General features: G+C 45.9%; 13 protein-coding genes and 1 long non-coding RNA gene across 23 annotated transcripts; 6 read left to right on the forward strand and 8 right to left on the reverse strand.

The window, feature by feature from the left end:
• Positions 1 to 23,548: 23,548 nt before the first annotated feature.
• Positions 23,549 to 54,153, reverse strand: ACYP2 (acylphosphatase 2). The gene is made up of 4 exons (XM_079297722.1): positions 53,963 to 54,153; positions 53,496 to 53,512; positions 52,003 to 52,112; positions 23,549 to 24,236 (listed from the first exon to the last, which is right to left on the reverse strand). Exons 1-4 carry the CDS (start codon positions 54,030 to 54,032, stop codon positions 24,122 to 24,124), a joined length of 312 nt encoding a protein of 103 aa, XP_079153848.1. The 5' UTR covers positions 54,033 to 54,153; the 3' UTR covers positions 23,549 to 24,121.
• Positions 54,154 to 65,514: 11,361 nt separating this feature from the next.
• On the forward strand, positions 65,515 to 108,521 carry PSME4 (proteasome activator subunit 4). 2 transcript variants are annotated; one of them, XM_079323886.1, is made up of 48 exons: positions 65,515 to 65,971; positions 71,370 to 71,510; positions 71,971 to 72,087; positions 73,557 to 73,616; positions 76,369 to 76,413; positions 77,058 to 77,207; positions 77,894 to 77,957; positions 80,105 to 80,179; positions 80,298 to 80,420; positions 80,800 to 80,892; positions 81,784 to 82,049; positions 83,444 to 83,630; positions 84,273 to 84,362; positions 85,317 to 85,381; positions 85,482 to 85,632; positions 86,745 to 86,843; positions 87,197 to 87,266; positions 87,500 to 87,567; positions 87,960 to 88,175; positions 89,317 to 89,474; positions 90,075 to 90,170; positions 90,683 to 90,738; positions 91,221 to 91,277; positions 91,457 to 91,512; positions 91,595 to 91,693; positions 91,780 to 91,842; positions 91,997 to 92,092; positions 92,444 to 92,575; positions 93,112 to 93,321; positions 93,453 to 93,589; positions 93,815 to 93,868; positions 94,379 to 94,508; positions 95,353 to 95,434; positions 95,766 to 95,919; positions 96,499 to 96,568; positions 97,009 to 97,134; positions 97,468 to 97,620; positions 98,011 to 98,115; positions 98,584 to 98,675; positions 99,042 to 99,173; positions 99,770 to 99,978; positions 100,094 to 100,179; positions 100,841 to 100,969; positions 101,506 to 101,661; positions 104,495 to 104,657; positions 105,438 to 105,571; positions 106,330 to 106,464; positions 107,020 to 108,521. In XM_079323886.1, exons 1-47 carry the CDS (start codon positions 65,799 to 65,801, stop codon positions 106,462 to 106,464), a joined length of 5,523 nt encoding a protein of 1,840 aa, XP_079180012.1. In that variant the 5' UTR covers positions 65,515 to 65,798; the 3' UTR covers positions 107,020 to 108,521. The 2 variants fall into 2 exon arrangements, with proteins under 2 accessions (XP_079180012.1, XP_079180013.1); XM_079323887.1 differs by lacking the exon at positions 73,557 to 73,616.
• Positions 108,522 to 112,497: 3,976 nt separating this feature from the next.
• Positions 112,498 to 113,993, forward strand: GPR75 (G protein-coupled receptor 75; the record flags this gene model as incomplete). The annotated part of the gene is made up of 1 exon (XM_079298955.1): positions 112,498 to 113,993. The coding sequence occupies exon 1, from the start codon at positions 112,515 to 112,517 to the stop codon at positions 113,991 to 113,993; it is 1,479 nt and encodes a 492-aa protein (XP_079155081.1). The 5' UTR covers positions 112,498 to 112,514.
• Positions 113,994 to 116,868: 2,875 nt separating this feature from the next.
• Positions 116,869 to 121,038, reverse strand: LOC306810875 (toll-like receptor 2). The gene is made up of 2 exons (XM_079323907.1): positions 120,681 to 121,038; positions 116,869 to 120,090 (listed from the first exon to the last, which is right to left on the reverse strand). Exon 2 carries the CDS (start codon positions 120,087 to 120,089, stop codon positions 117,468 to 117,470), a length of 2,622 nt encoding a protein of 873 aa, XP_079180033.1. The 5' UTR covers position 120,090; positions 120,681 to 121,038; the 3' UTR covers positions 116,869 to 117,467.
• A 2,732-nt stretch (positions 121,039 to 123,770) lies between these two features.
• On the reverse strand, positions 123,771 to 132,542 carry ERLEC1 (endoplasmic reticulum lectin 1). Its single transcript, XM_079323922.1, is given in 15 exon segments — positions 123,771 to 124,022; positions 124,142 to 124,217; positions 124,359 to 124,436; positions 124,767 to 124,815; positions 124,818 to 124,890; positions 125,521 to 125,580; positions 125,848 to 126,009; positions 126,246 to 126,375; positions 128,116 to 128,339; positions 129,940 to 129,980; positions 130,911 to 130,974; positions 131,072 to 131,149; positions 131,520 to 131,600; positions 131,689 to 131,793; positions 132,206 to 132,542. Coding segments are annotated over 15 exon segments (1,599 nt in total). The 5' UTR covers positions 132,512 to 132,542; the 3' UTR covers positions 123,771 to 123,950.
• A 2,395-nt stretch (positions 132,543 to 134,937) lies between these two features.
• CHAC2 (ChaC glutathione specific gamma-glutamylcyclotransferase 2) lies at positions 134,938 to 138,547 on the reverse strand. 2 transcript variants are annotated; one of them, XM_079323934.1, is made up of 3 exons: positions 138,288 to 138,540; positions 136,324 to 136,359; positions 134,938 to 135,593 (listed from the first exon to the last, which is right to left on the reverse strand). In XM_079323934.1, exons 1-3 carry the CDS (start codon positions 138,420 to 138,422, stop codon positions 135,210 to 135,212), a joined length of 555 nt encoding a protein of 184 aa, XP_079180060.1. In that variant the 5' UTR covers positions 138,423 to 138,540; the 3' UTR covers positions 134,938 to 135,209. The 2 variants fall into 2 exon arrangements, with proteins under 2 accessions (XP_079180060.1, XP_079180061.1); XM_079323935.1 differs by lacking the exon at positions 136,324 to 136,359 and having other exon boundaries at positions 138,288 to 138,547.
• Positions 138,548 to 139,130: 583 nt separating this feature from the next.
• Positions 139,131 to 146,220, forward strand: ASB3 (ankyrin repeat and SOCS box containing 3). Its single transcript, XM_079324024.1, has 9 exons — positions 139,131 to 139,335; positions 139,914 to 140,075; positions 140,861 to 140,973; positions 141,328 to 141,463; positions 141,614 to 141,791; positions 143,048 to 143,245; positions 143,937 to 144,188; positions 144,934 to 145,067; positions 145,581 to 146,220. The coding sequence occupies exons 1-9, from the start codon at positions 139,140 to 139,142 to the stop codon at positions 145,805 to 145,807; spliced, it is 1,596 nt and encodes a 531-aa protein (XP_079180150.1). The 5' UTR covers positions 139,131 to 139,139; the 3' UTR covers positions 145,808 to 146,220.
• Positions 146,082 to 148,648, reverse strand: MALL (mal, T cell differentiation protein like). Its single transcript, XM_079324038.1, has 4 exons — positions 148,259 to 148,648; positions 147,111 to 147,278; positions 146,828 to 146,956; positions 146,082 to 146,564 (listed from the first exon to the last, which is right to left on the reverse strand). The coding sequence occupies exons 1-4, from the start codon at positions 148,358 to 148,360 to the stop codon at positions 146,502 to 146,504; spliced, it is 462 nt and encodes a 153-aa protein (XP_079180164.1). The 5' UTR covers positions 148,361 to 148,648; the 3' UTR covers positions 146,082 to 146,501.
• Positions 148,649 to 149,892: 1,244 nt separating this feature from the next.
• NPHP1 (nephrocystin 1) lies at positions 149,893 to 160,556 on the reverse strand. Of its 5 annotated transcripts, none has more exons than XM_079323997.1 (21): positions 160,438 to 160,556; positions 160,300 to 160,364; positions 159,889 to 159,949; positions 159,369 to 159,505; positions 158,864 to 159,053; positions 158,594 to 158,695; positions 158,068 to 158,159; positions 157,908 to 157,947; positions 157,540 to 157,624; positions 156,941 to 157,035; positions 156,573 to 156,701; positions 155,913 to 155,987; positions 155,573 to 155,683; positions 154,844 to 154,920; positions 154,576 to 154,659; positions 153,638 to 153,714; positions 153,274 to 153,373; positions 153,063 to 153,175; positions 151,747 to 151,820; positions 151,595 to 151,639; positions 149,893 to 150,307 (listed from the first exon to the last, which is right to left on the reverse strand). In XM_079323997.1, the coding sequence occupies exons 1-21, from the start codon at positions 160,504 to 160,506 to the stop codon at positions 150,029 to 150,031; spliced, it is 2,100 nt and encodes a 699-aa protein (XP_079180123.1). In that variant the 5' UTR covers positions 160,507 to 160,556; the 3' UTR covers positions 149,893 to 150,028. The 5 variants fall into 5 exon arrangements, with proteins under 5 accessions (XP_079180123.1, XP_079180124.1, XP_079180122.1 ...); XM_079323998.1 differs by having other exon boundaries at positions 153,274 to 153,370; positions 154,844 to 154,923; XM_079323996.1 differs by having other exon boundaries at positions 154,844 to 154,923.
• A 1,462-nt stretch (positions 160,557 to 162,018) lies between these two features.
• Positions 162,019 to 172,983, forward strand: LOC306810900 (two pore channel protein 2-like). 2 transcript variants are annotated; one of them, XR_013776565.1, is made up of 20 exons: positions 162,019 to 162,139; positions 162,234 to 162,316; positions 162,869 to 162,983; positions 164,028 to 164,156; positions 164,355 to 164,471; positions 165,145 to 165,263; positions 165,373 to 165,474; positions 166,087 to 166,213; positions 167,043 to 167,244; positions 167,761 to 167,899; positions 169,004 to 169,189; positions 169,430 to 169,494; positions 169,793 to 169,880; positions 170,068 to 170,137; positions 170,677 to 170,896; positions 171,093 to 171,183; positions 171,410 to 171,523; positions 171,834 to 171,952; positions 172,115 to 172,298; positions 172,531 to 172,659. XR_013776565.1 is itself a non-coding variant. In XM_079323958.1 (19 exons), exons 1-19 carry the CDS (start codon positions 162,119 to 162,121, stop codon positions 172,674 to 172,676), a joined length of 2,253 nt encoding a protein of 750 aa, XP_079180084.1. In that variant the 5' UTR covers positions 162,020 to 162,118; the 3' UTR covers positions 172,677 to 172,983. The 2 variants fall into 2 exon arrangements, 1 of the variants encoding a protein (XP_079180084.1); XM_079323958.1 differs by lacking the exon at positions 172,115 to 172,298 and having other exon boundaries at positions 162,020 to 162,139; positions 172,531 to 172,983.
• An 891-nt stretch (positions 172,984 to 173,874) lies between these two features.
• On the forward strand, positions 173,875 to 184,819 carry BUB1 (BUB1 mitotic checkpoint serine/threonine kinase). Its single transcript, XM_079330195.1, has 25 exons — positions 173,875 to 173,917; positions 174,045 to 174,104; positions 174,186 to 174,330; positions 174,595 to 174,791; positions 175,290 to 175,330; positions 175,595 to 175,689; positions 175,982 to 176,028; positions 176,131 to 176,321; positions 176,487 to 176,635; positions 177,007 to 177,335; positions 177,905 to 177,957; positions 178,361 to 178,501; positions 179,231 to 179,326; positions 179,638 to 179,728; positions 180,050 to 180,125; positions 180,599 to 180,779; positions 181,111 to 181,189; positions 181,562 to 181,734; positions 182,073 to 182,213; positions 182,769 to 182,884; positions 183,438 to 183,599; positions 183,689 to 183,846; positions 183,923 to 184,100; positions 184,244 to 184,350; positions 184,519 to 184,819. The coding sequence occupies exons 1-25, from the start codon at positions 173,901 to 173,903 to the stop codon at positions 184,712 to 184,714; spliced, it is 3,219 nt and encodes a 1,072-aa protein (XP_079186321.1). The 5' UTR covers positions 173,875 to 173,900; the 3' UTR covers positions 184,715 to 184,819.
• A 3,368-nt stretch (positions 184,820 to 188,187) lies between these two features.
• On the forward strand, positions 188,188 to 194,656 carry BCL2L11 (BCL2 like 11). Of its 3 annotated transcripts, none has more exons than XM_079297877.1 (3): positions 188,188 to 188,275; positions 188,399 to 188,762; positions 192,730 to 193,061. In XM_079297877.1, exons 2-3 carry the CDS (start codon positions 188,408 to 188,410, stop codon positions 193,020 to 193,022), a joined length of 648 nt encoding a protein of 215 aa, XP_079154003.1. In that variant the 5' UTR covers positions 188,188 to 188,275; positions 188,399 to 188,407; the 3' UTR covers positions 193,023 to 193,061. The 3 variants fall into 3 exon arrangements, with proteins under 3 accessions (XP_079154003.1, XP_079154004.1, XP_079154002.1); XM_079297878.1 differs by adding an exon at positions 194,559 to 194,656 and having other exon boundaries at positions 188,217 to 188,762; positions 192,730 to 192,842; XM_079297876.1 differs by having other exon boundaries at positions 188,217 to 188,762.
• LOC306798072 lies at positions 193,107 to 204,347 on the reverse strand. The gene is made up of 3 exons (XR_013773278.1): positions 204,223 to 204,347; positions 198,721 to 198,820; positions 193,107 to 193,637 (listed from the first exon to the last, which is right to left on the reverse strand). It is a non-coding gene; the product is annotated as an uncharacterized lncRNA (long non-coding RNA).
• A 5,210-nt stretch (positions 204,348 to 209,557) lies between these two features.
• ANAPC1 (anaphase promoting complex subunit 1) lies at positions 209,558 to 232,553 on the reverse strand. The gene is made up of 47 exons (XM_079299065.1): positions 232,219 to 232,553; positions 231,419 to 231,580; positions 231,254 to 231,305; positions 231,008 to 231,117; positions 230,762 to 230,844; positions 230,117 to 230,190; positions 229,760 to 229,905; positions 228,947 to 229,167; positions 228,225 to 228,434; positions 227,849 to 227,944; positions 227,501 to 227,591; positions 227,346 to 227,411; positions 227,056 to 227,193; positions 226,596 to 226,736; positions 226,331 to 226,391; positions 225,867 to 226,054; positions 225,389 to 225,463; positions 224,981 to 225,246; positions 224,674 to 224,765; positions 224,264 to 224,412; positions 223,396 to 223,474; positions 223,282 to 223,318; positions 223,121 to 223,191; positions 222,821 to 222,999; positions 220,804 to 221,030; positions 219,309 to 219,427; positions 218,743 to 219,014; positions 217,781 to 218,015; positions 217,011 to 217,102; positions 216,735 to 216,869; positions 216,552 to 216,634; positions 216,369 to 216,447; positions 216,023 to 216,097; positions 215,499 to 215,575; positions 215,218 to 215,308; positions 215,071 to 215,124; positions 214,603 to 214,796; positions 214,287 to 214,373; positions 213,833 to 213,950; positions 213,500 to 213,577; positions 213,132 to 213,199; positions 212,273 to 212,411; positions 211,654 to 211,740; positions 211,139 to 211,234; positions 210,786 to 210,984; positions 210,227 to 210,361; positions 209,558 to 209,846 (listed from the first exon to the last, which is right to left on the reverse strand). The coding sequence occupies exons 1-47, from the start codon at positions 232,429 to 232,431 to the stop codon at positions 209,731 to 209,733; spliced, it is 5,856 nt and encodes a 1,951-aa protein (XP_079155191.1). The 5' UTR covers positions 232,432 to 232,553; the 3' UTR covers positions 209,558 to 209,730.
• Positions 232,554 to 235,902: the final 3,349 nt, after the last annotated feature.

A 235,902-nucleotide genomic window follows, 5' to 3' on the forward strand; every position in this document is an offset into this window, starting at 1 on the left:
ATAACAAGGCTAATCACTCGCTGTCTTCATTCCACAGCAGAAATGCAGCAGCCTTGAATAATGAACCACCTTCAGCTTGTCTAGACTGGGGTTTTCTGCACACTGGAATCTTCTCCCAGGTTTCTCTTCACACAATTCTTCCTGCTTGGGGTGTGCAAACAGATTGGTAACTCACATCACAGAGTGACAGACACACTGAGCAGCACAGATCCCAAGGGAATTGCTGGTGACTGAGCTCTGGACAACTCATACATCTATGCAACTGATCTCTATCCACCATCCCAAATCACCTCTCCGACGAGAGGAAAAGAAATAAATCTATGTTCCCTGAAGCTCCCCTCATATTTCTATTCAGAAAACACGGAGCCCCCATTGACAAGAGCTGCCTGGGAAGGATGAGAGTGTTACAGAGCAAACAATGCAGCCAGGAGCTGCCAGAAGCCTCAGCCATGAGATTTTAGGATCAGCTGAAGAAGCAGCAAACTGAGGGCAGGGCCAGATCCTTCCCTGTGAAGGTGGTGAGGCTGCCCAGAAAAGCAGGATCCCTGGGAGTGTGCAAGGCCAGGTTGGATGGGGTTTGGAGCAAACTGGGGTAGGGGAAGGTGCTCATGGCAAGGGGTTGGTCCCTTCCAACCCAAACCATTCTGGGATTCTGCTGTTTCCCATCACCTCACCAGGACAGGGCTTCCTGGCTGGTGCAGGGATGTTGGAAGCCTGAAGCCTGGGAGCTTTGAAAAAGACAATGCAAGCAGTGCTTTCATCCTCCTGCTGCTGCCTCACAGGATTTTTTAGCTGGCAGATGAATGAGCCAGACACGCTGGGCAGCACAGCTCCTGAGGAAATTCCTTGTGCCCGAGCACATAGCAATGCATCCAAATGTCACAAAAAGTCAGTGAACACTCTGAAAGCTCAACTGTACATACTGGGAACTTCTGAGTTTAGTATCCACTTCCAAAAGTCCCAAAATGTTGGCACATTTCAAAGATTTCACCACATGATTGTTAGTCTTGGGCTCACAAAATCTCTGATTAAAAAAAGAGAGATGTCAAATAAGACCCATCTTTTCCATATTGTACTTATTTCCTAAAACCCTTCAGGATACAGAAATGTATTTTGTAACAAGTTCATATTACATTATACTGATTTCTCACTACTTACAGTAACTAATGAGTTGATTTTACTCATGTTCAATGAAAATAAAAAGATCTGACAGACAGAAGTCCTCAAACAGCTCCAAGCACAGGGAATCCTGGAGTGGTGCCTCAGAGCTGGCTGGTGAAGATGCTCCATGCATTCATGAGACTCAAAAAGCACCAGATGTGATGGCAACACCCTCTCCATCATGTGAACTTGGTCTCCCATAGATTTTAACTTGGGCATTTTGTCTGAAACTGGACTTTGCAAAACTTCACAGTAAGTTAACACAGTTTGGGGATTTGTGTGTGTTACATAAATATCTGATTAAATATAATGCTGAGCTGCTGCCACTTCATGTTAAAAAAATCTACCCAGAGAAAGTGTGCAAATGAAAAATTATCACAGCATGTTGCATAGAGGGGTGTTTTTGAGTTAAAAAACAAAAATACAGGAGAAAACCTATTGGCAAGACCAGTGAATAGTACAGGGAATATACTGGAAATATATCAATAAAACCTGTCCTTCAGCCTCTTGAACAACTGTTTTCTCTTAGTCTGGGGGGAACCCTGAGTAAATGTACTGTTTTCTTACTTAATGTACTCCAATATGAGAGGAAAAAAAAAAATTAGACATATCTTAGACAAAAACATTCTCTTCTCCCCCAAAGGGGCTTGCTCCAAGGGTTTGTCTTCATTAGCTGTGGAGAGCAGTGACATATTATTTTTGCATTCCTGTGGACTGCAGCAAATTGTCCCTCTTGGCTGTCATTGTTTCCTACGGAAGCAACAATGGCTCCCATTTATCACGAGCTGACACCACCCGGCATCGGGAATTACTGTTCACACCGCAGCACCTGGAGGGATGCGGTAAATAAAAGCCCCAGAACACCTAGCAACCAGCAAAAACAGGAGAGGAAAAGTACAACCGGTTCAGAAAATGAAGCACCTTTTCATGAATCACAGTGGCTTCCACTTCTGAGCAGCAGCTCTGAAAATGTTGAGGAACTTCAAAACCGTCTCACGGGCGCAGGGAAGGAATCAAGGGGCTGATGGCACCAGGGAGGCAGTGAAGTTTCACCATCAGAGAAGGTTCTGATAAACACAGAGGTTTGTGGAGACATCAAAGCGTGGTGCAGCTGCTGGCACGTCAAAGGAGGATTGTGCTGCCTCCAACAACTCCCTGTGTCAGCTCGGGGTTGGCGTCACTGCCACACTGGAATAAGCACGGAGAGCGACTCCAGGCTCGTTTTTTTGGTCACTTGCTGCTGGTGGGGTCAGTGTGTCCATGTTTTCCTGTGCAGGAGGCAAAACCCCACTCCTGTGCTGATGGAAGGTGTTTCAGTGCAGGACTCCTCCCCAGCAGGGCAGCCAACATCCACCTCAGCTGCCTGAGACATGCCTGAACTTCTGTGTCCCCCCGCAGGAATTCTGGGGTATGCCTTGGCTATTTCTCTGACGTCTGGTTTTGATAAGTGATTTCAGAGCCTAGTGTCTCCTAGGAATTCTGCAGGAAGAAAGTGGGTGAGGTCATGCAGCTTTTCACTGAGTTTCCTTTCTCTGTTTTTGGCCGTTCTGGCGAACACGACCCTGCAGCGCTCGGGAATGTTTCCGTGCCCTTCGGAGCTATCGACCTCTCACTGGTTTTATCTGTGCACACACAAAAGTTCCATGTTGCTGGAAGGGGAAACAAGGTTGACATTAAGCAGGGGAACATAAGCAGCTCAGAGATGCAGCTGTGAGCTGAGTTCATTTATGAGCTCAAGTGCTGGCAGAGCCCGCGCTTGTTTCTCGGCCGCTCCTCTGGCCCCTGGCCGGGCTCTGAGCAGTGGAAGGCTGTGGAATAATGGCTGGAATAATGGCTGGAATAATGGCTGGTTTGTCATCCCCTCTGATCCGTGGCAGGAATACTCACAACCAAGCAACAAGTAAAAGAAAGCACATCTTATTTTCCCCGCTCCTCGTGCGGCTCTCCTGGGTGAGACTCTTCATATCAGATTTCATTTCTTGCTCCCGGGTTGCCATGGAGACGATGCTGAACCGCTGCTTTTGTAGGCCAGGAGATTTATGACTGCATCCCAACCAGCCTGCTCATCAGAGCCACGCAGGGCTCTCCTCAGTATTATGGGTTTTTTACATAAACGAAGGGGAAACAAGAAGGCCCCGCATTTCTCAAAATATTTTTCACGGTCCAATCCTGTATTTTGGATTCCTTGAAGCTTATCAGAGTCTGTTTATATATATTACAGCCTATTTATGCTAAGTTACTGGTTTTTAAGGAATGCATATTCACATGCACAAGCCCCTGAGAGCCAAGGCCTGGCAAGAGTTAAGTGCCTATGTCAAAACAGACCTTTCTGCATCAGCCCTGTTCTTATCTTACTCATTCCAGCTTTTTCACAGGCAGAGACAGTGGGATTCAGTGAAGGCACAGCATAAACGCCCTCTTCAGAAATCCACATCATGTGATTTATGATTAGGTTATTGTTTATCAAGCCCACAGGAAGCCTGGGTGCTACAGCACACACAAACACAAAGAGGAGCACGTCCCAGGAGCACAAAAGAGCTCGTTAATATTAATTGCCAGCCAATCTAAAGCATCTGACAACAAATGTTCCTCCTGCCCAGAGACGGTCGGAAGCTCTGGGATAAACGTTCTCCTCCACCTTCCCGGATGCCATTACTCACAGCGGATGCACATTGTCCCACCTTCCCTTGGATGGGTTCAGCACCAGGCTCCTGGCCTTGCACCAAAGCCTGAAGGAGACCTGGGCTTGGAACAGCTCCAGGAGAGCTTGGGATGCTCTGACAAACAGATTGTTATGATACTGTCAGGGAGCGCTTGTGGGACGTGGCCAGGGGAGCCCACGGGGCACAAACATGAGTGGCAGCTGCTTCTCTGGAGCTTCCCACAAGGGAAAGGGGGTGCCAGGAGTGGGACACGTGTCACAGCAGCACAAGGGTTTGCTGAAGGACAGAGCTCTGAGGTGGTTTTGGCTGGGCTCTGGATGAAAACCGTGTTTCAGAGGGATCGTTTTTGCAGTGCAGAGCAGAAAAGGCCAGTCAGATAATCCCTTCTTCTCGTTTTCCTGTACATTTTTTACCTCTTCACGTTTCCCATCCCCCTGGCAGGGCAGTTCAGAACAAGGGTTCAGCACCAGTTGCCACTACACCTTCACCAGCAGCCTTCCAGGCAATTTTCCATCCATTAGCACAGCAGTATTACCCTCTAAACGAGCACAAATCATTTTCCCTGTTAATATTTAATGAAACACAGACTGACCCATTACACTGAACCATGACACATTAAGGCACAAGGGGAAGAAAACAACGCCAAGCACAACTTAAATTATCTGTATCAAATCCTCCAAAACTGCCAGAAATTCCGAATTTCAGCTTGAGGCATGGCATCAGCCCAGGTCCAGTGGTGGACAAGTGCTCCCAGCTGTCTGGTTAACGTGTTTCAAGTGGGTCAGGCTGTCTCACTGATCACCAGGGAAATGTAGGCCACTGCACTTCCATTTGCACAGCAGCAACTCAGCACAGTTGTCAGAGTCACTAGGACACAAAACCCTTAAATAAACCCTGAATGTGGAAGCAGAGCTGAAACAGAGTAAATCTGTGGTTGGCATCTCTGTGATACAACCAGCAGCCCTTGAACAGATGTTGATTTATTGCTAGAAGCTTGCTGGACCAAGGCTTGCATCCACTAAAGGATCCAGTCCTTTTGAAAAATATATGATATCACATTAATATGTTAAGAGGCATCTATTATTAACTAAGTAATTAGATAATTATTAACCTCAAAAGAGCACATTTTCTCCAAAAAAAAAAAAAAAAAAAAATTTCCAAACTGTCCTAAATCAAGCTTTCTGCTGCTGCAGCCAGACTGCTCCCTGTAACCAAACCTGCTCATTTAAGGACATTTATTTTGGGAACATGCACCACCCCACAGAAATAGTGGTGCATGGGCCCCAAATAGCAGCAAAGGGCAGGTCAGGTAGAGGAGCCTGAGAGGGGCACCTGGAGCCCTTTGTTAGAGCAGCAGGCAGGGAAATGGGCTGTGCTGTGGGAGCACCGGGAACCCCCCAAGGTCACCGCGGCACGGAAGGAGCTGCAGAGCAGGGAGGGAAATGATCCCCCGCTCTTCCCAAACTGGCCGGCTCAATGAGGGGGTAATTAACACGGAGCAGCTCGTTAGATGAGCGTCCATCTAGTATTGATGCACAGAGCCAAGGCTGTTAATACGCCGAAGTAGATAATTAGTGCTAACGTGGCTCTGAAGATAGGGCAGACCTAGATTCCAGAGGGTGGGATGCTGCAGTTTTGGGTCAAGCATCGCAGAGCAATCCTAGGCTTGCCACCGGCTTGCAGCAGTGGCAGGAGGGGAATGGCAATCCCTGCAGCTCAGGAATGCAAACACAGCTCTGGAGTTCCTACAGAAGTGCACACACATGGATTTGTAGCTGTGCAGGAAGCCCTGCAAGCTTGAGGCATCCCTGGAGCTACAACTTTCCATGTTTAAAGTGAGCACTTCTCTTTTACACAGAGAATTGTTTGGTTTGGTAGAGCTATAAATTTCCCGATTCCTGATGTTTAATAACTAAATCTACTCGTGCAATCATAGAAGACATTAAAAGTGAAAACCAAAATGAGATGGAAATTCTAAGTCCCAATTTTCATGCTGGAACCCAGGGATATACATTTTTATATATTCACACCAACCATGGCAGTAGTTGCATGAACAATACTGTTAGCAATTCCAGACTCTGACATTTTTCAGGCACCAAGAGCATTATTTAGAGATGAGGCAGAATCCACATTGCTCAAAACCACATGTGAGTAATGCCATTCTTGACATCCTGAGTGTGCATGTAGCTCCATAAAAGCACTGAGCATTTTTCCTCAATATCTACACACCTGCTCAGAAGACCAAAACTCTTTTCTCAATAAATTACTTAAAAAGTTGAATACATTATATATCCTCATATATTTCACTTTTGCACACTTTCTAAATCTTTTTAAAGACATTAATTTATTCCTCTGAGTGGAATTTTAGGCATCAAAAATCTCTTCAGATCATGCAATATATATTATATAAAAATTTCAGTATAGGGTATTAATAAATTAATATTTCCAATAAATAAAAAAAAAAAAAAAAACCACAAAACCCAAGCACATGACTGTGATTTGAGTGGTTGTGCCCACTGTCTCTCACAGTTGCAAAGACTTTTGGCTGCAGAATTAAAAGCCTGATGTTTGCTCACCATTTAGGGAGGGGAAAAAAACACAGTATTTAGAATTTCAGTCTGACTTTTTCCAAAAGAACTGGCCTGGATATGGCACAGAATGAAGTCTCTGATGACCTGGCTGTGTTTTTCAAATGGGGTCATTCACACACACTGCAGGTTTTGTTGGCAGTACAGACTGCAGGAAGGATGTAGTGACCCCTCACTGGCTGCATCACCTTCAGGCAGCTTTGCTCCAGTGATGGTGATTCAGGGAATTGTGGATAGCTCAGGAACTCACAGAATATTTTAAATTGGTGGCCTCTCACTATTTTAAAAATACCCTCATCCAGCAGCCTTTAACTTGTCCTCTCCCTGCTTGATGCAGGGCCTAGGCAAGCAGGTATCTTACTCAAGTTGGAAAATTATATCAACTTAATTGTGCAGCAACATGCAAACAGTTTGACACTTCACAAAATACAACCAAACCACCCCAAAATCCCAATATGGTTGGTTTGGTAGGGGCAGGCATCTCTAAAAGCTGTTTCAAGAGCCTGAATTCCAGCTGAGCAACAAAAACTAGATTTAGTTAATAAAACTAGAAGTAGCTGCTAAAATACCTGTAAGGAATTGGATTAATAAGAGGGGGAATCCTTCTGAGCCTCAGCAGGCAGCAGCCCATGCAGCCAAGTTAGCAACATAACCCAGCCCCAGCTATTGTTTTATTGGATTCCTTTGGGGGGGAGAGGGGGCTGTGGAGCAGGAAGGAATTTCTATGCATATATGCATACAGAAAAGGCCTGTTTTTTCATCTATGTAAAGTCAAAACACACTGGAACCATAAATTACATCCTGGAGAAGTGTTCAGAGTTTGTATCCTTTTAAGGAATACAGCCTAAAGTCAGCACCCCTCTTCCAAGGTATAATCTTCCATCACTGAGAGATGCTGCTGCTGCCTGATCACAGCCAGACAACTGGCTCGGCACCAGGAGCCCCAACGTGCCAACATATGGAAACAATTGTTTCCCTCCAGATTGGAAATGACATACCCTGGGTGTGTGCACAACATCCCCCATCAATCACCCCGAGTGCTGCAGCATTTGGGCTTTAGCCTGTTATCCAGGGGAGATCCCCAGAGCCCGGTGTGAAGGGCAGCAAAGGTATTTGCACAGAGCAGAAAGCAAAGGAGCTGCTGCCCCAGCCTGAGCCTCTCTGCACGAGGGTTTCACACACCAGCACAAATCTCGCTCCAGCTTTGTATAAAAGCAGCTAAACCTTGAAGTTAGACCTCTTCTTGCCTTTTATTTTCTCCTTTCCCTTGAAATAGAGCCACACTTGCCATTTAAAGATACCCGTGAGACAAAAAGTTCACAAAAAACCAAAACTTTGGAACAAAATCTGAGCTACTCTAAATAAGAGCAGTCTACAGAAACCAAAAACCACGCCCAGGACTTCAGAAAACCCCCACATCTTGGCAGCCACAGTAAGAGAAGTGAGGGGAGAGGTTTAAAGGTGAATACCTGTCCATAGTTTGACACCAGTGCCAACCTCTCTGTCTCAATGAAGCTGCCATGGGCCTGCAACACAAGGGAAAAAACAAGAGGATTTTTGTTGAAGGATCTGGAGATCAGCAAGGTAAATTCCTGTTGGGAGTGTAAGGAAATCTTTGTTCAAGATTTCTGGCCTCATCCAGCAAAGGGTGGTGAAGGGAAACAGGCAACTTCCTAAAGAACTGCTGGGGCAGGTGAAAGGCCAGGTCAGGACCTGCTGTCACCAGGGCCAGGGGCCCACAGCAATGTTGGAATTCTATGGGTGGTGTGATTATTTCATGCTAACAGAACCTCTGGAATTGGCTCTTCTGTGGATGATAGGAAAAGCAAGGTTTTCACATGGAGGACAAGAGGCAGAAGCACACCTGGCTGTGCTGCACAGGAGATAATCCATCACCTGGGCTTTTTTTGGCAGGCTGTTGTGATGGTTAAGGTCCTGTCTGGGCCACCAAGGCAAACAGACTGAACCCCCATTCTGTTCTGCACCAACTCCAGGTTTTCTACAAGCTTCCCCAAAGCAGATTTTCCAAAATCACATGAAGGTACAGACAGGCACTGTGGAGGATTTACACACACCTCTGCAGGCTGGATGCTTACCAGCACCTGTTGGTGTCCTTTGGGTCCCGTCTGAAGGAACATCACAGATGTCATTATTCAGATGCAGCCAAATTCTGCCTTTAGGCACAGAACATTTCCATGCTGAAAGAGCAGTGAGCTCATATCCAAGGGTGGGACTGAGCCCCCAGTAGAGTAGGAAAAAGGATTTGCTGTGTGACAAAAATAGGCCAAGTGCCTCAGATGGCAGGGCACAGCTTTGGGGGGCTATTAAAAGAGTTCCTGTTTCCATGGATCAGCTGATTCCTTGTCTCAGGTAAGTTGGTGGCCTGATCCTCACTGGCAATGTAAATGGATCTCAGCATCCCATTTACATCCCATGCCCTAAGTGGGCAGCAGGGAACTAACCATTATTATCTCCTCACTCCTAATGTTCCCCTCACTCTCATTTGTTGATGAGCAATTCCAGGCTGGATTCTGCAGATCACAGAGCTTTTTATCCTCACTTACTTGCAGGAGCTGCTTAAGTTTTAGGGAAAAAAAAATGCAGCCATTTACAACATAGGTTGCCAAATCAGGCACTTTCTTGCTCAAAGTGGGGTGTGATGATCTGCCTGGGTTTGGATGTTTCCAAACACAAAATAAAATTAGGTCAGACCTGATATACATTCCTAAAGTCAAGGGCTGTGCTGCAGACCAGGATTTAGGTAATAGCTGTGATCTGCTGCTAACGAGCAGTTAATTTGTGCTTCTTTCTTGTGTTTATCACTTGTAAACAGAACGACCATATTAACAACTAACACTCGAGGAACCCCTTCAGTTGTGGGTTTTGTGTGACTCATCCCAGTTCATGTTCACTAAACAGCTGAGGAGAAAGCAGCTTGGTTTTGCTGCAAGGAAAGCAGAGTGCCCACAGCCTCTAACTCATTTCAGACTGAAAAAACAGAAGTGGGCAATTATATTTCCCAGCAGATACTGCTCTGCTGCAGGAGAAATAGTTGCTGGTCTGCCCCTGGCTGGCAGACAGGCAGTTGTTGGGTGTGTACCACACAAAGAATACTTTCATTTTTTGGCACGGTGCAGCATTGCTGAAATACCAAAGGCCATGGCTAATTAAGTGGAGTGATGGAACAGAACGATTTGATGATAAGATTGAGCTGGTATGAACGTTCCCATAGAAGAGTTACTGTGTCTGTCTGGAGGACCAGACACTCAGCTCAGGGGGGCATTGCTCAACTGGAGCTCAGGGGTAAAGGGCACAGGGGTGCCCTGTGCTTGCTCCCAGTCCTGGCACTCCAGCAGCAATTTATGGAACACTGGACCAGTCTTCTGCTGTCACAGTGGCTGCAAATCACCAGGATCACTCCCAGCCCCTTTCCCCCACAGTGGCTGCTGGGGGATGGAGTCACAAGGGAGCTCCTAGGGATCCTGACTAGGGATGGGACTGCTTCCATCACATGTTCCACAGGAGCCAGCCATTAACTCCCTAAATGCTGGTGCTTCCAGCTGATCATGCTGATTTTTCAATAATAAAAGATGATTATCTTCACTCTCTAAACAGGAAATCAGGCTTGTGTGTAAGCCACTCATTAGACTGATGATTGCTCCACAGCTTGGCTGGCATCACTGGACCAGGTTCCCCCAGTATTCCCCATCTGTACCTGCATAGAAACCTTCCCCAAGTCTCCCATTTGGGGCTCCAGACTGGACTAAACTGGCAGTGCTGCAGTCTCCAGGGATACAAAGTTCCAGGAGGCCAAAAATGACTGATCAAAGCACAGGACAATAACCACAGCCATATTAGGAGCAGTAAATTGGTACTGCCAAGGGGAAGGGCTGGCCCTTCAGAGAATTCTCCTTCCTTGAACATGGACAGATGATCAGCATTCTCTTACAGGCCACTTCCATCTGCCTTGACACAAGGCCAACACCAAACAGCCAGGAGAGCAGAGCCAAGATCTTTTCTAGAAGAGCCCAAAAGATTTCCCACAAGGAAAAAAGAGATTTGTCACAAGAGAACATAGATTTTGTGCTCAGCTCATGTTTAGGTCATCAAGTCAGGCAACAGCACCCACAGAAGAGTCACAGGCTTCAGGATCCCTCAGGTAAAGGTAAATACAATTGCCAGCTCCAAATTCCACTATTACCTCTGCAATGACTTTTGCTGCAGAAAGAACCAAAAAAAAAAAAAAATGAAAACAATTCCCTGATTATATCTCTCACTCTTCTCAGTGTTCAGCAAAATCTGTCATAGTTCTAAATGTGGCCTTTTATTTTCTACTACATAAACTTGACTACACAGACTAAATCTTAAACCATGGTTTCATAACTCCCATTTGGCTGTGAATTCACTGCACAATTAAAAACCTTGCAGGAGTTGTAACAGCAGCCACCTGACCTGAGCACCAGGTGACACTGGGTAGAACACACATCTATGAGTTAGGATTGTCTCTGACTGTCACTCCTTTCTGCTAACACTTGGCAGGGAGCCCCTGATGAGCCAAGAGCACTAATTTACAGAGATTTGTGCCTGTCTGTATCATGGCATTCTTGTCCATACTCCTCTCCTTCACTAGCAGGGAAAAAGAGCCAACTGCTATTCTTTCCCCTCCCACCCTGGAGGAAAGAAACCCAGCACATGATAGTTCCTGCTGCAACATAAATGATTTTTTTCTGATGCTGCTTCCTCCCTTTGCTGCCAGAGACCTGAAGAGCTCCCAAGATCTGCCCAGTCAGCATCACCTTGGCTTCTGTATCTTGCAGAATCAATCTGCTTCATCAATTACTCAAGAGAAAGAGCCCTGAGCAAGCAGCCCTTCCACTCTTTAAACCAGGGTAGACAAGAAACTGTCCCTCTGTTCAAGGAAACATCTCCCCTTCTTCCTCCTCTCTCTTAATTACCATAATAGTCAAAGGCTTTCCCCTCCACATCTCAGATTGCTCAGAAGTCACCAAGCAGAAACTTGAAAATCTGTTTCTATCAGCCCACAGAGCAGCTCAGACCATTACAGGAGAATTAGACTGACTTCAAATGCATCAGGCTCTGCTGGTTGGGAAAACATATTGGGCTGTTAATCTGCTGTGTTCCCAAGGGCTTTTTGGCATTAAACAAGTGATCCAAAGGACAGGGGCATTTTAGTTGAAGACAATGAAGTTCAGCCATAACACTCTGGTCTCCAAGGCTGCTGCTGCCATGCTGCTCTCCTGGAACAGCCTTTGGTGACAGCAGCAGGCTCAGCTGATCCTCTTGGCATAGTCAGCAAGGGTGTTGGCTCCCCAGCCAGTTGCCTCAGAATAAATACACATGGAGTGAAGAAATGCAGGATTGCAGCTGCTCTCCAGCAGCTTCTTGCAGGAACAAGCTGTGATGAAAGTCACAGCAGCAGCAGCAGCTGAGGGTGAGTGATCAGACACTGCTCCCAGGCCCCCCAAGGGACACCATGCTTTCAGGTGAGGCTTCCCTGCTCACCTAAACCTGATTTTATGGAGCACTGAGCTCCCCAAATGCCCTGCTTGCAGGGAATTAAAGGCCAGTCAGTCATTATGCTGATAAAACCCCAGCAAGAGGGAGAGAGCCTGTCTGAGCAGTTGGTTAAAAATTGGTCTAGACTTGCTGTCATTAATTTGCTTCAGAGACAGCTGGGAAAAAGGACACGAGACTGAATTTTACCTGCCCTAAGACAGCCCTTGTGGCTCTGTGCTACCCATGCCAGGGGACACTGCAAACACTTGGCCTCCCATAGACCAACTCTCCCCAAACCAGTCACTCTACCTTCAAATAGCTGAAGGGAGCTCTTCCAACCTCACAGCCTCCAGATGTGGAGCTTTTAAACAGGAGTATTTCCTCATGTGGTGACTCCCAGAGGTTTGGTTTACCCATGCCAGGGGAAGGGTTGTTACTGACACAGGGTTATAGAGCAGGTGAACTCTGTTTTTATAGCTGTTTACTCAGGATGGGGGAGAGAGCCAGGAGGCAACACCTCGAGTGCCAGCAGCAGAGTAATTGTTAACATGTATCTATATGGAGACAAAAATCATCTCTGCACACAGATGCTCCCCATAAAGTACAGGTTGAAAAATGTACCTTTTCCCATTTCTGAATAGAGGTAAAAATGAACAACACAGCTGCTAAACCTGGCAGAGAGCAACTGCTTGACAGTGTCTGCAGTGCACTTGAGTCAGGTGACATCCAGTACTGGGGAAAAGTTCCAGGGTTTTCACCTGCTGCTGACTGAACTCAGCTGGCAAAGCCAACTCAGGCTGGTGCCTGGACCAGTTCTTTGGGGCTTTACAATTCAGTTGAGTTTAATGACACACATGGGACCTTAAAACCCATCCAGTGTCACCCCCTGCCATGGGCAGGGACATTTTCCACTAGCCCAGGTTGCTCCAAGCCCATCCAACCTGGCCTTGGACACTTCCAGGGATGGGGCAGCCACAGCTTCCCTGGGCACCCAGTGCCTCTCCACCCTCCCAGGGAACAATTTTCCCTAATATCCAATCCAGCCTTGCTCTGTCAGCTGAAGCCATTCCCTCTCACAATACTGACAGAGGAAGTGCAAACTGTTCATCCCTGGTTTGTTTTGGTGTCCTTTGCTCCCCAATAGTATAACTGCTCATTTAGCAGCCTTACACTGGAGCTAATTAATCCTGCACAATGTGATTGGGATTGTCATGCCACTGGTGAACATGAGCAGCACTTATTTGGGAGAGATATAAAGTCTCTGCTGGCAATTCTTGTGCCAATATTAAACATTCCACCACTAGTCAGGCTAAAAGACAAAAGAAGACAAGGAAGGAAGTTTTACACACGTTTCAATACATGAACTCTACTTATTGATAATATTTAAGTATGTTTATACAGCTGTTTACTGGTTCAGAAGTCAGCATGCCCTAGATGATATTACTGAATGCTCTAAAACCAGAACAAGGTACAATCTGGCTTTAAGTTTCTGCAAATGCCAAAAATTAAATTTTGTTCTTATTCACATTACTTTCCTTCTGCTTACTCGTTTGAGATTCGTATGAGGGCAATGAAGGTCAGGTTGTACAGAAAGCTGCAGTGAAAATGACTTCTTAGTCCTCCTAAACTAAGATTATGACTCACATCTACCACTGCATCCTGAAGGCACAAAACATATTCCTGTACCAGGCAGCCTATTTCAAGAGTTTAGTGTTTAATTCCTGATTTAGTTCTGCGATTTCTTTCCAGCTCTCCCAAGTGCTACCGACCAGCTGATTTCAATGGTTTGACTGCTCTTATCAGCTGCTTTGGACATGATTAGCTGAGGACTCCACGCCTCATCAAACACTGTTTTCCTGACGTGCTTGCCGGGACTAATCTCCAGCGATGTTTCCCAGAATCGCCAATCCCCTCCCTGTGAGCATTCGCAGATGTTCCACAGTCTCCTCCTCCTCCTCTTGTGCTGCCCCACAATGACTCCTCTGGTCACACCACTGACACCTCAGTGATGTGCAGTTACCACGGGCTCCCCCCTCCCCTCTGCTCTGTCACTTGGATCCGAGTCTCCTTTGCAACAGAAACCAATTAGAAGCAATTAAGCGCTTAAGTTACAAAAGGTAATGGTTCTCAGTTACAAAACATTCAAGTCGTTTCAAGACAACGGTGAACTGAACCTTTATCACAGTGATAAACCAGAACTCATACCGTGATCTACAGTTAATGTTTAAAAAAGAAATGCTCACCCATCAGGGCCAAAGGCTGTTTTCTGATAATTTTCTCCCAATTGCCTCCAATTAAAGGAGGAATCACATCTCTGAAAATTTCCAGTCTGGTTTTATTCTACATTCCAATTCCATTTACAAACAAATGCCTTCCATTAAGAGATTTCCTCAGACTTTGCAAAGATGTTTTTCCTGTCTAGGAAATCAGGTACATTAACAAAATCAGGAGTTCAGGTTAACTGTTATTCCCCTTCCAATTTGTTCCAGGGTTCTAAATGAAGCCATAATGAAATCTTGTCACTGGGTCAAATCTCATTAAATGAGACACTTCTAAGAACATTAGACACTGCCCAGCATTTTTTAAGGTAGGGACTGCAAAAAATGAATCACCTTTTCCACTGGAATTGAGACTTTTTTATATCAGAAATTTTACACTTCCATTTGAGGCACTCCCTTTTTTATTTTCCTGTGCCTGTTTTGTCACTGCTGAGGGGGAGCCCTTGGATCCCAAATGCTAATTTCTGTGCATTTCTCAGGCTGCTAAACCTTATGCATTCCATCTTTTACATATCTTTCTTTTGGCTGGCACTTAATTGTGAATTGCTCTGCACTTCCCCTAAGATTCTGGATGTGCACAGAACAAACACTTCCATAATGCTTTCCCTCAATGATTTCCAGGATCCCTCCTTGGCCCCACACAGAAAGCCCATAAAAGCATCTCAGAGGATCCAGGGGTCACCTTTGGACACCACTTGCCAGATTTGGGGATTTAACTGGCCTGAGTTTCCCCTACAAAGCTAAATCCCCTCCAAAGTACCAATATTAGAAGTAGGCATGACTTCAGAAAGCCAAAACAGCAAAATCTAGATTGCATTAAAGTCAATAACATCCATCTATTATGTGGCCTGATATTTCCACCTAAACTTAAAATACCACTGCAAAAAGAGGGATTCCTATATTTTTCCCAGCCAAGGTTCCCAAAAGTAGTTTATTAGCATGAAATAATTAATGTTATTAACATTTAAACTTCTGCCAGAAGAGGCAAGACCTGGGGTACTTAGAAAAACACATAAAAGGTCTTATGAAAACCTATTTTTGTGGAAGAAATGAGAGAGGAAGGAGCTTAGCTTTTAATCCTGTAATGAGGGACTCACTAATGAAAAAAATTCCTTTAGAAGGCTTTCCCAGGAAATACCTTGCTTCATAAGATTAATTTGTATAACATCCCCATCTTTTGGATTTGGAAAGCTCTTTGAAATTCTGTTTGTCCAGCATGTGAGTGGCTAAATTGAAAAAAAATAACGAGGAAACAGAGAAAAAGTACCAGAGGCAGTTTGACAGAGGAGGTCCCTTCAAGAAAGGTGCAAAGGTTTGAGACATTCCTGCTTGTTCCCAGGCCTGGAACACCTGGAATTGCACAGAGCTGGAGCTTGGTTCCCCCTTCAGCAGTCTGGGATGGAGCCTAGGATAATCCAGCTTGGGTTGTTTGAGCTCCCCATTCCCAGATTCCAGCTGCAGCTGCAATATTATCCAAAAGGAAGGCAGGGAAGCTCTACCTTCCTGCACCCTGCTCAGTGTCTCCATCACCAGACTTACCTCAAGCAGCCTGTAGGTGTCACAGCCTAGGAAAAACAAGAATATTGTTTGTGTAATTCCAGTTTACACCAAAAACTCTTTGCTACTGGTTCAGCTCCAAGCAGAAATGAGCTGCAAAGGAAGAACACAAGCTCCAGAGTGATGTTTGTGCAGCCAGACCCAGCTTTCATTTCACTGTGGCAGGAACCACAACACCCACCACATCCAGTTGAAATTATCCTTTTAGAGCCTCCTTCTCTTGGGACTGGACAGCTTTAGCCTCTGCTTCTTTCAGAAACTTAACTTAGTCCTAAGAAATAAGTTACCTGAAGAGGAAGAAGGTTTGGGGTTTACATTTACAGCCAGCACCTGAAGGAAATGACCATTAACGTGTCACTGGAGACACTTAAATCCACTTGTGATCAGGTTAAGTTCTCTCAAGGACAGATGTGTTCCCCCCATGCAGAATCCCAAGTGAAATATGCCTGCAAATATAAGTGGTTTGCTAAGTTTGGTACCTCACAGAAGGATTTAGACACCCTGGGTTCCTGAGGAGAGCAACAAGGTGCCAAACTGGGCTTCCACTTGTTTGCCATAAGCCAATTGCCTCTGAAAGGATTGTGGGATGCAGTCACAGAGGGATTTAGTGGGGGCTCCAGGAGCTAGAGGTGGTGAGGGAGGGATAAACTAAGTTTCAGGATTCTAATAACACTGTCTACTGTACAGCAGGATGAAGAAGAAATAAGATTGGTTCATGTAATTTTGTTTTCTTGGATTAAATTTACTTGACTCAGGGCTAAATTGATGGCTCAGTGACTGAACTTCCCTCAGCCTGCACACGCATGGCTTCACGTTTTTAATATTAACATTTTCTTCATAATGAAAGAAGAGCAGATGGAAGAAAATTCACCAGATACCTATTAAAAAACAAAACAAAAGCAAAAAAACAAACCAAATTAATGGAAAATCTTAAAGATTTGAGGGAATCAGAGGGTGTATTACCGTACCTATAGAGGGGAGGGTTTTTGAAGAACACTGGAAGCCCCAGCTCTACCCCTGGCTGGCCATTTTTCCCCTTGTGTGTTTATTTTATTCCACTAGACAGGCACTTTCTCTTTTCTGCATGCCTGGCTAATGCAATCCCCAGTGGGGTTACGCTGTCAGGAAGGATCACCCCCAAAGATCCAATGGAGTGTGGCTGGTGAGGCTGGACTTCTGAGGGAGGCACAAAGAGCCATTAGTGATCACTATCAGCTGAAATGGAAGAGGTGCAGGAGAGCAGAGGGAGTATGAGGCTGTTCACTGGATCACTGGTGAAAGCCTGAAATAAAATGGGAAGGCAAAATCCCAAAGGGCCAGAGCAGAGTGACACAGGTTTCTGGGAGTTCAGAGGCAAAAAAAACTCCAGCTGACCTCAGACTCAAGGGGGCTAAAACAGGCTGGAGAGAAGGGAGTTGGCATTGGCCAGTGGGATCTGACAACTCTAATCTGAAGCAAAAGGCTGGAAAATAAAATGGAAGCAGCTCAGTGTGGAAAAGCCTGTGCATGGTCCCTGCACTCCACACTGCAGCTTTCAGAGGACAGCAAGAGCTCTTTAAAGTGCTTCAATTTTCAGGCTGCTCCACTTGAAATTTTAGGTTGTCAATATCCTACATCCAAATCTGCAGCTCTTGGGTAAAGGAAAATGGTAACCAGGAAACAGGAGGCTGAGATTCCATCTTGGACTAAGAATAAACATCTCTGTCACAGACAGATGGATTGCAGCTCAGCTGTGCAAAACATGAGAAAAGATGTTTGAGGAAAAATAAATCAGTGGGGAAGTGTAAAACAGGGAATTGCTAGGATTTATCTCACCAAAAAGAATATTTTCTGTAACAATTGTGATAATACAGAAGCAGAACCAAACAGTCCTCACCTACTGGCAGCAGGTATTACAGGCACTAACCCAGCCAAGAAACACAGGACCAAAGAGGTAAAGATCCCCATTTCCCCCCTGATTTTCTGGGTAGCAGATTTATTTTCTTTCCTGAATCCTTGTTTCAAGTCCATTAGTTTAGTGGTTGCTTTGGGTCACTGTAAAGGTACTTGAGGTTGTCCTCTCAAGTATTGTTCTCATGGCTGCAAGCCTTTGATTTGTGGTTATTTGGTTTGCTGCCTCAAATAGATATTTAAAATTCAAAGGGTATTTTCCCTTGCTTCTCTTATTAGATGCATCAGTTGTTTGATACTAAATAATGTAGAGCTGCCATCTCATCTTTTATTTCAGGGAATACAAGCATCTAAGGTGAAACCTGCCTCCTACTCCTCTCCAGAAGTTAATTCCTTCTGGCTTGCAGCAGCACAGAGGAAAATTCGTTTTTTTCTCTTTTGCTTTGTAGTGAGGGCAGCAAAGCTACCACGTTGTTGCTAAGGTTCTTCAGAATTGATAATTCTGTTGCATTTTTAGTTGGATGGCTGCAAGCTCTCTTCTTTACACCACTTGAAAAACCCAAGGGGCTTTCCTATAAAGCAATTTGATGTGTCCCAGCCTTTCCCCCAGGACCCAGCACCAGGAATTCTGTAGTGATTTGCTTCAAGGCATAGAGCACATCAAACCATGTTAATTATCACAGCCTCATCACAGCCACTCCAGCTTTTAGTGGCTCCATTCCCCCACAGACAGGTTTTAAAAAATGCAAATAAGTCCTGGCTGTGGCTTTAAAAAAAAAAAAAAAGGAAATAAAAAGGACATTAAACAAAATAAATCTCTCAGCTTTCCCGAGTGCTTTCACTCCTTACACTTCCTGAATGCTATCTGAAAATTCAAAAAAAAAGCAACCAGCAACTGTTATCTCAGTACCTCCAGAACAATTCACTTATTTCATTCAGAATTGGGGGAGTTCTAAACATACCTTGACTAAACCAAAAATTTCAGAAGTTGCAGCTATTTCAGTCCCTTCCTCTTCCTTTCTTCCCAAAATATGACAGAATTCCCACTGAAGGGCAGCTCAGGAGTGCCACATTTCCTACCACCCAAAGAGCAAATTTTATGGCTGGGTAAGAACAAAGCTGTTATTTCACACATGACAATTTCTCCAAATAATTGTGTGCAGAGCTGGGAGGCTGCTGTCAGGAACCTCAGGGGTATTAACCCCAGAAAAATTATTTATTCCACAGGACAAATCCCAGTCACATAAACAGAAGCTGGAAGCACCCACACACTGTCAGCTTTAAACAGGGATGGTGGAAGCATCACCACCAACTTCTCACATGTATGGACTGACATCCCCCTGTATCCATCAGATAAATACACCACTTTAAACAGCAAAACATGAGAATTCAGTGGGTTTTACATTTTGCTTCACATAAATATTGCTACAAACATTGGTGTGGTACCTTAGAAATAAGACAAAGCACAATCTTGTCAATCACTCTGTGCCTACAGTTCAGTTTAAAACAATGGAAATAGTTTCTTCCTTCTCACAGGCACATTGCTGCCTGCTAGATTATACTGGCTGCATAATGAATTTAAGGAATCAGCATTATGGTATTCAGGCTATGGCTTAACTGTGATAAATAGTGCTTAAATCCTATTCATCTTGGTATATCACTCATTCTTTGGAGCACACATTACTATTTAGTCATCGTTTTGTTTCAAAAGTGTCAGCAAACTTAGATAACTGCACAGGGTTTTTTTTTTTTTTTTTCTCCCCGAGTTATATTGTGGGTCATTAATGAGTTTTAACTTGGTCTGCAAATTTTTTGTCTGCCTGTTTCCTGAGAGCAGGCAGTTATTTCAGAGAAAAGATGCTACTGTTAGAGCCCCTTATACAATTCAGGGTTGTTTTCTTACCTGGTACTGAGATTTCTCTCCCAAATAAGCTGAACTATTCACTGAAGTGCAACAGTTGGAGAGTTCAGGAGTGGATGTTGAAGAAAAGTTTGAGGCTGGTTGGTTTTAAACAGGGGCAAAATACAAAACATCACCAACAGCTGAACAAGACTCAGTCTCAAATCCCTGCTGTGACCTGCCCAGAGCACCCAGGTGCTGCCTTCTAAACTGAGCATTCCCTTATCAGCTGATAAAACACTGGCCTTTCTTCTCATGTTCCAAACATCTGGAGTTTTGCTTCTGAATGCTTTTTCAGCCCCTCTTCCCCAGCCACCCCTCTTCTCCATGCTGCTCACACAGAACTCGTTTCCAGTGGTGCCACCAACTGCAGCTCCCAATAAACAACTGCAGTAAACTCCTCCACAGATTTTAAAACTCCTGTCCCTGCTCCTTTACTGTTCTATTTGCCATCTCTGCAGCTGCATTAGAAATTTATTTTTATTATTACATAAGGCTTTGAAGAGTTGTACATGTCCACTCTCTGCTCCCACCCTTTGCAGAACAACTCTAACTACAAATTGGGAATTACTGGCTTGCTTGGGACAGTGAGCATCTGGCAGGGTTTCAAGTGCTGAACCCCATGCAATAAAGTTCTGGTTTTTCTAACCTTCCTGAAGCCACAGTGATTCCTCTGTAATTAGGAAGAAACAAAACCAGCACCAAGAAAGTGGCTTGGTTTTTATCTTATCACCCCCTGCTCAAACACTGTCCCATTAATAATGAATTTCCTTGGTTGCATGACCAATTACTGTTCCCACTGAAGTCCATGGCAGCATTCCAGTGGAACATAAGTCAGTGCCTGCAGCACAGAACTTGTGTCTCTCCATTGTTTGCTTTGTTACCTCCCTGCCAAATCCAAGGGAATGCCAGGTCACCTTCCAGCTCGTGGAGAAACCCTGGGATGCTGAGTGTTCCTCTAATTCTGTCAGACCCAGAAAAGAATTGCTCCTAAAAAACCCACAAGGTCATTGCCCTTGTTTCTGAACACACACCATGGTCACGATGGACAAAATTTGCTTCTTGGTGAGGATCAACTGTCCATGAAACAAAAACATGGCTTAGAGCTTGTTGCCTACTTTTAGAACACCACAAAGGAAGAAATGTTGTAAGAGTTCCCCATTTCCAAACTGCAGGAACCACAGGTGTAAATTCACTAACACCAAGGAGTTATTACAGCTATGGGAGAGTCCACAGTGCCTTTCCTCAAGGCAGAGATGCTTGTTGGATTTTGAGCCAAAAACTTCTCCTACTCCCCCATTAATGCTGTTCAGAGTGTAATTCTTCACTGCTGGGGTAAACACAACTTCATCTCATAACTGATTTACAGTGTTATTCATCAGAAGCTACTTTTAAATATTTATGTTTGCACTTATGTATATTAAGTTTTACAGTAACATCATCTAATTGTGGAAGACAACAGGTCTCCTCCTAATTACTCAAACCATTCTGGAATTTTGATTGGTAAAACCTCCCATCCCACTCCCTGCAACCCCTTTAACCAAAAGTGAGGTTCCTCCTTTGATCTTCCATGTCAGGATTTTTTATTCAATTATGCTGGTATTAATATCAAATGAATTGGGGTGAGTTTAGTTATTTTAAGTCCCTGCAGTGTTTTTTGAGGCAAAAACAACCTCTCTTTAATGCTAATACTTCTACCCACTACACAACAGACTGTGAGGAGCCTTGAAGAAAGGAGGATACTACAGAAATGCCAATATAGGGATTGCTTTGTATAAACAGGCTCTGAAAAATAAATGAAAGCACAGAGCAGTGTTTGGCCTCATCCCTCATTGCAGCATTCCCTTCACATCAGAGTGCTTGCAGCAGCACAGAGCCATGCATTAATCAGGAAGCTCGAGTGACTAATCCAGTTCACTCTGTCTAGTAAGAGGATTCCAGCAGCAAACATGCCCAGTTTTCTAAGAAGAAAACAAGCCAAGCAAGGCAGCTCCAGAGGACATCAAGAAAATAAGAAGTGACAGATTGGTGTCACCTAAGAGAAAGTATGGCAGGAGATGCCACCATGCTTTTCTCCACACAGAAATCAGGAATGAGCAGGTCCAACAGAACAACCCTGTTCTGCAAGGTTTTGTCATTCCTGATGAGGCACAAAGCTCTCCTTCTGCTCATGGCTTTGGCAAGGTTTTATATTTTTATTCTTTAATCAAATACAAACCAACCCATACATTTCTGAAGAGCCTGTCATCTAGGAGTTAAAATCTGATTTTAATTAACATGTCTAGCCTTTAGGCTTAATGAAGTGAATTTCCATAAATTCTAGTAGAACATAAGTCAGGCACAACATTTTCCCCTCAAGAAAGTCAGCACTGTCCAAAATTCACAAATAACTTGTGGAAGTCTGTTCCCACTATTTATTTCCAAGTCTCAACCCTTTATCTTTAGAGACTATTAGGAGAACAGAATAGAAACTATAGATAGAAATAACTTCTATTTAAATAGAAACTATTTAGTGGAAAGTATTTTCACTTACAGTAAGAATGAAGCTGGCCTACACATCATACATTCTTGCTGCACTACATTTTTAAAAAATAAAATTCAGGGGTATCTACAGTCATAACTGAGTGATACTAGCATGGAGTAGAAAAGGAAATACATCTCAACTCAGTTTTGATGTCTAGTTATTCAACTGTTCTTGCTTTTCTTTTTTTTCTATCTTACCATTGGGATTCTTTGGCTCCTCAAAACCAGTGATGTTGTCATTAAATCTAGAGACACTGCTCTGCTGTTCTGCACACACTGCACTTCCACAAATGGGATGGCTTTGGACTCAGGATACTTTAACAGAATCTGAGAATTAAATAAAATGAGAAGATTAATGCCCACACTGCCAGTCAAGGCTCCATTAATTTCAGGAGCACAGCAACACAAGACTTGCAGCACAGAAAAATGCTCTCTCTCCACTTTTCCTGCCTAAAAAAGTGAGTGCTTTATACAGCTGCTTCCCTCTCCTCAGGCCTTGCCTTTCTAGGGGAGTAAATCACCCAGCTCCACCCCTGGAACACATTAAAACAACTTTTGGCTGCTCTTCCTCTGCACCCAATGACCTCTTTGTTTTTTGCCTTCCTCTCTCCTTGTTCCTCAAAATATGAGCAAAGCACTTGGCTGGAAAACCTTTGATTAAGGGGTATTTTCTGCCAGGTAGCTCCAAGGAAAATGTGAACTCCTCTGTTAGGCAGGATACAGTTTTCCATGAGCATGGAACAGTTATTGAGCTCCTGCTACTCTTGAACTTTGCCTTTTACCAGCAGCTGAACAAGAGCTATTGACCACAACTTCATCAATGGGGAGTTGTGTACAGTCACAGAACAATTCATAAGCAGCTCCTGCAAACTCTAGAAAGGAGATTTTACTGCTTAATGCAAAGGTCCAAATTAAAATCAATCTATGGTGAGCAGAAATACCTTTTCTAGGCACAACTTGCACTGATGGAGAAGTGCAGTGCCTCAGTCAGGAAAAGTCCTCCCTGAAATTCAAACCATGAGCTGTAGAGTTGGTGCAGCTGCCCAAACTGACACCACCTACCCAGGAAGGGGCACAGGGCAGGGAGTGGGAACAGCAGCTTTAGGATCCTCCTGGAATGTTCTAATCCTGCCCCACAGGCACTGCAGGAGTGAGGATCTGGGTCTGATCCAGGCCTGACAGACTCCAGGGTGCCTGTGGAGACAGTGCTGGATATGGGAACTGGATCCACAAGGGATCAGACTTATCCAGCATTTATTGCAAGCCTATGGCTCAGGTCTTCCATGGACTTCAGAAGATGGATGTGGGTGCAGGTTCCACCACACAGCCTTAACTCAGGAGCACATTCACATCTATAAGGAAAATCACTTAAATCTTCAATTGCAGTAGGAACATTAAAACATCCTTTATAGTCAGCATGGACATAAGCTACAGGTAGACAAGGAAAAAAACAAGGAGAGAGCCCACACATTTCATCACCTTGGAACAAGATTTATCTGAATTATGGAGAATTTAAAACCTGAGCTGGTTACATAATCCTAGTTTGAAACAATGTATTTATTTTAAATTACCACTATAACTTTATTAATTGCCACAAAGAGCCTGGTCTATAATAGACTTGTTACACAGAACTCCCAAGTGTTCCAGTTCTGTGGTTATGCATTTTGTGAGATAACAAACAGTAGAACATAAATTTATTATTATTTTTCATCTAAAATATGACTCACAGTGTAAAGATTAGGTACCATCTGGTTGTATGTAACAAGTCTCATTGTGCACAAATAACCACCAGCACTAAGCTTTTATCTGTCTTTCAAAGCTGCAGCAAATTAGATATTGGCATTTTAAACACTAAATGTTGACATTCATGGTGTAAGATGTCTAACACAGCAACCAGGAATTCTTACTTGGTGAGAACAGGGAGCATTTATGTTTATCCCTAGTACAGGAAAGCATCCCAATGCTCTTGTGACATTTGATGGAGGCACAGAAAATATCATGCAGCAGAAATGTCAGTTTTGTGCTTAGTGAGGTGCCCTCCTGTTAGTATCTAGTGTTGAAATCTGAGAAGTCAAGCTTGGAAATCTCCTTTTCGTTGGAAAAGTTTGTTTTATCGATGCGGGAACTCGGGCTTCCAACTTTGCTCAGCCAGGATTTCCTGCAGGAAAAATAAAAGAGGGTTGGCAGATAAGGAACTGCACATGTGGGGGTTATTCTCTGTCATGCCTTCACTTTCACTTTTTTAAGTCATAAAAAAGCATCTTTCAATAAGGAAATTACTCAAATCTCTTTTTTCTGTTTTCTCTCCCTCTCCCCTTTAAAAGCAAACCAAACTCTTTAAAGGTATCAGTGTTTCCAGGGGATTTACACAATATTACATAAAAACACAGCTGACAAAGGGCTGAAGCAGATTTACTGCAATGATCCCTTCTAAACACTATTAATAGCATTCCAACAGGTATAATTACCTTTGCAGATTCAATACTCTGCTTTTAGCAAGGACCTACAGACCACTGATAACTGAAAAGTGTCAGGAAAACAGAATCCCAACAGCCAGTTTGCTCCTTATTGGCAACTAAAAGGATGGGAACTGCAAAGGAATGAGTTCAAAACCAGCAAAAAGACATCAATTATGTCAGAGCAATACTGATTTACTGCAATAAATATTGAATGTTATACTGGAGAACTCAATACCCAAATACTGGAAATGCAGCAGGTGAGTGCTTACAGGTTTATTTACAAAAAATACTTTGTCCATAATTTTGGTTGTACTAAACTCCCAAAAGTAGATAAGTATTTTATTGTACCAGATAGGATAAATATTTCCACACAAATATTTTTTAGAAGTTAATGTAGCTACTTAACTGATTACAATTAAAAAGAAATAAAAACTCACCTAAATTCTTATTTGAAAACAATAGGAGCTGTCTTATTAAGTTATGCTAATTAATCCTTTGCAGAATAACATTGAGCATTGTGAACTGCAATAGTCTAGCAGTGAGACCTAATTTTGATATATTTATAATGAGAATCATGCATAGAAATTACTTACCTTGAGCCAGTAAACCAGCATATCACATCTGAGATACAGAAACACCTTACTAGAGACCTTACATGCAAGTTTATTTTTTTTAAAAGCAGCTCTTGACACAAGAAAACACTGCAAAACATCTCAAGGGGCTTCACTGGTTACCAGAGACAAATAATTTCCCCCTGAATCATGTTAGTCCTTCACAGATTGGTCTCACCACTGGCACAGACAGTTCTGAACTTGCATTCAATGTGACTTTACAATAAAACAGAGCCTCTGTCTGGAAAAAACTTCCTACAAAACAGGAACCAGACCCAGGGATCTCATGCTCCAAGTGTGGCTTATTTTATTTTAGCACAGAGAAATTAAAATGTCTGTCAGATATTTCTACTTCACACCTCCTGCTCCTTGCTGCATGTTGTGGACACAGTCTCCCTTCCTGTCTTAGATTACTTTCCAGTAAGGAATATAACACAGGAATAAGAGTCCAGGAGTAAAACAGGAGAACACAACTCCCCAGTTCTGCTGGAAGCCTCAAGGCAGAGGGGATATTTAAACAGAAGGAAACAAGCCTAAGGACAGACCAGTCCCTTTTACCTCATATTCAAAAAAAACCCAAAACCCACCAAACAAAAAAAAAACCCAAACTGAAAATGGTTCTTGTTTATTAACCAGGAAAGTCTCTGCTAGAGAAGAAAGTGAAGAAAGAAAATGCATTTGAAATACTGAATTAATCTCCTAAAAATAGCAGAAATTGCTTTTTAAAGTAATGTGATAGTTTGTTCACTATTTCCTTTTCTCTTCCCATGTTGAAGGTGAGCTTCTCCTTAAACCTGAAGGAAAACTCTCCTTGTCCAGCCTTCAGAACAAAAAATTCATCCCTGGGTGCTTCCACCTCCCAAGTTCTGCTGGGTGAAGAAATAACTACGAACTCTGACCAGAGCAAACAATCCATTCTCAGCTCCACATACTCTCTTGAAGCACAAATTATGAAAATCCCATTAGAACAACCCAGCTCCATGGAAACTCCTTACAGGATGTGTAATTCCATATTTAATGCAGGAGGGAGGGGAGGAATTGCATGACTTTGGGGCTCAGCTCTGCATCAAGGGGACTTCCCTCAGCCATCACCCTCTCTCTGCTCAAGTGACAGTACAGTCACCAGCATTATGAGGAAGAACATTTTTTACAAGCTAAGAAAGCAGAAAACCAGTATTTCCTAGAAGTTAAACGTCATCTCCAATCTCATCACTACCCAGGGGTAGTTTTAAAAATGGTTTTAACTTATGAGTATCCAGACCAACAGCGAAAAGGTTCTGCACCCTCCCCTTGCTTCACTCAGCCTTCTCAATTCCCATTCACCTCACATCACTTCATGTGTGCAGAGATGAGCTACAATTACTTGCATTTGGAGTCTCAGTTTGTCATTTATAGCATCCATGTTAAAATTCACTGCTCCTTCCCACTTCTCAGGAGTGCAAAAACTCCCTCCCCCTCACTCATCTGAGGCAAACCAGGACACTGCTGAGAGGACACCACACCTGACTCTTGTTTTAAAGCATTTATTCCCAAAGTGACTGCTCCAGTGAATCCAGAACAAGAGCTAACCTCTAAATAGCCACTTCTGACCACGTTTAACTCCAAGGAATGGTTTGGGTCGGGATGGACCTCAAAACCCATCCAGCTCCACCCCTGCCATGGCAGGGACACCTTCCACTAGCCCAGGTTGCTCCAAGCCCATCCAACCTGCCCTTGGACACTTCCAGGAATGGGGAAGGCATGTCTCTCTGGGCACCCTGTGCCAGAGCCTCCCCACCCTCACTGGGAACAATTCCACCCCAGTGTCCCAGCCAACACTGTCCTCTGTCAGTTTGAAGCCACTGCCTCTTGTCCTGTCACTCCATTCCCTTGCAAACAGTTCCTCCCAAGCCAAGCACTGCATGTCCATGAAATCACTCTTGGCCATGCTCTGATCCCACTGAACTGTGGATAACCATGGATTTCTGAGTTACACAAGCTCCTCTGTCCAGGGGAGAAGCCAGTGCTGATACAGCTTCCCCATCCCCATGTTCACAGGGGATACTCCCAGAGCTTGAAACAACTGGAACTGTCACTCCTCCCCTTCTCTCCTTTCATTAACTAAAGCAAACCTTACTAAGAGCCACTACCTTGACACCCAGGCAACAGAGCCCTTTCCACTCCACATGTTCTTGGAAACAACATCCCAAGAGCTGGGTTTGCACCATCCCACTTCATACCCTTGTAGAAATATCCTAGCTGTGCACAGCATTCCAAGCAGGAAAACACTCCTACCTGTTAACTTGGACAGGATGGAGCCTGGCCAGTATCTGGAGAGCTCCCTGGAAAAGTTCTTTAAGGAGTTACATCTCTGTAATAATGCAGGATGATCATAGAATCCAAGTTGGAAAAGACCTCCCAGATAGATTCCAACCTTTGACCAAACACCAACTCATCAACTAAACCACAGCACTAAATGCCATCATTAATAATAATAATAATTAATAACACTGGCACAGCCCTAAAACCCACTGTGTTTGAAATACTGCAAAAACAAAGTAACTTCCTGATTTCCTGAATAATATTTATTTTTTAACTCCAATCTCTGCTACAAAACAGATCTCTCTAAAATAAGCAGCTTGCTTGGCATTACTCTGACATATTTCTTTACTAACACGAAAACTACTCCCACAATAGTTCATTTTTTGTATGTAAAAGAAACTTTACTCCTGATATTGGAGAAATTTACAGTCTGTGGTGCTAGGAAAGAACCTGGAAATGCCCTCCAGTATTAATACATGAGGAACTAAGCACAGGTTAGGGATATGTTCCTTTCTCCACCTCAATCACAGTGTCACTTAAGTGGAACAGGAGAAACCTGTGCTTTTATTTAGAGGAAGAGAAAATAATGGCACTGGCTTGCTTACACTTTATTTCCCTTTGTTTAGGATAAAATACTGCAGGGAATGTTACTTTTTGAAAATCCCATTTACATCTGTGACAGCATATAGACCAGGATTGCAAATATTTATAAAACCCCTCCAAAAATATTGCTGCCTTCTACAACAGCACTGTCCAATTTCCATAAATTTTGATACTGCCACATTTGCAGAAGAAATGTGGAATTCTCTCTCATTGGTGTCTGGCTTTTGGGAAGAACTTCAGGCATGGTTTTCAAGTTTTGCTCTGTAATCTTTAGTGCTAGGAACATTTACTCAAAAGCCTTTGTTTTTATGAATCCCAAATCCCTCTGCATAAAGACACCTCCCACCTTTCCCTCCTCATCTTACTGCAGAGCCATTCCTATTGTCCCTACACCTCTGCTCCTCCTCCCAGGAAAATAGACAATGGTAAAGAAAGTTTATAGGGTTTCATGTTGTGAAAAAGTAGCAGGAAGAATAAAAACCGTGTTGGGAATAGTGGGATTTGAGAACAAGGCAAAGTGCAAGGCAGGGGAATTTTAACCCCATTGTCAGGATGGCCCCACCACAGCCAAGCCAAGTGAGGGGTTACCCTGGAGGATTAAAGGAAGGAACAGCAGCAGGATTGAAGGATCCAGACCAAGCAGTGGGTGGCTGGCAAGGCAGGGACCTGCTGAGGTGTGGGCATGGTGGCCCAGAATAGAGCTGGAGGCTGGAGGGGTGGGGGAGCTTGGCTGCTCCCTGCAGCCCCACTGCAGGAATGCTCAGCCCATCAGGGATTTAACACAAGCTCTGCAAGTGTTTTAGGAAGGAGAGAAAGGTAGTTAATGAAAACTGGTGTTTGACTCTGTTTTTAAACACAGCTGTCAGATGAATGTTGTTAATTTGTTTGTATTTCTTCCTTCCCTGCTGCACTCAGGGGCAGCATTTCCCTTGGGAATCCACAATGAGCTTTTTCTCGAGATATATGGGAAAGGATGTCAACAGCAAGAGCAGATTAGCAGGATCTGAGATTCTACAGATATTGTGGGACATGGCCCTGAGTAAGCTTTTGGTGGTGAATTTCTATTTATAAACTTGAGAAAAGTGACTTATGTGTTAATCATCACATTCTGTATGGTATTGGCAAAGCTCTTTTAATGCAGAAGTGATCATGGCCAGTTTGTATCAGGAGAGAATTTAGCTCTTATGTACCTCAGATTTACTTTGACACTGGTATCTGATATATGTTAAATGTCCTCACCTATTACTTTAAAGGGGAGGAATTATCCCACAGTGATAGAAACCAAGCCTGGAGTTGTTCTGGTTTTGTCATATGCAATGCCAAGATCTGCTGTGCATTTTCCTGTTAATCATCTTGGTAACCTTCAAGGAGGATTTAATCATTTCAACATGAGATCATAAGTATATTTTTATTAAAACTTATCAGCATACCTCTTTGTTTAGGCCATGTTAGGCAAGTCACTTTTGGCTTCTTTCAGAGATCTTATCAGAATAATCTCAGCAACACTGCAGTCATTTGTTCCAAAGTAAAGAAGTGAGTGAAAAGTAAACCCAAATTCAGCCATTCCAGTAACTCAAACAAAGCTTTTCTGTCCACACTGACCTACAGAAAAAGCAGGAGACAAAGGGAATTTCCAGTGAAGCTTGTGTCCTGTCTCCCAGAGCAATAAACATCCCAGGCAGCCAGCAGCAGCCCAAAGGCCCATTGTGTTTTCTCCCTGGAGTCTGTCTGCCCCTACAGGGACACTTGGCTCCCAGGCTGACTGGGAATTTTGGCTAACCTCAGCCACTGCACCGAATACCACTCAAGATTCTCTGCCCTTCCACATCTATTAAACACAAGGCCACAGGAAGTTTAATGAGGAGGAACTGTTGCTGTTGGGGCACCAACACAAGAAAAGCTCTAATGCTCAGCACCCATCACCCACGTAAGACTGAACAAGGACTACAGGTCTTGAACAACTTTACCCATCAAAATGTTAATTAAACCCTGGCCATTTCAGGGCCATAATGAATCATCACACTTGACCAGCTCAGCTTGACTTCAAACCCATGTCCTTACACAGCCTGGCAGAAATCCAAGAGCCAGGAGTCCACACAGTCAGGAATTTGAGAGAACACAATTCCCTGTTCTGCAGTCCCAGGGCTCAGCTGGACCCAAAAGCCACCAGGAACAACACCCACAGCTCCACAGTTGCTGCATCCCCTCTCCACTTACACCGAAGAATAACTTATTATTATGCAAGAACTAAAAATAATGCCAGGCCAAACCAGAGTGAATTCCTTCAAGCACCACTGGGATTCTATTTTCCTCAAAAGTCTCCCTTGCTTTACAAATCTCTTTGCACAGTTAAAGGGCTGAAAAAAAATAAAGCTAGAAGGCTCACTGAGAAGTTGTCATTTCCAATTATAAAGGTCTTAAAGGAAAGCATCAACACTTTTAAAGCATCCTCTTGTAGAGCTCTGAGCAAGTCCAAGGGCCAATATTTAACATTTCCAGTGTTGCAGTGACTGCACATAAATTTATCTTTTCCTAGAATGCCTCTGTTGGAATATTTCACAAGCTAACAAGGTTAGCCTAGAACTAAGAACTTTGAGTTTCTTTTCATCTTTAGTTTGCAAAAGAGTTTTGATTTTTTTTTTTCAACATGCAGCCAGCTCAGTTCTATTTTTTCCTCAATTTTACACTATGTGATCTAATTTGTTAATTCAAATCGCACACTTTCCAAGGAAGCAGCTACACCCCCCCCTTTAACCTCTCATTTCCAACTGCTTTTTATAAAGCAACTGTGATATAACATAGTAGACATTCCAGAATATAAGAGCAACAAGAAAATGTTCTAAATATGTAATATTAGAGAGCACAAGTATTCAGGAAAACACCAAGTGGCTTCTACTAGCTAATAGTCTGCTTAAACCTTGTAAGCAGAGAAAATGAGCTTTATCAAGACTTATTTTCATAATGGTCTATTTTCTGGCATTACAGATATAGCTGCAACAAGCAGAAGGCAAAACATGAACATAAGGGATGCTGTTGCTGATTTGACAGGAGCTCCTGGTGGTTTCCAGCACACCAGAGCACGGAGGTGCATCCAGCAGGGTGTTTACAAGGCAGGGAACACTGCACCTGTCATCCACATGCTGCACACTCAGTATTCCCTGGAAAGCAGGGCAGGCACTAGGGTATGGATTATTTATTGTTTCCATCATATACCTCCCCCCAAGACCCTCTGTATGCTCTGCCTGGAGGTAAAGCTGCAGACACAACAGCCTGAGGCAGGAGGGGCTCCAGGGTGGGATGAGCCAGGCTGTCCCTCAGGAACCTTATGGAGGCAAAAGGAAGAATATAATTGTCACTCCTGAACACATTGATTCTTCATCTCATTTTTCTTATGACTTCACCTGCATTCAAGATACCATTTCTGGCAGATCTGATATCAATTTCATTTTTCTCTGGCTTCCCAAGTTCCATGAAGTTATCCTTCCACTCTCTGCAGGCAGAGTATTAAACACCTCACCCTAATGAAGCCATTCAAGCCCTGATCCCAAACCACAACAGGAGGCATGCTGGATAGATCAGTTGAGATATCCAAAATCAAATTTAACTCAGCCAAGGCTACTGGATTTCCTCAAAGTCCAGATTGCAACATCTCTAATTGCATTTCATATTTTCTATTAATATTAAAAAAATAGATAGAACAGACTTTTTCATTACAGCATGCCAGGGGCAAAGCCCATCCTGGGGTCCATGAACTGTCACTAAGGATATCCTCACTGAGGAAAAATAAACACACTTTAAGCTCCTAGCTATTTAAGGGAGCCATCAGAGCATGAAGAAGTATCCTGGTTCAATGTTTCTTTGTGCAAAAAAAATTGTTCAACAAGGCTTTTAATGAGTACTGAAATGAGATCTGATATGTGTTCTTGCTGTTCAGTGTTGTACTGTATCATGTTTTTATTAAGCCTCATTTTCAGAGTATTTACTTAAAAACATTCTCCTGTTTATCTGCAAGTGAAAAAAAAAAAAATAAAAACAAGAAATAGATTTCTTTTACTCATTTTTCCTATAAAATGAACCCAGACTGGAAATCCCAAAAATCTCACCTTCTCAAGGCAGCTCTGGAACTTCCTACTTAAATTTACCATTTACAGAAAACAAACCAGATTGATTTTCTTATCATTGAGGGTAACTGGCTTCATCTTTCCACCTAAGCATCCCATGGCTTTGGACATTTTCCTGCTCATTCCAAATCTGCCTGTTAATAGTACATAATTTTGGTAGTGAGAGCTTCAGACTCTAAAAAAAAAAAAAAAACAAACCCAGAATAAAAGCAGAATTCTACTAAAGGCAGTGTCTTATTTCTACTGAAGTCAACAGCATCTTCTATCTAGTAAAGTCAACACTAATTAGAGACAGATACACCTGATGTCTGCTTTTATAAAATTCAAACGAACTACAAAAGAAACATCAAAATCAAAAGAAACCATCTTTGGAAGACTATTTCATACTATTTAAGTATTCCCAAGTAAGTCTTGTTAATAACTCTTTATAACTACCTTGTCCTGCAGACATTTTAATTTTGTTGTTTATGCCTCATAATTCCTTAACATACAGCAGAGTTTGATACTCTGTGAGATGTAAGAAGAGAATTATTAGGAACATATTTGTGTTGCCAAACTCCATCTTCCAGGTTTTTTTTTCCATTTTTCCTTCAAGCTCCAGAGGCTGTCAAGAAGTATGAAGCTTCTCATTCATTTTCTGTAATTTATGCCATTTTCTTTTTCCCCTTCCCCCTTTTTTTGAAGTTTGCCTGGACAGACCTGTTCCTCATGGCTTGCCCACAGAGTCTGCCTGCTGTAAGAGCTACATGGGCTGGGATGTGAATTGAGAACTACAAAAAAATTGTGGAAAACCACAAATCTAACTAGTGGCTCATTTGACTGAAATGTATGTACAAGGATTTCAGAAAAACCCTCAACTGATTTCACAGTCATCTTGGAGCTCTTTGGAGCTTCCAGTGACAAAGATTTCCAGAGGCAGGGAGCTGAAACCCTCACAGAGGCATTCCTAGAATAAAACCTCACAAAAGGCAAGTTCAGGCTCTTTGATTTTGCTCATGGTTTATTTGAGCATTTCTAAGCCCACAGAAAATAAAAGTTTTTGGCAACACCAAGACCTTCGAAGCAAAACAACAAAAGTAATGATTTAAAGGAATTATGCAAACTTCCAAACATTAGCAGCATATGATTGGGGGAGCTGCTGTGAAATAATAATTTCACAGAATTCAAGTCAGAACAGTTCATGTCATCATGCTTTTTATAAAAACAAGCTGCCTGGCTGTCCAGAAAAAATAGTCCAAACACTATATAAATCATATCAGTTAAAGATGAACTTCACAGCAGCTGTACTGAAATTCAGGACAGAGCATGTGTGGGATGAAGAGAGTGGCTAGACCATAGATCTGCCTCCAGATAAAGGAACTAAAAGCCTCCAGGAATTCCCACTCTGAGATAAGGGCTGAGTTTTAGGAATATTTATGATGATATAACAGATGTAACTGAGATCAGGAAGGAGCTCAAGAGCACATCATCTCTGTGAGTCACATTCCAGGCTCTCAGACTAGGTACCAGTAAAAGGAGGAATCACTGGAAGCCTTTCCAAAGACACAAACACAATTTCATCCTTTCTAATCTCAACAAGCAGGAATAATTGCCATTTCATTCAGCACAGCACTAAGACACAAGTGCAAAGTCAGTCCCATTCCTTACATCATGCTGAATCCTTCTCCTGTGTTTGGAGAAGTGAGTGGTTGCTTATTCTGGTGGAATTTTCATTAGCAAACACATCTGAAACAGCAGAACTGCTGCTACTGTGCAAAGAGATCCTACTGAGGGCAAACCTCTATTTATATCTAGAGTAAAAAATACAAGCTAATATTGACTGTGACAACTCCACACAGAATGTATTCTTTACCATATATAGGTTTCCAATTCCAAAGAAATTCATTTTTAAAATAAGCCACCCCTCAAACCCTTGGATACCAATCAACAGAGCACATTTCCTCTTGGACAGATACTCTATCTAGGCAAACTAAACTCTTCCAGGAAAGTGGAAATCCTGGCACTGGGAAGTCAACAGATGTCAGAACCCAGTCAGCAAGAACTTCTAGGAATTCATTAGCCATTGAACACCTGTAATGCTGATTTCCAAGCATTAAACACTTATAATGCCATAACCAACCTAATACAGAGCTGCTGCATCAGCTTTCTTGGCAATCAAGGGCACTTGGCCACAGAACTTGACAAATAAGTAAATAATTCAAATCACATCAACAACTTTCCCACCTTTATATGAAATTCTGTGTGGACTGTGGAGCCCAAATAAAGCCAGAACTTTGCATGACAAGTTCAGAATTCCCACATGGAACTTGGCTCTCCAGCTCCTTTGCTACAGGACAAATAGCACAAAGGTTATTAGCAAAGAGCCTGTCAAGTAAAGAAATGCACCTCTACCACAGAACAACTTCCCCTCGTAATATAAAGCAGCAGACAGGATTTTTATTTAGTTAAAACATGAATTTTTGCTTTAAACTTAATACAGGACATCACAGGCTTGCCCACACTTGTTTACTGAAACAGTGGAAATAGTTCAGGATTCAAACATTGACAGATCTAATATTGTGACAAGCCCTTCTGTTCCTCCATTCTCCTTTGACCTCATGATAGAAACAACCCCCTCTCCTTTATATAACATTACTTATTTATCCACTTATTGATCCAGTACATAGTATTTTTTCTATGACATGTCCTTAATTTTCAAGCCTTTCAAATAGATAAAACTTCCTATTTCAGCTTTAAATCATTATTTTCACCCCATTTTTAAAGACTTACCTTTCCCAATACTGGAAGACAAAGCCCCAAAATTCATAAACACCAATGGGTTCATTTCTTAAGAGTCCTTCATCTTCAAGATGTATGTTAAGAACCAGTTCAGTGGCCATCTAGGAAGCCTAGCCACTACTATAATTTTCAGGATATTAGTAATATTGTATATAATTATTAGTTACACTGGATATTAATTTATAAATATTTTTAAGCCAAGAGTCTGATCCCCTACAAATAAACCCAAACAACTGCTAATGTAGCTAACTCAAAGATTAAGTCTACCAGCTTGAGAAATCTGAGCTGAGCTTCTCAGACAAAGAAATCCAGCAAGAACTTCAAGGGGAGACACTTCCAGCTAAAAAGCAACATGATTACAGTTGAGATCCAGAAAATTTCATTAAATATTAATATCTCCTGCTTTGCCTTGCTCCTGCAGCAGCAGCAAAATGATAAAAGCTCAGACAGCAAAAGGATAAATACAGACAGCAAAACCTGCCCAGCTAATCAGGCTGTAGGTGCTGGTTAAATAAACTTTGACTCCTTCCCCTGCATTTAGGGCTAGAGAATGAACTCTCTGAATTGCTGGAGCAGATTCTCTCCAAATCCCACAACACTCACAGATGCAAAATGCTGGATGGCTCCCAAGAACTGGTAAAGGGATGTCAGTTCCCTACCTTTGACAAAACAAACCACTGATCTTATAAGGAAAAAACATTTTTCACAGATATACAACTGATACACAGCTGAGGTGAGCAGCAAACACTAACTGACCAAACCCTGAAGCAACAGGGCAGGAAATAAAATCTCTTTATTCCACCTAAACACATCCACAACCCTTACAAGACTAATTAGAAAACAAACAGGGAGGACCCTAAGGAGAACAAATAACCAGAACAGAAAACTATGCATAAACAATTCAGGCCTTTATCTGCATGTATAATTTTAACACAATTACATTTACCACAAGCACATGGGACAAAAATGGCTGTGTGGCTGCAGCTTTAACATGAACCATAAGCAGCTCAAAGCTGCCACATTTAAACAGAGCAGCCACACTGATGGAAACCTGGCTGAACACCAGATTTAAGCAGAGACACTAAAAGGGGTGGAGGGAGCACTTAATTCAGAACAAGGAGTAGCTTTCCCATTCAGTCTTACGTGGATAAATCTTTTTGTTTCTCCCATTCATCTCTTGACCACTCTCACAAATCAAGGTTACCTTGCCACATCTGCAGTGCACTGCACACCTTAAGTGACAGCCTATGAAAGTGGTTTGGAGCACAGTTAAATGTGGCAAAGAGTTAGGAACAAGACCTAAATCTGCACAGATCAAGGCAGAGCAACAGCTCTCCACAACACCTGAGCTCCACATCCTCTGCTTTTATGCTCCAAAGAGCCACAAGGTGAAATCAACACTGCAGAATCAAAATCCCAGGATGGGTCAGGTGAAAAGGGACCACAGTGGCTCATCCCAGAGCACACAACACAGGATTATACCCAGCTGGTTCTGAACATCTCCAGACAGGGCAAACTGTTCCAAGTTCCTCCTCCTATCCAGGTGGAATCAGTTCCTGCCTGCTCATCTTGTGCCATGGCTGGGCTTGGGACACCAAGTGACAGGTGACAAGGACCAAGCTTTCCTTTCCATCCCCATCCTCACACATGGAAGAGAATCAAAGAACTGAGGACACTTTCCACTCCTGTGCTTCTATAAAAATCACTTTGTAGGCTGCTCCAAAGCAACAGAGCTCAAAGCTGGGGATTTTTATGTAAAATGTGATATAAAGAGGACCTAAATCTGTTTCATGATGTTACTATGCAACATTCAAACTGCACCCTTTCCTGATATGTTTTTAAAATAAATCCTGTTTCAAAGCAAATTCCAGGTCCCAAGCAATCACTTATTACTTACAGTTCTTCAGGGCACTGCAGAGAATCCCAGGAGAGATTGTGTTTGCTAAGGAATGCAAAACACTTCCCTTATGGCAAAATTCTTTCAAGACAAAGAAATTGTTGCTGGCTAGAGAATACAAATCATCCCAGCTCATCAAAAGAATTTTTTGTAAAGCAAATTATTCTTCATTAATTATTACTTTAGATACATTCACTTGTAGCAGCTGTTTCACACAACTTTGTCTCATGACCTGATATTCAGCCCTATGAAATAACACAAAATAAATGAAGCATAACTGTGAAGGTCACCTTTCTCCCATACACCTTTCAGGAACCTTCAGTCAGAAACCCAGGACTTCTGTAAACCCTTAAAAAAAATCTCAAGTTAGAAATTTTTCATTTTCCAGTAGTTCAAGAATTTTGAGCTACCACGTGGGAGTGGGCACAAAAAAGCCTTTTAATATATCAGGATCAAAAACCCTCCCAATAATTAAAAAGTTAAAATTGAATTAAAGGAATTCAAGCCTGTCCCATTCTTCATCAATAATCAACTTCATAATGAAGCACAAACTCTTCAAGTCCCTGCATATTTAAAATTCTTATCTTTTTTTAACAAGCCATGATGCTCTGTCTGGCTTCTCTGTTCTACTGCCATGTTGAATATATTTTTATTCTTCTAAAACTGATTGCTAAATAATATAGTTCTCCAAATTACTATAAGTTTCAGCCAGATCAGTTGTTCAATGATGTTTAGAATTTTTAATCTATTAAAGAAAATACTGGAAAACTATATTAAGGCAGTGATATGTGCTCCAAAAATTAAAAAAATAAAGTATAGGATTAAAGAATAATAAGACATCATCTTGGTTCATCTTCCACAAATATAAATCAAAATATGCTGCAAACACTGCTTGATTAGAAAATAAAAAAATCTTTTATACTCTGGGGCCTCTCCAAAGAGATCACAGAACTGGAGTTGTAACACAAGGGAAGAGTTAATTTAATGAGTTATCTTAAAAAGCAGTTAATAATTATTAGCTGCTGTGTGACAAACTTCCACAACTCACTGAATTCTGAATTCCTAGCAGGAATTGGTTCCATTTATTCCTAAACAATCCATTGGAACACTGGCTCTGCAATGGCAAGGAGGGAAATGTTTTTGTAAACTGAAAGATCCCATTTCACTCAAACTCTGTTTGGAAAGAGGGAAAGATTAAGAAATAAGCACTGGAACAAGTTTCTCTACACTGGCTGAAATTTCATTTTCCATTAAAGCTGTCAACCAGCTTTACTGAAACAAGTGATTTTAATTACACTTGACAAGCTCAAAACTGCTGTCTTATTTGCAAAAAACCCTGTTCCAACATCAGGCATCAAAAGAAAAATCAATATTTCAACTCTTCTCTTTTCTCCTGGCATTGATTCCTCTGCAAAGCAGATGGAAAGCAGCATTTCAGTAGGGGAGTTGCTGAGAGAAATATCTAGAAGGCACAAAACAGTAACTTCCACATATGCAAGTAGATTGACATCTAGTGTAAAAACACTGAACTACAAAGCCATATCAACAAGGATTAATTTGAAATACATATTTTTAAATTACAAGAGAACCAAATCCTCCAAATACAAGCACCTTAAATTATTTTTCAAAAAAAAAAAAATAGCTACACAAAGCCAAAAACACTGTAGCAGTGCCTGAGGAAATGCAGCTTCCAGCAGAGAAGTGAGCTGTCAGCAGTGAATCAGAACAGCAAATGAGAAAAATCAGAAATAAAGTGTGTCAGGGAGAATAAGGAAGAGGAACACAGGCCAGCTGGCCAGAGAAAAGCTTTCTCTACCTCTGGATAAGGTGAAGAATTAAAGGCAAAATGCTTGCATGGTTTTATTTTAGAATTTATGATTAGATAAACCCATTTCTGTGTTGCAGGCCCAGAGACTGATGAGAGATGTAAATAGTCTCTAATCAACTGTGTTCTTCAGCACAATGAATAAGGAAATAAAGTTTATATGTTGTAGAAAAGATAAATAAAAGGCTTGTCAAAGTCATTCCACTGAAGACTGACCCCTTGTATCAGCATCACGATCCTAGAATTTAGTGCACTAAATATCTTTGGGCAAAGGTGTTTTCATTGCTTTCAATATATTTCAAAGAAATCTCAAGAGTTCATCACCTTTTTACTCTGTCCAGTATTGGTGGCAGGGATTTTGGACCTCACCACATTTCCTGGCTGTTTCAGCCCTGTTTCTGTAATAATTTCACAAAAGCAACAGCTAAAGAATAGTATCTTGAAAGCTGAGAGAAGATCATCCAAACAATTCCTGACTCATTCACAACTCATTTTCCATAACAGTATTAGGACATGTCTCTGTCTCAAACCCAATGCTTCACTGTGCCCTGATACCCTATTGCCCTGAGAGATGCTAAAGGCCAAAATTATTATTATTTTTTGAAGTAACTACAATTCCTCAGCTTGCCATTGACCCAATGTGTTAATCATTACTCAAGTGACAGTTTGTGCTGCTGTGGATACAACCCAAGGGTTGCTTTGACTCAGGAAAACTCAGGACTCCAGGGAACCTCTGCACAATGAGTCAGAAGTGAGCCATAACTTTGGGATAAGCTCTGGAAACAACAAATACAGCTGGAAAAATGAATCAAGGGCTGCTCCCAGGGCCACTTTTGCAAGGGCAGAGGAGTGAGCTCCACTCTGAACCAAACTTTCCTGACAGTAACCACACTGTACACGCCAAGTCGGCTGGAAAATGGTTCCTTGGCAGCACTTGAACCCTACAGAGCTCTGGAGGGAAAGCTAAGGAGAATTCACTCAATCCCCAAGGCCCTGCCAATCTCCAATGCATCCAGTTTTGCTCCTCAAGATAAGGAGTTTCAAAAATTACAAACAGGGGAAAAAATCCAAATACTGTCCATTTTTTGTTTTGGGCTTGAAACCAACACAAAATTAACTGGAGCAATGCCCAATACAGCTCTGTGACCACCCCCAAGCAACTCCAGCAGAAATACACTGAAAACAAGGGCAAGTTAGAGGGGACAGAATGCCTGGTCTGTTTTCCTTGAGTGGCTGAATTACATTTTACACCCCTACCTGCTAAGATACAAAACCTCCACAGAACAAAGACAGACTGCAGGAGATGATCCATCAGGATCTGCTTTTCCTCATTTGTCATCATATCACACTGGGTCTGATTAAAAAACCAGTGAGACTTAAATATATCATGGCCTTACCTGAACATAATTATCATATTTTTACCATTTTTTTTAGTTAGGAGAACTAGAAACCAGAGCAGCAAATTGTGCAATGAACCTGAGAAAGAAATACCTGGAAATTATTCATAATACTCTTACTATCTCCTTTTCACTAAGGATTAGTAATAATCCCTCACGTGCAGATTTATTAATAAACTGCCAAAAAAAAAAATCACAAGATCAGTGGAAATCTGAGATCATTAAAACAAAATGCAGATGTTTGTCTGCCTTTGTGTTTTGGCATTATCTCAATAATGCAATATGGAAGGCTACAAACCTTTATTTAAAACAGAATTTCAATTCCTATAGAGTAGTTCTGTACTGAGGCCTTGGGCCTTGAGCAAAAAACATCAAGTACTGTCACAAATGTTTAATTAACAAAGCAGTCAATCAAGATGCTATCACTGAGTCATTAGTGATTTAAAGATTATCAATGTGCCTGAAAATAGATTTAAAAACCATGTTCTCCACAATAAGCTAAAACTAACCTCCCCTTCTAGACTCTTTTTCAGCAGCTAGAACACACCAGAAGTTATTTGCTGGAACAATAGCCCTCTTGGCATATTTTCTTAAGCTATAAGCCCTTCTCCCAGAGGAGTTTAATTACTAACCTTTCTTAAAAAAGGATCTTGTCATCAAGACCCATATGCTTTCAAAACCCCCTTCCTGAAGCTTTATTTATTTTGTATTCATCACTAGACAGCTTAAATGTCATCAAGGCAGAATTTCTTTGTCATCCAGTCACTCTGCCACATTACAGTGGTATGAAATAACCAAAACTTAAGTTAAGTTGCCACCAGAGGACCTTGCTTCCTGTCAAGCTGGAACAGAGCCAGGACACAAAAGTGCTCCTGGATTTCAGCGTCTGCTGGTGTCAAAAGTTGCTCCTCCCTCTCTCACAGAGGGACAGAATCAACACAAATAGAAGCACCTGGTCATCCTGCCCATCTTATTTTCAGCTTGCTGAGCTGGCCACAGAACCAGAAGTAATATTTTCTTTTATCCAGCATTTAGAGTACTTCACCTCATTCCTTCCTCTTCAGCAAATCCCAGGACTGCTGTATAAAAGCCATGCAGAGGATACTCTGCCCTTGCCTTTTGTTCTCTTGTGTTGAGATGTGACCTTGAGATGAATTCCAAAAGCCACTGGCACGTTCCCTGCTGATCCATTGAGAGCAGTGTTACCAAGCACAGAGCTCCAAACAAGTAGCACCAACACTCCTGGGAATGGAGTGCATTCCACCCTCGGGCAGCCCATGGCACCTGTGCCCCTTTCTACACCAAGTTCCACTGCAGGATTTGCCCAATCCTGTGACCAGCACAACGTGCCCATTCTGCATTTTCAGAGTGTGGATCAGAACTTATTCCTACCTAAAGACAGCTGTCCAAAATGAACACTTGCTGCATAGCAGGTATAACTTCATTGGCATCACCACATTATTGACAGGACCACAAACTCTGTCCTTTCCCCCTTTGTCCTCTGAGGTCCTCTCTAACAACAGCCACAACAAGCAGCTGCCTGCCAGGAAAACCACCCTGCAAACAAACACTTGGCTGCCCTGGACACTGCCCCACATAACCCAAGAGGCTGCACAGTCTCTGCCTCCAGCACACTCTGGTACATCCATTCCTGCTCTTCACTGGGAACACTGGGCTAGGCAGCACAGATCACCTGGCCCAGAACAAAGAATATTCTATTTCTGTCCAGGCCCCCTGTCTCAAAGCACACACTGTGATTTAAACAGGCCAGAGGAGTGAGGGAAGTGCTTCCCATAACAAGCCAGGGAGACACTCAGAAGCACAATCCCACTGAAGGCACCTGGGCTCTGCACTCAGCCATCCATCTCAAGGTGAAGGTCATCCTTCTGGAAAGCCACATCAGCTGGAAAAACACTTAGAGAATTTCAGGAAGTTCTATTTTCAACCTCCATGGTAACAGAGATCACTTTTAGGTCTTCCTATAGGACTCACATTCCCAATGACTTGATCCCCCTGGGAGAAGACAAATTTCCATGCAGGACTCCAGCTAAAGCCATTAAATTCATTTTTTTAATCTCCATTTGGGAGGATAATTAAGAAGAGGAGAGCTAATAACACAGAGTTGTTTCCTCGGGGCAAAGGCATTGGGCAGGTCTCCAGCAGGAGGGATTTTTAGCACAGGTCCCAGTACCATCCCAGAGCTCCTGCATCCCTTCCCACATCAATCCCACGTGGCCAGAGGACATTTTAAATTCCAGGCACCTCTGCCACCAGCACACTGCTTCATGCCTGAGCCCTGTGTGCTCCAGACTTGGCAATTCCCAGGTCTCCAGCAGGCATGGCTTCCACATCTGACAACTACAAAATTCAAGATTTTTAATTCTATTAGACACCAAGCAAAATATTTAGCATTTCTCAGAACATGTGACTCAGTAAATGCCAAGGTTGCCAGCCTTCCACATGCTCCTATTATTCCCAACCAGAAACATCCCATTTGATATTAGCTAAAACACTAAACCAGACACCAAGCTGAATAGATTTTTGTTAACCTGCATAACTGTAACTAAACTCAGGCAAAACAGCAGCTCTCAAAGATGAGAATATACACAGTTCTAATAAAATACTGCAGGTCTGAGGTTTTTAATGTTCATCTCTGGGTCTACCAGCCCTCAGAAGTTTGCTGTGTGTAGTCAGAGAGCACAGCAGAGAAATCCTGTTGCTGTTCTGGTCCTACACCAACACCCTCTAAAAGGATAATGAAGACAGCATCACATTTCAGAAGAGATTTCCTGGATGCCTGCTGAGCTGACCTTGTTTACAAGTACTCACTGAAACGATTAATTGCTCGTATGTTCCACTCCACACTGCATTTTCTGCCCGTACTATCCATATGGACATGAGCCAGAACAAAAATGCCTATGTAATTATCCAATTAATTATTATTAATGCTAGCATTTAACAAAAAAAAAAAAAGCCAGCTGGCATACAACAATTGCTTCACTTCTGATGTGTGAGAACTACAAAGGGCATGTTTGTATTTTATAGTTACTAACAAGGAAAGTTGAACAGTTGTGTTTTGTTTTAAACTACAGGACCAGAAGAGCAAAAAGGAGAGTAGTGAAGGGAACAGGGCAGAACTTGAATCCAGAGTCAGCAGCAGAATTTCTGTGCAATTGAGCCAATCAGCTCCTCTCAGCACTAATTTACTAATGGAAACCTATAGCACATGCTCATTCTCTGGCTCCATTTCTTAATTTTCCTATCTGTTTCTTGGTAGTAGGAACTGCATGTTGATAAAGCAGAAGGAGGTCCTGACTCAAGCCTATCAGGTTTTTCTCTTTGTACTCTTGAACATCTTGAGATTAGAAAGATGGATTTCTTCTGGACCTGGCAGAAAGCAACAGCTCTATCAGGGCCAGAGGAATTAGCTGATACAATACTGCAGCTGTAGGGCTTGAAGCAGTCCAAAAACAGTTACTGGAAACTAAACAAGAGCATGATACACCCTGAAATTCTGGGCAGTGCTTCACTGACATTAGTCAACCAATGCACAGAGCCCCAGCAATTTACAGGAAGGAACTCTGTTCCAAGGATTAGCATAGGACTGGATATCAACACTCCCACACTGCCTCTCAGCTCCATCACAAATCTGCCAGAAGAGACAACACTGATTCTGCTCTGTGCCCCAGCTCCTCTATGTGCAGTAGGGGAATAATCCATGTGTAACTACTCACCAAAATTATCTTCAGTTTTAATTCACATTTGCACTAAAAATTTAAATTTAAAAAAATAAGTGTTTACCAAATTTTGTCTAAGCCCTCATTCCAAATTTGGGTAGTCCCTTCATGGCTCTCAATTTCAGCTCCACTGCAATGCCAAAAAGCAAATAGGAACTCTGGTTTTTGAAGCTGCACTGCATTGCTGCTGGTTTGGGATTTAGGACATCACAGACTGCAGTAAGAGCATCAACCCCCCAGGCTGGGTAACAGCAGGTCCTGGCAGCTGAACTGGACACAAAACCACTCAAGTGCTGTGTGAACTGGATAAGACAAATCTGGAAAACACAGAAATCCATCAAATCTTGATCACATCCCAGCCAAGGCTTTTTAAAGCACAGGTAGACATGAGGAGTGATGCTTGTGATGAACAGCAAAGGTGCTTTCCCATCCCTGAGGTGGAGTGACACTGCTCAAGCAGTTTTCCAGCAAAGCAGGGAGCAGCACAGGCAACAGAAATCTGCAGGTTACAGGTGTGATTCCCTGGAAAACTGATTTACTGGAGGTTGAACAATCACCTCCAAAAGGAACTGAATTTGCAGTTTGCTGGGAGTCTTCAACAAAGGAGCCCTGCAGTCCTCTGGTTGCCAAGGAAAAAAACCTCAGTTTCCAGGCTCCAGCTCCAGGATCCACAGCCTGGAAAAGCAGGGCAGGCCAGGGAGATCAGAGACTGGCAGCAGGCAGCTGCTTTTCTCCATCCCTCCTAGAACATTCAGTCAAACATCTCCCTAAACTCTTGAAAACATCCCCTGCAAATCACCAGCCATCTAAAATTAAAGATTATTTTAACTCTACCCAGACCAACAGGGGGGTAGAATTGTCCTGCCTGAAAAGCTCCTAGCACTGGCATTAAAATTTATTTCAATGAAGGGTTTTTATTATACAGTAAGCAGGGACAAGTTCAGGCTCAGCATTTACAGAGTCTGATGGCTTCAGGTGAGTTCCTCTATGATACACCAAACCTGAAGTATAATGAACAAAACACCATTAAACAATTGCTGGGAGATTTGCAGATCTGCATGGATTGGGATTTTGCTCCAAATGGGTTTGTTTTCTAGCACATATTGAAATTCTACAGCTCTAGAGAATCAAAAAGGGAAGGAAAACTCCATCAGAATATCCATTGGGAGTTCAAGGAAAATGCCCAAACCAAGTATCAGCTGCCCAGTTTTAAAATGGGCATTAATTAAATTTAACATCTGATTTTTTTTCCTCTCTGTTAAATACTCTGCCCTCCTCCCCAAAGAAGTTCTGAACACTTTCCAGACTGGTTCCTTTAAGAGCAGGAAGAGCCCAGAGCATCACAAGAGCAGAGCACAAATGTGAGCACCAGTGGAAAGCATTGAAGGTACACAAGCAGAGCATTCATTATAGATGAGCCCAGCCAGCTGTTTCACCCCAGCTAGGGAAAAAAACATCTCCAAGAAAACCAGCTTTGAAAAGAGAGCTTCTAATCCAGTCACAGAGTGACTACAAGAAATCAGCTGGAGAGCAAAAGGCTGACAGACCAAACCCAGGGGCCTCTCCAAGCAATTCTCTCTAGAGAGACTTCAGGATCCCCCTTCAGAGGGGCACCATAAAGACAAAGACATCAAAAGTAATATTAACTCTGCAGGATAGCTGGAGACATCCAGCACAGTTCAAGGGAAACATCAGGGCACCATCCTAAACATTGTATTTCAATGGAGAAGCAGACCAGGGAGTAGAGAGAGAGGGAGGAGCTGGGGAAAAATAACAAGATAAAATTGAGTTAGATAATGAAGTTATCCAGAGACTTTCTTCCTACTGCTGCAATGCTCCAATAGAGGCTGAGGGAAGAGCAGAATCAGAAGTAATTTTGATTTTTCTGCTGTTGGCAAATAGTGTATCTCAAGCACACGAGTGTGAAGCATAATCACTTTTGATAATAAACATGGTAAATAAACTGAACACAGCTTGCCAATGAACCAGAACAGAATATAAATAAGGAATAAAACAAAACAGCAACATGAACAGCTTCAGAGCTCTTTCCCCATAAAAGCTGGAAGTAGCTTCCTTTCCCTTTCTGGCTAACATGGCACAAGGAATAGAAATTTTGCTTCCAGTCCTAGATTCACCTAAGGAAGTGCCAAAATCCCAGAGAAGATGTTTTACACCACCACAACATGAGTAAGATCAGCAACAAGACCCATGACTTGTGCATAATTACACCAGCAAATTCAGAACTGAATCCACCTGCTCAGCACAGGGCTCCTGGTTAAGACTGCCAAACGTTTTCCATCTGGGACACACCTTGGCATTCCTGTGGGAGAGCTGCTGCTGTACTGCACCAGAGATTGAATACACCTGGAAAACATTCCCTCCTGATTTCCCACCAGGAGCACCCTCACCTGAATGTCTGCCCAGTTCTGACACCCCTTTTGGGGACAGCAGCACCATAGAAATCTGCTCATCCTCAGATTATGGAGCTTTAATATTAATGTTGCTTTCTCCTGTGAATTACAAATCCACAGACCCAGAATATCACCCTTCAGATAGAAAAATTGTCATAACAGGTTTGTTCCCTGCTCAGTAATTTTGAGCCATCAGCATACCAAAAAGACTAAAAACTGCAGTTCTGGAGTTGCTCTTTAAGAGCCACAAGAGTTGGTTTGTCCACACACTGGTAAGTTATCAATAAAAATATGTACCTAGTGTAGGTTTCATGAAAACCTGTTCTGGATGTGGTGTTTCAAACAAGATCTATTTTTAAGTGTGTGCACAGCTACCCATCCTGATAAACTAAATAAAAGATATTGAAAAATCCAAGTTTAAGCTGAATTTCACTCATTAGTGTCTCTCTAAGTGTTGTGGTGGAGCACTAAGGACATGTTAAACACTTTATTCAGCACAAAAACCCCCAAAAGAATGGCACTGAACTGCACCACATCCTAATGCATCAGCAATAACAGAACACCTTCACTTAGGAAAAAAGCATTACATATGGCTAAATAAAAAATATCAGCATTAAAGAATGTGTAAGTGCTCAAATGAACAAAAAGCTCCGGGTAGAAGTGATGCATGACATCAGAAATTTATTTTGAAATCAGCCTCCCATAAAGCTCTACCAGCCCTCCATAGAGCAGCTATTATGGCTTAGTTAAGACTAATTTTGAGCCAGAAGAAGCCTGACTTCCCAGTGTGGAAGAAAGGCACATAACTGCTAATTACACAATAAAATGCTTAAATAGTGTTCACACAACAGCTCAACTTGTCTGCATTTACATCCCATCCAATACAATCCTTCCTGTGCAGCAGGGGATGTTGGAATTGAGTGCTCCCACAGTTACCCATCAGCAAGGCCAATAAAAGTCTGGAATTCCATAGGAAACCCAGCCTTTGTTCCTAACACTGCTAAAGGACTTGGGAATACCAATGCAGCATCCACCAGAGACAGGAAAAAAAATGAACTATCTTGCCCAACAGCACATTCTGAGCTTTCCAAGACAATGCAAACACTACCACTGCTTACTCCAGAGCCAAAATCCTAGAAATTCACATGCAGAAATATCTGGGAAATGCTCTATAAACAAAAACACTTCAGTGATAAGTAGAAATGGAAGCAGATACTTGATAAAGAACTCCAATTCCACAGAGCTACTGTAAAAAAAAAAAATCTACAAGGTCATGCAAGGCAGCTATTTTTGTAGTCCAGCAGAAGAAACAGGGCTGTGGAAAAGACTTTTTTTTGCACTATTCTATATCCAGAAAGACCCAAGCATGGCTAAAAGCTTTTGTGGTTTAAGGCACTGCAGGGAACAGGCACAGCAGAGGAGCTGTGCCAGGAGGCCACTGCTATTTCTGGCTGTCCCTGGTGGGCTGGGTGACCTTCAGGGCACAGGGACAACTTCCCTCAGCCCCTGGGGAGAACAGCCTTTTCCTGGGCTCCAGAGGGACACAGGGATTCCCTTGGGACACTGCACAGGAAAGGCCTCTGGGTTTGTGCTGGGAGCACTCCTTCAGCTGAACAGCTCACTCCATTCTCAGTAACCAAAAAACTGCAGTTCTGACTTACCTGAGCCATTCCTTGGCTTTTAGACAGAGTGCACTTGCTGCAACAAATGAATTAGTCCATTCATCTAATTTTATATGGCTAAAACACCCAAAGAACAAGGTTTACACCTGTTTCTCTCAAGCCATCATTAGTAACAGACCAGTAAAATCCAATAACTATAATAATTCATACAGAGAAGAAATTAATACCTCAAACATTCAATATGAAAAGAGAATCACATTTACCATTTATTACCCACATAAGTTATGGCCTAATTTAGTTTCCCAGTATACATCAGCCTCACCTTTAAACAAAATACATAATCAAACATTAAAAACCTAATTTTATTATATTTGGAGCCACACTGAATTATAAAAATCCCATCATTTTCCTGTCACTTGCTATTGATTCACTGAAACACCATAAATCACCTTCAGCAGTGATTAATGTAAGAATTGTTCATTATCATCATAAATGAGAACAAATCTAACACTTTCCACCAGCATGCATTTTAACAATGTTAAAAAAAAAACCCTGAAGAATGTGATTTTCATTTCCCTTTTCTCCAAAATCTGTCACTGTCAGCTTCCCAAGAACAGCATATCCCAGGAATATCTCAGCTCTCCTACTGGGACACATCTCTGCCTCACTGACAAGCATGTGCAAATCAATGTTAAGGGTTCTTCTCCTAAACAACACTTCTAGTTTGAGAAAAATACTTTTAAAGACATCCTCTTAAAATGGAGAACAGTCTCAAAACACTGACTAAAACATGTTCATTTTATAACTAAACATCAACTGGGCATTAAGACCTAGAACTTTTTTTTTCCCCACAGGTATTTTTAATAGCATTTAGTTCCATTTAAGGGCTATTCTCTGCAAACAATTAAAAATCATATTGGGAAAAGTATTAAATGTCACTTGGTACAGACAAGGAACTTTGGCTGCACCTGATTACTGAAACAATGACAAATATGATCATGAACAATAGAGTTCCCTTTTCCCCTCTACATAGTAAAAATATAGATTTTTCTATGCATTTATACACTAAAGGAATTTAAGTATTGTGCCAGTTAAATCTTAATGCTAATTCTTAACTGACGTTGGTAATAAACACATTCAAATGAAATTAGCATTAGTTTGTAATTAAAACCCATTTCCAAGACAAGCCATCTATATTTAGAACTCTGCCTCTCTCTAGACACAGGAAGAACACTCACTGTGCTGTTATGTGCTTGTGCCTAAAAAATATCCCAAGATTTCACATGTTCAAGTGTCAGCCTGATTTGAAACACTGGATTTTTGGAGTAAACTCTGAATAGTCTTTCTCTAGAAAGACTATTATCTTCCTTTATTTATGGAAAACTAAGCAATTTGTCATCAGAGTTCAGAAGATTCTCCAAGGAAAGCAACTTCCAGCCTGTCCATGCAGGTTGCTATGGCAACAGCTACCATGACTATGCAGGCTCCAACCTTATTTAATGGGTGAAGTGGAAGAAAACACAGGATAATATAATGAAAAAACCTGTGCTGTGAGTGGTCCTGGAAAAAAATAAATACAATAAAGGGCTACACTCCTCTACCCCATTTATCATCAGCTCATGCCTTGGCAAAAAAAAACCAAAAACACCCTCCTCTTTATCAGGAAACCTCAATGTTACAGAAATGGTGCAGCTCTGCTTCTCTTGAGACTTGACAGGTAAAATCCTCTGAAAATGAGCTTTTTTGATCTAAGGATACAGGGTGTGATCTGTGTGAAGAAGCAGCAAAGGGAGCAGAACTAAAATACAGTGAGGAAAGAGACAGATTCTACCATAACAGTCTAAAAATAGATTCTCTGCAAACAGAGCAGGGATGGTTGAGGATCTTCAGGACTAACAGCTCCATCTAGAGTTAAAAACCAAGGGATACCAAAGGAAGCTGAAAGGTAAAAACACCCTCTAAAACATTCTCCTAAGACTTTCCAGCTTTAAAACTTGCTTTTAAATATTGTACATTAAAGTTGCCCAATCCCTGAGAAAATATAAGACTTTCATTACACCAAACTGAATGCAAAATTGAAAGGAAAAATCTGCAAGTGCCCATCTATCCCTCAGGCTTCCTGCAGCTCAGTGACATCCCCACTGCAGTCTGAGGTTTGGGGAATTGGTGCATTTTGCCAGTTCAGTGGGATAGAGCTTTTAGAACCACAGAATATCAGGGAATCAGCCTCTAGCACTTCCAAAGAAATTCATACCCATGTCCAACACAAATTGGATGGTCCAATCAGGGATACAACATTCTGCACATGCAGAACTTTGCAGGCCCCAGTTGTTCATGCTTATTTAAAATTTAACACTGATTTCTGCAGAGCCAGGAGACCCTTGCTCAGCTGTTTGCTCCAGAACAAACTACTTTGCATAGCACATTACATCTGCTCATCCTCTTGTTCCTCCTAAGTTTAACCTTACCTTGCAATCTGCACACACACACAAAAAAAAAATCATTACAGTCACTTTCTTGATGTTGAGCCCGCACTGGATGCATTGTGGTTGTGCCTGCCAACATAATTATTAATATAAAAATAGAAGAAAAAGGGACAGAAAATGGGGAGCTGCTGGAAAACCACAGGGTTAGAGGTCTGCTGCATTCCTGCTCCAGAACAAAGGCAGCCTTTGGCAGTCACTCCATGCTTCTGGCAACACTGGAGACCCTCATGGGCTTTATCCCCACATTTTTTACACTTTCCCTGTATTTATTATCTCAAATCCCTTATTCCTTTCTCCCCCTTAGATTGTTTTGCCTATTTACCTGTAGGACACCTGTATTTTTCAATGGCATCCTTACTCTTTTTAGTCCATGTTCTTAATCCCACTTAGGATCATAAAGAGAAATATTGTTTAAGAGATCAAAACATCAAACCTTGTTTTGTTTTTTAAATCTAGCATTTTAAGTAACATTTAAATCTGGTAAGTCAGTATTATGAATTCACAGCATTATTGAACACATTGATTTGCAACATGAAATAAAGGAGAAGCAACAGAAAAGAACTTTATTTCTTCTGGATCTGTGTCTTCAAACGAGGAAGTAGGACAATAAATAGAAAACAAACCCTGGTTTCTCATGTGATCAGCTTCATGTTCCAAGTTAAATAAAAACGTGGCACCAACACAAATTTATAAAACATTAAGAGATCGGGTATTAACAAAACTCTTTCAAAAACCAAATGTAAATCTGATGTAAGAAAAAAATTATATTTCTCTGGCTTTGTAAATGTTTTGCAGCCCAAGATAAGCAGCCTCGTGTTAAGCACAAAACCAAGGAAAATGGCTTGAAATTATTTAAATTTCCTGACTGGAGTGTGCACAGAGCCAACTTTTCCTTATCCAAGTTCAGGTTTGAAGCAATTCCTGTGTGGGAAAGTGTTGGCAGAATGTGCATTGCTAATTACCCATCTAGAAAAGGAAAGTTCTGCCCTTGTTCATTCTCTGTTGAGAGAAAAAAAACCTCTGAATGGTTTTTTAGAGTTGCCAACATTCTCCCTGTATACACTTGCAAAAAATGATAGTTGGAAGCAACTCAATCAGGCTCTGTGTTTTTCCAGGCATCATTTCCTCAGTGATAGCTTTAAGCTTCGGGAAACTGGCAATTTCATTATTACAATTATTACCCATTCTTTAAAGGACACCAAAATACTTCAAAACTCATTTCCAAATGGCAGAGACTGCAGGCCTTGGCCAAAATGTGTATTTATGTATTAGGTTTTTTTTAAATCAGGAAAATAAATAAATCATACTTAAACCCAGTTTCCTTTAAACTGTTTTTAAGCACAGACTGAGAAAGCATTTCAAGAAGTTCTTCAATCTTTTGATAAGATGAGACATTTTGATGAATTAAAAACCAGATCTTTATGAATAAAAGCTTTTTCATTTCATAAGAAATGAGGATATTAAGGAAATACATTAAACTGTGTAACACTAGAAATGAAAACACAGATTTTTCAAGCTTAAAAATTGTTTTACAGCATAAAGAATGCACCTCCTTACCTTCAAAGCTGAATGAAAACATTACTGACACAGGGATCTACTTATCACTTCGTATTAAAACACTTTTGTAAATGATTTTAATGAGAGTAAGAAAAACCAACAAACATAGAAATACTTACATTTCATTCACTCTCTCTTCTGGGCCCTGAACTTGGCCTGTCACAGTTCCTTGGCTGGTGTTTTTAACCCAGCCAACCACTCCTAATTTCTTGGCTTCCTGTTCTGTGTACTGATTTGGGAAATAATGGGAGAGGACAGTCAGTGCCAGCACAAACACCACAGACAGAACACTTAACCCCCCTACTTGCAAGTGCTACACTTAAAAAAATAAAAATCCTTGAGTGATGCTCATCCTCAGGCATTCAGAGCTCCTGGCAGCTCTGGAGTTGCAGCAGGAACAGCTCATTTTTCAAAAATAACAAGATTTTGATCGTTATTCCCACACCATTCCCTTGTACCTACTTTATTCCTTTCCACTGCTCCTATCACTGCTCATTCGACCCTTCAATCACCACAGTTTTTAAAACTCATTAAATCTGCTACATGTACAGACTTCCTAGTTCCCTTTCAAATCCCTTCCACCTGACTTTCACCCTTTAAATCCTACCTCCAGCTGCTGCATTTCTACTGCTAAACAACAGCAAAGGTCAATCTAGTTACTAGGAAAAAAAAGCATATTCCTGCAATACCAAAAAAATTATGGTTTTCCAGCCACCCAGTTGAAACTCACAAATAGCAAGAGCCAAACTGCAGGTGTGTATGACCCATTCCAAAAGACAAAATGTGCTTTGGGGTGAAATTAAATTTCACCACAATGAAAAACTGGTGCTAACTATGAAGTGTGCATTCCAAGGTGGTTATGAGCAGTTTCTCCAAACTAATTTGCCCAAAAGCACAGGAATGCAGCTGCAAACCTTTTCCTCAGGATTGGCACTGAGCTGGGTGTTCACATGGCTCCAGGTCAGCTCAAAACAAGGCACAGCAAGCTTGGACTTCACCTTTCTTGATAGAATAACTAAATTCAAGGCAAACTCCACTGCAGTCCTCTGCTCATTACCACCTGGCACTATATAAACTACATATAAAATCTCTCAGGTTTAATATTAAGCATGGGGCACAACTTTGAGACAAAAACACTATTTTTGCTTGGTGTCCTCTTGTTTCATGGATTTCTGTGAAATGCAAAACCACCTGCTGCACTTCAGAGCTGCTGGAGTCACTTGCTTAGGGTATGAGCCACAAGGTGTTTATGTGCAGCACAATTGTTTCCCCACATTTTTCCACAGCAACCTTTCTTAAATAAAGATACTGAGTCACCACTTAAAAGATGGTGAAACACCTTGTTTCATATTTAACATTTCTAAAGATCAAGGTGTTACAACATTCTTGTGGCTTTTACAAGTAATCCAAACCACAATCTACACAAGCCACACATTAGTAAGCTTTTAAAAATCCGTTTTAATACAAAAACCATTTTAAGTCTACTCACAGTACTTAACCATCCAACCAAAGTTCAGGCTGGATATATTTACACTCCACAGACCTGCTGCCTTATTTTTAGCATGGGAAATATTATACCATAAAGTAGCTAGCAAATCCTGAATTGCCTTACCATCCTGAAACAAACACCTAAAAAAAGGAAAAAAAAAAAAAAGGAATTAGAATCCCGTGAAAGCGTTATCACCTGTAGGAATTATAATTAATACAAAGGAGCACACAAGCCGCCCGTGGTGTTTTACTATGGAAATTTCAGTGATGTCAATATCAGGGAAACCGACCACAACTTGTGTTTGAGCCTTCCCTTCATCACACGATTCCCGAATTTAAGCGGCAACGGAAACGCCGCAGCGGGTGAATGGGAAGGACGTGAGGGACATTCCCACACAGCCGCACTGACAGAAGCCACGAGCGCAAAGCACGGGGAATGCGAGCTACTACGGACAGAGCAGCTTGTGCTCCAGGGGGATATTTACAATTACGTATAATTAAAGAAAAAAAACACCACAAAGTTTCCCGTCCCGCTGGGACCGCGCGGCCGCTCCCTCCCCGCGCACCCGCCGCCCCTCAGCCCGCCATTACCTTGCACCCGCCCGAACACTTCGTAATCCACGGATTTGAGCGCGCCGGAGGCTTTGGCCAGGCCGGACATGGCAGCAGCGGAGGAAGAGCCGCTGTGGCGGCTGCCGGTGCTCCGCGGACAGCGGCGCCCGGACGGGAGCGCGAAAGGCTCAAGCTTTTCGCGTAAGCGGCCGCCTCACGTGTGGATGGATGGGGCGGGCCGCGGCATCCCGAGCGGAGCCCGGAGTGTGAGGGGAGAACAACCGGCAGCGACGGGGAAACATCGCTGCTGCTGTCGGGGAAAATACATCTGAGGGCGAGGGGTGACACAGCGCTTCCCGTATGGGGAAACGCCGCTTCTTCTGTGAGGGGAGAGCGGCCGAGCCCGAGGGCGGGAACACCGTTCCTGCCGTGAGGGGAGAGAACCCGAGAAGAACGATCCTGCCGTGAGGGGAGAGCGCCCAATCTGGGCGGGAAAACGGATCCTACCGTGAGGGGAGAGCGCACGGCATAGGGGCTGTGAAAACCGTTCCTGCCGTGATGGGAGATAACCCGAGAAAACCGATCCTAGCGTGAGGGGAGAGAGCCCAACCCTGGGCGGGAACACCGTTCCTGCCGTGAGGGAAGAGCGGGCGAGCCCAAGGGTGTGAAAACCGATTCTGCCCTGAGGGGAGAGCGCCCGAGGCGCGGAACACCGATTCTGCCCCGAGGGGAGAGCGCCCGGCCCCGAGGGTGAGAAAAGCGATCCTACCCGTGAGGGGAGAGCGGCTTAACCCCGGGGACGGAAAAACCGTTCCGGCCGTGAGGGACACGGCCCCGCGTCCATGAGGCGCTGCCCTACAGAGCCCTCACAAGGTGTCTCCTCGTTATTTCAGATTAGAAACACGTTCAGAAGGCCGTGTTCAAACAACACCATCTCCTCCTCCAGGACTGGTGCTGCCACATACACACCTGGAGTCCGCAGCATCCACAACATAGGTGAGCAGTGTTTGTCTTTCCCAGGCATTTACAGGAATCACTGAAAACAATGTGTATGTATTGGTGAACTGAAGCAATTTTACCTGATCTGGTGGAAAATTAGGTAGTTGAAAATGAAAGCATATGAAAAAGCCCTCAAATTTGCCTCAGGTATCCTTCCCTGAATGAGGCTGAGTAACCTGCTTACATCTCCAATCTCCACACAACTCAAAAAACTTCACCAGACTTTTAATAGCCCAATTCTGGTAAGTTACCAGCAACTTCACAACAGAAATCAAAATAATTTGCTCTCTCCATTAAGCAACTTCAATCCACATGCACCTTGTGTTCTCCAGTAATGCAGCATAACCTGAGTTGTTCAAAAGTTTGGATCTTAAAGCTAGAGAGGGGTTCAAAATGAAGTCCTAGAAAACTACTATTCCCAAATGCAAGAGTTAACTAGAGAAACAAGCACTCAATTCAGCACACAACACAAATATTCACATAAAAACAAAAAGCTTCCAGTATGACAGGGAGTAGGAACATACTGGACAAAACTTCATTGCTTTCCCTATATGGCACCTGAAATCAAATGTTTGCCTTTCACAGAGGTCACATGTGATGTGCAAATCAGCACCATTTTGTTTTGAAGGAGGAGGATTCTACAGAAAGAAGAACAGAACACAGAAAATTGTTGGTAATTTGCTGCCATCTGGCAGCAGTAAAGAGCAAGACCAGTAACAAAATTGATTGATACCAGCAGTTTATTGCACTAGAAAGCCACAGAAGCCTTGAAAGCAGAGCTTATCCTGGTGCTGATGACACTTTACTACCTACACATTCCAGCACTGGCAACAACAACATTTTTTTATCATTATAGTTTTTAGCACTTCATTTATTTGTCATAACATCTTGCCCATCTTTCCTTAGACAAGTCCAACTTGCTCCTTATTTCATGACAAGTAACAGAAAACTCCAGAAGACAACACTGTGAAACATTTAATATTTTGCTACCTAAGCAATCAATATTAGAAACCAAAGGTTGCTCCAACACACTAATTAGCAAGAGAGCTTTGGCACACACTATCAATAAATGCAGGCAGCCTGCATGGAGTTCTGAATTTCCCTCCCACTTCCAGCTGTTTATTCCCAGGTGGTGGCACTGGCCTAAGGAAAACCAGTTGGCTGCACTTCCCAAAGTTACAACCAGTTGTAAAAACAACAATGACACATTTCACCAGCAGCCCTCTGCCCCTCCTCTGGGCATAAATCCTTTAAAAACTCCAAACACAGTAAAACTTTCCAACAACACTGTTGTGTTTTTTTTTGCCATAGCATGAATAAAAGTATAGTAAAAACCATAATGACTAGGAAAGATCAGAACCCAGCAATAATGCCCTTGCAGCTGAGCACCAGGGAACAGCAAAAACACTGCAAGGAGCAACCTTGGCACATCAGTGACAATAACCCCACAGTACCCGGGCAGGCAGATCCAGAGCTGCCAGCAGAGTCCCTCCAGGAGCAGGAAGCTGGAACTACAACAACACAGGCAAAAGCAGAGCTGGACACACCCATGAGCTGAAGGCGAGAGCTCTGCTCAGCCCTCAGCTTAAGTAGAGCTGCTGCACCAAAGAGGTCACAGGTGAGGCTGGTTGGGAGGGTCAGACCCATTGACCCTTGACTGGCCACTACCAATAAAATGCAATTATTTGATTAAAGCATCTCAGCTGCTGAGCTTTTGGGTTGGTCATCTGAAAGTTGTATCATCTGAAAGCTTCCTTATTTATGCTGCTTGTTTATTTCTGTTACAGAATGGCTGGAAAAGCAGCTTTCTGGTTCTTTCATTGCTCACTGTTCCTGCTAGCTCTGTGTGTGGCTGTCCCCTCACAGCACTGCACACATTTGATGTTTGCCACTCCCAAAATGACTGGTTTTGGCATTCATGTGGATATCTGGCTTGCTTTGAAAATATCCCACCAGGCACACAACCTCCCACCTTTGCCTTGTAACTGCACTGCTATTTTTCTGCATCATTTTTAGGTAACCTGGCTCCTCCTCAAACCTGCTATGATTGCATTTCTCTCTCCTGCTGCTTCTTATCATAAAAGAGTTTCTTGATGTATCTGAACCAAACTCTAGACCTGATTCACTTACAAACTGTCCCCAGATGATTTTGATGAGTGTTCCCCAAAAGACACCAAAGCCTCCAGATAAATAAATTATAAGGATGCTGCTTCTGTTGCCAGGTTATTGCTGTTACCCAAGAGCATGGAAATATCAGGGAAGAAGGTTGGAAGCCATGTAAGCTTAGTTTGACCTTTCCAGGATTTTTCCCTTATTTTCTATAAAGGGTAATGCACATCAGATTTTATTTCTCTGTCCTTTAAGATAATGCACTGCTGTTCCTTTATGTTTTCTTCTTCAGGCAAAATTAAAAACTTCTAACCTTTTTCACTAATCTTCCTCTTTTCCTCATTCCCATACAATGTTTTCTTCTGAATTGCATTTACTCCTCATTTCTGAATGACAATTAATGGGATTGCTACCTCTGCTTCAAAGCTGTACAAGCTTCTTCAGGGTCTGTTTTGCATTTCTTATTTACATAATATCTAAATATACTGAAACCTTTTGGAGGGCTTAATCTCCCAGTTTTTCCTGGCTATCAAGGACTTTCCTTTTTAGCAGTAGAAATTATATTTGGAAGTCTAAAGGTCAAGACAGGCACAAAGGGGGATTATTCAAGAGCTTTATTCTGGTGGTTGAGTGATTAATGACTTTATAGATGAATCCACAGTGTGCCCGTAGCACAGGGAGGTGACCTGGATCCAACCCTTGGCTCCTGATCCATTTATACTCCAGGATCCAAATTCAGATGCATGTGGGAAGAGCCCCCCACCTGTGCAGCAGCCCCTGAGCAAGGGCAGTGTTGTGCAGGGTGTGAGTCACTCCCACACGGATCAGATTGCAGGAGTGCAGCCAAACTTTGTGTGGATGGGACCTAAATTTGTCCCTCCTGCTCCAGAATCCCAAACTGCTTACATAAGGTAGCACAAGTGACACATCCAAAACTGTGAGCCTGTTATTTTCCTCTGGCTAGACTATATTGTTTAGACTTTGTGTTATTCTTGGTTTAATTTTGGTGTCATAGCCTGATTCTGTAGGGCATGAAGACCTACCACTGTTTCTCTGAAAGGAGCTTTTATTTTTTAAGTTGGGCAATAAACCTCTAAACCTCCACCAATGAAACCACATGAAAACAAAGTTCAACATTTTTCAGTCTAAATTATGCTTGTAAAAGTATTTTCACTGATACATATATTAAAAAAAAAAAAGAATTTTTCAGATAAATCATTCTTAGTTGGTAGTAGCAAAGTTTTAATCTGAAATGATAATAAGAAACTAAACCACTGGGTAAATATAAATAGCAGCTATGAGGAAATCAGCCTTGGAGACTTGCATCATCACTGCAAAGTTCTTTTAAACTACAAAATGCTGGGAATCAAAACATGAGCATATGAACTGATGTGTCCTATGGCAAAAAAAAAAAACAAACCCAAACCATCTCAAACAAAAAAGTGATGGATAAAGTGAAACTATTCAGTCCCAAAGCACAGGAATCAGGTGAAATTTGGGGTTAAGTCTCTCAGTCCTCTGCTGACATGAAGGGTCATATCAGTCTTGGCTTGATGACTAAATCCAAACACAAACCCACCTACTGCAACACCTACATTTAAATTGTTTTGATAGGAAAGCAGATTGATCCAACAATTGATTTATGAAATATCCATTCACAGGAAACTCATGAACATTTGAGGAAAACATTGAGGCTCTGTTTTCTCCTCTTGCACATGCTGAGGAGGAGGAGATGTGGTCATTTAAGGCAGGGAGTTTTTATTCCCATTGAAACATAGGAAAATTTAAGCATCACCCTTCCCACGGCTGCCAGAACAATGCTGTCAAATTTAGGGAGGATTCAGGGCTCTACAAAAGACCTAAGAACACACAAAAGAGCGTGGGTTGCTAAAGGAATGGTTTCTCAGGGAGGTGGGTTGACAGCATTGCATTTTGCAGCTCTGTGAAACTATTTGATTCATTCTCCTTAATTGCATTAGACCTTTATTTCTTCTCAAAAGCAACAAGGAGAAAATAGTGAGTATTTCAGAATCTTGTCCTGTGCCATCAGAGAAAGTCTCACCAAAATGATCACTGTTTCACTACTTGGATAATTTCTGGATTTCATTCTCCAATTTTGAACATGTGGCCAGCTCTCATCAAAAGTATGATTCAAAGACATTTACTTGTGACAAACTTGGTGAAAGTCAGCATCTGGGTGAAGAAAGATGCTCTCTTACCTTTGAAAGGAGGGATGCTGCCAGTCCCAAACTTTCATCCATCTTTATAACTTGATGGTGCCTTCCCCATCCAACCTAGCAGGAACTTTAGTAGTTCTGATAAAACAGGAACAATCAGCATGATTTTGTAGACCACACAGGTCTGTGTAATCGTAGATGGCCTTGTTATTTCTCACACAGAAGAAAATTCCCATATAAAAAGTTAACAACAATCAAAAGGGAACAACTTTTCACACTGTGCATGAATCAGAAGTTACTGCTGCAGAACATAATGAGCTTAAAAAGCAGATGAATGAGGGAATGAAAAACCCATTTAGCACTATTAAACAGAATGAAATAGCCTGTGACTCAGGATGTCTCCCTGTGAACTAAGAAAATGGAGAGTATGCAGGGGGGAAGTAGGAGTGTATGCACACCCAGTTCTTAATCCTCACTTCTGAGTTTTACTCTTGTCACAGGAAAATGTTCTTGCACATTTCCGCAGCAAAGGCTGAGGCCAGTCTGAAACAAAGTGAAAACTTTCCTGGAAAAAATAAACATTTGCAGGGGCTGCAGAGAGAAAAAGGCCCAGAGTGTGGGAATCTAGTGAGAAAATAAGACTACTTAAGTGAGTATCTAACTTCCAGAAAATCACAGTGAGGGCACCTGGAGCAGATACTCTACAAAACAACTGTTGGTAGCAGTTGCTCCCTGAAAAGCCCCTGGAGAGCTGGTGGATGCCATCCCTTGCTTTGTGCAGTGCAGGGTGGGGTCAGGTGCCCTGTGCTGCTGGCCCTGCTGGCAGGGCTGGCTGTGGCTGCACTCAGGGTGCTGCAGCTGCTGTGATGCAGAGGTGCTGTGCACATCCAGCTCTGGGCTGCTCTGAACTTGGAACACCTCTGACACCACCCCAAATTCACTTTGCTCCTGACCTCCCATCTCAAAACTCCCTGCTTTTCAGAGGTGCTCATTTGCTGGGGGTATTTAGGGGTTACCAGAATGGTTCTGACTCAGTTTATTCTCATTTCAGAGCCTGTCAAGCCTCCAGCCAATACCACTCCAGATGCTGATGGCTCTATCTTCCCCAGGCAGAGGGGGCTGGAATCTCCAAGGACAACCATTTTCCCAGCAATGCCTTTGGGTAAGCAGATTTATTCAGAGCATGGCTACAGGATTTGAGCAGGCTTTTGGCAAAGCCAAGAAAGCATGAATCAGGCTGTGTATCCATCCACTGCAGTACTACTGAAAAAGAAAGCACATGGGGGTTGTAGATAGTGGTATCACAGCCACAGTGAACGCCCACTGGATTGTCCTGCAGGGCCCTCTCTGGAGATTACAAGCTGCCTTTTCCCTGCTCCTTTTGTTCAAGGCAGATTCTGTTTCTCACTTGAGTTTTCTAAACCCCCTCAGCTCTTTCAGTTCTCAGTGCTCTGCCCAGCAGAAGGGCAGCTGCTGCCTTTGTGCTAAGCGAGGCTCAGCTTTCCACTGGGCTTGGCTTGGAGTAACAACACATAAATGTGGCAAAAGCAACTTTTTCCTCTCCCTGGGATATCCCTGAATTTACTTGCCTCCTGTGCTCTTTAATTGGAACATCCCTTCTATCCTGAACAACCTTCCTGACAGTTATGTTTTGAGGTTGTAAGGAAGTGTTAATTTACAGTCATTGTTTCACCTTGAACTCTTCTTAATGGGATACCTGGGACAATAATAAACCAATTTACAATTCCTTGAATCTGGTGTTAGTCAGCAGGCCCAGCACTACCCTGACATAATTACACTTATTATCCCAGAGCATAGACATAAACAACATGCCAGGTTAGACCAAATGAACACCAGAGAGCTCCGAGTTTGTTCCATGTGATCCTCCCAAAGCTTTGTTAATCTGTTGGGTGTCTCCCTAACACCCCATGAGAGAAGCTGCTGCTTTAGAAACGTGCCAAAAAGTCTCCCATGCAGTTTCCTAGCACAACACCACTCAGCCAGGAGCAAAGGATAGCTAATTCTTTAGCAGGAGAGAAAGGATTGGTTGCTTAAGGGGATATTTAAGTGAGCTTGCTTCTCCTCCAGAATTCATAAATATTTAAATACTTCTGACCCACATGTCCAAACAGTGAACACACAATCCACCCACAGAATTAAAGCCTGAACAACTACTTGAGCTATGGCCATGATAAACACAATTATTTGTGCTGAATGCTGCTTGAAACAAGACTGAAAACCTGAACAAAAATGTTTGGTTGTTACTTGACTTACACACTTTTTAAACTTTATTTTTAAATAGACCTTGCCAATTTTTCATCTTGACAAGGAATAGACAAACCAGAGAACTGCAGATGAAGCCACAGCACTTAAAAACAATAAATACAATCAGCTACCCAAGCACTTGGGGTAAGGTGTGTCACAATCCTCTCTGGCAAACACTGGGCAGCTGCATGAGACACCCAAGTCTATAATGAACAGTTTCTATGTGAGTGACTGCAGGCTGCCAAGGGACTGTGCTTCCTTGATTTCCTAGAACAGCAGAATCCCCAGGAATAACCATTGCAAGTTTGCTGTCATCACATGCTCCTCTGGGGCTGGTTTCTGTTTGGCAAGAGAGTGAGACAGAAAAATCCATCAGTGACTCAAGAGGAACAGAAAAATAACCCTAATGTCTCTTTCCCCAAAGTTGGCTGCATTTCTGTCATGTCCAAGGAATTATTATTTATTTCAAATGGCTGTGAGTAATTTGGAAAGAACCTCTTACAAAAGGCTCAAGTCTATTGCTTTTTCTCCCTGCAGGCACAATAGTTTCCAGGGATATCTTTGGGAGTTTCAGACATGTGGAGGAAACAGCCTGTCACAGGCAGAATCTCTGCTGTGGATTTGGGACAATTATGCTTTCCCAATCTTAGGCAGTAAGGCACCAAAAGAAAACAAATCCAGGGAGTGGAGAGAAAAAACCACTTTTGCTATAAATTAATTTATTTCACCAAGGAGGATTGAGGTCCTGTTCTTGTACAAAGACTGTCCATTGTAAGCACAGTAACCCACTAAGTTCAGCTGGAAAATAGCAGAGGCCAAACAATATTTTGTGAACGGATGTAATTGAGGATGGATTTAATTCTCATAAACACAACCACTGGGAATGTAAAGTGAAGGATAAAATGCTGCACCTAAGTGGTCAGCCTTGTCTGTGTAATAGAGTTTTAAAATTATACAGGTGCCCATAAAAACACTTGAACCTCTTCACAAGGGCCTCTTGTTTCTGCTCAAGAGCAATGTTCCACTTACATTGGAACACACAGATCCCAACAGGCACTGCAGAAAAAGAACAATATTCAGCGTATGTGCTGTAGGTGACACTGAGCCCGCCTCCCCATCCAACTTGAAACATGTCATGGAGTATTTAGACAGCCTTATTTTAGGGATCTAAAATTAGTTCCTCTGAATCACACTTCAGAAGAACCTATTTTTGTCCCATACTACACAGGAAACTTTAAGTTCCTCATTCAGATGCTGTAATTACTCCTGCCCTCATCCCCCAAATAGACAAATTCTCTGTAAGATAGAAGTTTATATGACAGAGATGTTTCTGAGTTGCTTCTTTGGCACCTTTCAGTGCCAGCTTTGGATGACTGACAAGTCTGAGGACCCTCATCAAAAAGCAGCTCTTCCTCATTATTCCTGTAGTGGGGCTTTGTGAGATACAGGGGGTCATAGACTAGGACAGGTATGATACAGGAAATATGAAGTTTCCTGTTGGGTTGGCTATTCTCCAAACTGTAAAATCATAGAATGCTTCAAGCCCATCCAGTTCCACCCCCTGCCATGGGCAGGGACACCTTCCACCATCCCAGGTTGCTCCAAGCCCTGTCCAGCCTGGCCTTGGACACTTCCAGGGATGGAGCAGCCACAGGTTCTCTATGCCAGGGCCTCCCCATCCTCACAGAGAAGAATTTCTTGTCTATATCTAATCCAAACCTATTCTTTTTCAGTTTGAAGCCATTCCCCCTTGCCCTGTCCCTTGACATCCTTGTGAAATGTCCCTCTCCATTTTTCTGCTAGGCTCCCTTCAGGTACTAAAAAACAGATAGAAATTTGCCCTCAAAAATTATCCAGCTTTAAACTTGTGTGGAGAAGAACAGATGGGTCCCTAAGGAAAACATCTGTGCTAAGATGAGGCAGCAGGAAGCAAGGCTGGAGTGACAGGATTCCCAAATCTGTGCCAGGGCTGGTGCTGCCCTGGGGGAACACGTGAACAACCCCCAGCGTGACCCACGCCACTGTCAGCACTGAGAGCTCCTCATGAATGGGGAGATTGTGTTTTTCTCACAAGCCCAGCACTCAGATTCATCAGTTCTCAGGAGGCAATGCCAAAACCAACAGGTGGCTGCCACATTTGGGTTGCTGGCAATTCATATTCCTCCTACTTAATAAGAGAGGAAGAAGCTGTTGATGTGGAGTGGCACAGACGGGTCCTGTGTTATGAAAGCCACGTCCTCCAGCATCTGACTCGGGAACCAAATGTGCTCTCACACACTGCTGCAGCCAAAACATATTGCAAACTTGAACAACACGTTTATTTTTGACTCACTTGGCAAAATGTAGCTTTTTTTTTCTCTCTCTCTTTTTAAAGAGTGGGATGGTGGCAGAGCAGGGGAGGGGAAAGGATTAGGGTTTGTTTTTTAATAATTAGTAAATGAATCAACATGCAGAAAATGCATTCAAAAAGCAAGCACTACAGGTATGTAATTATGAATGGAGCAGGAATCTCCCCTTGTTTCACTCTGAAATGGAGATTAGATGAGTTAGCAGGATGGCTCAGAGGTGCTGATGGCATAACTTGGCATGTTTTCCCCCAAAGTGAGTGTTTAACCCTTCATGTGTCTGAGGCCACAGCTGAGCCTGTTGGCTCAGACAGAACAGCTCCCTGATGTCAGAGGTGTTCATTCACCCCAAAATGCCTGGAAAATCAAGGCTTAGTTTTAACTTGGGTTAGGAAGAGCAGGAGTAAGTTTTTATAACATGGCTACAAAGCAACAGAGCGCAGCTGTGAAGCTCCTGATGTATCTGCCAACTTCACTTTCAGAAAATTGAGCTAGAATTTTGAATTTTTTTCCCCCTCCAAGTCCAAAAAAACTTTGCGTGCTTCAAATTTCACAAACACTTTCCCACATTGGAAATGTCTGAAGAAATCACCATTGTGATTATCGAGAGTTGCCTCTAAGTGGCAGAAGATAAGTAATTTTAGACTTTTCAGTTTCAATGCACACATATTTTCACTTACCCTTTTCACTAACCACAGATATTGTTTATTACAGCTTTTGTGCCAATTTATCCTTGATTGAATTGGTGATAAAACTGTTCATTTTGTACTGTTTATGCTAAACCAAGATGTACTTCATCCCCACAGAAAGCTGGCCATGATCAAGTTTCATTTTAAACTCATGCCAGTAAAGGGCAGAGATTCATCTCTGAATTGTTTTGCCTCGCAAGACATGAGGCAACACAACTGTAAAGTCCCAGTGAAAGATGGCAACAATTTTAGTGAAGCTATTTTGTAATCATGTAAAAGTTGATAAATGTGATACAAAATCTTCTAGGAATGGAAGAGTATTTCAGAAGGATGGGATACTAAAATCCTGATCCTTCCTTTATTAAAGATACAGGTCTAGGAGGGTGAAGGAAGTAGATGATGGAAGTGCACTCCTCAGGAAGATGCCACGATGCCTTTGCCTGCCACAGGTTTTCTGTGGTGTTTCTCCTCTCCCTATCGTGTTCCAGAATTTAGTTAGCTATCTTAATTTTTTTTTTTTTTTTTAATTTTAAGCAGAGCTAGTTTGAGCCTAACGATCAGAAAACAGGATTTGCCCTTGTCAGTAGCTCTAAATCTAATCAGTTTGCAGCTGTTGTACGGCCACGATGTAACTCTTGAGGGGAAATTCAATTATATTAGGACAGCTGGAGATAACAGCTATCAGTGTTGTTATCACATATCCCTCAGCAGTTTATCCCACACCCACGGCCCGCGGGCGAGCTCTGCGCTCCTGACTAGCGTTATTATTTCAAATAAGCCTCTTAGGCAGCCGCGCAATCTGCTATCAAACTCCGGGGCTAATTAGAGCGACTCAATTAGGCTGGCGGAGATGATCACCCCGTGTCAGCCGGACCGCGGCACCGAGTGCGTCTGTCCGGTGTGGGAATTGTCCCCGCACCTGTGCGGGGATGGGACTGCCCCGTTATCTGCAGCGCCGCCCCGTCCCCGCCTCGCACCGAGCGCTTCTGAGCGAGAACCAGCGATCCCCTCCCGGTGACAGCGCGGGCGGATGTTCTCGCCCCGAGCTGCGCGCCCAGCCGGCGGCAGCGGGAGGAGAAGGGCTTCTGAGCAAACCGCAGAGCCGCGGAGCGCGAGCTGAGCCTCGGGCCGCGCCGCCGCCGGGGCGCAGGCACACAGCGCGGCCCGGTGCCCGCCGAGCGCCCGGAGCCGCCCCGGGCCCGCCTTCCGCCGGAAGTGAGCGGCGCGGAGCCCAGCGGGGCGGGCGGGGCGCGGCGGCCGCGGTCACCGGCCCTCCCCGGGCAGCGCCGACATGGCCCGGCCGCCGCAGAAGGAGATCGTCTACAACAAGCTGCTGCCCTATGGCGAGCGCCTGGAGGCGGAGGCCGCCCGCTTCCTGGAGCACATCAAGGGCAACCTGGCCCGCGCCGTGCAGCTGCAGGAGCTCTGGCCCGGCGGGCTCTTCTGGACCAGGAAGCTCTCGACGTGAGTGTCGGGACGGGGAGCGGGGCCTCGGGCTGCGAGCGGCGCGTCCTTGCCCTGCCCTGCTTTGCTTGGCTTCGCCGTGCCGAGCCGAGCCGTGCCCTGCCCGCCGGGAGCGCCTCCCGCATAACGGAACCGTGGGCGCCCGGCCGGGCCGGGCCGGGGCTCCCGGCCGCTGTCCCGTCCCTGCCTCGCACAGGGCCGGCGCTTCCACGTCGGAAACCGGGACAAAGGTGGCTCCGGCCGCGAGAGCTCGCCTGCCGCCCCTGGGACTTCCCAATTCTGCGAGCGTTTAACTTGTGCTTTTATTTTTAATACGTGTATGTTTTTTAATGCCCGTTCGGCCACCTGTTCCACCTCTCCCCTTCTTAAGCAAGTTGCGGTTGATACAATCTCCGTGTAACTTCTGCTATAGGGACACGAAGTGTTTCTCAAGACGGGCAATTTGCTGGGTCAGAGCTGGCAGGATTAAATTCTGGCTTAATGCTGTGTAAACACCGCTGGTGCCCTTGATATCTTGGCTGTACATCAGTTCGTGCTGGTGTTGGCCGTGCCGTGTGTGCTGGCAAGGTGGTTTTTACACAGTGGTTTCATAGATAGCACCGAGTTTCTTCTGGTGAATTTTACGAAGTACACTTGACCCTGTTTTATTCGGGACGCTCTGGCACTGGGTATGGCATCATATGACAGTGAGTCCTGTAGCTCCAATCGGTAAATTCTGTGGATGTTTATGGTGTTTGTTGCTAAATGCTGTGTGTGCCTTCACGAACAGCGTTTCCTGTGTGCCAGAAGCAGCAAAGTACGTGTGTTGTGAACCGTTTCAAAACACTCACTTATTTACAACTTCTCACTTATATAAGTCCTTTTTTTACCATAACAGTTTAGAATTTAATATACATTTGTCAGTTGCTTACGGCTGTATTGGAATGTAAGTGTCTTTCTGTTTCCCAAGAGGCAGTCTTAGATAGAATTACAGTGGTGGTTGCAAAATGACTCACATGTTTGTGTTATGTGACAGTTTGAACCTGCTTGGAACCACTTCAGCACTGCTTCCCTTTCCACCCCCCCAGCCATCTGCCAACTCATCCTGGTTTCAGTGGTACCTGTTGCCTTCACCTGTGGGGGAACTTCCTTTTCCCACCCAGTTGAGATAAACTCAGGTGTCCCTACTGTGAGAAAGATGAGCTTTAGCTAAACAGGCTGAATAGGCACAAAAATTCATTCCAAGTGTGCCTTAGAATCACCCTGTTGCTCACTCTGTAAATGGCAATTGCTGTTACCACTTCAGGCTCCAGGGCACTGAATTTGGCCTGTTGGGAACCACTGCTGTGCTGCTTTATGAATCACAGAAAGGTCAGCAGGCTCCAATTTGTGGTTTTACACCTACACTTTGAAGTCTGAATTCATTGTGAGTGTTTGCAGCTTGTCTGATGCCTGTGAGTACCAAGATTTTCTTTGTGGCATTTTAGATACAGGGAGGCTCTGAGTGTGTTTGGTGTGGGCAGGGAAGGAAACAGTGGGCTTGGTGTAAAAAATAAGCTGGTGTAGTTAATGTGAGAGATGTGCTGCTGCTCGGTTTGACTTGACAAAGTACTTCTAGGGATAAATGAAAGGCTAAAAGAAAGGCTAAAAGAAGCTGTGGCTGCCCCTGGATCCCTGGAAGTGTGCACAGGGCTTGGAGCACCCTGGGATAGTGGGAGTTGTCCTTAGCCCGTGGCAGGGCGTGGCTCTGGACGGGCTTTAAGGTCACTTCCCACCCAAACCATTCTGTCATTCTGTGAAATGCAGTAGCCAAGGTTCAGATGTAGGTAAAACATTTCCAGCTCTGTGGTGTTCATGGCAGTACAATCCAATTTTCTACTGTCTCTTGGTAGTCAGGCACTCATCTCCAAATTGACTTGCCTCTTTTTTTCCCTCCTGAAAAAAGCTATAATTAATAAAAAGAAAATGCTCATAATGTTCATAGGGGCATGATAATTGCTTAGATTAGTTGCCAATGTCTGGATTGCAAAGGCCAGAATTCTTGCAGTATTCTGTGCAATAATTTATATCTTTATTTGTGGTACAGATCCAGATGTTAATACAAACTGGGATATGTGTACATAGGAATGAGCAGAGCAAACAGTGGCATACAGATGATACACCTGCATAGTTGCACCTCCTCAGCTTTTTACAGCTCTGTGCCACAAGAGAGAATGAAAGTGAAACTCAGATCTTTTTCTGAATAAAAAAAATTGAGTACTCTTTCATGGTGACAGCTGAATTGTGTATGTTTTATACCCCCTGCAGCTGGAACCATGACTTGCACATATTTATCTTCAGACCAGCTGTTTCAGCTGTCTGATGTCACCAACTGAGCAGGGAGGGGACAGAAAAGAGGCAGAATAGGAGTTTATCTGACATAATGTCTGTAAGCTGATTGAATAATTCTTTTATGGGTCATTTTCAGTGGTGGCACCTGGTTCTTTTGGGATGTGTGTGGACTGTGGTGGGAGAACTTTCTCTCCTCTGAGGAAAGTAACTTATGATTTGATGAGGCTCCTGAAGCAGGTAAAACTTGCCCCAAACACTGGCAGTTAAATCTGTAATAATTGCTCCAAGATTCCTCCAACTTTGTCTGGTAAAAGCTTGTAAAATACTAACCAGTTGTGAAAGTAGAATAGCAAATCTCAGCTTGCCACAGCCTGTGTGGGAAAAGCATCAAAATAATTTGCTCAACTGGTCTTGCTCCATAATTTTTTTTATGGTCTTCAGGTCAGCAGTATACATTGTCTCAACTTCTCCCTCTTTTATGATGTATAGATTTTTCTAAAAATAAAAAGAAAAAACCCTCAACATAGTCAATAAATGGACATATTAATGTAATCCATTTCATGGTTACTGTACATGGAGTTAACTCTGCTGCCAGGCAAACACACAAATGCCTTTCTGTGCTTTCTGCTCCAGCAGTCAGGGGTGTGGGAAGATGAAGGACTCAATTGCTGCCCCTGACAATGTTATTTTATGTGCTTGTCAGCTGTAGACTTATAAAATGACACTCAACTGTCTTGCTGGAAGGTGTGGAAAAAAGGCAACTCAACAGTTTGGAGGGAGAGTGACAGGACACAAAGTTACAGTGAGGATGGAGATGTCTCCATGGGACTTTGCCAACTATTTTAATCACTATTGCCTCCAAATCTTGGTTGACATCTTTATCAGGGAAACAGCAGCTTTCTTTGGCTGTGTGAGGGATGTGTGTGCTGTGTACATGTACATGTGATTTCAGCAGTCCTGCTGGGCATGATTCATTATTTTTCACATCATTTATTAGAAACCAGGCTTTAAACCAGCCATGATCCTGTCCTGTGTGCTGGGAAAGGCATGTGGAGAGGCAGGAATTCAGGGGAGTGTGCTGCTCAGCTTCTGGAGGAGAGGGAATTTTTAACTGTAGCAGAGCAGCCAACTTTCTAGGGCAGTTTAGGATGGCCACATGATACCATAGTTCACTTCCTAAAAATAGGCCTATTGTACTTGTGGAGGGAGAGATTGGATACCCAGCACTCTGAGATTGGGGAATTGGCTGGATGGTTTTCTTTCTTTCTTTTTTTATTTTTTTTTTTTGTAATCTCCTGGGACCCTGTGCTCTGTACAGAAAGGCTGGAGTTGGAAATAGAATTTTCACTTCTTAATCATGCTTTTTATGTTGTGTGGGTGTGTTTTATATGTTGGTTTTGGGGTGTTTTTTTCCATGTAGCTGAACAATGGAGGACAAGAATTTTATCCTTTTTGCAGGATAAGAACTTGTAAAAACTCAAAGGAATCAAAAAGGCAGTGGATTTAAGATTTCAGGTGTCATCTTAAATGTAGTATTGTCTGCTTTCAGAAGTCTTATCTTTTATTTTATTTATTTTTAGTTCTGCAATTATTTTTTACCCAAATAACCCAATTATCCTGAAGAGACACCATTTCTATGATGAACTTTATCTATAGTCTGATTAACCCCTGGACATCCTTCAGGGTTCATGACGTTGTGAATATTATTTTATTTAGCAATGGTGATATTTCATCTCTTCTGAAGGGAAATTCTGAAATTATTGCAGTTCCACTCTGACAGATTTCTCATGTTTAATTTTGAGGAAAAGGCTGAGCAGCCCTTTCTAGAAGTATTTATTTTTTGCCACTGCCTAAATGTTCAGCTGGATTAATACAAATAATTGACCCCTTTCAGCTCTGCCTTCCTCCTACATAAAGCAGCTGTAAAATATGGGAACAATTTGGCATCAAATCCTGCTGCTTGGGCAAAGTGACATCTTTGTGTTCAGCACGTTTCTGTGTACTTTACTCCTTTCTTAATTAAACAGCATTTTGTGTAGCAGAGCTGTTGTTAGCAAATGTCACAAAGGAGAACCAGCCAAACGTTTTATTTTCAGTTATATATAGCAATGCTGGCAGATAAACTGGATCTCTGTGTTTCTTTGGAGTTAAAACTTATTTTCCAGGCTTCTGCAGTTACTTTATTTTTTTTTTTTTTCCCAATCATACATGTTTCTCCCATTTTTCTTTCCCTGAGGATTCATTCTGCATGTCTTTTTTAGGCATGTGAAAAGTGTAGGTGTTCAGCTCTTGGTGGTGTAATTCTGTAGGTAGGTAGTGTCTCTGGTCAATCCAGATTATTTAGGTTCCCGTGGTGGAAAAGTGGGTTATCCTGGATTTTGTTTGTTTCCTTCTGTGTTTAAAGTAAGTACAGCACGTTGAAATGAACATGCCCATCAAATGTGAACATCCCCCCTTGAATGTGACAGGAAAAGGGAAGTGCAAGGCAGCTTTCTTATGCATCTTTAAGAATAGTCAGAGCAGTAATAAAAAGGGAAGTTCCCTCCCAGTGAAGAGCAATCTACAGTTGTGCCACACCTAAAATGTTCTGCTAGCACTTTATGTAGGTTTTGCTGGTGCAGAATATCTTTCCAGACTTGAAGCATGTTTATTTTTTTTCAGTCTCAAGTTAAAACCAGCAAACACTTCTTCTGGAGTGAGTCTGATGGATTTACCCTTGCTGAAGCTAGTGGCACACACCACTAGCAAAGCTCAGTGTCTGAATCAAGCTTTCATCCTTTCTGGAAGCTCTTGGATTTGGGCTTGGCTTGATGCTTTCTGTTATTTTAGCTTCCTGGGTTGTGTCCTGTCCATGAGGTTACAGTGTTTGTAGAATCTTAGAGGGCTGTAAACTTTATTTGGTCATTCTTTTTCTTCCTCTAACTGCTTCTCCTTTGATGTGTGTCTTCAGGTTCTTACTTGTTGGGCTTTGAGAACCAGGTTTTCATTTTGTTTCACTAAACAGGGAATCAGAGGGATTCTGGCTCAGGTCTTGGGTAAAATGGGCTGTTTTAAAATCTTGCTGACTCCCCTTGTGTTTGGTTTGCAGATACATCCGACTGTATGGGAGAAAATTCAGCAGGGAGGATCACGTGCTGTTTATCAAACTGTTGTATGAGTTGGTGACAATTCCAAAGCTGGAGATCAGCATGATGCAAGGATTTGCACGCCTGCTGATCAACCTGTTAAAGTGAGTAGAGTTTTCTGCTGACTGTGGAAACTTCTGTCTCAGAACAGTTGATCTCTTGCTCAACGTTGTGCCTTTCATGTGGCAGAGTTTTGAAAGGTTACTTCACTTATCTGCCCTGTGCAGTGCTGGTGGTTAAAGGGTTCTCTTGTGCAAACACCTTTCAAAGCTTTAGGAGTGGGACTGAAAGGGGAAGAATGCCAGTTTCCCTCCCCTGTCAGCTCAGAGAGCCAACAATTAAGGCTGAATCCCAGTTAGGGAGAAGATGGAAACTGGCTCACAACTCAATAATGTTTATTCCTCTTAGTCAGGAAAATCTTGACAGTGTCACTTGTGCTGAAGGCTGCCAGTGGCCTTCCTGGAGTTTGTGCCAGATTGGGAGCAGGGATGGGGGTGTTCCCATGTGCAGCATGTCTGTGGCAGTGTTGAATCCTGAAGTGCTTGGTGTTTTGTTTCCTATTAGGAAAAAGGAACTGCTTTCCAGGGATGATTTAGAGTTACCATGGCGACCACTCTACGAAATGTTGGAAAGGATATTGTACTCCAAAACAGAACATCTGGGATTAAATTGGTTTCCCAAGTAAGTTCACATTTTAAAGCATTTGATAGGCTGTTAGTACCTGCTTTAAAATACTTTGCAATGTGCTTTTAATATCTGGGATTTGATACATTCTGGAAATATTCTGTTTCTATTTTCACCAGGCACCTTTCAATAATTGCATGCAGGGCTGCACTGAATCATGTATCTCCTTCTGCTGTTTGTCATGCTGGTTTTTTTTCTTCATGAATGTGATTAATATTTAAATACACTGCAACAGAGGTCTTGCTTGTCTTATTTTAGGGTGATAACCCACAGTTTAATGAATTTAGGATGAAATATTTAACAGTATGGTGGTTTAACCCCAGCTGGCAACTGAGCCTCACTTGCTGCCCTTCCTGGTGGATTGGGGAGAGAAGTGGAAGGGTAAAAGTGAGAAAACTTGTGAGTTGAGCTAAAGATGGAGAATAATGTGAATAAAATTAACTTTTAACTTTCCCCAGCCAAAACCAGCACAGGCACTAAGTTAAATGTGTGCTGTTCTCTCCTATAACACAGTAAAATTGTGGGGGAAAATATACAAACTACATTGCCCTTCAATATATGTCCTGTAATCATTCCCAGGATCTGGAATCCAGGTATAAATCAGTCTGCACTCCAAGAAAAGTGAAATATTTTCTATAGGAAATACACATATTTACTCAAGTGATGCTGCGATAGAGAGAAATGATTTATTTTCTCCAGTTAAGAATTTTAGACATGTTCTGCTGATTTTAAAAATGAAAACTTGCTTTCTTTGCTTTCTCTGCACTGTCAGTCCCTCTCCATCTGTCAGATTTTCAGACTTAAAATTTTCATAATTATCCCAGTCAGAGAAAGTCTTGCTCTATAAATTACAAATTATAAAAGATAGCACATGGATAATGCATTATCTTTGGTTGAATTGAAGCTTTATGTCAAGAAATGCAGGTGAAAGTGCTTCATTTGCTTTTGCTTTCAAAAAAATAATTTGCTGAATGGTGCTGAAGCATTGCCACTGATTCCTGAGGGGAAGATCCTGTTGCTGGTCAGGAACATGAACATGAAATCTATGAAGCACTTCAGGCTGAATTTCTCAAAAAGAATCAGTTTGCTAAATTGAATTATTTTGGTAATGGTAGGTAAAATGTGAAAGAGCAGAGCCTTCCTTGATTTATTTTATTTTATTTTTATTTTTATACCTGTACACCTTGCTCTGGGTGTTGATGGTGTTGAGTAACTGCTCAGTGTGTAGGGGGGAGGGAAGTTTCTCAGGAGGATAAAGGAGGTTAAGCAGGAAGGAAGGTTTCTGTTGTGATGATCTGACTGAAGCATTCAGCTTTTATTAACTTCATTCCCTGTCAGACACTGCATGCAGTGCAATTCCTTCTCATACAGTGCTCATCCTTTCTTGAGGGGCAGTTTAAAAGCTGATTTGTAGCTGTTTAATTAATCTCCTGTTTTAATTGAATTTTATTTTTGTTTACATTCAGTTCATATCGACCAGGCTGGTCTTCACCTAAAACATTTGTGCTTAATGTATTACATAGGTGGTAAGAATGATTCTTTCTTTGTTGTTGTTGAGCTCTGGCCAATGTCCCTTCTGCATGTTGGGTTGGACTGTAACACTGTCACACAGGTGGAATTCTGTGCATAAATAATTGTATTTGGAAGGGCAATGTTAACCTGACACCACTGGTTATGAGAATGTCACACTGGATGGAAACCTTGCTAATGGGGGACCCAGGCAGTGTGTGTGGAGTGGCTCTCCAGGGCTCTGTTCTAACTAATTTAACCAGCAAATACTTTTCAGGGGTTTAGATGAGAGCTGAGTTTTCCATTGGAGCAATTGTTGTGTTTGATTGTGGATAAAATCACCAGGAGCACCTTACAGGGTGAAGGTACCTTCCTCTCAAATCCCATGAAATCATGGAAAGTGCTTTAGCAGTGAGATAATGGCTTCTGGAAAATCCACCCTGGGGCTGTCAAGGGCTTCTGTGTCAAGAGTTCACTGGGATTTTTTATAGGGAAACACTATCAGGAGTTGTGGTGCATGATAAATGCAGAAAACTGTTGCAAGTGGCAGTGGGGTTTGCTTTGTTTGGGTTTTTTTTAGAAACAAGGGCTTAGTTGTACTAATCCAGTGAGAGGTGGCTCACTCTGGTTAGGAGATCACTAAAATAATTTGTGAAACTGTAGCTGGTTGCTCTTTCCATTGTCTTATTTTAAGTTCTGGTGGAGTGTCCACTTCAGGACTAGACTTTACCTTCAGGCCTTCTCCCAAAAACTGAAATTTGTCTTACTGCTTTTTGATAATGTAATAATTCTCTCAGTTTATCTATTAATCATTTTAACTGAAACACGTTTTTCTGTGTAAATGCAGGAGGGGAAAACCCACCAACTTACAAATCAGTATCATCATACCCTTTCCAAAAGAAGAAAATAACCCTGTAGTGCCAAAAAAGCTGAGTGATAGGTGTTAAAAGTCTGGTGGGTGTCCTGTCCTTCCCTACCATTCCCCTAATGGGAATATTCCAGGATATCTCCTGTAGCTGGGCTGCACTTGAACACTCTTGAATCAAAGTCCCTTGGGTACAAAATTGTCTTGCTGTTTTCTGGATTCCTAAATTTGTGACCAGAACAGAGGAGAGAACATCCCCATCTTTCTCCTTTGCGCTCTCTCACTGACAGATGGTGAGATCTGACTGAAAACTCATTAATTTTAAAAATTTACTGCTCTCTGACCTCAGTATTTGTTAAAATTCCTGTCCTTCAGCTTTTCCTTAGTGAGAGCTGCCTTGAGTGGAGTGATGATAGTCTGGGGAGAGCTTGTTTGCTTTTGTCACCCAAACATTTATCTTGTGAATTTTTAATGCTCTTAAGGAATGTGCTGGTTCATGCTTTATTTATCTGCTCTTGGAACAACTGTTATCTTTTTTCTAACTCCCTCAAGGACAATATTCACTTGAAGATAGTATCTTCCTGAGCTTCCTGTAGAGTTTGGTTTTCTTTTTGTTTGATGACTTTGTTTTGTTTAATTTCCTCTCCACATTTTAGAGTCGGTTAGCTTGAAATTTTGTTTCTGGGGGAGGTCCTGAGTTGCTTTTGTCACTGTTGCATAAAATATACATAATTTTGCATTTTCTAGAGCACTGCTTGCCTGAAGCAATGCTCTGAGGGCTGGGTGGGCTTTTACTGGCTTGTATTGAGTGATAAATGGTGATTTATCCATTTTTTTATTTCTCCTGCCTGTATGGGATCAGTTTACTTCATGTAAGCCTGGAGAGACAATAGTACATGTTCAGTATTAATGTGTCTCAAAATAATTGATCTTGGTAAAATTCTAAAGATGGTACATTGGCATCATTTTTTCTGAGCAGAAAACTATTTTCCAATGTTCATTTGGGATGAGGGGTGCAATATTCCTATTTCTAGAGAAACCATATCTAAAAATTGTAAGAATTTCTTCTGCCAGAACATTTTTTTATTTTTTTTTTTCCATTCAGGGAACGTTTCTGGGTAAAAGTGCAAGTTAGTGTCAAGGTGGTTGTGTAATAAATGGAAGGTTTGAAGAAGGTGACAATTTACAACCTTGGTGCATTGGTTGATCACTCTCTGCTCCCCCTCCCTTTTATTCTTTGAGTTTATTCTGAGATTTAGGCTTTTTAAAGGTTTGATGGCATCCTGTGACAATAGGTGTTGAAATGATTTCTCAGATAATTGTTCTTGCTGTGGATGAAAGCACTTTTAAAATCAGCTGTTACTTGGGAGGGACTCAAGTGAAATAACCCTTGATTTGCACAAGGTATTTATTAATTTCTTCTTAGAACCACTGGACAAAACCCAAAACCACATTGAAAAGGACAAATATGGGTTTTTTTGAAGCCTAAAACCAACAAGTTGCCTTTATTTATCTTACTAATATTCATGAATTCCACAAACCCATTTTTCTATGTTTTCATCTCCCCCAGAAGTCACTTTGCTGGTTGTTCGTGGACAAAATGCAGGATGTCATTCAAATTTCAGATTTCACTTCCATGAAATGATAGCAGCTCTTCACTTAAATGCAGGAAATGCCAGAGTAGTGTATAAAAAATAGGACCAGGAGTTGAGCAGAGCAATTTTGATTGCTGCAGTTAGGTCTGTGGAGAAGGCAATTAGCTAATGCATGTTCAAAGAAGACATCTAATTGCATCAACATTATCTTAAGCTCTGGAGGGAAAGGTCAGCAAATGGTTGGTTGTTTTATGCTGTCTCTGCAATTTAGTAATATGTTATTGCTAACATTTCCTTTTCTGGTTTCAGTTCTGTAGAAAGTGTTCTGAAAACACTTGTGAAGAGCTGCAGGCCGTAAGTGTTTGTTTCATGATTTTTAATTTTTATTTTTTTTGTATCTTTAATATTAATTTGGGAAGGAGGGGAAAAGTGTCCAGAAGACCCTTCCCTACCTGTCATTGCTTGGCTGCTGTAAAAGCTTGGTGTTGAGACATTTCTGAGGTTTATTTTTCCTTTTTAACAGCCTTGGTTGCAATAATTCTGTTGTATAAAAAATGTACCTAATATGCATTTTAAATACTGCATTGCATACATACTTAGTGTGTTTAAAAACAAATTAAATCACACTGTTCCTGTAATGTTTCTATAAATGATCCTTGTGCCTGAAGTGATTTTTTTTTTTTTAATATTGCATCAAAATGAGTAATAGTTGTTTGATTTGGATCAGCCTTCACAGTGAAATGGTTTTGCATTGTACAGATTCTTCTCAACAAGACAGGAATCTTTTTAATAAAATGATGCACCACAATGTCCTTGATTTACCTCTGTATTGTGAAGGTTTTTGGAGGTGAGAGCTGCCTGCCTTTGGCCCCTGGACACATGGTTTTTACTCTAAAATGAACATTTATGACAAATTAATAGCTAGTTTTCAATATGCTTAAAAAGAGGCAAGCTCTCAAGCCAGTTCTGTGCAGATTGAGTGTTTTCCTTGTTCTCAGGTATTTCCCAGAAGATGCCACTGCAGAAATGCTGGATGAGTGGAGGCCTTTGATGTGTCCCTTTGATGTGACCATGCAGAAGGCCATCACCTACTTTGAGCTCTTCCTGCCCACCACCCTTCCCCCTGAGCTTCACCACAAGGGTTTCAAGTAGGTGGCACTGAAGAGTTCCAAATGCCATAAATCATCTTTTACAGGGGGATTCAAAGTCACTGCTGGATTTCAGCAGCATTTTGGGCAGGGGTTCAAGGCAGAAATACTGTCAACCTGCTTCTCTGGTGACAGTAACCTGCAGGAATCTTAGTCCCTCTTCCCTGCTGAATAAAGCACACAGCAAATCAAACCAAATAGAATTAAGAGGAGTTTGTAAAGGTGAATTGAAGTCAGGGACTGGTGTGGAGGGTTTGCAGGCTTAGCCTCAGGTGAATTCAGAGAAGGAGTTAATGCCACTGAGACCACTGATCAAAAGGGACAAATTTCACTGTACAAGGAGGAGGGGGATGAAGTGTCACTTGTTTTTATCTGCTTTACCTGTATTGGCATGGCACAGCTGAAGTAGATAAGGAAACTCCTGGAGGGACAATTGTGTGAAAGAAGGTTTAAAAAAAAAAAAAGTCAGAAGAGAAATAAAGATAAAAAGCAAGGACTAAGTCAGATTTGGGAATACTCTGTGAGTGACAAAGTGATAAAAGCATGTCCATGTTGGTCCCTGTTCTTGCTGGATGAATTGAGGGACCAATGAATTCCTGCAGACAGCTGGCAAAGTGAGGGATAAATATTGAGCAGGGGAGCAGCTTTCTCAGTATTTAAATTATTTTGCTTCTGTTTTCTTTCAGGCTTTGGTTTGATGAATTTATAGGCCTTTGGGTGTCAGTTCAAAATCTTCCCCAGTGGGAAGGGGTAAGTATTTGCTTTTCAGCTACACTGGAATAAATCCTCATTTAAATATTCCTTCAATGTGCTTGCAAGGAATTGAAGCCAAACAGTGATATAATGGATTTTTTTTCCCTTCTGCTTTAACTAGTACAAGAAAGCAGAGACAATAATTTCATTATTGTTAGCAAGCAATTACTGTCTAAATAAATGAGACTGCAGTTGTGCTTGGTGAACATTGTCTAATGGCCAGCTCAGGCAGCTTTTCATTCCAGCCTTGGGAATGCTGGCACTTTCCAGACTGCCTGCTAATACTTAAAATTATGCAAAGTGCAGTTGTGATTTCTAGAGTCACACTTCTGTCCTGTCCTTTAATACATCTTGGATGTTCCCTAATTTTGAATGGTGGTTTTGCCTTCACTGCAATGAGCTGCTGTCATCTTTGAGATAGAATAAGGAATCTGCACTCCCTGTGGCCAAAAATTCCCTTGGGCTGTATCTTTCAAGGCAAATAGTCTGCCATGTACCTGTGAGCCCCTGCTGTGTGTCCCATGTGGGGAGGTCCAAAGCTGGGAAGTGAAAACCTCCCTCTGGAGCTCAGGTGCTGTTGGTGTCAGCTGAGCTGTGCCTTGGCTTTGCTGCAGTGAAACTTGGCCTATCCCCAGTTTTTTTTTCCCCTGCTCAGTATGAACATAAGCTCATTGGCCATCTGGCTCCTTTTACTAATCTCCTGCCTGGATACACAAGGAGAACTTCTCCCTGTCTGAGGAGAAAGCTGATTTCCAAAGCACACATTCCATGGGTCTTCCTGCCTCCCAGCACAAATCCAGGGAGGCAGCCTTGGGCCCAGCACTTGGCAGTGGTCCACATTCAAACCCTGGAGATACCAAAGATGGTTTTGAGATTCTCTGATGGTTCCCCCTCAAAAAAAAAAAATCACAATCCTGTCTGTTCCTTCTGACAGAACTGTGACAGCCTGCACTTGAACATCATGAATTAGTTTGTTTCTGTCAAACTGTGTAACAAATAATCATCACCACTCTTTCACAACTTATCTCTGATAGTTTTTCCCTCTTTCACTGTATTCTGACAGTTTGCTTGCTTTTTTTCCCCAAAGCTTTCACTTCTTGTTTGCTTTTCTGTCATGTCCATTTCCTAAAGTCAGGTTCATTCCATCAGGCTGGGATGCAGATAATTAGACACATGGGTTCTGACTCTGCAATCCAATTTAAGCCTCTGTATGCTGCAAGCTTTTCCTCAGCTTGCTTTGGCAGGAATTAGGCTTGCTGTTTGAAGGGGAGCTGTGGAATAATTCCTTGTGTGCACAGTAAGGATCCTTTTCAGTGGGTATTTCCTCAGACCAAATGAAAAAGGCAGACCATTACAGAAGATGTAACCCTTGTCTTCAGGCTGTGTCTGAGGTCCTGAATTGAACTTGGGGGTTTTCCAAAGCTGTCATGTCCTTCAGCCTGAGAGGTGACCTGTTCCTCTGGCCTATCTGTCTGAGAATTAGGCAGGATTATTGAGGGCCCTTCCTTTTGGCTTTGTCATTGCTTCAAAACACTGATCAAGCATCAAGAGCCTGGCAGGTCTTTGCTGATTTGAAGAAGCTCCTAAAAGCAGAGTTGGTGGGTGATGTGCTTTTCATCATCAGGACACAAGAGTGAGACTTCTTCTCCTTTTTTTTTTTTTTTTTGTTTGGTTCTGTCCTGATAACTATCTTTCCTGAGCACATCTTCCAGTTCCTTTTTGGACTCCTGGGGCTGTCTTCTGGTGATGGAGTGTCTAATTCTTCATGGGCAGTCACAGACTGCCCTCCCAGCTGACAGCTGATGCCTGTGACCTTTACAAGCCACTGATGGTTTAAACCAAAGCACACAAATGTGACAGCCAGCAGGACACTCTGAGTAGGATGGATCCTGCAGGAACTAATTGTCCTAAACAACTAAATGTTGGGAAAAGCTAGATGGATGAGTTGGTGGAATTTTCCTTCCATGTCTCTGTACAAATACTATTTTAGGCCAGTGAAACACTTGGAGTGAAATCTCCCTTCCCAAGTGCTTTTATTGCCATGGGTAGCTTTTATCTTGTGTGTGTGAAGTAGCTGGAGGGCTTTGCATCTTTTACTCTCAATATATTCTAATGAATATTCCCTTTTTTCTGGTTGTTTTCAGCATCTAGTCAATCTTTTTGCTCGCTTGGCCACTGACAACATTGGGTACATAGACTGGGATCCATATGTACCAAAGGTAATTAGTGCTCATTTCATGATACGCCTTACTTACCTTGCTTGATGGGTTTGGTTTTTTAAAACACCTTTGGATTAGAAAATTCATGTATGCCAATGTTTGTTTTTCTTCCTGTCAGATTTTTACTAGGATTTTGAGGAGTTTAAATCTGCCAGTGGGAAGCAATCAGGTGGTTGTTCCAAGATTCTTAACAAATGCTTACGATGTAGGACATGCAGTCATGTGGATCACAGCCATGATGGTGAGTAACCACTTCATAAAGTGGAACAAACATGAATTCAGAGCTTTAAATCCATATTTAGGATGAATATTTGTTCTGCTGAGCTCACTGCAGAAGTGTGGTTTGGACTTCTTTGCCCAAGTTGTGTTGTCAAGTCCATTGTTCCACTGTCAGTGTGGGATGGGGTTTGTGTCACAGCTGCTGGCAGTGGCATTTGGGAAAGGAGCAGGCACCTGTGTGAGTGTGAACCTCAGCAGATGGGATGGAGAGAATTTGCTGCTAGTGCTGAGCTGAGGGTGGGATGTGATGTGGTACTTAACACACCCGTGCCTCGTGCTGCTGTTACCTGTTGGTTTTGTCTTGGTCTGTGGGATAAAACTGAGTGCTTTCTTTGTTTCAGGGTGGACCCAGTAAGCTGGTGCAGAAGCACTTGTCTGGCTTGTTCAACAGCATTGCCTCTTTCTACCACCCCTCGAATAACGGGCGCTGGCTGGTGAGTCGAGTGCTTTGGGTGGCAGGACAAGAACTTTGGCTGGCATTTCAGCCTGTCAGCTCCAGATTGTGTGTTCATGTGTGGTGCTTGGAGCCTTGGATTATCAGATCCACGATTCAAACCCTGCTCCTGTTCTCATGTCAGTGCAGAGCTGCAGAACAAGACATCTAATTTAGATACAGCCAGGAAAAAGAAGCTGGCACTTGAAATGAGGCTGGCACACACCATCAGTACTACCTGTGTGATGTCACTTTTTTTTTTTTACCTACTGCCTCTAAGTTATGGAAATATAAGATGGGCCTTGGGGCAACTTAGTCTAGTGGAAGGTGTCCCTGCCCCTGGCAGGAGCTTGGAACTGCATGAGCTTTGAGGTCACTTCCAACCCAAACTATTCTGTGATTCTATTAAACAAAGCAAAAAGGATTTTTAATGCAGTCTAGTTTGAAACTTAATTTTTTTGATTGTGTAACTAGAGCAGTTTTCTGTTAAAGAATGTAAGGATATCCCTGTGATAGCTGGTGGAAAACAGATTAAAACAGCAAGGCTGGTCACAGCAGTGCCGAGGCAGCTGGCTTGTTCTTGAATACTTGCTTACTTGTGAATGTGCAGGGAATGCTCCCAAAGATGTCCTAAATATGTAAATAATTTTTATGTGATTTTTATGACTTTTTCAACCATAAGGTCCAGTGCTGGCAGCACAATTAGTGATACTTTGGGAAACGAAGTTTAGCGACAAATTCTGAACGTGGTATTTTAGATCTCCTCTGAGTGCTCCTTTATTGTATCTGTGCAATTCCAAGGTCTTGCCTCACTCATTTTCTGTTGTGCCCTGAGCAGCTCGGGTTGTGCAGCTGCCAAAGGCCCTGAGCAGCATTTGTGGTGTGTTCCCAGAACAAGCTGATGAAGCTGCTGCAGAGGCTGCCCAGCAGCGTGGTGCGGCGATTACACCGCGAGCGCTACAAGAAGGTGACCTGGCTGACTCCTGTCCCTGAGAGCCACAAACTCACAGACCAGGACGTGACAGACTTCGTGCAGTGCATCATCCAGCCTGTCCTCCTGGCCATGTTCAGCAAAACTGGCAGCCTGGAGGCTGCCCAGGCCCTGCAGAACCTGGCACTGATGCGTCCTGAATTAGTCATCCCACCCGTACTTGAGAAGTGAGTTTTGCAGGAGTGCTGCAACAATCCTTCCCCAAGAGATAAATAGGAAAAGCAGTCATGTTAAATAATAAATGAATTGCTTGCTGTGAATGAATCCTGCACTGAGAGGAGCTGCTGATGCACCCTCCTGAGCAGTCACCTCAGTTAGAATGGGAGGAAGGGAGAAGTCGATTTTTTAATTAATTTGATTTGTTTGTTGTTTGGTTGGGGTTTTTTTCTTTTTTTTAAACACCTGGCAAGTGGCATAGTTCTGGAAGCTGTTGACAGCTCGTGTGCTTTAGGGTAGGCAGTCCTCAGGTGACTTGCATTTCTGAGAGCATTTTGTATCAGATTGTGGGTGGATCAGTTGAAAAGGCAGCTTTGCATCCTTTATTCATAAGCCACCTGGTAGGTGCCAGATACACAGGATGTTGTGTAGCAATAAGGATATATTTTATATTTCTGCTTGGATCAGAGCATGTTACAGGTTGTTTAAAATCACTGGCATTGCTGACTTTGTCAGACTGTGTGCCCTGGGGAAATACTTGGTTTGTACTGCTCCTAATGGCTTGATGTCTGAAATTCCCAAAGAAAAGTGCTCCACTGAAAGCTTTCCTCTTAGCCCCCATCTGTATTCCCTATGCAGCCTTTTGTGCTTTAACAAAACAGCAGAGGAATGAGTTTGATTGAAGAGCCCTTCCCTCTCCCTGGGCTCCACACCTCTCTGACTCAGCTGTTTGTAAAATCTTGATAAATCCACTCTTTTACAAAACACCCAAGCAAGGCAGCAGTGCTGGCTAGGGCTGCCCTTTCTGTAGTTGAGACTATCCCTGGAATGTTTGCCTTGGCTGCAGTTCCAGGAGATTTGGGTGATGTAGGGCAGGGGTAGCTCTGTGACTCCTGTCTGAGCTGGAGGCTGTTGGTAACAGCAGGAAGTGTTGGTATGCAGTTTGCTTAGAAAGTGTTAAGTGTTTAAAAAAAATAAATAAAAAGGTTTAAAAGTCACAGTAACTTCCCAGGTTTGATAAAGAAGTCTGGACTTGAGTGTAACATGAAGTAAGAGATCCCCTCTCTGTGTAGAGGCAGCCAAGGCATGTTTTCATGTTTGCCACAAGAGCCCTAGAGCTGGCATTGCCTCTGAGTCCAAACAGGGAAATCACAGTGGCTTTGGATGCAGGAGCACAGGCACTTCCTAATTCCTCTGCTGCAGCTGCTCAGAAGGTCTTTAATCCTGAACTGATCCAATGGAAAGAGCATTGTAACAAAACAATATTAAATCTTTTGGGAAATGATGAGAAAGCAATTTTGCAAACATGACATTTATTTGTCAACAAATCCCATGTGCACTTCTATTTTCTCTGAAGGCTTTAGAAACATTACTGTAGCCAATCTGCCTGCCTCCCATTTTCCAGAACATATCCTGCACTTGAGACCCTGACAGAGCCTCACCAGCTGACAGCCACCCTGAGCTGTGTCATTGGAGTAGCTCGGAGCCTGGTGTCTGGGGGGAAGTGGTTTCCTGAGGGTCCCACACACATGCTACCTCTGCTGATGAGAGCCTTGCCTGGGGTGGACCCAAATGACTTCAGCAAGTGCATGGTGAGTGGGCAAATACTGCCTTTTTTTGTTACCTAACTAATATTTTATATAGAAATATTTTTATGTTTCTCTAGCAGCAGGTAACTACTCCTGTGTCTAGAATCTATCAAGTTTTTTGGGGTTTTTTTTGCACAATTTTACTCCTGAAAATTTAATATTACAAGCTTCTTTGGCTCATTTAGCAGTGCAAAGTGGTTGTGATAAGCATTGTACTGATTTTTTTGGGCTGTTCTGAAAAACAGGATCAAATAGCTGCTTCACAGCTCCTAGTAAATATTCTTAGTCTTGAGATCAAAAGGAAGCCCTTTATCACTAGGTTTTAATTATATTAAGTTATAAAAGTCCATTTTTGTAGAAATTCTTACTGAATGACTTAAAACAATGTAAATATTGGGGTTTTGTAGCTTTAAAGTTCAGCACAGAATAATGGCTATGCCAGTTAGAAAATTGAGGCTGATTTTTTTACAGTGCTGCCTGTTATATATGAAATCTGAAATAGCTGTTGAAGTTTTAGGGTGGAAGAACTGAGCTTTTTTATTTATTTATTTTAGTTTAATTTTTTTTAGATCCTATACCTTAACTGTAAAAGCTTTTCAATGCTACAATAACACTCATTAAAGAGCTGTTTGTATCTCTCAACAGATAACATTCCAGTTCATTGCAACATTTTCTACTCTGGTGCCTTTAGTAGATTGTTCATCTGTATTGCAAGAAAGAGATGATCTTTCAGAGGTAAGAGTGCTGGGTTGGTGTAAAAGCAAAGCTGTCACTTAATTTTCAATTTAATTTCTAGCAGCATATGCTAAGATATGAATCCTGTTTGTTTCTATCAGTGGAGCTGATGCCAGTGTGAAAATAGGTTTAGCAATGGTTCTTAGTCACAGCTTGTTGTAGAGAATGTTAAATTCAGGCAATTTAATGTTTTTATGTTAAAACTAAATGGCTCAGGGCCCTGTGTGGTGTCATTGCACTTGGAGCTTTCCCTGCCTTGAGGAGGATGTTGGACTCTGCAGTTATTTTAAATAGTGCAGTAGATGTTAATTTCCTTCATTTCTCAGGGCTGTTTTCTTCCTAAAGAAACCCCTGCTCCTCCTTAAAGTCCTGCTTCCCTTCCCTGATTGAGATTCTGCTGCTTTCCCTCCAGTTACTTGTTAATCTCTTCCAGTTAGGAGATAGTAATGGTATTAGGCAGTGAGTGTTATCCCCCTTATCACCACACCTGTTTGCTCCTGGGGACACTCTGTAGCTGAGAGAGCTGCAGGCTGCCCAAATTGAAAGGTGGATTTCATTGCTTCAGAGCTGTAGTGCTCAGAAATGAAGAGGAGTTGGTTCAGTGAGTATTTCAGGTAAATCTCTGCCAGTAGAGCAGGTCTGGCAGCACCCCTGGCACTCACTGACCTCCTGCTGCAAAGGAGGATCAGTGGTGAGGCCAAAGGTTGTATCCATGGAGGCAGACCTGATTTCACCAGAGAGGTTATTTGGATACACATCCAGGCTAGGAAATTGGGACAGGACAGTGTCAGGAACATGTAATCATTGTTTCTTGGAGCACTTGAGTCTGTGTGGTGAGAAATGCACTGGAGGATGCTCTCACTTGGACATTGTAAGTAGTTAAAAAAGGAAATCAACTTTGTTTACTTAATACAAGCCAACCTGATGTGTTTCCTTTTTGTTGGAAAACTGTAGGTGGAGAGAGAATTGTGCTCTGCATCTGCTGAATTTGAGGATTTTGTGCTGCAGTTCATGGATAGGTGAGTGAGATCAGGAAAGGGGAAAGCTTGGCATGAAGAACTTATTAAAACCTCCCACTTTCACTTATTAACCCTGTACTTCCTGGGTTTATTTGTGTAGGTGTTTTGGACTTATAGAGAGCAGCACTTTAGAACAAACCAGAGAGGAGACTGAAACAGAGAAAATGACTCATTTGGAGAGTCTGGTGGAACTGGGTCTCTCTTCTACTTTCAGTACAATCCTTACCCAGTGTTCAAAGGATATCTTTAAGGTATGTAGAACATGGGCTTTTCATTTCTTCTAGGAAACTTGATTTTGGCAACAACTGGTATGTTCAAATTCTTCCTTCCTTGCTGAATGTGCACTTCCATATTTAACCAAGGAAAGGCCTGAGGGGGCAGCTTGAATTTGTGTCAGTTTGGTTGATGATTTTATCTACATCCTACAGAGCTCTCCTGCAAACTCCTAAACACAAGAAGAAATCATTCCAGCAGTTTGTTTTATCCCTGTATCAGTTTAGGTGGTGGATTTTCATGTCTTGGTGATGCTGACCCACCCAAACCTCTGCTTTCCTTTTCTCTCCCCCTCCCTGCCACTTCTTCAGCTGGGCCAGAGGCTGTTCAGGGAACTGTGTGGTTAATGGGATCAGAAAAATTACCTGGATTAAAATAACTCAGAGGGAGAGGATGGAGAATCCAGGTTATTTCATGGACAGCTTCTTTCCCTCTAGTTTGGGTTACCATATTTCTGTTTAAATAAAAACATACTTGGTGGTGCCAGGTTTTGTACATTTTGAACATTATCACTTGAGTATGATTTCTATTTGGAATCTTTTGGTAAATGCAAATCTTAAGTTAATTATTTGTTATCGTTAAGTATTTAATTTGTATTTTTCCTGTTTGTCCATTATTAAAGTATTTGTGGGATCTACATTTTATATAGTTGAGCTTGCCTTGCAAGGTGTTGGATGGAAATAATCTGCTTTAAAGCTACTTATATAGGTGCTAATTAACCCCCTATTTATTTGTTAACCAAGGGATTTCTTGACTTTCCTTTGCTGTGACATGTGAAATAAGTTTTCCTGTCATCAGCCTGTGACTTATTCCTGGAAAACATTTTCTGTGTAGTTTTTCAGAATCACCCTAAACTTATATTAGTCATCAGGAGTTATCTACCTCCTCTCTTCCCAAAGAGAACATTTCAGGCTTTCCACAGAGCTGCTTTCTCTGTCTCTCTATTCTGATTTTTTTTTTTTCCATGTGAATTGTGGGTTTCTGGTTTAAAAGAATCATGGTTATGTAGAGATAGTGTCTTCTGTGCAACATCAAATATTTTGGGGTATTCTTTTAAAGCAATCTCCATTTTTGTCCTCATTTATTTTAGGTTGCCTTGGAGAAGGTTTTTAACTTTGCTGTTTCAAACATATTTGAGACAAGAGTTGCTGGTCGAATGGTTGCCGATATGTGCCGAGCTGCAGTAAAAGTGAGAGAAAATCCTCTTAACTTCACTCCCTCTTTAAGACAGAAAATAGCTAATGCTGTTGCTTTTTCCTATGTAATACCCATTTTTTTCATGTAAATACAGGTGGCTCTTACTGCTATATGCAACCAGCCAATTTTAGAAGACATAATATTATCTCAGGAGGTTTATTCATGCCATATTTATCCTGCATTTATGTTAAATTTAGGTTTTATTGACTGAGAATTATGAAATCAGGCTGAGTGTATGTTGAATTGGAGTTGGGATTCTATCTATTATTTGATGTTTATCAGTGTGTGTGCTGAGTTCCCTCAGGTATTTTGTTTTAAATGGACTTTTTGTGGTGCTGTTTGCAGTGCCGCCCCGAGGAGTCCTTGAAGCTTTTTGTACCACATTGCTGCAACGTCATAACTCACCTCACAGGCAGTAAGTTTCTAACATTTCCAGTCTTAAAAATGTGGCAATTTGAAATGTGTCAGTCATTCCTCAGTTTCAGGATGGTACCTTGGCTAAAGTGACTTCCAGCTGGACATGGGTGCAGTGTGAGTTGGAGGGTTGGGAGTCAGGTTTTGGGGTGGAACGTGTGGATTCTGAGGCAGCTTGTTTGGGAAACTTGGCTGCAGTGTGGTGACAGCAGTGCTTATCCCTTTTTCCTCTAGATGATGATGTATTACATGATGAAGAGCTAGATAAGGAGCTGCTCTGGAATCTTCAGCTTTTATCAGAGGTATTCCCAAAAATCTTCTTCCTGTGCCTGTGTGTCAGTGTATCCTTCTTAATGCCCCTGAAAGGAGGAAAAAATAAAGTTCTGTTAAAGCAATGTGAATGTTGTGTGAACGGCCCTGGAGAGCTTGTGGTTTTCACCTAACTGTGAATGCAACATGAGTGGCTGTTGTTTGAAGCAAATAAACAGTGTTGCATGTGGAATGAAATAAAAGCAGTTATCGAGGGGGAGTGAAAGAAGAGACATCAGTGCAGGGAGAAACATAAGAAGAAAATTCAGGCTGGGATGAAGCAGATGAAAGGTGTGGAAGCACAAGTTTGTGTGCAGGTCCAGTGGGAGCCTGTCCAGCCCTGCAGCAGCAGGCTGATGTTTACCATGTGTCTCTGTGCCCCCAGATCACTCGAGTGGATGGCAAGAAGCTGCTACTGTACAGGGAGCAGTTTGGGAAGATACTGCAGCGCACCCTACACTTAACCTGTAAGCAGGGTTACATTCTGTCTTGTAACCTACTGCACCATCTTCTTCGTTCTGCTACACTTATCTACCCCACAGAGTACTGCAGTGTGCCAGGTGGCTTTGACAAGCCTCTTTCTGAATACTTTCCTATCAAGGCAAGGATTTTCATTTATTTAGGATTAGAGGATTTGACTTTTTTTGTTGTTTTTTTTTTCTTTTTAAAAAAAACAGTCGTACGCTCGATGGTTTTATTTGGAGATTTCTGGATGGTGGTAGCAGCAATGGAAAGTGATGCTTTGGGCTTTGAAATATAGAGCAAATGACAGTTAATTTAAAGTATATTGATAGCAAAAAAATGAATGCTGACTGTTGTTTGAGTAGTTTTGTAGTTTTGAGTAGTTCTATATGATTTACTAGTGGTTTGTGATGTGTGTTTTTTACCATGATTGCATGACTACAGTAAGTTAGTACACAGCAAGGAGATGTGGTGTTTTACAGGTCAGCAGAATGACAGATAATGGTTCTACCGTGAGCTTGAGATAAAATGAAAGCAGAAGTGGCAATATTAAAAGCTATTGAAACTATCAGAAGTCATGTGCTGCTCTGCTGTTAGGACTTAGAGGTCAATTCATCAATATTCCAGTTTAAAGGCAGCAATTTTCATCTGGGCTGTTTCAATATCCAGCTGCATTTTGCTGGAAAGTGTTTTTACATAATTCCCATTTGGAGATAAATCTCTTGTTCCTGAAAGCTAGTCCAGTTTTGTAACTGGTGGGGCACCATTTGGGCCAGTTAATTGTTCAAAAATGAACAAAAATATCCAAAAAAATGCCAAACACCAAAAATCCCCAACAAAGCAAACAAATCAACCAACCCCCCCAAAAACAACAACAATTACACAATTATCTTAAATTCCTCCTCTGAAATTGAAAATATTCACAATGACTTTGCTTTTCTCTATGGGACTATGAAAAGTCTGAATTGTACTTAAGAATATGTCTGAATTTATATCCAGGAGTAATTAAGTTATATTTCAATGAGACCAATGCAGTCTTTTTTTGTTTAATTCTTTCAGATATATGTTATTTTCTAGGTATGTGCAGACATGTATAGGATTGGGATTTCTGTTTGATTTTATGGTGTTGGTGTTTTTCCTGGAATTGTCAGGATAACTACTTTGTTTTGCAGCAGTAGTTAGTTAACATGTGTTTGGGGATTTTAAAATAATAATAAGTACTGGGTTTTTTTTTTAATTCAAATATCTTTATTAATAAGAAACATCTTTATTTGCTGCAGGACTGGGGTAAACCAGGTGACCTGTGGAACTTGGACATCCAGTGGCACGTTCCTTCATCTGAGGAAATAAATTTTGCTTTTTATTTGCTGGATACATTCCTGCAGCCTGAGCTCACCAGGCTGGAGCAATATGCATGTGGAGAGCTGGAAATGTCCAGGTAGGATGGAGAAGAATGGATCCATTCCATGCAGTTACTGCCAGTCACACAGGCAGTACAAAAACTGACAGGGAAATACTATAATGTTGCACTTCAGTGTTATTTTAAGATTTCCAAAGCTCCTCATCCAGATGAGATGGCATCAAGATTTCCTTAAAGTAACACAGGAAAGAAGTTGTTCACATTTTGCATTTTATTTTATCTAGAGACTGTAAAATATTCACTCCTAAAGTGTTTCCTCATCCACTCTATGGAGGGAGGAATTGTCTTGGCCTTGGGGTGAGGAGTTATTTCATAGGTGTTACCTGAGATTTAGATAAAAATCTTCAAAGCAATTTTCACATTATCTTGCCTGCACAGTTTTAAAGTATAAAATCTCTCAACTTCCCAGAAAATGAAGTTAAATATTGGTGTTTGTAAACCAATTAGGTTGTCTGAAATAAAACCTAGCTTGGTTTCTGCAGTGCTTCCTCCTGTGTTTAGAACTGATGTAACTAAAGAAAAAACTTTCATAAGACTCACAAAAAAAGATGTGGTTTGTCATTTGTGTACTTCCAAGCAATTAACAGCTAAGTAACCAGATTTTCCTCCTTGTTTAAGAGATGATGTGCAGCAGTGTCTTGCAATAGTGCACAACTGCCTGATTGGCTCTGGGAACATTCTGCCTCCTCTCAAAGGAGAAAGGGTGGCTCATCTGTAAGTAACATTTCTTTTGTGTCCCAAACCTCCTCAGAGATTATGTTCCTTCATGCTGGGTTTCAGTGCTTTCTTGCTGCTGTTGTCCCACAACTGCTGCTGGAAGTTTGCTTTTAGGGAACACTCCTGGCAAACACCAAGATACAGAAAATCCACTTGTCAGGAAAGGACTCAAACCTCCTGTCCTTCCCTACCGCAGAGAACTCTGTGGGTTTCAATGTGTGTTCACAGAGACCAAATTCCTGCCTGTTTAATGGCACTGATGAGGTTCTGTTAACTGGGAAATCAAAATTCTGGCTTCAAGGTGTCCTTATGGACACCTGCCTCTGACAAAGTCTGACTCAAAGTGATGGTTAATTTATAAATGTGAGAACTAAGACATGTTATTACTAAATTCAGAAGTCTTTGTGCTACTGGCATGAAATTTAACTTGTTAAAATGAATGAAACACCAGTGAAATACACACACTTCATTTTCTCTGTGATGTTTAGTAATACTCTGTTTTCATGCAGGGTCCCAAGTCTGGTGTCTTTGGAGGAGACAAAGCTGTACACTGGTGTTGAATATGGTGAGTAGATCCCTGTCTGTGTGTTTTCTTTTTTTTTTTTTTTTTAATTGAGTTTATTTTTGTAAAAACAATGGGTTCTTTTGGAGGCCATAATTTTGCTTCTTCTCTTCACAGAAATGGGTTTTTATGACTAACAGCAGAGTTCTTTGTACACACAGTTTTATTTTCAGCAGTGATACAAAGATCTGCTGCAGCAATTTGCCTGGGGATGGGAACTCTGTGTGTTCCTCAGTTCCCATGTGCTAAATGAGCTGCCTGAATTAGAAATAAACCAGCTGTCAAGGCACATAAAGAAGGTTGTGTACCTATAAAACCCAAACAGCTGAGGTGATACTGATGAGAGCCATGTCCTTAGATACAACAAATGGTTATTTTTATAACAGTTCATGCTGCCAGTTCTGAATAGTCTGCTCTGACTTTCCACAGTAAATTGCTTTTTATGCTGTTGTATGATTATCATAACATGTTTTGTTTTCTTTTAGATTTATCCAGGGAGAATTACAGAGAAACTATTGCAAGGGTTACAAGGAAATTGCTACGTAAGTTTGATCACTCCTGTTACTAAAACCAGCTGTGTCATACTTCAGGGTGATTTTATACATTGTACTCTTTACTTTGCCTATAATTCTTAAAGTTAAGCTTTGCAGAAACAAAATTATCACTCATTTATAAAGCTCTTTTCCTGTCTGATTATACATTTAATTTCTCCCAATTGCAGGTTACATTCTTGATAATTCAGAAGATGACACCAAGTCTTTGTTTCTAATAATAAAGGTATGCTTTACATTTGTAAAACTTAAAGCAAGTTGACTTCTTTTGCAGAGCAGTCAGTCTCACCCTCTCTTTCTTTCCACAGATTATCAGTGATGTTTTGCAATTCCAAGGGTCTCACAAGCATGAGTTTGACTCACGGTGGAAAAGCTTCAATCTAGTGAAAAAATCCATGGAGAACAGGGTCAGTGACTTGGCTTTGTGCAGCTTTGGTTCTTGAATTGCAGATCTGATACTGAAATCTAAACCAAAGGGTTCCTTTTTTTACAGCTTCAAGGAAAGAAACAGCACATCAGAGCCTTGCTGATCGACAGGGTTATGCTGCAGCATGAGGTAATTGTTCCCCTTCAATCCTCACTAATTTGCTTGAAAAGCTGATTTGCATAGTTAGTTAAATGTCATCATAACAATATTCCTGCACTGGTGTTTTTGGATGTGTGAAAAGTAAAAACAATCTGTCCTTTCTTTGTGCTCCCCATGAATTCAGCTGAGAACTCTGACAATGGAAGGCTGTGAATACAAAACTTCCCACCAGGAGATGATCAGGGATCTTCTGTGTTTGTCCACGAGTTCTTATGGGCAGGTGAGGAGAGATTTATGGGGCATTTTGGTTTTTTAAATAAAATATTTTTAAACTGAGATTTATGAAGTGTTTTACTGGTCTCTTTAAGCAATTCTGCATCCTGAATCTGTTGTTCTGGCTGTTTGCTTTTCAAATAATCTTAAAAACACCTCATAAAGAATCTTCTGTAACTTTGTAGCTGTTCTCATGTAAATGCCAGAAACAATAAGAAGATTTTTATAAACAAGGTGGGGTGTTTACAAACTTCCACAAATAATTTTATTTCTCTGCACAAACACATGATAGACTTTAAGCAGAAATAACCGAAGTGGATGAGGATGTTACTTTTATCTGGTAAATTTTTTGTTTCAGGTCAGAAGTAAAGCTCAGCAAGCATTTTTCACAGCTCTGGGAACCTACAATTTCTGTTGCAGAGACATCATTCCCTTAGTTCTGGAATTCCTGCGGCCTGACCGACAAGATGTCACTCAGAAGCAATTTAAAGTACTGCCTCATTAACTTGGTTTTGTGGCTGTCTCCTGAAAGTGTTTTTATGAGAATTTTTAATGGGCAAAGTGGGATTTGTTTGTTTACCAGCATGACTGATATTTTCATGGCTAATAGGCATGACTGGTGGAAGGAATTATTTGCATTATATCTATTTTCAAGAGAAATACTGTGTTTAAATATGTTTCTTGTGTGCTCAGGTATTAGCAAAATGTGAGTTAGCACCTATTTTTAAGTTATGGAATGGAAATTGAGAAGCTGTAGTCAAGGTGAAGCAGTTGTGAATCATCTCCTCTAACATAATTGAGAAATCAGGCAGCCAATCTGTGGATAAATTAATTGGCAGGGCTTCCAATCTCATTAAATGAAGAGTGCAAAATCTTCAGTAATTTGACAGCAAGGCTGAATGTTTATGGACATTTTAGTGATTTGGTAGCTGCAGTGAGTTTGTATTCTGTGTGGGTGCATGTGCATGTTGGTATCATGAGTGAGCTGAGCTTTAACCTTCCCAAACTGCTGCTTCCATCCCACAGGGTGCCTTATATTGTCTCCTTGGGAATCACAGCGGGGTGTGCTTGGCCAATCTGCACGACTGGGACTGCATAGCACAGACCTGGCCAGCAATTGTCTCTTCTGGGCTTAGCAAAGCCATGTCCTTGGAAAAACCATCCATAGTCAGGCTCTTTGATGACCTAGCAGAGAAAATCCATCGGCAGTATGAAACCATTGGGCTGGATTTTGCAGTGAGTGACCAATTCCTTGCTGTTCAGGCTTGTCTGTGTGGGCAAGGAAATCCTGTGCTCTGCTGATTGCAAAGCAGGGGTGTTAAAACTTGCAAGTTCGAGTCCCAGATCTTTGCACTGTCCATCAACAGGTTCCAGAGAAATGCATGGAGGTGGCTGTGCTGCTGCAGAAGTCAGGAGAGCCAGGCTCAGAGTTCCCAGCTCTGGGATCAGAGGAAATCCAGCTGGGAATTCAGCGACAGAAGGAGAAGAACGCTGAGGCTCTGAGGTGAGTTCTGCTTCCTTGAGCTGCACATGAAATATCATCAGCCAAAGTGGCTGAACTGAAAAACCTGAATGTCCAAGGACTGTTGGGCTGCATCTTCACTCTGCACTTCTATTTGCTCTTTGCCTCTTCCTTTTCACCTTCACACACCTTTTGCTGAGGAACTTCTCTGTTTTTTAATGGATCTCTCAGTACCATGTGGTTGATAACTCCCTTTGCTTTTGTCAGGAACTATGAAAATTTGGTCAACATGCTTCTGGACTGTGTGGAACAGAGAAATCTGTAAGTCTCCCTTTTTTGTGCATGAAAGCTTTTATTGGGGTAGATTGGAGATGGTTGCATGGATCAATATCCAGGAGGACAGCTACCATGGTCTTGGATTTATTTACACTGGGAGTTTGATTTATTAATATAAGACATCATCACATCTTGGACTTTAAACTTTTTCCTTTATTAGTCTGTCCTGTTAGTGACATTTTTAATATTTTTTTAAATTAAAAAAGTTCTGATTCTGTCTGTAGCACTGACGTCAGAATAGATTCTAATTGTTCCCATAATATTTGTGTTACAAAAAGGTTTTTGAGAATCTATACCTACAGGTATTTTATATTTTTACACCTGTGTGTTCCCAGCACACTGTAGGTTTCCCAAAATAAGTTAAACTCGTTGATTACAGCAGTGCCATTAATTTATATATTTACATAACCCTAACACATGTAATAATTTCTGAGTAAAACCAATGCATACACTTTGGTATTTACACACTATTTTGAATATTTGGGGTTTTTCCAGGCCCTGGAAGTTTGAGCACATCAGCATTGGCTTCCTGTCCCTGCTGCTGAGGGATGACAGAGTCCTGCCTGCCCGTGCCATAAAATTCTTTGTGCAGTGTCTCAACCACGACGCGATTGTGGTTCGGAAGGTGAGCCCAGGAGAAGGATTTCCTCTGGCTCTGCTGCTCTTGGGGCTTTACATCAGCTACTGCTGGGGTTCTGCTGGGATAAAGAACAAAACCAGAGGTGGAGCTCCCTGCTGCTCCTGGGGCTTTACATCAGCTGCTGCTGGGGTTCTGCTGGGATAAAGAACAAAACCAGAGGTGGAGCTCCCTGCTGCTCCTGGGGCTTTACATCAGCTGCTGCTGGGGTTCTGCTGGGATAAAGAACAAAACCAGAGGTGGAGCTCCCTGCTGCTCTTGGGGCTTTACATCAGTTGCTGCTGGGGTTCTGCTGGGATAAAGAACAAAACCAGAGGTGGAGCTCCCTCCTTCCCCTTCCAGGCACGCACGTGTACAAAATTGCCAGCCCAAGAAATGGCAATCTTGAGTGCCATGTGTAAATCTGTAAACTGTGAACATGTGGGATGGGCTGAGTCCTGATTTATTGCAGAGCTCTTCTGCAGAAATTCTTCTGCAGATGGCTGCTTTTCCCACCTGCAGTTTGTTATTTGAAGGGAGCCATTGATGTGTTTCTCTTGTTCTGTTGCTGCCTCAGTGAGGCTCAAAACAAACCTGATTTCCCCCCAAGAAATTATTAAAAGAGTAATAAATTAAAATTTAATTCAAACATTAAATTCAGATATTAAATTCAAATGAAAAGAAAATTATTAGTGGGGGTTTTCTGGCCTCTAAAGTAATTAATGTCCTGTATCCCCTGAAATAACCAGGATTGTTTCCTTTATTGGTTCACTCCAGTTTTTAAGGATGATGAGCTACATCCTTCTGAGGGACATGTATGGAATGAATACATGAATTTTTTACTTTTCTTTAGGTGGCCATCTCAGCTGTGGCTGGAATTCTTAAGCAGCTGAAGAGAGCACACAAGAAAGTGCCCATCTGCCCATATGAAATAAGTAGGTTTTATTTAATATAAGACTTATCTTACATTTATCCAAAAATGTTTTTTAAAAATCTGATTAAATTAAATGTAGAATCATGAGCTTTTCTTTTCTCCCTGGTTGTTAATGTTCTAAGCAAATAGATAAATATGATACAGAAGTAATACAGTATGATATAGAAATAATATAACTGGTAATTTTTCAGTTGGGGTTTTTTTGCTCTTGGGGCCTATTTCCTCTCTGAAAACCTTGTAATTTGTGAGAACAATTTGTATGTCTCCTTTTTAATCTTTATGTATTTTTATCACTTTTCTACATGCTGATTTTGATTTTCCTCTTGGATCAGGTGGGAGCCCGAAGCCTTTGAGCATCCAGGCTGGTGACAGAGCTGACAACCAGTGGCTGCACTACAACAGCCAGAGCCTACCAAAGACCAAGGAAGCCTGGGAATCCTGCTGTTTTGTGGAGAAAACACACTGGGGATACTACACCTGGCCCCAGTGAGTAGCAATAGCTGAGGGGGAGTTGGGAGAGCCAGCAGGAAAAATTCTGTGGGAAATAAAATCTTTTTATTCTGGATTTTAATTTTTCTTATATATATGTGTTTAATTAGATTCAACCACAAAAAATGCCCTGTTTTTGGTTGTTTGGTTTTTTTTTTTTTTCCTTTGTGCTCCTTGCTTATTTTACTATTTCTGGGTGGTTTTGTGTTGGTTGTGTTGGGGCTTTTTGTTTATTACTTCTTTTCTATTAATTTCTCTCTGTATGGACTATAGGTACAAATTCCACGTGGCTGTTTAACTGCTGCTGTTGAAACGAAATATTCATATTGGAAATTAGATCTATGTAGAGTATGCTATCCCTAAGAATTCTGGATTGCTTGAGTAGCAAAACCTTTAATAACAAACTTCATTCTGCTGTAAATTTTCTTCTTAACTTTCAATCTTTTGGAGTTGAGGATAAGTTCTAGTTAATATTGAGAACATACAAAATGATACCATAGAAAGCAACAACGTGTGCTAGTGGATTTTTGTTTATTTTTTAATTTCTTATTACTTTTTTTTTGTTTTAATATTCAGAACTATGACAGTTTATGCTCCAGTTGAGCAGCAACCAAAACTTGGGCGAAGGAGAGATGAGCTGACAGAGGTAAGAGTTGCAAGTTTGGGGTTTTTTTTAATAGTACTTTTCCTTTCTTCTCTTAATATTGTCCACAGATTATTTGTGGAGATCCCCACAAAATGCTTTAAATTGTATTTTTCTACTTCTTACTGTGTCAGCATATCAGGAGTTATTATTTTAATGTATTGCTGCTTTTCTATCAGGGATCATGGAATAATGATATTAAAGAGCAATTTCTTGTTCCCTTTAAAGTCATGATCAGCATTGAGCTGATATTAATGACAATGGGAAGAACTGATTTTTGGGGGTTGTGATAACTCCCTATAAAATGAAGGGGGAAATGGGTAACCAAGTTATTTCTTTCCTTGAGAATGCAAATGAAACATGGGACCTGTGAAGGTTGGGATCTCACTGTGACAAGCAAACACCTCAAAGCTAATCCTTTATTTTTTCTTCTTCTGTTACAGGCAGAACAAATTATATATGATCACTTTTCTGATCCCAAGTTTGTTGAGCAGTTAATAAAATTTTTGTCTTTAGAAGACAGAAAGGGAAAGGACAAATTTAATCCTCGCAGATTTTGCCTCTTCAAGGTAAGGAGAGTTCAGTCACTCAATTGCTCTCATTTTGTAGGCAATTCCCAGGGCATGCACAAGCCACAGACTGCTGGGCTCATACTGTTGCAGAATGTTGATTTTTAAAGCTGCTCTGGGTAATTCTATTAATCCTCTCTTCTGATTAACTACTTAGGGAAACATATTTAGAGGGTTGTAATAGTCTGAAGGACACTGGTGTATAATGCTCTGAAAAAAAGCCAAGTAATTTCACTTTCTGCACAAACTCCAGTGTTTCACAATTTTATGGTGCTCTTGAGAAGACAGTGGTTTAGATAGTTGCTGAAGACCCTTTCCCCTCTTGTTTTCCAGGGCCTTTTCAGAAACTTTGATGATGCCTTTCTGCCAGTTCTTCAGCCCCACTTGGAGCAGCTGGTTGCAGACTCCCATGAAAGCACCCAGAGATGTCTGGCTGAAATCATAGCTGGTCTCATAAGAGGTTCTAAACACTGGACCTTTGAGAAGGTGCTGGAGCTATATTTTTGAGTCATTCTTGGAAGTTGGAATAATTCTGAATTATTAACCCAATTAAAAGTTGAAGTCTTGATTGCCAAACATGAAGCACATTTCATTGCTCGGTTTAGTGCCTGTTCTTGCCAGGTGTTAGGAAAATGCTCCAGTGTTAAAATTAGGAACAGTTTGCTGTTAAGGGGTTGGCAAAAATTTGTAATTCCTAATAGGAAGAATAAGTGCTTATGTTCACCTTGGACTGCTAAATATTGATTTAATTCAGGCCTAGCTGTCTATGCCAAAAATAATCCTTTTACCTTTTGGAGAATCAGTACAGAAATAAAGAAGACTGAGTTTGAGATCCTTAAATAGCAAAATCATGTCTCTTGTGGTTTTTTTGTGCAGGTGGAAAAGCTTTGGAAGCTGCTGTGTCCATTGCTTCGAACAGCTTTGTCCAACATCACAGTGGAAACATACAATGACTGGGGCACCTGCATTGCCACTTCCTGTGTGAGTATTGTATTTTTTGTCTCATAAAGCTGCATCCACTGTGGATTAAATTCCTGCAGTGAACTGGGAGCTGTGGTGGACAGCAGGGTCAGTGACAGGTCACAGATATCTTGGGTCAATAAATCTCTCACATCACTCAGCAGAACTTGGTGTGGTTTGGCAGCCAGAACCCTCATTAGCAAAATTTAGGCAGGATTATGCAGATATCTCAAAAATGAAGCTAAAATTCCTTTTATTCTGATAGAATTTACCTATTCATTAAAACTGTGTATAGTTTTATTGGCTTATTCTTCTCTTGAGGTTCATTGTGAAAACATACTGAATGTTGCCCTGATTTAATAAATAAACCCAAGGGATGCAGAAGAAAATGTCTGTCAAAACTTTCCTTGTTTATACCTTATTTTATACATTATTTACATTTTAAACCCCCCTCATTTACTTACATTTCTGCTGCCTATTCTTTTCCAGGAGAGCAGAGATCCTAGGAAACTGCACTGGTTATTTGAGTTGCTGTTGGAATCTCCATTGAGTGGTGAAGGAGGATCATTTGTAGATGCCTGGTAAAATTAATTTGAACTCTTTTCTTGTGGTTGAATGGAGTAGGAAATCCAGCCTGGGTAAGCTGCATTGAGAGGATGCTGTGCCAGCTGCCCTGTAGGGGATGGGAACAAAGAACAAAGGCTTTCAATTTATTTTCCCCACATAATGGCAGGTTCTTCATGATAATTTTTAAATCTAACTCAGTTGGGGAAGGTTTGGGGCTGGCAGAGCAGCAGTGCTGTGGTTTGACTGGGCAGTTTTTACCCATCTTTGCTCACTGAAGGGTGCTGTGATGCACTGGCACACTTGTGCACATTCCCAAACACAGTCTGGAGGGGAAGGAGGAGTGTTCTGTGTGATTAAAAATGAGCTGTTGTGATTCCCAGCCGGCTTTATGTGCTGCAAGGGGGCCTTGCCCAGCAGGAGTGGAGAGTGCCAGAGCTGCTGCACAGGCTGCTCAAGTACCTGGAGCCCAAACTCACCCAGGTCTACAAGAACGTCCGAGAGAGAATAGGAAGGTCAGTGTTGTCTGCTGCAGTTCTTGTTGGGTTTTACTCTTCCTTTGGCTAGTTAGGGAGCTAAATAATGAACCTGAAAAGCAGTAATGCTTGTAACAAAAATCAGGTGAGTAATTAAGAGATTTGCTTCAGAAATTCCAGATGACTTCTCTGTATTTGTCTTTTCGTAGAATGTTCATTTTTTAATTTGTTTGTTCACAGAATGTTTTGGATTGGGAGGGACCTTAAAGCCCACCCAGTCCCACTCCCTGCCATGGGGAGGAACACTTTCCACTATTACAGGGTGCTCCAATCCCCATCCAGCCTGGCCTTGGGCACTCCCAGGGATCCTGGGGCAGCCACAGCTTCTCTGGGCAATCTCTGCCAGGGCCACACCAATTTCTGGTTTATATTTATGTCTGACATCTCTAAAGCTCTTACAAGAGACATTTGGTTTTAAATAGCTTTGAATTGAAGATGAGAGGAAATTTTCTCTAAGTATTAACACTCAGAGGTCACCCAATTGATCTTGGATCATTTGGAGTTCACAGGTCACTGTTCTCTGGACAAGAGTCGTGCTCACTGTGTGTCCCTGCTGGCTTTGTCTGTTTTTTCAGTGTGTTGACCTACATATTCATGATAGATGTTTCCTTGCCAAACACTGCTGCAACTAAATCTCCTCGTGTCCACGAATTTACTACCCGGATACTTGAAAACCTCAAACCCCTCATGGAAGCAGATGAAGAAATCCAGAATCACGTCATGGAAGAGAACGGAGTCGGCGAACAAGACGAGCGAACTCAGGGCATTAAACTCTTGAAAACAAGTGAGTTCAGGAGCTCAGGGAATGGGGAGTATTGTAGCACATGACTGCTAATTGTGGAGCAGAATTGTTGGTATTTCTCTTCTTGATCAGTGGCTGTTTCTCTTTATTCAAACAGTTCTGAAGTGGTTGATGGCGAGTGCAGGACGATCTTTCTCTACAGCTGTCACGGAGCAACTCCAGCTGCTACCTTTGTTTTTCAAGGTAGATCTTCTCATTTCTTCTTTATTAGTTATGTTTGGTTGAAAGAAGGATTGTATAAATAAACTGATTTGATTTATATATATTTATAGTATTTCAAGGCCAGGTTACATGTGGCATTGAACAGCCCAGGTGTTCCCATGGATCACCTTTCAGGTCCCTTCCAACCCTGACCATTCCATGATTCTCTCAGGAACCTTGAGTTAATTTTCCTGTGTTTCCTGAGTACACAATTCTTTCTAAGCAGCTCCTGTTGTTCCTCTGCTGCTTGTGTTCTTTGAATCTGTGTCATGCAGTCTTACCTCTCTGAAATAATCCATCTTTGTGTGCCCAAAGATCAATAAATTACCCAGCAGTAATCTGTGTGACCATAAAATAAAGGTATATTGAAGTGAAAGTGACTTTGGTAAAGCTAAAATATGAAATTATTTTGGTGTGATACCAAAATAATGGCTGTGGGGATCCAAAATCTCACCAGGCTATCTTGATGATTTACTGAGAATATTGAAAGTCATATTGATTGTTTTTCTAATCTTTCAGCATTATATTGAATATATTTTTCCTAAACAGCTGTTCTTTACTGAGATGACCCTTGTTTTGAGGATTTTGCTGTCACCAGTGCCTATTTACTAACAGGGTTTTGTTCCCCCCTGCTCTTATTTAGATTGCACCCGTGGAGAATGACAACAGCTATGATGAGCTCAAAAGAGATGCTAAGATGTGTTTGTCCTTGATGTCTCAGGGTTTGCTGTATCCTCAGCAAGTGCCTTTGGTACTTCAGGTGCTAAAACAAGTGAGTGTGGCCTAAACTGCTTAAAGCTTCTTCAGATTGTGCATCTTATGCTTTTTATTTAACTGTATACAAAATTTATGATTCAAAGCAAATCAAATACTGATTTAGATCTGAAAACCTTTAAAGTGTTTTAAAACACTTAGTGTATCTTGTTTAACATTTAAGCCACTTACTTTTGACAACAAATTGAACAGTACTTTGATATACTAACATTTGGTTCAGTAGTGGATCACTTTAAGTCTCCTCATGAGCATAACAATTAAAAATCCAGTTTCAGAATGAGTCTTCAGCTAAAGAACTGCCCTTGCATCTGATTTTTGTTTTAGGGTTTAACAATCTGCTTTGAAAGTAAAGCCTGTGAAAATTATTACCTAAATAATAACTGCCTCCTTTGGAGATAAAAGGTGTTTGAAACAAAATTACCTGAATAATGGAAGTTCTTTACAACTGCCCCCAGAAGCTTTTTCCTTAACTATTGTTCACTTTGCATCTTTCTTTGACATTTTTTCCTTCTCACCCTGGTTTATTCCCTGCAGACAGCAAGAAGCAATTCTTGGCACGCTCGCTACACCATCTTAACCTACCTCCAGACCATGGTGTTCTACAATCTCTTCATCTTCCTCAACAACAGTGAGGCAGTCAATGACATCAGGTGGCTGGTGATAAAACTCCTGGAAGATGAGCAGCTTGAGGCAAGTGGTCCCCTCTCTGCACTGCTTTCACACATTGTTTCCTGCCTTTGTCAGGTTTTATGGAAAAGCTGGCATGTAAATTAATTCAGGAGGTATTTCCTTGCTCAGCATTCTTTCTGCTTGGAAAATGAGCTTTATAGGCTTCTGGTTTTTCACAGGTGCATTTCTTAGAGTTTGGTTTCAGTACATGAAATAAGGATATCATTAATTCCACTATAAGTGTGTGTTGGTAGAAAATTGAGCATCCAAGGTTGGATCCCTTCCTGTCTGAAAGTGTGTAAAACCACTATTTATTACTCTGTAGGTCTGCCTCACATCTAATCATATCATATCAATGACAAAAATACTCTATATTTACATCAAGAACTACCTAGAACTCAGGGGCTTGCATTAAGTGATGTGAATTTAAGGAATGTTTAAGCAAAGTGAAGAATTTTGTTAATCTCCTGCCTGGCCAATTTCCCCTGCACCATCATTCTCCCTGGTGTTTGTGCAGTTGGCAATATCAATGAAATCCTAATTTTGGATGCTTTTTCCCTTCTAGAAGAAAGATTCTGCATCATCTTGCAATGCTACAGAAGCTGTTTGTCAGAACACTTGCCTCATAATCTCACACCATTTTGAAAAATACCTTTTATTCACTTGAGTGCAATTTATCCAGTTACTTTAAATGTACCAAATTATCCCTCTGCACCTCAGAGGTGCAAATCCAAAAAGCCTACCTGTGTTCAGAACCACTCTGGATCATGCTGTTGCCATGGAAGCTTTCACTTTTCTCTGAAAAGTAATCTTGTTCTTTCTTGGTAATAACTGACAAGATGCAGTATCCTGCTGAGTAATTCCTGTGTAGTTTTTGGATGCTGGATTTTTAAGATGAGAATCATTAGCTTTGACTAAGATTTGGTGTCTTTGCTCTATAGAACCGAGGTTTTGGTTCTTAGATTTTAAGGTACTTTTATTTTTTGCTTATTTTGGTACAAAAAGCTGATGGTGATTGTTTTAATATGCACAGCACTCATATTTGATAAGCATTTTTCATCTTGCACTGCAGTTTTACAGGAATGAGAGTATTTTCTCTCTGTGTAAGTAGCCCCTTGCAGCTTCTGCAGTTGGATTTGACTGGTGCTGTTGAGTGATTTTGTTCTGATATTGTTGCACTTCTGTAGACTGTGACCAAAAAAAAAAAACCCAGCTCCATAGGTGATGGGGAGATTGCTCTAGTTTTATATTCTGTACTTCATGGTGAGTGTGATCATTTATAAATAATTTAGTGCCAGAGGTGGTGAGTGATCAGCTGCTCCATGAGTGATTTTAAAGGCTTTGCTTCCAGGTGCTCCTCACAGCAAAGTGTTCCTTCTAGCTGGGTGATTAATTTAGAAATTAAAGTGCTTGTAATCCAGGGAGTAGGGATGTAAATGAGCCCAGCTCTCCTGGGAGCTCGCTCACTTCCCAGCCAAGCTCCTTTGTGTCTGCCTCTTGTATTAGCACATCATGTCTCATTTAATAGCTCAGCTCTTCAGGGACTCACAGCACTGCCAGCCTCTCACCTCATCCCTCCTCCTCCACTATCAGCCAAGGAGATCACATTGGAGCAGTACCTTGTAGAAATTTAAATGGAATGGGCCAGAGTCTCAAGAGCTTATTTGAACTTCCTCTGTTTAATTATTGCAGCTCTTGCAGCTGTACTTATGGCTTTTTGAGGCTCAGAACAGAGTGTTCAAGGATGTGATTTATTATTATAATCTGCTGCATTGCATTCAGAGCATTGGGAGGTGTTTGTGCTCCACAGAGACAAATGTTCTGTTTGCAGTTACCTGTGACAGAATGTACCTATCAAAAAATCTGGTGGCAGCATCTCAACCAGTTGATTTGGTTTGTGTGAGTTTGTAAATGTTGAGAGGCTTTGGTCAGAATGTGATTATGGAAAGTGGGAGTGAGTTTTGGAGGGACTCCCAATTTAAATTACAATTTTACACATCTATAACTTCCTGGCTTTGGGAGATTGGAGGAGATGAGAGAAATTAGTAATACTGATGGGTTAGTCACTTGTTTTTAAAAGCAAGGATGAGCTGTCTCTACTTGGAATTCACTAACAAGGTGCTGTGGCTGGTTTAGAAGGAATGGCAAAGGAGATCTATATTTCGAATGGCTTGGCAATTAGATGAAAGCTATGTTTAGTCTTGACCTTTTGGGGTTTTTGTGTTACCTTTAAGAAGAATATTTTTCCAGCCTGGATTTCTGTTTTTATTCATGTAGTGCAGAGAACTGGTACTTGAGACAAGGAAGTCTGTCATGCTGGAGCATTACAGAACTGAGTTGTTGATCACAAAGTTCATTTTGTTGCTTGTTAATCCAGCATCTGTTGTCTTTCAAAGAATTATTGTGCTGTGGGTAGAACAGAATCAGCTGAGTATCTGGAACATTCCTCCTGCCTTTTCTTGGAAAAGCTCTTCTGCTTTTGTCAAGGGAAAAACTAAATGCTTTTGAATAAAGCTCACTTTAAAACTGATGTCAATACAGAGTCTGTTAGGAATTTTGTGAAGCAGGTTGGTTATTTGGTCTAGGTCAACATTTGTTTTCAAACTTTCTAAGGCTCCTCTGTTGACAGTGGAGTTAAATCACATTATTTGCTTGAGCAGCAGGTCACTTTATGGCAAATTCCCTGACAGTAGTTCTGTACTACAGCAAAGCACGTTTATTAAAGAGCCATCTAATAAACTACTAACAGCAGGATAATCCTTGAAAGGCTTTTGCTGAGCCTTTTCTCACTTGGTTGTTGGGGTGTGCTCCAGGGGGCAGGAATGCACAACTGAAGGGTGTGTTGTGTGCCCAGGTGAGGGAGATGGCTGCCACCACGCTCAGCGGGCTCCTGCAGTGCAACTTCCTCTCCATGGATGGGCCCATGCAGACTCACTTCGAGCAGCTCTGCAAGATGAGGCTCCCCAAGAAAAGGAAGAGGGACCTGGCCTCAATGGGGGACACCATTCCTTCAGGGGGTAAGGAAGCAGCTCAGCAAAGAAATCAGTGTTCTGGGTGACACAGACTGCCGTAGCATTTGATTTGCAACATGCATGGTAAGAATACACAGCAGAGGCAAATCTCTTTATTATGTATTCCTGTGTTAAATTGATTTCTTACACTCTTAGAATTAACATTAAAGAGGTTTTCCCAGTTTCCAGAGATAATGAGGATATTCCATTCACAGATGATGAGGGAGAGCAAGTTCCTCAATAAATAAAGTTCCTTGGCAGTCACAACATAGTTTCACTCCTTGCCCACCTCACCTTCTATTTGTTAGCAGTGTGCATTTTTTATTCTTAAAAAAACCCCAGCAAACAACCAACCAAAAAATAAACCAGAACAAAAACCCCCTTAGTTCACCCTGATTTGCAGCTTTGGCTTCTGCCTGGGCATTTAATACATGAGTCACAGTCATTTGACCCAGAAGTTTGGCTTTCCATATTGCCCAGTAGTTTTGAGATGTGAGAAAACACTTTGAATGCAGAAAGAGGGAACATAGAGATGTTGTTCATGAGTTTCTTTGAGAGAGAGAAGCTCATTTGAAATGTTTATGAAGTGTCCAGCAGTTGCAGTGTAAAAAATTAAAGCTACGAGAATGAATCTGGGATTCTGAGTAAGGAAGCAGGACCAGTCTGGAGCTCCATAAGTTCCTGTCTGCAGAACTCCCTGGCTTTCTCTGGAGTCTCTGCAGTGCAGTCAGAGGGGTTTGTTGCTGTTTCCTTTGGCTGGTGTGGGCTGATGCCCTGTTGTTGCAGACCTGGTGAAGCGCCACGCTGGCGTCCTGGGGCTCAGTGCCTGCATCCTCTCCAGCCCCTACGATGTGCCCACCTGGATGCCACAGCTCCTCATGGACCTCAGTGCCCACCTCAATGATCCCCAGCCTATCGAGGTAAAAATGCAATTCTCTGTTCTGCAGAACACAGCTGAGCACCTGTGACTCATTCTGAGTTCTCTTTTCCTAGAAAAGCATAGAAACCTATTAAGAAATTGAATTTCTGCTGCTTTTTACTAAATTACTCCAAGCAGTTTTAAAGCATGACCTGCTTTTAAGTATTTTTTGTGGTAGATCTGTCCTAGCTTTCAAATGGAAAGCTGCAAGAACTGTATTTATAAGAAGGAAGTGGGTTTTTTCTATTAAAGATGTCCCTTTTGTGCTTGCCATTCTAGGAAATGTCAACCTAGAACCAAAACATCAGTCTGGGATTTTTAAAATGAAGCGCTATGAGCTGCCCTAGAAATAAGTTTTGAAAGAAACCATTGCCTCTAACTCTGTTTTGTCCTGAGTTCTGTTGACTCTTTTAGCCAGAGGAGTGAGAGGAAGAATTCCTTTGTTTTCTGGAACAGCCAAGGAAAAGGCAGCAGGGGAAAATCACTTGGCTTTTATTTTATAAATATCCCTAAATGTTTCCCAGCTCAAAACTGTAGGTCCAGGAATCCTTTTTATAAGAACGTTGGAGTCATGACCCTGGTCCAAAGAGCTGTGAAAATTCAAATCCCAGGCTGAATTCCCCAGGGTCTCTGGGGATCTCTGGCTCTGCTCCAGCCCTTGGTGGTGGTGCTGAGCAGTTGTTTGTGGTGCCCAGTGCTGGTTTTGGTGTGGAGCTGTGCTCCCTGGCTGACAGAGCTCCATCCCTGTTGTGCTGGCAGATGACTGTGAAGAAAACGCTGTCCAATTTCCGGAGGACCCACCACGACAACTGGCAGGAGCACAAGCAGCAGTTCACAGATGACCAGCTCCTGGTGCTCACTGACCTCCTGGTTTCACCCTGCTATTATGCATAGGTGGGTTTTGCCATAAGTTTCACTCTTAGGAGTCTTTAACCACAGGGAAAATGCTGCAGCCCAATTTCTGGCCCTTGCCTCCTCCAGTGGTTTTGGTCAGATTTATTTGGGTTAAATATCTTAAATGTTGCCCATCCCTGTGCTTTGCTAGGACACTTACACTTCTTATCTTGAATATTGATGTTCCTTTTCTCCATTTTCTGCCAGTTGGCTGCCTTTTAAATGCCTGGCAGTGTCCCTAAAGTGCTGCTTTGTACTTCTGATGCCTCTGAGGACTTTACTCCACCCAGTCCAGGCTATCACCTATATCTCAGGATGGGGAATGGCTGCTCCCACTCGGTTTCCTCTTCCACACTCTGGCTTTGCTGCCAGGGCTCTTCACACAGGCATGTCCCCAAAGAGTGAATCCATTCCTGGGGTTTCTCTTTGTTGCACTACAAGATTCCCATCTCTATTGTATTGTGATGTTTTGTGACAGTATTCCAAGAGAGGCTTTATTTTAACAAGAGTGTGAGGCAATACTTGTATTGTGAACTTGGTCTTCTTTCCTTTCAGGTTTCTCCTGGGGAAAATGAGGATATAGGAATTTTTCTGCAAAATAAAGGAAACTCAAAAGAAATTGATCATGTAGAGAACTTTGTGCTGGAAATCCTGATGCCTAATCAAAACCACTTTCAAATCCAAACATAGAGATTTGGTTCTCTTCAAAAGGAATTTCTCCTCCCCGAGGAGCAGCCGGGGGAGCCTGAGGCACTGCACCTGCAGGGCCTGATTGTGAGTCCATGGCACGACCCTTCTCCTTGGCCTGCATCACACATCAGTCTTGTTGCTGCTCCCTTGCCCACAGAGACCTGCAGTGCACATCCCTCACCCTCCTCCTGTGCCCCCTGTTCCCAGCATTAATGATGTGCAGAGCCAGAGAGTGCCACAAACTGGGATTTTCTCCTTGGAGCTCTCCAATCCTGCCGATGCAACTCCTCCCCCAGTCCATACACAACCCCGGGAGCCTTCCTTCCTCAGAGTTTTATTTTTCACTACTGGGATCTGAGAAACATCCAGTCCACCTCAGGGCAGCATTGCCTTTTTGTATTCTCTCCCTTGTGCAAATGTAAATAGCTGAGCTCTGTGCAGTGCAGGGGTGGCAGGATGCAGCATGGGCAGCTCCTGCTGCCTGGCCAGGCCTTCCAGGCTCTCTTGACCACGTGTGGAATAAAAAAAATCTATGATTCTCTGCATATTTTTAAGGGGGAAATGGTTGTTTCCATGTAATTAGAGCCCACAGATAGGAAATGATGGACTGTTAGTTGTTGAATTCACAGAATGAAATGTATGCACAGTGTGGAAAGGCAGTTTTTAACAGTGTATTCTAAAGATTGAGCAAGCATATCTCCTTTGAAGATTGTGGAAGCTCTTGTGTTTTTTTTTGCCTGCAGCTTTGTTAAGAGACTGGTATCGATTGGCTGTTTAACAAGCTGTTTAATATGTGTTACATAGTTGTAAAAGACTGTATAAATTGTAGAGGCATTGCATTGACAAAACATTGTACAGTTTGCAACCTTTTACATAACACCATTGTGAGATTAATTTGTAAAGATTCATACTTAGATGTTAATACAGTAGTGGTTCTGGCTTTTGTATCAAAACAAATGCCATTCTTAGTTTTTTAAATTATTTTCTTTAACAGAATATCTCTTTGTGTCTGAGAGGGTTTGTTTTGCTTTTCCTGTATCTCATGACTGTCTCATTCAGATTTTACTGCAGCACGTGTGGCCATTTCTCAATGCTGACATCCCACATTCTGGTGTGACCCATTCACAGAACGTGAGGTACATGGAAATAACTCATCAGCTGGTGTGTGTTCCATCTTCTTGTGCAAAACCCCCCCAGGAGCACCGAGACCTTTGTGTGGCTCATCCCAGACCTCAAGCACAGCAGTGCTCCTGGGGCAGTACTGAAGGAGTGTCAGCACACAGATGTAACCACTGTATAGGGTAGTGCCAAAATTATGATTTCAATTGTGTACGTAGTTGAAGACCCAATAAATGGACTGTTTGTAACTACTGCATCTTCCTGTATTTCTGGAGAGGAAATGTGTTGGTTTGAGATCATAACTTCAGGTTTTTACAGTGCTTTTGAGCTGTGTTTGTCCTGAGATTTGGTAAGGAGTTAAGGATTAATTAAAGATCTTGTTCTAATGTCTCAGAAATCAGCTTTTACCTTTATGGATAAATATCTTGTGCCAGGAAAACTTGTTAACTTCTGAGAACTGGAGAAACTATTTTTTGTTGGAGAGGGTTTTGCAGATAGAATTAAATCTTTGCAAGTGATGGAAAGCCTTTGCTGCAGAGGATCATCATCTTTAGAGGATTCTTGGCTGATGAAGTGTTGGAGCTGATATTGCATGTGCTGTCCTGCAGCTCTGCAGCTTTGTGCTGTACTTGGGAATCTCCTTCCTTAGTCAGGGTGTAGCCTAACCAGTCCATTGGGTGAGGATTCAGTGCACTGCAGGGAATCATGTCAGGAGTGGTATTAATTCCCAACACCTTATAAATCCACAGTAAATTGCTTCATCCAAACAGATCCCCCAATAAATGCAGCACAATATTCAAAATACATTTCTGTAGGATAAAACACACCTGTGGTAATGTGAGCAAATTTGTGCTGGTTGAGTTTTGGTGAGGGAAGAGTTGTTAGTCCCTTGACTAACAATATTTTTACAACCAAATACCACAACTCCACTCTTGAATTTATTCCCTAACTTTCCCCAAGTAATACCCACATTCTGAATTTCCATCACTGATGTCTTATGCTGTCTCTTCCCTGAAGCTGTCAAGATAAACCAACTGCAGTACCTCAGCCTGGAGAGGGAGAGATTCCTAGCATGAGAGGAGAGAATTTCCCCCCTTGGAACAGGAAAGGAGATGGAAAAATACCTTGAGGACAGTTTGATAGCCTTAGAGATCACCTGTCAGACTGCACAGATAACCTCTGACCATCATGGGGAAGCACCAAAGAAAGGCAGAGATGTGAGGCAGAATATGGGAGGTATTTTGGTTTATTGGGGTTTTTTCAGTTGGGTTTTTTGGGGTTTGGTTTGGTTTCCACTCAAGTTGCCAGTGACATATTGCACACTGACTTGCTAGACCATTAAGTGGTGTGATCTCCCATATTTCCATAATCAGGTGGGTATATTTGATGCTTATTTTGATATATATATATATATATAAGAAAATTACCCAGTAGGCAAATTAGATTTTAACATGTGCTTCTGGGTGGTGCCACAGTCTCAGCATTGGTGGATTGTGTTGCTAAAAAGTTCATGTATGGAGGGGTTTGGGTTTTAATTAACAAGGCAAAGGGATGAAGTTCCTTATTTCTGGGATATTATGGCTGTATTCCTGGCATGCCCAACTGTCTCCCTTTCCCCCTTCCTTCTTTCCTGGCTGCTGTGCTGGGTGCACTGGATGATGTGAGGATGTCTCCTGTCAGTTTTTCACAGTCAGGCATCCCCAGCATCCCACACCCTGCTCAGTCTCACACTTCCTTCCCCAGCTTCCTGGAATCCTGCAGCAGAGCCTCCAGCCCCCTTTTCCCCAGGGCTGTGGAAAAGACAATAATTTGGTAAGATGCAAGGGGAAAAATGAAGCCCTGTAGCAGTGGAAAGATTTGCTGGCCACTGTCCTGGGAAGATTTTAACTCTTAACCCTGCTGTGAGTTACCAGCTCATCCTCACAGCATCCTGCACTACCTGGAAGGCAACTTCTGGGGATTTCTAATAAAAGGAGAGGAATTTAAGCTCAGCCTGCTCTAGACTTCCTGGTTGCCAGCAGGCAGAGGAATCCCTGCTCCAAGGAAGGGGTTCCAGGTGGTTAATCCAAGGCAAGGTCCTCAGGGCATAGGTGCCATGGTAGCTACAGCCTGCTTTAATGTCAAACTCAAGATACAGAATTCTGCTGAGCAGATTCTGCTGCTGCAGGTGGAGCTGGACACACAATTCCCTTGGGGAATATGAGATGCCATTATTTCTGGTTGGCTCCTTAGGAAAGCCAGCCATAAACCAAATAAATCTGTTCTAGCAGTAACTGCAGTCAGATTACAGTAAATCCAGGCAGAAACCCAGCTGAGTTCACCCTGAGAGGATTCTGTTAAAAGATTTTCACTGCTACTCTTATTTATTCTCTCCTGGTTTTTATTTCTATTTTTTTTTTCTGGGTTAATTTCCCCTTTTATTATTCCATCTGCTTTCCCCTGGAACTCTTGTTAAAATCATAAGGTACAAATCTTAGGCTGAGATGAGGGCAGATTTCAACAATTAAAAGTAATTTCCAGTAGATAGCTGCAAAAGAACACTGCTGTCAAAAATGCCATGGGAATATTGTTACTCCTTGTGCAGCAGGAGCTCCAAGACTGAACAATGGGAAGCTTGATAGGTCTAGAGAGCACTGGATTTTTAAGGAATCATTTTAAGGAAAGGCTTGAGTGCTGCAAAGAGTAAATACCCTTTTACCTTGTGCAAGGTAAGTTTTGCTCTTGTGATTCCTACCTTGCAAAACACGCTTTCTTCCACTGCTTTTCTCCCTAACCTAAACTCTGGCAATTCTTTTAAAAGCTAAAATGTCCTTTTTAAGTCCTTTTTGCCTCAGCTCATTCCCCTGGTCCCTGAAACAATCCCTTGTCATTTTCTGCTGGAATGTTTCAGGCTTGAACCAGCTACACTTTCCATTTCAAATCACAGTTAGTAACTGTAGAGGGGTAAAACAACCCAACCCCACTCCTGCATTAGACTAACATTTTGTCACTCTTGTTTAATCCCATAATTCAGCATCCTCTGGTGTTCATAAATAAGAAAATTCAAGGAGGGAGATCCCAACTTGTTGATGAAAAAGCAACTCTTACCCAGAGATTTCAAATTAACCACGACTGGAGGACAAAAATACAAGTAAGGGAAAATAAGAGACAGCCAAGCTGAGACAGGACATAACTTGAAGCCACAGGAAAACCATGGTTTGGGTTCTGAACCTTCCCCCTCCTGTACACAACCAGTTTGAGGACAAAACCAAGGCAAAATGCACCTGGCCAGAGGGTTAGAGAAACATTGCTCTGGGGTTTAGAAAGGAATGTGTTGAGAAATAAGCAGGGAGGTGGCACTGGGAAGCTTTCAAGTATCAAACTTGCACACTTGTCTGGATAGTTCTACAAAGCACTGGGGTTGGGATGCTTATTAAAATAATAGATTAATGTATATATAATGATTGTAAGACAAGTGCACGCTCAAGTCAGAAATACTGGCTCCACTGTATTTTCCTAGTGCTTTTGTGCCTTGCCTGGCTGGATTTTGGTCTCTTCCACCTGGATTTCCAGTGCCATGGGGGCCCCTCAGCTGTGTCTGCCTCGGGGAACGTGCACTGAGCATTTCCTCACCCTCACCTCCCTGTAAGTACTTCAAAACCATCCCTTTAGTGCTGAGATCTCCATCACTACGATATCTGTGATAGCAGCTGGCAGTTAGCAGATAAAGAAATGATGCTGATTCTTTTCCCTCCCCTTGGGAGCAGAGAAGATGCTTTGCCCAGAGAAGCCCCATCCCTGGAAGTGCCCAAGGCCAGTTTGGACAGGGCTTGGAGCAACCTGGGCTAGTGAAAGGTGTCCCTGCCCTCGGCAGGGAGAGGAACGAGACGTTCTTGCAGTGCCCGAACCCTTCTGTGTTTGTAGCACAGCGAGGGGGAGCGGCGGGGACGCGGGGTGAGAGGAGCTCGGTGCCGCCTCCCCCGGGCCCGCCGGTGCCGGTGCCGGTGCCGGTGCCGGTGCCTGGCCCTGGCGCTGCGGGGGAGCCGCGGCTCCGGCCCCGCGGCGGAGGGAGCGGAGCTGAGGGAGCGGAGCGGGGAGGGGCCGCGCCGGGCCGGGCGCCATGGCGGGGCGGGCGGCGCTGAGGCGGCGGCGGTGAAGAGGCGAGGCGGGAGCCCTGAGGGGGCCGGGCGGCGATGAGCGCGCTGTGAAAGAGCCGGGCAGTGATGAACGGGTCAGGGCGGCGGTGAAGGGGCCGGGCAGTGATGAACGGGTCAGGGCGGCTGCCGGCCGGGCCCGCGGAGCACCTGGGGGCGAACGGCAGCGGCCCCGCGGAGCTGCGGGAGGGTACCCACGCCGCCACGCTGGCCGCCTGCGCCTCCCTGCTGGCCCTCGTCTTCTGCCTCGGCTCCTACGGCAACCTCATCGTGCTGCTCTCCTTCTTCGACCCGGCGCTCCGGAAATTCCGCACCGACTTCGACTTCATGATCCTCAACCTCTCCTTCTGCGACCTCTTCATCTGCGGCGTGGCCGCCCCCATGTTCGCCTTCGTGCTGTTCTTCGGCCCGGCCCGCGGCGTGCCCGGCGCCTTCTGCTTCACCTTCCACCTCACCAGCTCGGGCTTCATCATCATGTCCCTCAAGACGGTGGCGGTGATCGCGCTGCACCGGCTGCGCATGGTGCTGGGCAAGCAGCCGCACCGCGCCGCCTCGGCGCCCTGCTCGCTGCTGCTCACGCTGCTGCTCTGGGCCGCCAGCTTCACGCTGGCCACGCTGGCCACGCTGCGCACCCGCGGCTCCCGCCTCTGCCTGCCCATGGCCAGCCTGCCCGGCGGCCAGGGCAAGCTCATCCTCTACCTCTATGTCACCGACTTCATCTGCTGCGTGGCCGTGGTGTCCGTGTCCTACGTGATGATCGCCCAGGCGCTGCGCAGGAACGCGCGGGCGAGGCAGGGCCAGCCCGCGGTGGCCGCGGGTACCCGCAGGGCTCAGCCCTTCGCTGGCCCGGAGCTGTACAGGACCCAGAGCTGCAGCAAGCCGCCCCACGGGCACGCCAAGCTGGCCGGCCGCCTCCCGCTGGCCTCGGCCGTCAACCTGGCCGCGGCCAAGGACTCCAAGGCGGTGGTGACGTGCGTGGTCATCGTGCTCTCCGTCCTGGTGTGCTGCCTGCCCCTGGCCATCTCCTTGGTGCAGGACGTGCTGTCCGGCAGCGGCGGCTTTGTGCTCTACCAGTTCGAGCTGTGTGGCTTTACCCTCATTTTCTTCAAGTCGGGGTTAAATCCCTTTATCTATTCCCGCAACAGCGCGGGGCTGCGGAGACGCGTGCTCTGGTGCCTGCAGTACGCGGCCCTGGTTTTCTTCTGCTGCAAGCACAAGACGAGGCTCCGAGCCGTGGGCAAAGGCAGCCTGGAGGTCAACAGGAACAAGTCATCGCACCACGAGACCAACTCGGCTTACATGCTGTCTCCGAAGCCTCAGAAGAAGGGTTTGGAGCAGATGGGCGCCAGCCACTCCAAGGACAGCGTGCTGAGCCCCAAGGGCTCGGCGGGGCAGCAGCACTACGGGCAGAGCAGCTCCACGCCGATGAACACGCGGGTCGAGCCCTACTACAGCGTGTACAACAGCAGCCCCTCGGCCCAGGGCAGCACCCCGCACAGCCTGCAGCCCGCCGGCTCCTCCTTCGCCTTCGCCAAGCCCTGCGGCGGCGCTGCCCCCGCCAGGCACATCCCGCTGCCCTCCGTGTAGCCCTGGCGCGTTCCGGAGCTTCCCCTGCTCTGCTCTGGGCAGGAATCGCTCCAACTCCACCATTCTGCCGCCCTTTGCGTTCGGAGCGAAGGCGGAGCTGCCGCCTCCGTGATGCGCGCTGGAGTTCCCCTGGAATGGGAGTTGGCGCACGAGGACGGTTTTGTTACTCAGTTTTACTGCTGGGCAAGTGAAAAAAAGCCTATGTGCCATGGTTGTGTGGTTATTTATGTTATAAGGCCAGGTTGGAGGGAGTTCAGGGTAACCTGGGACCGGGACAGGGGATGGAACTGGATCAGCTTTAAGGTCCCTTCCAACCCAAACCATTCTGTGATAACACTGAGCATTATAAATACCTTGTGCTTTCAGGAAGGAGGTGTTGGGGAGAGGATCGGTGGTATTTGAGTTTAAACTTTTGCCGTTTCATTGATTCATGAATCAATGTTTTTCGGTAATAACAAAAGTCCTTTATCTTCACAGAGTGAAACCCTGATTCTGGTGAGGTAAATGGCAAAATTTCCATGAAGCCAGCTAAAGTTCAGGATTCCAGGTTTGGCTTCGAGTGGGACAAGGCTTTGTTTGGTCAGTGTTATATTTGGGAAGTGTGGCACTGGGATAAACCTCTGCAATATGTACATTAATATCTGCTGGGCATTGATTTTAATGATGGTGGCATTCTGTACCCCGAAATAATTTGGAGAAGTGTTTTCCATCTGGTAGAAATAGCCATGCACTATTATTTGCACCTAATTATTTGTATTACTTGAGGATAAAGGTGAGTTTTGCAGTATTACGTGACTGATACACCAGGAGGAGCACAGGCATAAAGTCGTGTTGCTCCTTGCTCTTTTTCCCATGACTGTATAAATTGGGATTTATACAAAGGCAGAACTGACAGGAATTAACGTTTTTGAAACCACAATGACAAGTTTTTGTGGTTTTGTTAAGTCTAATAACATCAGTTTAATTTCATCTGTCTGCTTAGAAATGTTGTCTGTTGGTCTACAGAACGAGCAAATCACAAAAGTTAGGTATTTTTACAATAAATTCACCCATTTGTATCTTACTGTGGGAATTCTCTGGGAGACAGAACAATTCAGGGGCATTTACATTCCTGACACTTCTTGTTTCACTGGCAATCTCTTCCAAACAAGCAATCACCTTTCAGTTTCTGTGGCCTTCAGCACAGCCCCAGTGTCTCCAAAATAATTGTTCCACAGGCTTTTGATGCCTTGCTATAGGAAAGTGCCACATCTTCAGGAAAATGACAGTGATGGGAACGTGGTTTGTTACTTCAGAAACAAAAAATGTCCACATCATTGCTGTCTCTGAGTTGTTGGTTCAGGATTTTGAACTAAACTGTTCTTGAGATTCTCCTGGAACACTGGTCGTTGTTTAACACTGAATATGAATGAATTCTGAATAATTCAAACCAGCTTTCTTGCAATAAAATCAGTGTGAACAATTTTCTAATACAAATGTAAAATGGAAATTATTTCCATAAGTCTTTTCTCTCTGCTCAGATTTTTTTTTTTCTCTAAATGAATAATGTGGTTCTTTCTAAACCAAGTATAAAAGATACTGAAAAGATCCTGTTTGACTGTTCTGTATTTGAGTTTCTCTTCAGTACAAATTGTACTGGAGGGGGAAATATACATGAGGTGGTTTTTGGGGTTTGCTGTGTGTATGTGCAACTTCTCCTGTGCCTTTAGATCACATGAACTTCATCACTTTTCAAAATTAAACCACTCACACCTCATAAAACATTTGCATTGAGTATTCACGTGGGAGTAAAGCAAGAAGGGGCCAAGCAGGAGGTTTTATTGCCTTTGTGTGACAGAAGAGCTGAAATCCCATCAAAGCTCTTTGTAATTTGCTCTCTGTTAATTCCTGGAATCTGCAGAGGAACTAAACCTCATTTAAGTAGCCAGCTGTAGTAAAGAGCTGTTTTCTGGGAGGTTCATGGATGTTGTAAATCAAGATGGGATTTTGAAAGCAGGTACAACTTTGCAGTGAATCATGGACTGAAATAATCAAAATTTTGATAAAATATTGGTTTAGACTCTTCTGGAGTAAAATTTCTCCTTTTTTTCCCTTAGCCTCTTCTATCAGGAGCCTGCTGAGCACAGAACCAGTAAAGAACCAGTAAAGCTCCAGTAAAGAGTCACTGCAAGGTTAACAAGCAGCAATGGAATTGAGAGGAAGGCAGCAGGACATGGAGGTGGGAAATGTGTGGGAAGAGAGGAAGTGACAAGTGTGACCACTGAGTGCTTTAGAAAAAGGAAAGCCTAAAGGTTATTAGAAAAACAAGCAATTAATTACTTGGGGCTCATTAATCTCATTAACAAGTGACTTCTGGTTGCTTAAATCAAGCAAATATTTGTAGTATTTTTATAATTCACAGTCTTTTTAAGCCCTAGATCTCTGTGGTGTAAAGAGTTGGCTTTTTCAGTTGCTGGCCTGCAGGACTGTGGGTTTTATCCTAATACATAAAACCTCAAAGCTGATCAGAGTCTGTGTTCCAAACATGCTGCATTCCTGGATTTGGGATTTTCTACTGGGAAGTTGTTTGTTTGCTCATCATAGGAGCAAGCCCAGGTCCTGCTAAGCTAAATCATTTGTCCTCACATGGTGTTTATTTTCTGTCACAGTCAGCTGAATTTATTTTGGTTTTTTCCCAAGCACAATAAATAAAATTTATCAATTTTAGGTGAGGGCAAGGACCATGCAGAGGTTAGCACTGAATCCACTGGGAATGGGTCAGGGTGACTGTGTAAGGTGGAACTTTCCTAAATCTAAATAATAATGTACAGAACTTGCTTATCCTCCAGAGATCTGTGATTAAACAAAGCTCACCCCAGTTATTTTACAGCAGAGACCACCACACTCAAGCTGGTGTTTTCTGTATTGTCTGGTTGCATATTTTATTCTGAATTTAGAAAAGATTTTCAAGTCTCATCTCTCCCAGCAGTCATTGAACCCAAAGTCTGTAGCAGTGTGGGTTTAGCCTCTCCCAGAGGGCTAAATTAAATCCATCTTTAATCTTCCTCTGCCAGAGCATAGAAAGGAGCTGCTCCCTGTGTGCCAGAATGGTTTGTGGATCTCTTACCTGCTCACAAGGTGTGTTCCCACCCTAAGCTGCAGAACCTGGAATCTCTACTCCACTTCTCACTGCCACACACCTCAGGAAGGCAGCAAGGACATGCACTGTGACTTGAGCAGTTCTTCCTTTCAGGAGACATCCACAGCACTTGCAGAAAAGTTGGGAATAGCAGGACAGATTCATCCAGGAGGAAAAGGCTTTTTATTACTGCTCGGGTCTCATCCCTTTGGGATTCTTTAACAGAGGAAATAATGGCTGTGCTGCAGTTCCCCTCCTGGGACTGATCCAAACCCCTGGGCATCACAGCAGCCTTTGCAGGAGGTAAATGCTCTTATCTGAGCACAGGCTTTCCAGCCCTCGGGGTGCCCTGGGTCTCATTCCAGCTCCTGCATTTCCACAGCGCCTCCGTTCTCCGCCCTCACGAGCGGCTCGTTGGTTGTTTTCAGGACAGCTTTGAGCTGATGCCAGAACATTTTCTGCTTGTGTTCCTCAGGGCTCCACTTCAAGTAGGTTTTCCTTCTGAGCAGTTTCCTGAGTTTGCTGAATTTCTGTGGGACGCTGTGGGGTGGGAGATCTTCCAGCACGATCATGATGAGGGAATCCAGGTTTTCATTCAGGACCCGGTGTTCGGCGAAATACAGCTCGTACTGGCACCAGCAGCTGTTCACAAAGCTGGGAGAGAGAACAAAAAGCACTTTATGGCTGTTCTCTATGCAGTAAAAGATGTTCCCAAGCACAGGATGCCCCGGTTTGAAATCCCTCTCGTGGTAACATATCCTGAACCCATCATTTTCCAGCTTTTCCAGCAGGTTCTCCTTGGTCCATCCAGCATCGTGCTCGCTGTAGGAGACGAAGGCATCGAAGGGTTTGTTCTCTGGCCTCTTCTCATACTGCTTCCTCTTGGCCATGCACCAGTACCAGCCCATCCTGAGGTACCAGGGCCCATCCAGGCGCCAGCAGAGCGCAGTGAGGGCCAGCACGGCCAGGCCAGCAGCAGCAGCAGTGACAGCCAGCTGCACGCCCAGCGAGCAGCGCAGCAGCGTCAGGCGGCTGCTGGCCACCAGCCAGCCCCGGCGCTGCGGGGGGAAGCTGCACCTCACCGCCCCCCTGCCCCTCAGCTCCAGCTCTGCCTGATGCATGTAGACATTCACAAACCAGTACAGGTCACAGGTGCAGAAGAAGTGCTCCCCTCGCACTGTGAGGAGCCTGAGGCTCGTCAGCGGGCTGAAGGTGGCCTCCGCCACGGTGGTGATGGAGTTGTCACTGATGTCCAGCTCGAGCAGGGAAGATGGGAGGGAGCCAGGCTGCAGGAAGGAGATCTTATTCCCTGACAGATTCAAGTACTTCAGCCCTGGCAGGGATTCCCCAAAGCCATCGGGCAGTGCTGGGATCAGGTTGTGGCTGCTGTCCAGGCTGGTCAGTGCAGGAAGGTGGGCAGCAGGCTCCAGACGTGTGATCAGGTTCCCAGAAATGTTGAGATGTTCCAGCTTCTCCACGGCAGAAGTTAAGGACAGCACCTTCACCTTGTTTTTACTAAAATCACATTCTTTTAAGGCTGATGGAAAATACGCCGTGTCGATATCCGTAATTTTGTTATTTTGAATCCTAAATATTATTAAGTTGGAGAGGGATTTAAGGCTGGGGGTGATGGCTTTGATGTCATTGTTGCTGATGTCAAGGTGCTGCAGGGTGGGAGGGAAACTGGGGAGCACAGAAATGTAGTTGCTGCTGAGGTCCAGAAATAGCAGTTCTTCCATTGTGTCAGCAAACCACTCTGGCAGTTCCACAATGGAGCAGTTGGACATTCCCAGGTGTTTCAGTTTCTCGGGAAGGCTTTCAATGGGTGTCCCAGCCTGGTTCCTGACGAAGGAGATGGCAGAGATTTGTACAGTTCCAGGGGGAGGGACACACATTGGAAGGGTATTCCCTCTTTCTGAGAGTGCTGTGTAGATGAAGTGGTTTCCTTGAACATACATTTTTTCCAAGTTAAGCAATTTTGGAGCAAAATTCGGGGGTATTTGGCTGATGTTGGTGAAGGACAAATCAATCTCCTTGATGCTGGAAGGGAGGCACAGAGTATCCAGGCTGTTGATGGGGTTGTGGCTGATGTTCAGGAACCAAAGCTGGTGGGATGGGAACTTGCAGAAGAACTCAGCATCCAGGATGTTGATGGTTAACTTGTTGGAGCTGGCATCGATGGACAGCGTGTTTTCCATTGGGAAGAACAGGGCAAACAGTGACAGAAGATCCCATTCTACATCGTTGTGACTGATGTCAAGCTCCAAAATCCTGCCCAGCTGGGCTTGGCAGAGCTTCTCATCCAGTTTTACCATCAGCTCCTCGTGGGTGAGGTTGCTGTGGGACAGGTTGAGTGTCCCATTGATGGGAATTCCACAGAGGGTGGGATCAGCTGTGGCTGTGGGAGGGGCTGTTGTGTTCCTCTCTCCCCTCCGGAGCAGATTCTCTGTGCTCCTCCTGAGCCTGGGGCTGAGGATTTGCAGGAGAGACACAACTCCAGAAGGTGGCAGCTCCTCAGCAGAAGGCTCCAGAGCAGCCCCCGGGGATCTGGCAGAATTCTTGGAAAGCTGCAAAGACCGCGGAGTTTTGCCAGTGGGTGAGAGCTTCAGGTGGGGTGGGAGATCTGACAGAAGCAGCTTCTCATCATTAAATGATAAATCCACAGAAACCAGGCTGAGCAGACTCTGGAATGCTCCAGGTTCAACAGCCCTGATCCTATTGTAGGAAAAGTCCAGAACTTCCAGCCAGTCAAATCCTTCCAAGTCTCTCTTGGCAATTTTTTCAATGGCATTGTGTGAGAAATTGAGAGCTCTTGCTGTTTTTGGAGCTTGTGCTTCTGAGACAGAGGAGAGATTTGAATAGGAGTAGTTATAAGCCAGGAAGGCTGGAGATGTTCTCCACCTTAGGAATCCATGTGCTCTGCTGAGTAAGAAAGGAATGAAGTAGAAATTCAGAAGGCAGCCAGGAAGGATCCTCATCCTGGAGAAAATAAATGTTAAATCCATCGTTATAATATGTTAATGAATACCCTTTAAAAATAATCCTAATTGACTTGAAGTCCATAAATTGTTTCATTAGTCGTATCCATTAATCCCTTTATATCAAGCAAAATAAAACTAATTTTACTTCAGAGAAAGAGAGTGATTTGAAGGAGAGCACTAATCATCTGAGGTCAAAGTCTGAATTTTTCTTTCTTTCCTTTCCCAGGCAGCCCCTGCAATACCATCCTCCTCCTGCAGAATCTGAAATGCCCTTAGGGCTCCGTGGGGCTCAGATTTTACATCTCCCGTCCCGGGGCATGAAAACCAAGCAAGTCTGACCCCTCCAAAACCTGTTCAGCCGCTTCAGTGACGCCCCAGGGAGCTCCACGTAATTGTTTGACCACGGATCTTCCCCTGATCCCAGCCCTGGAGCTTTGCTCTGCCGAGGATTTCCCATTTGTTCGGTAAGTTTTTTTGGGAGCAGGATATGGGAGGCAGCCAGGAGAGGTCACTGCCCCAGTGACCCACAGCATTCCCAGTGCCCAGCTCCAATAATAGCAATTAATAACAATAATAATAATCCCGTACCTGCTCTCCTGGGCGCTCCTCCCTCCCCTCCTGCTGCCTCGGGTGCCTTTTGTGGGGCTGGCAGAGGGCTGGGCGGGCTGGGGAGGAGGAGGAGGAGGAGGAGGAGGAGGAGGTGATGCCAGAGATGATCCTCCCCGGTGAAATCAGGTTTTCCCCTCCGAGCCGCTACCGGGCGTTGCCCAACCCGTGCCCGAGGGGGAAATAAAAGGTGGAAGTTGCTGGTTTAATGCATCACAGTGTCGAGGGTTTCACAGCATCGCAGGTGGGGGGAAAACTGGGAAACCAAGTTCGGCGAGGAGGGCGTGGGTTGGCCAGAGTTCAGCAGGGACAGACTGCAGGAATGCTGAGAGAGCTTGGGGTGCTGTGAGAATGCTGTGCCAAAACACTGCTAACAGGAGCAGAGCCAAAGAATGATCCAGGCAGAGCTGGCCCTGGCCTCACTCACTCAGCAACTCAGGTTTTTTGTGCTATCAGCCCATGCTGGTCACCACAGACACTCAAACTCCTCGTAACCATGAAGTGACATCAGCTGTAACTTTACCTTTGCCTCTCTCTCTCTCAAAGAAAATGATATAAAAACATTGAGTGGGGAGGGAGGTCAGAGGAATGGCCATCACAGCTTGGGGTCAGTTGATGCCCCACAGGGACACCTGGGCAAGAAGCTTACTCTAAATTATTACCTGGACCTTTCACTGAGGTCAGAGCTTACCTTTATATCCAATTTTATTTTTCCATTCTTTTGCAACCACCAGTGACTGGAAACTCACAGCAGCCCAGAGGCCCCTCTGTCCAAAAACCCGAGGTGGTTTGTGCTCTTTGGTCTGAGCAGGCAATTTCCTGCTGTGGCAGGTGCTGGGAATTGCCCCACAGACCTTCAGACAGATCCCAACCTGCTTTGATAAAAGAGACAGGAAATTGATAAGCTGGAATATGTCAGGGGAAATTTTGGCTCCTGCTGTCAGTCTGGGGTGATGCCCTGCAGTTGGACAGTTCTAAATCCAGTGATGCTCATGAACCTCAGGCTGTGCTTTCCTTTGGGAAGATGGGACAGCTCCATCCCAGCACTGGGGCCAGCAAAATCCCAGAGAGAGCCAGTCATGGCTGGAAGGGACAAAGTTAAAAAGGCAGCTTTTTGCTGCAAGCATGGTTACTCCACCAACTCCCTGTGCTGGAATTATTCTGTTTGTTTCATCTAACACTCTGTCTGTGTGCTTTTTTTATTTTTTTTAAGCAATCTCTTATTTTGGGAACTGAGGGAAGAGCAGGGCACGAGAAAGGTCTGAGTGAGCAAGGAAGGTGCACAGCATGTGGCCAAGAGCAGGAGCAGTGCTTTCATTCCCAAAACAGATCATGTGCCATTTGTCCTGCCTCTCCCTGCAGGGAAAGTTTTTTTGTGCACTGGAAATATTGTTTAACATTTCAGGAGGAGAGCTGAACCTGCACAGGTGCTGCTCAGATCCAAAGAGGATCAACACCAGCCAGATCTCACAGGAGCTTTTCTTATTAGGGTGGGTTTGGATTTAGGTGCTGGATAAAAATATATGATATTTATGACCTGGAAATGCACTTGTCTGTGTGAAACAGCTCTACCTCCTGAAGGTGCAGGAGCCAACCTCAGTCAGCTGCTGGTCAGGAGGGCCTGGCAGAGGAGGGAGAGCAGAAAATGTTGTTTTGGAGGTGGGTGTGGGTGCTGGGGCAGGGATAGCTGTGAGTGTGGAGTTCCTGTGCAAGGGGAAGTGGAGGCTGAGGGACTCAGGTTTGCCAAGAGCCTGTTTGCTCACACCATGGCACAAGCTGCTCTTGGGGGGCACCAGGTGCTGTGGCTTCTGAGTCAGGGATGTGCTTCCCCCTCCTGCCAGGGAGTTCCCTCCCATGGAGGGAATTCTGACATTCCCCAAAATAACTATTCTTGGCTTGCCCTCTGATCTAATCACCACAAGGAGGGATGTGCAGAAGAGTGAGGGTGTTGTGTTCCTTCCCTGGCACAGCCTGAGGCTGCCCAGAGCTGGGTGGCTCCAGCCTTTCATCAGGGCAGCCTTAATCCCAAATAAAACCATCCTGAGGGATTGCACAGGAGGGGATCCAGCCAGCCCCTGGTGCAGCCAGCAGAAGGTGAAATGCTTTCATCTTTTCTTTCTCTGTATTGGCTGCTGATGCCTCTGGCAGGCAGGAAGGCTGGGAATGGGGGAACCTGGCTACAAGACTTTTCCATTTCCAGCTCCCTCTGCCACCTTGCTGAGCCTCAGAAATCAGGATATGAGCAAGAGCAGTGAGAATCAATTTAAATGCCAAATCACACGCTGCTGTCTGGGTTTTCTGCTTGGTGAGACACTAAAACAGGGGCTGTTGCAACAGTCCAGCAGCTCAGGGGAATATTTTGGGCATTATTTGCCCACTCATCTGCCATGTGGCTGGCAGGTTCCTCCCCACAGGCATCAGCAATCCCTGTGCCTTGCACAAGGGCTGCAGAAAAGAGGAAATGTGGTGGGCACATGGAAGTGACCAACACGCCCTGACCGGACACTGTTGCTACAGCCCCAGATGTCCAGGGCTCTGCTGGGTGTTGGCCATTACAAACTTTTTCAAAAATACAATGTAAATCTACTTCAGATCCTCCTGGCAGCAGTATTTCAACTTCTCTGATCCCTCCCAATTTACGTCTAGGAATGCCTAGTGCCAGCAGATCAAAACTTCCCAAATACAGGGAACTGGACTTGGTGGCAGGAAGGACGTTCAGCAAAATAATTGTATGAAGATGAACCCTACAGTGCTAAATATAAATAAATAAATGGAATGTCCTGGGAAGCAGCCCAGAAACAGCAGAATAGCTGAAGAGTGGCAGGAGAATACAATTCCCAGCAGTTAGGGTGAGGTAACATTGGTGTTTGGAGAAAGCAGCAACAGTAGGAAAACCACGAGAGGTGTTGTGGCTCCTGAGCAGGAAGTGTTGGTTTCACCTTTTCCTTCTGCTGGCAGCTGAACTCCTCCCTTGAAGCTTCAGTTTTCTTTGTGCCTTTTCTGAGTTGAGTTTACACCTCAACAATGGCAGCAGCAAGGGGGGAAGGTGTCACACACGAGCCAGGCAGGAAGTGCAAGACAAGGTTTTAATCATTAAAAGTTTATCAATAAGCTCTTATATACACATAGTTATACACAAAGTGGTTCACGAGTCCCTCAGCTTGGAGAGCTGTGCTGGTGAGGCCTTTGCCAGCTCACAGACACTGTTCCCATGGGAATGCCAGGAATTTGGCCTTGGGGGCTTTGCTGTCCTCAGCTGGGCACTGAGAGGAGCCCGTATTCATCTGCTGTATCCAGGATTTTACAGATGACTGGAGACTCCACCTGGAACAGAGACCAAACCATGAGCTCAGCCCTGCAGGAATCTTGGGAAGAGTCACTGGGAGAAAGGGGCCACTTAAACATAGACCTGGAGAAGGGCTCCAGAACCAGCCCTGACCTACCCCAAGGATGTATTGGCAAGAATGAGGCTCCAACATGTAAATGGTCACAGCATGAGGGGAGTCTGATTCTTTACATCTGGAAACAGGAGAAATTGGGGGGTTGGTAGGCAAAGAGCACACAGTAACACTTCATTAAGAGATACTGCCTTCTGAGCTTTATGACAACAGCAGCAGCAGGAGACAGACACAAAAAAACCCTTTGTAAAAGTCCACTTACTTCAATTTCACAGTCACCTGCCTTGGCTTGTCTGTCAAGTCACAAACATCTCCATTTCCATAGAAATGAGACACCATCCTGCCACAAAAGATCAGAACGGAAAAGTTTGGAAATATTACACACAATTTTTAAGCAGGCAGTTCAGTGTCAATCCAGCACCTTATCACTGGTCAAGTATTGGTCAAATAGTAACAGATTAGACTATAAATTATTATATAGCTATTATTCTGTTACATAGCAATAGGTGGTAGTGCAGTCACTGCAGGAAAAGAGCTGCTCAGCACTGAAAGATTTTTCTCTGTGCAAAGTGCTGAACTGCTCATCATCATTGCTGCTGGCTGGGGTGCCCCTGCTGCTCCTGGCAGCTGTGTGCTGTGCCCAAGCCCAGTGTGCAGGGCTGGGCTGTACCTGACTGTCTGGGTGCCATCCTCTCTCAGGTAGAAGGTCCTGGCCGCGTCTTCCTCGACCACTCCACGTGCTCCTCCCTGCTCCACGTGCCCACCACCACCGAGGTCCTGCCACTCTCCTTGTCCTGCAACAGCACAGCTGATCACTGCACCTGTGCCATCCCTTAACTGCAAGGCTGGAACCCCAGCCACTGACAATTTAAACTTGCTGTGCTGACAGAAAACCCACCACGTTTAACCTGAGGCCGTCAAAAAAACCTCCAATATTAAATGACAGAACTAAAATCATAAGCGTCCCATTTAAATCAAAGTGTGTAACATAACAGTGTAAAAAACAGAAAGTTTAAAATTTTAAAATATATAACACAAAAAAAATTTTAAAAAAATTTATCCTTTTTTCACCTTCTTCTTCATAAACCTAATTAATCTTTTATAATTAAATTTAAAAATCCACATTACAAACCACAAATAAATAATTATTCAATTCAAAGTAAAAATTATTGAAGCATCATTTCTTAATTAAACAAGTTATCCTTAGTAACCCTGATTTTTAAAAATAACTCCATTTTTAGTTTATTCATTTAAAATACTATAATACTCACAATTTATAAAACTATAATATAAAAATATAAATAAACATCTAAATCCAAATTTAAAAAAATACCATCTCACATGTTTAATCCCAACCCCAACAAAAAACCCAAAACCCCCAAAAAAACCCCCAAAAAGCAATACAGGTACTTAAAGGAACACACCTCGTGGTACTGGTGGACATATTTGCCATAGCAGAATTCATATTTCCACCAGCCAACACCCTGGGGAAAGGAACAACCTCAGTGTTAAAAAGAACCAAACAGAACACCCCAAAACAAACCCAATCCTTTCCCCCCAGACCCTAAACCAGCTGTTCCAGCTGTAAAACTCCCTTTTAGTTAATCCAGGCTAAGTCTGTTACCTTCTTTCATTTCACTGCCTGCTCAAATAAACTGAATTTCAGCAGAGAAGCTGAAGATAAAAATGAAACAAGTACATAAATTAGGATGCATTCCACATGGCTTTATTCCAGTGGCTTTGCTGCTCACCCCATGGAAGCAGTAGGAGCCACTGAGGAATTCCTTGATGAGCTGCTCATCAGTCAGTTTGGAGATGTGGGTTGTCCCCACTGTTAACAGCTGGTGGCTCCCAACAGCCACAGGCTTGTGGATGGAAGAGAATTTCTCTTCTTTTGTTGAAGGCATTTCTTCCTGCAATTAAAAGATACAATTAGGTCCCCTACAAAGTCTTACAGGTTATATGAAGTTACTGAACACTGTTTTGGCTTATTTTAGAAGAAGAAAATTCCAGTCAGCAGCCCACACTTTTGTTTTCTTTCCAAATAGGGTGAGTTACAGATGGTTTCAACAGGCTTAAAGACCAATGAAAGACTGACATGATCTCACAAAATGTGCTGAAGATGGAAAGTAAATGAAGCAAATCCTACCTCCTTAACCCTCCTAAAAGGCATCTTGAGCATTTCCTGCTGTTTCTCCAGCTGCTCCAGGTTGTGGGGTTTCAGTGGGGATCCTGGCAGGGACTGGCAGAAGATGTCATTCACAGGGGAAGCCCTGAACCTGCCCAGCAAGGTGAGAACATGTTACACCTCCAAGTGCAGAAACCTGCTCTGTGCTCTGAGTTTCTGCATCTGCTGCTGCCCAGGAGGTGCAGGTGCTGCCCTGGATGAGGTGCCAGCTGCACAGGGAAAGCCCCAGAGGCTGTTTTGGGAGCACACAACAGGAAAAAAGGGCACTGAACTTGGAATTTGGGTTGTGATCCCTGTGATGTCACTGGGCAGCATTCCCAGATTGCCACCTCCACCTTTCCCTTTTTACCAAGGTGACATAAGGGGGCAATGATGACCCTCTGTGTGTTTATTTTCAGTGTTTCCTGCTGAAACCCTTCCAGGCTTCCCCTTTGGAAGGAGCCAGCAGCTCCAGATTTTATCCTTATCAATCAACAGAACAATTTCCCTGTGCACTTTCTATGGTTTTGTTCCTACTGCTGCAGAGGTTTAAAAGGCTCACACAGTAAACAGATAACAGTGCCACAGATAAGTGCAGCAGATAACCAAACCCATCCACATGAGAAAATTTACAGTGGATGCCAAACATTAAAAATAGCAGCACTTAGTGACTCCAACTACCAAGTGTTTACAAAATGCAGGATTTTGCCTTCAGACCTTGTGGCCTGTTTCAGATCACTGATTAAACACTCACCTGTTCCAGCATAAATCCAGGAATCCTGCCCATTATCCTCCCCTGTCTGTATGGCACATTCCCTTTGCAGCTCTCTACAACCCTTGGAAAGTCCAAAGCCTCAGGGGGTTCTCTCAGATATGTGGTACAGTTCAGGCAAGGGGAGGAAAACTAGAAGCCTACACTAAATTTTTGGAAAATAACACTGAAAGTGTGAATTCTCCATATGGAAATGGCTTCTAGAAGCTCATGTTGGGAGGAGCTAAAATCAAGGTTAAGGTTAGGGCTGGAAAAGATACTTTGGGGTGGCTGTGGGTTCTGTGCCTGTATTTAGGGTGCCTGTGGGCTCTGTGCCTGTATTTGGGGTGCCTGTGGGCTCTGTACCTGTATCGGGGTGCCTGTGCTCTCTGTACCTGTATTTGGGGTGCCTGTGGGCTCTGTACCTGTTTCTGGGGTGCCTGTGGCTCTGTGCCTGTATTTAGGGTGCCTGTGGCTCTGTACCTGTATTTGGGGTGCCTGTGGGCTCTGTACCTGTTTCTGGGGTGCCTGTGGGCTCTGTACCTGTATTTGGGGTGCCTGTGGCTCTGTACCTGTATTTGGGGTGCCTGTGGCTCTGTACCTGTATTTGGGGTGCCTGTGGGTTCTGTACCTGTATTTGGGGTGCCTGTGGGCTCTGTGCCTGTATTTAGGGTGCCTGTGGCTCTGTACCTGTATTTAGGGTTCCTGTGGCTCTGTACCTGTATTTAGGGTGCCTGTGGGCTCTGTACCTGTATTTGGGGTGCCTGTGGCTCTGTACCTGTATTTGGGGTGCCTGTGGGCTCTGTGCCTGTTTCTGGGGTGCCTGTGGGCTCTGTACCTGTATTTGGGGTGCCTGTGGCTCTGTACCTGTATTTGGGGTGCCTGTGGGTTCTGTGCCTGTATTTGGGGTGCCTGTGGCTCTGTACCTGTTTCTGGGGTGCCTGTGGCTCTGTACCTGTTTCTGGGGTGCCTGTGGCTCCGTACCTGTATTTAGGGTGCCTGTGGCTCTGTGCCTGTTTCTGGGGTGGCTGTGGGCTCTGTACCTGTATTTGGGGTGCCTGTGGCTCTGTACCTGTATTTAGGGTGCCTGTGGCTCTGTACCTGTATTTGGGGTGGCTGCACAGCAGGGGGGTCAGGATCACCACCTCGTACTCGCAGGTGGTGACCTCAGCCACGGAGAGGATCTCGTGCTTGGCCTCGGGGTGGCAGATGTACATCACTGTGCTGGACCTGGGCAGGTTCTGCCTCAGGCTGCAGGGAGTGCCATTGCCCAGCTCCACGGGGTAGTAGGGTGTCATCTGCCCTTCAATGTTCTTTGTGGGGATCTGGGAGAGGGAAAGGAACAGGTCAGAACCACAGCAGAGCTCCTGAGACTCGCCTGAAACAAAAAATGTTATTCCTGTGTGCAGAGCCAGCATTGCTGGGTTAAAATCAGACCCTGTGTGGCTGCTCAGTGTTTCTGAAACAGCCAGACCTGCAGCACCAGACCCCAAAGAACCCAAAAAAATCCTGCAAAGTCACCCTGGCACCTGCACTACAGCTCTCAGCACTCCCAGCCCAGGCTGGTCCTTTTCCAGAGGATCCCACACCACCCCTGGCTGTGTGTTAATGGTGTGTACAAAGTAAATATATACAAAGCAAATCCCACTGTGTCACACCCTCCAGTCTGCTCTCTTCCAGTTTGTTCCTGTCTCATCCAGCTCCCTCTTGAAGATGTTAACTCCCTAAAAGGGTAAAGTGTCTGTCCTGGAAGCAGCTAAAAGACAGAGGTGCTTTGTGGGGTCAGGAGACTCCAGGGATCCAGGACCTTTGTGGGGTCAGGACTCCAGGGATCCAGGACCTTTGTGGGGTCAGGAGACTCCAGGGATCCAGGACCTTTGTGGGGTCAGGACACTCCAGGGATCCAGGACTTTTCTGCCCCTCACCTGCTTTGCCTTTCAAGCCATGTCACCCATCCCAGCCCACTGACTCCTCCCAGACACTGCTCCACCATGAGTGAGGACATCCACCAGATTAAAGAGCCAACACGCCCTTTCCTGATAAGAGATTCCAGGAAATCCTGACATGGCAAGTGCCTCGTAAATACTGCCCAAGAAAAAGGCAATAAAAACTTCATTTCCTCAGAAGCTGAAGGAAAAAAAAGCTACACTGCAAATCACTTTGTTTTCTTGGCTTTCCAAGGGGCCACTGCCACCAGAACAGGCCATGTTCTGTCCCCAAAAATGACTTTCAAAATTCCCCCCAGGCCTGGGTATTGCTCAGATCACTACACAACCACCACCCTGGGCTATTCCAAAGGCCACAAAAATTTCATTTCAGCCTGAAAATGAAAGGGAACTGGCAGTAAGGTCAAACCTGCACTCACTAATTCCAAATTCCAGGTATTCCCATTGTTTTGCTACAGAATCAGCAACTCAAGAGCTGAGTTTTGGGGCCTAAACAAGTGGGGAAGTTCTCTAAGGGGAAAGGGAAGCACAGAGTATTATGGGATGGGTCAGCAAGTCAGCTCCATCTCTTGGGGATTTTGTGCCGTAGGGCTTTGTTAAGTATAAGTAAGTAATTTGAGTAGCAAGACTAAATTTTCTGAGCTGGGACTAATAATTGAAAGCAAGAGAAGTGCAGCTCAGGAACAGTTTCATCTCTTGATAATCCTTTTAGGAGGGGACTAATTACATCATCTTATATGAGACTGGCTATTAGGAAGAAATTCCTCCCTGTGAAGGTGGGGAGGCCCTGGCACAGGGTGCCCAGATCCCTGGAAGTGTCCAAGACCAGGCTGGGAGCAGCCTGGGATAGTGGAAGGTGTCACTGGATATCTTTGAGGCCCCCTCCAACACAAAACCATCCTGAGATTCTATGATCATGTATAAATTGCCTCCACTGTTGATGGCAGAAGTTAAAATAGAGGGTTTTTTTTTCACTTGCCTCTTTTGCACCGTCTTTGGAATTTTCCTTCTCTTCTTGATCTAGGGAATAATTAAGAATGAGGTAAGTTTGTGCACTTGAAACAAAAGGGGATTTCACAGAGAAGTTTTTTTCTGGTTAGTGGATTTGCTGGTGCTCTATACACTGCCAAGAGCCACTTGCAGGTGCAAAAGAGGAAAGAAAGGAAATAACCAGTGACCTGAGGCCCACAGCAAACAGAGCAAAATACACATCAGCTCATCACAACAGCACCTGGAGCTGGTAGGACTGGCCAAACCCAGCCCTGACACCAAGGCAGGGCTGGAGAAACGTCACTGCAGCTGTTCGGGAAGGGTGGGAATTGGGCAGGAAACAAGGACACAGAGGGACAGCAGCCTGACAGACTCAGCTGTGGTGACCTGAGGCACCATCACAACATCCAGCCCCACAAAATGGGTGATTGGAACCAAACATTCCGTGCTCTGTGCACCCATTCCCCCAGGAAATGCCAAACAAGGCAGCTTCTGAAGCCCTGTTTCTTTCCAGGACTAAGATCTCTAACTCAGGGCTGCAGCCAGGGATCCAGAAGTGGGATGAACAGCACTAAACCCCCCCCAGGAGACTGCAGCATTCCAGGTAATCACTTCTAAGAAATGGTGTCCACATTTTACACCCCAGCCTAGGTGGTGTTTTTCTATCCTGTTTCTGTTCTTTCCATCAACCCTGAATGAACACTTAAATATGTGGATTTGAAGACTTATTTGAACTACTTTACAGGCAAAAAATGCTCCAGAAATCAGTTACTGTAAACTGCCCTTTGAGTTTGGGGCTCAGCCATCTCATTTCCACCCAAGACCCACTCTAGGCACCTGAATTTTTCTGAGGATCTGTGCCAGGTTCCCTAAAAAAGGCTCTCAAAACTGGTCAGACAGGAATAATTAAAACCCCAAAAATTCATTAACATCAGCAGAATGAAATAATCTAAAACACACCTGGTTCTGACAACGGGTTCTTCATTATCATATTCCCCAGGTAGTATTCTTGGATGTTTATTTTCTACAGTCAAAACAAACACCAGTTACCACTTTCCAAGCTTTTTCAGGGAATTCAAGGCTGCTGGAGGAGTTCAGCAGGGAGCTTGTGAGCAGCCTACCTGCCCTGTTTCCTTCTCCTCATGGTACTGACGGATGTGTTTCCCATGGCAGACCTCATAAGTCCAGTAAGATTCAATCTTAGAAATAAAACATTAAAAAAATATATCTTTAGATGGATTTACACACCCCCAAACCACCCAAATGTTGGCTTTTGCAGCAAAATGCTGGAGCAGCCTCAAAAACAAGAGTACAGTGAGTGGTCTCACAGAGAAGATTTCCTTGAATGAATGAAAAAAAAATTTAATAAATTCCATATTTTAACTGCTACCATAGCAACCCACTCATCTCAATTCTGACATCTTTAATCACTCAGAATTTTGTCAGCAATATTAAGGCATAAAGCTGTCTCACAGTGTATTAGTATCTCATTTACTACCCTAAACCTTAACAAGGACTGGCCTGCAACCCTCTAATTGGCAATTAATGAACAAGACAGAAGTAACATACTCTATAGGAACAGCTGCTTTGCTTAAAGAGAGGCTCCAGCAGCTCCCCTGGAGTAGGACCCTTATAGTCCTTCTCTTCTTCCTGCAACAAAAGCATATTTCATGACATTAAAGCCCACAGTGTAAAGACTCAGCTACAGTTTCTGTTCACAGAACTCGCCTGAACTCACCTCGTTGCCGCTGGCTATCAGTGGCAGGAGACACTTGTACTTCTCTTTATCCACAGTGGTCATGATGATGTAATTGTCCTCCTTGTACAAGACACCAGTGGTCGGCTGAGAAAACAACCAACCCACGATCAGCCAGGTAGGGGCTTTTCAGTGCTGCTTATTAGAAATAAATTCCTGAATTCCTGAGTGCTGCTCTGCAGCATTTCCTGGGATTTTACTATACCACAAGCCTGGGGCTGGCTGGGAGCTGCTTGCTTCTGCCTTCACTTTGGATATTCAGCTTCCAGCCATATCCCTGATCTCCTCCATATTCCTTATCCCCTCCAGATCCCCGTTCCTCTCCGTATCTCCAGGTCCCTGCTCCCCTTCAGATGCTCGATTCTCTCCTGATCCCCTCCCTGCTGTCCCCCGTTTCACACCTTTATCCCAGCCCAGCCATGCCCCTTCACGCCCAGCTCTCAGCGCAGGATCCCCCGGGATTCCCACCCGAGCCCCTCCCGGGCTCCGCGGTACCGACCAGGCTGAGCTCGGTGCCGGGCCAGTTCACCCTGAACGGGATGTCGTCGCTGAGCTGCGGGAGCGCTCGGCCGCCCTCGGCCACGGCCGCCACGGCCGCCAGCAGCCCGCAGAGCAGCGCCGGGGCCGGGCAGGGCGGCCGCAGCCCGCAGCCCCTCCGCGGGGCCGGGGCCGGGCTCGGCGGCCGCAGCCCGCAGCCCCTCATGCCGGCCGGCGGCTCCGCCGAGGCCGCGCCGCGCCGCCGCCACGTCGGCTTCCGGCAGCGGCGATCAACAACCGGGGCAGCGCCCGCAGAGCGCAGCGGCATCCGGGGCACGGCCCGCCGAGCGGTGAGGCACGGGCGGGACACCCGCCGGGAGGAGGGAGGTGCGAGGTGTGAGGGTACGCGGGGAGGCAGGAGAACGGGAAGCGAGTGAGGGATTTGAATGGGGAGTGCAAGTGAAGGAGCGAGTGTGAAGGGGAAGTGTGAGGGAGGGGAGGAGAACCGTGAGGGATTTGAATGAGGAGTGTGAGGGAGAAATGTGAGGGAGTGAGGAGTGTGAGGGGAATGAGTGAGGGAGGGATAAAATCGGGGTAAATAAGAGGAAGGGGGCAATGAGGGAATTAATGGGGAGAATGGGATACGAGTAATTAACTTTGGTCATTAGCGGCAGCACTGAGGGTTAAATATGACCGACAGGTATGAGGTTATGGGTGTGAAAGTGCACTTCAAGGGCTCCATGTATACGTACATATGTGTTTGTGTGTGTGTTTTTGCATCTCTATACACCTAAGAACCCGAGGGGACCAGCAGCCTCCACATCAGAGCAGGTTTAGGCCAGTCCCATCTGATCCTTGGGAAACAGATCATTGGAGGAAATACAGGAAATAATTGAAGGAAAGGCAGGAAATTAATTGGCCATGCTGCAGAGAATCCCCTTATTGCAGAGCCTTGGCTGGAAAATACCTTGTCTGGATTTCCCTCTCTCCTGTCTGCATTATCTTATATATATCTATAATAGTCAGGATGTGGTTGTTGTTTGCCCAGACGCTGTTTGAGAACAGGTTTAGCAGCAGCTTTGTGTGCGTGGTTGTGTAGTGAAGCCTACAGATCTAAAATCTGTATTTGCACAAATACAGCTCGGGTTTAACCAGTCATAAAAAAAAAAAAAAAATAAACCTAAATGGCCTAAAATTTTTGAGGCAACAGATGAGGGAGGTTTTTGGTAGTGACCAAAGCTAGGGGCACAGCAGTGGCTTTAATCCCATGCAGCAAGAACAAATGTACATATTTATATTTTCCATGCTTTAATTAATTCCTAAAGTGCCACAGTTTGTAGCAGCCCCTGTGTGTTAGCCATTCTCAGCCCAACATCAATTTTACAGCGAGGCAAAATGAACACACCTCACACAGACACGCTTTAAACACAACATTTCTGGAAATTTCCAACCCCATCAGTCACTGTAATGCATTTTTATTGCACTGAAGTCATACACACACACACAGAGGAAGGTGTATTATTGCAATGGTTTATGGATTTGGGAAGCAAGTGAACCAACAAAGCCTTGGAGATAATTAAAGACAGAGAATGTGGAGCAGAATCACAGGACTTAAATAATTAGCATTTTAAAGAGAGAATCAGCCCTGATGGTTCTGGGTCATGACTGAGCACAAGCATCCCTTGCCCTGTTTTAAGGAACAAGGGTAAGTCTTTGAGGAAAGAACTTTTATATCTATAAAAAGAATTCTGAAGAAAGCAGAGAGTGCCATTGTACATTTCTACCTTTACAGATATAAACCAGGATGATGTAAAGAACAGAAAAGGTCAAACCTTTTAGGGGAAAAACAGACTTTTTTCTGCAATTACTGATGCAGAATCCAGGCTGCTACTAAACACACACTCCCTGCATGGGAAAACAGGACCTTTGATATTAAGATATAAAAATATACTCGGTTAAAAGTAATAAAAATAAAAGTTTTGAGACAAATCCATGTTGGGACGGATACTCTGTGTGCTGACAGAGTGCATCAGGAATCTGACCAGCCTAAACTGGGGGGTTCCAATCCTCCTGGGATGTCCATACACACCCCTAAGGTTACTGGGAAAAGGGATTTTCCTTAATTACCTGCTGGGGGATGAATCCCTGAAACTCAAATCTATCCTTGCAGCTGGGATTTTTGAAGAGAAGAGGCCACAACAGAAGTAACAGAGAGGAGAGTTTCTTCCTGTGTTGGGACTTCAAGTCATGCTCTTAGTTGATTTTAATATTTTGGGGTTATTCTTTATATTAGGATTAAAAATTAAAATGAGGCACTGATGGCTTGAGTCAGGGTGCCCAGAGCTTTGGTTTTCAGGGCTTGACAGCAGCAGCCAAGGGAAGAATTATTTCCTTTACAATAAAATGGTTTATCCTCTACATTTTAAGGATAAATTAACATAAAAATAGTGAGATGATTGATTCAGTGGTGTGACTTCATTTCAGAGAAGCTGAATGTTAATATTAATGTCCTCCACTACACAATTTAGGCCAATCACTTGAAATTCCTGCCTTGTGGTCTGGAATCAAAACTTAATTCACTTAAGGGGATAAATTAATGTATAAAGGGTGAGATGACAAATTCAGTGGCGTAATTTCAGAGGAACTGAATGTTGATATAAATGTATTACTACACAATTTAGGCCAGCCACTTGAAATTCCTGAATTGTGGTCTGGAATCGGAGCAAATTATCATTTAAATCTATGGAACTTGTCTGATCTGAAAAATATTCTAAGGATTCATTTCAAACCTGAAATAATAAGAAAACGTAAAGAGAAGTTTAAGTGGTTGTCTTGAGGATGAAAAGCTGAGATACCCAATTCAAACCCAGAACACTCTCCTAGCTGTTTGGTTTTTTTTTCAGGACTCCTGAAATAAATAATTTTTCCAGTAACCAATTCCTAATTCTGAACGCAGCGTGAATCAGAGGAACCACCCCAACCAACAAAACCTCTCCTCCCAAGGCAGAGCCGGCTTGCCAAGCACTTTATAGACACTTGAGGTCCTGGTGTTTGCTCAGGAGCTCCTTGACCAGCGTCTCCAGGGAGAAGAGGTGCTGATCGCCATCCTCGGGGGCGAGATTCCTGACGGAATTGGCCAGCTCGAACAGATACTCCGTGTTCCTGCCGCTGGGCCCGGCGGCGCCCAGGATCTGCAGCGCGATGTCCTCCAGCGGGGCGGGGCCCAGGTAATTGGGGTTGTCGCGGGTGCCGATGTACAGCAGCACGTCGAAGGGTTGCAGCGCCGAGTCCTTGGGGTAGAAGATCACCGTGATGGTCCTGTAGCCTCCCTTCTCCCGGAAATCCAGGTAAGCCTTCACTTCTCCTTCCTTGCCCGCCGGCAGCCTGTAAGCCACGCCCCACACGCAGCCCTGAGTGGGGAGAATCGCTTAGAAGGATGAGCAGAAATTGATTTCTTTTTTTTTTTTTTTTTTCACTGCACATTCTGCCAATGCTGAGATTTTTCTCACAAAGCAACTTCTTGTTTCGTTAATATTTGGAGTAGCAAAAAGCCCCTTTGGTATTGGCCAAAGCTGGTGGCTTTAACCCCACACAGCAAAAAGTATCTATTTATATATCCCATAATTTAATTAATTCCTAATGTGCCACACTTACAGGCCACTAAGGATACAGAGTTTCTCCCTGACCTCCTAAAATTTATTTCTGAACACGACAGATTTAAATAATGCTGAGTTTGAAGGAATTTGGATCAGGGCCCTTCTGTTTAGTGACAGTTTGGCAAGGACCTGAGGGTCACCCACACCTGTTACACACCTGAAGTGTGCTGAGATACCTTCACAATCTGGTTAAACCTTGTGAAGCTGAAATGAAAACATTTATCATTCCATGTTGATACCAAATCATGTGCGTTCGATGTATCTTTATATCAAATTCTGCATCTCACAACTGGATAGTAAAGTGATTATTCCAGAATATATTTTAAAATATCCCTGTGGTAATAACAGACCCAAACTACTTCCAGTTTATATTGATTATCTGAAACAATCAAGAGTTACACTGAGAGAATTTTTCCCTAATTGTAGAAAAGCAAAAATTAATGAGTGGAAATGCAACAGGACATTCTGTACAGCAGTACTGTACCTCAGCATCTTCAACCAGGGTCACAACTCTTCCAGGCTAAAATTTAAAAGAAGAAATCAGCATTCAGTCAGAGGCTTTTGCCCCATGTCATGAGCAAAACCAAACCAAAACGAGAAAAAAACCAAGGAACAGGAATAAAACACTTGGAGAGCTAATCCAGCACAATTCCAGCAAGGTCCAGATCCAGTGTCAGTATTTTCTGAGAGCAGCTTTTTGTGTGCACTAGATAAAATAAACAACGTGTTAAATTCTGGGTGGACAGGGCCTGTGACACAAAAATTAAAGGCACTAAGAAATGGGGAGGGTTTGAATGTCAAATGCTGTTTGCTTTACACGTGCTGTCCAGACTCTGCTGCAGTTCAAAACAGTGGTAATTAATTAACAATCCAGTAACAGTGATAATTTAGAGTTTCATTAATGTAAAACTGTCCTCAAGGAGCCCTTGGAGCCTCACTGGACAGAGGGAGGATACTTTGCAAATGGCTTGTTTTCCCCAGCAAGTTAATTCTTGTAAGAAAAACTAACAAGCCAGTTTGTAAATGCTGGAAATAAAATAGTTGCAGTTTGTTGTATAAAATTTTTAAAACACAAAACTCTATGGTGAACTACATCTGCAGTTTATAATTGCTACTTTTGGCATCAAATGAGTTTTCTCCCAGCATGAACCATTTATTCCTGATCTGACTGATAAAATAAGGCAACAAAGCTACATGAACACTAAATTATTCCTATTTCCTGAGGAGAAATGAGTCTGTTCCCATGACACATCCAAGATAACTTCACTGTTCCTTTTGGAATGTTTTTTTCCATAGCCATTGATAGTTCCCTGACTTGTGCATTCACAATGGGTCACAAAGATCTTTGTGAATTACGGATTAAAGAGACATGGTGGAAATCAACTTTCCAGTCCTTGCTAGGAGTGTCTGTAACTATGGTCTCAACTGATTAAATTTCATTTAAATCTGATTCGATTTAATATGAAGGGCAGTACTGAGGAGGACTCCACGTTCAGGTGGGTTGTGTGATGGAAGAAGGATCTGTTTGCCTAAGGAAGGGCAGGATATTTAGTTAATTGCTTTGCTGAATCCTTGTTTTGCCTGGGACCACCCATAACAAACATGAAGAAACAAATCACTAAATACTTAACAATGAGAGGAATTAACTAATGTTTGTGCTACAGGGAATAATCATTTGAAAGGATTTTAAAAATACAGCTAACATGTAAATTGCTGCATATTTGTAACAACTGTTTTTTCCTCCTTCCTGCTCTTTAACCTGTGTCAGTGGTGGCTCAAGCTGTGCTATCTTTGAGCTCTGTGCAAATTATTTCACGGTGTTTGAGCTTCTAACGAGTGTTATTTACATGTGGATGAAGCCTTCCACGAGGCAAGCTGTGTTCTTTAAAACAACCCCGACGCTTTTTTAAACCAGGCTTACAGCGGAGTTTCCTGGGTGCGGGTTACACCTTATCATTAATTACACCCCTGGCTTAAAAACACGTGACATTGGGAATGGTCACTTGGCCTTTCAGCTTATTTTTCTTGGTGGGTTTTTTCTCTCCTTTTCAGACTGCGAAGCATTTTAGAACTTTAAGTATTTCCCAATCAATTAATTTTTACCTGAGAGTAAAATAAGTTAAAATACACCGAGGGGAAGGGGAGGTAGTTAGATCGACAGTTCTGTCTTTTCTTACTCCCTGCGCACACCCGCCCCTCACCGGGGGTTTTCAACGCCCCAGAATTGGCAAACGCGGGCATTTCTGAGCCCCGACTGAAGCTCGCGGGTTGATTTGCGTGTTTCTGGCGGGTTGATTTGCGTGTTTCTGGCGGGTTGATTTGCGGGTTTCTCGCGGGTTGATTTGCGGGTTTCTCGCGGGTTGATTTGCGGGTTTCTCGCAGCCCCCGCGGGGCAGGGGCAGGGCCCGGGCCCGACGCGGCTCCGCGCTCCCCCCGGCCCCGGCTCACCTTGCCCGGCACCCCGCGGTGGTCGGTGCTGCCCTGCCAGAAGCGCCGGCTGTAGCCTCGGATGCGCCCCACCAGCTTCTCCTGGTAAGGGAAATCCACCTTCCAGATGAGGGAGCCGTAGCCGAACACCCACATGGCGGCCGGGCCGGCCCGGCGGGGCCTGCGCAGAGCCGCGGGGCGGCCCCGGGGCGGCTGCGGAGCCTCGCGGGGAGCGGCGCTGCCGCCCAGCCGTTCATCGGCCCGGCCGCAAAACCCCCGAAACCCGCAAACCATCCCCGAGCGCCCGCCGAGCCCCCGCCCCAGCCCCGCAAACACCCCCCCGAACCCCACAAACCACCGTCTGCCTCTCTGGTGCATTGGGTTTCAGCTTTTCTGTTTTTCAGAATCTCTGCTGCTTACTGCGTAACTCTGGGACTTTGTATTAGGTATTAGTAGGTTTTCTTTGCAGGGTAGTTAGGCAAAATAATTCCTTTCTAGCTAAAAAAAAAATCTTTTTTAGCTACCCAAAAATGATAAACAACAGCAAGGGAAAGGGGAAAGCCCAGTCTTCACAGCCTGGGGCTATGGTTGGACAACTGACCCCAATATGTAGATGAATCAAAACTTATAAAAGTGCAAAAACTCGTGACCAGGATCCATCTTGGATTAGATTTGGGTGTTGCCCTGGCCGGGCTCTTGCACGGCCCAAGGTGGATCCTTTCAGTAAATACCTGTTTTATTCCTTTTGCTCTGTCTAGTCTCTGTTCAGCCTTTCCAGGCAACAGTTCCTTCAACAGAACCCCACTGGCATCTATACTGCACCAACAAACATCTATTTGTTTTTTTCCCCTCCTGCAGAGCTGTGTGGCAGGGATGGATTTCACAGAAGCCTATTCTGACCGTTGCTCGGCCGTGGGCCTGGCAGCCCGGGAAGGAAACGTGGAAATCCTCAGGGAGCTGATTGCTCGTGGCTACAGCCTGGATGTCCCTGATAACAGGAGGTGGCTGCCCATCCACGAGGCAGCAGCACACAATTCCAGTGAGTGCCTGAAGCTGCTCATCGAGGCAGGTGAGGAAAACCTCCTGGGAGATGGTTTTTCTGCTAAATTACCCTGTGACAGAAAATACAAGTTACATAGACTTATCCTAACCTTGTTTGGGGGTGGCAGGAAAATTAATCCACAAACACCAGAGGTTTATGTCCAAATAGGAGACAGAGGAATCCCTTTATTTGAATAAAGGGAGAGGCCATAGGGCATTCCCTCAGGTTTTGGAGGACACAGTCTCCTTTTTATCCTGTTTTCCCATCCACATTTCCCTGTCTCTTTCCCCATTGGCTGAGGTACTTGAGAGGTACAGACTTCCTGGTACCTAAGATTCCCCTCTAATGTATAACCTTCCCTTTTAATTTCTAATTCTTATAGAATTCATGGTTTTCCTAATTGCTTCTTTCATCTTTCAATATCCAATTTCAATTATCAGCAAACCTAGAGTTTGTTTTTAAAGGCAAATATATTTTCCATTAATCAACCAGTGGAATCCATCCCACTGTTTCTTTTATCTCTCAGTGCTAGTCTAATCTCCCAGCAGATCCAACATTCCTCTCAATGCAAATACCCCTTTTTCCCCCCATTTTCTCCTCTGCAGCTCCAGCTGAGCACTACATCCACTCGAGGACATTTGAAGGGCTGTGTGCTGTGCACCTCTCAGCCCTGCATGGCTCCCTGGAATGTCTCCAGATTCTCCTGGAAGCTGGGGCTGACCTCAACAACATCACCACCGAGTCTGCCACCACCCCGCTCTTCCTAGGTGACACAAACTCCCCTCCAGTCCCACCACTTAAAAATCAAGTTTCTCCAACTTCAAACTCACCAGAGTTAAAGTTTCTTCCTTGCTTGCCATCTCTTTGTAGCCCTGAATACCAGGCTTTAGACTCAGAGATGCAGTGGGTGTGGAAATAACCTTTTGTTTATGGGTGAATCTGATTCAGAGAGTGTTTTGAAACAAAATTATAGCTGTTTTTCTGCATCAAGCACAGAAAAACTTGAGGAGGTTCAGGATCATGTCTGTATGAGGCTGTTTCAGAGCCTTTTGGTTTTTATAGTTCCTCCCTAATTCTTATGTAAACATATTTATTTTTGACATTCCTGGTTTGGCAGTTAAGGTCCATTATTGTAGCATTTTTTCTATGATTTATATTTGACCTAATTGAATGCTTAAAGCTTCTGTAATGCTCACTCTGAGGCTCTAAATCATCTGATTAATACATTTATTGGTTTACTTGCCTCTGTACCCAGACATCATGGGTGCCACTTTCCCTTTGTTTTCCAGTTTTTTCCAAGTTTGGGGGAATTGTGGCATAATTTCCATTCTCCAACGTTGTTTTGGAGATATAAATATAAAAGAATGGGCAAGTTTAAAGGAATTATCATTATTGTTTCAGGAAGTTGGCAGTGAGACCTTTTGACCTTTTAAATCCGAATACTTAAATTATTTCTTTTTAAAACTCTTCAATAAGATTTTCTTTCTTTTTTTTTCTTCTTTTTTTTTTTTTTTTTTTTTTTTTTTTTTTAATTATTGTTGTTCCATGCAAGCTGTTGAAAATAAACACCCAGAGGTTGTCAAGTTTCTGCTCCAGCATGGAGCAAATGTTGAAGGTTCTCATTCTTGGTCAGGATGGAATCCTTTGCACCAAGCTTCTTTTCAGGTAACCTGTGAGCACATTGTGTAATTTCTGTGTAACTGGTGTATTCTGGGGGATAATGATTCATTTAATAATTACTGCATTTTTGTCAGCTAATTTTTTCCTAACTTACCCTAGCAGTCATAAGCATATATTTTAAAATCTATTGGCATAATGGTTCTAGCACACACAAATGAATTTGTCATGTAAATGAGCTAAAGTGATCAATTTGAACTTGCTTAATTTCTTTTACCATTAATTTTAAGTGCATCTTCAGAATATTAAATATATTGTGGGTTTGATTATTTCTGGGAGGAAAACAGGTTATGCCATTTCCTCACTTTCCTGCTGGTGTAAGAATAAGAACATTTATTTCAGGGTTCCACTGAGATAATGCAGATGCTCCTGGAGAAAGGGGCCAGGAAGGATTGTCAGGATGACTTTGGAATTACCCCCCTGTTTGTGGCTGCTCAGTATGGCCAGCAGAAGAGTCTGCAGCTGCTTCTGTCCCATGGTAACCATGACCCTTCATTTCCCTTGCTGTGCTTCCATCAGCTCCCACTAAATGCAGTTTCATCTCTGCTCTTGCACATTGAATGCTAGAGGTTTGAACTTGCTGAGTTTGAATCCACCCTGTGAAAAATAATGTTTTGTTCTGTGTCAGGGGCAGATGTCAACTGCCAGGCCAAGGACAGGGCCACCCCCCTGCTGATTGCTGCACAGGAGGGACACCTGAACTGTGTGAAGCTGCTGCTGGCTGCAGGGGCAGACCCAAACCTCTACTGCAACGAGGATAACTGGCAGTTACCCATTCATGCAGCAGCTGAGATGGGCCATGCAAAGTAGGTGCTTGCAGAAAGTCCTGGGCACACAAGCCTGATCCCCAAAGGAGGAAGTTCAGCCCTAAAAGGGAGAAAAATTGATCTGTAGTTTAGAAGTTCTGATTATTTTCGTATTTTAAATGTCTCTTAGTTTCTTCCACACTGACAGGGAGTAGGTTTAGATGAAATATTAGGAAAAAATGCTTCCCTGTGAGGGTAGGAAGGCCTTGGCACAGGGTGCTCAGAGAAGCTGTGGCTGCCCCATCCCTGGAAGTGCTCCAGAATGAGTTGGACAGGGCTTGGAGAAACCTGGGGTAGTGGAAATGTCCCTGCCTGTGGCAGGGGGTGGAATTGGATCACCTTTAAGGTCCCTTCCAGCCCCAGCCATTCTGTGCTTGTATGATTTTTAATTCAGCATCTAACCTGGGTTTGATCCATAGCCTAGTGAATTTAGAGAGTTTTCCACGGTGTTGAACCAGATATCAATTGACTCCATGGCTATATTACTTTTCCATTTAAAAATACAAATAACCATATTATACATTATGCATGACTTGAACAGCTGCTAATTATAATTCCCTATTAAGTAGCAGAAGTCATTGCATGCAAATATTGAATTAGCTGAACCAGCCAGAAAAATCAAAGCCACAAAACAGTTTCTTTAATCTTTCCAGGGATGCATTTGTAGCTTTGCCCAATTTCAGAGATACAAGTCAGTTCCACAGCAGAGAGCCAAGAGTGGAAGGAAGTTTTGGGAGTAGCTGTTGGGGAGAAGGATCTCTCAGGAACTCCATGATTCACACATGGACAGCACTTAAATATATAAATGATGATGCATCACTGGCAGCTCTTGTGCAGCACCAGTAAGTTCCAGCAGCAAAGGAACTGGTGTCACTAACGAGATTTGAGCTGTAAACAGAACGATTTTTCTGTTTCACAGAACTGAGAATTCATTTTGTTTGCATCTCACATTTCCAGTTTGCTTCCAAACTTCCTTGAGGTTGGGATGTAACGTGCAGTGGTGTTCTGTTGCTGTAAAAAGAATTGTTGGGTAATAGGAAGTGGCTGTCCCTGGTTTGGTTTATCATACTTCTTTCCAGCCCAAATCCATCCCACAGCACGATGTTTGCCAGGAGTATAGAATGACAAAATTGCAAATTCAAGAGTGAAAAGCCATGATTTTCTTCCAAAGCTGCAATAACCCTGTGAAAAAATGACATGTATTTAAGATGAATGATTGCACAAGATCAGAAAAGAGTGTTTTTAAACTCCTGCAGGATCCTGGAGCTGCTGATCCCTGTCACTGACCGGGTCTGTGACAAGGGCGAGGGCAAAGTGAGCCCGGTGTACTCGGCGCTGTACGGCGGGGACAGGGAGTGCCTGGAATTGCTGCTCACTAAGGGCTTCAGCCCAGATGCTCAGGAGTGCCTGGACTTCAGCTGCAGGTCCCCCATGTGCATGGTCTTCCAAAAGCAGTAAGCAAACCTCTCCTATCTTGAAGTTACTCATAATCGTGTTTGCATTAATTAACTTTAAATGCACGGTTTCCTGCTTCCCTCCTCTGCTGTCTATCATCTAATATTTTTCCAGAATTCCAGTGTGTTCCCCCTTTGCAGACACTCCTCATTAATATTCCTCCTTGGGAATATTAAGGTGAAGTCCTGGAAATGTTGTTCATATGCTGCATCAAGGGAAACCTTGTCAAAACCAGCTTTTGAATCGTCTCAGATTTTAACAGATGATTTCTTTGTATGTGGAATGAAATTCATTTATGGCATAGGTGCTGCCATTTAAATTAATGAAGTTTGTTGGTAGGGAGTTTATTTTGTGGTCTGCTCCTGGGAAGCTGCCTTTAAAAATCCTTGGACTGCAATTTTCCCTTTCTGTCCTGATGTTGCTTTATAATAATAAATAATTTAGGAAGGGATGCAGAGAAGGTGTTTGCTGTGTGAACAAGGCAGGTAACACATGTCACCACATCTAATCACTAAAAGGCAACACCAGTCATAGTCTCAGTCCTTATCCTGTTACTTGTTGCAGTGGGTGATGATAAAAGGATTTTTAAAAAAGCATTTTAAAATACACTATTGCAGACAGATGTAAAAGGTGCTAGGTGCTCTCTGAGGGAAAGTTCATGGGATGCCCTGTTCCTTCTCCTGCTCACAGGTATTATCAGTTTGTTGATGTGCTCCTGACATATGGGATCACCCTGCGAGGGATTAACTTGGCACACTGCCTGTGCCATAAGAAGTTTGCTCTGTTCAGGCGCTTCCTGAGGCTGGGCTGTTCCCTGCCCTCAGGGGAGGAATTAAGAGACTTCATCCACTACAGCAGCATGGCACAGAAGGAGTACAAGGAATGGCTGCCCTGCCTGCTCCTGGCTGGCTTCAACCCCGTGAATTTCATGTGCAGGTTCTGGTGAGCAAGAGAGCCTTGTCTTTATTTACTTAAACATCCCATGCTGGTGTGCAAGGCTGCTGCTGAAGGAGGGCTTTCACAGGATGGCCCTTGATAATCAGTTGCCACCATCAGGAACGGGAGGGGTTGTGGAAAGTCTGAAATAAATCATTCACACGTCAGTCTGGAGGCAGTGAAACAGTTTTATTTAGGAAGAAAGCCAGACTGGGAATTGCCTTCCTCTAGGCTAGCAATAAAGTATCACTCCCCAAATTTGTACCTAACATCTCTAATTAACCCCCAAATTCAGCTCCAAATTGTGTGTGTGATACTTTAATGCAGCCATGGCAAGAAGAAATTCCAATTGGAGAAATAGGTCAGGAGGGATGGGAAACAAATGGGAAGTGAAGCTGGGCCAAGGCTGGGAGGAGAGGAAACGGATGCAGTTTGAGACTGTTTTGTTTAACACAATGTGGCAAAAATTCCAGTCGGATTTTTTTTAATTATTATTATTATTATTGAAGTTTTTCCACATATAAATAACAGCTTGGTGATGTTCTGTATTTAATTGAGCACTTCAGGATTAAACTTAGAGTTATGAATTCTTTGTATTTTCTGCAAGCTGTAGTAAACACACTACAAGTTTGCAACTCAGTGACTGGGCACATCTCACTGCCCTTGTGTATCACATGTGATGATTTTTGGTCTTTTATTTAGTAATACAAATGCTCTTAAAAGGTATTTTAAGGAAGTCTTTGTTATGCAGGATTTTCTCTGTGAGTGAGGATGTCCTTAATTTCGTCCTGGAGTTCACGAATTGGAGCAGACTTCCTCCAATTGTGGAGCAACACTTTTCCCAATACAAGAAGAAGTTCACTTGGAATTCCAAGAGCCATTTTGGTAAGGAATACAGGCAGGAAAATAATGTCTCCATGTATTCAGCTTCCAGACTGCAGGTGGGGAGATTTAGAAGATGGCAATATGACTTAGTTATGTCTTATTTTTCTAATTTGATTTGTATTTCCAATGAAGTATTGGACAGTAAATCACACATAATCCAAATGTGACCAGCCAAAAAGATTCAATTGGTTGTGCAGGAAGTTTTCTAGTTCAGCCTTCAGAAAAGCAGGTCATGTGTTATATGACTGAAAAACTACCCTTAGATGGATTCCTTTCGAAGAAAATTCTTCTTTAAAAGGTTCTGTAATAATTTTTAAGTTGTCCAAGTGATAGTGTCATTTAATAATACTTCCTCTAGAATGTGCGATGCTAACGAGGATGTTTTAGGAGTTAAAAAGAAAAAGGGGGTTATTTTGGGGAAATTGAGATGAACTTCTCTATATTTCCTTTTACATTATTCGATGTGTTTGTGTGGTGAGAGCTGCTGTGAGTGTGACTGGGTTCCCTTTGCAGCCTCCCTCCCTCCCCTGTCCCACCTGTGCCGCCTGGAGATCCGCTCGCTGCTGGGGAGCGAGCGGCTGCGCTCGGAGCGCGCCGTGCGGGAGCTGCCGCTGCCGGCCTGCCTGCACAGCTACCTGCTCTACCTGGACCTGCTGCCAGCCAGCTCTGCCCCAGAGCTGCAGGATTCCCTGCAGCAGGGAGCCCCCTCGGGTCACCCTGAGCCTGAGGGACACCAGTAGCACCAGTGCCCGGACTCCGCACCGCAGGTTTTGTAATGGGAAGCAGATGTGGGAGGAGAGTTGTAAATGTCTGTTGTAATCATTCTTTTCACGCTGTAGTTTTATACTACATCTAGAAATTTTCTAAGAGTTCTGTTTTGCTTGTTTAAAATCTGTTGTAAGTTTTCCAAGTGAACATTTTCTGTTTCTCTTCTAACCCTTGGGGAGTAAAATGAGCTTGTTCAGTGAACACAGCTTACAGAGTAGTCACAATCTGTCATTGACGCTTTATTCCAAATACAGCATTTACCAAATGAAACCATCTGAAAGTCAAGGAGCACAATCTTGTATCGTTGTTATGAATTTGTGTTGGAGAGGGATGGAGCTGAACCAGAGAAAGGCAAATTACATAAGAAAGGAGACTGTTTGCTGAAGGAACAGTGATTATTTTTTTTTTCTCCTTTCCTTGGTGTCAATATTTGGCAGAATGTCAGAGTTGGAGGCTCCAGGGCTGTGCCCAGCCCCTCCCCTTGCGTAGCCCCCGGGCAAGGCAGGAAATGTCCCAGCAAAATCCCTCCTGTGATGAAGTGCAAAAGGACCTGCTGTTCCTGAGGCCTGGTGACAGGGCTGGGGCAGGAACACCTGGGGAAGACAGCAGGGTCTCCCACACTGGGAAAGCCCTCGTCCTGTGGAGGTGAATGTGGTGCTGCCAAGATCACTGGTAGTAGATGCTGAAGGCATGGAGGATGTACAAGAAGGTCGTGAGGAAGGCAAAGAACTGCACAAAGAGAGGAAGAAGAAGGGTCAGCTGGCAGAGTCAAACCCCATCTCCTCCCAGTGCTCTCCCAGCCTCAAAGGAAAGGCAAAGCCTCAGCTTTTCCCAGGATCCAGCCACGTTGGGCTGTCGCTAGCTGCACAACCCACAGAGGTGAGAGCTGCAGCTGGGCCCAGTGTGGGAGGCTCTGCTGTGGCTGTAGCAGTGCTGCTGCCTCTGCCAGGAGCAGCTGTGTGTGGTTCTGCCCCAGGCTGCTCTGCACTCACCGAGGCGGCGCAGTTGAGCTGGTAGTTGAGCGGCGCGTTGATGCCGAACTCAGAGTTGATGGTGGCGTTGGCCTGCAGGACAGCGGCGCTCATGTACAGAATGGCTGTGGCACCGTGGTACAAACTGTCCTGCAACACGAGGCAGCACTCACTGTCAGTGGGGCAGGATGGGCTGCGACCGAGCCCTCCCAGGCACTGGTCTCAACTGGATTTCCCAGTCCAGGCAAAAGCAGGGAAGGGCTGGTGGGTCACTGGCCCTGCCCACGTTCCATCCCCTCCTTACCAGCACTTTCCAGTTCTCGCTGTTCTTGTGGAAGCCGAGGAGGTAGCTGAGGAGGAGCAGCAGGGAGATGAGGCAGGAGGTGAGGGACACGTACATCACCCATCCCTGCAGCAGCGGCAAGGAGACCGAGGTAGCGGCCACGAGGATCCACACCCAGGTCCCGCAGACCTGCCGGGGACAAGCAGGCGCCTCTGATGAGAGTGGGATGAGGAAAAGCTCTTTTCCTTCCCAGTTCCCTCCTTGCCTCTGTCCTGCAGCCAGCAGAACTCCTGCATCTTTCCCAGAGCATCCCGGTGCGACAAGCGAGCTGGCACCGCTTTCCCTGAACACTCATGGGAAATGAGTGTTCACACAGAAAGGAAGGGTTTGCTGTTGCCTTCCACACAAGGAAATGTCTCACCCCGAGGGATTCAGTGGAGAAGCCAGAAAATGTGCTTTTATCTGGGAAAAATGAATGGCTGCCTCAACCCAGCCCTGCCCTGCTTGTGAATCTCTGGGGCTTGGGATCCCAGCATGAGGAAGTCTCCTCTCAGCTCCACGCACCAGCCTGGAGCGAGTCGCTCACTCTGGATCCACCCAAAATATTCAGTGAGCACAGAAAGCACTCAGGGTTATCAGGATGAGCCCTGTGTGGTGGGTGAAACCCCTGGGATTGCAGCTGAGCCCAGTGCCACGGGCAGGGATTGTGCCTGTGGAGCACGGGGCGTGGGGGTTGCCCGTGCTCCATGACAAAGTACACCAGCCAGTCCCACTGGATGCCCTCTGGACCCAGAAGCAATTGAAAGGATCATGGAATCACACATTACAAGGCGCCCAATTGTCTTCAACGCCTGGAAGGACTTGATACAGAGAGCAAAATTCCCGTGATTTTTCAAGCCGTTTCTACATGATAACAAGAACTGCTCGTGTACCCTTAGTGAGCCAGCAGCTCTCCAGCCTCTCCAAGCCCCTCGGCAGCCAGTGACCCTCACACAGGCTGGGATGGAGCTGAGTGTACTTCATCCTCGAGCTGTCCCTAAAAACCCCGTCAGGAATGCTGTGTGCATTCAGCACCAGCTCCCAGCCAAGATGCCAGTCCCCAGCAATGCTGCCTTCGGGATGGTTTCGGGGGATTTCAGGCAGGAGCGGGTGCCGGGGGGCATACTCACGATCTCGGGCAGGATGAAGGCGTAGGGGATGGTTTTGAAGACGGCGGGTCCGGAGGGCAGGGCGGGCTGCGTGGAGGCTGCAGAGGGACCCACCGAGGCCATCTCTCCTCCGCTGACACCGCTGCGCCGGGCTCCGCTGGCGCCCGCCTGCCCCGCGCCGCTCCCGTGCGGGATTTAAGGGACACGCCCGCCGCACGTAAGCACAGGAACCGGCCCGGCCCGGCCCTGGCACCGCCGGAGGCTGCGGAGGCTCGGTGCATCCCACTGCCAGCCGGGATGCCACAGAGATGGGACAGCGGGACCCCGGCCCCACCGCCACCACTGCAAGGTCATTAGCTGGAGGGAAAAGCCAAAAAAGCTTCCTACACCTTGCCGGAACAGAAATGTTTCCTGCAAACAGTTGTCCTTGGCACGTTTCCAAGCCTGAAATATTTTTGCTTCCACCGTTGTTGCCTCCTCCCCTTTCTGTGCAGGTTTCTGCTCCGTGGTCACGTCAGACCCCTCCACACCCATCCAGCCTTCAGAAACCAGCAGGTAAATTTTACAAACACACCAGGAGGGTTTGGCAATGTGCTCCCGAGTGCCCAGTAAGGTTTGAAAGACAGCTGCAGGAATTTCTGCCTCCTGGCAAGTGCATTTTGGATTCGGGAAGCACTTGCTGTATCATCCAGTGCACTGTGCCTGGCCCCAGGACTCCCAGCTAAGGGCTGGGATGGCAAGCTGGTGGCCTGGTGGCCCAGAGAGGACACAATGACCCCATTAACTCGGGCAATGGGCTACAGCAGGAGGAAGACACTGTCCCAGAGAGATATCTGCTAGGTGAGACAGGTGATGCCCCAGGAACTCGGCTTCTGTGCCAAGCTCTTGCACAACACAGAGCAAAGATCAAATCCATGGCTCTTGTCTGAGCCCTTCCTAGGCAGGGGGAAGTGTTCTGTGGTATTTCTGGAGGCTCCAGTTTACAGATACTCCAGTGGGAGCTGCTTTTTGGCTCCATGCAGTGGAGGCTTTAAAAAATCTTGTTATAAGTCTTGCTAGACAAAACTGAGCCTGGCCTGGGCTTAAATCCCTGACTCAGTGGCAATGTCTCTGCAGGAAGCATCCAGATGCTCCAGCACCAAGGAGAAAGTGGATTAATCACTTCCCTCTGGGAGTGGGCAGCACACAGAGCCTGTGGCCACAGGCACTCAGGGGTCAGCAGAGGAAATAATCCCAGGGAAATGCAGCATTCCCAGGATCCCAGCAGCTGCTATTTCTCTTGGGTCAGGCACATTCCTGGGAGTCACCCAGCCTTCTCTTGAGTGGGGGAGAAGAACAGGCAAACAGTGTAAAAACAGAGCAACCTGCTGGCCACTGGTTGGGTAAGAGAGGATTCTCCTCCTCAGCTGGCTGCCCTTGCTCAGCAGCATTCTTAAAGATCCCTGCTCTTCCCCTTCCCTGCTCCTGGGGGACTGGCACAAAGAGCCTTTTGTTCACCCTGATTAAAACAACCCTGGAAATTAATTGGAAGCTGCACCAGAGGAGAAAAAGGCAAAGTATGACACCTGACATGGCTACAACAGGTGGTAACAGGCAATCAGAGCCTTGTTTAACGCAGAAAAGCTAAATATTTAAAATACAATTTCCAGTCAATAAACGGAAAAAATAATTTTAATCTCTCTCAACATCTTGATTGTGCTAAAATACCCATTTACCATTCAGATCCTACACAACCTCTTTGGTAAGAATTTAATTTTCTTGTTATCATGTCCTTAGAAGAGCCTGAATTGTTCATTCTCCAGGATTGTTTTCTCTCACTTCTCCTAAGAAATCATAGGCCAGCTCTGAGATGTCAAAGGCTCTGTGGGTGTTCTCTGATGACAGCAGGTACTCCAGTGCACCATCCTTCTCCTGGCTCCTTTTCAGGAAGTCATGGATCACCTTCCAGCGGGACAATTCCACCTCTTCCTCAGCCCATCTGTAGCTGGGGAGGAAGGTGGAGCACAGCAGAGGGAACACAGAGTCGTGGTACACCAGGACAAATGCAGACTTCAGGAATTCTTGGTCTCTCTGCAGAGAAGAGTGTTTGAAAATACTCCATGTGGTGTTTGCCAAGCACTCTTCCAAGTAATGTACTTGGGAAAAAACCTAAACAATTCACTGCCACTTCCCAGGAAGACAAGGGGAAGAGATTTGACCTTCCTAAACACACACATGTTATCTCAGATAAGCCTCCAGCATATCAACAAACCTGCACCCTGAACTCTGCCAGCCTTCCCACACACTACAGGCACCAAGAGCCCTTTGCTGGGGGATATTTATATTTCCTAAAAGCACTGCCACATCCTCCCTGCCCTGGAAGCCCAAACTCCTCTAATTTCCCTGCTGTCCTGGGTGGAGTGTGGCTCTGATCCCACTCCTTGGAGCCAGAGGTGACGCTGCCCCTGGGCACTGTCGTCCCCCTCTTTGTGCATGGTAAAGATCAGCTTGGAAAACCCAGAGACAAAGGATCAGCCTGGCCAATTCTCAAACACGTGGGAAAGATCCCAGCCCCAGGAGAGCATTTCACAGCTCAGCCCCAGGAACCATGCAAGGAGGGAGCACTCAGCAGGCAGCAATCCTCCCCTGGGAGTGGCACATGCCAGTCAGGTAGAACTGGCTGGTTCTGGGATCCCAGGGAGTTGCCAATTCCGTGAGCAGATCTGCTTTCCTTTTGGATGAATGGCCCTGAAGAAGCTGCTCTGACTCAGCAGGAGCCATCCTCGTGCATCAATTCAGGAGTGTGCACAGGGAGTGAAATATCCCACTGCTGCTCCCAGGAAATCCAGCTCTGACAGCCAAGGGCTTTCTCATTCAGTTCCTGCAGTTGCTCTGTCTGGGGCATGGGAGGTAGGACAAGGTGTGGGTGAGCCCAGGTCAGTTCTCCAGCTGTGTGTGTGCCAAAACATGGGATTACAACTGTCTGGGGTAGGGAGATCTGAACATTGTGGGAGGACTGAAGCTCAGAGTTTGGAGAAGATGATTCCATGGGCATACACAGCCCCTTTTGTATCCATGGAAAGCTTTTACCAGCTGGCTGTTGGAAGCACAGCATGACAGGGAGCCACACTGTGTACCAACCTGTAACAGCTTCTCCCATAACACACTGAAATAAAATTTACAAGTTAATTTCGTTTTCCACCTGCTCCTGGTTTACTGTTATAAATCTGGGTGAGAAATGTTAAGAACTGCATTTACATAACTGTTTTCTAAACAGATGTACAGTGAGAGGAAAAGCTAAGCAGCAATTGCACTGGCAGGGAGCAGCTAGTTGGAATTACCCTGAATATATGGAAAGAAAAACCTGTAGTTTGTTACCTTCTCAATTCTCTTCAATGTTCTTTCTTTGTCTGCCCAGGCACTCTAAAATGAAATGTAAAATCAGACCAAGGCTGTGGAGAGCTTTGTCCTCTCCTAGGACAAAAAAAAAAGGCTCAAATGTTGCCTGGAAATCCTGACAATTAACATACCCGAAGTGCATCCATCAGGTCTGGCTGATCCAGGAGCTGAGGGAAAGTTGCTAAAACAGGATTGCAGATCAAGTCTGAAACAGAAAACAAACACATTGAAGGCTAAGGAAGAATCAGGATGGTTTTCAAAGTACTGGTGCATGCAAGTATTCAGCTCATCCCCTCCTGTCAGATTATTCCAAAGGGAAAAAGATCTGTAACAGTTCTCCAGAGCAGGGAAGGTGAGGAAATCTCTAAAACCTGTTGTGACTGCAGCCAGTTGTCAGTGGCTGAGACAGAGTTCAGCTGGGAGAGGAGACACACAAACCCACTGCTGTGCATGGGCAATGGCAGCAAACATGAGCCCTTCCCAATTTACCTGCCAGGGCTGTTTTCCCTCATTTCTGCACCTGTCTTTTTTGTACACAGCTGCAATTGTGCTGCTTGCTTTGGGTGTTATGCATGAACACACTTGGGTTCTACCTCAGCTCATGTGTCTGGTGTGGCATTTTAGGAGAACAGTGAGTTTTCCCAGTTTTCCCAATGGAACACAGGTGTCCTGGTGCTTTTTGGGTCATTCCATGAGAAATCACTCTGCTCTTGTCATTATTTTAATTGATGAGACTATGGATAAAATTCCAAAAGTGACAGAGAGCAGGATTTTGCCTGAAGTGTTTTCCTTATTGTGTGATTTCAAATATTGAATGTACTCTTGTTTCTTCACCTTGAAGCTGATGGGAAGTTTGGTAAACATGAAGCATTTACTAATGCCAAAACATTTTGGGGAAGAGAGCCAGGACTGATGACTTCTGGGAAGTAGAATAGACATTTTCAGTTGTCCATTCCTAAAGTGATGGTGGATTTTCAAATAACAGAAATCTTCTTTAGTTGCACAGCCACCAGAACAACTTCTGGGATAAAGCCTTTCAATGACTTCAAATGAAGTCTGAATCCAAAGGGATGCAATTTCACTCCAGGAGAGCTCATCAGCCTGATCTGCTGTCCTAAATTATGAAGATCAAATCAGGTAAGTGTGGCAGTTCTCACCTATACAAATTCATATGTAGTATGGTTAAGAAATGTGATTTTTCCTTATTTCAAGTTGGTTTTTAAATGGAGAAGGCTATAAACTAGTTCTGCTGAATAATCAGAGCAAGACACTGAGCTCCAAAACCAGAACTCTCCAACTTCTGTGTCTCCCTGCTGTCAATAAGTAAATAATAATTAAAAACTAAAAACAAAGAGGCTAACTTAGCCTGAGTGCCAAAAACACACTCTTACCAAAGGGAGGCTGTGGAGAGAGTCATTCCCTGGATGAACCTTCCTGCAGAGCTCACCTGTGCTTTGCATGCTCATCCTGTCCTTCAGGAGGGCATCTCCCAGGATCTGCCTGTAGAACACCAGGAGATGGATGTAGCACATGCCCCCAATCAATGTTTCAGGGAGGAAACTGTTGGGAAAGTGAGTTGAGATGTTTACTGCAAACACTGCAGCTTTCTCCAAGCTAGCTGGAGCACTTTTTCATTCCATGGAAGCACAAGGACTCACTTCAGGATGTCTTTTGTGTGCACACTTGGTGATTTCACTTTCACCAGCAGCACAGGTTGTTTCCTGAGGCTCAGAAACTGCTGGAAAACCCCAGAGCCTGCTGCAGGAATAAAGAGCCCAGATTCAAGCAGTCAGTTTGAAACAACAGCAAGAATTATATTACAAAAATGAGCATTTCAGTGGGTTGAGAACTCTTTTGAGTTTAGTTAGCCTGGCACCACCCAGCTCCCCACAGCCAAAACAAAAGCAGATAAATAATGAAATACATGCAAAACCAGAACACACTATAAACCCAAACCAGGCTGAAGGGGATGCAGCATTAATCACATTATTATGCTTATATTATATTAAAAAGAAACCACACCTCTCCTTGATATTGATGGGTCAACCTCAACACCTCTCTCATAGGGAGTTCCACCACTCAGGACCAGCTCATACATCCTGTCAATAAAGACAAATGTAAGTCTCTTTGATACTGGGAATTCAATAATTTTTGGAATTTAATTATATTGGGAGGTCAATTATTTTAAAAGCCATTAACAACATTGTTTCTTTTCCACAGCCCATGTATTTTTCTTGTATGGAATTTAGCAATTGTTTCACTAAAATGGTTTTGAGGAATCATCACTTCAACAATTTAAATCATCCATATGTAAAATATGCTAAAGAATAATGTTGTGCCAAGAGACTTTCATGCTGAAATAAGCATGAAATTTAATCTGTAATACCATGCTTACTTCATGAAATAGTGGCACAATATTTTAAAAATGAGACTTAAAAGATATTTAGAGGCTTCTAAAACAGTAGAGGTGTCCTGTGGGTATTTTGTGCTGTAACCCAGATAAATTCAGAATACAAATACACAATATATATATGTCCACCAATATTTGGTAAAAACCAAGTTCTGAAAGTCTGAGCTACAATTAATTATTTCTGTCAATAAAGAGAAAGTTTTCCTACATTTATTAAAATAAAAATATATACACTTCATTATTCTTTCAGATGACTGGACCCACTAATCATAAATCAGCTGCAAAATACAATTCACACTCCAAGAGCAGTGAGAGATTCATTCACAACAGCTCCTACCTGACTCCAGCTCTTGGGAACCAGTCTCCCAATTTTCAAAGGGATAATGCAGCAAGGAAGAGCCAGAATCATAAAGGACTGCTCTGGATGTGTCCCTTGCCCCAGCAGAGTGTAAGTGTGAAAGATGAGCTTTACTCTTAGTTAAAACAAATCTAAAATGTCTAAAAATCTATGTGGAAAAACAGGGGGGGCAGGAAAAGGCAGCAAACTCACTTGGAAGGAACAGGAATCCCACTGGAAGTGAAAAGCTTCAGAAAGGCCCAGCCACAGCTCAGCTCTCCTCTTTCACCTGTTGACTAAAAAAAAAGAGAAATGTAAATTATTTGAGCAGCTGACCCAGAATGAGTAACTGAACCACAATTAATAACAGGAACCACATCAAAACTGTTGTGGTTATGCCCCTTTTCCTCTTTCATCCTTGGGTGTTTAAAAATCACAGTCTGCCTTCTCTGAGGGTAGTTCTTCTGGCTTTACCATTTATTGTTGTGCTTTCCAGCAGCATATCCCAGATGGACAGGCTCTATCTGTGTAAACTGGAGCTGGAAACCACTGTCCATGCTGCTAAAACAGTTAAAACTTTATTTTCAAACTGTACAGGGCATTAGCCTGAAATAAATCACAGAGATGGAAAACTGCAGAAGTGAAGGGAGAACTAATCCATTGTGATCCCATGGGATGGGATCTCTGGCACAAGTTACTTCAGTGCTGGCATAGGGACATTCATGTCCATGAGTCAGAGGGGCTTTTATCCTCTAGTCAGGGATATTCTCCCATCAGAGAACCCACAATGGTTGGAAAGGATTTTAAGGATCATCTCATTCCACCCCCTGCGATGGCAGGGCTATCTTCCACTATCCCAGGTTGCTCCAAGCCTCATCCAGCCTGGCCTTGGACACTTCCAGGGATCCTGGGGCAGTCACAGCTTCTCTGGGCACCCTGTGCCAGGGCCTGCCCACCCTCCCAGGGAACAATTCCTGCCCCAAATCCCATCTAACCTTGCCCTCTGATAGTGGGAAATCATTCCCCCTTGTCCTGTCACTACATGACCTTGTGAAAAGTCTCTCTCCATCTTTTCTGTAGGCTCCTTCCAGGTAATCCTATTCTCTAATCCTGTTTTCTAATGAGTAATATTCTCTAGTCCTATTCTCTGACTGGTTCCCTTTGTAAACCTGCACTTGGAGTGATTCCCACTGCACCTCCCCACACTCACATTGCACTTGTAAGTGATGCCAAGTTCAAACAGTATCCCAATGTTTGAAGACAGGGAGTTGGACCTGACAAAAGAGTCACCATCAAGCAAGCTGGGTAAGATGCCCATCACCTGATACAGAGAGAGGGAGGAAAAAAAAAAGTTAATGTACCTATAAAAAAAATCTTGATTTTTAAATGCCATCAAGCACATCCCTCACTCAAGATTTCAGACCCAATCCCACTGCACACAAAAATGAGGAGAGAAGCAACTCCAGTCAAAACCTTGCTCCCCTTATTGTCTTTCCACTTAGTGACTCTGAAGGAAGAAGCTGTAAACAGCCAGTGGCTGTGTCACCTACCCTTGGAGAAAAGGTCCAGGTTTGAGGATTTTTAGGCAGCCACGTAGCTCTCACTGTGTGGATGTTACTCAGCACCTAAAGTGGGGGGAAAAAAGCTAAGGCAAGTTTTTCTGGAAAGCCCTGCTGCTTTCAGAAAATGCAGGGTTATCCCAGATGGATCCAACACTGCACATAACAAAATCAACTGGAAGAAAACTGCTGGATAATCAGGGTTATGTTTTTATAAAAAGCTGCTCTGCACACACACAAAGGAACAGAGGATGAAGGAATCTGACCCAGGCCCATCCCAGGAGACCAGCCCGGGAAACACTCATCACCAGGAACACAAAGGAGGCACAATGGCAGGTGGGGGACCCGAAATTAGGGACTGAGAGAAACGGAGCTGCCGCCCCAGCCCCTCCCAGTGCCACCCAGCAGAGAGCACAGCCCTGAGCCCCAGGGCCGGGTGTGACCCTCCCCCTGAGCCAGGAGCAGCTCCAATGCAGTCTGGCCTGTTTTATCATTCACTTCTCTTCTTCTGGGCCACTGGGCTCAAACCAGACTGGTGTGAGCATAAAGCAGCTTGGGAGGCAGGCTGTGTGTGCAGGAGCTGTCAGAAGCAGAACCTGAAGGGTTCTGGAAGATCCAGATCCCTTTTTTTGGGAAGCAGACACTCCTTACCCGGCTGCCATCGAAGAGGCAGAGCCGGACGTGCCGGCTGAGGACCCGCACGCCAGTTCCAGGCAGAGGGATCATCTTGCAGCTGCATAAAGTGACAATCAGGGACACTCTGGTGGGTCTAGGATGGATCTGAAACACAGCAGAAGGAGGGTTAAACCTCCAGGGAACGGGGGGTCATTTGTGGTTATGGAGTGAGGTGATTCTCCCAGCCACAGTGTAGCAGCAGGATTTCTTCACAAGCCTTTAGCTCTGCCCCAAGGATGGTTCAGTGGGACAGAGAGAAAGCCCCAGCAGAAGAAATATTCCAGAAATGGTGTAGCCAAAAGGAAAGAAGGCACATTAAGTTGGTGTCCCCCTGCAATACTCACAGTATTTTTCTCAGAGTTCCACACCAAGTCTTTAAAAGCCAGCTGGGATGTGGTAAGCTCAGGTTGCAAATAGTGACTTGCTTGAAACTCTTCACCTACAACAAGAGTAAATTTAAAAACTCTTCATTTTTCAAATTATCTTTGTTGTGCCAAAAAGGACAACGCCCAAAATTCATGCCCAGTTGAATATTTGACTGCACAAAACTATGGAATTATCTGCCATGAGCACTGTTTACTATTTGTGAGTGTTCTCAGGCATTTCATCCCAAAGCACAATAAGTTAATTTTAAAAAGAGATTAAACAGCTTTAAACAGAAAGACTAACAACACATGAGATATCTTAATATATTTGGCAAAGAGACTACAAAATATGCTTGAGAAAAAGGGAAGATTAAAATTTTTTAAAAAATCATAATTTCCTGCAAAGACAACAGGAACGAACTTCCAAAGAGGAAACTTTAAAATACATTATTTGACGGGTCAAATATAGCCAGTTAGCCAATTAATTAAAATTAAGCAATACAGATTGGGGTCCAACAGGGCTGGTGGCCAGGGTGGAGAAATCCAGCACAGAGAATCCAGCCAGGTGAAATCCTTACCTTCCTGCAGGAGCTGGAAAAGCATGGATGGGCGGAATCCTGCAGGAACTGCCCCTGTGGTGGTCAGCACCTCCACAGTGTCATTCTAAAAAAAACAAAGAAAAGAAGATGTTACTGTTCCTGCTGTTTAACAGCTGATTTCATCCTAATTTACAGCTCTGTTTACAGCCAGCAACTTGGGATATCAGTCACCTCCTCTGAAGCAGTTCTGGGGCATTTCTTGCTACCAAAAACTCCCAAAACACAGATGTTGATTAAGAACAGTGGTCTGTGATATGAGACACAGTGTTTGGGAAAAGGCACAGCTTGTCTACAAAATAAAGAGCATTATGGCAGGTGAATAGCTGCAGTGTGAGAGGGGCACCCACCTCTGCAATGGCTCGGACAGCACTCCAGTGGGAATCTGTTCTGGAAGAAAATAGAGGCATTTCTAGTAAATCCTCACCTCAACAAAAATTTGACCTCTAAATATTGCTCTGTTTTCAAACAGCAGCAGCTTCATAACCACATCTGAGACATTCAATTTACCTTTTTTTAATTTCAGTTCCATCTGCTGTTTCATCCACCACTTCTATGTGTTCTTCTGACTCCTCCTGGCTTTCTTCCTCTTCTTTAGGAACCTGGAATTCATATTTAAAATGGCAAAGGGCTTGATTTCTTCCCAGTTCTGTTCTTAAAAATGCCTTCTCCAACTATAGCCCATGGTAATGTAAGTTTAGAAAAGGAGATTTTATCTCTGTGATGCAGAAAACAGCCCCACATTTATATGGATTCCCATTTCAGATAGATTATTAAAACCCCAAATAAATCCACAGCAGCTTGGAGTCCTCAGAATTTAGCAACAAAGACTCTGACTTTCATATTCAAGAAACTTCCCTGCCACAACTTCCCAAGGCACAGAAATGCTGCTGGTGATGGATATCTCCATCCCCATGGATAAAACCATGGAGTTATTTGCAAATGACTGGCTTTATTTCCAAACAGCAGAGTGCATTTTGTGCAGATATGATCATGAGTCTGTGCAGCAAAGGTGAGGTTAGGACAGCACACCAACCGCCAGGTAGGTTCTGGGAACGAGGCCTCTCTCCCCCTTGGAATTTTCAGCTACCCACCAGCCATCTGCCTTCTTGTCATGTATGAGCAGGATTTCACCTTTCTTTGGCATTGCAGGAAGAGACAGAGACAAAAAAAAACACATTTAAATGAAAAAGGACCCAACTCCAGTTTCTTCCGAAATCCCACAGCTGGCTGAATCCCAAAATCATTATAGTTACTGCTTAACTCAGTGATCTGCAGGAAAAACCCTTTACAGGGAAACATTTACCACAAATGTGAGATCCCCTTCCTGCTGGGCATCAAAGTTCCCAACAGCAACACATTCTCTAACATTTGGATCATCCAACAACTTCTCATCATCTTCTTCAGTGTCTTCCTCCTCACTTTCTTCATCTTCACTCTCCTCCTCTTCTTCATTTCCCTCTTCTGCATGAGCACCTTTCTCATGTTCTTCATCCCTACCCAAAACAAATCAAACGATTTATTAGTATCATTTCCACCATTATTACTATTATTCAGATACAGCATTTTCATTCCTGTGTTGTTCTCTGTGTCCTGAAGAAGCTCCTCCAAACCTCATATTCCAGCCATTATCCAACACCCTGAGAAAATCCCAGCAAGTCATCAATGACTTCTCTCTCTCTCCTGAGCACTTCTTTTTTTACTCTTCTGTTATTTTCCGCTAATTAAGGAGGTGAGATAATGATTTTTCAAGGTCCATCCCAGCCATCCTTTAAAAGACCAGGTTGCATTTTGTATTTTCAGCTACTCACCCTGCATAATTCTTTGTCACATTATCCTGATCCAGGACAAGAAGGAGTTTCTGCAGCTGCTGGGAGAGTTTTAGCAACAGCTTTTCTTCCTCTTCCTTCCTCTGACTGTAATTCCCCACGGGTGCTGGCTCGTCAGCCTGACAGAGAACCCAAAAAATGCCCCAAAAATTAAAGTTCCCCAATAAATTGCTCAAAGAATCCAAGTTCCTCTATAAAATCAGTTTTTCCAGACATGCCTTACAAGATTTTCCCTTCCTGAGGCTGCTGTCACTCCCTCTTTAGTGAGAATTTTCTTACCCTTTCACTCTGCCTAGGTGACTCTGTTTTCACCTGAGGCTTGGACAAAATAAAGCATTAAAGTTTTTAAACTATATAAATGGATATAAAGAAGTATAAATTGGAGAGATCACAAGCTGGGCATTGCTCTTGTCCTGAGGCATCTAAAATAGAACACTGATTTTCTTTAACCACTTTCCAAGGTGAATTTTGGAGAAAACCACAAATTAATCTCCACACTTACTTTTTTCAAAGCATGAAGAGCTTTTGTATTCTCCTCCACCAATTCCTTCAGCTGTGTACATCTGCATTGAATAGACAGGCAGATGGTATTGTCTTAAAATTCTGACCCAAACCACAGCTGCTGACATTTAATGTGCAGGTTGAGAATTCCAAACCCCAAAAAGCAGCATTTGACAGAATCCCAGAACAGCTGGGATTGGGATGGACCTCTGGAGCTCATCGAGGATCACCCAGAGCAGGTGACATAAATGCATCCAGGGGGGTTTGGGATGTGTCCAGAGAGGGAGAAGGGGCTGGGAGAAAGGTGTACAATTAGGAGAGGAAAGGCTCAGAGGGAATGAACCCTACTGAGGGTACGAGAGGCGATGGGATCGAGGGATGGGATTGGGGATGGGGTCGGGATCCCCGTCACCTCAGCCAAAGCTGCTCCCGCTGCCCGGGGGTCGCAGCCGCGCTCTCCGCCCGCAGCGCCTCCACCTGCAACAGGGCACGGGGGGTCAGGGGGAGCCCCGGTACCGGCTCTGGTATAACCCCGGTACAGCCCCGGTACCTGCCCCAGCAGCTCGCGGCTCCGGCGCTGCACCCGCTGCAGCGGCCCCCGCGCCCGCCGCTCCGCCATGGTCACCGCGCAACGGGGCAGCCCCGGCGCCGGCGGATGACGGGCCCGGGGCGGGGCCGGAGCCCGGAGCCTCCCCCGCACCGAGCTGGGGGTCTGGGATCCCCCGTGGAATCGCAGAGCAGGTGCGGAGGGAAGCAGTGAATCCCTCGGCACTCCTTCTCCTGGAATTCCCCAGCAATGACAAGAAGGAATTTGCTATTTTCATAATTCCTTATCCAAAGTGCCAGGAGGAATTCTTACTCCTCTATTTCACCCAGCCGACGCATGAGCTCTTTCACCACTTAATTGTCCCCACGCACAGCCATAATGGGACTTGTTACATGTGCCCCTAAGGCACGTTTTCACATTTATTCCAGAAATAAACACCCAGGAGCACCATGCGATCACTTCTGCTAGTTTATTGTGTTGGCAGCACTTCCCAGCAAGGGCAGAGCAGCAGGCTTAGAGCTGGACAAGCGCAGACAGCCCTTTGAAATACGGAAACCCCAGAATCATGGAATCGCTGAGGTTAGAAAAGACCTCCGAGATCATCGAGTGCAACCCGTGACCGATCTCCACCTCATCACCCAGCCCAGAGCAGCGAGTGCCACGTCCAGCTGTTCCTTGGACACCTCCAGGGACGGAGCTCCAGACCTCCCTGGGCAGCCCATTCCATGCTGGGGATCGTTGCTTGCATATCCTCAGTTCTTTGTTGGGCTAGTCTGACACAATTTGGGATCGTTGCTTGCATATGCTCGGTTCTTTGTTGAGTTAGACTGACACAGGTTGGGATCGCTGTTTGCATATCCTCAGGTTTTTGCTGGGCTAGTCTGACACAGGTTGGGATCGCTGCTTGCATATTCTCGGTTCTTTGTTGGGCTAGTCTGACACAGTTTGGGATCTTACCGTGTGAAGAGCAGAAGAGAAGTCCAGCTATTCCAAGGATGCTGTCCTCTCCGGCAGGCAGCAACAGAGGGATGCTGTCCTTCCCCAGAAGCGCTGCTATTCCAAGGATACTTTCCAGCCGGCAGCACTGCTATCCCAGGGATGCTGTCTTTCCCCAGAAGCGCTGCTACTCCACGGATGCTGTCCTTCCCTAGAAGCCCTGCTATTCCAAAGATGCTGTCCTCTTTACCCGCAATGTTATTCCAAGGATGCTGTCCTCTCTGCCCGCAATGTTATTCCAAGGATGCTGTCCAGCGGCAGCGCTGCTATCCCAGGGACGCCGTCCTTCCCCAGCAGCGCTCCACCCGCTTCCAGCGGCTCAGGCAGCGCCCACCGAAGCGGCCGGAGGAGGCACCCGGCTCCCGCCGCCCGCTCCGGGGGCAGCCGGGCCGAGCTCAGGCCGCCTCCAGCTTCTCCTGCGCGGCGGCGAGGCGGCGCTGGAGGTAGCGCTGGCGCCAGCGCAGGAAGCGGCGGCGCGCCCGGCCCGCCTGCCAGCCCACCACCACGCCGGCGGCGAAGGCGGCCAGCAGCGCCCAGCGCACCAGCCGCGGCCGCAGCGCCTCCAGCACCATCCCGGCCCCGCTGCCGAGCCCCGAGCCCGCCGCCCCTCCCGCTTCCGCCGCCGCGGGGGCGGGACCGGCCCCGTTAAAGGCGGCGGGGCCGGGGAGGCGCCGCGTCTACCCGCGCCATGGCCGAGGCGGCGGCGCAGGTACATCCTCGCCCCCGGGCTCTTCTCCCCTTTCTCTCTCAGCTGCGCTCAATTCCCCCGAAATTCCTCACGCGCTGTCTTGTGTTTCCCCCAGGATCTCCTGCTGGCAGCAGCGTTTGTCTCCGATGCCCAGTACAACAGGAATATTCCTTTTAAGACCTCTCCCGAGGCGGTCAGGTAAGGAGGGATGCGCCCCTCGCTGCGAACACACCTGTGGAGAGCCAACCACCTTCAGCAACAGCCAGAAAAAAATCCGCAGTGCTAGCACTCCAGAAGGGTGAATGGGTGGGGTGCCGAAAACTGGAGTTAAGCTGAAATGTTTGAAACGAAGTTCAGCACATCTGTGTGTTGAGAATGGGTAATGACATTAAAAAGTTGTGGCTGCTGGAGGGGAGAAAATAAAACTAACATAAAGCCTTCCAAACCTCTGTGGGAATGAAGCATTTGGGAGGCTGGGTCAGCCCTCAGCTGTGTGGAAGGAGTAGCAGAACAGTTAAATGTTTCTTGTTTACTATAATAAATATATTATGCAATAAATATTCTGTTATTTAACCCTGCTCTGACAGACAGCATGGTATCCATCAGCTCTGAGACCGATCTCGAAACAAATTGCCAAATTCCTTGCTGGCAAAAATATTTGTTTGGGACAGCAAGTGCTGTTCCTCCAGGACACATTTGGGGGTGTGCCCTGTAGCCTTTATTTATGGTGCCTGTGCCTTTTTCCTCCAGGCTCTATCGCCTCTATAACCACTGGATGATGCGAACAGCCACCTACTTCTTCATCTTCCTCAACCTGTCCCTTGCCCTGTTTGAGGAACCTGCTGTGTATCCTCTCCCCTTCCTGGTGAGTTTGTGGTGTAGCAGCAGCACATGCAGCTGCTGGAGCCAGCAAGGGCTGCTTGCTTCCAAGTGATTTGTCAGAGGTGCCAAGGGACTGTGGATGGGGATGTTTTTGTGGGTATCTTTGGTCTTCTGCTCTGGTGAGACCCCACCTGGAGTCCAGCTCTGGGTCCCCAGCACAGGAAGGACATGGCAATTTGGAGTGAGTCCAGAGGAGGCCACCAAGTTGATCAGAGGGATGGAACAGCTCTGCTGAGAGGAAAAGCTGGGAGAATTTGGGTTGTTCAGCCTGGAGAAGCTTCAGAGTCACCTAACTGGCTCTTTCAGTACTTGAAATGGCCACCAAGAAAGATGGAGAGAGACTATTTCCAAGGGCCTGGAGTGCCAGGACAAGGGGAATGGCTTCCCACTGCCAAAGGGCAGGATTAGATGGGATATTGGAAAGAAATTATCCCCTGTGAGGGTGAAGAAGCCCTGACACAGGATGCCCAGAGAAGATGTGGCTACCCCATCCCTGGAAGTGTTCCAGGCCAGGTTGGACAGGGCTTGGAGCAACCTGGGGTAGTGAAAGGTGTCCCTGCCCATGGCAGGGGCTGGAATGGGATCATCTTTAAGGTCCCCTTCAACCCAAATGATTTTGTGATTTTAAAATTCTGTGATCTTTTTGAAATGGGGACAAAAAAGGCACAGGAGGTGGCCAGGGACTGTAGGAGCCAATGGCCCGTGGGATTGTGGACAAAGTGATGTTGCTGTTTTCCATCTTAGAGACCAATTCCAACCTTTTTTGGGACTCAAGTCCAGTCCTTATGTGAAAGCAGAAGCCAAGTTTTACTTTAGGCCAGGCTTTTCTGCATCCTTTATTTGTCCTGCACCCATGTGATTGTGAAAGACGTGCTCCTTGAATCCTAAGCAAACAGAGACTTGCTGGCCCTGTGGCAGGGAATTCCACAAAAGGAAGCCTGCAAATGTTGCTCTGCCTGTTTTTTATGGTGCAAAAAGGAGCATTGCTGCTCCTGGTTGTGCTGGCTGAGCCCTGCTCTCTCTGCAGGCCACGTCAGTGCTGGAGGTGTTGTGCCTCCTGGTGTTCCTCGGCCGGCTGACACACTTTGCCAAAGTCACCCTGCACAACGTGTTCTGGAAGGACACCAAGAACATCTGCATCATGGTGGCAATCCTGGTGAGTTGGGCCCAGGGGAGGTGTTTTGTTTTTTTCCCCTCATGTTGTTCTCCTGGGATCCCAGACCTGGCATACATGAGCTATGGCCACGAACCTGTTGTGTGTGCCCCTCTCCTGTATCAATGAACACTGTTTGCTGTCTAGAGTCTAGACACATTCCAGCATTAATTCTAGGAGCTTTCCTTCTTTCTCCTGCAGTTATCCCTGACAGACCTGGCTGTGTATGGGGTCCTCAGGCTGTATGGTGTGAGGAGCATCCGATGGTCAAGGATTGTGAGGCCAGTCTTCCTCATCAACTTTGCAGAGAGTCGCCAAGTAAGGGAAAAGTTTGGTGGGATGTGCAGGGTCCTGGTTTTTCACACAGCCTGCTGCTTTCCACAATCCAGGGGATTTAGCAGAAGGGTTTTATGGCAGAATTCAGGGTCCTGTGAGAGAAGGTTTTGTTTCAGAAGTGGCCTGAAGCAAAAATTTGAGGTGAGCAGAACAGTGAATTCACACAATACTACAGCAAAAGCTCAGTGTTCCTCCCTGAGTCAGGGGCCAGGTTACTGATTTCTGGAAGTCTCCTGGGTAAACAAGTGTCATGGTGTTCTCAAACCTGCAGTCTAGATTTGGACTCTGATTCCTCTCTGCATGGAGAGATCTTTGTCCTGCTCCCCAAGACTGGTCCTGACTAACACATGAGTAAACTGTGCTGTGAATGGAGGAAGCAGCTCAACATTTGGGCTCAGAGTGTGTGTTTTGTGGCCTGGAGTGATGGATTTGTGTCCCTGACAGGTTCCCTGCAGCAAGAACATCTCAGCAGTGCCCTGGGGCTCTTCTGAGTTCACTGTGCTGTGTAGCTGGGGCCTTTCCTTCCAGGATCCCCCTGGAGAGCAGGGAGGAGAGGCCTCTTGCAGCCCATTTGGGAGGGTTTGGTGCAGGTGGGGTGGTGAGGGGGACAGGGGGGTGCCAGGCTGCCTCTGAGCCCTCCCCTTGTCCCTGGCAGATCCGGAGGGCGTTCCGCAGCATCCGCAACACGCTGCCCGAGATCACCTACGTCTTCCTGCTCTTCATGTTCAGCCTCCTCATGTTCTCCCTCATGGCCCTGAAGCTCTTTGGAGAGAGGTCTGGGTACTTCCTTTGCCCCTGGGACACTCCAAACAGTTCCTAGGCAATGCAAGCTCCCGTTGTTGTGATCCCAGTGCTTAACTCCAGGCTGTCCCCTTCCTCCTAGGAATCTCCAGACAGCAGAAGGCTTGCCCTACTTCAGAAACTACCTGGAGATTGTGTTTGACCTCTACGTGCTGGTGACAACAGCAAACAGTCCAGATGTCATGTACAGATGATCAGATCTTTCTCTCATAGTGTTCTCAGGGCTCTCTGTGCAGCCTCTAACTTGCACAACAGAGTTAAAATTCTGTGGGTGTTGGGCTTTTCATCCTTTGTCTTCTGGGTTCCCTCTGTAGTTTCTGCTGGGAGGGTGCTGGCAAGAGTAGGACAGGGAGGAATGGCTCAGTCAGCTGTGTGCTGGAAATATCTTGAACACAGCTGGGATGGTACAGGGACCCTGGGAATTTAAACTGAGAAATAAAACGCTGCTCTTCCTAGAGCGAGTGGAAAAGCAGATCTGAGTGCAGTGAGGGTCTGAGGCCAAAAAATAGCATGTGGCTGAGGCATTGCCTCATGTCTGCTCTTAAATTTGGCTACACTGGCAGAGATTTCATCTCTGTGCTGCCTCCTGCTCCCCTTCAGTCAGGGCCTGACAAAGCAGGATGAAAACCCAGCAGCACAAAAGTGTTCTCTAGCTGAACAAATGCAGATTTTAGCTTTTATCTGACAAGTTTGATCTGGCAGGCCCTTGAAAATCCCTGTGGGAGTCTGTTTTCTCATGGACTCACTTTCCCTGTGTATCAGTCTGGCAAGCAGCAATCCCTCTCCCCTTGTCTAGGATGCCAGCATTTGACTTCAGCTCCTGGTATGCCTTGTTCTTCATTGCCTTTGTCATCATCAACACTTACATCTTCATGTCTCTCTTCCTGGCTGTGGTCTACAACAACTACAAAAAACACCTCAAGGTAATGCCTGCAGGGGCTTGTGACCAGTGGATTCCTTTGCTGTCTGTCAGCAACCTCTGGCTTTCCCTTGAAAAGCTTTGAGAAGGGGAAACAGCTTCTTGCATTTGGTGCTCTGCAAGCAACAAACACAGCGCCACTTCTCATATCATGGGGTTGTTGGGAGTTCTGCTGTTGGCACTGAATGTTTAATATGGTGTTTGCAACAGATAAGGAGCACATTCTGCATTATCTTGGAGGCTTAGTCCTAGCTCAGGAATGCTGTTACTGTGCAGGGAACTGTTTTTGCCCAGCATCTTTGCACATGCTCTTATAGCAAGGGGACTGGGAATGGGTGGTCTGAGTAAATCAGAATTTTTGTTCTACTCCAACTGCATAGGGGCAGTTTGGGACCTGTGAGCTGGGAATTCCTGGGTGTTCCAGTGAAGGGGTTGGATCTTTGCCAGGAAGCTCACAGTCATGTGCAGAAAAGGATCCCCACCCCTGCTGTCTCAGGATTCACTTGTGGATGGGAAGCATGTGTGGACACATCCTCTTTGCTTCTGTGGCTGTTCAGATCCCGTGATTTTTGTCACCTCCTTCCTGTCTGACACTACCCTTTGTCTTTCCTTCCGGTTTTTCAGTGTTGTCCCAGCATCCAGCAATCTGCTGATCCTTCCAGAGCTCTTTGTGGAGAACCCACAGCTGCCTGTTAACCACCATTCCTCACTCCCTCACACACTAACTGTGCTGTGCTTGGTGTCCAGTGTCACTCCCTGGGTCTCTCCTTGCATCTCTGTGTGCTGTGGGAATGAGTTCATTTGTTAAAAAATGACTGCGGCGCTCTCTCCAGAACGAGATCCGGAAACTCGCCTACATGAAGCGCCGCAAGATGGTGGAGGCCTTCAACCTGCTGAAGGAGGAGGAGGGAGAGCAGTTTGTGGTGAGGGAGGCCTGCTGGAAGCAGCTGGTCAAGCTGGTGGCTCCTGACACCAGCAATTCCCACCGGGAGCTGCTGCTCCGCATCTCGGACGACGAGCAGAAAGGGTTTGTAGGTGAGCACTGGGGACCGGGGAGGAGCCACATCCTTCAAGGGGTTTGGAGTTGGGAATTGGGCTCTGTGATGGCTCCAGAGGGAGTCAGTGAGGTTGGAAAAGGCCTCCCAGAGCACTGAGTGCCATGTCCAGTCATTGAGCACTGCCAGGAATGGGGGCTCCAGGCCCCTCTTCCTGTTTCCCTCCAGGTTCCTGGAGTCCTGAAAGGTTATGAGAGGCCCTTCTGACCAGAGGCTGTGGGAAGTCTCCCTTGCTATCAGATGCAGTGTGGCTCCCCACACAGTCCTCTGGAATGGGAATATCAGGAGAGATGTATCATTCTGTGGTGGTTGTTGTCCCCTGGCTCCAGCCAGTTTCCCAGGTGGAGAAGCTGCCTGAGTTCCAAGTCCAGCCCGTGGCGGTGGATGCCACTCAGGACTGGCTTTGCTGGGAGCAGCCTCTCCTGCAGGCTGGGGTTTGCATGCAGCAGTCACTGTTCATTTGCCATGAGATGTGACCCGTGTCACCCTGCTGCAGACAAGAAGTCCTTCGTGCAGCTGGCAGACCTGCTCAACATCCAGGTGGTGACGCTGAGGATCCGCAGGCACCCCCTGGCGCGCTGGGCGCTGTACGGCTGCGCGCCCAGCCGGCTCCTGCGCGGGGCTGTGAGGCACAGGTGAGGCTGCCAGGGCTCCCTGCACTGCTGCCTGTGCCCAGGCCACCCTCAGGGGCTCTGCCACTGCTCCTGGCCTGCCCGTGGCGCTGTGTCACAGCTGGGCTGTGCATCAGGCTGTGCTTCCTTAGGTCTGCTCCTGCCTCGGCAGTCTCTGCTGCTGAGCTGGGTCCTGCTGCCTCAGCAGCCTCCAAAACCTCCCCAGAATCCCCAGATTTGTGGTAGTGGATTTGGTTTTCTAATTTGAAATTTTCCTGCCGTGAGACAGGATTAGGAGGAAGGTGGAAACAGGCTCAACTTTAAATGGTACAAAGGGAAACTTTATTACTAGAAACTATAAGGAAAAATAAAACTTTAAACTACTTTTCTTTCCCCTACACACTTTTTATCCACACTGAAAACATATAAAGCTAGTTAGCCTACCATTTCTAAAATAGTCTTTCACTAATTTAATTTAAAGAGGAGACTTCCCTCTTTATTCTGTGGTGATGAAGGCTTCACCACAGTTCCAGGGAGCATCTAGGGATGGGCTAGTGGAACCCCCCTGCTCCAAGCAAGATCAGCCACAGTAGGGTGCTCAGGGCTATCCTAGCTGGGTCTAGAGTCTCCCCAAAGGATGGAGGCTCCATAACCTCTCTGCAACCCCTTCCAGTGCTTGATCAGCCCTGGTTAAAAAAAAAAAAAAAATCCAAGCAACTTCTCTAAGTGGAAGTCTCTGTATTTCAACTTGTGCCCTTTGCTTCTTGTGCTCCCACTGGATATCACTGAGAAGAGCGTGCACCTTCCCATCAGGTATTTATGCACAGGATCTACTCCTGACCCTTTCCCTGCCAGGCTGGACTACCCCAGCTCTCCCAGCACACCACATTCCACTATCCTGTCCTTCTGTCAGTTTTGTGACCATTTAATGAACAGCCCTGTGTGTTCAGGCCTCTCTTGTACAGGAGAGCCCAGCTGAGCTCCCTCAGCACCTCCAAGTATGGCCTCACCAGTGCTGAGTAAAAAATCACTTCCCTGGACCTGTTAACCAAATTCTGTGTTGCACCTCAAGAGCAAAACTAAACTCTTGACCTTGGGAGCTGCAGACTGATCTCTTGGTTCTTGCAGGGCTTTTGTTTGGACTTATGATGCCATCATCCTGATAAATGCCATCTTCATTGCTCTGGATGAGGAGAGCCCCTACATTTCCTATGCAGAGTGGGTGTTCCTGGCTCTGTACATCATAGAGATCCTCCTGAAGGTCTACACTTATGAACCCAGGGAGTTCTTTGGCAAAACCCAGTTCTGGAACTGGTGAGTGGGCTGGAAGTTTGTGTGGAGTGTGGTGAGTGCTGTGCTCAGCTCCTCAAGCACTGAAGGGCTCCAAACTCCTGTGCCAGGATGTCTTTAAGAGGGTGTTGTGGCAAAGCTGTCCCATGTACCCACAGTCTGACCCAGGGCTGCCTGCCCTGGTGTGAGGAGCAGGGGTCACTCCTTGTTTAAACTCCACTCCTGTCCCCCAAAATCTAACAGCAGTGCCTTCCCTCGTGCCAGGTTTGATACTCTCATCATCTTTGCTGCCCTGACTGCAACGATTCTCAATGCCACCCTCAAGTCCAGTAAGTGCAGCTTGAGCAGCCTGCATGCCTTGGGAATCTTGGTGTCCTCCCCAGCCTTCTCCCAGCACCTCAGGCTTCAGAGGCTTTGTGATCAGACAAGGAATTTCTGGAGGGTTTCTAGGAACTAACACAGTCTTCCTACTTTTTTTCTTTTTTTCCTTTTTTATTTTTTTTTTAGCTCCCTGTTCTAGTGTTTAACAAGGACACAATAATAACAAATGAAAGAATTTTATCTGAACACTTCCCTCCAGCTTTATTTTCATGATAAAAACATCTTTATTCTTTTTTTTTTTTCCAGCCATGAAGTACAACAGCCAGCAGATCCTGGACATTGTGTTCATCCTGAGAGTCCTCAGGCTGATCCGGATTGTTGACAGCATTCAGAGGTGAGGAGGGAAATGGGGTGGGAGATGGTTTTTTGGCTTTGGGGCTGTGTGTCCATGGCCACAAAGCACCCCAAGGCCTTGTCCCAGCCTGCTGGGATGAGCCCAGTGGCTGCAGCCCCTCTGGAGGCTTTTTTGGGGAGCATGTGGTGGCCAGGCTGTGACAATAACCAGCCTGGGCTCTCTGTAGGTTCCAGGTCATCATGAACACCCTGATAAACATCGTCCCGACCATGCTGACTTTTGGTGGGCTCACTCTGGTAAGAAATCCTGGTGTCCTGGCTCAGAGCACTCCAGTTCCATGGAAACATGTCTTGAATCTCACACTCATGCTGTTTCCAAGGGGGTAAATGCAATTCCTTGGATGGCAGGCCCTTGAAACTGTAAGTGTCCGTGTGAATCGTGGCCATTGTGCAAGCAAAGGGTGCAGAGGGGCTGCATTGCTGCTTTTTCTTGGATCAGGACATCCTCCTTGCATCCATGGGGTGTTCTGGCAGCCTGGGCTTTGCATCATAAGGAATCAAATCATGGTTTGGGCAAGAGGCTGAATGAGAAACCTGGATTTTGAGTGATTCCCTAAAATGGGCCTCTGTTATGATTTGGGAATATTTCCTATCTGTGTATTTGTAGTTCTTGGCTAATTATTCCTGCTTGGTGGTTGCTGTTGGGTGGCTTGGAGTCTGTGCTGCCTCCCAGCCCCTTGCTGTGCCCATGGAAACTGGGAAACCTGCTGGATGCTGAGCTTGCCCTGGAGCTTGCTGCTTGCTGGAAAAGCAGGTGATGGGCTTTCTCTTGCCAGGTTGTGTATTGTGTGTTTGCTATCATTGGCATGGAGCTATTCCAAGGGAAAATCCAGTACTTCCCAGCCAACTCCAATGCTCCTCACGCCCTGGAATGTGGGAATCCTGCTCTCAAGGATTCCCTGTTTGCCCGTGGGAGGTACTGCAAGAACAACTTCAATGACTTTGCCTCGTCCTTCATCGTCCTCATGGAGCTCACTGTGGTCAACCAGTGGCATGATATCCTTTGTGGAGCACACTCCCAGCTGAATCCTTGGGAATGGGGCTGGATGGTGCTTGGGGAGGTTGGGTTGTGCTCAGATCCACACTCTGCATGGGGGTAAGCAGCAGAGACACTCCCTCAGAGGGTTTTGCTGGGATCCTGGTTCCTCCCTCAGCTCCTCCTTCCCTGTTTTTCCCTTAACTCCCACTCCACTCTTTGCCAATGGATTTGCCAACGTGACAGTTCAGCCTGCCAAGCTCTACTTCATTGCTTTCCACATTGTGATGGTGATCATCATTGTCAAGTAGGTTTTTTGGGATGATTTCCTCTGCTTTAGATGGAAAAGGGGATCTGCCCCTGCCAGGGCACTGCTGGTGGGAGACAGGTGGGATGTGTTTGAGGGATCTGCTGCATCCTTGTCCCCACTGGGTGCTGGGGGGGATATGGAGCACTGGAAGTGAGCCTGGGAATACTGACAGTCAATGCCAGTGAGGAAATGCTGCCTCAATCCTGCTCATCCTTTCTTTCAGTATCTTCGTGTCGTTCATCTTGGAAGCTTTCTTTGTGGAGTACTCCCTGGAGAAGAGTGAAGTGGAGACTGCCATTGAGCAGAAAATCCAGGAGCTGGGAATGGGAGTTCAAGAGTAAGCCCCCCAAATGTACCCCTGCTGGATGGGGCCAGTTTGGCACCACTGATGAGGGAAAACCACCCTCTGTGTCGAGGTGTGAGCTGACATTCCCCTTCCTTGTCCCAAAGTTCTGGCTCCTCTGCTGGTTTAGGTGCCAGTAGAAAGCCACTGGTATTGGCTCTGCTGCCTCCCATGGCTTTTCAGCTGGGAATTCCAGCCCAGAGGACAGGAAAGCTTGTGCTGCCCCACTGAGAAGCCATCCCTGGTGGGCTCCCAGGGTGGGATGTGCCTTTCCCCAGGCTGATTCCTGGCCCTTGCTGTGCAGGGATGAGCTCCAGCAGGAGCAGCTCCTTGACAACATGGAGAGTGCAGAGCACGAGCTCGAGGGGGAAGGTGGAATGAAGCCACAGAGGAAAGGGCTGGTGTTCAAAATTGCCTCCAAACGTAAGTGTGACCCTCCAGGGTGGCCAGGCCCAAGGTTCCCAGCTCTTCCTGGGGAAGATCCCAACCTTTGCTGCTCCCCTGGGGCTATAAAAGCAGCTGAAACCCACCTGGAAATCTTGGGACAGCTGTGAATATTTGATGTTTTTGTTTTTGCTTCTATAGCATCTTCTCCTCTCCCACCTCTTGTGTGTTCCTTGTCTTCATTGACCTCCCTCTGGAGACACTGCCCTGGTGGCTGAGGTCCTGCTGTGCCAAGACTCCTGTTTTCCTTTCTCCTTCCTCCATGGGCTTTGCAATCCTGCAGCCTTGGATCACGGGGTGACCATTCCCTCCTTTCCTCTGCCTGGTGACTATTTCCCTCCTCCTCCTGGCTTTCTTGCTGTACCTCAGGTTTCCATTGTGTGGGAATAGAAGGGCTTAAAATCCCAAATAATGGCTTTATCTTTGAGAATTTAAAGCAGATGGGGTGGAGCAGCAGGGAGTGTAATTTGGGGGATTTTCTTGCCTGTTTTAAAAGCCTTTAGGGTATCCAGAGGAGCACATCTGGTGCTTATAGGGTGTTTCCTTTGTCCCCCCAGGATACAGGACAGTGGATGCTCTGCTGCAGCGCATGTTTGAGGCAGAGATACCCCTGGAGGATGAAGGCCCTTCCTTTGAAGAGATCCTAAACTTGTCCCCCTCCTCGGCTGTTCCCAGGAACCTGAATTCCGAGAGCGCGGCGTGATGGGGGGATCAGGGAATGGAGCTGATTCCCGCCTGTCCAGGTGTTCCCTGGCTGCTCCCACCCCTGGGGCACGGGTTGCGCAGTGGGAACAAAGAGCTTTGTCCTGTAAAGGAGCTTTATTTCATGTAAAGTCTGGTATAAACGTCTGGAATGCGCGGGGGAGTCGGAGTATCCGTGCCCGGTGTGTTATGGAGTAACTCCTCCTTGTAACTGGAACTGTATCGCAGCACTTTTATACGCGGCTCTGCACCGGTGTGCGCTGAATGGAGCGGCTCTTCAGCACAATAAATTCAGCACTCTGGAAAAACCATGGAATTACCTCCGGGTTAATGATGGGGGGAGGGTTGTGGCTGCTCCGTGATAACGTGGAGGGCTTGGGGGTTGGAAATGAGGATGGGGGTGTTATAAATGAGAAACAAAAGTCGCGATATTCAGCAAAATTTAGATTGGTTTATTTTATACAGACTGAGCAAGCGCTGGGGAAAACGTGAGAGGTCACCCCCACTCCACACTTCCCCCGAACTTGGTTTGCAGCTCCCTTTTTATAGAATAGTTCTCCTTGTAGTAACCAATAATTATTGTTTTGTTGTAGTAATTCTGCAGGGTAAGCAGTGGTGGTCAGAGAAACTTCCAAACTTCGAGGGACAGCTCTTGGGACAATTGGTCATGGAACCACCTGGTCTGGGTAGATAAAAACAGGAGAAGTGGGAATTCTGATCTTTAGCAGATAGTTTGTGATTGATTACACAAAGGCAGGAAATCTGATTCTGCAAAAAAACCTTTCAGACTATGGAAAACCCCTTTTATTTTTTTTCTCTTGCGAACTGGTATACACAGTATTCATAACAGGGATTTAAACAGAGGGGTTTATCATATATTTCCCTTTATCTAGGTCCAAGTTCTTTTCTTATTTTAAGTATTCTGGTTTATACAAACTCCAAAAGTTCTGTGATTAACACGAATCATTTATCAATTATCAGAGGGGAGTGGGGGCCGCTTTTTCCTTTCCCAATCCCTCCCTTTATCCCGCATTTTCCTTGGGGATGTTCCCAGGGCTCCGTCCAGCGGCCGCCACTGGAACTGCACCCGCGGGGAGGGCGGGGTTTGCAGCGTGATTGACGCCGCCGCCCACCAATGGGAAGGCGGGGCGGGCTGCGGACTGGCCAATGGGGAGGCGGCGCGCGGCCAGTTTGAATCGGCGGGAGCGGTTGGGGCTGGGCGGGCATGGACGGGCTCGGGCGGTGAGCGGGGAACGGGATAACAACGGGATAACGGGGTGGGGAGCGGGATAACGGGATCGGGAGAGGCATCGGGGGTACCCGGCCCCCGCCGCTTCCCCCCCTCACGATGCCGGCCTTGTCCCTGCAGGAATTACGAGGCTCAGATCCGGAGCTACCGAGGGCCCGACCCGCTGGAGCCATGGGACAGGTGAGCGCGGCCCCGTGCCCGCTTTGGGTGCTGCCCCGTCCCTTCCCGGGATTCCCCGTCGCTGACTGGGAATGGTTGCAGGTACCTGCAGTGGGCAGAGCGCTGTCTGCCCGCCCAGGAGAGGCAGAGCCGCTGGCCCGGGCTGCTGGAGGAGCTGGTGAAGGTGTTCGTGGGCGACCAGAGGTACCACCAGGACCCGCGATTTGTGAGCTACTGCCTCAAGCTGGTGCGTTTGTGTGGGAATTAAATTATCCTGATTATTCTGGGGCTGCAGGGCGCCTCGGGAATTCTGATCCTCTGCAGGACCGGGAGATCAGAAAAAAACAACAGTGTGGTTTTTAAGCTGGTAGCTCGGAGAGATTTGCCTTCTCCTACCCTTACACAACGATACTTTGCTATTATGATAACTAAGAAACTCCAGTGATTTTGCCTGCGAGTCCCTTGGATGTGTTTGGAAGTGCTGATGTCTTGGTGCGTTGGTGTCCTGCAGGCAGAGTTCATCTCTTCCCCCTGCCAGTACCTGGAGTACCTGCACGGGCAGGGGATCGGAGCCACCACCTCGGATTTCTACCTGGCCTGGGCTCAGCTGCTGCTGAAGGAAGGAAACGTGCAGGGAGCGGGGGCTGTGCTCCAAAAAGGGCTCCTCAACCAAGCACAGCCCCGGGAGAGCCTGCAGCAGCTCCACTGGTAACTCTGGGGCTTCTTCTCATTTACTCATAATTAACCATGCCTAGCATGTGATTGGTTATTTTTTCCCTGCCTGCTTATTTTTGGTAAAGGGAGGTTTCAATTTAACAGTGTTTCTTTGCTGTTGAATGTTTATTGGGTGTTTTGGGATGTACATTTAAAAACAAAAATCCCACAGTGAAGCAAATATCCTTGAGCTGAGTCTTGGAGTTAAGCATTTAATTCTGAGAAGCTAAATGCAGAAAACCAAAAGGAAAATGTAATGTAAAATGTTAAACAAATACCCAATGCTATTTTCCTCTTGAAGGCTTTTTTTTTTGTTTTTGTTTTGTTTGTTTTGCAGCTGTGGAGATGTCCACATGCAGTAAAAAACATGCTTTCCAGTGCTGCATTTCATGGCATGATTGTACAGGGAAATCCAAGATTGCTGGGAGGTGGGGAAGGGTGAGGGACAGGTAATTTCATGGTAGTAACTGAGGATTTTTTTTTGCAATTTAGCTCCCTGCAGAGTTATGATCCTCAGAATCCTCCTTTGCAAGGTGAGGATGGAGAGTCCTGTTTCATCTGTAGCTGCACTAAACGAATTTTTTACCTCAATGAGTGAGTTTTGTCACTGAAGAAAACAAATTTCCTGTAAAAACCACTTCATTTTCCTTCTTTGCATGACAAATTCTTAAGGGAAGTTATATTCAAACCAAGCTATTAATTTTCCAGTGCTTCAAGTTAATCAAAATTCACAAAGGAGCAAACAATTTTTACCCATTAATGAGCAGAAAATACTTACATTATGTTTTCTATCCCAGATGCTCCTGTTGTAAAACCACTTCAGACCTCCCATGCTGCAAATCTGATGGCTCCTCCAAAAGGTGTTTCAAGCACTAATCCCTGCAAAAATCAGGTAAATGATGGATTCTTTGGGAAGGATGTTTCATGTAGAGTTTGGGTTGGCTGGATGAGGGTAGAGTGACTGTATCTGGTGTGTCTCAAAACTGATTTTGAGAGGCTATTGCTGCTGTTTTCCTGCTGCAAGCATCACATCTCCAGAGGAATGTCATCTGGGAAGCACTGGGACACACTCAGTGGCCTGACACATTCCCAGAATCACAGGAATAACATTAGCAGTGGATTCTGTGCCAGCTGTGCTTCTTGAATTTAATTTCATTTTTTTGTGTTTTATTTTCCTGCTGTAGGGTCTCGATGCTGCTGATTCTCAATGCTCTGCTGCAGGAAAAGAAGTGTAAGTGTTTGGGTGGTGCTTTTAAAGTCCCACTGGTGGGCAAAGCAGCTCTCTGCTGGGATAACCCCCCAACCCTGGCCCTTTTTCCCTTTTCTCTCCCAGGAATTACGTGACCTACATCTCCAAGTCCGAGGTTGTCCCGAAGGCGCCGCCGGGCGCCGTGGGCTGGGAGCAGGTCCCCATGTATGACAAGAACCTGCTCCTCTGCCAGGGCTCTGAGCTCTCCTTTGAGGAGCTGAGGGCCAGGAGATACTCCAGGAAAGATGAGCTCCTCAGGAGGCAGCAGGCACTGGGTATCCTCCTTTTTTCCAGCTCTCCATGTGGTTCCTGGTTAAGCTCATCCCTTGGGCTCCTCTTTGCAGTGCCACAATTAGTGGTGTCTCTCCTGAGGAGACAGCAGCCATCAGCATGGCACCCAGACCATATGTATTCATTTAATATCATTCTTTAATCCTTAGAGGAGGAGAAGAAAGACTCCATGAGGAAGAAGGAGTCAGCAGTGCTGGAACTGCAAGCCCTGCAGCAGAGGCTGGAGCAGCTCACCCAGCTCTCCAGAAGCCTGGAGGAAACAAGACTGGAAGCAGCAGCTGAGCCAAGCCAGAGGGTGGTGAGTGGGTTCTGGGAGGGACAGGAATGCTCTGCCTGGGCTTATCCCACAAAATCCAGCCATGCTCTAGGAACCAGGCTTGGTTGTTAACCTAACCTGGAGGCTGAGGCTGCAATACCAGTGTGGACACCTGTATGGCAACACCCAGACTTGAAAGGTTTTTGCTTCTCCACGGTTTAGTTTGAGATGCAGCTAGAAGCCCTCGTGGGTTCTGGGCACATGGAACTAGCAGGAAAATTGGAAATGGCTGTACTTGGTGGGAAACCTAAAAGCTCTGTTACCTTCTGGTGACATGGAGCTGGTGGGGAAAATGGGAGTGGCTGTGTTTTGGGGGGAAGCTGCATGTCACAGAACACTTCTCATCCCTAAAGGTGCCCCCAGCTGTGAGGCCCAGCACATCTCACATCCCGGGGACCTTGCTGGCACCTGCTCCAGGGCTGGATGTGCCACGGTGCCGAGCTCTGGTGCCTGAGCAGCCCCGACTCCAGGCACCAGCAGCACCCCCTCCCAGGCTGCAGCCAGTGAAGGCCCTCGGTGACCACACCCCAGCAGCCTCCCCCTGGGCAGCAGCAGCAGGGAAGGACCCAGCTGCAGCCCAGCCAGGCCTTGGGCAGCTCCAGAACAATTTGCTGCACCCTCCCTTCAGTGCTGCTCCAGCTCAGGAACGGGCTCGTCCCACCCCTCGGAGTGCAGGAGAACTGTGAGTGTCAACTCAAAAATCAGCCTTTCCTCCCTTTCTGGGAAAAACAAACCTGACCTGAAACTGCTCTTTATTACACTTGGTCCTCATGGCCACGTTTAATTCCTTTTACCCCGTGGTTGAATTGCAGTGTGAGGAAATTTGATGTGTAATGCATAGCTGGCCCCAGCATGCCTGGAATGAACCCCAGGAATCTGCAGATGCCACTCTAAGAGAAAGATGAAAAGTGCTGGTATTTCTCCCCTGCACTTTTGCTGAGGGACTTGGCCACAAAATGAGGGGGGCAGAGGGAGAAACTCAGGCAAAGCAAGGGTGGCTCAGTGGGCCAAGGTGGGAGCAGTTATTCACTCATATATTGGAATTCACTGGAGGCAAACTGTGTCCAAGGAGCACTTTTAATACATTTTAACCCTTTTAAAGGACTCTGCTGCCCCCCAGGTTATTGGCAGCTTCAGGAGAAACTTTCCAGGGTGATCTTTATTAAATGACCTCTCACTTCATTGAAACAGGGTTTGAAATGGGGTTTAAATAGTTTTTATTCCAAGGTGATGTGACTCTTTCTCCTGCAGGTCCCCCAGCAAGGGATCCACTGGATTAACTCCTGCTGTGGATGTGAAGGAAGGTAAGGAACCTTTGCATGGACTCTGATGCCATTGGTGTGGCTGCTCCCAGCTGGGAATTGGTCACTGATTGTGGACAGCAGCTCCATCCCTGCATGTCTGTGCAGGGTCTCTCTATCCTCTATTCCTCTCTGTCTTCTATTCCTGCTTCACCTTCTGTGACAGGACAGAGCATTCCTGGGAATTGCAGATCCATTCCTTGGAAGCCACCCAGCTGTCCCAGGTCCCTCCTGGGCAGCCTCCCTTGGGAATCTGCCACACAAATCTCTGAACAAGCCAAAATCTCTCCCCAAATTCTGTGTCTCCACTGCTCCTTTTGTTTACTTCCCTCACTAACATTTTGCTGGAATGCTCATAAACAATCCCAGGCTCCTTCAGGAATGATCTTGCTGTTGTGTTTTCCAGCCTCCAGAGTTGGGAATTCCTCCTTTGCCTGTGGAAATGCTTCCCAAGCCACCCCCAACACCTCTCTGGGAGGAGCAGTGGGGACAACAACACCCTTCAAGGTGCAGCCATCACCCACAGTGCACACAAAGGAAGCCTTGGGTAAGGTCTGAAATACACTTTTCCTTCCCCTGGAGTCCCTGGGATTTTCCCTGGAAATGTTAGTGGAGCCTTTTCACTCAGGGATGGGCATGTGCACCATTCAAAGAGGAGAATGACATTAAACCATTCACTGTCTGCTGGGATTGTCTGTGTGACCCAAAACCTCTGACCAGAAAATGATGTTTTAACCACACCCCAGCAGCCACATCCCATCAATTCCTAGATAAATCACTGCCAGGCTTCTTTGGGAGTGTTGTCTGAGCTGCTTTTTCAGGGAATCCTGTTTGGGAGGTGAAAACATAAACCACAATTATTTGGAAGTTCACAGTCAGCTCTGCTTGATGCTGAAATGAATAAAAATGAAAAAATAAACCCAGAAGCCTGTGGCATTAATTAGTCCTACAAACATCTAAGTTTTCCAGAAATCTGAGAAATTAAAGGAGAATTTGCTCTCTCAGGAAACTTGCAATCTCCCCTTGGATAGGGAATAAAAAGGGCCATGACCAAGGGTGTGTTGGCCAAATTGGCCTCTCCTGTGTCTGATCAGTTGTCTGAGGTGTTTAAATGCAAAGAGCAAGGAATCATTGGTTACTGACTGCTAATAAATTGCAAAAACATTATTAATTAGCATTTAAGGCTGTCAGAGTTAATTGGCATTTGGTTTGGAAGAACCTCTGGAAATTTCTTTTTCTGGGAGTGTTGTTCCTTTATTTTTTCTTTCTTTCTTAGGTGTTCTCATGGATATGTTCCAAACACCCTTCTTGCCTGAGCCATCCCCCATGGAGGACAGTGAGGAACAATTTGAAGCCTTTTGCAGGAAAAGTGGTGTGTGCTCTTTATTTTCCCAGCCCTTGGAATTCCATCCTTTGTTTCCCATTGACACCTTCCACCAGTCCTGGCTGTCCAGCCAGTCTGAAACCCAAGGGCTTTACCAGAGTGAGCAGAGAGAGATTTCACATCTGGGGTTGGGCTGGAAAAATCTTCTTTCCAAGAGGTTGTAGGAGAGGTGATTGGAGTGGGAATTCTGCAGGTGCAGCTGGATGGAGCCCTGGAGAGGGGGGAGAATGTGGCAGTGTAAATAAATAATCTTTATTATTGGGTGAAAATAACAGGTTGGTTTTTTTTTTTCTTTTCAGAGCCTGGTGGATGTTTGAAAACTAACATTGCTGTCCCTGCCACTCCTGCATTTGCCATCTTTGAGGATGAGGAGGAGAAGGAGAATGGCAGGTGAGGAGGGAAAAAGGAGCTTAAAATCATGGAAAAAATAGATCCCATTCCATGGGACTCTGCTGTGGCAGCTGCCTGGAGTGGCCTGAGAAAAGCAGGAGTTGCTGCTCTGGGATTGCACAACTTCCCTGTTTGGACAGTGCTTGGGAGGCTTCACTCTCTGGAGGATTTTGGGGATAACTCTGAGCTGCTGCAGCTTTTTGCTGCAAATGTGGCTCTTAAAATAAAATTAAAAGTTCAAGTGAGAACAGCCTTTGTTGTGACCAGCCTGGGAAAGCTCCTGGGGAAAAGCTGCTCTAAACTTTTTGGATAATTTTTCAGGATCCCACAGCAGAGGAACAAAGCAGAAGAGCCCAGAACTTTTGGAGAGCATCCCTTGACTGTTTGTGCAGCAGAAGTGAGTGGTGATCCTGCAGGGATTAGCCTTGGGAGTGGGTTATGCATCCCACCAGAGTGGATGGATTCACCTCTGCTCTATCCCAATCCCACAATATTCCTGGGAATGATGCCCAGCTGAAGGCTGGATGCCTTTTCCCATTTCCTGCACACAGGATGAGCTTTTTTCAATTGCTGACTGACAGAGAATTGATGGAAACTCCTCCTCTCACATTTGAGAGTTGGCATCAGTTTGGGGGAAGAGGAGACATTCCAGCATCCACCTTGGAGTTTCCATAGCCAAGGAGATGGATAAAACTCAGATCCCTTCCCATGGGATTGGCTTTTCCAGGCTCTCACAGCAATTTCTGGTGGTCTGGTGGCCTTGCCTATTACCACCATTCAAACCTAGCCTAAAACATGGAATTTTGTGTATATTTCAGGATCATTTACTGGTTTCATTTTAAGCCTGGATTTATTCTTTCTCCTGCCTAGGAAGAAACAGGGAGCACAGAATTCCTGCGGGATGATTACACGGTGTGGAATGGCCCCTGCAGCAACAAAGCCCTGGCTCCCAGTCCAGACAACACCAGGGATTTTGCCCGAGCTGCCCAGCTCATGTCCACACCCTTCAACCACCTGGCAGCTCCTTCCCAGCCCCCTTTGGAGCACAGAGGTAAAATAGGGAATATTATGGATGGAAAACGTGGTACTTGGTGCCTCATGGTGCCATTTCTGCCCAAATCCAAGGGGTTGGGAATATCCAAACATTGGCTGAATCCCACCTGGGAGCACCTTTATGCTGCTCTGCCTCTTTTTAAGACTTGGAAGCTGCTCCCTGGAGAAATCCAGCTGTTATTTTAACTTGGGTATTTGAAACAAGGCTCTGTTAAGTTCTGGATTTCATGGCAGCAGCTTTCAGAGGTGCTGGATGAGAATATTCCAAATATTCCTGCTTTTGGGGAAATAAACATTAATTTGCTCTTGTTCTTGCTCCTTTTGTTCAGCCTGTAAGGAAAATTTGCCCCAAATGGATTTGGAATTCTCTGGAGAACTGCACAGGCAGCCAAAGTCCAAGAAGTTAAGGTATGCTGCTCCAATGCAAGTTTCCCAAGGGTTTCCACTGTTTTTCCACTGGCTCTGCCCAACACTCATCCCGGCACTCTGGGGGTAAATGGACCTGGGTTTGGTGACCATGCCCCAAAAACCCTTCCAAGATTTAAGTTTTGCCCTGTAGAAATTAAAAATTAGCTTGCCAAAAATCCACTGGTTTCCTTCCTTGGTGAACTTGAGAATTATTAGGGGATGGGTAAAGTGACTTGACCAATTCTAATTTTCCTAAGAAAATTCCATTTTATTCACCTCCATGTTGGCTATGGTGGCATTTGACGTGTTTTTTGCCAAACCACCAAGGCAACAACACTGTTGTAATAATTATTAATTTGTTTAAATCCACAGCTCTGTTCTTGAACATCTCCCAGAGAAGAGAGGGCTTCATGGCAACATCCTGAAACAAGGGACTGGAATCCAGGGAATTGCTGCTTCCCAGTGCCTGCATGAGCAGACAGCTCAAAGCAGACCTGGACATCCCTTTTCCCTTGGGATGGACAGGACAGCCTGGAGTGGGGCAGGTACACAGCATCCCCTGCCTTTCCTGCCTGGATTCCAAGTGGAGCAATTCCATGATTCCTGTGAGGGATGGATGAGTGTGGGTTGTACCTGGGTTGCACATTGCCATGGAATACTTGCAGTCCTGACAGGTTCTGGGCTCACTGAGGCTCAAACACTTTGGGGAACTCTGGGTTTCTGGGAAGGTGCAAGAGTGTCCAAACCAAGGAATGCTTCTCATATCCTTATCCCTCCTGGGGCTTTTTGGTTTTAAATTAGTGATGCTCATTCAAGCCCAAGCTTGTGTTACCTCCCTGGAATGACACCCAGAGCTTAAACACTTCCCTTTTTTTCCACAAAGTCCTTGTTGAGAACCCTTGGGACAAGGAATTGATCAGCAAGTTCCTGCTGGAGCTTCCGAAACCGCTGCGCACCTGCGCCAACTACTTTGAGTGGAAATCTCCTCTTCCATTCATCAGGCTGAAGGCTGAACTCTCACTGGGTAAGAGCTCCTTCAAACTCATCATTGCCAAGCATTTCTTGAGGCTTTCCCTAGGAAAACCTCTCAGGAGCATGTGGGAATTCAGCTGCCTTGTGTGTGTGTCTCCAGATTATCTCAGCCTCAGGTTGGGAATAAGGCCTGGGGTTGCTTTGTTTGTCTTTTGTAGCATTTTTCCTGCAAACTGGGCCACAGCTCCTCAGCTTTGTGTGGAACAGCAGCGGGCCCGTGTCAACAAAAGCTGTAGGACAGGGATTGCAACATCCCTGTGGGATTTAAACATTAGTGTTTACTTTTCAGGGCATGCCCTTTGGAATTTGACTGCTTCCAGGGGGTCAGGCAAAAATAGAAACACTGGGGTCGAGTGTGTGGCATGTCCAGCACTCCTGCTCTCCCCTGTTCCTGACAGGAACAGATTTGTAGGGAAAGACTTGGATCTAGGATTTACTAATTCTCATGGGCTGATGCTTTTCTCTTTGTTTTTTTTTTTGTTTTTTTTCCCCTCCTGTTTTTCCTCTGTGGAGTTGGCAAGCAGGATTTAATGTTAATCTTTTAAAGGTCCCACCTCGTTCCATGTGGACTGCTTGGTTGGGGAAGGAGCTTTTGCCCAGGTCTACCAAGCTTCCATCCTGGATGCCAGTAACCCTCGGAATAATCAGAAAGTGATATTCAAGGTCAGTGGTGTTGGGGCAGTTCTTGAGTCTGACCCTCCCCTGAGTGAATTCACACACATCCTTGGTTTCCATGTCACATCAGCCTCTGGCATCTTTTTGTGAACCTCCCCTCTAACATTTAGTCCTTCAGGGAAAGCTAAAGCTTCCCTCTAACCCCTAAAGTGAAACTTTTTCAGGACAGAAAGGTGATTTATGCTCTCTAGAGCTTCAGGGATTCACAAGGAGTGTGTGGAATTGAAGTCTTGATTTGAGAGGATTAATCATGGTGTTTATCAACTGAGGTTAATCAATCACTGTGAGGGTGGGAAGGCCCCTGGATCCCTGGGAGTGTCCAAGGCTGGGCAGGGCTTGGAGCAGCCTGGGATAATGGAAGGTGTCCTGTGGCAGGGGATGGGAGATGGAACTGGATCATCTTTCAGTTCCCTCCCAAGCCAAACCACTCTGGCTCAAGTTCAAGAGGGAAGATGCCTGATCTGCCATTAAAAACCAACAACAAAACCCAACCCGAGAGGAACTCCAGCTTTTCCCATGAAAATCCCCTTCTTCCTCCCAGGTCCAGAAACCTGCCAACCCTTGGGAGTTCTACATTGCAACCCAGCTGCTGGAGAGGCTGAGCCCCAGCGTGCACCATCTCTACATCCACTTCTACTCTGCCCACTTCTTCTCCAACGGCAGCATTTTGGTGGGAGAGCTCCACAACTATGGAACTCTGCTCGTGAGTGCCACTGCTCTGGAGCTTTTCTCCTCTTCCTTGGGGATGTGCTGTTCCTTAATCCCTGCCCTGTGTGTGTCTCTGGCTTCCAGAATGCCATCAACATTTACAAGAAGCTCCCAGAGAAGGTGATGCCCCAAGCCCTCGTCATCTACTTTGCTGTCAAAATCCTGCACATGGTGGAGGAGTTGCACAGCTGCAGAATCATCCACGGGGACATCAAGCCTGACAATTTCATCCTGGGAGAAAGGCAAGTGTCTCCTGTTGTCACCAGGTGTCCCCACAAGGGAGCCTGGGGACGCTGAGTGGGTTGTTTCTGGTTGAAGGTTCCTGGAGAATGACACGTGTGACATCGATGGGCTCTGCCATGGCCTGACCCTCATTGACCTGGGCCAGAGCATTGACATGAAGCTCTTCCCTGAGGGAACAGCCTTCACTGCCAGGTGTGAAACATCTGGATTCCAGTGTGTGGAAATGCTGACAAACAAGCCCTGGAACTACCAGGTAAGGCACAGCCTGGAACCTGCACGCCAGTTCTGGTGGAACTGGACTCTACCATTGCAGCCTCTCCCCTCCACGGGGTGTTTTCAGCTCATTTCCAGTGCTCTGGTGTGTTTTTGACACAAGGCTGGTGTGTTTTGCTTCAGACAGACTATTTTGGGATTGCAGCCACCGTGTACTGCATGCTCTTCGGGACCTACATGCGCCTCAAGGAGGACAATGGGGTCTGGAAGCCTGAGGGAGCCTTCAGGAGGTGGGTGTCCAAAATATCCCCCAAATCTTTGCCCACATTTCCTGGAAACCCAGTCAGCACCACATTGCTCTTAGGTCACTTTCTGTCACAGCTGTTCTAGCTGGGAGCAGAGTGAAAATCACTATTTACCAGCTGGATTTGGTGCTTTTTTTTTGTCCCTTTTTGCAGGCTTGCCAACGCTGAGCTGTGGAAGGAGTTCTTTGAGAGCTTGCTGAACATTCCCAGCTGCCAGCAGCTGCCCTCCCTGGGAGCCCTGCGCCAGAAGCTCAGGGATTTGTTCTGCAGGTGCTACATGAAGGAAATCAGGTTCCTCCGGAACAGACTGGTCGTGCTGCTCATCGAGCACAAGCGCTCACGGAAATAGAGCTGAGTTTGCACACCTGCCAAGGACTTGGGCTTTTGGGGATGTGGGATCTTCTGGTTTTTTGGAATAATTCGGTTTTAAATAATAAATGGGTTCGGGGTTGACTTCAGCACCTTTCTGTGCTTTTTGAGGGGAATAATGTGCTAAGTTGGGTTGTTAATTGGTTTGGGAGGCAGTGGGTGTGCTTGGATTGGGCTCTTCCTGCTTCCATCTTCTAGGATGGAGGAAATGGAAGTTTGCAGCTCAGATTTAAGTTGGATAGGACTGAACCCACCCTTGGCACCTCCAGTTCTGACCTCCCCCCACATCATTATTCAAGCTCAGGGGAAAACCCAGAGCTTGTTTGCCTGTAATGGCAGAATTTTGGGAAAAAAGTGTTCTTTGAAAGGAATATTTCAGCAACACACCCCACCCCCTCCAAGGGAGGAGAGGGCATTAATTTGATTTTTGCATCTCCCCACAGGAGGGAGACAACAGCCTTTCCTACTTTCCCTCCTCCTGCTTCTGTTTCAGAGGTGTTTCCCCTCTGCTGAAATTGTTCAGCTGGAGAACCACGGTGAGCCTGGCACAGCCTAGGATGGTCAGGAAGAGCTGGGATGTGTTGGTTCTCCTCAGGTTTGCTGCTCTCCCTGCCCTGGTGGTGGCACAACCTCTGGGATTCCCCTTGGAAGCTGCCTGCTTCCCCTGGCACGTGGCTTTGATCTGGAGCAGCTGGTGCCTGACTCAGCTGCAGCCATTGCACCAGGAGGGAGATCAGCTGGAGCAACCTGGGAGCTGGTGGAAATATAAACATTGCATGCTGGGGGGTTGGCTTTTTTTTGTTCCCTTTCTGCCTTTAGTTGCATTTTTTTTACAAGCTGAGCCAAAGCCAGTTGTTCTCTGGCCAGGCCAAAAATACATCTGCCAGGCTTAAGTTTTTTAATCTATATTGTAAATTATGTATTTTAAGTTCCTCATATAATGCAGAGGGATATGTGGAAGAACACTTTAGAGTGTTTTGAGCACGATGGAGTTTTTAGCTGCAGCTTTGTCCTTAATAAATGCTGTTATTTTACATTAAGCACCCTTAAAAACACCCTCTTGCCCCCATCCCACCATCATCCCATGGGAAGCAGGGAGGAGAAAGGTTAAAACCACCTCAGGGAGGGGTAATAATGGACCAGTGGGGTGATGAGGAGGCTCTGCTGTTGTTGATTCAAAGCAAGCTGTTAGAAAAGGCAGGATGAAGGCCCAGGGTGATATTTCCTCACTGGCTCCACCAGCTGAAGATCTCGAGGTATCCCCAGAGTCGCCCTTTAGAGATAACTCATCTTGGGGCCCCCACCACCCACACGGAGACAAGAGATTTCCTGGTGTGTGGGTGGGTGCCTCTGCCTTTCCTTCTGCAGAAAACCCAGGTTTACTCATTTTTCACCCTCTGCCACAGAGCTGGGCCCCCCCCGGGTTGGGGCTCTCCCTCAGCTCCTCCATCTGCTGCTGCTGCTGGCCCATCCCCACCCAGCCCTTTCTGCTGCCATCTCCCTGCAATTCCTGGCCAGGTTTATTAATTATGGCTCTGAAGGCATTAACAAGGGTAAAGTTGAATTAATTAGTCAGGTGCATGCTCAGGAAGCAGCAGTCCTGCTCCCCTTCTTGGGCCACCCACAGCACTGTCACCTGCCCATTAGGAACAATTAATAAGTTGAAATATGTAGTAACAGGTCCCAAATTTCAGCAGGAACTCCAAGTGCCACCCCCTGCCCTGCTCAGGGATCACTCAGGTCACAATGGGACTATTCTTGTCACTTGATTCATCACCATGTCACTGTCACTGCAGTGCTTGTGTGGAGAGCAGTGACGTCTCCCAGAGAGGGTTTGGGGGTTTCTTTAACTAAAATATGCATTTATTTAGCAAAACCCACCTGTTCTTATCTCCATCCAACCTTTGCTGCTCAAGCACCCCCACGCTGGTGCCACAGGGTTTGATTTGTGGCTGGTGTTTGAAACTGGGAGCACTGTAAAGGTCATGCTCCAAGCCTGGTGCAGACACAGCCTCGTGCTCGAGGCTCAAACCTGATTTTATCTGGCAGCAAGAGTGAGGTAACATTTATCATCACACCACAGTTGGAGGAGAAGGAGAACAAGGTGTCATCTTTTTCCGTTGGTGTTTTGTTCAGGTCAGAGTGGGTTTGCTGAGCACCTGCTGGGCTGGGGGAGGTTTTCCCTGGGGCTTTTCATGGCACTGTGAGGAGTCTGGTCCCTCCCTTCCCAGTGGCAGGGACAATTCCCTGACCTGAGGGGTCTTTTCCAAGCTGAGTGTTTCTGTGCTGGCACAGAGGGAAGGCTGGGTGGGAAATCTCCATCCCTCTCCTTCCTCCCCCCTCATTTCCATGTGGGAAGGGGAAGCTCTGCACACAGGTGCTGGTGGGTGCTTTGGGTGCATCACTTTTGGGATGAGGCATTCCCAGGAGTTGGGGATGGATGCTGCAGGGCCTGAGGCAGGGTTGAGGGGCAGGTTTCAGCTCCCCTCTCTCTGTGCCCACAGTGCCAAAAGTGAAGGACCTTTGGGATTGGCTTCGGTGCAAATTCCTCTGTGATGGCTCATGACAAGAGGAACGAGGATAACGTCGAAACGAATTTCTTCCAGCAGCTTGGAGCTGTGATTCAGGGGGTGAAAATGCACTTGCTGCCTGTCCTGGCTCTCCAAAAACCCCAGAGCAGGAGGGCTCAAGGTTGGATGGTGGAAGGCTGTGCTGCTCTCTGTCCCCTGTGTCTCGTGAGCCGCCCACGCAGAAACCAAGAGGAGCCAGGGGGAGAAAACAGACTCAACATCTCCCACCAGCCCTGGTGCCTCCAGAGTGTCCTCCTTGATCTGCCCCACCACCACAGGATGCTCTGCAGGCCTGGGCTGGCTCCTGGATCCAAGGAGGAGCTGTGGTGCTGTGGGTACCTCTGCTGAAGGGCTGGGAAAAGAAGAGCAAGCCTCATTTTTCAGCCCTGCTTCATCCTCACTTTTCTGGTGTGGAAAGGTGAGGGCCAGACCTTCTGCTGCTGGTCCCCGTTTCAAATATTTCCTAACAAATCTCCCTAACTATTTCTGCCAACTTGAACACCCGCAGACACTTTTCCTCCCCCTCCCATTGGAGCAGTGTGCGGGGGATTGGAGCAGCCAGCGATGCTGCAGCAGCGTGTGGGACCATCAAGGGCGACGCTGGGCCGGGCTGGGGGACCTGCGGCAGGGCTGTGTGAGCACAGCGGGGTACGGGGAGCGCCCGGGGCCGTGCGCTGTGTGTGTAAGGTAGGCGGGAAGGGTGTGGGTCGGCGCTCCTCCCGTCCCAGCCGGGGTCATGTGAGGCACGGCCCTGCCTGCCCTGCCCTGCCCTGCCGGGCGGGGCGAGCGGCCGGGGCGGCGCTTAGCCCGGGCGATGCCGGGCCGGGGGCGGCGCGGAGGCCGGGCCGGGGCGGCGCGGAGGCCGGGGCAATGCTGCGGCTGTAAACACGCGGGGCGGAGCGGGACCGGGGCCGCTCCCGCGCACAGGCGAGCGCAGCCGCGGCCGGGGCCGCTGCAGCGGCGGCAGCACCGTGAGCGGGGCCGGGGGCGCGGGGCGGGGGCCGGGCCGGGGCGGGGGCGCGCTCGGCGGAACAATGCGGGCGGAGGAGGGCGGCGAGGGCCGGGCCGGGCTGACCGCGCCGCGCTCCCCGCAGGCAGCCCCGATGGCCAAGCAGCCCCCCGAGGTGAAGGCGCGACGCGGCGGCGAGGGCGGGCGGCTGCCGGCGGCCGAGGGGCCGGGCCCGGGCGCGCAGCTGCGGCGCGGCGCTCCCGCCGCCCTGCCCGCGGCCGGCGCCGCGTCCTCGGCGCGGGGCCCGCCCGCCGCCAGCCCCGGCCCCTTCGCCACCCGCTCGCCGCTCTTCATCTTCGTGCGGAGGTCGCCGCTGCTGCCGCGCTCCTCCAGCGGCTACTTCTCCTTCGAGGCCGAGCGCAGCCCCGCGCCCGCCCTGGGCTGCGACAAGGCCACGCAGACCCCCAGCCCGCCCTGCCAGGCGCTCAGCCACTGCCTCAGCGCCATGGGTAAGCTCCGGGGCGGCTCCCCGTCCTCCTCCTCCTCCTCCTCCTCCTCTCCGGGCTCGGCTTCCTCTCTCCCCCTCCTCACCTGGCGGGGCTTTCCTCAGAGCCCTGCACAACGCGGCTTCTCCTGGGGGTGTGGAGGGGAAGCGCCGGGGGAGATGCGTAAAGGGTGAATAGGCGGTGCGAGGGTAGGTTGAAAGTGCAGGAGAGGTTTTCCCACCTTTCTTCTTCGCCTGGCTGGGTTTTCCTCGCCTTCCCCCTCCTTCGCTTGGCAGGGCTTTCCCCGACCCGTGGAAAACACGGATTTCTGGTGGGAGTCCGTGTGCAGGTGCGAGTGCAGAGGAGTAAAGCTGCGAGCGCCCGGGGCTGGTGCTGCTGCTGCTGCTCCTTGGAATGATGGAAAGCGCAGGTAGCAGCAGCAGCAGCACCTCCCGCATCCCAGCCCGTGGATTTTGGGAGCAGCCCGCGCTGGAGGCTCTCCCGGGAGCTCTGGGATTTGTGGAAGCTGCCCGGGCCCGCCGAGCAAACACAGCGCCGGGGAAACTCCCGCGCGTCCAGCGCCGGGGTTTTTATTACTATGATGTTTATTCTTTTCCGGGCTCGGCCAGTCGCTGCCAGGGGAGGAGGGGACAGAGCTCTTGAGTCCAGCTTCCTACTCGGGGCTCGCTCCAGGCCAGCGGCTCCTGGCTCGTGCGGAGGCGCTGGGGTCGTGCATCCCGAATTCCCGCTGGGAAGCGCCTCGGGGGCGTGTTTTTCACCAGTGGCTTTGCCAGGTGAAGGCTCTCCAGCAGGGAAAACCTGCCTGCGTGTCCAGCATTCCCTTCTGCTGATGAATTCCCTTTAATGGGAGGAAACCTTTGAACTTCCACCTTTTAGCTTCCACCAGGGCACGGCGGGATAACAAACGGCGGCTCCGAGCTTCCTGGGATCTACACACCGTCTTTTTTGCTTGGTGGTGGTTTTGCTCCCCTCCCGGCTCCGGGCTGTGGCTCCGGCTGCAGCGTGCCCTTAGGGAAGATTTTGTGACATTACTGCGGTAATTACAGCTTAATTCAAGTTTCACAACCTCGCCCTGGCACGGCCGGGCAGGGATGCTCCCGGAATTCCTCGCCTGGAGAGCCCAGGCTTCCGTTTCTTTTTTTTTTTCCAGGAAGAAATTGAAGTTTTCCCCGATTTCTTTTTTATTTTTTTTCCCCCCCTAAATTCCTGTGCTCTCATCAGCTGTTTCATTGGAGCCTTTGCTCTGCGAGTGTTGCTAGGGGCATCATCCTAAACAGCTGTAAGCAAATGGAAAATCCTCAGTGCCGTGTAACCGGGACTCCTGGATACTCCCAGATGGATTAAGCTGGGAACACGGAGCTGCAGAGCTGTTTTATCCCCATCCAGCCCCGTGCATTCTCCTTGGGAATGTCCATGGCTGTGCCCTGCACACCTCCTCTCAATCCCTGTGCCTTGGCTGGACGTGTGCCGTGGAGTTTTCCACATGGAAGTGGGTCAGTCCCTCGGGAAGGAAGCAAGGGGGGTGTTTTTGTTGTGCTTTTACCCACTGATTTTATCTGTTGTGAGCAGAGGCTGCAAGGTGGAGAGTTTCTCTCTCGGAAGCACAAGCAATACTAGCAATTATTATTTTGTTTAAAGTAAACAGGCGTTTCCTGCGAGCAGGATGCTCCCAGCCTCTCCCATGAGCAGTGGGGAATTGCTCCAAGGCTGCTCCAGCTCGGCAAACTCGGGCTGTGCCTCTAAAGACCCTCTTTACATCTCACAAAACCTTCCCCAGAGGTTTCAGTGAGGGCAGATCAAGGTGCAGGCAGCCCTTGGGTTGTGTAAGGAAGAGCTGTTGCTGTGGAAGTTTTGGGAAGTGCTGCCTTCCTGACAGTTCAGGGCACACATCCAGCTGCTTCCAAAGCTGGTTTTTGGAGGGAAATACAAAAGCAGTGGGGGATGGAAGGGAACAAGCCTGGCATACCCAGGAGGTGCTTTTGGGGATGGGAAGGAGAGAAGTGAGGGTGATCTGGTTGTGCCGCAGGAAGAGGCTCCGTCCTGCCTTGGGGGAAGAGGCTGGCAGGGATGGGGAATTCCCAGCTGGGAGTGTAAGTCAGGCATGACACACTCACCCTTTGTGCAGGGGCTGGGTGGCTCTGAGCGAGGTATTTCGGCTCTCTCCGTGGGAAGAGGTTCCTTTCCTGCCCCCGGATTTTTCGGGCTGGAGGCACGCGTTTGCTGGCATGCGGGTTTTGGGAATGTGGCCGGAGCAGGTGCTCTGCAAATGGGTTTTCCCAGCGCTGGTTTGATCCTGGCGTGCATTCCCACGAGGAGAGGAGCAGCATAAACCTCCCGTTGCTCTCCAAGGAGATTCTCCACGTGCAAACAGTTGGATTTGAGGGGAAAACCTTCAGCTGGCAATCTGCTGGTGCCGCCCGACGCTCTCGTTTCGGACTCGCTGCCGTTCTCTCCCGGCTTTTCCAAGCGCGGGGGTTGGATACCCAACCCGGCGGCCGGAGCTGCAGTTCGGGGTCGCTTTCTTTGCCCTTCCCAGCCGGTCCCGCAGCAATTCCACGCTGGAGCATCCCCGGGGCTGGCGGCAGAGCGGCATCCCGCGTTGTCCCCGGGCTGTCACCCCGGCTGGCTCGCACTATGACTGTGTCCCCCCGCCCCCGAAAGCGCCCGTGACGGGTTCGGGGACCAGTTATGACTGTCCCCTTTCGCTCGGCAGCGCCGCAGAAAGTCTTTTCTGAAAACCTCAGCCCGATTTCGCTCTCAGCCACTGAGCCCAGCCCTAAGCGACTCCGGGGCGGAGAGGAGCGCCGTGGGCGCGATGGAGGAGAGGATGGAGCGGGGGATGAGGGATGGAGCGGGGGATGAGGGATGGCGAAGGGCGCAAAGGATGGAGCGGGAGCAGCGCGTCTCCCTCGCGTGGTTTTCCCCACGTCGCCGGCGCTGCTCGCCTCTTCCTGCCGCGTGTTTTTGTTTGCCCGGCTGGGTGGGATTTGGGAAGGTCGCTCCGCCCCGGCAGAGCGGGGCTCGTGTGCCCGGAGCGGAGGGAGAGCCGCGCCCGGTTCATTCAGCGGCGGCGGGCGCTGCTCCTGCGCTACTACAGCGTGAAAACAAAACACGTCCTCCGGCCAAGCAGCGCTGCCTTGGCTCGGAAACGCATTTTCCAGTCAGGTCGGAGCCAGGCTTTTATTTAATTTTTTTTTTAAAAAAGAAACTGCCCTACTAATCCTTTGAATATTTGGAAGATTGGAAGCTATTCCTGTTCCCTTGTGATTCCTCTGAAGCTGTCGTGCCAAAACGCTGCTTTGTTTTGTACAGTCATATTTTTTTGTTGTTGTTGTGTAGAGTTGTTTTATTTTGATTTTTTTTTCTTCTAGTTTACTGTTGGGTTTTTTTTGTTTTTTCTTTAATATTCCATAAGGCTGCAGTTCCTGCTCAGATCCTGAACTTTAAGGAAAGTGGTGCTGATACCATACATGGTCCTGTCTCTTTTTTTTTTTTTTTTTTTTTCCCTGGCTATTTGGAGGATTTATCACATTTTAGGATGGAGACCTAAACAATTACCCTGCAGTATAATAAATACATTCTCTCTTTCTTTTCCCTTTCAAGCCAGCACTTGGATTTGCTGGAAATGTGGTTTCTCCACACACAGATCCAACTGTGGCTTTCTCCTCCCTATGACAAACCCATTGGTTTTTCCTTGTTGGGATAATTTGGGGAAGAAACGTGAGGATTGGATGAAAATATCCAGGCAGAGGGTTTTTAAGGTTAGGGAAGGAGAAAAAGGGGGAAGAGGAGGTTTGGCCAGGGAGGGAAATTGGAGCGTGGCATTTTGGCTTAAGAGGGACCAACAGAGTTAGGATACAACAGCAATAAATAAATAAATAAGATGTGCAGGGTGGCTGGGTCACCACAGAGCTTTGTGCAGTGAATTCCCAGTTGCTGTTGCTGGTTGCCACCTCTCCTTTCCCCCCAGCCTCCCGCTGGAGATCCCAGTCCCCGGGCGAGGAGCTGCAGCCGGAGATCTGGATCGCGCAGGAGCTGCGGCGCATCGGCGACGAGTTCAATGCCTCCTATTGTCCACGCAGGGTAAAACTTGAACTTTCCCCTCTGCACTCCCCACTTCTCTCAGAGGGAAGGGCTGAATCATTTCTGGAAACTCTCTCTCTCTCTGCGGTGAGCCTTTGGTTCACTCAGACGGAGAAAAGGCTGCGCGGGCGGGGGGGCCTGGACCAGGCAAATCGGCGGCCTCGGATCAGTGACAAATAACCTGGAAATTGATTCAAAATAACCTTTAAATCGAGTCAAAATAACCTTGGAATCAGGGCTGGAGGCTTTAGGGCACCAGGTGTTGGGTTGGGCCTGCACCTGATGGTGACGAAGTTTGGGGGTTTTGGGGGATGCACCATGGCTTTTAGGGAAGTATTCAGTGGGATTCCCAGCCCAGCTCCCAAATCCTGGCCCCTGCACAAAGACTGGGTCTCAGAACTTCTTTCTCTTGCAAAGACTGTTTAGAAAGAGTTTTTATAAGCCTGTGAACTCGCTCACCTTGGGGTGTTGCAACCCAGAATGGATGCAGCAATGGCACAGAAAAGCCCAGTCCCAGGGCAGCCCAGCCCAGGGGTGAAGCAAGAGGAGTCTGCCAGTGCTGCGTGTCCCTGCTTGTGGATCCTGCTGCATCCCCTGTGGGAAGAGCAGCCAGGAGTGTTGGTGCTGGAATGCTGGATCCTTATCCATCCACTTCAGCTCCTAGACAGCTCCTGCAGCACTTCTGCTCCCAGCGTGGGCTTTGCTGCAAAACCAGGGTCAAGCTGCTGTGATCCTGCTTTTTTCCACATCATCTCCACCTGCTCCACTTTTCCCAAATGGCCTGGCATTCCTGACCTGCAAGAAAATGGTGACAAGCTGCAATCCCCCATCCAGAATCCAAAATGTGCATTTTCCGACCTCCCCCATCCAGGCTGATCCCCTGTGATGCAAAGTGGCTGTTTTTTGGGGATGAGAGGACATCTTTCCCACCAAAGGCAGGGATCATCAGCCTGTCCAGAAAGCTGGAGGCACCTGCTAGCAGCAGAAGAGCTGGGAGAGATGCAGAGTGCCATGGAATATCCTGAGCTGGAAGGGACCCCCATAGATCACCCAAATCCAAACTCCTCCTGCCCTGCACTGCCCCAGCACATATCCCTTGAACTCTGGCAGCCTGGGGGCTGTGCCCATTCCCTGGGGAGCCTGCTGAGTGCTGGTCCATCCTCATCCCATCTCCCAGAGCAGTGCCTTTAAACCTGGAGCACTTTGTGAGGAGCAGCAGTGTCCTTCCAGCATCACTCCTTTGGTGCTGGCAGTCTCTGGGCACATGCTGCTCCCTGCAGCCCTGGGGTGGATAAGGGGTGAATTTGATGGGAAAGGGCCGTTGTTTAATCACATCCCTGAGGCAGAAAGGTCCCTTTTCCTTCTGGAGGTGTGTCCTGGCTGCTCCTGAGCTGTCTCAGCTCTGGAGGGGAAGGTGGGAGGGCTCCGTGCCTGGCTCTGGGCTTTGCCCTCGTAGCCCGAGGGCAGAAATGGGAGCTGCAGCTGGCCGGGCAGGTCGGGGCTGTCCGACGGGTCCGGGTGCCTGTCACACTCCCCGGGGTGGAGCCTGGGACAGGGACAGGGACACAGCCACTCCTCTTCCCAGCCAGGCTGTTCCTGGAAAACTGAGCATCCCTTGGCCCCAAGTGCTATCACCTCACTTGGTGCCTCTGGAATATTTCGATGCTGGGAATTGAAGTCACAGCTCTGTTTGGTTTTTCTCCCCCTTTTTCCCAGGGTTTGTTGGAGCAGCAGGTGGGAAACCCCCAGGTGGTGATCCTGCGCCTGCTGCGTTACATTGTCCGCCTCATCTGGAGGCTGCAGTGAGCCCCAGGAGCCTCCAGGAGCCAACTCCTGGCTGGGAACACCCGGCAAGGACAGACAGACAGATGGACACACGGATGGATGTGGGGCTGCCACCCTGCCTCTCCCCCAGGACACCTGGCAGGATCCCATTCCCACAGCAGAGTGGTGTTTACTCCGTGTTTCCCTCCACTCTTTTTATTCAGTTGTTGTTTTTTTTTTTTCTTCTCAGTGAAAATCATGTTTTGTCATCGTTGCTGGAATCCTGTGGGATGAGCCCCACTGCAGGAAAGAGGGAAAGCTGAGCCATCAAGTTTGCCTTGCAGAGGCTCAGATTCCTCCCCTCTCCCTTTGCCTCCCAAAAAGGCTGGAAAAAGGGCAGAGGGAATTCAATCAGCACTTCTTTTACCTGTAAATACCTAATGCTACCCCAAATCCAACTTCATCTGCATCATGCAAATCAGCCTATTTCCTGCTGACTGATTTTTTTTTTCTTTTGGATTTTGATATCTCCATATTTTTTTTTCTTGATCCACTCTGAACTTCAAGACTTATCAAGCTCCAGGGTCCAAACCATCACAACCAACCGACCAAACCCCAAGCCACCACCAGGTTGCCTTTTTTTTTTTAAAAAAAAACAAAACAAAACCAAGAAATTCTTTCTATAAAAAGTGTGAGAACACTTCTGTAGTGTCTGCTCTCAGATGTGGGGGACTGAGCAATGCAGCAATAAAACAATGTGGAGGCAGGAGCAGCTCCTGGAAGTGCCAGCAGCAGGATGGGGCTGTGCAGAGAGGGATTCCAAGGTTGTGTTTCCCTGGATCCTGCCCCTGGATGGAGATGGGAGATGCCAGCCCAGCTTGGATCCATGCAGGACATTCCAGACTGCTCTGTCTCCTCCCAGCAGATGTTTTTTTTGGGGATGGCTGCTCCATCCCATATCTATGCACAAACATCTCCCTTCCCTCAGGCTGGTGCAGGTGCTCCCCAGAAGAGGACAGGAGGAAATCCTCATCCCAAACCCCCCCTTGGAGCAGTTCTTCCTGCAGGGAGAAGCTGCTGAGTGCCACATGGATGATAATTAGTGTTAATTAGAGATGGGCACATCCTGCTCCTCATCCCCTGGGATTTGCCTCTGGCTTTGGCTCCCTGGGGCTGTGCTGCCACCAGGGATTTCCCATGGAATTCCACTGGTAAAATTAAATTAAATGGATACAACTCAGCAGCAGAGGTGGGGAGGAACCCAGTGAGTTTTCTTCTTGTTTTTATTTTTTTGTTGTTTGCTCTCAGTTGAGTTCCATCCTTGCTGGTGGATGAAATGGTGCTTTGGGATCTCCCAACCTTTGGCATCCCAGAATGTGTCCCTTGGAGTACACCAAAGAATCACCAAAGAGCACTTTACCCCATCATCTTCCCACAGAGGTAAAAAACTCATTGTAAGGGAAAAACAAAAAAAAAAAATTCAAAGTATTGGCAAATCTCCCAGGGCTTTCTCCACAGGAGGAGCCCCCAGCCAAAAATCATAGGAAAAGGAACCCTAAAAAGCAGAATTCCTGTGAGGTTTAGTGGGAAAAAAAACCCCAAAAAGCCCCAAAACAGGAGAATGCTGTAAAACAGGGATTTCTGCTCCCTTCAGCCACCTTGGGTCGTGTAGCCTGTGCTCTGTGTTGCACCAAAAGGATGAAGAGTTTTCCTTGGAAACCAGATTGATCCCACTCTTGCTCCTCTTTCCCACCAAACTGTAAATACCCAAATATTTATTAGAGTAGAGCATCATATTATTTTCATCATCTGAGCCAAATATCTGTGTGCAATGTACTCCCTCTCCTTTCTCTCCTGTAAGTTTTGTACAGCTTCAAAATACTTTAAAAACCTTAAAAAAAAACAAAAAACACCCTTGGTTTTTTTTTTCCTACACTTTTTTAGAGCTGAATTGGTAAATACTGTAGGTCTTTTTTTGTTTTTTGGTTTTTTTTGTTTTTCCTGTGTAATTAATGCACTCTACTGTTTAATGCTGTAACTTGTAGAAATGTTGTATATTTATTTCCTGCTTATTTAAGTTCCTGTGAAGATTTGGTTTCCTCCCTGCCACAAGTGTTGCATCCCCTTCCAAAGCCATCGTGGTGTGGATAACAAGATTTTAATCTTTTTTTTGTTTTTGTTTTTTTCCCTCCAAGTGCCTAAATCCCCATTTCCTTCCCAGGAGTGATTTAGGCACATCAAAGACTTCAGCATTAGTGAAATCCAGTGGGAATTTGGAATTTGGCTCCTCCAGCCCCCTGGGATGGCTCCAGCCAGGTTTTCCTGGAGCACCAATCCTTTGGGATCGTGTGAATCACTAAATCAAGTTGCAGGACCCAGCATATGTAGCATTTTTTGACTGCAATTTCCCTGCCTTCCTTGTGTTTTGCACTGATGAATTTTGGACAGGGTAATTGCCACTTTACTTGTGCAATACTGCTGTAAATAATTGCAAGAGCCTTGGTTTTTTTGGGTTTTTTTTTTTTGGAGGGGGGGGGATTGTTTTTTGGGGGTTTTTTTTGGTTTTGTTTTTAAGAATCTTTTATGTTCTTGATGAGTTTTATATGAATAAAAACTTTCAACTATTTGTGCTGACTGCTGGTTCTTTTCTGGGGGGTGGAGGTTCTCCTGAAAAGAGGATATTTGTTGCTTTTTCACCAATTTTCCTCATTTTCCATCCATTCTCCCTCCAGCCTGGTGTTCCCCTTTCCATTTTGGTGTCCTGGAGTTGCCTTGAGTGTTCCCAACCCCAAAAAGCTGCTCCAGCTGGGAGATATTTGGGATTTTTTGGCTTTTCCTCACATTTATGTGATCATGTGCTCAAGCCCAGCTGATGGGCACTTTCCATGCACTTCTTGTCCCCAGCAGCTTTTCACTGACACTGAAGAAGTTTTGGGGTTTATTTCACTATTTGTGTCTTGTTTTATTTTTATTTTATTATTTAATGCATTTATGAACATTATTTTGATTTTGTTGTGGAGCATCACTATTTTTTTTTCCCCATTTTATTATTTCACATGGCAGTTATTATTTTATAGCTTTAAATCTGCTCCTAAAAATTCCCATCCCACCTTCCTTCTGCCTTGGCCCTCCATCCCATTTGTCCCTCCACTTATTCCTCAGCAACCACCACCTGAAAAAAAACAACCCTCCCACCAAGTCCTACTTGATAAACAACCTAAAAAAAATTCTGGATTTTTTTTTTTTTTTTTTTTTTTTGTTCTTGAGTGTGTTTCAAATTACAGAAGTTCCTGAAAGGGAAGTTTATTGGTTTCAGGTGCTATTTTGGGGGCTTCTTAAACTCACCAAAAAAAGGTTTAATTGCCCAGCCAAGCCTGGCTCTGCTCTCCCAGTGGCTCTGTGGTCCTGTTGGGATTTGGGAGCTCAGGGGTGAGTCCAGGTGAGTTGTCACACCTGGGGCAGGGCCCTGCTGAGGCTCAGGATGGGAGGAGCTGGTGGGACCTGCCTGAATCCAGACCTTGGTGGCAATGGGAAGTGCTGGCCCTGTTGGGATCTGGCCATGGCCAACTCCAAGGGGGTTGTGGCCACCTTGAAGGGGTTCCTGGCCCAGCTTGGCCACAGCCCATGTTGGCCATGGCCAGATCCAAGCTGGTCGTGGTTTGAGTTGGCCAAGGCCAAGTCTAAGGTGGTCACAGTCCAGGCTGGCTAAAGCCAAGGTTTGGCTAAATCAGGTTGGTCAAAGCCAAGTCCAAGCTGTTCCCAGCCAGGACAAAGGTGGTGACAAATGGCTCTTATTCCAGATTTCCTCAATGGGAAAAGCCCCAGCTCCCTGTGTCCATCACAGCTGCCCTGTGCTCACACTGTTGGGGACACCCAGAACAGACATTCCTACACTCCCACACCCCTGGGGAATGGCAGCTGAGGGTGACATTCCAGCCACCCAGAGCCAGGGGAGCCACACCAGGCTCTCCCCACGCACAGAAAGAAATAGAATTTTTTTTATTTTTTTTTCCCAATGACTCGCTGCTGACCTTTCAAACACCTGTGCAGCCCAAACCAGCTAAAAATAGCCCCCAAACTTTGCATTTGATTTTCATATTGCAACAAAGCTCACTCTTTCCAGTGCCTTTTCTGCCTTTTCTGGATGCTGAGCCTCTGCTGGGGTCACGCCCGGCGCGGATGGAGATGGGAAGAGTTGGATACCAGGCAGGTCCCTAAAAGCAACAAAGGGATGTTAAAGGTGGGGTTTTTATGGGGTGTGAGACCAGCTCCTGCTGAGCATCCCAAACCCCTTTTCTGTGGAAAAATGGAGCCCTGCAAGCCAAGGGAAGGCAGAGTGCAGGTTAGCCCTGCTGGAGATGTGGCTGCTCCAACAAAATCTGGTCCTGTGGAGCTCAGGGGAGCCCTTGTGGGGACACAGGGACTGTTCTTCCCGGGTTTGATGGATTTCTCCTGGCTGGGTTTGTGACAGGCTCCTCCATCCCTTGTCCCAGGAGAGCCTGTGCTGCCCAGCCTCACCTGCTGCAATTACAGGCAGAGAGGGCTGAGCCTGGAGCTTCCTGACAATGCCACAGCTCTGCTGGCTGGTAATTAGTGGAATAAAGTTGGGGAGATGGCAGGGTGGGGGTTCCCTAAGGAGGGAGAGGGTGGTGAGAGCCACAGCTCAGCCTCTCCCCATCCTCACGCTGAAGGAGTTGGGATTTTCAGAAATCACAGAGATTTCTCATAAATAATCCCCCTGAGATTTGAGGGAAGAGCCATGGGATGCCCTCCAGCCCAAATTCCAGCATCCATCCCTCAGGGAGCCAGCAGGGTCCCCTGTGAGCTGGGGGCAGAGGGGACAGTCATAAGCGCCTGCAATTGCCATTCGAGCAACTTTTGGACAGAAAGGGGTTTAAAAATAGGGGCTTTTATGATAAACAAGGTAACCTCATACAGGAAGTGAGCTGCAAATACTAAAACATGTTGTACAAAGCTGGCAAGAGAACAGAGCTGCCCCACAGAATCGAAAAAACAACAACAAACCCCAAACCCTTCAAGGGGGAAGCCTAACATTTTCTTGGGGTTTTTTAATATATGTTTTTGGTTTTTTGGTTTTTTTTGTTTTTTAAGGGGGCAAAAAGAGATGAGCTGAGGGGAGAAAGGGCTGGGGGGTGAGAGGATTTTCTCCTCTCCACATGGCCCTGAAGTAAAGGTGATGCCAAGGCAGCTCCACGATGTGAACCCCGAGTCTGAGCGTGCCGGGTGCTGCTGCTGCAAAGGTTAAGAAGTTTTCCTCCAAAACCCCAAGTGTGGGCTGTGAAAGAACCATGGTAATGAAGAAAAATTTCCCCAGGGCTGCTCTTTGATTATCACCAAAGCCATCGAGTTTCAGTTTGAGTGATTTGTATTTATTTATAAAAACAAAGATGAAATAAGTAGAACGAAAACAAAAACCTCATCCTAATTTCTGAGCTGGAGCCTGATTTATTCAAGCAGAGACTTTCAGGTAGAGCAGACTGGGCTGAGAAAATAAGCTGAGTTACCCACGTGCTGCAGGGCACATCTTTTAAGGTTAAAAAAAAAATGCCACAACCTCCCCCTCTCCAGAAAAACATCCAACCACCCTCGTCAGTGCCAAAATGCTGATTTATGAATCCCCGGGCTGGGCAGCAGCTCCAGCCACGGGCTTCAGCCCTGGTTTGGTGCTGGAGCATCTTAATTCGGGTGGGAGAACAAAAGACTCTCTTTTCATGTGTTTTCATTTCCATCCTGAGAAACTGGTTAAAAAAAAAAAACACACAAGAAAGACCTTCAGTGGTCTCTCAGCCTCCACCGTGTTGTTTTTCTACCTATTTCTGCTGCTTTTGTTATCAGTGTCATCTGCAATTTGTGGCCGATTCTCTCGTGCTTCAGGCAGACAGCGTGTTCCCAAAAGTGCTTTGCAACGTTTTCGCGAGTGTACAGCGGCCAGGGGAGGCACAGGGGAACAACAGCACAACGAGAAAAAGGGGAGATGGCACCCCAAAAACAGCCCCTGCCCCAATCCCCGTCCCCGGGGCGGGCAGCAGCCCCAGGGCACTGCTGGCTGACCCCAAACCACCCCCTGCCCGCCCCTGGGGCACGCTCGGTTTAATGGGAATTAATCCCTTTTTCCCTCAGGCAGGAGAAGCCAAACTCAGCCCTGCGTGCCCCGCTGGGTTTTTTCCCGATCCCAAAGAGAATTCCCCGGTTTTCCCACCCCCTGGGCACCCCGAGCAGCCCGGGGAGAGCCCTGATTTTTAATCCAGAGCGTGGATTAAATCAGCGGGGCTGCGAATTACCACCGAAAGCCAACGCCGGCGACCTCGCAGCCCTCCAGCATTAATAGCGAAACCAAAAAAAAAGCGAATTAATGCGGCGGGATCGGGGCGATGCCCGCGGAATTCCAGCGGCGCCGGGTGCGCGGGGCGATCCCGGCCGGCGGCAGCAGCACTTTGGGGGAGCAGAGGGGTTAAACCCCAGCGGGTTTTTGGGGGGGTTCAGGGTGACAAGGAAGGCTGGGAGCTGTCACCCAGCAGGGCTGAGCTCGGTGACGCCGCAGCAGCGCGAAGTTTTCTCTGGGTGGAGACGCGATTTTGGCCAAACCAATTTTGGGGTTTTCCAGGGCTGGAGGGTGCTCGGCTGGGGCTGCAGGGATGGGGGAGGATTGAGGCTTTGTGAAAAGCGGCTCCTTTTCCTGAAGCTGCTGCTGACGGCACAGCCCGAGCACGGAGGAGACGGGAAAAAAATCTCCAACGGAATCCGGGAGCAGGGACACCCCAGGGACACCAGCACCCCAACCCTCGGCCACCACAATTTCGGGCTCCCTGGAGCAGGGAGTGACAACCAGCAGCTCCTTCAGGAAGCTCTGCCTGCCTCCCCAAACCCCTCCAGCCCCAAACTTCCTCCCTCGGCAGAATCGGGAAATTGGGGCACCCCGCTGCTCTGCTCCCCCCATCCCGATCCCACTCGATTTTCCACCCGCGCCCTTGGTTTGGTTAGGAAAAGGCTGAAATAGAGAATTTCGAGTGAATATTTCTGAGCTCTCCCGAAGCTCTCTCCACTTCCTGTGACAAAACAACACATGCTCGTTCAAAAACTTATTCTTCCTCTATTTTAGTGCCGAGAAACGGTGACCAAGGGCAGCCTCCAAACCCTGCTGGGATGCTGCTCCCTGTCCCGAGTCATCCACAGCCCGGGCAGAGGATGGAGCAGGGCTGGGACAGCCTCAGCAAGGCACCAAATCTTTTAATTTCGAACGATTTCAGGGCAAACCTCGAGCTGGGCTGAATTTCCACTTTGATATTTTCACCTCTGCTGCTGCTCGAGTCAAAGGCTCCGTCCTCACAACCTCCTCCTCCAAATCATCCATCTCAAACTTGAGCCAAAGGGGGTAAAAGGAGGGGATAAATTGTAAATTTGGGGTTGGCTCACCCCCTTTCCCTGTGCCAGGGACAAACAGATGGGGAATATTTGCTGAGGAGGAAAATCCGGGACAAATCCCTTGGTTTGGACTCGAGTGGGGAGAACAGAACACTGAGAGTCCCCAAAATCCCCAGGATTTCCAAACCAGGATTTTTGGGGAGTTCAGCACCAGGAATTGGACTCTGACAATCCCTGTGTCCATTCCAATTTGGGATATTCTGCCAATCCAATTCCCAGCAATTCTGGGTTGTCCCCCCTGAGCATCCCTTGGGGAGCTGGATGGAAAAATCATTTCCCCTTTTTTTTTCCCAAGGTGGGGAAAAGGGAATTTGTGGCTAATTTGATTTTATTCCATCATAATTTTTCAGTGAGGGGGATCACTCTGACCTGAGGGGGAATGGGTTTTATCCAAGGAAAATGGTAACAGTGGGATTAAAAGTGAAAAATCATTAAGGATTTCCCCAGGGGTTGGGGAAATTCAGCTGAAAAAAATTCAATATCAAGAAACTCAGCTGGAAAATCAGACAGGCCTTTCCCAGAGATTGGGATTTGCCTCTAGGAATTAATCTGGAAAATTCAACAGCAGGAAACCCACCTGCCATGAGTCTCCCAGCAGTAGCCATTAAATCTGTGTGTGCTTCCATTTATTTCCAGTTCTTTCCCATTGTAAAAATAATCCTTTTATTCACCTTCTTTTTTAAAAATTAACCCCTTACCTGTCTTAATTAATACCACTAAGCACATCATTACAATTATATGAATTTTATAATTTTCCTTATATTTATCACTTTGCATTAATTCTATCCATTTCATCACACTCTGCTATTAAATTTAATTTAATAAATGCATATTTCTATTATCCAACTCTATTTAATAAACAAATATTTTGACCTATTAATCACCATATTATTCAATAAACATGCAGTTTACCTACGTGAATGTATTTAATAATTTCATTTAAATAGAAATAAATGTCCTTGTATGTAATACATAAATGTATTTACATATATATAAATATATACATATAGAAATTATATATATGTAAATACATTTATATATAAGCATAAACATAAATATAAATATAATTTATATATTAATAGACAAATATAGAATTTATTTAAATATTAAAATTGTAGGAGCTGCTGGATTGTAATTAATTGCACTGGTAGATTTTAATTAATTACCCTGATGGATTTTAATTACTTTTCCTGGCTTAAATTCCCCTCCCTGATTCTAATGCCATGAAAAAATTTGGAAGAGCTCAGAGAACCTGGGAAGGGGCACCTCCATGCCAGGATTTGGTCCCAAATATTTGGCAAATATTTCCAAAAGAAACTAAATCCCAAACATCTGGAAAGCCCCAAATCCCTAAAACAGGGCCTGGGTGTCCTGGGAATCTCAGGATGGGCTCCAGAGGGACCTGGGGGATGGGATGGAGGTGGCAAAATCCCTGAGTGGGATTGCTGGGAATTCCTGGGGGGAGAAAAGAGCAGAAAAGAGCAGCTGGGAATGGGAAGTGGGAGAGGAGCAGCTGGGAAAGGCTGCAGCCCTACAAGGCAGCACCAGTAATACCAGTATCAGCACCAGAACCACCAGTACCACCAGTATCAGCACCAGAACCACCAGTACCACCAGTATCAGCACCAGCACCATGAGTAACACCAGTATCAACATCACCACCAATAATACCAGTATCAGCACCAGTACCACCAGCACCACCAGTACCAGCACCACCAGTACCACCAGTACCAGCACCACCAGCACCACTAGTACCACCAGCACCACCAGTACCAGCACCACCAGCACCACCAGTACCAGCACCACCAGTACCACCAGTACCACCAGTACCACCAGTACCACCAGTACCAGCACCAGGCTCACCAGTAGCACCAGCCCCAGCAGCCACCCAGTCACTGCTGACTCATTTTGGGCCGTGGGGTTTTCCCTTCCTCCTCTGCCCCCCCATGGCCCAACCCCACCATCCCATGACATAAAACTGCAGTGCCAGGAACTGCCCAGCTCCCCAAAGCCCAGTTTGCAGCTGAGGAGCCAAACTGGTGCTGCTGGGAGCACTGGTGGCACCGGGACAGCATCAGGCACCACGGATTCCTGGCATCCCAAGAGACTCATCCAAAGCCATTCCACCTTTCCCAGTTTTTGTCTGTTTTTTCCACGCCAGGGAGGCACTCACCAGATCCACAGCTCCTTCTCCACATCCTCCAGAGACAGCAACAGGCAACGTCCAGGACTGGGTATGTTTTCATGGGAATAAGTGGAAAAATCCCAAAGTGCTGGCTGCACCCTCGAGTGGGGACTTTTTCCCATCCTAATCCCAGTGAGGCAGCCATGCTCCTGCTGATTCCCTGGGGAAAAAAAAAGGTTTGTTTTTTTTTAGTTTATGCTGCTTAAAAAACCTCTTCTGCTCCAGAAGAGGAGGAAGCAGTGCTGGGAATGCTGGAAGCAGCAGAGTGGGATTGCTGTCCCCTTGCTCCCAGTGGGTTTTGGGCTGCAGGGTGGGAATGGTCCATGGATTCATGCATCCCAGGCAGGATGCTCCACCACAGGGATTCACCCCTGTGCTTCCCACATTTCTCCTTCTCCAGCCATTTAATGGCAAGGGGTCAGGATCAGCTTCCCTGGGAAATCCCAGATAAATCCAGCAGAGTTTCTGCTGGAATGTCACAAATGCTTTGATATTAACGGGAATGATGGGGAAATGTTAGGATTTAAAAAAAAAAAAAAAGCAGAAACTTTGGCTCCAGCATCCTTCCCTGGGCTGCAGGAATTCCTGCCCTTCCCAGGCAGAAGCAAGGGACAGATAAAAATCCAGCAGCCAGGGAAAACTGTAGGAATTCCATTATTTCAGTCTCAAATTCCCCACACACCAACTCCCAAAGCCACCCGTGCATCCCCTGCCATGGGGATCCCTCCATGGATCCCAGACCTGACCAAATCCATCCCAAAATCCATCCTACCTGGCCTCTCCTCTCCCATCCACAGCTCCCATCCCAAGTGGGATGTGCTGAGGGTTTTTATGGCTCCGTCCCTCCCTCCAGGATGTGGGGAGGGAGATTTTCCCATGGCCCAGGGGCTCTCCCACTTCCCCCACGGGGAGTTTTTTCTCCTCAGAAAGAGCCTGTGCTGGGAAAGGTCTCATTTCCCAGGACCTGGAGCCAAATCCGTGGGGATCACTGGCTGAGGGGGCTGGGAAAGGGATGAGATATTCCAGAGTGGAAGCAGGAGGCTTTTTCATCCAAGGAATGCATCCCTAAGCTCTCAGGCACCTGGACACTCTTCCAGCCTGGAAATCCCCGTTTTTCCCCCCATTCCCACCCAAAAGAAGCTGTGACCTCCCAGCAAATCCCCTGGGAAAGGCTCTGGCTGCACATGAGGGATGGAAAGCAACCCCATTCCCTAGGGAGCAGCCCTGGGGATGCTCATCCCACTCTGAGCCCTTTTCCTCCCAGCTAAGGGATCTCTTCCCTCTGCCCTGCAGCACGGGGGTGGCCCTTCCCCTGCTGCTGTCCCCATTTGGGGATTTTCCCACTCCATTCCCACCCCCTGCCCTGTGGAGCTCCTGGGTTTTGGGAAAACAACACATCCCACGGCCAGTTTAGGGCAGGGCCGGGCTCCAGGATCCAGCTGGAGTTTGGAGATGAGTCAGGAGCAGCCCCGGGGGAGTGACAGAGAGGGAAGGGGGAGCCCCAGGGGAGGTGACACAGAGGGAAGGGGGAGCCCCAGGAGCCTTTAATCAGCCTGTTCCAATTCCACACTAATCAACCTCAATCCCTGTGCTCAGGACCTGCTGGTGGCTTGAACCCTTCCAGCACTGCCACTGCATTGCAAGGAAAATCCTGGCAGTGCCTGAAGGAGCTGCCAGAGGATGGGCAATGCCCTGGCTCAGCTGAGGGAGGAAAACCACCCAAAACCATCCCCTTGTCCTCATCTGTGGCTTTCATCCATTTCTCAACTTGGCTGAGACTCCAGGGATCACAAACCTCCAAATGAAGCCAGGAGCTGTGGAATTCTGGAGCACCACACTGGCTACAGAGGGACCAAATGCTTGGATATTCTCCCTCCCCAAAAAAACAAGGAGCTGGATGCTCCTATTAGTCCAGCTCCTCCCAGCTGGTGGGAAATGCCCTTCCTGGAAGAAACCACACCACGAGCATCCTATGGGAAGGAGGAACACGGGGATTGGGAGTATTTTCCACCTTTTTGCCCTTCCAAAATTCCAGCAAGACAGGAAAACCTGCTGGCAGTGATTAGCATCCCCCTGGAAAACGCAGAGTTGCTGGCCCAGCTCCCAAATCCAGCTCTCCAGAAACACCCAGAGTGTCTGTGAGCTTTAGGGAACGCCAGAGAATCACTGTCAAAAATCCCATTTTCCTTCTGAAAGGGGTGGAAGCTGCGCCTGCAGGATGGCAGAGCTCAAAGGATCGTGTCACACTGTGGGGCTCAGCCACGTCCACACGGGCAAGGGGATGACTCAGGGTCCCTTGGGATGGCCGGAATCCCGCGGGATCCTGCAGCTTTGCCGGGCATGCCGGCACCTGCCTTCCCGCAGCGCGAACAAACAAGCTGCTAACTCACTGCAAAACCATGAAAGCAAAACCACAGAGCCCCAAAGCGCTGCTCTGAGTCACTCCCCGGCCGCCGCCACGGCCCCACAGCCCTCCCAAAAATTCGCCGCCACCTGCAGCTGCTGATCCCCGCTCCAAAGGGCAGCTGGAAGGTGTTTCCAGCAGGGAAAGCATCTCTGAGTGGGCTCAGGAATGGATGGAGGAGATGAGGTGATGCTCACGCTCACCTGGCAGCCCCCACTCGCTCCTGGAATTTTTATTGTTATTTGAAAGCGGGATTAGTCACTGCGGCCGTGAGCCACGGAGCTTTGGCCGCCCAATAAACCCGGGATTGTCGCCATCCCGGCTCCGGGCTTGCCCTGGGGACACCTTTGGGTCACCGGGGCCCGGTTGGGAGCCGCCGCTTCCCGGGGCTTTGCCCGTGGGATCCAGCACAGCTGGAACCGCTGGGATCGCTCCCAAAAAAGTGCCACAGGTGGGGATGGCGATGGAATCGCGGGATGCAGGCGGGGGGCAGAGAAGCCACTTCGGTGGCCACGGTGGCGATGCCGACAGAGGTCACTGTTGCCGAAAAGATGCGAGCCCCAGCCAAAAAAAAAAAAAAAAAAGAAAAGAAATAAATAAAATAACAAAGGGAACTCGGTGGGGAAGGCGGCGATGGGGCCGGGCTGGAGCAGGGAGCTTCCCGGGAATGATGCACCGGGAGCGCATCCATGGGATGGGATGAAGAAGCCGCGCTCTGGCCCAGCCGCGATCAAAGAGGGATCATGAGGATAATTCCCTCCTGGAGAGGATAATTGCCTTCTGGAGAGGGAATTACGACCGCGAGGGAGAAAGCTGAGCCAGGGCAGGAAAAGGAGGGGGCGCCGGGACAGCCCTTGGGACACACAGCAGCGCCCAGGGAGCCGCAATTTGGGATGGATTGGATGGAAGGAGGTGGGAAAGAGGGAGAGGCAGGAGGGGAACTCCCTTTGCCAGCCCAAATCCCAAAGGAAAGCACAGAACGAGCGGAGAGAGCGGGGCAAAATACCCCAAAGAGGTGAGTAAGCACTGTGGGGATAGGAACGGGCCATTTCCATGGAATCAGGGAATGATTTTGGGGTGGGAATGCTCCATAAAGCCCATCCCGTTCCATGGGCAGAGCCACCTTCAGGCTGCTCCAAGCTGCCCTGGGAGACTTCCAGGGATGGCGAATGGGATGCAGGACCAGGGAGAAGCTCCACATCCCACCCTCCACATCCCACCTCCCCTTTCCCCGTGCCCCAGCAGCGCCGCTTCCCTCCCGGAGCATCCCTAAATTCCTCCCACCTCCAGGGCGCAAATCCCAAACTCTCCCGCTGGTTCTACGGCGTTTTTTTTTTTTTTTTTGGTTTGTTTGTTCTCCCCCTCAACTCCCGCTAGCAGACGAAGGGATCACTGCCTTACCTGTCGTTTCCCGGTGCTGCGGGCGGCTGTTCCCGGTTTTTCCAGCGTGGATCGGGGAAGCGCAGCCCCGGGCATCCCTTAACGGGCGCGGGCGCGCTGTGCCCCGATCATTGGTCCAGCTCACGGCAGCCGCTGCTTTCAAATTCTGCCGGAGGAAACAGGAAGCCCCAGAGCTCCTCGCCAGAGCCTCCCTCGCCCACCCCCGCCCTTCCCAGCCGCTCGTTTCCCTCGCCAAAAAAAAGCCGGGAATGGCTCTTTTCCCGCATCCGGAGGAAAGCGGGAGCATCCCGAGGTCCTGGCAGGGTTCGCGCTGCTCGGGGTCGTTTCGATTATTCGTGGGGTGAAATGAGTCCTCGGCTTCCAGTTTGCAGCATCACCCTGGGAATGTGGGATAAAACGCCGCGGATCCATCGGGACGCATCCAGGTTTCTCAGCTTTCCACCCCAAATCCTGCATTTGGATTTTCGGCTCTTTTGTCCAGCTGAGCTAAACCCGGGAGGTTCATTCGTTCTGGCGCTGGGATAGAGGCTTGAGGAGGTAAAAAAAATTAAAAATCTGTCTTTGGAGAAATCGTGGGGAGTATCATTCCCCATCCCTGGAAGTGTCCGAGGGCTGAATGGGGCTTTAAGGAAGGTGTCCCTGCCCATAAGATCTTTTCCAACCCAAACCATTCCAGGATTCCATGAAAGCCCAGTGTCATTCCCTCTGGGAAACCAGCACTTTGTGCTTCCCATTTCCTCAGTTTGGAAATTCTTTCCCTGAGCTGTGCCCACTTCCCAGGGGAAGGAACATCCAGGATAATCCCACAAAACCTCGTGGCTCCTCTGATTCCCCATCTGTTCATGGGTTCATTGAATTCACATTAAAAAGGTGCTTTAGGTGGACTGGGCGTGGTAAATTGAACTAATTAAGCTGTTTTTATTAAATTAGAACAGCTTCTGAACAGCTTAAACAAAAAAAGGGATGAGAGTTGGAATTTGTCCCAGGCTGTGCCTCCTTCAGGACACCTCAAGCAATTGGAAAACCTCAGTTAATACACAATAATTTTTTAATATAAAAATAATGTTTGTCTCATTTTCTTGCTTTTCCTCTCTTTTTAATCACTCCTGCTTGTTCTCCTCCCTCTATGTGACCCTGTGCAAAATCCTTGAGGATTTGGGAAAAAACAGGGAGAAATCCCACAGAACAGGATTGGATTTGGAACCACAACAATCAGAATCCAAGCCTTTGGCTCTGGGTGAGTAATCCCTCAACCTCTGGCTGCTTTTTATGGAATAATTCCGTGTGTTTGGTGACCAATTAGGGAATCAACAGGGAATGAGCCCTGCTCCAAGTTCATCCAGGGGGGATACATAAGGAGGAAGGGAACACAAAGTGTTTAAACCAGGAATTATTTCCATTGCCTGGAAATAAGATCCACCACAAGCAAAGGAGTTCTAAAACCAAAGAAAAGCACCATTCCCAACCAAGGCCTTCCCCACATTCCCCACAAAAACGACACATTTGCAAACAAACCTTCGTTACAAAAGTAAATTATTACGACCCCGCTTTTATACCTCTCTCTTTTTTTTTTGGCTTTTTTTTTGGTAACAATTTATAAATAACTCCTGGTCCTGGTTGCCAGAGCTGAGGGTGAGTCTGGTGACTTGGGAGGTCCCAAAAAGGAGGTGATTTTGGGAAGCTGGGTGTGGCTAGAGCACCATGGCCTGGGGATTCCCGAGGAGCAGAGGAGCCAGGCGCAGCAGCGCCCGCACGGGCACCTGCAGCCTCCTCAGCTTCAGCAGCAGCTCCGAGAAGTTCCTGCTCCCTGAAAACATCCAAAGCAAAGGAGAAAGGGTAAAAGTGAGCAAAGGTTTGCTCAGAACCACTGGGGGAGGTTCAGGGAGGTGTCATCCCATGGATCTATTCATTCGTTGTGTGTTGGTTGAGAAGTTCTAGACGAGATCTCAAATGTGTTTTTTTAAAGAGATCCCAGATCCAAGGAGAACACAGAGGGAAAGAACACCCAGAAGAGAGGTGTGGAACAGGCCCAGACACAGGAATTTGTGGCTGGCACAGACCTAAGCAAGGAACAGAGCTCCCAAAATTCCAGCTGCGTTTCTTTTTCCAGCACTGCTGTATTCCCAGGCTGCTGGAGGGCAAGGAAAAGCCTCCCAGTGAAAAAGGAAATCCTCACCCCAGACTCACCTTCCAAGCCCCCAGCTGCCAGCTGCCCTGGTGTGGGCACAGAGTGGTAGATGAGGAAGCAAGCCAGCATGCTCAGCTGGGATTCCTCTGGAGCCTGCCCACTCAGGTAGGAATGCAGGGACACGTCCCCTCCGGCTGCAAGGCACAAGGAATATCTTTGGTGATGTTTGGGAAGCAGGATTTCCACAGATAAATCCCACTGAGGTGTCATTCCCCACAGGAGGTTGTTTCCTGACCTCCTGCCTTCTGCTACCCTGCTTGCTTTTGCTCTGGGAAAATTCTCCCTGTGCAAGATGAGGAAGGAATTTTCTCTGGGAAACATCAGCGTCTCTGCTAAAACCCCCCCATCACTCAGTTTTCCAGGGAATGTTCCACACCAAACTGAAAATGCCATCTCTTCCCTCATCACTTTTCCATACTTTTGAGGCAAAAATCAACCTGGATCAGCAAGACAAGAACCAGGTGAGCAAAAGGGGATGGAAAGAGATGGGCTTTAAGTCCCTTCCAACCCAAACCATTTCAGGATTCCAACAGTGCTTGGACTGAAATTCCTCCTTGCCTTGCAGCCACTGATCCAAGGTGTTATCTATGGTGCACTTCATCACAGGCAGGAATTCTGAGTTCATGAAGAGCCCTCGGGTTGGATTCCTGCTCATCCTCTCCTGGTGGCTCCGGGAGCTGAAGAATTCCAGCACCAGCTTCATCTGCCACAGCTCGAAGGTCTCAGACATCTCCCTCCTTTCCAGCCTCCTCACAGCCTGGCAGAGGGGGAATGGGAGCAGGAATGGACAGGAAGGAAATGATTCCTGAGCCCCTGCTCTTCCTCCTCTGGAAAAGCACAGGGAATGGCTGCTCTCTGCCCCCCCAAAAACTGGGGGAAGGGTTGTTGCCAACAGGAACAGAGTTCCCCACCTGGTCGATGGCAATGTACGTGGGCAGCATCTCTGGGTTCTCCTGGGTCACACACTCATAGAGGATGGAGGAGAAGAGATCCAGGATTTCCTGTTTCTGAGGGAGGACAGCTGTCAGGCACAACTGATTCATTCCTGCCTCCATTGAAGTTCATCCATGCAGTGCCATCACAGGAATTTGGGGTAATTAATGATACCACTTGACTTCCACCTTGGGATAATTAAACTGGGGTTTATGCCCTCCCTTAAGTGTCTTTTAAAGAAACTCCATATAAAACACCTTCTTGTGACTTCCCCTAAATGCTTCAGGATTTGCTGAACACATTCCTCAAGGAATGGGACAAAAAAAAATCCTGAAATCAAACCAACAGGAATCAGATGATCACCCTTGTATTACACAGCAGGATATTCCCTGCTCCTGCTGACTGCAGGGCTAAATTCTGCTCTGGAGTTTAATGCAGGTTTTCCCTACTTTTCATCCATGGGTAAGTGTTGGGATACACCAACTCTTCCTACCTGGCCCATATTCACAGTTGGTTTGCAAAAATAATCGGCGAAGGAAAAGAGAGCGGGATCGGAAGTGAAAGCGGAAATTGCTTCTGGCTGGAAAATAAAAAATAAATTAAAACACATTCCTAAAATGAACTTTTTGGATTTGTGCACGAGGATAACAACAACTGATTGCCAAAGTGTCCAGAACATAAGGGAGAAAACTGGAACCCGCACCAAAGGTTGGAATCCACGTCTAAAGGCTGAGTTGGACTCAGTTTAAAGGCTAGGTGATCTAAAGGGACTCTGGGATCTAAAATTTGGATTCAGTGATCTAAAATTTGGATTCAGTGATCTAAAGGTTGGACTCGGGGATCTAAAATTTGGATTGAATGATATAAAGGTTGGACTCCATGATCTGAAGGCTGGACTCCATAATCCAAAGGCTGGACTCGGTGATCTAGAATTCTGATTCGGTGATGTACAGGTTGGACTCAGGGATCTAAAACCTGGACTCAGTGACCCAAGGGCTGCACTCCACGACCCTGGAGGGCTTTCCTGACTCCATGGCCAAGCAGTGCAGCAGGTGGCTGCCCTGTGAAGGCCCCAGGACTCCCTGTCCCAGCAGGATCAGGCCGGGCAGTACCTTGAAGGCGCGCGCCTCGCAGCTGCGCTGGGTGACGGTCTGTGCCAGCAGGCTGCGCCAGCCCATGGGATCCTCCTTGTAGGAGAGCTGCCCTGCCCGCAGCTTCACGTACAGGATGCCCCCCTTGGAGAGGATTGACCTGCAGTTGGGTCAGACAGCAAATTCAGGGTGGGTAGTGGGAAGGAATTGCTCCCTGGGTGATCCTTAAATCCCTCCCAACCCAAAGCACGCTGCACTAATGGACTGAGCTTTATTTAGCCCTTCCAGCTGACAAGAGGGCTCGTTATCCTGGTTGATTCAGGACCTCAAAGCAGCACATTGCTGCTTTCTCCCACCCCTCAGTGGAGAGTGTGAATTTGAGAATGATTCCCTCCCCCTCCCCGCCCCCCCAGATCCTGTGTTCCGGTAAAATCTCTGGTTCCCACAGCTGCCCCCCACGTTTCCAGCGCGTCACGAGGCAGGGTGGCACTCGGTGACATGGGGTGACATGAGAAAAAGAGCATTTCACAGGGCAGTTACAGTCCCCAACAGGCTGGGAAACGTGACATCACCACCACTCAAAACCAAACCAAAACCATGAGTTGTAGCTGCTCTCTGCTGCCTCCATCCCATTGCAACTCTCTGTTGGTTTTACTATCAGGTTTTCCCCAGCTCTGTTTTTTTGCATGAATTATTCACCTCAATGGGTGAAACCCAACGCTGCAGTTTCTTTCTCCCCCCTCCCCAAAGTGCTGTCAGACATACAACAGTGACTTGATGAAACCCAGGTTTCTTTCTGAGCTGTGGGAGGGTTTAAAAAAAACATGAAATACGATTACTACGAGGTCATGATTCAGTTGAGCATTAAAAAAACACTTACTGGAGATGAGTCGTCCCCTTGCTTAAATCTATTAATAATTCCCAGTACCGAGGGCCCTTCACTCTGATCTGTCAATAGAAACATTTTATTGCTAAATATAACCAGAATCATTGAATTAAGAGGTTTTTTTCTGGGCTGTTTTATAGTGTTGCCCACACAGAAAATTCAGGAGGAGTTTTGTGTCTCCTACAGGGAATTCCCTGCTGTATATTGGAAGATCTTGATCAAGACAGAAGACAGAGAATTGTCTTTGGAATCATAATAGGACAGTGTCATTCAGAGCCAGGCAAAGGAATCCAAAAACCATCAGATGAGATTTGTGGCACAAAATCCAGGTGATTTCCCACCAAAACAGAGATTTCCTCTACCTGCTTCAGCAAGTGGAGCTCAGGGAGAAGTGTGGGTGCCATCAGCTCCTCGGTGGCCTCCCCATACCACTGTGTGCCCTGCAAAACATCATGGGAGTCATGGGTCAGAAAAGATCACTCCCATGGGAAAAGGAAGGAAAAAACTGGGTCAGTCAGGACACCCTTCTCTGCCCATTTGGTGACTCTCCAGGTGCCACCAAAGCACACCTGAGGTTAGTTGAGCCCAACCTTTCAATTTTTGTGCAGAATTTGTGCAAGACTGGAGGCCACTCCAACCAAAATAAAATAAATCCCAGTGTCTGCTCATCCCCCAGCTCCTCCCAGCCACGTTACCTTGTAGGTGACCTCAATGAGGGCATAGCAGGGGGTGTTGGAATCCACATCCACAGGGGTGAGGAGCCTGGGCTCAGCTGCCAGCACGTACAGGTGACGCAGAGCCTGCAGGTGGTACCTGGGGTGGGAAGCAGGAGCTCAGTATGGGCTGGGAATGACCCCACACACCCAATTCCAGCTCCACACTCAGCTCATGCAGCCATGGGATAGGTTAATTAACAGAACAGGGCTTAATGAGCAGAACCAAAAGTGGATAAGGGTCATGAATGGACAGATCTTCCATGGAAATCTTTCCAGCTCAGCAAACTGAAGCACAAGAACACAGCAGAGCTTCTGTTTCCTCACTAACCAAAGATCCCTACCACTGTCACTTATTTCTTCACTTTCCCACTTTTTTTGTAAAAATCCTTGATTTGTCTTTGGTAAGGAAATGGGATCCCCATGAAAGCCTCACCGATTATCCGTGCTGTGAACAGGGAAGTGAGGGTACAGAGCACACAGGAGAGCAGCAATGGAGGAGTTGGATGTGCTCAGGGAATATCTGTAGGGAAAAATCAACATTTATCCTTTAGTTTTCCTTCTAAAAACACAGGAAGCCAAAATATTTTGGTGGGATGAGGAAAGGAATTTCCAGAAGGGCACGAAGACAACAAGACTTTCTCTTACAACAGGAGACATCTTTATACATCCATATAACATTAAAAAAAAAAAGAGAAAGGGAGGAAATGGAAATCAGGGCTGGGATCTGCCTTTGGAAAAGGCCCCATTACCTTCCTCCTCCCAGGAAGAGGAGCCCCAAAGCCATGTGGTGAGCCAGGTGGAAGCCATAGTTCATCTCTCCCCCTGTCTTCTTGTGCATGAAGCGGCAAAGCTGGAGCACTTTGAGGTTCCCAGAGCCAGCCATGACCATGGCCAGGGACAGCAGCAGCACACTCAGGCACGTTTCCAGGTTGTAGTGACCTGTCTTTAAGCACAACAGGGAGGTTTCACCACCATTCCATGGCCAGCAGCACATTCCAGGCAGGGTGATCCACCACTTTCTACCCCAGAGCTAGAAAACCGTATTCCTCAGAAAGAGGGAGAGCCAGCAAAGTCCTCCAATGATTCTCAGCCTTGCCACATCCTATGTATCATGTGCCATGCAGGAAATTAAAAGGACTGGGTTTGTTCTCATTGAGGTTTTGCTGAGGGTCACACAAAGCCATCTTTTGGCTGGAAGAAAACTTGGGAAAACTTACTATGGATGCTGTCGGAGCCGACAAACACTTCAGGAAATCCGTGGCGTATTTGTACTAGGAAGAAAAGAAATGCCCAGTGAATATGGATCCAGCAGGTGAGTGGCAGCTCCCTGGGAGGTGAAGGGAATCAAACAAGCCTCCTCTCACCAGGCACTGGAATGCTGCCAGGTTTTCAGAGCCAGCAAAGCGAAATCCCAGGGATAAACAGGCTCCGGCGATGATGTAGACGTGAGCTTGCCTAAGGAACAACACAAACAGGAAATGACTAAATGTTCCTCTTCTCATCTGAATGCACAGCACAAACTCCTTCACCTCTTAAAGATGAAAGGGAAGACTCATCCTTGATAGAATATCCCATATATATAACAGAACTCTCCTTTATGGGACAGCAGAATTCCCCAGGAGGAGATTTTTGGGATGTTACTCACGCCAGCGTTTCCAAGCTCAGGTCTTCAGAGGAAGGCAGCTCTGTTGCATGGAGAGAGATAATGTTCTCTCTTATGATCTATAAAAAGCAGGAAAGGAAAATAAATCCAAGGGAAAACTGAAGACTAATTGAAACTCTGGCCCTCAAGAGTTCCAAAATGATACCAAACAGGTCTAAGGGAAGGCAAAGCTACTTTTTCCCCAACAGACACCACCAGCATCCTGCAGTTCTCATAGGCATTGAGCTAATTTTAAAAATTCCACACAATATCTTGGAATATCACTGATTCCACTGTTGGGAAGTCATTCCTAATGCAGCAGATTTGGACCTTTCTCTGACATCATTTTGTGTATGGAACAATCCCATCCCTGCTCAATCATCTCCTTCCCAGTCCCTGGTGCTCCTAAAATCCAGGGATGCCATGGAACTGTCACCTCTGTCATGGAAATACTCACACAGAAAATCCACAGCCCAGGGAGGTGTAAAATTGGGAAGGAAACACACCACACATCAACAAACACCCACCTGAGGCACGTTGCTGTTGACCCACTTGGAATTGGGCAGGATGTCATCCCACAAAATCAGGCATCGAGCCAGGGTCTGGCAAAAGGGAGAAAAATTAATTTATGGAATTGGGAAAAGCTATAAAAATACACCTAAAAATGCAGTGAACATTCCCCATAAATTGTGCCTTCATCTGTTTCTCCCTACATTCTGTCTCCATGATAAGGAAGCTGCCACACTACATGGAGGAATTGTTGGAAAGGGTGGGTTTGGCTGAGAAACAAAAGATTCTGGATGATGGGCATGTTGGGCTGGAATTCCTAAACATCATTTAAAAAGACAGAGAGGATTGAACCCAAGGACTTACCCTTAACAAAAGGAATTCTGGTTTGACAAAGTCCAGCAGATACATGGTGTCTGGTGCTTTGAGCCAGTCAGCAATGGATCTGCAGGGCATGGCAAAGGATTTTCATTCCAATAATTCCAAACCTCAGCAAAGGCAACAGCAGGGGCAGTTTAACCCTGCAGGAATCTCCAGGTCAATCCATACCTGTTGTTGGTCTTCAGGTAGATCATGGCAAGTGCAAGGGTGGCACCTGGACATGTCACATCCACGTTGATGGTGTCTCCTTCCTGGGGAAACACAGGGAACAGGGAAGGGAATGATGCTCCCAAAGCCATGGATACACCTCCCAGACTCCCAGCTCCAATGAGCCAGCACTGCACCACATACCTTGATTTGGTAACTGGGAGATTTGTGCTTCTCCCTGTGCATTCCTGCCTGGAATCTCCTGTGTCCCCCCACCATGTACTGGTAGAGCTGCTCAGGAACGTTGAGGTCTGACATCCCAATCAGGTTGCTGCCATGCTGAGGAGGGGAAAGGAAGGAAAAGCATGGAAGAGCTTTCCTCTAGGAGAAAAGCCCCCAGGCAGCTGGGAGCCAAGGATGGAACAGCTCTTGGAATGCCATCCCAATGGATAATGAGTCTCCTAATTGCAGCTGACTTACCCCAAGGCACACCATTCCCAAGGCCAGCCCTGATGCCAGGGAATAGGACTCTCTGTCTGTGCAATATTCCATTTCTGGGCCAGGGGGACGTCCTGAAGGAACCAAACCAGAAAAAATCACCTTGGAATATTCCATTTGAACATTCCAGTTCCTATTGCCTAATTCCTACTGAAAGGAGGGGGAAAAAAAAAAAATCTGTCCCTTCTTAGGGAAGTCCTCAGTGCAATGGCAAGGAACTGGCAGTTCATCCATCCAATTAAATGCTATGGCTGGAGTTTGGAGCCATGGTGGAAACACCAAGTTTAACTGAGGACGCTTCAAGATCCTGAACCAATCCAGATGCTGTTGCTTAAAAAGGATTGTACCTATCCAACTTCCAGAAATGCAACAACTACACCCTTAAAATTGATCCCACTCCCTGTTTAACAAACCACACAGTTTCCAAGTACATGTAAACATGGAGAAAAGCTGTTACAAATGAATTCAGAATGAGAGCACAAGCAAGATCACAAATCTGCTGCTCACACCAGTTCTTGAGACCGACCCTAAAAACTCCCAACAGGGGAATTCAGGACACCAAATTTCCAGGTGGAAGAAGCAGGAACAGCAATAATTGCCACGTTTCTTCCCCCACACCCAGTGCATTTCATTTTTACGTACAATCTCACGGAAGGGATTGCAAGGTTTGGAAAATGAGAGGAGGAGGTTATGGGAAGCTCCCAGCTCCCACCTCCCCATGGCAGCCCCCACCCCGCTGTCCCAGCGCCCACCTATCTCAGCCAGCAGCACCTCAGCCGTGTGCCTGTGGGCAGTGCCCTGGTAGACCAGGCCTATGCCCACCACAGCAGCCACCTGGACGTTGTGGGGCACGTCCAGCTCGGTGGAGGTGGGGGGCAGCAGGGCAGGGATGTGGATGCTCAGCAGGCGGGTGATGGCCATGTCCATGGTGCCCAGCTTGGCGGCCGACACGCCCAGCAGGAGCCCGATGCTCGTCATCTCGTGGCCCTGACAGAGGGGACAAGGAGCTGTGAGGCACCTCCAGGAGTGGGGTCTTGGGTTGTGGATAGGTAGAAATATGTATTTTGTCACCATCTGTTAAAGGTGGGTAGGGTAGTGACCCTTATCTCTCTGGATAAACCAGGTGACTGATAAAATTCCATCATCCCATTGAGAAATGTTCCAGCCAGGGGAGGAGCCAAGACTTTCCTACCTAGATAAAAACTGAGATTTTGGACAGCAAGTTATCCATCTTTCCACTGGATTCCAGAGGAAAGCCAGACTTTTCCACATCATACCTGGACCTTCAGGGCAGACTGCAACCCTGCTCCAGCTGAACCACATCTGTCCCTGCAGGAGGATGCAGCACCATGGAATGGGACTGTGCCACCACCCTGACTGACTGACTGTGCCAGCTTGGATTCTGACTCTGGCAGGGTTGGGATTGTTCTTTGTAATGCTGCATTTCTATTTTAATGTTCCTAGTAAAGAACTGTTATTCCTAATTCCCATATCTTTGCCTGAAAGCCCCTTAACTTCAAAACTACAATAATTTAGAGGAAGGGGGTTTACATTCTGCCTTTATTGGCAAACACCTGTCCTTCAAACCAGGACACAACCCAAACCACACACCACAACCACAACAAAGCCCAACATCTCACAGGAAACTGTTGACTTTTCCTTCCCTGTTGCATCTGAAGACCCCAGCCCCACCTGGGCAGCCTCCTGAGCTCACCTTTGTCAGGTAGTCGTGGATGTTGAGCGTGGCCAGCTTGGTGAGGTGCCCGTTGAGGCCCAGGGCCATGAGGAATCCCGCGTACTCGTTGGCCAGCTCGGCCATTTTGGGCTTGTTGTAGACGATCCAGGCGGAGTCGATCTGGGAGGCGGGAGCGATCCTGAGGCCGGCGGCCACGCCGTTGTGGAAGCTGGCCCAGCAGGCCATGTTGGGGGGCACGTCAATGTTGCCACTGTTCAGATCCACCGTGGTGTTCCTGGGAGGGGCACGGCCTGCCGAGGGAGAGGGAAAGATCTGATCCAGGAATGGTCAGGAATGCCAGCACTGCCCTTTGCAGGGCGTCCACACAGTTTAGGCCATTTTTACACTTCCCTCTACTTCTGGACATGATAAAAGGTCTCAGTGTTTGACCACTCTACAAGGATCATCCACCATTCCAGACTCAGAGCTGCTTCCTCACAAAAACTCTTGGTGGAGAAGATGCAGTAAAACTTACAGGATTAACAGAGGGAATGGAGCCCATCCTGCTCTGGGGTGGAGTGGGAAGGAGCCCCTGGCCCACGTACCAGTGAGGTTCAGCTTAGGGATGGGCAGCTGCTCCGTGGGCACGGGGTGGTAGGAGAACAGGGTGAACATTCCTCGTCCAACCGGGAGCGCCATGGTTCGCTGGCACAGCTGCAGCAGCCTGGAGGGGAGCAGAACCCAAAACCACATGGAAAACTTTCCCAGCAGAAATTACCTACAAACAACAGGCACTGGACAGGACCATTTCCCCCTCATTGTGATCCTTCCTTCTCCTTTTGAACCAGATCCTTGGTCCTTACAAGGTTCATCTCTGAGACACCTTTCAGCTGTTATTTTTCCAATAAATCCATTCCAGGGACATTTCCCAGCTGTGTCAGAAGCAAGGGGAGAGGAGAAAGCCAAGCAAAGGTGGTTGCCCTGTGGGATCCTGCTATGAGTGGTGACAACACCGAGTAATAACTCATGTACAGAGGTGATAAGGTGCTTCCAAAATTGCCAACCACAATTCTCTATGATTTAGTCTGGAAACCCTTTCTAGACTTGTTAGATTACTCAGCTGCCTAGGTCAGGCTCAGAGCATATTACAGGGTAATGGTGTTCTCAGGTGTTCTGATTTGCTTTTTGATTTGGTTTCTAAAGAAGAGGTTTTTAACCCTCTCCAAAAGTGAATAAAAAAGCAGGACAGGGGTTATCGAGGCCACTGGACACAAGTTCCAAAAGGAATGGGATGGGACAGTGATTGTGCTTTCTGTGGAATTCTAAGGTCCTCTGGCTCAAGACCAGCCTACCACAAAGGGTTCTCCAGCTTTAGCAGGGCATGGATGGTTTGGTCTTCAGGGAGAAAGTCCTGCTTATATTTCACATTGTTTAGGCAGAAGAAAGTGCTACAAAATCCTTTCAACCCCAACTGACCTCAAAGTGCTTTTGGAGTCCACACTAAGTGTCCTTCCTAGGAGCCCCCAACTCCACCACAGCAAGGCTTTGATATCCACAGAACTCCAAAGACTTGGATTATACTTTATTTTTTTAAAATTAGATTCTGAGCCTCCAAAAACATCCCCACAACCTTCCAGCTGAACAAAATACTGGGAAAATAGGAGCAGCTGGAAACGGAGAAAGTTCCAAGGCCAGACTGGATGAGGCTTGGAGCAACCTGGGATAGTGGAAGGTGTCCATGGCCATGGCAGAGGTTGGAATGAGATGAGCTTTAAGATCCTTCCAAACCCAACTCAAGCTAAGCTAAACCAAGCCAACCCAAGCTAAACCAACCCAACTCAATCCAACTCAAGCCAACCCAAGCTAAACCAACCCAACTCAATCCAACTCAAGCCAACCCAAGCTAAACCAACCCAACTCAAGCGAACTCAAGCCAATCCAACCCAACCCAATCCAACTCAATCCAACTGAACCCAACCCAATCCAATCCAACCCAACCCAACCCAACCCAATCCAACCCAACCCAACCCAACCCAATCCAACCCAACCCAACCCAACCCAGCCCAACTCAAGCCATTCCATGCTTCCAGGACCCCGTACCTGTTTTCCTTCTCCTCGATGTACTCGTGGTCACTGGCCTCTGGCATCTGCACCACGTTGACACGGACGGGCCGGGCGCTCTGCAGGAGCCTCCTCACCTCCTGCACCCTCAGGTCCTCACTCCAGATCAGGGACATCACCTCCTCATTCATGTCATTCATGCCATCCTCATCCTCCTCCGACTCGGCCGCCGACGGAATATCCGAGGAGAGCACGGTGCTCATGGACTGCAAGGGGAAGGGAAAAGGCAATTCCAGGGGGGGAAGAATAGAAGGCACCATGTCCTGAACTCTGTGCATAGAAGGGATGGACACACTGATGGAGGGTCACAGCACTCCCATGATCCTCACAGGAGTTTAAAGGCCTGGATGATTTCCATATGTGGAAATCAAGTATTTTGCACTATTTTAAATGTGTGAACATGTCCTTGTCCTGTCAAAATCCTTCCTTGCTTAGGAGCAGTAGTAGGAAATGGTTTTCCATTCCCTGCCCACTCCATCAGCCCAGTTTATGATTATTCCAGTTTGTAACCAGGTGCTGCTCTGCAGATTCTGCTCCAAACCTTGTGTTATTTTTCAGTGTCAATGTTTTCACACATCAGTTTGGATTCCCTCCACAACCACCTTGGAAAAGCAAATTGCCCAATAAAACAAACAGCCTACACAGAAGAAAATCCCAAAACTCCTCACTCTCAGACAACTTGGGGTTCACCACAGCACCAGAATGGTTATGGAACTTCCACACATGACCAGAAAAGCACCAAAGCTTAGGAGTCCTCTTGGAAAACCCTTTTTCCATGCAAGATTTAAGAAATGCTTTTCTAAAACTCTGCTCTCCTGTTTGTTCACATCACACAAATCTTCCTGTGGTTCTCTGGGAACACATGGCCCCAGAAAGGTGAGTAAATGAAGAGCTGGTGAATGAGACCCAATTTCTTCTGGCAAATCCACACTCAATCTCAACACTCAGCTGCACCACCCAGAGCTGCAGCGTCCGTTCTGAAACAGGAAACTCCACCCTGCCCTCCTGAGAAATGACAAACAATTTGGGGTTTGAAGCTCACTTTGGCCTTTTAAGGTCACATCAATTCGAGGCATTGTTATAAAGTCAGTGATAAAATCAAATTTATCATCATTTTTGACGATTCGTGAGGGTTTCGGTTGGGCACAACTTCCACCAGTGACAAACAAAAAGGATTTCTCATGTGGTGGCAGGTGGGGCTTGACCTGGAGTTAATGAACCTTTCTGCCAAATTAATTACAGTTTTGATATGCAATTAGTCATAAAGCCTTTGTTGTAGAAAACTGGAGTAACTTTAATATCCCTTCCAAAGCTGAGACAGCAAAAAGGGATCTTGGCCAAGATGGGCTTGAGATTTCAAACCCCACTTCCAGACTTTGGAAAAGGCTCCAATCTTCAGCCATGAAGGGATTTTATGTCAGCCTTAGAAGATTTTTGGCTTCCACCAAAGGACATTTCAGTGAGATGCAATTCCTTAGGATGCTGGTGATTGTCACCATCAGAAGAAAATGTGGAAGAGAAAAACACCACACTGTTTGTTTTTTTTTTTAATCGTTTTACCTCAGGACACAAATAACTAAAATTTTTTTGTGGGGGGACAAAAGGAGAAATAGAGCAACTGTATTTCCTAATCCAGCTCTTGCAGTGAGAAGGAGGATGCTGGCCATGCCAGCCATTGACAAATACTCACTTCCTTCTTCTTCTGCCATGGTTTGATGGCAAAGCCTCTGGAGGAAGCACCAAAGGATGGGAGAAGGAGCAACCCAACAGCTCTGGAGGCAAGACTTGTGTCTGAATTTAAAATTGTGATTCATTTTGAGTTTTCCCAGCTATCCATGATTATACCTCCCTGCTGGATGTTGGCTTTCACACCAAAACCTCGTACACGTAAAGCCACCATTTTTCTGCCCTCAATTTGGGAATGAAGCTAGAAATCCCTGAGCTGGGTGCTGTGCCCTAACCCTGGGATTGTGAAACCCCTGTGTGCCATACTCACAGATTTTCCCTTCTGCAGGCTCCCCTCCCAGGCCTGCTTGGACAAATCCTGGCGGCCGATGAGGAGGCAAACGGCTTCGGGCCAGTCCGAGGCCGGCTGCTCCCGGCACTGGTAGATGGCATCTCGGATGGGAAGGGCCACACCAAAGGGGAGGGATTCCAGATCCCTCAAGGTGAAACCTGGCAATGAAAGAGGGGAAAAAAACCCCCCCAAAGAGGTGTTGTTATCAATCCCAGGTAAAGAGTGTTTCCTGTTATCAAGCATGTGGTTGTTTGGGAAGGTTGTTGGGAAGGCTCGTACCAACACTGGTCATCCAAAGGACCAATTTTTCAGCCAGGCTGGGAACAGAAGTGCTGGATTTGAAACTGCACCTGGAAAATGAAGGAGAAACCAATAAAGGCTCATGCAGAAATCAGCAGGAAGTCACAATCTCAACAGAGTAACACCAGAAGCCTCCATACCGTTTGTCATCCTGCTCCACCTGCTGCTTCCGTTGGCCTAGGGAAGACAAGGCTATGTTAATTCCATGTTTTCCCAGCTCCAGGCACTCCCAGATGGAATCCAAGCATTCCTACCTGATGTGATTTTGTACAAATAATGGGAGGCTTCGTTCAGCACGGCGCTCTCATCACCAAGGATATACAGGGCCACGCTCTGGGGAGGACACACAGCAAAAAAAGTCATTTTGAGGTTGATGGTTCTTTGTTTCCCAGGAAAAACAGGCAGGAAGTAACTGGAATGTGACCTCAGAAGTGGAGCAGGTGTATTGTGAGGAGAAGAAACAACATTCCACTTCTGCAGGACACACACATTGTTTGTTGACACCTTTTTCCACTTGGTTTCCTCCACATCTTGGATAATTTGTGAGGATTCCAAGTGAAAAACTGCTGGGTCCAGCCAGCAAAATCCAAGGGATCAGTCACTTTATTTTGACAATTCTGGGGAAAATCACATCCAGGTAAAATGATCTTGTGGGCTTTATGAAGATCTTTGAGCTCTGCAAGGGCAGATGAGGCAGAGAGAGGAGGAAAATGGATCCTGGTTTTTCCTCCCTGTTTTTCTCCTTAGGCACCTCAGGCTCCACACCTCTGCTCCCAGTTGGAAAGGTTTTCCCATCCATGAGTAAGGAAGTGATGCTGACCAGGAGATACCATCAGCACTCACAGGACTAAATGTTGATGTTGGGGCATGTCTGAGGAGACAATTGGGGAATTCTCATTCCCAAAATACAGGTAAATCCAAGACCCACCACCACAGAAAAACATAGAAGTGGTGAGGCTGCTCAGCTCCAACACATTCTTCCCACCCAAAAGATCCATCCAGAAAATGAATCCCTCTGCTAGGGATGTTCCACTCCCAGGAAATTCAGCAGGTGGAGCAAAGCCTGCCCACAGGGCAGTGCTGACAGAACATTCCCTGCTTTCCCTGTCCCCCAGTACTCACCAGTACCACCAGTTTGCTCCTTTCACAGATCCCTGGTAAGTAGGGATAAGGTTGCACTCCCTCTCCCTTCAGGCAGGAACTCAGCCACTGGAAGATACTTGGAGGCTCAGCAGAAAAAAAGGAGGGATGGAGCATGAAACCTGTTTGGACTTGAGATGAACAGCAAAGACCATGAGCTCAGGGAAAAAGAATTCCTCACCATTCCCAGTTCCTCCAACAACAAAAATCCAGCATTTCCCCCCAAAATGTTACAGATCCCTCCTGTCAGAGGGGATTTTATGACATAAATGAAAACACAAAGAAACTATTTAAGGAAGAATTATCTCAAAGGAATAAGCAGGGGATAATCCTCCAGAATGAGGGGAATGCTAAAACCAAAGGGAATATCCAAATATCACAGAATAACTCACCCTGGTCAATTATGCAGGTCTGCCTGGAGGTTTTGACAAGGGCTGGGTAGTCCCTGTAGTAATAATCCATGTAAGCTTCCAGTTTTAAATCCCTGGAATGAGAGAGAGGGGAGTTACACACTGGGAAAAAAAAAAAACTTTCAAACCTCCTGGGTGCCACCTTTGGGCAGTTGCTGCTACTGGGGAAGAATTTGGAGCCATGGAACAAACAGGAAAGGTTTTAAACATTCCTTTCCTTTGAATGCAGGGCAAGTTTGCTCCAGTTTGGGCAATCCCACCAAAAGAAAAGATTTCCCAGTGGGAATACCTGGCCAGCTGAACCAGGAGAACCACGAGGGAGCGGAGTCCTTCTCCCATCAGACTGTTCAGCTTGAGCTCCTCATAGATGAGGTGCAGAACAAAGAAGATGGCAGGAATGTGGGAGAAAAGGAGGGTGGAGGAATCCAAGCTGAGGCTCTGGGAAAAGTCATCCTTGGAAGCTGAAACTTCCAGAGGTTCCAGGCACAGAGCTTTGGCAATGGGATGAGACTCGAAATTCCTGTGGTAGTCAGAGCTCAGGAGATATTCCCAGTCCTAGAGCAAAGCAACAGGGAAGAAAGACAGAGGATCCGTGGTGAACATCATTTCCACAAATAATTCCAAAGCACTGTTACAGTGGCTTTTTTTCCCCCAAAAAAACCCCAATCCAAATATAAGTGAGGGAACCATTTCTTACCTCATCTGACCCAGTTTCTGATGGCCTTGCCTTCTTTGGAGCAATGACTGGGGAGAGTGATCCTTCAAAATCGAGCTGCAGCCAACAAAAGAAAAAGAAATAAAAATAAAAGAAATAAATAGAAAAAGAAAATGAAATAAAGGCAGCTCAGGAGTGAAATTCCCAAGGTTTGCTGGGTGAATCACAACATCTGAACCCAAACCAAGTAGGATATGATGTGGCTTGAGGTGCTTCTGGATTTGCTGGACAAACCCCAGAAATCCACAATTCTCTTTAAGGAACAACAACCTGAGTTTGTGACTTGTGTTTAAACTCAGATCAATTCAATATGGATGAGATGAACAAAATTTAATGCAGCAGTGCCAGAGTCAAATCCTCACTGTTTATTTTTAATAATAAGCACCTTGCAAATGTACTTTGTGATAAAGACAGAGTAAAACAGGCCTGAGAATTACAACTGAAAAATGAATTTGCTCACATTCCGTGTCCAGCAGAGCCTCTCAGTGTTGTAACCCATCATGTTCATGAGGCAGGTGACAAATAAATTCCACTCTGAGTGGTAGCTGGGCCCTCCTGGGGCATTGTAGGCATTGTACCACTTCACCAACATCTGCACAGCTGTTTCCTTGGGCAGGATGGCTTTCACTCCCTGCAGGCACCTTTTCACTGTTGGAAAAGGAGGAAATCACCCATCAGCTCTGGATTCCTGGGATTTGCTTCATCACTGGTGGGAATCTCCACAGGTTCCTCTTGCTGGACCTGCTTTTAATTCTAAATAGCCACAAAAACTCCCTGAGCTGAGCACAAATCCTCAGATTGAGAACAAAAATAAGGAAAAATACTCCTTTTTTTTTGCTCATTACTGATACCAGCCATGTCAGAACTGGCATCTCAGCCCTTCCCCAAGCAGAGCAAAAGCCACCCAAAGCTTTGGAATCCTACCTAACTCCGAGGTGGCAATTTCAGGAATGCTGATCCGAACCATGGAGTTATTGCTGAGCTCCTGGAAAATCCAACAGAAGGGGAGATAAATCAGGAAATGCATCTCAAGTGCAGGCAGAGTCCTTTTCTAGCAACTCAGAACTCATTAGCAGGTGAAGATATTCCCAACTCCTGGTTTTTGCTACATTAAGATTCTGTGAAACACTGGAAATCTTGGAATTATCTTGGAATAATCTTTGTTACCAAATGACAGGGAAATACCTACTAAAGTCACTCTGTTGTGGACAGGATCCCTCAGAGCTTGGATGAAAGTTCCAAGCTGCTGGAAAGTGCAATCCTCAACGTAGGGGGAGTCATGGAGCTTGGAAGAATCCCTTAATTCTGGAACTGGTGACAAAAGCACGCTCTGGAAAGTGGGAAAAATGAGCCCATTTTAGATTTAAGTACAACTGGGACTGAGAATTGAAGTGGATCTGAGCAAAGAACAGCTAAAATAGTTGGGTTTAAAGTACCAACAAAAATCTTGAGAACAACTATAAACTTTCCAATCCCTGCCTTGGAAATTTTGTGGCAAGCAGAAAGAAATAAACAGGACAGCACCACGAAAATCTTCTTTATTCAGAAGATTTACAGAACAAGAAGGGAAGATTCAACACCAAAGAACACCTTGGAAGATTAAAAACCACCAATGATTACAACAAAAGGAATATTTCCTTATTTCTTACCTCTTCCAGGGGCCCCAGGTGCTTGTTCAAAGGCTTGGATGGAGTACTGACACTGTCCAAGGGAGTGCTTGGCCGAGGCATTGGGTTGGACATTGTCAGGGATGGAGCAGGAAGCCCAGGAATAAAAACCTTTCCCACCTTTTTGGTGGAAAAGAGAAACCAAAAAAAAATTAAAAAGCTAAGTTTTTCTCTGAAAACAAGCCCCACAAAAATTATTTAATTGTGCTACTAATGCCATTCCTTATGGATGTTTCAGCACATAAATTAGGGATGGGAAAGGTGCTGCTTACCCGAACCACTCCAGAGTAAAGCACCAGATTCCCACTGCCTTCCAGAACCAGAAGAGTGTCAATTCCCTGGAATAATCAAGCAGCACAATCAGCTCCTTGCCTTTAATGAAGGAGGCACCAATTAGATGACAAGGACATTTCACAGGTGACAATACCTCCACTGGAGATGCATCCTTTGCTGGAATATTGGTGACAGATCCAAAGATCAGCTGTGATTTGTCGTTGCTCTCTTGGAATTTTACACACCTAGGGATTAGAGAGAACAACAGGAACCATAAAAGGAATGTTCTGGGTATTGTTACAGAAAGAAAACACAAAATTCCAACAGTGCAGCAGATTTTTTTTTGTGGGTTTTGTCCCTCCTTCCTCCTTCTTCTCTCTGCTTTACCCAAAATAAATCTACATATTTTTAATTTTCTAGTTAATTAAAATCCCTGATGCAGTTCCAGCTGGGAATTTCTGGAGTGCTTCTCCTGGTTCACCTGGCCCCAAGGAATGCTCACCTGAGCTGGAGCTGGGATTCCACTAAAAAGCACAGGAATTTCTGCCCACAGAGGTCAGTGGAAATGAACACTTTGGATGCCTGGGAATTCTTCTCTCTGGAAAACACACAAGGACCAGGTTAGAACCTGCTTTGCTTTGGAGACTTCACTAAACCATTCAGAAAGCCTGAATGGAGAAGGAAAACTGCTCCAAGTGCTCAGTTCTCTGCAAGAGAACTTAGGGAGCATCATTTCCCAAAAAAAAAAAAAATCAGGGAGTGTAAGTTCCATGAATTAACTCCAAGATGGCTCAAATTGCAGGAAAACCCACTCAGGTCAGCTGTGATTTCACCTGAACTCCTGCTTCCCAACTGTCACCCCAAGAAAACCAGCTGACCTCATGCTTGGCACTGTTTCTGTCCACAGGTGGTCGATGCAGAGCTCAGGGATGATGGGCTCTGTCTCTGGCACGAGGAAGGAGTCGTTGCAAATGGAATTTGGGGAGTGGGTGACACTGGGTCTCCTTGGGGACTGGGCACTGCTGGAGAAGTTGAACCTCTGCACTCCAGAGAAGGAATGGACTCCCAGGGCTGGGGAATGGGAGCGGCTGCAGGCACAGACAGGACGTGGATGAGAAATGGATATTAACATCATGGGAAATTCTGACATGGAGTGGGCAAAACACAGATCCTCAAAATCAGGGAGAGTCCCACAGAGCTCATCCACTGATTCTCAAACCCAAACCAGGAATTAGCTCACTGTTGATTTAGTTTTCCTGCACAGGAAAACAATTCTCTAATTATTTTCCAGGCATCTCTGAATCCAACAGATGAGATTCTGAGAGGATTTCAGATGGTCCATTCCTTCAAAAACCCCTCCCAACCTCTTCCCTCTAATTTCTTTAGGGAAGCCAGCCCAAAACATTCCTGCATGACAGGATGCTGGATCCATGACAGAGCAGCCTCCTTGGCTCTGGCACAGGCATTACCCTCCTGTGCTATTGGGATGAAGGGAAATTCAGACAACACAAGAGGTGTCTGAGCCCTGGGTGGAAAGACAGAGATGGAAAACATGCTATTGCACAGCTGCCATCCTCTGGGATTTGCTGTGGGTGCCCACCTCAAAGCAGCCATGTTGGAGATGGTGGGAGAACGAGACTGCAGGTTGGGAGAGGAGCTGGATCTGCTCTGGCTGTGGATGGATGAGTAGTTCTGGAAAGGGGAGCCTCCAGGGGAGTCTCCTTTGGAGAGGCTCCGTAGATGAGCAGTCAGGGAGCTGCTGGTGGCCATGTGCTGGGGAGTGCCAGCCTGCTCAGGGAATTTCAGCACCAGGCTCTGCTCCTGGAAGGAAAACCAATGGCATGTGGGCAAGGAGAGGCTTTTCCAACAGCTTTTGCCATCACTTACATGTTACAAATCCATGCTCAGCCTATGGAGTTCATCCCATCAACTCTGCTGTTCCACTGCTCCAATGGTTTTCACAAAATCACAGGATTTGGTTGGAAAGATTTCAATGTTCTGCCAGTCCCACCCCGTGCCATGGGAACCCATCCCAGGTTGCTCCAAGCACTGTCCAGCCTGGAACACTTCCAGGGATGGAGCAGCCACAGATTCTCTGGGAAACTCTGCCAGGGCCTCACAACCCTCATTTATTTCATGGCACTAAGTTACTTCCCACTTTTCGTAAACCTTCTGGTTCAATGCATGGAATAACATGTTAATAACATAATCCATGACCATCACATGATCTCCCTGCTCCAGGCAAATCCATGGGAAAAAAAAAAACCAAAACTTCTCAAAAACCAAAAGAACCAGCCCCATCAAACATCTTACCCTCATAAATGAAACAAATCCCAAATCCCAAGACACGTGAGGGCACGGAAATGCCCAGAGCAGTTTTCCCAGGGATCTCTGCTCCCCAGGGAATGTGTACCTCTGGCTTGACTCTCCTGAGGGCCCAGACTGTGTGTAAGCTCTGCACAGTGTCATAGGTCATCACAATGGAAGGCTCAGTGCTCAGGAACACGATCCTCAGCGTGTGGTCAGCCACGTACTGCACCCGGGAGGATCCAAACACTCCTGGAAAATAGGGATGAATTCCAAAGGGGCAGCTCCACAACAGCACTGGGAGTGTTTCCCACACTCTCCCTGCCACACTCTGGGTTTCTCCCCTGTTCCTGCAGCTGCTCCAGATGCATCCTTGGAAGTGACTCTTCCCGAATTTTTTGCTCCAGGGACATGCACTGGGATTTGCTGCCACCCTGAGGGATTCCAGGGATATCCAACATACCTCCAGACTTCCAGACCAGAGGAGTGATCTCATCCAAGGGGTGCAGCATGCTGAACATCGTGGGCAAAGGCTCCCTAGGGAAAAAGCAGAGCAGTCAGAGCCTGGGATGTGGCAGCAGGGACACAGGTTCCATGGATCCTGACCCAGCAGGGAATGGGATCCTGCAGCTGAGAGAAACTGTTTCAATGACAATCCCTCAGTGACTCTCCCAGTTGTCCCAGACAGCCTGGAATCAATTCCTAGGACAAACCTTAATGGGATCAGGCTGGTGCTACCCAGATCCTAATCCTAAACACTCCCAAATAGTTTTCAACACTCAGCTTTGAGTGTGCTCACTCGGAGTCACTGGGATGGGATAAAGTGATTAGAAGAATCACATCAATAAAAACCCAGACTGGTTTGGGTTGGAAGGGACCTTAAAATGATCCCATTCCACTCCCTCCTATGGGCAGGGACACTTCCACTATCCCAGGTTGCTCCAAGCCCCATTGAACACTTCCAGGGATGGGTCATCTTCCTCCTTTTCCACCTGATTTTACTTTTTTTTCTATCAGAAACACACGGATCTTTCACCACTGCCCTCCAACTCCTCCATCCCTTATTAGACTAACTAGAAGGAAACCACCCAAATCCCTCATCCCATACCTGGGTGGACTTGGAGGCACCTCATGGGAAGAACTGCTGCGCTCAAATAACAACCCATATTTGGTTGGCCAGACATTTGCAACCTATAAAAAAATTATGGATTTATGGAGGCATAAAATAAATCAACCCTGTGCTGTGTTGATTATGTTTGACGGTTTTATGGGACAATAAGATGTTCAGGTTTTTTTATGCAGGGGGATGTAAATGTGGATAAAAAGTGTGGACAAAAAGCAAGGCAGAAGTTACCTGGAAAGGCAGAGCAGCGATGTAATCCTTCCCCTCCATGCTGTGCACGTTTATGCAGGAATTCTGCAAAATGCAGATACATTTCTCCACTATTTCCTCACTGCCTGAAACTGGGAGGGGAAAGGAAGGAAAAAAAAATGAGTTACACAAATCCCTTATACACAAAAAGTAAATTCTGCCTTTAAACAATTCCATGATTCCAAGCCAAGGGAGCTGAGCTCTGACCACTTGAAGCAGGACACTCACCATCAGCTTTCTCCAGCTTTTCCTGGGGGATAGTGAAGTCACACCACAAGGCCTGAAACCCAACAGAACATCATGAATTCTGCAGAACGAGCTGCTCCCCACCTACCCAACCATAAAAAGACAGTTTGGACAGGATCTGTGAACCCCCCAGTGCCCTTTTCCCACCTGCAGGACAGGGCTGTCCACAGTGAATGCCTTGTACACAGCAGATGCCTGGCTCCTGCTGCCCTTGCTCCAGATGACCACGTTGCTGGCCACGTACAGCTCCTCATCATAGTCCACCTCCTCCCCAACATCACTGGTGCCTTTCCTCAGCTGCCAGCTCTCCTGGAAAACAGGGCTTTGTCAAGGAAAAGCCACCAGGCTTGGATAGTTAGGAGGTGCTGAAGATGGGGTTGCCCCATTCCTGGAAGTGTCCCAGGTTGGATGGGGCTTGGAGCAATCTGGGATAGTGGAAAGTGTTCCTGCCTGTGGCATGAGATGATTGGAGTGAGATGATCCATAAGACCCCTTCCAACCCAAAAAAAGGACAATCAGGATCCACATAGATTTATTCCACGGAGGAATGGGTAAGGGATTCCCTTTGTGGAGTTCTGAGATTCCGAGTGAATCACTTTGCTCCCTGAACTGCTTGTCAGAGAGGAGCTGGGATGTGGACGGATCTCTGTCAGATCTGGGTGTTCACCCGGAGAAAAGGAGACCTAAAAGCCCTTCCAGAGAAGGGAGCTGGAGTGGAGCTTGCACAGGAATGGCTCCCCACTGCCAGAGGGCAGGGCTGGATGGGATATTAGGAAGGAATTCCCCCGGGAGAGTGGGGAGGCCCAGGCTGCCCCATCCCTGGAAGCCAAGGCTCGGATCACCCAGCTCCGACGGAAGATGTCCCAGATGCCCACAGAACCGGACCGGCTGTAATCCCCCCTCCCTCCCAAGCCCCCCGGGATCCCCCCGGCTCAGGAAGGCTGTACCCGGTGCCGGTCGTGGATGGTGACCTCTCGGAGGGAGCCCACGAGCCCCGCGGCGCCGTCGGAGGAGCAGAGCTCCGGCGCGGGCTGCAGCCGCCGCAGCTGCAGGCTCAGGGCGCTGGGGTGCCGCCGGCTCTGCTCGCGGCCCCGCGGCGCGAACTCCTGCAGGTCGCCGGCCGCAATCATCGTCGCCCTCTCGTCACAGTGGTCCGACATGGGGCCCCGATATCCACATTATTTCCCGGACGCTCCCGCGGGCACCGCGACGCGCGGCCGGTGGCGGCGGCGGCCCCTCACGCGGGCGCCGCCATCTTGGCGCTGCCGCCGTCCCTTCCGCCCGGCGCCGCGCGCGCCCGCCCGCCATGGCCGCCCCTCACGGCGCGTCCTGAGGGGAATCCTGCTCCTCCCGGCGCATCCTGAGGGGAATCATCCTCCTCCTCCCCGCGCATCCTGAGGGGAAACTTCCCCCAAAAAATGCCGCTTCGGTGCCGCACGCCGCCCGAGCGCTGCGGTGCTCTCCGCGGCGACTTCCGTCATGGGTCGCCCAGCGCACAGCCTGGGGTTGTGCTAGACTGTTGAAAAGTGATGGAGAATGGGTTTAAACGGGATATCGGGAAGAAATTCTTCCTGTCAGGGTGAGAGGCACTGGAAGAGTTGCCCAGAGAAGCTGTGCCATGTCTGGAAGGTTGGAGCAGCCTGGGATAGTGGAAGGTGTCCCAGCCCGTGGCAAGGGACTGGATCGTGTTTAAGGTTCCTTCCCATCCAAATCATCCTGATAAATCACAAATTATCCCATGATAAAGAACAAGCAGAATCCATTAGAGTGGTTTTTATGGAAGCCAGGGATGCGCAAGGGAGATTGAGAATGACCCCCCTTGCTCCCTGAACTCCTCGGAGAGGATGGATCCAATCTTAGGCTCAATCTCCTAAAAACTGGGAGTGTTCACCTGGCAAAGAGAAGCCTGAAGGGGCTCCGAAATAAAGGAAGAATTCCGTGCTGACGCTGTCATTCTTTTTGTTGTTGTGTCTCCGTGAAATGGAACAAGGATGTTTGTCCCAGAAAAGCCCTGCCCTACTTCTGCACGGCCCCTTCTCCAGTCACATCTTGTTCATTTCCCTGGTATTTAGCAGCGGCAATTCCCAAACATTCTGCTATTCCCAAACAATCGCTGGCTGCTGTGTTTGAGACACACGCTCAGACTCACACGGATTTATGCTAATCCATGTCACGAGCAGGTGGAATTTTTGGAAGAGGGTTGTATGTACCTGGAGGTGGCTGCAGCAGCCCCACCAAATAGTTTTTTAAGCACCACATCAGAGAATTCCAGAATCCCATGATGGATTTGGGTTGGGAAGGGATATTAAAGATGATCCAGTCTCGCAGCCTGGCATGGAACATTCCTAGGCATGGACAACCTGTGCCCTCACAGGGAAAGATTTCATCCCAATATCCCATCTAACCCTCCCCTAAAACCTGCATGGGGTACCTCGATGGGAATTGAAAGGGCAAATGATTTATCTTCATGAGTTTCACAACAATCAAAGAAGGGAGAAGCTGTGGATGAATCGAAAACATGCTTGAAACTGGGGTTCTTGGGTTTGAGTTGGGACAGAAGCACTTCTCAGAAAGGAGAAGCAGGATGGGAAAAGCCAATGTCCAACCTTTGCTTTTGCAAAATGATTTGCAGAGCAGGAGAAATTGTCCTGGGAAGAAGCAGCTGAGCCAAGGGACAGGATGTTCCTGGTAAGAGCCACAGCGTGTCCCAGTGCCCAGAGCAGGCACAGCAAGAAAAAAGCATTTTAGTGGCATCACAAAAAGTTCAGTTTTTCCCCTGCAAATTGTTTGGGAGCTGCATCCTGTGCCTGGGGTTTAGCACTGAGCACAAATGGGCCAGCTGCCCTCAGATAAGGATGTGATGCCAAAGGAGTTTGGTGTTTTGAAAGATTCCCTGCAAATGGGAATAAAAATAGGCCCAAAGAGGAAGCAGAAATAAAGGAAATATTTAGCAAAATGAAAATAAAAACACAGAAATAGCCAGGGGAGGAAAAACCCTCCGTTTTCACTCTCAGGAGTGGCATTTCTGCTAAACAATCCGATTTCCCAAGGGTGGTGTTGACTCTGAGGTCTCCCAAAAAATCTGGTGAGGAAACAGAGTCGATGCCCTAAAGTGAAACTGCAAACAGGGGTCAGACTCAGGCACCTGCATCACCAAGGGAGAGAGAGGGTTATAATTTCTCACCCAGGCAGGAGAAGCTGTGGGGATAAGGATCTCTCCCCCTGGAGCAGGACACAGCAGGAAAACTCAAACTCCTCCTTGCTGGTGATGGATGGGATAACCCCAAATAGTGACTGGTTTAGCTGGTTCAGGGCCCATCCTCTGCTCTGACAGGCAGCCTTTGTTTCCAGGAAAGCTTCTCCCTCCTTCCTTTGACACCTTTTTCCCTCTCCCACTGCCCTTTATTCCCAACACCAGGCAGTGGGAACAGGGGATGCTGCTTGGGGAGACCTGGTGAGTCAGTGCCCAAAAAACACACGAGTGGTTTGTGTGGATACCCCCCAGCACCTGCTGAGTTTGGGCTCTGAAATTGGAAATCTGCTCCAAAAAAGACCCCTCCAGTATTCCACATGCTGTGAGGAGCAGGAGGATGGCTCAGTATCCAAGAGCCAGAGGGGTCAGGCTGGCTCCTGTCACAATCCTCACCTGAGAGCTTCTCCTTTTATTTCTCCTCTCCGTGCACCAGCCTCTTCCTCATGTCAGGTTGTGCAACAAACCCTCTGGAGCAAAGAAATGACCCAAATCAGGGGATTTTGGGGAGCTGCTGAAATCCTCTTTATGCCCCTGCATGTTTAATTTTTTAACTCCTCTTTTGCACAAGATGCTTCTCTTCCTCTCCCCGTGCTAGTGGGGCGACTGTATCCTGCTGCAAGGGCCATTCCCACTCTGCAGCCCACAGAGTCCAAAGGGTTTTCCATTGCTTTGTTCCCAAAAATTGCAAAGCCAGCAGGAGCAGTGAGGAATGCAGCCAGATCAAAGTGCACTCGTGTGGCAAAGGCTGACCACAAATGGCAAATGTCTGTCCCTGGTCTCGCCCTGCTCCCTGGGGGATGCTGGATCCACAGGGAATGTCCCCAACATCTGGAGGAAAAGCTGCTGGATTTGCACAGAAGGTGCTCCAACTCCTTGCAGCAGTTTTAGTGAATTTTCCTTCTCCCCTTTCCTTTGGGGGCCTCCAATTCCACGAGCCCTTCCTTGGCTGCTGATGGCTTCAAGATGTGGGAAGCTGGGAGGAAAATTCAATCCCTGTCACCAAAGGCTGGGAATGTGCAGTGAGTAAGCAGCTTTGCAAGTCAAAGGAGTCTGGGAGTGATTTGTTGGGGTTTTTTCACTGAACTTAAGGTTTTTCTTCCCAGTTGGAAAAGGCTTCAAAGTGGATTAGGTGTGGTTATCAGGCTGCTGGTTGCCCAAATCCCAGTCCCTTCCCATGGTGGGGGAAACACTCCACACCTTGGTCCCAAATGTCCCCATGCAAGGCTGGTGTTGGGTCTGAATATCCAGAAACTCCCTTGTTTCCTTCCCATGCCACAGCAGATGTGTTTGCCTTGGGTTGAAGGCTCATATTGATTCCACCTGGCTCTTACTCCTTTCCTTGGTTTTGTCCCTGTCCCCTCTTGGACCAGGGCAGTGA

The sequence above is a fragment of the Erithacus rubecula genome (assembly GCF_903797595.1).
Source record: "Erithacus rubecula genome assembly, chromosome: 2".
Taxonomy (NCBI): Eukaryota; Metazoa; Chordata; class Aves; order Passeriformes; family Muscicapidae; genus Erithacus; species Erithacus rubecula.

Bases quoted from the DNA above. Each gene is read 5' to 3' on its own strand.
- ACYP2 (XM_079297722.1), bottom strand. From the start codon at position 54,032: ATGTCCGGCCTGGCCAAAGCCTCCGGCGCGCTCAAATCCGTGGATTAC. The intron at 24,237-52,002 runs GTAAGTATTTCT...TTTTTCCTGCAG, and splicing joins GAAGAGAGAGTGAATGAAAT to GAAATCCTGGCTGAGCAAAG.
- PSME4 (XM_079323886.1), top strand. From the start codon at position 65,799: ATGGCCCGGCCGCCGCAGAAGGAGATCGTCTACAACAAGCTGCTGCCC. The intron at 89,475-90,074 runs GTAGGATGGAGA...TCCTTGTTTAAG, and splicing joins GGAGAGCTGGAAATGTCCAG to AGATGATGTGCAGCAGTGTC. The intron at 98,116-98,583 runs GTGAGTATTGTA...ATTCTTTTCCAG, and splicing joins CCTGCATTGCCACTTCCTGT to GAGAGCAGAGATCCTAGGAA.
- LOC306810875 (XM_079323907.1), bottom strand. From the start codon at position 120,089: ATGAGGATCCTTCCTGGCTGCCTTCTGAATTTCTACTTCATTCCTTTC.
- CHAC2 (XM_079323934.1), bottom strand. From the start codon at position 138,422: ATGTGGGTGTTCGGCTACGGCTCCCTCATCTGGAAGGTGGATTTCCCT. The intron at 136,360-138,287 runs GTGAGCCGGGGC...TTTAAATTTTAG, and splicing joins ACCGCGGGGTGCCGGGCAAG to CCTGGAAGAGTTGTGACCCT. The intron at 135,594-136,323 runs GTACAGTACTGC...CTCCCCACTCAG, and splicing joins CCCTGGTTGAAGATGCTGAG to GGCTGCGTGTGGGGCGTGGC.
- ASB3 (XM_079324024.1), top strand. From the start codon at position 139,140: ATGGATTTCACAGAAGCCTATTCTGACCGTTGCTCGGCCGTGGGCCTG. The intron at 141,464-141,613 runs GTAACCATGACC...GTTCTGTGTCAG, and splicing joins GCAGCTGCTTCTGTCCCATG to GGGCAGATGTCAACTGCCAG. The intron at 141,792-143,047 runs GTAGGTGCTTGC...AAACTCCTGCAG, and splicing joins GCTGAGATGGGCCATGCAAA to GATCCTGGAGCTGCTGATCC.
- MALL (XM_079324038.1), bottom strand. From the start codon at position 148,360: ATGGCCTCGGTGGGTCCCTCTGCAGCCTCCACGCAGCCCGCCCTGCCC. The intron at 147,279-148,258 runs GTGAGTATGCCC...TGTCCCCGGCAG, and splicing joins CCTTCATCCTGCCCGAGATC to GTCTGCGGGACCTGGGTGTG. The intron at 146,957-147,110 runs GTAAGGAGGGGA...CTCGTGTTGCAG, and splicing joins GCGAGAACTGGAAAGTGCTG to GACAGTTTGTACCACGGTGC.
- NPHP1 (XM_079323996.1), bottom strand. From the start codon at position 160,506: ATGGCGGAGCGGCGGGCGCGGGGGCCGCTGCAGCGGGTGCAGCGCCGG. The intron at 157,036-157,539 runs GTAAGGATTTCA...CTCTTGTTGTAG, and splicing joins TTTCCAGCTCCTGCAGGAAG to GTGAAGAGTTTCAAGCAAGT. The intron at 153,176-153,273 runs GTGAGTCCTTGT...CTTTCCCAACAG, and splicing joins CACACAAAAGACATCCTGAA to TTTCCTCCCTGAAACATTGA.
- LOC306810900 (XM_079323958.1), top strand. From the start codon at position 162,119: ATGGCCGAGGCGGCGGCGCAG. The intron at 164,472-165,144 runs GTAAGGGAAAAG...TGTCCCTGGCAG, and splicing joins ACTTTGCAGAGAGTCGCCAA to ATCCGGAGGGCGTTCCGCAG. The intron at 166,214-167,042 runs GTAATGCCTGCA...CGCTCTCTCCAG, and splicing joins ACTACAAAAAACACCTCAAG to AACGAGATCCGGAAACTCGC.
- BUB1 (XM_079330195.1), top strand. The intron at 174,792-175,289 runs GTAACTCTGGGG...TTTGCAATTTAG, and splicing joins AGCCTGCAGCAGCTCCACTG to CTCCCTGCAGAGTTATGATC. The intron at 184,351-184,518 runs GTGGGTGTCCAA...CCCTTTTTGCAG, and splicing joins CCTGAGGGAGCCTTCAGGAG to GCTTGCCAACGCTGAGCTGT.
- BCL2L11 (XM_079297876.1), top strand. From the start codon at position 188,339: ATGCGGGCGGAGGAGGGCGGCGAGGGCCGGGCCGGGCTGACCGCGCCG. The intron at 188,763-192,729 runs GTAAGCTCCGGG...CTTTCCCCCCAG, and splicing joins CCACTGCCTCAGCGCCATGG to CCTCCCGCTGGAGATCCCAG.
- ANAPC1 (XM_079299065.1), bottom strand. From the start codon at position 232,431: ATGTCGGACCACTGTGACGAGAGGGCGACGATGATTGCGGCCGGCGAC. The intron at 214,797-215,070 runs GTAAGTTTTCCC...TTGTGCTTAAAG, and splicing joins CGGCTCCGACAGCATCCATA to ACAGGTCACTACAACCTGGA. The intron at 210,985-211,138 runs GTGGGGAACTCT...CCCCTCTGCCAG, and splicing joins CGTACATTGCCATCGACCAG to GCTGTGAGGAGGCTGGAAAG.